The following is a 288,358-nucleotide window of genomic DNA, read 5'->3' as shown; positions in this document are numbered from 1 at the left end:
TGGTTCTGATTCAAAAGAACAACATGGACTAGATCCGGAGCTGGGTTGCCCCTAGTCCTGAGCAAGGGCCAATTTAAGTCCCATAGTTCTGGCCCAGCAGAGCCCTACTGTCCGTTTATGGCTAACTGGTTCCAGCCCAGCAGAGCCCTAGCAGCCTGTGTGGGTCAAGGAGGATGTGAGTGATATATTCCGGGAAGGCCCAATGTGTCTTTTCCTTCTGATTGGCATGGCGCCAAGCAGCCTAAATATCTCCAGTTGCAGCGGTAACAGCCTAGGTGTGTGTGTACGAGAGGGAGAGAAAGAGGAAAGATCAAATGTGTGTGTGTTTGTGTGAAAGAGAGAGAGAGAAAGAGAGAGAATAAAGTGAGACTCTGTGTGTGTGTGTGTGTGTGTGTGTGTGTGTGTGTGTGTGTGTGTGTGTGTGTGTGTGTGTGTGTGTGTGTGTGTGTGTTTTACCTGATGTCTTTATTGTGGCGTCTCTCTGGGAGGGGATAAAGCAGGTGCTTACACGGCTCAGCGCTCCCCTACGACTAGTGCCAGCGCCAGGGGCAACCGCTACCGTGCGCCCAGTGCTAATCACTGTGTTCCCTGCCATTACACACACACACACACATATAGAGGTACGTATACACACATTTGCACTCTCTCTCTCTCGCACACACACTGGGGCTCAGCACCCATGGGGCGTCCATGGGGAACCAGGAAACGGGTTAATCTGACAGTGATCTAGTGACTGGGTTGTGGGAGTCACACAGTAGAGAGGAATGCTCCATTGATAACAACTGGAGGGAATATCCCAGAGGTGTGTCTTCCGGGTTGGAGCGAGTAGTCGCACTTCGCTTCGCTCCACAGGTAATATTACATTTCATTACAGTACAACGGTTTGATTTGTTTGATCTGAGCAATTTTTCTTAGCTAGCTACATAGCCGTCTTTGTATCAAAGATAATTGTGTAGTTTAGAGTAATTATCGAGGTTAGCTAGCCAGCTATTTTCGTCCTTCTAACGTAGTCAACACTGCTAGCTAGCCAGCTAGCCAACTTCTACCGAATAGCAGCACTGTAGAAACTATTACATTACAACGGAACGACTTGATTAGTGTAGTGTTAGCTAGCTACATAGTTGTCTTTGCTGTCTTTGTATCTAAGATAATTGTGTAGTTTAGAGTAATTATCGAGGTTAGCTAGCCAGCTATTTTCGTCCGCCGCGCCGCGCCACCGTTCTCCTACCTAGTCAACAACTGCTAGCTAGCTAGTCAACTTCTACCGACTAGAAGCACTGTAGAAACTAATACATTACAACGGAACGATTTGATTAGTGTAGTGTTAGCTAGCTACATAGTTGTCTTTGCTGTCTTTGTATCTAAGATAATTGTGTAGTTTAGAGTAATTATCGAGGTTAGCTAGCCAGCTATTTTCGTCCGCCGCGCCGCGCCACCGTTCTCCTACTAAGTCAACAACTGCTAGCTAGCTAGTCAACTTCTACCGACTAGCAGCACTGTAGAAACTAATAATACATTACAACGGAACGATTTGATTAGTGTAGTGTTAGCTAGCTACATAGTTGTCTTTGCTGTCTTTGTATCTAAGATAATTGTGTAGTTTAGAGTAATTATCGAGGTTAGCTAGCCAGCTATTTTCGTCGCCGCGCCACCGTTCTCCTACCTAGTCAACAACTGCTAGCTAGCTAGTCAACTTCTACCGACTAGCAGCACTGTAGAAACTAATAATACATTACAACGGAACGATTTGATTAGTGTAGTGTTAGCTAGATACATAGTTGTCTTTGCTGTCTTTGTATCTAAGATAATTGTGTAGTTTAGAGTAATTATCGAGGTTATCGAGGTTACCTAGCCAGTTATCGAGGTTACCTAGCCAGCTACACTTTCAAACAAAGTCAACAACGCAGCCACTGCTAGCTAGCCTACTTCACCAGCCAGCAGTACTGTATCATTTTAATCATTTTAGTCAATAAGATTTTTGCAACGTAAGCTTAACTTTCTGAACATTCGAGACGTGTAGTCCACTTGTCATTCCAATCTCCTTTGCATTAGCGTAGCCTCTTCTGTAGCCTGTCAACTATGTGTCTGTCTATCCCTGTTCTCTCCTCTCTGCACAGACCATACAAACGCTTCACACCGCGTGGCCGCTGCCACTCTAACCTGGTGGTCCCAGCGCGCACGACCCACGTGGAGTTCCAGGTCTCCGGCAGCCTCTGGAACTGCCGATCTGCGGCCAACAAGGCAGAGTTCATCTCAGCCTATGCTTCCCTCCAGTCCCTCGACTTCTTGGCACTGACGGAAACATGGATTACCACAGATAACACTGCTACTCCTACTGCTCTCTCCTCGTCTGCCCACGTGTTCTCGCACACCCCGAGAGCTTCTGGTCAGCGGGGTGGTGGCACTGGGATCCTCATCTCTCCCAAGTGGACATTCTCTCTTTCTCCCCTGACCCATCTGTCTATCGCCTCCTTTGAATTCCATGCTGTCACAGTTACCAGCCCTTTCAAGCTTAACATCCTTATCATTTATCGCCCTCCAGGTTCCCTTGGAGAGTTCATCAATGAGCTTGACGCCTTGATAAGTTCCTTTCCTGAGGATGGCTCACCTCTCACAGTTCTGGGTGACTTTAACCTCCCCACGTCTACCTTTGACTCATTCCTCTCTGCCTCCTTCTTTCCACTCCTCTCCTCTTTTGACCTCACCCTCTCACCTTCCCCCCCTACTCACAAGGCAGGCAATACGCTTGACCTCATCTTTACTAGATGCTGTTCTTCCACTAATCTCATTGCAACTCCCCTCCAAGTCTCCGACCACTACCTTGTATCCTTTTCCCTCTCGCTCTCATCCAACACTTCCCACTCTGCCCCTACTCGGATGGTATCGCGCCGTCCCAACCTTCGCTCTCTCTCCCCCGTTACTCTCTCCTCTTCCATCCTATCATCTCTTCCCTCTGCTCAAACCTTCTCCAACCTATCTCCTGATTCTGCCTCCTCAACCCTCCTCTCCTCCCTTTCTGCATCCTTTGACTCTCTATGTCCCCTATCCTCCAGGCCGGCTCGGTCCTCCCCTCCTGCTCCGTGGCTCGACGACTCATTGCGAGCTCACAGAACAGGGCTCCGGGCAGCCGAGCGGAAATGGAGGAAAACTCGCCTCCCTGCGGACCTGGCATCCTTTCACTCCCTCCTCTCTACATTTTCCTCTTCTGTCTCTGCTGCTAAAGCCACTTTCTACCACTCTAAATTCCAAGCATCTGCCTCTAACCCTAGGAAGCTCTTTGCCACCTTCTCCTCCCTCCTGAATCCTCCTCCCCCTCCCCCCCCCCTCCTCCCTCTCTGCGGATGACTTCGTCAACCATTTTGAAAAGAAGGTCGACGACATCCGATCCTCGTTTGCTAAGTCAAACGACACCGCTGGTTCTGCTCACACTGCCCTACCCTGTGCTTTGACCTCTTTCTCCCCTCTCTCTCCAGATGAAATCTCGCGTCTTGTGACGGCCGGCCACCCAACAACCTGCCCGCTTGACCCTATCCCCTCCTCTCTTCTCCAGACCATTTCCGGAGACCTTCTCCCTTACCTCACCTCGCTCATCAACTCATCCTTGACCGCTGGCTACGTCCCTTCCGTCTTCAAGAGAGCGAGAGTTGCACCCCTTCTGAAAAAACCTACACTCGATCCCTCCGATGTCAACAACTACAGACCAGTATCCCTTCTTTCTTTTCTCTCCAAAACTCTTGAACGTGCCGTCCTTGGCCAGCTCTCCTGCTCTCTCTCTCAGAATGACCTTCTTGATCCAAATCAGTCAGGTTTCAAGACTAGTCATTCAACTGAGACTGCTCTTCTCTGTGTCACGGAGGCGCTCCGCACTGCTAAAGCTAACTCTCTCTCCTCTGCTCTCATCCTTCTAGACCTATCGGCTGCCTTTGATACTGTGAACCATCAGATCCTCCTCTCCACCCTCTCCGAGTTGGGCATCTCCGGCGCGGCCCACGCTTGGATTGCGTCCTACCTGACAGGTCGCTCCTACCAGGTGGCGTGGCGAGAATCTGTCTCCGCACCACGTGCTCTCACCACTGGTGTCCCCCAGGGCTCTGTTCTAGGCCCTCTCCTATTCTCGCTATACACCAAGTCACTTGGCTCTGTCATATCCTCACATGGTCTCTCCTATCATTGCTATGCAGACGACACACAATTAATCTTCTCCTTTCCCCCTTCTGTTAACCAGGTGGCGAATCGCATCTCTGCATGTCTGGCAGACATATCAGTGTGGATGACGGATCACCACCTCAAGCTGAACCTCGGCAAGACGGAGCTGCTCTTCCTCCCGGGGAAGGACTGCCCGTTCCATGATCTCGCCATCACGGTTGACAACTCCATTGTGTCCTCCTCCCAGAGTGCTAAGAACCTTGGCGTGATCCTGGACAACACCCTGTCGTTCTCAACTAACATCAAGGCGGTGACCCGTTCCTGTAGGTTCATGCTCTACAACATTCGCAGAGTACGACCCTGCCTCACACAGGAAGCGGCGCAGGTCCTAATCCAGGCACTTGTCATCTCCCGTCTGGATTACTGCAACTCGCTGTTGGCTGGGCTCCCTGCCTGTGCCATTAAACCCCTACAACTCATCCAGAACGCCGCAGCCCGTCTGGTGTTCAACCTTCCCAAGTTCTCTCACGTCACCCCGCTCCTCCGCTCTCTCCACTGGCTTTCAGTTGAAGCTCGCATCCGCTACAAGACCATGGTGCTTGCCTACGGAGCTGTGAGGGGAACGGCACCTCCGTACCTTCAGGCTCTGATCAGGCCCTACACCCAAACAAGGGCACTGCGTTCATCCACCTCTGGCCTGCTCGCCTCCCTACCTCTGAGGAAGTACAGTTCCCGCTCAGCCCAGTCAAAACTGTTCGCTGCTCTGGCACCCCAATGGTGGAACAAACTCCCTCACGACGCCAGGTCAGCGGAGTCAATCACCACCTTCCGGAGACACCTGAAACCCCACCTCTTTAAGGAATACCTAGGATAGGATAAAGTAATCCTTCTAACCCCCCCCCCCTTAAAAGATTTAGATGCACTATTGTAAAGTGGTTGTTCCACTGGATATCATAAGGTGAATGCACCAATTTGTAAGTCGCTCTGGATAAGAGCGTCTGCTAAATGACTTAAATGTAAATGTAATGTGTGTGTGTGTGTGTGTGTGTTTGCATACATGTTCGTAAGTGTGTGATTTGGCTTGTGTATGTGTGCCTGCGTGTGCTCGCATATGTATGCCTTTTTCCGGTGTATGTGTAGTATATGTGTCTGCATGCACGCGTGTGTGTGTGTGTGTGTGTGTGTGTGTGTGTGTGTGTGTGTGTGTGTGTGTGTGTGTGTGTGTGTGTGTGTGTGTGTGTGTGTGTGTGTGTGTGTGTGTGTGTGTGTGTGTACGCACATTCATGTATGTGTGTGTGTTCACTCGGGTATGTGTGTAAAATTCTCTGTGCTGAGTGACTATTCCCAGATATGATCAGAGGAAATCTTCTGGTTTCTGCCGTCAGTGTGTTCTGTCAGCCCGTTATCTAGATGGAAAGACCTGTAATTACATGTTATACAACACCTCCTCAGATGGCACTGACACTGGGGAGTGTGTGTGTGTGTGTGTGTGCGCTCATTATTCTCCTAATGGGTATGTGTATGGGACGTTTTCACGTGATAACAGATGCACAGCACTGTGATGAGAGCGAGAGGGAGAGAGACAGATGATTATAAGCTAGATCGAAATACAGTGCATTTGGAAAGGATTCAGACCCCTTCCCTTTTTCCACATTTTGTTATGTGACAGCCTTATTAAAAAATTGATTAAATACAATTTTTTCATCATCAATCTACACACAATACCCCATAATTACAAAGATAAAACAGATTTTTTGAAATGTTTGCAAATTTATAACATTTATAACAGAAATACCTTATCTACATAATCAGACCCTTTGCTATGAGACTCGAAAAATAGCTCAGGTGCATCCTGTTTCCATTGCTCATCCTTGAGATGTTTCTACAACTTGAATTTACCAACACCTGTGGTAAATTCAATTGATTGGACATGATTTGGAAAGGCACACACCTGTCTATATAAGGCCCTACAGTTGATAGTGCATGACAGAGCAAAAACCAGGCCATGAGGTCGAAGGAATTGTCCGTAGAGCTCCGAGATAGGATTGTGTCGAGGCACAGATCTGGGGAAGGGTACCAAAAAATATCTGCAGCATTGAAGGTCCCCAAGAACACAGTAGCCTCGATCATTCTTAAATGGAAGAAGTTTGGACACCATCAAGACTCTTTCTACAACTGGCCGCCAGACCAAACTGAGCAATCAGGGGAGAAGGGCCTTGGTGAGTGAGGTGACCAAGAACCCGATGATCACTCTGACAGAGCTCACGAGTTCCTCTGTCGAGATGGGAGAACCTTCCAGAAGGACAACCATCTCTGCAGCACTCCACTAAGCAGGCTAGTATGGTAGAGTGTCCAGACAGAAGCCACTCCTCAGTAAAAGGCACATGACAGCCCGCTTGGAGTTTGCCAAAAGGCACCTAAAGGAATGTCACACCATGAGAAACAAGATTCTATGGTCTGATGAAACCAAGATTGGACTCTTTAGCCTGAATGCCAAGCATCACGTCTGGAGGAAACCTGGCACAATCCCTATGGTGAAGCATGGTGGTGGCAGCATCATGCTGTGGGGATGTTTTTCAGCGGCAGGGACTGGGAGACTACTCAGGATCGAGGGAAAGATGAAAGTAGCTAAGTACAGAGAGATCCTTGATGAAAACCTGCTCCAGAGCGCTCAGGACCTCAGACTGGGGCGATGGTTCATCTTACAACAGAACAATGACCTTAAGCACACAGCCAATACAACACAGGAGTGGCTTTGGGACAAGTCTCTGAATGCCCTTGAGATGCCCAGCCAGAGCCCGGACTTGAACCCGATCAAACATCTCTGGAGAGACCTGAAAATAGCAGTGCAGCAATGCTCCCCATCCAACCTGACAGAGCTTGAGAGGATCTGCAGAGAAGAATGGGAGAAACTCCCAAAATACAGGTGTGCCAAGCTTGTAGCGTCATACCCAAGAAGACTCGATGCTGTAATCGCTGCCAAAGGCGCATCAACAAAGTGCAGAGTATAGGGTCTGAATACTTATGTAATTGTGATATTACAGGGGTTTTCTTCATCAATTTGCAAAAAAATCTAAAAACCTGTCCTTGCTTTCTCAATATGTGATAGATGATGACATGCGAGAGGGAGAATGAATGACGAAATGAGAGAAAGAAAGATAAAGCGAGAGAAGACAAACAGACTATGGTCCTCCAGGGAGGGATCCATTCATCCCACACATATCGAGGGATCAGGAAAACAAATATTCCTGGGATACGTACTCACACAGCACGGACCAGCCCAGTGCTCCTTCCATCCGTTTCTCCACGCTCTGTTCCACTGTTAGAGCTGAATTCCCTGAAGATAGAGCGGGGAGAAGCAGGGATAAGCAGTTGAACCTTTAAAAATGCTTCACCGGGCAGGACGTTGTAGGAAACTACTGTATAGAGGCAAGAGATTATTATTTAGAGTACAGTGTGAATCAAGTCAGAGCAAAGGAAGGACCAGGGTGGTATTCAGTGAGACAAAACATAGCAAAACATATTGCAACGTAAAATGAAAATCTGTGTTCTTATTGGTCAAGTTTAGGTAGTACCTCATTGTTTCTGGACGATTTTTCCCTACTGAACACGACCCAGTGCGTGAAAGAGTAGGCTACAGCAAGAGAATAGCATTGTGCTAAAGTCAATAGATATTGATTCACAGCTATGGATATATGAGCATACATACGGTAAAGTGATGTACAGTGGGCTAAGGGGAACCATGTACAATAGTAACTTTAGAGAAAGGTCAGAGCATGAGTATATGTGACTCGTTTCAGGAAACTAGGCGTATGTCGCGTGTCACTACTTTACAGGAAAGGCATTTTAATGTAAATATTTATTTTTGATCAAAATGCGTTTATGGGCAGTAATGCCTTCTGGAACATGTAAACTTTCATGTGCCTTAATAACAAGCGTGTATGCCATTTGTAAATACAAATAAAATTGTTAAATTACTAGCCTAGTTGATTTAGCCACAGAAAAGACTGAAACCTTGCCGCAAGCCATGATTGGCTGAGGTAATGAATGGGCTGGACATGCCGAGAGATGAGTTCAGATTGGTCTGCCATGTAGCACGCTTCTGTCTGTAACATGAGCTGCTCAGTATGTGTAGGTAATCCTTTCTAACGCAGATTTTTTGAAAGATATTATGAAGAACTGCAAAAGTGTTGTATTGCAAATATGTGGAGGGAGTTGAAAAGAGAACACACAGATGGCTGTTGTATAAAACATCTGTCTCCAGATTATATCTTTAAACTAAGGGCAACCATGGCATCCGTGACAGAGGGAGAGGCGTTCATCCATGTATAAAGGTAAGAGATTCTAGCTAGCTTCATTTTCAGATAATATACATTTCAAATTTTTCCAGAAAGTTGTTTTCATTGCAAGTTAAAGCGTGCTGTTAGCTAGCTATCTAACATTAACTGGCTCGCTAGCTAGCTAACGTTACATGTATGATCCGTGTAGTAATATTATTCGTATCTCCGTTGCAAGTTATGGCCCAATGTTAGCTAGCTAGCAAACACTGAACCTAGTTGGTTAGCTTTAGCTACAGATTCATGCAGGGTAGTAACGTTATGAGTTGGGATTATGGTTCATTGTTTAGCTAGCTACATGTCTAAGCAAAAGACTCCACTGTACCGTTTACGCCTTCTGTATCCTGTGCATGTGACAAATTAACGTTGATTTTATTTGATATTGTGTGTGTTTACCAGAGACGGTAATGTGAAGAACAACAAAATCTAACCAAAGTAAAATTAGGATATAACGTTAGGCCAATGAGACAGTGTCCAAGTTCTAAAATTCTCCTGTAGAATGTCCTACTTTTATTTTGTCACACTCACAACCGTAAGCAATTTTCTGTAATTAGCTCGCCATTAAACCTTTTCTCAATAGGGGGTGCTGTTTTCACTTTGTAAAAATTTCGTTCCCAAATTAAACTGCCTCGTACTCAATTCTTGCTCGTACAATATGCATATTATTATTACTATTGGATAGAAAACACTCTAGAGTTTCAAAAACCGTTTGAATTATATCTGTAAGTAAAACAGAACTCAAGTTGGAGCAATTTTCCTGTGAGGAAGTGAGAAATCTGAAATAAGGCAGACTGTTCTGGGGTCAGTTTATTAATTTGCATGTCTTCAGTATATCAGTATATTGCAATTTTCGGTATTTTATTTGTGCTGCGTTATGGTTGGAGACGTCGGACACGTCTTCGCCACATGGCTAATGTTTACTGCTAATTCCAAAGTTGAAGGCGACAATCTACAACCGAGCAACGATTCCTCTGGACAAAGGACAACTTGCCCAAGATTCTGATGGGAGCTCATCAAAAAGTAAGAAGTATTTATGATGTTAATTCGTTGTTCTGTTGAAAAATGTAAAACTACTGTTCCGCCATTAATTTCGGTGCGGTCTCGCTTTAACGCACGCTGTATGTCGTAGTAACGTTAATTTTAAAAATCTAACACAGCGGTTGCATTAAGAACTAATGTATCTTTCATTTGCTGTCCAACCTGTATTTTTTAGTCAAGTTTATGATTAGATTAGGTGCCTCTCCCAAGATTTCTCCCGACATATTGTTGGCAGCTTGGCTACTATTCTCATTGTATAACCACGATTTGTGCCGCTAAATATGCACATTTTCGAACAAACTCTATATGTATTGTGTAATATGATGTTATAGGACTGTCATCTGAAGAAGTTTGAGAAGGTTAGTGAAAAAATGTATATCTTTTGCTGGTTTATTCGTTATCGCTATTGTTGGCTTGAATCAATGCTGTTGTGTGGTTGGCTATTGTAGTAAGCTAATATAATGCTATATTGTGTTTTCGCTGTAAAACACTTAAAAAATCTGAAATATTGGCTGGATTCACAAGATCTTTGTCTTTCATTTGCTGTACGCTGTGTATTTTTCATAAATGTTTTATGATGAGTATTTAGGTAATTCACGTTGGTCTCTGTAGTTATTCTAGTTGCTTTGGTGAGAGTTGTGATGGTGGCTGCAATGTAAAACTATGATTTATACCTGAAATATGCACATTTTTCTAACAAAACATATGCTATACAATAAATATGTTATCAGACTGTCATCTGATGAAGTTGTTTCTTGGTTAGTGACTATTTATATCTTTATTTGGTCGAAATTGTGATAGCTACCTATGCAGGAAAAAAATGGTCGAAAAAAAAAGTTGTGTCTTTTGCTATCGTGGTTAGCTAATAGAAATACATATTGTGTCTTCCCTGTAAAACATTTTAAAAATCAGAAATGATGGCTGGATTCACAAGATGTGTATCTTTCATCTGGTGTCTTCGACTTGTGATTTAATGATATTTAGATGCTAGTATTTACTTGTGACGCTATGCTAGGCTATGCTAGTCAGCTTTTTTACTGACGGGGGTGCTCCCGGATCCGGGATTGTGATGAAGTAGAAGTTAACTTGTAAATAAGGATCTTGTTGTGAATTTAGTTTCCTGTAATAATGAATACAAATAAGCTAAAGTTAAGACATTGTCAGCTATTTGATACAGTCATTATTTGAACTGGCTAGCCAGCTAACTTAACATTAGCTAACTAACATGCTAGAAACAAACCAAAACATTGTTTAGAAAGTTGATTTTGGTCGCTTGGATTGACATATACAAAATTCATTTTTAAACGGATTGGTTTATTGGTGTTAAAATAATTTTTTCATAATGACAACGACAAGTTTGATGTTGGACGACAATAGAATGTTCATAATGTCACTACAGACATGTCAACAGACGTAGTGTAAACCAGCCTTTAGTCTTGAAATCTTTTGTTGTCGAGCACACTATCGTACTCACTCTGTTTTAGCACATGGCCTCACATGTAAATACATAAAGAGATGGGTTGGGCTAAGGCTTAAGAGGGTGTGAATGATGCTAAATGGGTGTAGACAAAGAAGAGCTCTCCAGTAGGTGTACCAAAACATTCAAGGGACATTTTCCAAAACTGGGGTTACAAGTTTATCAACTTTCAAAGCAGAATTACTTTCCCATTGTTCCTCAACGGTAGTGTATGATATGCCATTTTCTAGCCCTGTCTCTACTTTTATCCAACGTTAAAAAAAACACAAGCCGGTAGGTCACATACAGTGCCTTCTGAAATTATTCAGACCCCTTGACTTTGTCCACATTTTGTTACATTACAGCCTCATTCTAAAATGTATTAAATAAAACTGTACCTCATCAATCTACACACAATACTCCATTATGACAATGCAAAAACAGGTTTTTGGAAATGTTAGCAAATTTATAAATAAATAAAATATATTTACATAAGTTTTCAAACCCTTTACTCAGTACTTTGTTCAAGCACCTTTGGCAGCGATTACAGCATCGAGTCTTCTTGGATATGACGCTACAAGCTTGGCACACCTGTATTTGGTGAGTTTCTCCCATTCTTCTCTGCAGATCCTTTCAAGCTCTGTCAGGTTGGATGGGGAGCATTGCTGCACTGCTATTTTCAGGTCTCTCCAGAGATGTTCAATCGGGTTCAAGTCCGGGCTCTGGCTGGGCCACTCAAGGATATTCAGACTTGTCCCGAAGCCACTCTTGCATGGTTTTTGGCTGTGTGCTTAGGGTCATTGTCCTGTTGGAAGGTGAACCATCGCCCCAGTCTGAGGTCCTGAGCGCTCTGGAGTAAGTTTTCAACAAGTATCTCTCTGTAATTTGCTCCTTTCATCTTTCCCTCGATCCTGACTAGTCTCTCAGTCCCTACTGCTGAAAAATATCCCCACAGCATGATTATGCCACCACCATGCTTCACCGTAGGGATGGTGCCAGGTTTCCTCCAGATGTGTTGCTTGGCATTCAGCTCTAAGAGTTCAATCTTGGTTTAGTCAGACTAGAGACTCTTGTTTCTCATGGTCTGAGAGTCTTTAGGTGCCTTTTGGCAAACTGCAAGCGGGCTGTCATGTGCCTTTTACTGAGGAGTGGCTTCTGTCTGGACACTCTACCATAAAGGCCTGATTGGTGGAGTGCTGCAGAGATGGTTGTCCTTCTGGAAGGTTCTCCCATCTCCACAGAGGAACTTTCGAGCTCTGTCAGAGTGACCATCAGGTTCTTGGTCACCTCCCTGACCAAGGCCCTTCTCCCTCGATTGCTCAGTTTGGCCGGGCAGCCAGCTCTAGGAAGAGTCTTGGTGGTTCCAAACATGGAGGCCACTGTGTTCTCGGGGACTTTCAATGCTGCAGATAGTTTTTGGTACCCTTCCCCAGATCTGTGCCTCGACACAATCCTGTTTCGGAGCTCTACGGACAATTCCTTTGACCTCATGGCTTGGTTTTTGCTCTGACGTACAGTACACTGTCAACTGTGGGACCTTATATTTCCAAATCATGTCCAATCAATTGAATTTACCACAGGTGGACTCCATTCAAGTTGTAGAAACATCAAGGATGATCAATGGAAACAGGATGCACCTTAGCTCAATGTCGAGTCTCATAGCAAAGGGTCCGAATAATTATGTAAATAAGGTTTTTCAGTTTAAATTTTTATCAAACTGAAGGAGATATCAATATAGTCACACTGTAGGAGAGAAGAAAACAGAATTTAGGGGGGTGAGGGTCATTGTCCATACTGTCCCAAACAGGGTCCATACACTAACTGCTGGCCCAATACTCTATGCCTGTTACACATCGAATAATAATAACTCAACAAAAAGAGAAAAAGGTTAAGACTAAAATGTGACCAACCGGCTCGATTCGGTCTTATGTATCACCATTTTAAATGGTGTTTTTTTTTACTTTGGATAAAAGTACAGACTCAGAGCTAGAAAATTGAATATCATACACTCTTGTTGAGGAAGAATGGGAAAGTAATTCTGCTATGAAAGTTGATAAACTCACTTTTGAGAAAATGGCCCTTGAATGTTTGGTAAACCTACTGGAGAGCTCTTCTTTGTCTCCACCCATTCAACATCGTTCACACCCTCTTAAGCCTTAGCCCCACCCATCTCTTTAAAGATTCACATGTGAGGCCATGTACTAAACACCCAAAGATTTCAAGACTAAAAGGCTTGTTTATACTACGGTTGTGTTCGTAAACTCAATCTGGAGTGACAGAGTTCGCTCTGGGCATTCGTAAACTCAAAGCGTTGTCTCGGAGCGTTCAGAGCGAACCCTGGACGCTCTGGCCGAGGAGTAGGGTTGATCCAAGAGTTCTGACCTAACATCAGCAGTCAAGCATCACAGCTAACTAGCTAATGTTGGCTAGCTACTTCCAGACACAAATGAGAGAACAGTTCACACCATTTTACTCACCCTAGCAGAGCTAGTTAGGCTGTTTTTATGTTATCCAGAGCGTTGGTGACTGTAACAGCGCTGCTGGCAAAAATGTAATTATGCTTTTTTGCCAACGTTTACTGACACCGGACATATTCAGATGTTGAGCGTTCGTAAATTTGTCAGTTATTCTGCACTTTGGCACACTCAAACGAGAGTGCTCTGAAATCGGAGTAGATAGCCAGAGCAAATTTACCAGCTACGTCTATCGACAGTTGTCACAGTGACATCTTGAATATTCTATTGAAATGGTTACTTGCATAGTGGAGTCTTTTGTCTAGACATGTAGCTAGCTAGATAGCTAAACAATTAACCATAATCGAAACTCATAACGTTACTACCCTACATGAATCTGCAGGTAACTAACCAACTACTAGGCTCAATGTTAGCTAGCTAGCAGTGGAATTTTCGCCATCTCCTAAGGTATCATACTCTAATTCCACCGGATTTAAAAACTCGGTTCAACTGTGTGAAATCTTTTTTTTAAGTTGTGTTTTAAAGGATTACCTACACATACTGACCAGCTCATGTTATAGACAGAAGCGAGCTACATGGCAGACCAATCCAAACTAATTTCTCGGCACGTCCAGCCTCCCACCCATTATCTCAGCCAATCATGGCTAGTGGGAAGGTTCCTGACTTTCTGTGGCTAAACCAAATAGGCTCGTAATTTAACAATTTTATTCGTATTTACAGATGGCATACACATTTGATATTAGGGCACATGAAAGTTAACATGTTCCAGAAGGCATTTTGGTTTAAAAAAAAGTTTAAGTTCAAATGGCTCTCCTGTGAAGTAGTGACACGCGACATACGCCTAGTTTCCTGAAACGAGCCACAAATGTCCTTCAAAATCTTTGTATAGAGCTCTGACATTATAGTACTCTCTGAACCTCTGAAACAAAAGCTTACGCACCAAGGATGTGAAAAATGTAACTAAAATCTCAGAAAACATCTGTTCTCATACAAAGAGAGAGAAGGAGACAGAGAGCGAAAGAGAGTAGAGAGAGAGAATATGGACGACCATCAACTTAAATTTGGTGAGGACCAAACTCAAAATGCACAAAAACATGAAGGCCGTATCTTGATGGGCCAAAGTAAAAAGCCTGTAGTTCTCACATGCAAACCAACATTGAAAACGTATAAAATGTGAATTTGGTCCTCCCTCAGTGGTGTAAAACTCTGTGTTGGTTTGAGTGTGAGTATGTGTTTGTGTGATTGTGTGTGTATCATAAAAAATATAACACGACACAAGTCTTTCCGGATGATAGATTATTGGATTTGTCTTTTAGAGAGAGAAGAGATACCGAGGCATGAAACAGGGCCATTAACAACGTAGAAAAACTAGATCCTGAGCCACATCACAAACACACAGTCAACTCAATTAGTGGGCTAGCGTTGCTCATTGATTTGCCAGGAGAGCTGACAGAGAGAAGATTCCCTACGTCTCTCAGAGTGTTGGGTAACACCGGCCTGAATGCGGTTCATCCTCCAATGTAGACAGAGACAGCGATGGGGAGAGAGAAGAAGAGAGGGAGGGAGGGGAGGGAGAGCTTAGACTCACTAAAGCTTGGAAGAGTGGTATACACAGAGCGGATGAGAAAAAATGTATGAGAAAATTGGAAAGCTATAGTGATCTTACACAGCAAGGGAAAGGTATGAGAAAGGGGGGGGGGACAATACAGTGAAAGAAAAATACATTACAATTGTTCTGTACAGGGAGAGAGATGGTGCCGGGGAAAAAAAGAAGAGGATTTAAGCCTTGTCTGGCCTGAGTTCTGCTCCTTATAGTTCTGTTATAACAACACAAGGCGAGACCCAGATGCAGACACAGGAGGCAGATGGTTTGAGTCTTTGATATTTATTAAAAAGTAAGGGGCAGACAAGTGGCAGGTTGAGGACAAGCAGAAGTTCATTAACCAGGTCAGAGTCCAAAAGGTACAGGGCGGCAGGCAGGCTTGAGGTCAGGGCAGGCGGGCGCAGTGTCAGAACTGGGAAGACTAGAAAAACAGAGACTAGAAAAAAGCAGGAGCACGGAAAAACACGCTGGTTGACTTGACAAGATGAACTGGCAACAGACAAACAGAGAACACAGGTATAAATACACTGGGTATAATGGACGACACCTGGATTGGGGTGGAGACAAGCACAAAGACAGGGGAAACAGATCAGGGTGTGACGGTACCACCCCCTCCAGGGCGCAAACCTGGTTGACCGGGTTGCCGGCGGTGAAAGTTGGCGATGAGGGCCGGGTCCAGGATGTCTTTAGCAGGAACCCAGCACCTCTCCTCCGGGCCATAACCCTTCCAGTCAACCAGGTACTGGGAACCCCTGCCCCGTGGTCGAACACTCAGGAGGCATCTCACCGTGTATGCCGGATGGCCATCGATGACCTGGGGAGGAGGGGTGGGCCTGGAAACAGGAGACATGGGCTTAATCTTGAACACATGAAAAGTGGGATGTATACGGAGGGTACGGGGCAACAGAAGACGAACAGCAGTGGGACTAAACACTTTAGAGATGGGGAAAGGACCAAAATAACATGGGGGAAGTTTACGGGAAGGTCCCGTGTAGACAGCCATACCCTCTGCCCGAGACAATAGAGGGGAGCCAGAGTATAAATACACTGGGAATAATGGGCGACACCTGGAGGGGGGTGGAGACAAGCACAAAGACAGGTGAAACAGATCTGTGGGATTGAGGAGGACAAAAACATTGATGGTGTTTACATTAACGGACAAGTCCTGAGCTCCAGAAGGAGAGCAGTAGACGAGCCTGACCGTATCCAGCCGTCGGGCTGCAGTGCTGGGATCTCCACCACACAGAGCTGAGCTAATCCTGGTCCAGACCTCCATTCGTCTCTCCATTCCCACCCTGAATAGCAGAGATGACTCAGATTGGTAAGGGGAGAGAAAGCGAGAGAGAGGGAGAGAGAGAGATACACCTCCCACCCACATAGGGGGACTTCCACCTCCCCAGGCTCCATCACCCTAAACATGCATGCTGTGGAAAAATAATACTCTAGCACACACACACACAACCAGCATAGAAACAAATAAATCTGTGATTCCTCATACTCTCACTCCATTGGTGGGGCCAGTGAAAATAATTGCATGGGAAACACAATTCCGTTCCTCTGGCTAATAAAGGAGATAGAATCAGAGAGGGAAACAGAGAATGCTTTTAAACGATGTGTAAAACTTTGGTTCCATAGGGTTATCAGGTTAGTGAACACTCGTTAGCTGGGCATCATTAGGGGATCATTGTCTCTGATAATCAGACTACTTATTAGAGATGCTCAGTAGAGATACAGTAGAGCATGTGTCAAACACAATACCCGCAGATTTCTATCTTAATTTTTGCCCGCTTCCATACAGCCCGCGATGCACTGCACTACAAGTCACATCAAGCACTTCCAACATGCTGCACGCCAAACGGCAGTGCATTGCCACACACACACACCCCTCCTCACAGACCCACACAAACATGAGCCAGCCAGTGCCCTGTATCATATCATCACTGAACAACCTTCTACCAGACCGAAAGTTTAAACTTGTTGTAGGCTAAATGTCCATGCCACATTTTGGGTTCCAATGTGTCATTGATGTAACAGTAGCAGTAGCCGACAGAAAATGTAATCTTGGTTGTCATTGAGTTATAATATAAAGGATTCACACGTGGGCATAAATTACTATTTAAAGGACACACATGCAAGTATAAATGAGTCAGTTGAGTCATCTAGCCTACTTTATGAAATGACAGCCTGATGAATTCACCAATGTGAGCATAACAGCAATTACGCTGCTTGTGTGTCCTGTTTATAGCGCAGTGGATAGAAAGTGTAGGCTACTACTGACATATGCCACAGTCCTACCTAAACTACTAAAATGGTGCATTCTGGCTTCGGTTTTAAAAGCTTGACAATCAATAACCAAAAACTGAAATAACCTGCAACAAAACACCATTAAAAAGGAGAAACATGTAGGAATATTACAGCAACATTTGAGCAAAAGTCTAGGCTGGCTACTCAACTGCAAGAGATTTTACAGCAATGCCACACTTACAGGAATGCCACATTCAACTGCTGGTGAGCCATGCAGTGCTGTCACGTTCGTCATAATGATTGGACCAAGGCGCAGCGTGCGTAGAGTTCCACATATTTTAATGAATCGAAACAATAACGCCGAAACGTGCCGCTACTGGTGTGCACACAGGCAACTATCTGTAGGCAAGATCCCACAAAGCACAATGGTGAAATGGCTGCCTAAATATGATCCCCAATCAGAGACAACGATAAACAGCTGCCTCTGATTGGGAACCATATCATGCCACCATAGAAATACAATTCACCTAGATGACCCACCCTAGACACTATCACGCCCCAACCAACATAGAGAATAAACAGCTCTCTATGGTCAGGGCGTGACAAGTGCACCTTTCTACGTTTTAGTTATTTGGAGTTATTAAATCATTTTTGATTATAGAGAATCCTACACGCAATGCTGTATCGACATTATAAAGGGCCATATTTTTTATAATAAAACAATGGCCAGTTTGGGTCGCAGACAGTTGTATGCATGTTTATTTTGTAAAAACAAACTTAACAGGCCATTTCTGGCCCACCAATTCATTGTGTTCTCTCAATATGACCCGTGCGCTGATTGTGTTTGACACGCCTACAATAGAGATATGGGGTAATGTGTAATGGTTTATGTACGGGGCAGAGAGAGCAACAAGATCAGTGTCAACAGCAACAGTTACAACCATTTGACGGTTGGGAAGGGAATAGGGAGGGAAGAGGGTATCATAACTAAGGGTTATCTCACATTTCTTTTAGACTAACATTTTGTTTTTAACAGCGGAGATTTGTATAAACCTTGCTGTCTGTCTCTCTGACATTTGCAACACTGTTTCAATATTCAAATTCGATCTCCAGCTGTCCCATAGTAATGAAAGTGTCGGGGAACGAGACAGACAGACATGTAGGAAGCGCTTCTCAGCCAGTTCGAAATCATGAATCAGCTGGCATAATTTTTATGGAATGTCAGTTGAAAAAGGGTAAAACAAAACTAAGTACAGCTAGTTTGCAGTCTTTCCAGCTTCAGTTTGAAGTGATTGTGTTAGCTGTGTTGTTGGCTAGCTCCTTTGAACAACAGTGTCCTGACGAGTGAGCAAATGTTCTGTGTCGGGCGAAATCGTAACTCATTAGCTCATTGTTATGGATGTATCCAAATAAATGTCACTAGTAAACAGCTTAAACAAATGCAAATGCAGCTACTTTGCTGTTATTCTGGCTGCACTTTTTGACTTGACTGTAATTTACCCGTAGTTGGCTAGCTAGCAAGCCAGGGATAAGAACGTTGCCAGCCAGTACGGCAATGGAACATTTAGAACGAACGTAGATACAGAACAAAAAGACTGAACAACTGGGTCACGTCTCTAGCAACCGATCCGATAGAACGAACGACTAGCCGGCTTGGGTAGCAACCCTAGATTTGTGTTGGGACTATATCTTGTGGAAGGATGTAATAGTATGAATAAATTCATCAAAATAACATTTGTAATGAACATATGTCAATCATTATTTGAATATGTTGGTAACCCCCTGTATGAATGTGCTAATGCCCCATGGCCAATATATCCTCCAAACACTGGCTTCACGGGCATTATCACTTAATTATAATGACACCTGGAGTTCGGAAAAATCTCTTTTGCATTTTGAGCTACAGTAAGTGAAGTGGATTAACACCTGATAACAGAATGACGGTAACATGCTGACATCATGTATCCCTGATATGTACTATACAGAAATGCATAATTATGGATATGCGATGTATTCATTGTGATGCATCCTGAATAGGTACACGAAGGTAGAAAAGCACAATATCCTCCTTGGCATGTTTGGGTATTATTCAACACGTTGGCTATTATTCCAATGAACTCCCTCCCAAACAAGACCAAATGTGGTTGGTACAGATCGGACCAAATCTGAACAATCATAGATGTCTATGTTTCACAAGTTTGGACATCACAGTTGAGCACAGTACAGCACAGCAGAGCAGAGTAGAGTTCAGTACAGTACATATAGTTACGTAAAGTACAGTACATTATACTGTACTCTAGTGTGCTATACTGTACTAAACTCTACTGTACAGTACTGTACTATACTGCCCTACAAAGGCACAATGCAGTAACTACACTTTTGCAAAAACAACATATTTAAGACTGAAATCAGGCTTTATGGAATATGTTTTATCTTGTGACAAAGTGTCCTGGTTCAATTATGTTTCGTTTCATTGAAAATGGAGTGTGATATTTGCAGTAACTACAAAATCCAAGTGAAAAGCCAGGCAAACAGCAGTAAACTGAAGGTACTGCACTTTGGTTTTGTTCCACTGTGTTTTGACTGCAGGTACCCGCTCTGCCATACAAAGGCAAAGAGCAGTAACTACACAAACAGTGAATCACAGAAAAACGGCTTTAAAGTTGATTTGCTGTCCATCCAAATATGTTGTAGGTAGATAAGTGATAATGTATTATCTTATTATGGAGTAATTGTTTATGCATATCAGTCAAATAAATTCCCATACAAAATCAAACGGAAAAAGAACAAGAAAGTTGGATAAACAGATTTCGAATGAAGATAGTAAAAAAACTTTTTTAACATAAACATTCTGCTTGATGAAATAGTCCTTCATTTATGGCGCAAAAACAGTTTGAGGATTATTAAAATACAACATTCAAAACATGAAAACATAACTATATAAAACCATTAAATACAGTTGGAATGTAGTGAGAACTCTCAAACTGTTTCCATCAAACAGAAAAACAACAAGAAAGTTGGATAAACACATTTAAATTGTAGATACTGCACTTTGCCTTTGTATTACCCATATCATTGTTTAAGGTCATACAAAGGCTGAGTGAAGTATCTGCATAGGTCAAATCAGTGGTCATGGTTGATATGCATAAAAATGACTTCATAATAAGATGATACATCAGTTGATTATCACTTATCTACCTAAAACATAGTTGGCTGGCTAGAAAAAAGACTTTAACGCCATTTGGGACCCTTAATCTCCTACTTCTGTGAACTTTCATTAACCTTGTCACGTCTTCTCCCGCTCACCTGCCTCTAGCGCTCTACGTCACTGGTCTACTAAACACCAGTCCTGGCATCCCATGATTACACAGGCCTGACAGCCATTATTACACACACCTGCGCACCATCATCAGTCACACCTGTACTTCATTACTACCTTGATTACTAGACCATTTATCTAGCACTCTGTTCCTTCAGTTATCTTCTGTATACCAACCCTACCTTGACATGTTATAAAACGTCACTTCCTTTTGAATGCAGAATGAGGAAGAGCTCTGTTTTGTTGTTTTGAAAGTGTGTTGGGAAGTTCTTAGTAGCTAGATAATTTCTTAGTTGGGATCACATGACACAGTTGACATCAGTTGCTGGGACTGCTAGTCTTTGTCCAGTGATCCAGATGACCAAGGACGGGTCTGAGGAGCTATTCGGCATTGCAGCTAGCCTAGATGCTAGCTAGCTGCATATCAAGCTAGCAAGATTTTGTGGGATTGAACACAGCCCGTGACATGGTTAGCCATTCTGGCTGGGACTGCCCCAAGTTTGTGGCTGTCTAGATCCCTGCTGTTTGTTGTTTTCAATCTTCCCTGTGACCTGCCCTGTCTGGAACTGCAAGGCGGAACCTACGTTGCTAGCTACCATGACAAACTGGAAACCCTACCACCGGCCCAGGCCGATAGTCAAGTTCCTGAGGTTCAAGGACAAGGTAGCTGTTCTGGAAAGAGCCAAGAACTTGAGAGGATTGTATATCTTCCTCAACAAGGACTATCCTGAAGCTGTGTGCCAGAAGAGGAAAGAACTGATCCCAGCCACGAAAGCTGCCAGAGCGTGTGGGGACATTTCAATTTACCAGTAAATGCTAATTAAGGCAACAATGGGTATGCAAACCAGGAATTGAAGAAGTTTAGTCCGAAGTGTTGGTTAATAGGCTATTTGTGACACGCATTTGTCATCATGTGTTTGCATCAAGGGCGTAGACATGAATGGGCCTGGGTGGACTGAAAGGTCCACCCAATCAGATTTATGTGGTTCAAGCATTGTTGTGGACTTAGATCATCACATTTGTATTTTTTCTATAGAAAGTGTGAATTTGAATCTATAAAGCTCACACAGGGTGCCTTTCCTTCGCTGAGCGTGCAGGGTTTTCTTTGGCCAAATCTGAGTATATCCACATCTCCAGGCACGACTACACCACTGCAAGGACAGTCTCACACAGCATTATGTTTTTGTATTTATTAAGGATGCCAAGGCAGCAGCTACTCTTCCTGGGGTCCAGCAACATTAAGACAGTAATATACCATTTAAAATATTACATTTCATAACACTTTGGTGGAACTCCCAAGATTCTGAGCATAGTTTTCCTCCTTTAGTCGACAACGCAACAGATAAGCAGTCCCTAAACTCAGACATAATAAGCCAGTAGCTCCCAATCATAATGCAAAACACAACCATTAAGCATTTTCCAATTGAAATGTACAGCTATTACTTTCCATTGCAAAAAACATTTCACCACTGTTTCATATCTGCAATCATCAGTCAAAAATATCAAGTTACCAGTTTATGCTACAAAATCATCTTTATAAGAGGGTTTAAAAAATAGGATCTATTTGACTCAACGTACAATGCCGTACACTAAGGCATTGTTGGCAGAATAGATGGATGCAGTTCAATGCATGATTAATATAATTCACCAATACATTTCTTGGTAGTCCAAAAAATATTGCTATAAGGTTGAAAGTCACAGCTGGTCTGGTACATTGTTTGCTGCCTCTGTTTCAATTTCAATGACTCAATATTCTGGACAAAAACGGACGAATGTAGGTAGGGCTGGGAATGTAAACACAATAAAACTAGCAAGGGCAATGATCACAAGTCAGTCATAGCGTGGCTAATAGGCTAGCATACTGTACACGACACCAACTAGATATGTCCCTTGTTACCTGTCTTTTTACCTATAGAGTAACATCCCTGGTGCTCTCTGTCTCTCATTCTACTCGTTATTTTTCTATCTCTTTCTCTCTCTCTCACCCTGATCGGTTTCACCTGTCCTTGTGATTGTCTCCACCCCCTCCAGGTGTCACTTATTTTCCCTGGTGTATTTATCCCTGTGTTTCCTGTCTCTCTGTGCTAGTTCGTCTTGTATGTTTAGTCAAGGCAATCAGCGTGTTTTTCCCCTTGCTCCTGCTTTTTCTATTCTCGTTTTGCTAGTCCTCCCCGTTTTGACCCTTGCCTGTTTCTGGACTTGACCTCAAGCCTGCCTGCCACTCTGTACCTCCTGGACTCTGAACTGGTTTTGACCTTTTGCCTGTCCACAACCATTCTCTTGCCTACCCTTTTGGATTATAATAAATATCAAAGACTCATCTGCATCTGGGTCTCGCCCTGTGCCCTTATAACCCCGCACACAAAATAGTTATTAAATTAGTGTTATTTGGAAACATGTGTTAACTGTTGTTACTTCTATTGCCAATTATGTTGTTAATTATATAAACACAACATGTAAAGTGTTGGTTTCATGAGCTGAAAGAAGATCCCAGAAATGTTCCATATGCACAAAAAGCTTATTTCTCTCAAATTGTGTGCACAAATTGGTTTACATCCCTGTTAGAGTGAGCATTTCTCCTTTGCCAAGTTAATCCATCCACCTGACAGGTGTGGTATATCAAGAAGCTGACTAAACAGCAAGATCATTGCACAGTTGCACCTTGTGCTGGGGACAATAAAAGGCCACTATAAAATGTGCCGTTTTGTCACACAACGCCACAGATGTCTCAAGTTTTGAGGAAGCATGCAATTGGCATGCTGAATGCAGGAATGTCCACCAGAGCTTTTGCCAGAGAACTGAATGTTAATTTCTTTAACATAATGTCGTTTTAGAGAATTTGACAGTATGCCCAACCAACCTCACAACCACAGACCTTGTGTATGGCGTCGTGTGGGCGGGCGATTTGCCAGAGTGCCCCATGGTGGCAGTGGGGTTATGGTATGGGCAGGCATAAGCTACGGACAACGAACACAATTGCATTTTATCAATGGCAATTTGAATGCCCAAAAATACAGTAACGAGAACGAGGCCCATTGTGAGACCCAGCTATCTTGAAATGCGCTCTGCATTCTTTGTGTGTGAAGACCTTCGGGATGCCTTTTGTTTGAATTGGGAGGCTGGTTGTCAGGGTTTAACCTTAAATCGGGGACACAACCTCCTTATAACTGGGTAAGTACCTCAAAATGCCTGGCTGTCAATGCACAGTTCAGTGGTGTGTGTGTGTGTGTGTGTGTGTGTGTGTGTGTGTGTGTGTGTGTGTGTGTGTGTGTGTGTGTGTGTGTGTGTAACCTTCAGTGGAGACAGACATGGGGTGTAGTCTAGAGAGCAGGGGAGTGTGTGTGAAAGGCACCTCCTGAGGACCTGCATCGATCACCAGATCACACAAGGCAGCTGAGGAGATTCACTCAAGCACAGGCCGCCAAGCAGAAAAGAGTCCACTACACACATACACGCCTCACTTTGCAGGCATTTTACCAGAATCCCCCAGAAGCGGCCCAATGCAAATGTAAATAAATGTATACAACATTTTATACATACAAATTATACCCATCCACCAAGTTTTTTTTTACCCCCTTTTCATCATATCCAATTGGTAGTTACAGTCTTGTCCCATCACTGAAACTCACGTATGGCCTCGGTAGAGGCGAGGTTGGGAGCCGTGCTTCCCCGAAACACAACCCCACCAAGCCGCACTGCTTCTTGACACAATGTGCTTAACCCGGAGCACCAGTGTGTCAGAGGAAATACCGTACATCTGGCGACCGTGTCAGTGTACATTCGCTTGGCCAGCCACAAGAGTCGCTACAACGTGATGGGACAAGGACGAAGTTGGGGGAATTGTACGTCGCCTCATGGGTCTCCCGGTTGCGGTATCGAACCAGCATCTGTAGCAACGCAGCTTGCACTGCAATGCAGTGTCTTAAACCGATGCGCCACTCGAGAGGCCCCATTCACTAAGTTTTTAATGCTGATCAATTGCCTTGCACAAAGTATCAAAATACAAAAATACTACTTAAACAGGAAAGACTCGTAAATAATTTAATTTGAATATTACATTTTATTTTTTTGATCACTGAAAAAATGAGAAAATATGTGAAATGATGAAATGTTAATTACCGTAATTTCCGGACTATAAGCCGTTACTTTTTCCCACGCTTTGAACCTCGCGGCTTATACAATGACGCGGCTAATTTATGGATTTTTCCCACTTTCACAAGATTCATGCCGCCAAAAAACTGAGTACCGTCACATAATGTGACGTAAATAGAGCGCGCTCAAACTTCCCATCATGCCAGTGGGTCCTGACAGCGTGGAGCATTGTCAAAAAATCCACTATCATCAACAGGTTTCGAAAGGCTGGACTGCTGCGTGTTGAAGAGGGCAGCATGAGCTCAGCGGGGAATTTGCCTCCGGATGAAAGTGACGAGAGCGACAATGAAAACGATCCAACATCGGATGAAGCAATTCTGAGGCTATTCAACTCCGACACCGAAGGAGATGACTTCAGTGGTTTCAGTGCACAGGAGGAGGAAGATAGTGACCAATGACTTTCTTGGTAGGCTACTGTTTACTGCTATTTTTTAAATTTTTGTTAGAAGCCGTGTTTCGTTTAAAAGCCTATTTATTTTGGTTACAAGCCGTGTTTCGTTTAAAGGCTGTGTAAAGTTCATTTGTTTCAATGTACCGGTAGGCACCTGCGGCTTATAGACATGTGCGGCTTATTTATGTACAAAATACATCTTTTTTTTAAATTCAGTGGGTGCGGCTTATATTCAGGTGCGCTTAATAGTCCAGAAATGACGGTATATATGTTAATTACACGCAGTCCGTGTAATCATCTGCCAGAGAGTAGCCACAATCGGCCCAAGCCCCAAGTAATACATTTGGGCCAGATAACTCACACCGGATTCGGGCCACATGACATCAGCTGAGTCTGACTCTCAGACGAGTGCCGCAACTCTCTGCCGGAATTGGCCCAGATCCACTATGCTAGCTGAGTAGGTCCTGGATGGCAGGAAGCTTGGCCCCAGTGATGCACTGGGCCGTACGCATTACCCTCTGTAGCGCGTTAAGGTTGTATGCCGAGCAGTTGCCATAACAGGCGGTGATGCAACCGGTCAGGATTCTCTCAATGGTGCAGCTCTAGAACTTTTTGATGATCTGGGGACCAATGCCAAATCTTTTCAGTCTCCTGAGTGGGAAAAGGTGCTGTTGTGCCCTCTTCACGACTGTCTTGGTGTGTTTGGACCACAATAGTTTGTTGGATATGTGGACACCAAGGAACTTGAACTTGAAGCAACTTAATGATGGTGTTGGAGTCATGCTTGGCCACGCAGTCGTGGGGGAACAGGGAGTACTGGAGGGGACTAAGAACACACCCCTGAGGAGCCCCTGTGTTGAGGATCAGCGTGGCAGATGTGTTGTTGCTTACCTGGGGGTGGCCCGTCAGGAAGTCCAGGATCCAGTTGCAGAGGGAGGAGTTTAGTCCCAGGGTCCTTAGCTCAGTAATGAGCTTTGTGGGCACTATAGTGTTGAATGCTGAGCTGTAGTCAATGAACAGCATTCTCACATAGGTGTTCCTTTTGTCCAGGTGGGAAAGGGCAGTGTGGAGTGCGATTGAAATTGCCTCATCTGTGGATCTGTTGGGGCGGTATGCGAATTGGGGTGGATTTAGGGTTTCCGGCATGATGGTGTTGATGTGAGACATGACCAGCCTTTCAAAGCACTTCATGGCTACCGACATGAGTGTTACAGGGCAGTAGTCAGCTTACCTTCGCTTTCTTGTGCACAGGGACTATGGTGGTATGTTTGAAACATGTAGGTATTACAGACTCGATCAGGGAGAGGTTGAAAATGTGCTGGTAATTCGTCTGTGTTGACCTGTTTAAAGGTCTCGCTCACATCAGCTACGGAGACCGTGATCACACAGTCGTTTGGAACAGCTGGTGCTCTCATGCATGCTTCAGTGTTGCTTGCCTCGAAGCAATCATAAAAGGCATTTCGCTTGTAAGGTAGGCTCGCGTCACTGGGCAGCTCGTGGCTGGGCTTCCCTTTGTAGTTCGTAATAGTTTTCGAGCCCTGGCACATCCGACGAGCATCAGAGCCGGTGTCGTAGGATTCAGTCTTAATCCTGTATTGACGCATTGCCTGTTTGATGGTTCGTCAGAGGGCATAGTGGGATTTCTTATAAGCATCCGGATTAGTGTCCCACTCCTTGAAAGCAGTAGCTCTAGCCTTTAGCTTGGTGCAGATGTTGCCTGTAATCCATGGCTTCTGGTTTGGATATGTACGCACGGTCACTCTGGGGACAACGGCATCAATGCATTTATTGATGAAGCTGGTGACTGAGGTGGTATACTCCTCAAAGCCATGGATGAATCCCGAAACATATTCCAGTTCTAGCATAACAGTTCTGTAGCGTTGCTTCCGCATTATCTGACCACTTCCGTATTGAGTGAGTCACTGGTACTTCCTGCTTTAGTTTTTGCTTGTAAGCAGAAATCAGGAGGATAGAATTATGGTCAGATTTTCCAAATGGAAGGCGAGGGAGAGCTTTGTATGCGTCTCTGTGTGTGGAGTAAAGGTGGTCTAGAGTCTTTTTCCCTTTGGTTGCACATTTGACATGCTAGTAGAAATGAGGTAAAATGGATTTAAGTTTGCCAGCTTTAAAATCCCCAGCCACTAGGAACACCGCTTCTGGATGAACAATTTCTCAATTGCTTATTGCCTTATACAGCTTGTTGAGTGCGGTCTTAGTGCCAGCATCGGTTTGTGGTGGTAAATAGACGGCTATGAAAAATATAGATGAAAACTCTCTTGGTAGATAAGTTTATCACTCTACCTCAGGCGAGAAATACCTCGAGACATTCCTTAATATTAGACATCACGCACCAGCTGTTATTGACAAATTGACACACACCCCCGCCCTTCGTCTTACCAGATGTAGCTGTTCTGTCCTGTCGATGCACGGAGGAAAAAAGCCTAAAATATATTATCAATGTCGTCGTTCAGCCACGACTCGGTGAAACATAAGATATTAACGTTTTTAATGTCCCATTGGTAGGATAGTCTAGAATGGGACAGGGATTTGGGCCTGGTCTCGGAGAAGCAGTATATCGTTCACGCCGGATTCATTAAATAAAAGAAACACAAGCATTTCACTACACTCGCGATAACATCTGCTAACCATGTGTATGTGACCAATAAGATTTGATTTGAACTCTTCAAGAGTAATGTATGTGCCGATTATTTGATGGTCCGACCGCATTCTGTCCCATATCAACACTTTTTAAACTTTTGGTGCCAGTGAGAACGGCATAAGAAAGTACTCAAGACGACTAACTTGATTGAGCCTCCACCATGTACAGTGGCTTGCAAAACTATTCACCCCCCTTGGCATTTTTCCTATTTTGTTGCATTACAACCTGTAATTTAAATTGATTTTTATTTGGATTTCATGTAATGGAAATGCACAAAATAGTCCAAATTGGTGAAGTGAAATGAAAAAAATTACTTGTTTCAGAAAATTCAAACAAATAAAAAAACGAAAAAGTGGTGCGTGCATATGTATTCACCCCCTTTGCTATGAAGCCACTGCTAGCGGCCTTTACCTTCTGCACAGATACCAGCCCTTTTTTTTATCCTGGATAATACTCGCCAGCCTACCAGTATCGGACTGTTTCTCCACTACAACGCCGGATTCCTGCCGTAAACCCTGGACCATTACTCCTGATCTTCACAGCTAGCTAGCTGCCACCGAGTGACCCAGTACCTAAGCTATCCCTGAGGCCCACCTCCCGGCCTACTCAGTTGTTCACCCGGACTCCACCCAAACACAGCTAGAATCCACTACTCCACCGGATCCTTGCCGTAAGCTCTGGACCTTGGCACCAGTTTACCGCTGCTACCGAGTGGCTATAGTGGCTAACCCCCTTGCCCCGAAGCTAGCACCAGTTAGCCTTGAGCCAGGCGCATCTCCCAGCTAGCAAACTAAATTACTACAACTACAATACCTCTTTAACCATCTGGCTTGGATCCTTTGCTGACACGGCGCCCCGCCGCACCACCATGACTGGTCTGCCGACGAATACTCCATCCGCTGTGCCTTCAACCGGCCTCCGTCGGACGTCGGCGCAGACGCTTCTATTAGCCCCGGGCTGCTAACTTTGAATGCCGTGTCTCCCGCGTGCTAGCATAATAGCGACTACTCCGCAACTTCCCTGTTCCATCTATTGCTGTCCCCTGGACCCTATGATCACTTGGCTACATAGCTGATGCCTGCTGGACTGTCCATTAATCACGGTACTCCATTCTGTTTATTTTTGTTTATCTGTCGGCCCCAGCCACGAACTCAGGCTCTGCGTTTAGTTAACCGAACCTCTCTGCCCATTCATTGCCATTTTACCTGTTGTTGTTGTTTTAGCTGATTAGCTGTTGTTGTCTTACCTAGCGCTCCCAATCAACACCTGTGATTGCTTTATGCCTCGCTTTATTTCTCTCTCAAATGTCAATATGCCTTGTATACTGTTGTTTAGGTTAGTTATCATTGTTTTAGTTTACAATGGAGCCCCTTGTTCCACTCATCATACCTCTGATACCTCCTTTGTCCCACCTCCCACACATGCGGTGACCTCACCCATTATAACCAGCATGTCATCACTCAGTGCCTGGGCTTACCGCCGCTGTACCCGCACCCCACCATACCCCTGTCTGCACATTATGCCCTGAATCTATTCTACCACGCCCAGAAATCTGCTCCTTTTATTCTTTGTCCCCAACGCTCTAGACGACCAGTTTTGATAGCCTTTAGCCGTACCCTCATCCTACACCTCCTCTGTTCCTCGGGTGATGTGGAGGTAAACCCAGGCCCTGCATGTCCTCAGGCACCCTCATTTGTTGACTTCTGTGATCGAAAAAGCCTTGGTTTAATGCATGTTAACATCAGAAGCCTCCTACCTAAGTTTGTTTTACTCACTGCTTTAGCACACTCCGCCAACCCTGATGTCCTTGCAGTGTCTGAATCCTGGCTTAGGAAGGCAACCAAATATTCTGAGATTTCCATACCAAACTACAACATTTTCCGTCAAGATAGAACTGCCAAAGGGGGAGGAGTTGCAATCTACTGCAGAGATAGCCTGCAAAGTTCTGTCATACTTTCCAGGTCTATACCAAAACAGTTCGAACTTCTAATTTTTTTAATTAATCTCTCCAGAAATAAGTCTCTCACTGTTGCCGCCTGTTACCGACCACCCACAGGTCCCAGCTGTGCCCTGGACACCATATGTGAATTGATTACTCCCCATCTAGCTTCAGAGTTCGTTCTGTTAGGTGACCTAAACTGGGATATGCTTAACACCCCGGCAGTCTTACAATCTAAGCTAGATGCCCTCAATCTCACACAAATCATCAAGGAACCCACCAGGTACAACCCGAAATCCGAAAACATGGGCACCCTCACAGACATTATCCTGACCAACTTGCCCTCCAAATACACCTCTGCTGTTTTCAATCAGGATCTCAGCAATCACTGCCTCATTGCCTGTATCCGCTATGGGTCCGCGGTCAAACAACCACCCCTCATCACTGTCAAACGCTCCCTAAAACACTTCTGCAAGCAGGCCTTTCTAATCGACCTGGCCCGGGTATCCTGGAAAGATATTACCCTCATCCCGTCAGTCGAGGATGCCTGGTCGTTCTTTAAAAGTAATTTCCTCACCATCTTAGATAAGCATGCCTCTTTCAAAAAATGCAGAACTAAGAACAGATATAGCCCTTGGTTCACTCCAGACCTGACTGCCCTTGACCAGCACAAAAACATCATGTGGCGGACTGCAATAGAATCGAATAGTCCACGCGATATGCAACTGTTCAGGGAAGTCAGGAACCAATACACGCAGTCAGTCAGGAAAGCAAAGGCCAGCTTTTTCAAGCAGAAATTTGCATCCTGTAGCTCTAACTCCAAAAAGTTTTGGGACACTGTAAAGTCCATGGAGAACAAGAGCACCTCCTCCCAGCTGCCCACTGCACTGAGGCTAGGTAACACGGTCACCACCGATAAATCCATGATCATCGAAAATTTCAATTTCTCTATGGCTGGCCATGCCTTCCTCCTGGCTACTCCAACCCCGACCAACAGCTCCTTCCCCCCTGCAGCTACTCACCCTAGCCTCCCCAGCTTCTCCTTCACCCAAATCCAGATAGCAGATGTTCTGAAAGAGCAGCAAAACCTGGACCCGTACAAATCAGCTGGGCTAGACAATCTGGACCCTCTCTTTCTAAAACTATCCGCCGCCATTGTTGCAACCCCTATTACTAACCTTTTCAACCTCTCTTTCGTATTGTCCGAGATCCCTAAAGATTGGGAACCTGCCGCGGTCATCCCCCTCTTCAAAGGGGGTGACACTCTAGACCCAAACTGCTATAGACCTATATCTATCCTGCCCTGCCTCTCTAAAGTCTTCGAAAGCCAAGTTAATAAACAGATCACTGACCATTTCGAATCCCACCGTACCCTCTCGCTGTGCAATCCGGTTTCCAAGCCGGTCACGGGTGCACCTCAGCCACGCTCAAGGTATTAAACGACATCACAGCCGCCATCGATAAAAGACAGTACTATGCAGCCGTCTTCATCGACCTGGCCAAGGCTTTCAACTGTCAATCACCGTATTCTTATCGGCAGACTCAATAGCCTTGGTTTCTCTAATGACTGCCTCGCCTGGTTCACCAACTACTTTACAGACAGAGTTCAGTGTGTCAAATCAGAGGGCATGTTGTCCGGACCTCTGGCAGTCTCTGTGGGGGTACCATAGGGTTCAATTCTCAGGCCGACTCTTTTCTCTGTATATATCAATGATGTCGCTCTTGCTGCCTGCGATTCCCTGATCCACCTCTACGCAGACGACACCATTCTGTATACTTCTGGCCCTTCCTTGGACACTGTGCTAACTAACCTCCAAACGAGCTTCAATGCCATACAACACTCCTTCCGCGGCCTCCAACTGCTCTTAAACGCTAGTAAAACCAAATGCATGCTTTTCAACCATTCGCTGCCCACACCCGCCCGCCCGATTAGCATCACCACCCTGGACGGTTCTGACCTAGAATATGTGGACAACTATAAATACCTAGGTGTCTGGCTAGACTGTAAACTCTCCTTCCGGACTCATATTAAACATCTCCAATCCAAAATCAAATCTAGAATCGGCTTTCTATTTCGCAACAAAGCCTCCTTCACTCACGCCACAAAACTTACTCTAGTAAAACTGACTATCCTGCCGATCCTCGACTTCGGCGATGTCATCTACGAAATAGCTTCCAATACTCTACTCAGACTGCATCCTGTTTGCTATCACAGTGCCATCCGTTTTGTTACCAAATCACCTTATACCACCCACCACTGCGACCGGTATGCTCTAGTCGGCTGGCCCTCGCTACATATTCGTCGCCAGACCCACTGGCTCCAGGTCATCTATAAGTCTATGCTAGGTAAAGCTCCGCCTTATCTCAGTTCACTGGTCACGATAACAACACCCACCCGTAGCACACGTTCCAGCAGGTATATCTCAAAGATCATCCCCAAAGCCAACACCTCATTTGGCCGCCTTTCCTTCCAGTTCTCTGCTGCCAGTGACTGGAACGAATTGCAAAAATCGCTGAAGCTGGAGACCTTTATTTCCCTCTCCAACTTTAAACATCAGCTATCTGAGCAGCTAACCGATCGCTTCAGCTGTACATAGTCCATCTGTAAATAGCCCACCCAATCTAACTACCTCATCCCTATACTGTTTTTATTTACTTTTCTGCTCTTTTGCACACATGTATCTCTACTTGCACATCACATCTGCTCATTTATCACTCCAGTGTTAATCTGCTAAATTGTAATTCTTCATTACTATGGCCTATTTATTGCCTACCTCCTCATGCCTTTTGCACAGACTGTATATAGACTTTCTTTTTTTTCTACTGTGTCATTGACTTGTTTATTGTGTTATTGGCTTGTTTATTGTTTATTCCATGTGTAACTCTGTGTTGTTGTCTGTGTCACGCTGCTTTGCTTTATCTTGGCCAGGTCGCAATTTAAAATGAGAACTTGTTCTCAACTAGCCTACCTGGTTTAAATAAAGGTGAAATAAAAAAATAAAACATTTGTAATGGACAAAAAATGATTTTCTATAAAAAACAAGACATTTCTAAGTGACCCCAAACTTTTGAACGGTAGTGTATTTACATATTAAAAATCTTGTACATCATAATTTATTTCCACAATTAACTAATAATATGCGTAATAATGTAGGCATTTCATACGAAGGATTGTTACCTATAACCAGGATTGGCATTACAATAATTACATTTTTTGGCAAGCAATTATTATTTTGCCAAACAATTATTGTGAATCTTCCTGTATTGCCCCTAACATCATTACCCCATAGCAACAGATGTGGGATACATACACACATACCACCAATCCCCCACAAACAACCACAAGCTCAGATGTTCAACAGTTGTTCCATCCCCGATCCCAACTCAAGAGATGGCTAGATGTGCGAATGCATATAGAGTTGTAGCAGTTTTATAAGGCATGCAAAATTGAGCAAGAATGGGGAGATTTGATTAACCAATATAAAGTCTTAGCTGAGATAGACCCCCCTACCCTGAAACACACATACACTGGTCCAACGTTGTGACCATTTTCCCAAGCATCTCTGTGCCGTCCAACCTTTTGATTATGTTGTGCCACAATAATTATTAAGTGTGACCCCCTCCCCAAGGGTTACTGCAGCTAATGTTGCCAGCACTGCCACTACTTGGGTGGTGGCACCCCACCGGAATCCCCACCGGATAGGTACAAGGTCATTAAGGTTCTCATTAGCAGCTTTGGGAAATTCCTTGTATATTATGCTCACCCATACGAGGGCTTTGGCTTTGTTGGACCAACTCTGGCAGGCAAGCAGTGCTGCTTTCGTGGGTCTCTGACCACGTTTATCTTTCTATTTTGACTGTATATAGGCTATTTGCAGTAGCCTATAAAACAGATGAGGATTTCTCCTTAGTGTGTGGGTCGCTCAGGTGGGTGTCTAGGGTACAGGGTTGGGGACCACTCCATCATGATAGGACAATAAATAAATAAACCGTATTTATAATCTATTTTAAAATGTATATCCCATATCTGCACAAAATTGAAAGCTCTCTCTGTCACAACTCCTGCTCGCAGACACACATGGGCTCTGGCATTTGCAACCCTTTTCACTCACTTAAAACTCCAGACTTTTCCAAACACAAAAACACACACCCCACCTTCCATCACAATACACCCACACATACCCACATACTGTGCCTTCTATGTCCTCTGTTTGCTGTGTTTTTATCGCTACCATGTTGATTCCTACATAATTTTGGGCATTTAAGTACTTTTGTGTTCCAGTTCCTTATATTTGAAGATGTATTATTTAATAATTATCCTTTCTTCTAATGCTGTCTTTTCTCTATTTATAAATAGTAGAATACTCGAAAGTCGAATACTAATTATTTCACAACATTCCCTATCTTGAATGGTATAGTGTTTTTGCAGTTTATTTCTTCATCAATTGTTGTATTTAATTGTTTTCTTGGGGACCTTCAATGCTGCAGAAATGTTTTGGTACCCTTCCGCAGATCTGTGCCTCGACACAATCATGTCTCAGAGCTCTACGGACAATTCCTTTGACCTCATGGCTTGGTTTTTGCTCTGACATGTACTGTCAACTGTGCGTCCTTGTATAGACATGTGTGTGCGTTTCCAAATCATGTCCAATCAATTGGATTTACCACAGGTGGACTCCAATCAAGTTGTAGAAACATCTCAAGGATGATCAATGGAAACAGGATGCCCCTGAGCTCAATTTCAAGTCTCATATCAAAGGGTCTGAATACTTAGGTAGATACGGTATTTCAGTTTCTTTATATATAAATGTGCAAACATTCTATAAACCTGTTTTCACTTTGTCATTACGGGGTATTATGTGTAAATTGATGAGGAAACACACATACTCTGGTCCCCCGTTGTGACCATTTTCCCAAGCATCTCTGTGCAGTAAGACCTTTTGATTATGTTGTGCCACAATAAATTTGCCCCCTCTCTGATTGTCCCAAAAAATTCTGCAGCATTGAAGGTCCCCAAGAACACATGAAAACAATCAAATACAACAATTGATGAAGAAATAAACTACAAATACACTATACCATTCAAGATAGGGAATGTTGTGAAATAATTAGTATTCGACTGTTGAAAACAACAGTTCTCAGCTGTGCTAACATAATTGCAAAAGGGTTTTCTAATGATCAGTTAGCCTTTTAAAATTATCAACTTGGATTTGCTAACACAACGTGCCATTGGAACACAGGAGTGATGGTTGCTGAAAATGGGCCTCTGTACGCCTATGTAGATGTTCCATTAAAAATCAGCCGTTTCCAGCTACAATAGTCATTTACAACATTAACAATGTCTACACTGTATTTCTGATCAATTTGATGTTATTTTAATGGACAAAAAAAATGCTTTTCTTTCAAAAACAAGGACATTTCTAAGTGACCCCAAACTTTTGAACGGTAGTATATATGAAGCTTTATTTGATATACTCAAAGCTCCATTGCTAGCTTGTTTTAACGACTCCTATATAAATGGTAGTCTGTCAAGTACTCAGCAGGAAGGTCTGATTTCACTATTATTAACCTGTTTGGCGTGCAAGCCCGACACCGGTACACTTATGACAACAGCCAGCTCAAAGTGCAGGGCGCGAAATTCAAAATATATTTTTTTTAAATATTTAACTTTCACACATTAACAAGTCCAATACAGCATATGAAAGGTACACATCTTGTGAATCCAGCCAACATGTCCGATTTTTAAAATGTTTTACAGGGAAGACAAAATATGTAAATCTATTAGCTAACCACGTTAGCAAAAGACACCATTTTTTTTACTCCACCAGTTTTTTACTGCATCAGTAGCTATCACAAATTCGACCAAATAAAGATATAAATAGCCACTAACCAAGAAACAACCTCATCAGATGACAGTCTGATAACATATTTATTGTATAGCATAGGTTTTGTTAGAAAAATGTGCATATTTCAGGTATAAATCATAGTTTACCATTGCAGCCACCATCACAACTCGACTAGAATAACTACAGAGAGCAACGTGTATTACCTAATTACTCATCATAAAACATTTCTTAAAAATACACAGCGTACAGCAATTGAAAGACACAGATCTTGTGAATCCAGACAATATTTCAGATTTTCTAAGTGTTTTACAGCGAAAACACAATATAGCGTTATATTAGCTTAGCACAGTAGCAAACCACACAACAGCATTGATTCCAGCCAAACATAGCGATAACGTATTCACCACCAAAAATATTAATTTTCACTAACCTTTTCAGAATTCTTCAGATGACAGTCCTGTAACATCATATTACACAATGCATATAGAGTTTGTTCGAAAATGTGCATATTTAGCGGCACAAATCGTGCTTATACAATGACAAAAGTTGCCAAGCTGCCCAGAAAATGTCGGGCGCCATCTTGGAGAGTCACCTAGTCTAATCAATAAATAATCATAAACTTGACTAAAAAATACAGGGTGGACAGCAATTGAAAGACAAATTAGTTCTTAATGCAATCGCTGAATTACATTTTTAAAATTAACCTTACTGCGCAATACAGGGTGCAATACAGCGTGCGATAACGCAAGGCTACACTGCAAATAATGGCGTCTTATGCATTTTACTTTTTTCAACAGAACAACGAATTATCAGCATAAATAGTTCTTACTTTTAGCTGAGCTTCCATCAGAATCTTGGGATGGGTGTCCTTGTCCAAAAGAATCGTTGCTGGGTTGGAGAACGTCCTCTTCCATGTTGTTCCATAGCAGTAAACAATGGCATGCGAAAGAGAGATACCCAATTTTCTACAACGTCACAAAATGAAATACCCGAAAATCGCAATATACTGACAAACTGATATAAATCGGTTTAAAATAACAAGATTATGATGTCTTTAAAGCCTATATCGAATAAAAACAGAGCCGGATATATATAGGAGCTAAAACCAGAGCTTCTAAAAAGACATGCCAAGACCCTCTCTGCGTCAGCGCGAGGACCCAAAAGGGTGGACACCTCGATTCCAACCAATTTATAGACTTTCTGAACTGCGTAGAAACTCCATTTCAAGTCTCCCTGTTCGCTAACAACCAGGGGAAGGCGTATGCAGTGCATCTCAACCAATAGAGGACAGGCAAATTAATACACAGGTCTCAGAACAGCCAGTAAAATTCTGCATTATTACATACACATAGGAAAATTGCTCTAAGTCGAGTTCTGTTTCACCCACAGATATAATTCAAACGGTTTTAGAAACTAGAGAGTGTTTTCTATCCAATAGTAATAATAATATGCATATTGTACGAGCAAGAATTGAGTACGAGGCCTTTTTGAAATGGGCACCTTTTACCTGGCTACTCAATACTGCCCCTTGAGCCCAAAGAGGTTAAAACAAGACCCAGATGCCAAATATAAAGATCCAGTCTATCTGGAGGCCTCTTACACTTCAATGTTGTGATGCAAAAATACTAGTGAAATGCATAGCACTCAGAATTAAAACGGTTTTACCAGGTATTGTTCATCCTGATTAGACAGTTTTTTTTACATGGACATCTACTAGAAATAGTAGAACATCATGAAAAACCTAAGAAGCCAGGCCTGGTATTTATTGTGGATTTTGAAAAGGCCTTTGTGTAAAAGTAATGTATCACAACCCCTAGTTGTAAAAGAGTAAATAGCGGCTACTTCTCAGAGAGTTTTGAATTGTCAAGAGGAGTTAAACAAGGGTGTTCGCTGTCACCATATCTATTTGTAATGGCCATTGAAATGCTACCTATTAAAATCAGATCAAATAACAACATTGGAGGATTAGAAATTCAATGCTTTAAAAAAAAAAGTTGTCCATGTATGGCAATGTCTCAAGTTTTATATTAAGTCCGCAAGCTAGATCCCTGCAATGTCCCATTGAAGATCTAGATAACTTTTCTGGACCTCTGGACTAAAGCCTAATTATGATAAGTGTACAATATTACATTTCGGGTCTTTAAAAAATACAACTTTTACATTACCCTGCAGTTTACCTACAAAATGGCTGACGGTGAAGTAGACATACTTGGTATTCATATCACAAAATATATAAATGTGCTCTCCACAATGAATTTCAATAGAAAACTTGTAAAAATAGACAAGATCCTGCAACAATGGAGAGGTAAATACCTGTCTATTTATGGAAAAATTGCCTTGATTAACTCCTTAGTCATATCTCAGTTTACTCATTTACTTATGACGCTGCCTACTCCTGATGATTCCTTTTTCAAATCGTATGAGCAAAAAATATTTTGCTTTATCTGGGACGTTAAACCAGGCAAAATAAAGCGTGCCTATCTATATAATGAATATGAATTGGGTGGGTTGAGATTATTAAATATAAAAGCACTAAACCTCCCTCTAAAAGCTTCACTTACTCAAAAGTTTTATTTGAACCCTAAATGGCTCTCATGTAGATTACTAAGAAAAACTCATCCATTGTTTAAAAATTGCCTTTTTACCTTTGTGCAGATTGCCATGTCTCATATTCGATTAATGGAAATTATACTTTTTCCAAAGTATCTCTCTTCTTCAAACAAGCATTGCAGAGCTGGCTGCAATTTCCATTTCATAGAACAAATGTTATGGCTGAACTCAAATGTGCTGGTTGATAAAATACCTGTATTTATGGGAAAGATGTTTGAAAAGGGTGTTTTGTTTTTAAATTATATTGTAAATTGGAATGGTAGCGTAATGTCTTTCATGGAGTTATCAGAATTGTTTGGGAAGGTCTGCTCAATCCATGAGGTGCCATGTTGAACTTCCAGTGACCAGTCAGTATGAGGGAGTGTGAGAGCGATGACACCAAATTTAACACACCTGCTCCCCATTCACACCTGAGACCTTGTAACACTAACGAGTCACATGACACCGGGGAGGGAAAATGGCTAATTGGGCCCAATTTGTACATTTTCACTTAGGCGTGTACTCACTTTTGTTGCCAGCGGTTTAGACATTAATGGCTGTGTGTTGAGTTATTTTGAGGGGACAGCAAATTTACACTGTTATACAAGCTGTACACTCACTACTTTACATTGTAGCAAAGTGTCATTTCTTCAGTGTTGTCACATGAAAAGATATACTCAAATATTGACAAAAATGTGTACTCACTTTTGTGATATACTGTATATGAGTTGACACTGGTATCTTCTGTGTGTCGCTCTGGATGGGAGTCTGTTAGATGACTAATGTGTTGAGCGGCTTCACTGCAAGTATATTGTATGTTTTAAACATTCAATAAAAAAATTATAGTAATAATAAATAATAAACCTTGGAACGTTGTTTGGAAATTACCCAAGATGAACTGTGATTTCGATGCTGAATATCATAACTTTGATTAAAGATTAGATAAATGATATGCAACTTTTTTTTATCACACAGTATTCATGTTCATAACATTATCTACATAATGTTGCTGAAATTTAGCAGTTTCATTTTCTGGGTCACAAAACAACACATTTTTGGTGGGTGGCCTTTGGAATTTCACTTCATCCTGTATGGCAAAAAAAATGCAAGAGAGAGAGAGAAAAAGGCAGATCTAGAAGAGAGGGTTGAAAGAAACAGCTATGCTGCAGGTTGTTAACAACTTTCTTGGGATGACCAGGTAAAGGTCCAAAGGTCACCGTTTGTGGTTTTTGGGGGGGGGTATGTGGTTTCAGGGTCAGTGGGGGGTAATTCCCTGTTTCCTGGTGAGTGAACAGAACACCTGATGGAGGAGGTGAAAAGAGCACCGCTCCCAAGGTGGAACCACTCACTGTGGGTTGCTAGGAGACCAAGCCGAGGTAACTGTGTGTGGGGGTGGGGAGGGGTATGTGGGTGTGTGTGGGGAGATGTGTGTGTGTGTGCGTGTGTGTGTAAACCCAAGCTTGTTAATAAAAGCCCATATGTAAACTGACAGGTGATCTACACTGAGTATACAAAACATTAGGAACACCTACCTAATATTGAGTTGCACCCCCTTTTGCCCTCAGAACAGCCTCAATTCGTCAGGGCATGGACTCTACAAGGTGTTGAACGCGTTCCAAAAGGATGCTGGCCCATGTTGACTCCAATGCTTCCCACAGTTGTGTCAAATTGGCTGGATGTCCTTTGGGTGGTGGACCATTCTTGATACACATGGGAAACTGTTGAATGTGAAAAATCCAGCAGCGTTGCATTTCTTGACACGCTCAAACCAACATATCCAATTCAAAGCCAATTAAATCTTTTGTATTGTCCATTCACCCTCTGAAGGGCACATATACCATCTCTCAATTGTCTCAAGGCTTAAAAATGGTTATTTAATTAACCTGTCTCCTCCCCTTCATCTACACCAGTGGTCACCAACCGGTTGATCTTCAAGGCATTTTTCCCCAAAAATGTTTTCCCCCAACACTACTCCCCAAAATGTTTTCCTATTATTGAAAGAACGGAAAGTGATTATTGTACTAGTGAGCCCATACGTTATTCAGGAAGCAGGGTGGAATTGCCTTAGTGTGCCATGCTCATAGGCTGAAGTTAATAGGTGAATGACATTCTGCACGCTTGCTAATAGCGAAGGAGGAGGAGAGACGCTATGCTGACGGGGTCACATTAACCTTTTACTGCCGTGGGCTAAATCCAACCAGCTCACATTCTCACGTCAGAACTAGACGTTCATCAATCTTTCTCAAACATCACATTTCTAAGTTGTTGCAAACATCACATTTCAAAGTGTTTAATGTTAAGTTTAGGCATAAACCCTGAAGGGTTAAGGTTAGGGATAGGCTTAAAACAAAAAAAACGTCCATCCTTTGGAATCTACCACCCCCGTTCACAATGCCCTAGCAAAGCCAAAACCTACTTGAAGATAACAGCACTCACTGTTGCCCCTGGTAGCTGGTTTCCAGGTCATCTCCGACGTCCTCAGACATAGATTGACGTCGAATACTGTATTACGTGTATCATGGGACCTGGCTGGCTAAATCAGCGTCACGCACAGTTTCTTGGTAGTCTTAAATAAATCTACTTCGAAACAAAAGTATACACCTCACACACATGGTTCTGGGCTTAAAAGAATAAGACACCTGTAGCATGTCCTATATAGAGTTGAAATGTATTACATTTTTAGTTTGCATCCCCATATTCCACTATATATACATCGCAGAAGCTTGAAATATAACACAACCGTTAGAAACACCGGATTTAAATGTTTATTAACTATGAAAATATGACAAATATAAATAACATTCCACCCATGAGACCACTAGAGGGCACTTTGGTCAATAGACTTCAGGAAAGGTCTACTAACAATCAAATCAATCAATCAAAATGTATTTATAAAGCCCTTCTTAGATCAGCTGATGTCACAAAGTGTTGTACAGAAACCCAGCCTAAAACACCAAACAGCAAGCAATGCAGGTGTAGAAGCATGTTACCGTTAGAAACACTACCTGCTATGTTGACAAGGTTACTTCATAAACACTACCATGTGGATACCTGCTAAGCTGACGAGGTAGTGTTATAAACACAACTGTAGTGTAATATCTGATATGTGTATTTAAAGTGTATTATATATACAGTACCAGTTTAAAGTTTGGACACTCACTCAAGGGTTTTTCTTTATTTTCACTATTTCTACATTGTAGAATAATAGTGAAGACATCAAAACTATGAAATAACACATATGGAATCATGAGGTAACCAAAAAAGTGTAAAATATATTTGATGTTTGAGATTCTTCAAAGTAGCCAACCTTTGCCTTGATGATAGCTTTGCATCAACATTTATGATGATTTCTGTAAATTGATGTGGCTCTCTGCAAAATCACTGGATGTTTTTGGAACTACTGAACATAACGTCCCAATGTATACTGAGATTTTTTAATATAAATATGAACTTTATCGAACAAAACATACATGTATTGTGTAACATGAAGTCCTATGAGTGTCATCTGATGAAGATCATCAAAGGTTAGTGATTAATTTTATCTCTTTCTGCTTTTTGTGACTCCTCTCTGGCTGAAAAAATGGCTGTGTTTTTCTGTGACTTGGCGCTGACCTAACATAATCGCTTGTGGTGCTTTCCTCGTAAAGCCTATTTGAAATCGGACACTGTGGTGGGATTAACAAGAAGTGTATCTTTAAAATGGTATAAAATATTTGTATGTTTGAGGAATTTTAATTATGAGATTTCTGTTGTTTGAATTTGGCTCTGCACTTTCACTGGCTGTTGTCATATCGATCCCGTTAGCGGGATCTCAGCCATAAGAAGGCAACTATGCATTATTTAGTTTTTTGGGGAGTTCTTTCTTACATTACAGTTTTTCTCAATTGCTAAAACACTAAAAACCCATTGGCTGAACAAAGTTCTCAGTTGCCTGGACTCATTTAGCTAATTATGCAGTCTGTTGTCAATACCTTAAATGATTTCACATGGTAAAACACAATTTGCAGATCTCACTTAGACTTTTCAGCAAAACTCTAAACACATTCTCATTCTCAAAACACATTCTGCACTCTAATGCACATGTCATCATACTGGTAAACACAAGTGGCAACAATCAAATACAAATAGAGAACACATGTCATTGATTGAACACAACCACTCAAAATTGATTTAACCTGTTTCAAATGATGCGACACAACCAATATAAGCCAGTTCAGAGAGCAAACAGGTTGTTGAAGGTGGGAAGGCGAAAGTCTGAGAATGGATAGAAGAAACAATGTGAGAGGACGAGGACGAGTGCGTATGCGAGGTGGGCGACGAGGAGGAGGAGGGCAAGAAAGAGGAAGAGGAGGACGAAGAGGAAGAGGAAGACAGAGTGGAAATATCTGATGAAATTCGAGCAACGGTTATAGACCATGTTCTTGTCCATGGACTGACAATGAGGGAAGCAGGACTTAGAGTGCAACCCAATTTGAGCCGATTTTCTGTGTCCACCATAGTAAGGACATTCAGAGAAGAGAACAGGTACAGTATACTACTGTATTTTTGTAATTGCAAATTTACTGTACTACACTATATGCAGCTGTTTCAATAGACATTTGTAAAGTTAATCACTGTATGTATTGTACTGCATGAATATGTTTTGTAATTGCACAACTACTTTTTGTAGAATTGCAAGGCTGCCAAATGCAGGTGGAAGGACAGCTATATTCACTCGGGAGCAAGAGGCCATTATAGTTGGCATGGTCCTTCAAGATAATGCAATCCAACTCAGAGAAATCCAGGAACGAGTGATACAAGACAACACACACTTCCAGGGAATCGACAGTGTGAGCATTTCCACAATTGACCGTGTCCTCCATCGTAACAGCATGCGAATGAAACAAGTATACAGAGTACCTTTTGAGCGCAACTCACCAAGGGTGAAAGAACTGCGAGCTCAGTATGTGCAAGTAAGTGTACATTCAGAAACATTTATTGTAATCCAGATTGTCTACAGTACTAACACATACTATGTGAATGACATTACTCTTCAGTACATACAATGTATGTGAATCAGAAGCCTAATTGTACTCTACAGTATAGCACTGTCTCTGTACGACTTAAAAAATCCTACATACAGTATATTGTATTTCTACACAGACAATATTTGACTTGGAATCCTTGGACAGACCCCATGAGTTCATCTTTGTCGATGAAGCAGGCTTCAATCTAACAAAGAGGAGAAGGAGAGGCCGAAACATGATTGGACAGCGGGCCATTGTTGAAGTCCCTGGTCAACGAGGTGGCAATGTCACAATCTGTGCTGCTATCAGCAACCATGGTGTTCTACATCACCATGTTACACTCGGGCCATATAACACTCAGCACCTTCTAAGATTTATTGCCAATCTAAGAGATATTTTATTTGAGCAGCAGGTTCAAGAGCAGCAGGGTCAAGAGCTAAATGAGAATCCCATTCCCACCTATGTGATAGTGTGGGACAATGTCAGTTTCCACCCAGCTGCTCAGGTAAGGGAATGGTTTAACATCAATGGGCAGTTTATGAACTTGTACCTCCCTCCATACTCGCCTTTCCTGAATCCGATTGAGGAGTTTTGGAGATGGAAAGTGTAGGATAGACAACCCTACACCAGAGTAAATCTGCTGCAAGCCATGGATTTAGCCTGTGATGATATACAGTAGGTGAAGAATCATGTCAGGGCTGGAAACGGCACACAAGAGGCTTCTTCCCCCGTTGCCTCAGGAGGGACAATATTGCTTGTGATGTCGACGAAGTGCTCTGGCCTGACCCAGCCCAAAGACAAGAAGAAGCACATTGATCACATGTTTACTCCTTTGATTTTTGTCATGATTACTCCTTTTAGTATTGTATACTGTAGTACAGTGCATTGTAGGCTGTATACTGTACAATGGACAAATTGTATGGCCCTGAACATTGTGCTTTCCATTTATTAACAGTACTGACTGCTCAATAGATTTTGACTGGTTGCAGGTTCATATCAACAAAGAACAAGAATTACAGTATCACAGAGACAAGGGACAAGTTTGTGAAATGCAGGGTACAGTACTGTAAAAATAGGGGTACAAGGAGGAGGAAGAACAAAAAACAAAATTGCAAAGAGCAAAGCAGAGTAGTAATCAATTTTGAGCTACTATGATAGAACATGTTTTCGTTCATCAAAAGACAATGATGGAAAAATATGAATATTTTTTTAGATTAAAAATGTACTTCTCCCTGAGAATTGTATGTTTTGAACAATGTGTTTTCTATTTTTTGGTGTATTGTTTACTGACTGCTTGAGAGTGTATATCATTTTGATCACTTTGTTTATGATTTAAGAGCAGTGTTTGATTTTGAACACAGGTAAAACATTCATTTTTCGAGAGGATGTAAATAGTGCTTGAAGATGAGGTTTTGTGTTTAATGTTTTCAGGAAATGGAGCAAGGTTTCAGAAATTGTGTTTTAGCAATTGAGAAAAACTGTAATAGCCCAGAACGTTTTTTGTGTTATTATATACAGTCCGAAATAACCTTTGGATGTCTGAGCGGCGGTAACTCACCAGCATTACGACCAGAAATACGACCTTCCCGAATTGGATCCTTTGTTCGTACCCCCCAGGGCAATTGAACTTATCCCGAAGGCTGCTCCAAGACGCCACCGGTGGAGAAGAGCAATTCGAGGATCTCCTTCCAGAGAGACATCAGGGACTGTAACATACTCTGTTTCACGGAATCATGGCTCCCTCTGGATATACTTTCCCCGTCCATACAGCCAGCTGGGTTCTCAGTACATCGCACAGACAGAAATAAAGAACTCTCAGGGAAGAAGAAAAGCGGTGGTGTTTGTTTCATGATTAACTACTCATGGTGTGATTGGGATAACGTACAATAACTAAAGCCCTTTTGTTCACCCGATCTAGAATACCTCACAATCAAATGTCGACCGTAGTACCTCCCAAGATCATTTTATTTGGTTATAGTCACAGCCATTTATATTCTCCCTCAAGCCGATACCATGACGGCCCTCAAGGATCTACACTGAACTTTGTTTAAACTGGAAATCACATATCCTGAGGCCGTATGTATTGTAGCTGGGGATTATAACAAAGCAAATTAGGGATGCCTGTAGAACTCACGCATCAGGAGCTCTCGACCATTGTTACTCCCCCTTTCGGGATGGCAACAAGGCCCTCCCCCGCCCACCCTTTGGCAAATCAGATCATGACTCCATCCTGCTCCTCCCTTCCAATAGGTAGAAACTCAAACAGAAGGTACCCGTGCTAAGTTCTATTCAAGGCTGGTCTGACCAATCGAAATCTATGCTTCAAGATTGTTTTGATCACGCGGACTGAGATATGTTCCGGGTTGCCTCTGAGAATATCATTGACATATACACTAACACGGTGACTGAGTTCATCAGGAAGTGTATAGGGGATTTTGTTCCAACTGTGACCATTAAAACCTACCCAAACCAAAAACCGTGGATAGATGGGAGCATTTGCGCATAAATGAAAGCGTGAACTTCCGCATTTTACCATGGCAAGGTGACTGGGAATATGGTACAATACAAAAAATGTAGTTATTCCCTCCATAAGGCAATCAAACAGGGAAAACGTCAGCACAGAAATAAAGTGGAGTCTCAATTCAACGGCTCAGACACAATACATATGTGGCAGGTTCTACAGACAATCACGGATTACAAAGAGAAAACCAGCCACGTCGCGGACACCGACCTCTTTTTTTATTTAACCTTAATTTAACCAGGAAATCCCATCTCTTTTTCAAGGGAGACCTGGCCAAGAAGGCAGCAATAATTAATACAATTAAAACATACAACAATACAATACAACAACATGATCCAGCCTAAAAAATCATTTACACTCCTCTGTAACAGAGTCTCCCATCAATATGTTAAATTCATTCAGTGGCACTAACATATCTAGATGAAGCGTGGATTGTAGATTATTCAATGCGTCTGGTGCACAAGAAGAGAAGGCAGTCTTGCCTAATACTGTGAATGTCCTGGGGACTTTAAGTAGCAACCACCTAACAGACCGGGTATGGTAACTGCTGGTGGTGAAGGAGACCAGACTACAGAGGTAAAGAGTGAGTTTACCCAAAGGGCTTTGTAGATGAACACATACAAATGTATGTATCTTTCTGTGCATATAAAGTGAGGTCCTACCAACCATTTGGTACAATGTGCAATTGTGGGTGAGTGCTCCCGGACAAGCTAAGTACCTTCTACGCCCACTTAACACAGTGCCACTGATGCAGCCCGCTCCCAAGGACTGTGGGCTCTCGTTCTCTGTGGCCGACGTGAGTAAGACATTTAACCTTTCTGGCGCAGGCGTTCCGCTAGCGACCCACCTCGACAACATCCGGTGAAATTGCAGAGCGCGAAATTCAAATTACAGAAATATAAATATTAAACATTCATGAAAATACAAGTGTCATACATCAAAATAAAGCTTAACTTCTTGTTAATCCAGCCGTAGTGTCAGATTTCAAAATGGCTTTACGGCGAAAGCACACCATGCGATTATCTGAGGACAGCGCCACGCATACAAAAGCATGAAAAACATTTTTCAACCAGGCAGGTGCGCCACAAAAGTCAGAAATAGCGATATAATAAAAGCCTTACCTTTGAAGATCTTCTTCTGTTGGCACTCCAAAAGGTCCCAGCTACATCACAAATGGTACTTTTGTTCGATAAAGTCCTTCTTTATAACCCCAAAAACTCAGTTTAGCTGGCGAGCTTCATTCAATAATCCACCAGTTTCCCTCCTTCAAAATGCATTCAAAATGAATCCCAAACGTTACCAATAAACTTCTCCAAACAAGTCAAACAACTTTTATAATCAAACCTCAGCTACCCTAATATGTAAATAAACGCTAAAATTTAAGACGGAGAATCTTTATTGTCTTTACAGTAGATAAACAACAAAGAACGCGCTCTCATCCACGCACATGAAAACACTACAGCCAAAATGGGAGCCACTTTGAAAAACTACAGATTCTAGCTCATTTTTCCAAAAACAAGCCTGAAACTCTTTCTAAAGACTGTTGACATCTAGTGGAAGCCCTAGGAACTGCAATCTGGGAGGATTTCGCCTCATAATAAACATGACAGCCATTGAAAACAGTGGTAGGCTGAATTTATTTGGGGGGGGGGGGTGGTTTGTCTTTGGGGTTTCGCCTGCCATATCAGTTCTGTTATACTCACAGACATTATTTTAACAGTTTTATAAACTTTAGAGTGTTTTCTATACAAATTATATGCATATCCTAGCTTCTGGGCCTGAGTAAAAGGCAGTTTACTTTGGGCACGTGTTTCATCCGGACGTCAAAATACTGCCCCCTAGCCCAAAGAGCTTTTAAGCGTGTTAACACTCGCAAGGCTGCCGGCCCAGACGGCATCCCTAGCTGCTTCCTCAGAGCATGCGCAGACCAGCTGGCTGGAGTGTTTACGGACATATTCAATCTCTCCATATCCCAGTCTGCTGTCCCCACTTGCTTCAAGATGTCCAACATTGTTCCTGTACCCAAGAAAGCAAAGGTAACTGAACTAAATTACTATCAACCCATAGCACTCACTTCTGTCATCATGAAGCACTTTGAGAGGCTAGTTAAATTTGCATTACGCCCCAATAGATCCACAGACGATGCAATCGCCATCGCACTGCACACTGCCCTTTCCCAACTGGACAAGAGGAATACCTATGTAAGAATGCTGTTCACTGACTACAGCTCAGCCTTCAACACCATAGTACCCTCCAAGCTCATCATCAAGCTCGGGCCCTGGGTCTGAACCCCGCCCTGTGCAACTGGGTCGTGGACTTCCTGACGGGCCGTCCCCAGGCGTTGAAGGTAAGAAACAACACCTCCACTATGCTGATCCTCAACACACACATGTGTACTCCCTGTTCACCAATGACTGCGTGGCCACGCACTCCTCCAACTCAGTCATCAAGTTTGCAGATGACACAACAGTAGTAGGCCTGATTATCAACAATGACGAGACAGCCTACAGGGAGGAGGTGAGGGCCCTGGCGGAGTGGTGCCAGGAAAATAACCATTCCCTCAACATAAAAAAAACAAAGGAGCTGATTGTGGACTTCATGAGACAGCAGAGGGAGCACGCCCCTATCCACATCGACGGGACCGCAGAGGAGAACGTGAAAGCTTCAATTTCCTCGAAGTACACATCCCTGACAATCTGAAATGGTCCACCCACACAGACAGTGTGGTGAAGAAGGCGCAACAGCGCTTGTTCAACCTCAGGAGGCTGAAGAAATTTGGCTTGGCCCATAAGACCCTCACAAACTTTTACAGATGCACAATTGAAAGCATTCTCTCGGGCTGTATCACCGCCTGGTACGGCAACAGCACCGCTCACGACCGCAGGGCTCTCGACGCATCTGTCCAACGCATCACCGGGGGCACACTGGCTGCCCTCCAGGACACCTACAGCACCCGATGTCACAGGAAGGCCAAAAATATCAAGGACATCAACCACCTGAGCCACAGCCTGTTAACCCCGCTATCATCCAGAAGGTGATGTCAGTACAGGTGCATCAAAGCTGGGACCGAGAGACTGAAAAACAGCTTCTATCTCAAGGCCATCAGACTGTTAAATAGCGATCACTAGCGGCTCGCTAGGCTAGGCCAGGGCCCAGAAGCCAGGTAAATGAGAATTGATCATACAACCTTCCTCCACAGACTGGATACAGGATAAGAGAGAGAACAAAGGCATTTAATTCCATTTACAACATCTGAAGGTGCAACCAAACTAACCACCATTGACCAATCAAACGATCCCAAGTTTACGGTAACCTAACACTCACAGGCCCAATCTACACAGGGTGTGTCAGGATTTAAAGGCAACTTTTAAGACAGAATTCCTGAGAAGACATAGAGTAATTCATAGTTCACCCTGTACAGATACAAGTAACCACAGAGATCATACATCCATATAGACAGCAGTTATCCTCAATGAACACGTTTCAGATAGATACCAGACATGGATAATATAGTATTATTCTATTACATTCAATAGTCAGTCCTCTGGATACTGTAACAAAGAGATACATGTTGGCCCCTCAGAGGGGAAGGGCTGACTAGTCCTTGGGCAATGTCCCTTATTCCTGGACCATTTGCCATGTAGCACCAGGTGACAGAGAACACATAAATTAGGTCCGAGCCTACACTACCATATAAATACCTGCTACGCTGATGAGGCAGCATTATAAACACTACCATATAAATACCTGCTCTGCTAATGAGGTAACATTATACATGCTACCATATGAATACCTGCTATGCCTGTGAGATAGGACACTATGTGAATTATATTGTGTTTACTAGATACATGTAAAAGTGACGAGACATTCAGACCAGGCTTACTGGTAAACTTTGGTAAACTACATTTAAAAGAAATTGTCACAGTAAACAGATTACACACACTTCTATTTTATGAATAAAACACTGCAGTATTTCAGTCATTGATTAACTTGTGATAGCACAGTTTTGACACATGCACCCTAATTCATCATGAGACCTGGGACCATTGGGAAAATGACAGACACTTCACTACAACTCAATGAACTAAGAACGTTTCTCTATGGTCTGTCAGGTCTCTGTCCTCTTTCTCCCCCAAGGATCCTCACCTGAACCCTGGCTACGATAACACTGTCCCTAGGGGTCCCTCTGGTTGTTTACAGATGTGTCACTTTTCCTGACCAAACACAGCAACCGCAGTGTGTGTGTGTGTCCACGGACCATGGTGAACAGCTACATTACATTGCAGATCATGCACCACTTCTTTGGGGCCATCCCAAATTTCCAGACTGATTTATGCACAAGCACGACTCCCACACAACTTGACATTTGCTTTTGCGTCATCACAAACTGATAGGAGGGAGTGAGATGCAAAGAAAGAAAGAAAGAAAGAAAGAAAGAAAGAAAGAAAGAAAGAAAGAAAGAAAGAAAGAAAGAAAGAAAGAGCAACAGAAGTAGAGAGACAGAGAGAAAGGGAGAGAGATGGAAAAAAACTGTGAAAGAGAGGAGACAGAGAAAAGAGAAAGAGGGCCAGAGAGAGACTGTGTGTGTGTGTGTGTGTGTGTGTGTGTGTGTGTGTGTGTGTGTGTGTGTGTGTGTGTGTGTGTGTGTGTGTGTGTGTGTGTGTGTGTGTGTGTGTGTGTGTGTGTGTGTGTGTGTGTGTGTGTGTGTGTGTGTGTGTGTGTGTGTGTGTGTGTGTGTGTGTGTGCGCGTGTGTGTGTGTGCGTGCGTGAGCACCGTCCTGAGCCCAGTCCAAACTATGCATGCCGTTACATGAACAGTATATCTTTTTATCAAGGTCTGCCAACCAGGCTACTCAGGCACCCCAACCCTCTGCCAGACATATGGACACACAGAGGCTACATCCCAAATGGAATCCTATTTCCTATTTAGTGCACTAATGTTGATAAGGGCTCATAGGGAATAGGGTGCCAATTGGGACACAACCAGAGACAGAGTACTCACCTGCCCTTACCACGTTTTCAAACTCAGCATTTTGCACACTTTTATGATGTCATGGAAATCAAACATCTAGAGGGGGTTGGGTTCATTAGCGAACACCGTATCACAATGTTTTCGAATGGAATATTGAAATGGTTTTGCAATGGAAAATTAAAATGTGTGTTTCTTATTAGAGAAGTTGAGATAGTACCTCCTCGCATCTGAACACTTTCTTTAGTTTTGTGGATTCTGAACATGACCTAGGTAGCTGACAATGATCCAAATGACAAAACAGTTTGTGTAGGTTTATTAGCCTAATACATCCATAATTGGCCTATATATAGAGTATGTTCAGCCTATTCTGACCAATGGTAACACTGTATTATCAGATTCATACACCAACACTATAATTTCATAGTTACTTGTGTCATTGCCAAGCTCAATCTAAATGGCATTCTAATTTCCTATATAGCCATTACTTTTGGCTAGAGCCCTACAGTGCATTCGGAAAGTATTCAGACCCCTTGGCTTTTTCCACATTTTGTTACCTTACAGCCTTATTCTAAAATAGATGTTTTTAAATATCAATCTACACACCCCATAATGACAAAGCAGAAACGGGTTTTTAGAAATTTTACCACATTTATTAAACAGAAAAAACAGAAAACCCATTACTATTCAGACCCTTTGCTACAACTCGTAGGTTGACGGGAGTGATATTGTGAATGACCTGGCCTATAGAGCGCCCGTCCAGCGCTCTAACATCCATGGTAATGGAGAGGGGCTGAGTGGGGATGCCCAGCTCTGATGCCAGGGCAGCGTCCAAAAAGCTCTCATCGGCCCCAGAGTCGATGAGTCCCCGGAGAGATTTTGACTGGTTCACCCACAGCAGGATGGCATGGAAAGGGGTGCGAGTAAGGGGAGAGGAAGTTCTCCACAAGGCCCACCAGAGTACTCGCCCTTTCCTGAAGAGCATATAATATAATGGGCATATAGCTGTGAAATGTCCCGTAGCTCAACAATATTGACAGCTCTGTGTGTGGAGTCAAGCTAGCTCTGCCCAGGTGCATGGACTCCGAAGGAGGCGAGTCGGCAGCCCTAGGTGATTCCCGAGAGAACTCGGGTGACGTCGGGTTCACTTAGACATGTAGACTTCGGGGGTCTCCGGGATTCTTCGGAGGCGAGGTGAGAATTGAGGGCGACAGGGCACAGATTCCCTCTCCCTCCTACGTTCTCGAAGCCACCCATCGATCTGGATGGTCAAGGCTATGAGGGAGTCAAGGTCCATGGGCAGCTCCCGGGCTGCTAGCTCATCTTTGATCACCTCTGATAATCCGTGAAGGAACATGTCGAACAATGCTTCCGGGTTCCAGGCACTCTCAGACGCCAACGTGCGAAAGTCCACCGCGTAGTCTCTCACACTACAGGAGTCTTGTAGTAGCTGGAGCAGCTTACGAGCAGCCTCTCCCGGACAACGGAGAATCAAACACTTTCCGAACTTCCTCCATGAACTCCTCCAGACTGATGCAGACGGCGGACTGTTGCTCCCACAAGGCGAGTACCATCCCGGACATCAGGGGGGTCAGGGCAGGCAGAGGTCCATAAACAGGTCAGAGTCGGCAGGTACAGAATGGCAGGCAGGCTCGGAGTCAGGGCAGGCAGAATGGTCAGACCTGGGGAAACTAGGAAACAGAACTTGAGAAAGCAGGGAGATGGGAAAACACGCTCGTAAGACCTGACAAGACAAGACAAACTGGCAACAGACAAACAGAGTACACAGGTATAAATACACTGGGGATAATGAGGAAGATGGGTGACACATGGAGTGGGGTGGAGACAAGCACAAAGGCAGGTGAAACAGATCAGGGTGTGACATAAATGGAAGAAGTTTGGAACCACCAAGACTGGAGCTGGCCGCCCGGCCAAACCTAGCAATTGGGGAAGAAGAACCTTGGTCAGGGAGGTGACTATGAACCTATGATGGTCACTCTGAAGGAGCTCTAGAGTTCCTCTGTGGAGATGGGAGAACCTTCCAGAAGGACAACCATCTCTGCAGCACTCCACCAATCAGGTCTTTATGGTAGAGTGGCCATATGGAAGCCACTCCCCAGTAAAAGGTACATGACAGCCCGCTTGGAGTTTGCCAAAAGGCACCTAAAGATTCTCAGACCATGAGAAACAAGATTCTTTGGTCTGATGAAACCAAGATTGAACTCTTTGGCCTGAATGTCAAGCGTCACGTCTGGAGGACACCTGGCACCATCCCTACGGTGAAGCATGGTGGCAGCATCATGCTGTGGGGATGTTTTTCAGCGGCAGGGACTGGGAGACCAGTCAGGATCGAGGGAAAGCTGAACGGAGCAAAGTACAGCGAGATCCTTGATTAAAACCTTTTCCAGAGCACTCAGAACCTCAGACTGGGGTGAAGGTTTAACTTCCAACAGGACAATAACCATAAGCACACAGCCAAGACAACACAGGAGTGACTTTGGAACAAGTCTCTGAATGTCCTTGAGTGGCCCAGCCAGAGCCCGGACTTGAACCCGATCGAACATCTCTGGAGAGACCTGAAAATAGCTGTGCAGCGACGCTCCACATCCAACCTGACAGAGTTTGAGAGGCTCTGCAGAGAAGAATGGGAAAAACTCCCCATATGCAGGTGTGCCAAGCTTGTAGCGTCATACCCAAGAAGCCTCGAGGCTATAATCGCTGTCAAAGGTGCTCCAACAAAGCACTGAGTAAAGGGTCTCTATACTTATGTAAATGTTATATTTCAGATTATTATTATTTTTTAAATACATTTGCAATAAAATGTAAACAAATGTTTTTGTTTTATCATTATGGGGTATTTTGTGGAGATTGATGAGGGAAAAACTACTTAATCTGTTTTAGAATAAGACAAAATCTGGGAAAAATCAAGGGGTCTGAATATTTTCCGAATGTACTGTATGTAGGGCCCTGTGTTTTGGTAAATCATGCCACATTACCTGGATTTTAAAGCCCACTTGCAGTCCTTTCAATAGTATTTTTAAATCATAATTTTTATGTGTAATACATTTTTTAAATACAAAATATATTTTTGATAATTTTAACATGAAATTAGATATTTTCACACACAGCCCTGGTTGGCTAATAGGACGGTCTAGGGCCCACCCCCTTACCCCTTAAAAAACAAACAACAAAAGCCTTATTCGGACAGGATTCGTTTAACCGGGGGAGGTCGGGTAATGTAATTATGTGCACGAACACAAAACACAACATCTGTAATTCTAGTCCAGTCCGAATCTGCCATGTCAGTAATTTTTACATGGCATGAGAGTAACAATTCCAGAGAAAATAACTTAATGTTTTTTGTCAAACTCCAAAGTCCTCTGATAATACTAGTCCGTGCGAATATCAACATCCCTGTGTTCTGGGAGAAATATTTGAGTTTGACAGGGTTTGCTCGCAGTTTGAGCAAGAAAACATAACTGATTCGATAAATTGACTGAAGTGCTGCATATAGCCTATATATGAATGGCCAGCATGCATCAACTTTATAGTGAATTATTTTGTTTATAGGTTATGTTGGAATGAATTGAACATCAGCAAAAATAGTTTGCCTATTTAAATGCAACCCTTGCTGTTAATATATCGCAAAGCAGCATAAAACTGAGCTAAACGTTTGGAAATGACAAGTTGACTTTCTCATTCAAAGCCTAAAAACAAGGCTGGGGGGCATTTAGGACGTCTTCTATTGCGTTTTTATATTTTTTGATTTCCGTGGTCGCACATTGAGATTCGTGGTTGCAAGTACGATTCGCAAATGTGTAATTTAATTTTGTAAGCTTGTATCATATGTGTGAAAGATTTAACAACGGTCGCAAAGTTATAACTTGACATTTGAATACATTCAATAAGATTTGCAAGTATAATTTATTTTCAGAAATATTACAAGTCCATTTACGAATATGCTGTGAATCCAAAAATACACTTGCAGAATTTGAATTTATGCGCGCTTGGAGTTCTGTCACTGTTGTCAGGTTACCAAGTGATTCGTAAGCTTGTAAAAAGTTTTGTCAGTTTGTAGAAAGAGATTTTCAAGTGAAAATGTGATTTGCGCTCTGGGGCAGGACCTTTACTCCTGACCCCTAAGACCTCACAAAAGGTGCAACAGTGCCTCTTCAACCTCAGGAGGCTGAAGAAATGTGCTTTGTCACCTAAAACCCTCACAAACGTATACAGATACACAATTGAGAACATCCTGTTGGGCTGTATCACCGCCTGGTACGGCAACTGCACCGCCCACAACCACAGAGCACACCATAGGATGGTGCGGTATGCCCAACGCATTACCGGGGGCAAACTACCTGCCCTCCAGGACACCTACAGCACCCGATGTCACAGAAAGGCCAAAAAGCTCATCAAGGACAACAACCATCCGAGCCACTGCCTGTTCAGCCCGCTACCATCCAGAAGGCAAGGTCAGTACAGGTCCATCACAGCTGGGACCGAGAGACTGAAAAACAGCTTATATCTCAAGGCCATCAGACTGTTAAACAGCCATCACTAGCACAGAGAGTCTGCTGCCTACATACAGACTTGAAATTATTGGCCACTTTAAAAAATGGAACACTAGTCACTTTAATAATGCCACCTTAATAATGTTTACATATCTTGCATTACTCATCTCATATGTACAATTGAAGTCAGAAGTTTACTTACACTTATGTTGGAGTCATTAAAACTAGTTTTTCAACCACTCCACCAATTTCTTGTTAACAAACTATAGTTTTGGCAAGTCGGTTAGGACATCTACTTTGTGCATGACACAAGTCATTTTTCCAACAATTGTTAACAGACAGATTATTTCACTTATAATTCACTGTATCACAATTCCAGTGGGTTAGAAGTTTACATACACTAAGTTGACTGTGCCTTTAAACAGCTTGGACAATTCCAGAAGATGATGTCATGGCTTTAGAAGTTTCTGATAGGTTAATTGACATCATTTGAGTCAATTGGAGGTGTACCTGTGGATGTATTTCAAGGCCTACCTTCAAACTCAGTGCCTCTTTGCTTGACATCATGGGGAAAATCAAAAGAAATCAGCCAAGAACTCTGAAATAAATGGTAGACCTCCACAAGTCTGGTTCATCATTGGGAGCAATTTCCAAACGCCTAAAGGTACCACATTCATCTGTACAAACAATAGTACGCAAGTTTAAACACCATGGGACCACGCAGACATCCTACCGCTCAGGAAGGAGATGCATTCTGTCTCCTAGAGATGAACGTACTTTTGTGCGAAAAGTGCAAATCAATCCCAGAACAACAGCAAAGGACCTTGTGAAGATGCTGGAGGAAACAGGTACAAAGGTATCTATATCCACAGTAAAACGAGTCCTATATCGACATTAGCTGAAAGAACGTTCAGCAAGGAAGAAGCCACTGCTCCAAAACCACCATAAAAAAGCCAGACTACGGTTTGCAACTGCACATGGGGACAAAGATCATACTTTTTGGAGAAATGTCCTCTGGTCTGATTAAACAAAAATAGAACTGTTTGGCCATAATGCCCATCGTTATGTTATGAGGAAAAAGGGGAGGCTTGCAAGCCGAAGAACACCATCCCAACCGTGAAGCACGGGGGTGGCAGCATCAAACATGGGGGTGCTTTGCTGCAGGAGGGACTGGTGCACTTCACAAAATAGATGGCATCATGAGGGAGGAAAAATATGTGGATATATTGAAGCAACATCTCAAGACATCAGTCAGGAAGTTAAAGCTTGGTCACAAATGGGTCTTCCAAATGGACAATGACCCCAAACATACTTCCAAAGTTGTGGCAAAGTGGCTTAAGGACAACAAAGTCAAGGTATTGGAGTGGACATCACAAAGCCCTGACCTCAATCCCATAGAAAATTTGTGGGCACAACTGAAAAAGCATGTGCGAGCAAAGAGGCCTACAAACCTGATTCAGTTACACCAGCTCTGTCAGGAGGAATGGGCCAAAATTCACCCAACTTATTGTGGAAGGCTACCCGAAACATTTGACCCAAGTTAAACAATTTAAAGGCAATGGTACCAAATACTAATTTAGTGTATGTAATCTTCTGACCCACTGGGAATGTGATGAAAATAATTCTCTCTACTATTATTCTGACATTTCACATTCCTAAAATAAAGTGGTGATCCTAACTGGCCTAAAACAGGGAATTTTTACTTGGATTAAATGTCAAGAATTGTGATAACTGAGTTTAAATGTATTTGGCTAAGGTGTATGTAAACTTCCGACTTAAACTGTACGTTTTACGGTCACAGTATGTTTTAGTTATCTTGTTCTTATTAGTTATTAGTCCCAACCTTCAGCTCCATTCTATCCCAAATAGCCATATTTGACCGACCAGCCAGCCCAAGCCACCTGCACGCCCGACCCCGAACAGTCTAGTCAATAACCCAACTCTTCCCCCAACACAATTTCCTTTCCAGTTCACACTTTAAAAAATATAATTCCCAAGGGAAAGGATTGGGAAAAATATATATAATTGTGACAACCTACAGGACGGCAGAATCCATAAAGCCAGGACTGAGCAGCCCAGCAGCTAGGGATTGCCTAAATAGTTATCTCTTCTGACGTGGGCATGTTTTCAATACAGACTCCTTTAGTCATACTGTATTCCATGTAAGGCATCCAGACTTTATTAAAGTTTCCCAGTATACCTTGTAATAAATCAAATCTAGTGATACATAACTTGACATTGTGGGAGGATAACCAACCTTCCAATAAATGGCAATGCATTTCTTAGCCGCTATAAATGCTTGGCTACACAGTTTCTAATATAACAGTCTCCAGTATCAACATTTCATGGCAAAAAAAACAGGGAGAAGGGAGAATCTGTAGACACCCTGAAATAAAATAACATACTCTCTTCCAGAATTCAGCCAGCCTTCACAAGACCATACAAAAATGTCCCGTTTGTGTTTTTCACCTATCAGGAAATGACAAGTCATGGGCAGGCAGTGGTCAGTAATTCAGGGCAGTGTCAGAAAGGTACAGAACGGCAGGCATGCTCAGGGTCAGGGCAAGCAGAGGTCAGTAATCCAAGGCAGTGTCAGAAAGGTACAGAACTGCAGGCAGGCTTAGGGCAGGCAGAATTGTTAAAACTGGGAAGATTAGGGGGGAAAAACTACAGCACGGGAACACGCTGGTGGGACAAGACAAACTGGCAATAGACAAACAGAAAGCGCAGGTATAAATACACAGGAGATAATGGGGACAAATGGGAGACACCTGGTGGGGGGTATAGACAAGCACAAGTCAGGTGAAACAGATTAGGGTGTGACAACATCTCCAGCAGAGGACTGACACTTCTGAGTACATGTAGTTCAGTTTCACTGGCATACAGTACGTTCTACGGATGGCCTTAAACTGCAGTAATTTATGTTTGAGATGATACGAACATGACTGGGCCTTCAAACATATCTGTATCCACTCATCATCAATAGCTTCTACCAGGTCTTCCTGGTTTGTGTTATCGCCTCTCTCAACACTGGATACAATTTGGAAATCAACTTTGGAGGTTTGTCAGGCTGCCGTAAAATAGCATCTGGCTTGTCCAATGTTTGCTGCACAGAGACAATAAAGTATTGTATCTGCAAACATGAACCTCACCTCCGTCACAGACTGGTCTTCCCTGGCTGCCTGACTCTGCTGAGATCCGTCACCATCTGAACCTCCTTAAATGAGGCATGACAAAGAATTACCTTGGTGTACATTTATACATTATCCAATAATATAGTCAGTGGTTCAATAAATGAAATGACCATCATTCCCAGATCCCAGACTGTAGCTTTAATAAGCTGCTGTGCTGTAGCTACTGTAGGTCTACCCATCTATTCAAGATGGAACTTTGTATCATTCACTGGCATTGTTAATATTCCGCAAAATTTCCCTTGAGCTCCGTAAACCGGTCTTCCCTGGCTGTCTGACCCTGCTGGAACCCCTGTCACCATCTTATCTTGCTAAGACATGATGAGCGTAGTGTTGTGTACTGACTGCACTAGAGGGCTGCATTCAGCATTTTTCATGGTGCGGGCGGGAGCGGGCGGTCAGACAGACGACTTTGTCCCACAGGTTCTTTGGAAATGGGCCTATTTCTGCTTTGTATACGTTAGCCCAGGCCTCAAGTCTCTGATGGGCATTGACTAGAGCAGTGAAGTCAGGTATAGTTTCTGACATCGCTATGCGCAGGATTGCTGAGAGGTGTGAGTCAGTAAGAGTTTATCTGTGCCTTGACTTGTTATATTTCATCACTGAAAATGTCTGTTCACATACAGTGGGGAGAACAAGTATTTGATACACTGCCGATTTTGCAGGTTTTCTTACTTACAAAGCATGTAGAGGTCTGTAATTTTTATCATAGGTACACTTCAACTGTGAGAGACGGAATCTAGAAAATCACATTGTATGATTTTTAAGTAATTAATTTGCATTTTATTGCATGACATAAGTATTTGATCACCTACCAACCAGTAAGAATTCCGTCTCTCACAAACCTGTTAGTTTTTATTTAAGAAGCCCTCCTGTTCTCCACTCATTACCTGTATTAACTGCACCTGTTTGAACTCGTTACCTGTATAAAAGACACCTGTCCACACACTCAATCAAACAGACTCCAACCTCTCCACAATGGCCAAGACCAGAGAGCTGTGTAAGGACATCAGGGATAAAATTGTAGACCTGCACAAGGCTGGGATGGGCTACAGGACAATAGGCAAGCAGCTTGGTGAGAAGGCAACAACTGTTGGCGCAATTATTAGAAAATGGAAGAAGATCAAGATGATGGTCAATCACCCTCGGTCTGGGGCTTCCAGACCCTTCCCTTGTAGTTTGGAATTCAGTTCATTCATGAGTGTCACGTTCCTGACGTTCCTGACCTTGAGTGTCACGTTCCTTTCCTTTGTTTAGTCTTTGTTTAGTTAGTCAGGACGTGAGCTGGGTGGGTGCATTCTATGTTTTGGGTTTCTATGTTGGGTTTGTTGTTTGGCCTAATATGGTTCTCAATCAGAGGCAGGTGTTTGTCATTGTCTCTGATTGGGAACCATATTAAGGTAGCCTGTTTTCACTGTTTGTTTATGGGTGATTGTTCCTGTTCGTGTGTTAATGTAGCTTCTTTGGTTTTCGTCTGTTTATTGTTTTTGTTCGTGTTGAAAAAGTATTCCAATGAATATGGAAACGTACCACCCTGCGCTTTGGTCCTCCTCTCCTTCCAACGACGGAAGCCATTACAGAATCACCCACCAAACTCGGACCAAGCAGCGTGGTAACGGGCAGCAGCGGCAGGAGCAGAAGCAGCAGCGATGTCAAGACTCCTGGACGTGGGAGGAAATCCTAGACGGGAGAGGACCCTGGGCACAGCCAGGGGAATATCGCCGACCCAAGGCAGAGCTGGAGGCAGCGAAAGCAGAGAGGCGGCGTTTTGAGGAGCTAGCTCGGCAGCAGAATGTGGACTGTGTTACAACTTGGGAAGAGATAGACAGGTGGTCGGTCGACCCAGGGAGAGTGCCGGAGTCCGTCTGGGATTCTATGGAGCAATGTGCGGAGGGATACCGGCGAATGGAGGCAGCACGGCGACGCGGTAGGAAGCCCGAGAGGAAACCTCAAAAATTTCTTGGGGGGGGGGGGGGGGGCCAAAAGGGGAGTGTGGCGAAGTCAGGTAGGAGACCTGCGCCAACTTCCCGGGCTTACCGTGGAGAGCGAGAGTACGGGCAGACACCGTGTTATGCAGAAGAGCGCACGGTGTCTCCTGTACGTGTGCATAGCCCGGTGCGGTACATCCGGTGCGGCTCCTCGTATCGGCCGGGCTAGAGTGGGCATTGAGCCAGGTGCCATGAAGCCGGCTCAACGCATCTGGTCTCCAGTGCGTCTCCTCGGGCCGGTGTACATGACACCAGCCTTACGCATGGTGTCCCCGGTTCGCCAGCACAGCCCTACGGGGAATACGGGGAGCATTCAACCAGGTAAGGTTGGGCAGGCTCGGTGCTCAAGAGCTCCAGTATGCCTTCACGGTCCGGTCTATCCGGTGCCACCTCCTCGCCCCATCCCAGTACCACCAGTGCCAACACCACGCACCAGGCTTCCTGTGCGTCTCCAGAGCCCTGTACGCTCTGTTGCTGCTCCCCACACTAGCCTTGAGGTGCGTGTCCCTAGCCCGGTACCACCAGTTCCGGCACCACGCACCAGGCATACTGTGCACGTCAGCAGGCCAGAGTCTGCCGTCTGCCCAGCGCCGCCTGCGCTGCCCGTCTGCCCAGCGCCGTCTGAGCTGCCGCCTGCGCTGCCCGTCTGCCCAGCGCCACCTGCGCTGCCCGTCTGCCCAGCGCCGCCTGCGCTGCCCGTCTGCCCAGCGCCGCCTGCGCTGCCCGTCTGCCCAGCGCCGTCTGAGCTGCCCGTCTGCCCAGCGCCGTCTGAGCTGCCCGTCTGCCCAGCACCATCTCAGCTGCCCGTCTGTCCTGACCTTTCAAAGCAGCCCGTCTGTCCTGAGCCTTCAAAGCCGCCCGTCTGTCCTGAGCCTTCAGAGCCGTCCGTCAGTCAGGAGCCGCTAGAGCAGTCCGTCAGTCAGGAGCCGCTAGAACCGTCCGTCAGTCAGGAGCCGCCAGAACCGTCCGTCAGTCAGGAGCCGCCAGAGCCGCCCGCCAGTCAGGAGCTGCCTGAGCCGCCCGCCAGTCAGGAGCTGCCAGAGCCGCCCGCCAGTCAGGAGCTGCCAGAGCCGCCCGCCAGTCAGGAGCTGCCAGAGCCGCCCGCCAGACAGGAGCTGCCAGAGCCGTTAGTCAGCCAGGACCTGCCAGAGCCGTCAGTCAGCCAGGACCTGCCAGAGCCGTCAGCCAGCCAGGACCTGCCAGAGCCGTCAGTCAGCCAGGAGCTGCTAGAGCCGTCAGCCAGCCAGGAGCTGCCAGAGCCGTCAGCCAGCCAGGAGCTGCCAGAGCCGTCAGCCAGCCAGGAGCTGCCAGAGCCGTCAGCCAGCCAGGAGCTGCCTGAGCTGTCAGTCAGCCAGGACCTGCAAGAGCCGTCAGTCAGCCAGGACCTGCCAGAGTCGTCAGTCAGCCAGGAGCTGCCAGAGCTGCCTGTCACGCCGGCGATGCCGGAATTGCTCCTCAGTCCGGAGCTGCCCCTCAGTCCGGAGCTGCCCCTCTGTCCAGAGGCGCCCATCAGTACAGTGGGGTTATTTTGGTGGGTCGTCATTAGGAGGAGGCCACGGAAGCGGGGATTAACTATGGTGGAGTGGGGGCCACGTCCAGCGCCAGAGCCGCCACCGTGGAGAGACGCCCACCCAGACCCTCCTCTATAGGTTCAGGTTTTGCGGCCGGAGTCCGCACCTTGGGGGAGGGGGGGGGTACTGTCACGTTCCTGACCTTATTTCCTTTGTTTAGTCTTTGTTTAGTTGGTCAGGACGTGAGCTGGGTGGGTGCATTCTATGTTTTGTGTTTCTATGTTGTTGTTTTTTTTGTTGTTTTAAAAAAAAAATTTAGGGGTGGATCAGCTTAATATTGCGGAAAGAATGTTGCTTCCAATGTAATTGTCTGCATCATTTCCAATCCCCCATATTTTTTTGGGTAAATATATATATCCATACACGTATGCATACATATACACATATATACATACACATACCTATATAGACATACATACTTTTTTAAAGAGTATACCTTTATTATTATTCACCGCAAACCCTACCACCGATGCCCCAATTGGAGTAAACTGATAAACATTTCTGTTTTTACCTTCAATTTATACATCTTATACACATTTTACAGACACAGTCTACTTTATAATAGTTCTCTCTTGTTTGTTCTTAGTCCTTCCTCTATTTCTGTTGTCCATCCAGTTTGATTTCCACTTGTAACTGTGCTATTTCACAAAAGCTCCGCACCTATACACATTTCACAGATCCCGTATGCCCTACATTGTTTATCTTGTTATTAGTCCCACCCTTCAGCTCCACTCAACTCTTCCCATCTATCTTCCAACATCATCCATTTCGGATTTTTATTTGCCATATATTTTTCAACTGTGCTGTGATGCTTCACAAAAGATTTGAATCTTCCTATTCTCATAGCTTCCACGGATTGTACATTAAAAATAAACATTTTTGCTAAAATAATTATTATATTATTGATTGATTGACTATGGCTTTTCAAATCCCCCAGTATTGCTATCTGTAGCGTTAGTTCTACGCAAATGTTGCAATTCTTCAGCCATTCCTGGACCTGTGACCAAAAACGAGCTACATACGGACAATACCAAAATAAATGATCTAATGACTCTGCCTCCTCACAGCAGAATCTGCAGAGCTGGGAAGATTGTATCCCCCATATATATAACATTCTATTAGTTGCAAGAATTTTGTACAGTAATTTAAATTGAAAAATTCGAAGTTTTGAATCCGGCGTTGTTTTGCGTATCAATTCATAAACCATGTGCCATGGAATGGGTACATCGAAAATCTCTTCCCAACTATTTTGCAATTTATATGGCACAGCTGTCAGTTTTTTGGTCCTTAAATTAAATTGGTATATGTTTTTATTTATCACACTTTTCTTTAACCATTTATGTTCTTTAATATAGGGCCGACATACAAGTTCCTTACTTTTTTCCCCTTCTACTTGCCTCTTCCATTTTTGTGGTAATGCTGCAATTAATTGGTTGTAATTTTGGGTAGAGCAGACATTTCCATATGTCTGTGTTAGCTGCATGTGTGACATTACTCCACCAGTCCTATTTATGATATCATTCACAAAAATTATACCTTTTTTAAACATTTCTTCGATAAATACAGTTTTTTTATCAATTACTATATTTGAATTTAACCACAATATTTGTTGTACTATTTGTTCCGTCCTTTCAGGTGGATTAAACTGAAATTGCAACCAACTTTCTAAGGCTTGTTTAAAAAATAAAGATATTTTGGAGATTATTTCCTTTTCAAACAACCGAAAGTGAGCAGGTGTAATCTGAATAAAGGGAAAAAGGCCCTTCTTGAACATAGGATGAGACATTCGTACCAATCTACTAGAGAACCAGTTTGGATTTAAGTATAACTTTTGTATGACTGATGCCTTTAGTGAGAGGTCTAATGCTTTAATATTTAATAATTTCTGCCCTCCGAATTCATATTCGTTATATAAATAGGCCCTTTTAATTTTATCTGGCTTGCCGTTCCAAATAAAATTGAATATTTTTTGTTCATATAATTTAAAAAGCAGGTCACTAGGTGTAGGCAAAACCATAAGCAAATAGGTAAACTGTGATATGATTAAAGAGTTAATCAGGGTGATTTTCCCACAAATAGACAGGTATTTTCCTTTCCATGGTAGCAAGATCTTATCTATTTTTGCTAACTTTCTATAAAAATTTATTGGAGTGAGATCATTTCTTTCTTTTGGGATTTGTATACCGAGTATGTCCACATCTCCGTCAGACCATTTAATTGGTAAACTACATGGCAATGTAAAATGTGTATTTTTTAGTGATCCAATACGTAATATGGTACATTTATCATAATTTGGTTTTAATCCAGAGAGGATAGCAAATGTATCTAGATCCTCTAAGAGGCCGTGGAGAGACTCTAGTTGTGGTTTTAAAAGAAAACATGAATCATCAGCGTACAATGACACCTTAGTTTTTAGGCCCTGGATTTCTAATCCCTTAATATTAATGTTTGATCTAATTTTAACAGCTAACATTTCGATGGCAATAATAAATAGATATGCCGATAGTGGACAACCTTGTTTTACTCCTCTAGATAGTTTAAAACTTTCTGAGATGTAGCCATTATTTACTATTTTACACCTAGAGTTACTATACATAATTTTAACCCATTTTATAAGAGATTCCCCAAAATTGAAATATTCTAGGCATTTATATATAAACTCCAGTCGTACTTTATCAAAAGTCTTTTCAAAATCAGCTATGAAAACCAGGCCTGGTGTCCCCGATATTTCATAGTGTTCTATTGTTTCCAGTACTTGCCTTATATTATCTCCAATGTATCGTCCATGTAAAAAACCTGTCTGAATAGGATGAATAATATCTGACAAAACTTTTTTTATTCTATGCGCCAAGCATTTTGCTAGGATTTTTGCATCACAACACTGAAGTGTAAGAGGTCTCCAATTTTTTAAATGGACTGGATCTTTATATATACCACTTGGGTCCTGTTTCAGTAATAATGATATCACACCTTCTTGTTGCGTGTCTGATAATCTATCATTTATATAGGAGTGGTTAAAACAAGCTAATAATGGTCCTTTGAGTATATAAAAAAAAAATTTGTATACTTCCACTGGTATGCCATCCAGCCCTGGAGTTTTCCCATCCTTAAAGGCCCCAATTGCATCAAGTAGTTCCTCCTCTGTAATTAGGCCTTCACATGAGTCTTTCTGTACAGATGTTAATTTTACATTATTATTAGGAAAAAAATCCATACAATTAGTTTCAGTTAGTGGAGATGGAGGAGCCTGAAACGAAAACATATTCTTAAAGTACTTTACTTCCTCTTTCAAAATATCATTTGGTGAATCATGCGTGACTCCATCATTTGTAACAAGTTTTAATACGTTTTTTTTGGTAGCATTTCTATATTGAAGATTGAAAAAGAAATTGGTGCATTTTTCCCCATATTCCATCCAGTTCGCTTTATTTTTATAATATATTACACTGGATCTTTCTTGAATAAGTTCCTCCATTTCTTTTTGTTTTTCCTCTAACTTATTCTGTGCCTCTATGGTACCGTTTTTATTGTTATCTAACTGTACTGTTAGTCCTTCAATTTCCTTTGTTAATATGGACTCTTTTGATCTAAATTGCTTTTGTTTTATAGATGAGTACTGAATTGCATGGCCTCTAAAGGCACACTTAAAAGTGTCCCATACAATATGGGGATCTGCTGTACCTATGTTATGTCGGAAAAAGTCAGTTATAAATTCTTCTGTCCTAGTTCTAAACAATTTATCATCTAGTAGGCTTTGATTAAATTTCCAATATCCTCGCCCACGTGGAAATTCTGTAAGAGTAATATATATGCCAATTATGTGATGGTCCGACCGCATTCTGTCCCCTATCAAACACATTTTTAACTTTTGGTGCCAGAGAGAATGATATAAGAAAGTAGTCTAGGCGACTAGCTTGATTAAGCCTCCGCCATGTATATCTCACTAGGTCAGGGTATTTAAGTCTCCATATATCCACTAATTCCAATATATCCATGACATTCCTGATTTCCTTAAGTGCCTGAGGGTGATAGTTTGTAGTGTGATTTCCTTTCCGGTCCATAGAGGTATTTAAGACCGTATTAAAATCTCCCACTATAATAATAGAGTCTAGTGTTGCTTGTAGAGTTGATACATTCTTATATATATTGTCAAAGAAGCTTGGATCATCATTATTCGGACCGTATAGGTTAATAAGCCATATATGTTTATTGTCCAATAACATATTTAAAATAATCCATCTACCTTGAGGATCTGTTTGGGTTTCTATGTTGGGTTTGTTGTTTGGCCTAATATGGTTCTCAATCAGAGGCAGGTGTTTGTCATTGTCTCTGATTGGGAACCATATTAAGGTAACCTGTTTTCACTGTTTGTTTGTGGGTGATTGTTCCTGTTCGTGTGTTCATGTATTTTGTGTTCCCATGTTCAGGACTGTAGCTTCTTTGGTTTTCGTCTGTTTATTGTTTTTGTTCGTGTTGAAAAAGTATTCCAATAAATATGGAAACGTACCATGCTGCGCTTTGGTCCTCCTCTCCTTCCAACGACAGAAGCCATTACAATGAGTGCCATTGTCACGTTCCTGACCTGTTTTCTGTTGTTTTGTATGTGTTTAGTTGGTCAGGACGTGAGCTGGGTGGGAATTCTATGTTGTGTGTCTAGTTTGTCTGTTTCTATGTCAGCCTAGTGTGGGTTCTCAATCAGAGACAGATGGTAGTCGTTGTCTCTGATTGAGACTCATATATAGGAGGCTTGTTTTGTGTTGGGATTTTGTGGGTGTTTGTTACCTGTCTCTGTGTTTGTGTTCTGCACCAGATAGGTCTGTATCGGTTTTGCACATTTGTTATTTTGTAGGTTGTTTGTAGTGTTTCACTTGTGTTTGTATTAAACATGTTTAACACTAGCCGCGCTGCATTTTGGTCCTCTCCTTCACCCCTGGAAGAAAACCTTTACAGCCATTATGCCCAAGGTGAAGGCAAAATCAGCCAACCATTATTTATCTTGCAGTTGAAGGAAATCTACATATTTTCCTTTCATTTGCAAAAACTCAGCAATCTCCGACTTCAGGTCCAACACCCTTTTAAGCACCTTCCCCAAACTCGCCGGCTGAGGCATGGGAGCCTGACGAGCTGGCTGAGGCGTGGGAGCCTGACGAGCCGGCTGAGGCATGACGAGCCGGCTGAGGCATGATGTGGGATGGGAGCCTGCCAAGCCAACCAAGGCAAGAAAACCTCTCGAGCCAGCTAAGGCATGGAAGCCTGACAAGCCAGCTGAGGCATCCCCAGTTCTTTCGGCAGCAGCACCCGAGTCGGCTGAGTTGTGGGAGCCTGACGAGCCGGCACCCGGACCCGACGTCACCAACCAAAACAACAACAAAAAAACTCCCTGAAAAAAAGATAGATCAGATGTGCGAGTGACTTTTGAGTTGACTTTTGAACTTGAATATTAAATTAACTTAAATATGATTAGACTGTAGCTTACTACAGTGTCTGTAAATAAATATTGAAAATAGAAAGAAGTGGAGGGCGCTCAACCAACGTGAGTCGAAATGCAATAAACATTTTTTTATCATCATTGAAAAGGAAAAGGCACACAGGTTAGGCTACTTTGGTGAGAGAACCTTGAGCCTTTTAATTTTCAATAAATATTGATTACCCATTTATTTGTCTCTGTCTGCAAATCCTCCTCCTAAAAGGTAGGCTATATCCTATAGGCCTGTGCAAAATGTAGCAAGTGTTGCTGTCATCATTCTTTCTGCTTTAAGTTCAGTAGCCGTACCTGCAAAATCAGCTGCGCGTATGGTCTCAATTAAATAGAGTAGGCTATAGTCTATGCATGGGTGGAGAAGCACGGGACAGTTATCTTTCCAAGGAATTTGACTTCCTAAATAGGCCTATGGTTAGGCTATAGTTTACTACATTGCCTAGAAATAGGCCTAAATATTGATCACTCATATTTCTCTATCTGAAAATCTTCCCACTCATAAAAGGTAGGCTATAAAAATAGCTTAAGAGAAAGTGCAATTGTCTCCAACTTTGCTCTCTTCAAACTACATCTAGCATATTGTCTGATATAGCCCAGTAATACAATATAATGGCTGTGAGAATCTCTGGTAATTTAGGGCGCAAAATAGCTGGGACCATGGCTGGCAAGTGACTGGAGTCACATACGTTTAAAATAACATTGTGGGACTGCGGTTGGGTTTGGGACCAGTTCTTGGGTTTTGGACCAGTTCTTGCGGTAGCGGGGTGCTATGACAGTGAAGCCTGTAATGTTAGAGCTGTTTATTACTGTGTCAGTGTGAAAAGTAGGGAATTAGCTAGGGATACTAACAAATCAATAACGTTACATTGCCATACTGATGAATAAAACTCACATTGCACTGAAAAAACGTCAGAATATCAATCTTCAATTGTTTGGCCGATGGTTTCATTGTTTGAATCAGGTCTAGTGTGATTGAGGCAAAAAGAATAGCTAACGTTAGCCAACTTTTGGCCAGCTCTCTCTAACGGTACATCAACTGGCGAAAGCTAGCCAAGTTAATTTACTTCTGAAACAGGACAAAACAAAGGCTATAAAACATTTTCATACAAACAACAGCTGTTAAATAGTAACAATAGCCACCTCATATCGCTACCTGACAGATAACTAGAGGCTAGAGCTGACCTGGCTGTGGTAGTTACCAGCTAGCATCGCTTATTCATTTACCTCAGTCGAGAGGGGATGAAACATTAGCTAACGTTACTGTACATGTCAATTACAATACTAGCTCAGCACTGCGAATAAACACAAGTTTATTTTTTTTCTTCTGTTAAGTTAAACAGCAGTTACCTTGCCAGCTACATCAGTCAACTACAGAGTAGCCAGTTTCTGCTCTGCTTGTTTTTACAACTCGGTGAAAGAGTGCAACACATACACACCGAACTATGCTCAACTCTCCCGTGCTTGTTCAGCCAGCCTTCCAGAAGCTTTGCCTTCACACAGCCTATCAGCCCGCTCTGTGGTGTCGGCTCAGTCCTAATTCCAGCCTACCGGACTGCTCGGAATCGTTCGCATGGTCCTAAAGCACACCATTGCCATTTTCTATAGCAATGATAAAACTGGGGGGGACAAAAATGCAATTTCGGAGTGTGGGGGAGATATGACCCCGTCCCCAGTGAAAGTTGCACCCCTGACAAATTGTAATGTTTTGTTTTTTAGGTATAGGCCTATCATAATAATGGCACAATAATCACAACACATTTTTTTGCATAACCAAGTTGTAGGCTATTGATTTAATTTAAACTGATTATAGATTGATAAGTTATCAAACTCTTTGACTCAATCTTTGATTGTGGATGTCACAAAATGAACCAGCTTTGAGGACAACTTCAGAAGGGTATTTGATCCCGCTTGGCGCTCGCGATTTCATTTCAGGAACATCGACAGCGCGTCACTAGCCGCGCATCGCCAGCCATTCTGAGGGCGCTATCCATGGTGCTAAAGCAGACTGACAGTTTGTACTCTTGTACTTTCTCCACGGATCTCATACGCAGGGTCTACATGAGCCCAGCTGGTGACAGCTGCGTTGCACTTCAAACATTTAAAAGCTGTGACATGTATTACAAGAGAAGAACCCCAAGCTACAATAGGCTATGGTGTAATAACAATGTCATGGAGTTTTCTGGTTTACCACTTTTTTATGGTGATTTTGGATAGCGCGAGACAGAGAGAGAGAGGTAGAAAGAGAGAGACGTGTGATTTGGAAGGTAACTCTGAACCTCTATCTGGGAACACTGACAGCACAGCATGGCGTTGATCGATAGTTTGTCCTTGCCGCGTCTCCTCTGTCTTTCTCACATCTTTCAGATTCTTCTTAACCCTTGCAGTGCCCAACTGAGCCCCCTTCACCCATCTACGAATAAATGTTTTACTCTGTAATGAAGTCTTCATATAAACCACTCTAAAATGCCGATGACAGTTGAGAAAATAAGTAAATAAACATGCTAAATTGGCCGGTGATAGCTTGGAGTCACATAACATGCATTAGGATGTGGCATTCATCAAAGTTAGAAAAGCTGTCCATATGATATGAGTCCTGACATCTTTCTCAAAGGCCCACACATGATTTAGATTTGGTCATTTTCCTGACGTCAGCACTGTCACTGACATTAGCTAGTTTGGTCACATCAAATCCACTTCACTTGAAACGAGACTTGGCATCAGAACATTTCAGCATCAATAAATACGTCAATGAATGACCTCACTTTGGATATTATTGACATGTATGTTTTTGTATTCAACTTTCTGGTTGTAGTCAACTTATTGGACTTTGTACTGCTAATTAAAGTATGCTAAATGATTGGTCTCTATCCTTCTGGCTACTAAGGTGCAGCATGCAGGTGCCTTCATACGTGTCTTGTATGTTTTTTATTATGTGTTTGTCCTTAAGCCTTGTCTTATCCTTGTAATCATTGATGATGCTTGAGGTGATAAAATAATTTCCCAAAGTTGGGATCAATAAAACTATACTCTACTCTCTCTATTCTACTCAAATGCATGTCAATTTATTTGCTGGTCTTTGGTCTTGCTTGAGATGGTTAGGCCTATGGAAACAATGCATCACAGCTATTGCTTCCCTAAACTGCAGCTTTTGTTACATCAAGGGTGAATCATTTGATATTACCATAGAGTTTTTAAACCCAGATGCACAACATCGCAAGACTTCCGGGAACGCTTGCGAAACCGACCAGGCCAGGGTTTGGGGTTTGAGAAGTCAATGAGAGAAGTGAAAATTCTTCCTTAGTTGTTCATTTTCTCAAAATCTAAAGGAACAACCTAAATTCGAGACAATGTCGTAAGTAGTTGAAGATGTTATTACTCCAACAAAGTGACACATTTCCAATTTCATCAAAAACAACTTTATATCGAAGGAGTGCCTTTGATGGCCTGCAAATGCGCAGCTTGGCGCGAGACGACCGTTAGACCAGATGACGTGTTTCTACGCATGAGTTTAGCTAGCCAACATCGCCATGATATCACCTACAAGTGTGATCGGGGATTTCTATTGGATAAGCAGTTTTTGCCTATCTTCATACTGTACTGTCTTTGATAATACTACCCCTCCCAATTCTCAAGGTTTTACTGTATAATGGTGATCAAAAACAGGTAAAACCTGGTAAACGATTGGAATATTGTATATTCCAATAGTTTTACACTCTACTAGATCCACTTCAATGTAACTTGATTCAAATGTCAGCAGTGATGATGGTGATGAATGAGGGGCTTGATATTTTAAAAATGTAATTATGCCTACCTTCATCCCCCAGCATCAATAACAATGAAACACCCTGTCGAAGCACACTGCTAATAGAGCTACACTGTAGCTTTATAGTAGGGCCCTGTGTTTTGGTTAATCATGTCACATGACCTGGATTTGAACCTTTATTACAATTTTTTTTTCATCATACTCTCCCCTTTTCTTTTTATGTCAGATGGTCCAGCACCATCGTCAGACTATTATTATTATTTTTTTTTGTCTAATTCTCTTTTCTGGAAAAGGCTTAAAATAAATGTTAAAGGGACAGTGCAGTCTAAACATCTAAAGTTAGTTTGGGATGATATTGCATAAAACAGACATTTAATTTTTGGGGGATTATTCAATTTTTTGTGTACGAGCTGTTTGAAAAAAAAAGGCCTGGAATTTCAGCCTGTTCAGGTAGGTTGGTGTTTTTGGCCGCCGCATATCTTCACTCCGCGGTCTGATTGGAATTGACCAATGAGTTCATCTTTGATTTCAATATCCCCTCCTACTCTCCCAGTCAAATTGTTGTCATACTCAGGAGAGGTAGCTAACTAGTTATGCACAGCAAAAAGCAAGAGATATTGTGCGGTAGCAGCAATTGTTTCTTTGCACTGTCTTCCATCAGAACAATCACTTCATCCGATTAGACATTTTGACAAGTTAGCTACACTAACCAGCCAGTGGATTTGCTAGCAGCTTCATCCATCTTGCTCCATCAGGGTTCTGTCTCATACATCTTGCATCCGGCAGCCAGTAGCAACCTTTCAAGTAAGCATCTAAATAGTTATTCTTCTAGCTAGCTATTATTATTAAAGGTAAAGGACATAATATTGTGGTGCTGCTGCTAGGTAGCTAACGTTAGCTTAGCGACTGCAACTAGGATAGCTACCTATCGTTGACATTTATATTTACATAGCTAGGGAGCCTACCTGTTGCTAGCTACATAAAAAGTAATTTCAGAATCGTAAAGGTGAAATGCTCCCCTAGGCATACTTTTCCTCCCACACTTTCCCCCTATGTCTGGGATTCAGCTAGCCCTTGATCGTGAGTTTTGTTAAGAGCCCCGGCGCTCGGTCTGAACATTAACACGCATCACTTGCGGTACATTTTTGGAAGCATAAGGACCATATATTTAATATCGGCGAGAAATAATAATAATAATAAAAAAGGTTAAATTGATACACATCTTTATAGGGTTAGGGTTAGTGTTCCCACACAGCTATATCTCTATGTTACATTACTTGTTTACAGAAAACAGACAGAAGACAGAGTTGACCACCTGTGCTAATTAGCTATATAGCTTTCTCTGAACACTGTGTAAGCATGACTCTGGAAGTGTAACAAAAGTGTAGTTTCGTCAGACTGGAGGCACCAATAGCCGTATGGATCTGTCCAAAACTGCTACAGTAAGTTAATATTTTTATTTTAAGGAATTTTTTCTCGCTGATGAAAGATAAGGGCCATGTTTCGAAAGCCATATCGCAAGCGATGATTACTGATGTTTCTAAACATCAAAACACAGCATCAGGATTGTAGTTCACATGAGCCAGTTGTGGGCAAAGCTGACTGCTGAAAACTGTAGAGAGAAGACAGAATGCCCCCTAGAGTTTTCAAGAGCTATGATTCAGCTCGCTAATGTTAGCTAGTATCTAGCTAGATTGCTTAACAGGTCACTGAGCAATAGCGAGCAGTAGTTTTCCCATGGTCTAGCTAGATCGCTTTTGTTGTCGGCTAGTTTGCAGTGGCTGCAGCAGGTGTTATCAAAGAGGATGTTGTTGCTAAATGTGTTTGCTTCTCCCTTTTCAAGAATAACTTTCAACATGAAGTTAAGTTTCAAATGATCATCATCTGGTAAGTGGAACTGTGTTTTTTTTATTGCAGTTATGCACAACAACAACATAAACCAATGCTACCCAGAGCTATAAGGGTGGCAGGCAGCCTAATGGTTAGAGCATTGGGCCAGTAACTGAACGGTTGCTGGATTGAATCCCTGAGCTCACAAGGTAAAAATCTGTCATTCTGCCCCTGAACAAGGCAGTTAACCCACTGTTCCTAGGCCATCGTTGTAAATAAGAATTTGTTCTTAACTGACTTGCCTAGTTAAATAAAGGTTAATTTATTTTATTTTATAGGACTGGTGGAGTTATGTCACACATGCAGCCAACATTGCAAAAAAGTTCGGAAAAGATTTGTGACGTACTGATTCCATGGCACATGGTTTATGATGAACAGATACGCAAAAGCCAGATTCAAAATGTTGAATTTTTTAATTTAAATTATTATACAAAATTCTTGCAACCAATGGAATTTTAATTATATGGGGGATACAACTTTCCCAGCTCTGCAGATTTTGATGCGAAGAGGCAGAATCATTAGATAATTTGTTTTGGTACTGTCCATTGTAGCTTGTTTTTGGTCACAGGTCCAGGAATGGCTGAAGAATTGCAATATTTACCTGGAGTTAACCCTGCAGATAGCACCACTGAGCGATCTGAAAAGGCATAGTCAATCGATCAATAATACTTTTAGCAAAACATTTTATTTTCAATCTGTAGAAACAATGAGAATAGAAATGTTCAGAACTTTTGTGAAACAGCACAGTTGAAAAATATGGCAAATAGAAATCCAATATGGATGGTGTTAAACCCGAGCAGTGTTTATGTCCCGCATCTAAACCGCCATCTATCCAACACGTCTTAAAACGCGCAAACAACTCTGTCTTATCTGCTGCTAGTGATTACCTGATACACCTATCGGACAGCTCGGACGCACAGTATGAATCCGTGACACAGAGAGCAGGAACGATACAACATAGGCTATAGCTCCACTTCTCCGCAGGTCCTTTCAGCAGCGCGTGCTGATCGGCCTGTGGGACGGTTCAGTTTGGTGCATGTCAGCCCACGCGAGAAAGCGTCGAGAGCGAAGTTGCGCCGCCCGCCCCGGAGGTTAGCAGATAAAAGCCCTGAAAGTGATTGGAAGTGACGGTGAAAAGGATTTAGCCCAAGCATTAAGAGAGAGAGAGGCGGGTTTGTGAGTACATAAGAGAGAGAGGGACAGGGAGTAGACGAGAGAGATTTTCCACCAAGCTTTTTTTTTTCTGCCCTTGAGCATCCCGGGTAAACCCGAGCTTGTAAAGTGGGAGGAGAAGAAACGGGCACCAGCCCTTCCTCAAAGTCAATATTTTCACTTTTGATTCTCCTTCACGCTGGAAATCACGCTATTTTTTTCCCCAAACGCCCGTTTCCAGATCTAGGACACCGTTCTACCCTGTGCAGCCTTCCGCGGTATAATAAAAAAGTTACCCGCTGGAGAAGACCAACAAGGGGACCAGACCAGATAACAGGAGTGGAGTACAGTAGCCTACACGTCGACAGGAGCCCGATAGTGTAGATGGAGCCGTGCAAGGTTTACGGCAGAGAGGCGGTCGTATAAAGGAACAGAGAAGCTCTCCCGGATCAGATGAATGTTCTAAGTAAGTCGCAAATCGGACACGTGTCAAAATGTTTGATTAAAAAAAAATAAACGAGATTACGAAACCTAGTCTAAAACGCACCGCTCACTTCGAGTGATGTAGACTATTAAATTGTCACTCACTATTCTAAATATTATTAGGCATATAATCTACAATCAATAAAACAGTTGTCACTTCATATTATGTTTAGAAATAATATTATTTATTAGGCTACCAAATTAAATGCAGCCTGAATGGTTGCTACTTTTGATTCGCGCTGCTGAAGCTAGCAGACACACCCCTATACCGTATTTCGAGTTGAAGAACAGCTTTGGCGATTTACAACTAAAAGCTGAACTTAGCTTTACCAAATTTTCGCGGAGAAAAAATATATATGTGGGACTCTGGCCACAGCGAAGCCAAACGGTGAACAGGGTTAATCCAATTAAAACGCATTTTGCTCACTCTGGTCATCTAGCATTTGGAAAGGCGATGCCGATTCAAACTCTCTCGCGCATAGGCGGCAGAGGGTCCCTGGTTCGAGCCCAGGTTGGGGCGAGGAGAGGGACGGAAGCTATACTGTTACATTTACGCAGGGGCGCAATCAGGACAGCAGAGTGAAGGTGTGTGTAATAATTTACTAAATGCTATGTCAGATATAATGCATGGTGAAGTTAGGATGCCTCATATTTTATGGAACGAATGCACAAAGTGGTGGAGTGACTTTTTCACTTTCCTTCAACCCCCCCCTTCCAAGACGCAATGCATATGCTACATCATAAGTTAAGTTTTAGCTCATATATCTATCTTTCATTGACAGTCCAGGCCCAAAGCACACCACCCACAAATACCCAACTTTTGAAAATTGGCACCAAGCCCTGCATATGACTTAAAAACTTGTGTATAATTCTGGAAATATTATCTCTGAAATATGTCCACCTACACGATCACAATGACATGCAAACATATGTTTACTTACAATATCCTCTGTGTCAGCCTATACGGTTTTGTCCAATTTCTTGGAAGTTCAGTCACAGGCCTACTCTCCCAATACAAATTAGGTTATGTAGCCTAAATGTCCAACATTGGAAAATAAGATAAGCGAAACATGTGATGAACAAGAGAAACTATGCTATGTAGTCTCTCTCTCCCTCTATCAGTCTAATATCTTTATCATTTCCTTCTTTACAGGATAGTCACTGAGGCAAGGCGCCGGGCGGCTGCATCACGACCTGATGGCTGTATCCAAAGACATAATCAACCCTCCCTTATCATCCCTGGCGGGCAGCTCTCATCTCTCCCAGCCGAAAAAGACCTCTGAAGTATGGATTTGTTCTGCTGATTCTCCAACCATCACCCCCCACCACTGCACACGCAGCACTGGCGCCACTATGGTTGAAGTAGATGGGAAGTTTCTCTGACTTTCGACGCCCCCTGCTCAATTTTTTTGTCACTTTTCCAAATCCGACATCAATACAAGTTAGTGTCATTTCCTAAAGGAGCTGTGATTATTTGTAGGCCCACGTTTGTTGAACGGCTGTAAATTGACTTAGCCAACTCAAACACTTTTATATCTCTTGGTGCATTTGCATTTTTCCCATCATCCCCAAAACGTCCCCTTAAGCTCAGGTGAGCGTGCAGACGCATCTTGGTGACAACGAAGTTACTTACTGTGTCCGTATGGTCCTCAGTCGAGTTCCATGCTCTTCGCCCCAACTCTGACTACTGTGGCCGCCCTCGCCCTTTGCCGCCAGACCCCACTCGTCCTCGGACCACTCTCGTGCCATGCTCCGCCAGGCCGCGTTGCTCCTCCTGCACTGCTTTGCCTCCTTGACGCTGGGCCAGTATGACCTGTGCAAGTCCCTGGTGAGCACGGACGATGGCGCAGTGTGGGAGCAGTATGCATGCCAGCCCAAGGCCCAGTCCATGAAGGACTACATGCGGGTGAAGGTGGACCCGCCGGGCATCACCTGCGGCAACCCGCCCGAGAGATTCTGCACTCTGGTAAGTTGAAAAGGTGGAGTGGTTGGTTAAATGTAATGCACTGAAATTGATGTTGGAAGTTGCTGCAGTGAGGGTGATGAATTAAAGAATTAGTTGAATTGACAGGCCTGAACTATAGTCCAGGGAACATCCAGGCAAGGGGTAACCTATCGCAATGCCTATTTGCAATCAACACTATTTCAGTGTGACTTTGGGAAAGCCTAATTTGTTTGCGGACTTAAATAACACAGTAAGAGGCGATATGCAGAGTTTTTTTCTCTATAAAGGAAATGTGAGAACAACAGAAGCAGAGTTGGATAAAAAAAACATACCATTGGGCTTAGTCAGGTCAGAACCTCCTGATGCAGTGTGAATTCGAGCAGGCTTGAGCGGGCCTTGGCCAAGTTTGGCGGGCTCCAAAAGCCATGACATCAGTGAAATTACTTGGCCATGGGCTCGAGCTCACTGAGAGCGGTGCGGAGGTGTTGTTTACATTCACATTGTGTTGGCAGACTGTCAACCGGCTTGATTGCGTTTTCGGGAGGACTTCAAATTTCGCCTGCTAAACAGCATCAAGACGAGAGAGAGGGTGGAGGACCTTTCGTTTCAAGGGCACTCGCAGGGCGAGAGTGGAGAACTGCGGGAAAATACTAGGCATTAGAATGCAAGGCTCAACGTTGTAGTTCCCACTTTAATAGGTTGTTGAGTGGAATTAAACTCTAGAAGTAGGAAGTTTGGATAGTTTGAAACTTTTTAGAATAGGCTACCTCTGTGGGCCATTTTAAGCTACAGCATACTGCTTACTTTTAATTGTCACAACTTGACACAATCTGAGTGTCTACTTAATGTGTTTGGCGCAGGATCCCTATCACTTGGCTGGACAATCCTTGTAACAGCTACCCAGTCAATGAGTCAGTGAGGTAATCAGATGAGGGAGGACTTACAACCAAGGACAGAGATACAGAACTCTAATAGAGTAGAAGTGATTTACTCATTATCCACTGATGTCTCAGAACCACACTTTCACAAACACACACTGTGTATTGTACACTCTTAGAAAAGGTGCTAAGTAGTACCATATAGGGTTCTTTGTGTTGTCCCTATAGGGGGACCCTTTTTGGTGCTGGGTAGAACCTTTTGCAGAGGGTTCTAGGCTTTTTCAAACAACCATCTGTATATGGTTCTACCTAGAACCCTCTATGAAGGGTTCTGCTTAGAATCCTCTATGAAGGTTGTACCAAGAACCATTTTATCATCTGAAGGTTCTTCCTAGAACCGTCTACGAAGGGATCTACCGAGAACCCCTTTGGAACCCTTTTTTCTAAGAGTGTATGGCTACCATAATCCTGAATTTTACAGACACACAGACACACACCTCATTGAGACTAATAACAGGACTCAAGGATCATTTGATAACGTGAAGCAGAGTGGATATGCTCCTTCCTCAGATACCTAATGGTTAATGATTTGTTTAATGTAGAAGTAGCAGAAACTGCTGACGGCCTGAGAAAGCCCTCTCCAGTGACTGCTCCTCAGAGGGAGAGGTGGAGAGAGAAAGAGAGAGAGGGGGGGGAGAGCGAGAGAGGCTGAGGTGTCCTGTGTGAGAGAGAGAGAGAGAGAGAGAGAGAGAGAGATGCTGAGGCGTCCTGTGTGTGTGTGTGCGAGAGAGAGATGCTGAGGCGTCCTGTGTGTGTGTGTGAGAGAGAGAGATGCTGAGGCGTCCTGTGTGTGTGTGTGAGAGAGAGAGATGCTGAGGCGTCCTGTGTGTGAGAGAGAGAGATGCTGAGGCGTTCTGTGTGTGTGAGAGAGAGAGAGAGATGCTGAGGCGTTCTGTGTGTGAGAGAGAGAGAGAGAGATGCTGAGGCGTCCTGTGTGTGTGAGAGAGAGATGCTGAGGCGTCCTGTGTGTGAGAGAGAGAGAGAGGCTGAGGCGTCCTGTGTGAGAGAGAGAGAGAGAGAGAGATGCTGAGGCGTTCTGTGTGTGTGTGTGTGTGTGTGTGTGTGTGTGTGTGTGTGTGTGTGTGTGTGTGTGTGTGTGTGTGTGTGTGTGTGTGTGTGTGTGTGTGTGTGTGTGTGTGTGTGTGTGTGTGTGTGTGTGTGTGTGTGTGTGTGTGTGTGTGTGTGTGTGAGAGAGAGAGATGCTGAGGCGTCCTGTGTGTGAGAGAGAGAGAGAGGCTGAGGCGTCCTGTGTGAGAGAGAGAGAGAGAGAGAGGCTGAGGCGTCCTGTGTGAGAGAGAGGCTGAGGCGTCCTGTGTGAGAGAGAGAGAGAGAGGCTGAGGCGTCCTGTGTGAGAGAAAGAGAGAGATGCTGAGGCGTCCTGTGTGTGAGAGAGAGAGATGCTGAGGCGTCCTGTGTGTGAGAGAGAGAGATGCTGAGGCGTCCTGTGTGAGAGAGAGAGAGAGAGAGAGAGATGCTGAGGCGTTCTGTGTGTGTGTGTGTGTGTGTGTGTGTGTGTGTGTGTGTGTGTGTGTGTGTGTGTGTGTGTGTGTGTGTGTGTGTGTGTGTGTGTGTGTGTGTGTGTGTGTGTGTGTGTGTGTGTGTGTGTGTGTGTGTGTGAGAGAGAGAGAGATGCTGAGGCGTCCTGTGTGTGAGAGAGAGAGAGATGCTGAGGCGTCCTGTGTGTGAGAGAGAGAGAGAGGCTGAGGCGTCCTGTGTGAGAGAGAGAGAGAGAGAGAGGCTGAGGCGTCCTGTGTGAGAGAGAGGCTGAGGCGTCCTGTGTGAGAGAGAGAGAGAGGCTGAGGCGTCCTGTGTGAGAGAAAGAGAGAGATGCTGAGGCGTCCTGTGTGTGAGAGAGAGAGATGCTGAGGCGTCCTGTGTGTGAGAGAGAGAGATGCTGAGGCGTCCTGTGTGAGAGAGAGAGAGAGAGAGAGATGCTGAGGCGTTCTGTGTGTGTGTGTGTGTGTGTGTGTGTGTGTGTGTGTGTGTGTGTGTGTGTGTGTGTGTGTGTGTGTGTGTGTGTGTGTGTGTGTGTGTGTGTGTGTGTGTGTGTGTGTGTGTGTGTGTGTGTGTGAGAGATGCTGAGGCGTCCTGTGTGTGAGAGAGAGAGAGAGAGATGCTGAGGCGTCCTGTGTGTGAGAGAGAGAGAGAGAGATGCTGAGGCGTCCTGTGTGTGTGAGAGAGAGAGAGGCTGAGGCGTCCTGTGTGAGAGAGAGAGAGAGAGAGAGAGAGGCTGAGGCGTCCTGTGTGAGAGAGAGGCTGAGGCGTCCTGTGTGAGAGAGAGAGAGAGAGGCTGAGGCGTCCTGTGTGAGAGAAAGAGAGAGATGCTGAGGCGTCCTGTGTGTGAGAGAGAGAGAGAAATGCTGGGGCCTCCTGTATTGACGTTTGCCCTCTAATGGCATGGCCCGGACCTGCAGCTAGAAACTTTAACAATTATGTTTCTGAGCGATGAAATATTGATGCTCTCCTTAATGGGCTTCTTCCTTACAAGGAGCTCCGGACGCTAGCCGCCATGGTATGTTCCGTTCCAGATCCCAGTCTTAGGCTCCCTCTAATGTTCCATAGGAGAGAGAGATATGCTGGGTGGTACCTGGGACAGCAGATTAGTTTTAGTCATCAGTTTCTATACCAGCTGGGATCTATAGGCTTGAGTAGAGCAGACTGGTCCCTTCCTCTTAGATAGTGATGTACTGATATGACATTTTTGGCCGATACCGATATCCAATATTTTCCTTGCCAAAAAAAGATACCGATAACCAATATTTAAAATTTTTGCAGCCTTTTAAGCATTCTAGAACAGTTAAATAGTTAACACACACACGGACACAGCGGTCTAACAGGCTGACCACACCGCTTGCGTCGCGTGCGTGAGCGTTGCAAAATAAATGTAGAAATCTATGTTATTCAATTATTGCAACCACACTGCTTGTGCGCGCCAACGGGCGTCTGCGTTGCCACGGGCTAAAATAGAAATCAGTCCTGCCTCTCCCATCTCCTCATTGGTTTATAGAAGCAGGTACCCATGTGCCATCTCCTCATTGGTTATACCAATGTGGGTGACTGAAAGACGAACGAGGTCAGTGGCGGTAATGCACCTAATTTATGAAAGTTGCCAATCGCAATATAAAGTCAAGAGAAGAAAAAGCATGGAAGGAAGAGAGATGACTAGAAACGATTCGGTTGACCGTTTTATGTGTAGATTAATTGGCGGAGTAGAGGACCTTGTGCATTTCAGGTAAAATAACAAGTCAATGTTTATATCCCAGGACAAATTAGCTAGCAACAGCAAGTTAGCTAACTAGGACAAATTAGCTAGCAAGCTAACTAGCTAAATTGCCATAAATGTTTAATGCTTTTCGACCTGTCCCCAAATTAATAGAATTGGTTCAGAGCTTGTTTTGATATTTTAACCTGCGTGTCGTGATCGCGTTTGGTGTGGGGGGACAAAATATATTTATGCACGATGGCGCCCGCGCGCAGCCGGATTGGGTTCCGTGTAAGGCATTGCATCTCAGTGCAAGAGGCGTCACTACAGTCCCTGGTTCGAATCCAGGCTGTATCACATCCGGCCGTGATTGGGAGTCCCATAGGGTGGTGCACAATTGGCGCAGCGTTGTCCAGGTTTGGCCGAGTTAGAATTTGTTCTTAATAACTGACTTGCCGAGTTAAATAAAGGTTAAACACACACACACACACCACACTGACCAAAAAGTTATTTTGTTGGCATTTACGTATGTGCCCATTACCAGTCAAACATAATCAAAGCCTATTTCTTTCACTTACTTGCTGTGCTGTTTCGTTGTTCATTTGTTCAGTCGTTTCATTCTCAACCAGGATTTCTATGGAACGCCGTTTGGGTCTTTGTATGTCAAAAAAGATACACGTGTCAAATAAGCTTGTTGACCAATCAGGACCTGAATATGACTGCACGTCACATAATAATTTAACGCGTTCATAAATGTTTTACATAGTTATTACACATTGATTACACTCACTCGTATTTCATATGTCACAACGATTCATTGATACGCATGCTATGATGCTGGTAAAGTTGTCTCGCACACCTACAGTGCTGGTCATAAAAAAAGCTATCTAGCTCATGGATGCAAACAATGTTCTTCCCCAAAAACATAGCAAAACGACAATCTTTTTCAGTAGCTATAATTACCTAGCTAACTATATAGCTAGGTGTCTTCATCTAAAATAACCCTAATGTATAAGACAGTTCTTATTTGATTAATGGTGGTCGGACCCATCTATGTGAAGCTAGCCACAATAAGGATTAGCCACAATAGTGGACTTTGTGGTTAGCCTTCAAAATAAAAGTATGTCATTGACAGTGATGCAAATGAATACAAATAGTAGAATTATACCATCATTTAATAGATCATGCTAAACGAGATTGTAATGTTATATAAAATCAACAAAAGACAATAATTTGTTAATTTGACAAAAATCTGTTGAAATCACACTGGCTGTGTTATACTTTAGAATTGCATTTGGGGCATACTTATTTCACTGTACAGCCTTACCTATGGATTGTGGATCAATGACATGGGGTAGCAGTCTACTCAGTGACACCCAGAGAACATTAGCATCGTAGCTCTTATTGCGGGACTCTGAAACAACTGTGAATTGAGCCACGTTTATTGTCAACCTATGTGTATTGAACACTATTCCAGAGGAAAAACAATACTGTGTGGATGTTTTGGAGTCTGATAACTCTGAGGAGGACATTGGGTAATAATATATTGGGTATTGAGTAGACTGATACCCCATTTCATTGATCCCCAATCATTAGGTAAAGCTGTACAGTGCAATATGAATGTCAACACACAATAGGCTGACTGGGGAGGGGATTTCACACAGTCACAGTTCCGCGATAAGAGCTACAATGCTAATATTTGCGTAAACTCTTCATCGTTGTGTTCTTTGGGTGTCACCGAGTAGACGGATACCCCATTTCATTGCTTCACATTCCAACCTTGTTTAACATTATTTAGTCTAAATATATGGCATGATTCCACCAATTGTAACCCTCTGCATCAATTTCAAAGAGGTACTTTTATTTTGAAGGTGAACCGTACATTCCACTATTGTGCCTAATCCTTAATATGGCTAGCTTCACAACACATAACCCGGTCTGGTCTCACTAGCCAGATGAAGCTAGCTGGCTGCTTTGGGCAACAGGGTTAAGTAGCTGGCTGGCTATTTATTTTCATGAACTGAAGTTCAATTTCAATAGGCAAACAACAAGTGGCTACCAAGCTAATACCTACGCACAAGGATTCCTAAATCATTAATAAGAATAGTTTAAATGACTGCAGTTTCAACTGGTCATTGTTTTCAGCCTGGTTTTATTGGCGCTATCTAAGTACCAAGCTAAAGCTAGCTAGCTACCCCAGAAGTTGCGGTTGAACAAATAATGCTTTATTACCAACGCGGTATTGTAAACCCATTGTTCGTGTTTGCTTGTTTGCTGACTTTTTTTGTACAGCTTTGACAGTGCTACTGATAGTAGTGGTGGCGCTTGGCTTGCACGTGCAAATACAGAACACACAACATTATATAATAGAACTGTGTTATTTGACGTGTCAAATTAAAAGCTTATTTAATTCGTCAAATAATGTTATTGTCAAATAGTGTTATTTGACGTGTATCTTTTTTGACACGCAAAGACCCAAACGGTGTTCCATAGTATGTCATGAAGATAATAGCAGTAACGCCATTACTGTGTACTCCGGTAGGGCAACATCTGAACAATAGCGCACTTGGTAACGTTATTGTGTACTGGTGCTCGACCAGTTGAGAAAGCCAACATCACCCACGACAGGGAACGGTTGATTGTCAAGGACAATGAATTCCATTATCTTGGCGTTAATAGATTTTGCCTTTGAGTTGTCTCGCTGAAATTTGATTTATCTTTCAATTGACTGCTCGACTTGTTGACTGCTCGATCCACACAGCAGAAATTGTGGGCAAGGTTAGGGATGCTGTGTTGCACGTGGCGTCATTATGAGGTGTACCTACATTATATAGGTATGCACGTCAGCTTTCACATCGGCGTTAAACTAGACATCAGGCCGATACCGATGTTGGCATTTTTGGCTAATATCAGCCGATTCTGATATGTTCACCAATATATCGTGCATCCCTACTCTTAGATTATCTAAGGCTGTGTGTCGTCACCATTCTGCATACTTCATTCCTTCACTGAAGTGTGCACTCGTTAACTCCCCCAAAATCCTTTATTTAGAAAAGTTAAATAGTGATTGAACTTTCAACAATCTTGGTGTTCATCGGAATAAGTAACAAACAGAGAAAGTGTGTGTGTGCATGTATGTTTGTGTGTATGGATGCATACAGTACATGTGTGTGTGATGGCAGTTCAGCATCTGTGTACAGTATGCATTGGTAGAGAGCGCCATGGTGCTGAAATGGTTTGAGCCCCAAAGAGAGAGAGCAGCACTTGGAAGACACCGACATGGTGCTGAAGTATATGAATGGACATATGGACATTAGTCAGATCCCAATACTGTTTTCTATTACATTATGCAATAGTGGGACAGATGTAACTTAAATACCTACAGTAAACACACACACACACTGTGTGTGTGCATGTGTATGTGTATGTGTGGGTGTTGTATGCATGTGTGTGTTTTATGTGTGTATGTGCGTGCGCTTTTTCACTAATGTATGTCCCCACTGTAACTTAATTATTTTTCACCTGAATACACTGTTGCCCCAAAACGAAGGCCGTGAAATTCAGCGGATGCTAGTTTGGTGTTGAGGCACAGATTTCCCTGCCTTCGTTTAGTCCTGTTCCTCCTCTCGTCTGGGATACACATTTTTATATTCATCTCCTGTTCATGGGGAGTGGAGCTAGCTATAGGTAGTGTCCTTCTCTGCCAACTTGGGGCAGTATGGTAGCTCCTTTAAAATGGCGGCCCTCTTTCTTTTGAGGACGATGCTACTGTACTGTAGCGAGCTCTCTATACATGGTAGTTGTACTGTTTTGGTGGTGTGTAACCCCTGGGGATGGTGTGTGTGTGTGTGTTGCAGGGAGGGAGGGAGAGAGAGAGAGAGAGATAATGATGAGGGAGAGGTGGAGAAGATCACATCTTAGCTAAGCAGAAAGATGAAATCAGACCAGCACTGTCCGCGCACATACACACACACACACAAACACAGACAACAAGCCTGCGTTAGTGTACAGTACGTCTTTCATGTGGCTTGGTTTGAAGCAAAACCTTCAATCAAGTCCCTTTAGGTAAAGTACCCCCATGAAAATTGATTCCTCGCCATGTATGAGTGTGTGTAGTGACAGATGAGGGATGAACGGAGTGTGAGTGTGTACAGTATGTTCATGTGTGAAAGAAGGGAAAAAAACCTTCCTCTTCCACAACAGATTTTGCCTGTTTTAGAAGGTAGAAATCAGCCAGCTCTAAAAATAGACGAGGGAGAGGGAGAGAAGCTTAGCGGAAGAGGAGCATGCTTGAAAGGAGAGGAAGATGGCAGCTGGTAGTGTGGTGGAGTAGAGAATAGCAGAGAGGAAGAGGTGAAGCTAGAGGTTTTACTCTCGCCAAAATCTGTCAAAAATAAGCCCAATGCGTTTCTATGGACCTAAGCTTGTTCCCTGCCTACCTGCCTTTGGGACAATGACTCCCATTGTTATGGCGGAGACATGAGTGTCTCGTCATTATATACCGATCTATGAGAACAGTCAGTAGATCACTGCTGTCCCAGTCTGGGCCCAGGGCCATGCCACCTCCCCCTGCTAAAGCAAGGCTAACCCAGCCGTTGCCCTTTCCCTGGCTACCTCTGCCCAGGGTAACATACAGGGCCACCCAAACTCAGCAGGCCTTGTGTTAGGTCTGTGTTATACTATCCTGATTATCCTAGTCCTGGAAAACCAGCCAGTAGTGTTGGGGAGGTTGCCTACCCCGCCTTCAGAGAGTTATAGATACTCGCGCTGTTTATCCACGCTTCATTGGTCTGTTTCACTTGACGGCACTCCGATCTGCTTTTGTTAGATGGCCCTCCAACCTGCAAGCTTTTTTTACTGTTGTATCTGTGTTCCCTTTCTTGTAATGTCACTTATTGCCCACTTTACTATCATCCTGGGCTTATAGATCGAGACCTGCTGTGGATATGGGTACGGCCCGGCGCGAGATTTACACCCTCTCCCCCAGATTTTCAAGGGCCAGCGAGAGCTCACCGGACGCCGCCGTAACCGCAACTCTTTCCAGGGCTTGGGCCCCTCTCTCGGGGCGAACACATTCCACGGCGCCCTGTCCTTCACAAAGAAAAGAGAACTCTCCCTGGGATTCCCGCCAGCTTCTCTGGGAAAGGGTAGCGTTACCGCACTGGACTACTCGCAGCGTCCGTCTCCGCCACTCCGGATTCGGGGATCTGAACCTGACTATCTTTCGAGGCCATCGACCCTCCCTTCCGAACGGCGTTCGCCCAGAGAGCATACATCTATTAGGACCGACTGACCCATGTTCGACTGCTGTTCACATGGAACCCTTCTCCACTTCGGCCTTCAAAGTTCTTGTTTGAATATTTATCAATTTTCAGGGCTAGTTGATTCGCCAGGTGAGTTGTTACACACTCCTTAGCGGATTCCGACTTCCATGGCCACCGTCCTGCTGTCTATCTCAACCAACACCTTTTCTGGGGTCTGATGAGTGTCGGCATCAGGCGCCTTTACCCGGCATTCGGTTCATCCCGCCACGCCAGTTTTACTTACCTAATGTGGCCCACTAGGCAACTCGCATTCCACGCCCGGCTACAAAGCAGCCGGCTTAGAATCGGCTTCCTATTTCGCAACAAAGCCTCCTTCACTCATGCTGCCAAACATGCCCTTGTAACACTGACTATTCTACCGATCCATGACTTCGGGGATGTCATTTACAAAATAGCCTCCAACACTCTACTCAGACTACATCCAGTTTGCTATCACAGTGCCATCCGTTTTGTCACCAAAGCCCCATATACTACCCACCCCTGCGACCTGTATGGTCTGGTTGGCTTGCCCTCACCACATATTCGTCGCCAAACCCACTGGCTCCAGGTCATCTATAAGTCTTTGCTAGGTAAAGCCCTGCCTTATCTCAGCTCACTGGTCACCATAGCAACACCCACCCATAGCACACGCTCCAGCAGGTATATTTCACTGGTCATCCCCAAAGCCAACACTTACTTTGGCTGCCTTTCCTTCCAGTTCTCTGCTGCCAATGACTGGAACGAATTGCAAAAATCACAGAAGCTGGGGTCTTATTTCCCCCTCTCTAACTTTAAGCATCAGCTGTCAGAGCAGCTCACCGATCACTGTACCTGTACACAGCCCATCTGTAATTAGCACACCCAACTACCTCATCCCCATATTGTTATTTATCCTCTTGCTCAGTTGCACCCCAGTATCTCTACTTGCACCTCATCTGCACATCTATCACTCCAGTGTTAATGCTAAATTGTAATTATTTCGCCTCTGTGGCCTATTTATTGCCTTACCTCCCTACTCTTCTACATTTGCATACACTGTACATAGATTTTTCTATTGTGTTATTGATTGTACGTTTGTTTGTGTAACTCTATGTAGTTGTTTTTGTCGCACTGCTTTGCTTTATCTTGGCCAGGTCGCAGTTGTAAATGAGAACTTGTCTCAACTGGCCTACCTGGTTAAATAAAGGTGTAATAATAAAAAATAAAAAAAAGTTTGAGAATAGGTTGAGATCGTTTTGGCCCCAAGACCTCTAATCATTCGCTTTACCAGATAAAACTGCGAGACTTTGAGCGGCAGTTATCCTGAGGGAAACTTCGGAGGGAACTAGGTACCAGATGGTTCGATTTGTCTTTCGCCCCTATACCCAGGTCGGATGACCGATTTGCACTTCAGGATCGCTACGGACCTCCACCAGAGTTTCCTCTGGCTTCGCCCTGCCCAGGCATAGTTCACCATATTTCGGGTGCTATCGCATGCGCTCACGCTCCATCTCCCGACAGAGCGGGCGAGACGAGCCGGTGGTGCTCCCGGCCCCACAGGGCAGGGATCCCACCTCAGCTGGCGTGCACTGTTCCTCACTTTCATTGCGCCACGTGGTGTGTTTGGAGAAAACCTTCTGACTTGCATGTGCGTTAGACTGCACAACAAAACCTGCACACAGGTGCGCCATGCGGCCTTGCTTAACGGGGAAAGGGGGGGTGGAGCTGGTCGAGCGCAACCCAGGCGACATGAAGATGCGGGAAACCGGGCTGGGGCTCAAGCCACCCCCCTGGTCATGAACCCTGCTCCGAGGGAAGGGAGAGGCGGGGGGCGTGAGTCCCCTACCCTACCCAGCCCACAGCAGAGTTTTGTTTTTGGAGCACAGCCCCGCGCCCGCGGCTGGCAACCCATTAATGATCACCTATGGGAACCTTGTTACGACTTTCACTTCCTCTTGATAGTCAAGTTTGATCGTCTTCTCGACGCTCCGCCAGTGCCGTGACCGACCTCAGCGGGGCCGATCCAAGGACCTCACTAAACCATCCAATCGGTAGTAGCGACGGGCGGTGTGTACAAAGGGCAGGGACTTAATCATCGCGAAGTGACCAACTATTCACCAAGCTCTTGATTAGATGAATCAGATGTGTTAGTCTTGGGCTGGAAAAAAAAAGTCTGCACACCAAGGGTCTGCATAGATACATTTTTAGATCATGGCAGATAAAGATGGAGCTGAACTGGGAACATAGAACAACTAGCTTTTAACAAAGTTGCATAAACTACACAGAAATAAAAGATTGAGGAACTTTGTCAGGTGCGCCATGACAGGGGGGGTAGGAGTTCAACATAAGCAACAAAGGAATGATTCAATCATCAACAACAAATGAATAGTCCTAAAAGAGCAAACCCATTGGGCACGAAGTGGTTGAATAAAAGTTGTTTCAACTACATTTGTCAACGTATTGTGACGTGGAATCTATGTGGAAAATACATTGGATTTGCAAAAAGGGTGAAATTTCAACCACAGGATTATGTCATCATAGACAAATATTGTGTAACATATGTTGAATTTTTACCTTTGAAACAATGTCAGATTTTCAACATTTATATCCACTATCAGAAAAAAACAATAGGCAGTGCAGCACTGCCTACTGGAGAGTTAATCTAGAGCTATCCCTTTGGTCTCACATCCAGGATTTTAACCAAACCCTAGTTTTGATATTCGTCACTGACTGCTACCAATGTGCTATCATGAGAATGATTATTGAGAGATCTCCACCTAATTACTAAATAGATTCAGTGTTGCTATCAAAGTCATTCCAAAGGTTAGGTTTAACAGAGGAAATGAAATGTAAACAAAAATATAAACGCAACGTGTAAAGTGTTGGTCCTATGTTTCATGAGCTGAAACAAAAGATCCCTGACATTTTCCATATGCACAAAAAGCAAATAAGCTTTTTCCTCAAAGTTTGTGCACAAAGTTGTTAGTGAGCAGTTCTCCTTTGCCAAGATAATCCATCCACCTGACAGATGTGGTATATCAAGAAGCTGAATAAACAGCATGATCATTACACAGGTGCAGCTTGTGCTGGGGACAATAAAAGGCCCCTCTAAAATGCATGCAATTGGCATGATGATTGCAAGGAATGTCCAACAGAGCTGTTGCCAGAGAATTTAATGTTAATTTCTCTAACATAAGCTGCCTCCTATGTCATTTTAGAGAATTTGGCAGTACATCCATCCGGCCTCACAACCACAGAATACGTGTAACCATGCTAGCCCAGAACCTCCACATCCGGTTTCTTCACCTGCGCGATCGTCTGAGGGAGGGGGGGATGTGTGTGCTGAGGAGTATTTCTGTTTGTAATAAAGCCCTTTTGTGGGTTAAAACTCATTCTGATTGGCTGGGTATTGCTCCCCAGTGGGTGGGTCTATGCCCTCCCAGGCCCAACCATGTCTGCACCCCTGCACAGTCATGTGAAATCCATAGATTATGGACTAATTAATATATTTCAATAGACAGATTTCCTTTTTATGAAATATACATCTGTAAAATCTTTGAAATTGTTGAATGTTGCGTTTATATTTTTGTTCAGTATAGTTATATCATCAATGATGCTATTTAGGCCTATAAACAATAGGGTCTGAAATTATTGACACCCTTGATAAAGATGAGCAAAAAGTACTGTGTGAAATAAATCATTCAAATACTAAACTATACTCTATGCTCAAAAAACTTTGGAAATTATATTTAAAAAATAGTTTTTTTTCTCCTCAAAAAAGTAGGCGTCAAAATTATTGACACCCCTGTTTTCAATACCTTTCTATACCTCACCTTGCGAGGGTAACGGCACTGACCCTTTTTCTCAAATGTTTTCAGAGTTGGAGAATTCTTAGATCATTCCTCCTTTACAGAATCCTTCCAGATCCTTGAAATAATTTGTCTGCGCTTCAATTCAAACAACTGGGTTTCAAGGTCGCAGACTGAGATATGCAAAATGTTGATTTTTGTGGCCAATTAACCATTTCTTTATGGATTTGGGGGGTTTGGGGTTATTGTCTTGCAGGAAGATCCACCAAGTTTCAACCTCCTAGCAGAGGCAACCTGGTTTTTAGCTAAAATGTCCTGGTACGGGGTAGTTCATGATACTGTTAACCTTAACAAGAGCCCAAGGACCACTGGAAGCAAAATAGACCCATAACATCAAAGGTCCACCACCATATTTTACAGTAGATATGGGGTTCTTTTCTGCTCATGCATTCTCATTTCGATGTCAAACCCACCACTGGTGTGAGTGCCCAAAGAGCGATTTGATTTGGTTCGATTATATGAAAATAGAGCACTTTGGTGTCGAAATGAGAATGTATATGCAGAAAAGAACCAAATACCTACTGTAAAATATGGTGGTGGATCTTTTCATAGTTTATAATTCTATTTCTTTTAGGTGCAATGTTTCATATCTGCGTGCATACGAGAGTGTGTGTTTGTGTACATGATGTACATGCATGCTGAGACTGTTTAGTTACACATGGTTTGTTGGTGGAATGATATCAATAAAGCCTTAGGCGGTTCAAATTGGGACTAAGGAGGATCTGTTACTGGGCTCAGACAGCCTGAGGTGAAGAACTCACACCACCTTTAAGCCTCCCAATGATACCACTTCACCTCTCTGCCTCTTGGATCCTTGGATGAAGTACAATATTGGGAACATAGCCTAGGGTTCGTAAGTTAAGATTTCCTGTCTTTAGCCATGGGATACTTATAGCAAAAAGATAGCAGGATATCCTGTGTCCCTTGAAATATGTCCCCAAAGCTGCTAAAGTTGGTTGAGTATTATTTTATTAGTACTTAGGCTGAGTTTCATAAATGGAACATAGGCTAAGTGTTACATTTTCATACAGCTATGGTAGCCATAGGCTCAATCTCCCCCTAGTTTTTGAGTGTCCCTCAAACAGAGCAACTAGTGGTAAGGAGAGATAAGTAACCCTGGGGATTGGGACATCACTGTCTCATTTGCACACAGCAGAAGCCGCCAAAGGATAGCCTACCACACAATGCAGACCTGGCTGCTGGTAATCTGGGCACACTGTCCTGTGGTGGAGCAGCAGCCAGATGACCCGGCCCTCATCACCCCTCTCCTCTCTCGTCACCTCTCCTCTCTTCCAGTACTGGGATTTGTCTCCTATTTTTTGGCCTGCTTTTCACAGCTGCATGCATTACAGTACCAGTCAAAAGTTTGGACACCTACTCATTCAAGCGTACAGTACCAGTCAAAAGTTTGGACACCTACTCATTCAAGGGTTTTTCTTTACTTTTACTATTTTCTACATTGTAGAAAAATAGTAAAGACATCAAACCTGTAAAGACATCAAAACTGTGAAGTAACACATGGAATCATGTAGTAACCAAAAAAAGTGTTAAACAAATCTAAATATATTTTAGATTCTTCAAAGTAGCCACCCTTTGCCTTGATGACAGCTTTGCACACTCTTGGCATTCTCTCAACCAGCTTCACCTGGAATGCTTTTCCAACAGTCTTGAAAGAGTTTATTGGTCAAATAGCCCTTAAACATCCTGGAGGTGTGTTGGGTCATTGACCTGTTGAAAACAAATGATAGTCCCACTAAGCGCAAACCAGATGGGATGGTGTATCGCTGCAGAATGCTGTGGTAGCCATGCTGGTTAAGTGTGCCTTGAATAAAATAAAAATCTGACAGTGTCACCAGCAAAGCACCCCCACACCATTACACCTCCTCCTTCATGCTTCACGGTGGGAACTACACATGCGGGGATCTTTCGTTCAACTACTCTGCGTCTCACAAAGACATGGCGGGTGGAACCATAAATCTCAAATTTGGTCTCATCAGACCAAATTTCCAACACTCTAATGTCCATTGCTCGAATGTCCAAGTTCTTGAAATTTTCCGGATTGACGGGCCTTCATGTCTTAAAGTAATGATGGACTGTTGTTTCTCTTTGCTTATTTGAGCTGTTCTTGCCATAATATGGACTTGGTCTTTTACCAAATAGGGCTATCTTCTGTATACCATCCCTAACTTGTCACAACACAACTGATTGGCTCAAACGCATTAAGAAGGAAAGAATTTCCGCAAATTAACTTTTTAACAAGGCACAACTGTTAATTGAAATGCATTCCAGCGGACTACCTCATGAAGCTGGTTGAGAGAATGCCAAGATTGTGCAAAGCTGTCATCAGGGCAAAGGGTGATTTAGATTTTTTAAACACTTTTTTTGGTTACTACATGATTCCATATGTGCTATTTCATAGTTTTGATGTCTTCACTATTATTCTACAATGTAGAAAATAGTAACATATAAAGAAAAACCCTTGAATGAGTAGGTGTGTCCAAACCTTTGATTGGTACTATATAGACGAATGCATGTACAGATGCATACATGCAGATTCAGGCATTCATATGCACGCACACACACACCAGCCTTTCCTATGTCACTGGGACTCCTCAGGGAAACTGAGCCTGTAATTAACCGTGGCAAAAGAGGGTTAGCAAAATATCGCAGACACACACTCTCTGTCTCACACATCAGCACACCCACACGCAATACTCACACCGATACCCACACGCTCGCACGCACATACACATTTCATCACTCATCCTACTATGTCACACTACTAGTCCCACTATCGCTCACACTCACCAGCATAACAACTGACAACAAGTAACACCAATAACAGACACACACATTTTTATGTACAGGACAATCACATTCCCCAACAGGGCAAGGGAGACAGTCCTCTAGTGACCTAAACTCACATCTCTGAACAAAACAACATAATGCAAGAAAGCAATATCCCATGTCTGTCCCACTGTGTTTTTTTATTTTTATGGGAGGCTCATTTCATTTGATGATTGTTCTAAACACTACATTGTGTTCTTTGGCTGTCATGGACTTTATTCCCCTTGCTGGCAATACCTGGAAAGTACTACAACGAGAGAGAGAGAGAGAGAGAGAGCGAGAGAGTTACAAAGTTACAAAAAAATTTACAAAACATCCCTCTTGTTGGTGTAGGAAATTTGAATTTGATTGAGTCCTATTGCTTTTTAGATAATCACTCCCAATATCAATGCAATTTGGCTGTTTATCTTTTAATTGAATATATGAATGTTCGGTACATAGACCTCCAGTGTTGGGATGTCTCTTAACTTGTTATAATGTTTCCTCTCTCATCAAGATGGATGTGCCCACCTACACTGAGTGTACAAACATTAGGAACATCTACTCTTTCCATGACATAGACTGATCAGGTGGATCCAGGTGAAAGCTATAATCCCTTATTGATGTCACTTGTTAAATTCACTTCAATCAGTGTAGATAAAGGGGAGGATACAGGTTAAAGAAGGGTTTTTAAGCATTGAGACATGGATTTTGTATGTGTACCATTCAGAGGGTGAAGGGGCAAGGCAAAAGATGTCAGTGCCTTTGAACGGGGTATGGTAGTACGTGCCAGTCGCACCAGTTTGAGTATGTCAAGAACTGCAATGCTGCCGGCTTTTTCACACTCAACAATTTCCTATGTGTATCAAGACTCTTTAAAAAATAAAGGAGAGCCGCACACTCTAGGAGCTTAGATGCAAAAATATTTATGTCCAACGTTTCGACAGACAAGCTGTCTTCGTCAGGGTATAATGACAAACACTGCGGGATGACTCATTTTATATAGTGTCAAAAGACACACAGATGTCTATAATCATGGCCGGGTGTGGCCTGATATCATTGGTTAATTCTCATTATTAAAATAGCATACCAAAAACATAACATATCAAGAATGTTCCACCAGCCAACTTGACACAACTGTGAGTCAACATGGGCCAGCATCCCTGTGGAACACTTTCAACACCTTGTAAAGTCCATGACCCAAATAATTGAGGCTGTTCTAAGGGCAAAAGGTGGTGCAACTCAATATTAAGGTGTTCCTAATGTTTTGTACACTCAGTGTATATTAGTCTGCTACATAAATTTTCCAAATTACTAATCAAAATGTCTCTGCGTATCATACTTAGGTTTTAGTCTTTTTAGGCCATGATGACTGAGTGTTGGTATCCAAATCTAGGTCCCTCAGGTGTAGGGATCGAGGGCTTAAGCAAGCGTCTGTTCCAATTGGGACGTGTCCTATCGAATCATAAAACACTGTATACTTTTTAGAACATGGTTATTGAGTGTTCCGAGTCAGACATATGTACCTAAGGAATGAGCAAGCTTCTGTTCTGATTGGGACGAGTCCCGCCCAAAACAAGAACCCACTTATCACCATGGCCCACTGCGTGTAGACACGGCGACAGAGTTCCATCGCGCTGGTCATCACGGTGACAGGATCCCAGCTAGGATAATTGCTGGAGGGACTTAGTGATGCCGGCCACCTGCCGTAGCAGTTGGCCAGGATCTCTGTGTGTGTGTGCATGTGTGTACACACTGCTGGCAGAAGGTAGCTATGTGGGCCAGAGAAGAGGAGAGAGTAGCAGGATAAGGAGAGAGGGGGTAAGGAAAGAGGGTATGGGAGGGGGAGGGTTTAAACAAATACCGACACACACTCACAACCCTCCCATACAAAATGAAATACATCCCGTCCCTGATTATCTGAGAGACAGAGAGGACAGACAATCAGGTCATCTGCAGCTTTCAGTGAATCATTTAGCGCATCACAGCTCAGTCCCTCATACTCAACACACGCACCACATCCAGATGTACAGCGGCGTCTGACATTTTTGTCACCCTTGACAAAGATGAGCAAAAAATAATATAAAATAAATCATGTAAATACTGCGCTGTATTGTATGCACATTTTTTGGTGGGAAATTATATTATTTTATACTAATGCAATTGCTCAGAGAAAGCGATTTTGTTTAATTAGTAATATTTTTTTCTCAAAGATTGGGGTCAAAATTGACACCCCTTTTTTCAATACCTTTCAATACCTCACCTTGCATGTGAGCCTTTTTCATGATATTGGAGAACACATTAGGAGGGATCTAAAGCTTTGTTCACACTGCAGGTCTTAATGCTCAAATCAGTTTTGTTTTTCAAATCTGTTTTTGAATGCTGACTGTCCAAACAGCAAGTTACAAGTGACCAAATCAGAGTTATTTGATGACATGGCTATGCTAGTTAGTAACAACGGGTGTGAGTGGTGTAGGTTGATTGGTGGTGGTTCTTGTGTTTCCCATCACTCAGAAGCTAAGGTGACAACAATGCCTGCCATGGACGTTTCCCAGTTACTTTAAATGTTCAAAATCCTAGTGTTAGAACCCTTTTAAAGCCTCAAAGGATATGATGATCCAACTATATAAAAACACCAGTCAACTAGCTAGCTGTTTAGCTTACTAGAACATTCACTCATTTATTTGTGAACAATTTGTCACGTTCGTCATAGTGATGAGACCAAGGCGCAGCGTGGTATGCATACATTCTCTTTAATTAAACGAATGAACACTTAACAAAGTAACAAAACGAACGTGGAAGCTATATAACACGAGTGCTGACAGGCAACTATACATAGACATAGAATAAGAACCCACAAACTACCCAAGGAATATGGCTACCTAAATATGGTCCCCAATCAGAGACAACAATAAACAGCTACCTCTGATTGAGACCAATCTAGGCAACCATAGACAACCTAGACTTACAAAAACCCCTAGACAATACAAAAACTAAACAAACCACCCTCGTCACACCCTGACCTAACCAAAATAATAAAGAAAACAAAGATAACTAAGGTCAGGGCGTGACACAATTAGCAAAATAGTTAGCTACTACATGTCCTTGTCAAACTGTCAACACTAGCTATGCCAAATAACAGTCTAAAAACCACTTGAGGAAAAATAAATCAGATTTGACCGTTCAGACACAAGTAGCATCTTTCCAGATCCTTGACATCCTTGACAAAATCAACATTTTGCAATGGCCATCTCAGTCTCCGGAACACTATTGAATACCTGTGGTTGAATTGAAGTGGGCAGTCCATAAGCATTGATATCAAGGATCTGGAAAAATGCTGTATGGAGGAATGGTCTAAGATCCCTCCCAATGTGTTCTTGTATAACATAAAACATTTTAGAAAAATGTTCTTTGCCGTTCAGTGCTGGGGGCTAACGTGTTATGTAATCGGATTACTTTTATGAGTAAGGGAGTAAAGAAATGCGTAATTTTTTCAAATTGCGTAATATTATTACAGATATTTTGGCAAACAACTTGTGCATTACTTTCAGAATCATATCTTTACTGAGCACGTGTTTCCATAATCCAATTTGTTTCCTCATTTAGTTTTCGAGCGAGCAGAGAAAGGCTGTTTGGAGAAATGTCATGACAGCTGCTGTCCATAGAAATGTATAGAGTGCACTGTCCATAGAAATGTATAGAGGGTGCACCTCTGATCTTTGCCATTGATCGCTTCTGTGGTAACAAAGGGCTTTCCCGTCTAGTGGCAAGTGTGCCCTTGATAAATCTCCAGGGGTCCGTGTACGTGTGGTCTATAACCAGAACTGGCGGCTCGATAGAAAGATGTTGAATGAAAAGATAGGAAACCTGTACAGATGTTTGGCTTACTTTATATATGACGAATTAAGCAACCCTTATGATAGTGTAACAGATGTTAATCGTACTCTCCTTGCGTTGTGTTTTGTCCAAATAAATCACCCCAGCCAGTGGTCCCAGTTGAACATTATTATCTGTTGTTAAATAGGAAACAGCACGTTAGTTGTGTAGGGCTTAATGATGTTGATGGCAGTCGATGGTAAAATCTGTAGCATGGAAACAACTGTGTTAGCAGTGAGCTTATGTTACATCGGTGCAGGCTAGCTAACAGTTATATACAGAAATCATATACCAAAGCACATCCCAGAAAGCCCCTCAATCCCTAACAGGTACCATATACCCACACATGTATAAATCAGCAATGTACAGCAAACTTGTACACATTGTAAAATAGTATTCAGAACGTGACCTACCCCTTGCATCACATTTTCATACTGGGGAGACCTGACGTTCGCGATCTCGCCCTATCTGCAAGCGGGGCGAATAACAACAAGCTTTATTGTCATCGGAATTGAACCAACCAATAAGAATGCTTGAACATTAAATACACCTTTCTTTAGAGGCAAGTGGAAACATAATCAACCCTGTTACAATAGCACAGCACAGGAAAACAGCGCTACATATGAAAGGAGAAAATACACTGCTCAAAAAAATAAAGGGAACACTTAAACAACACAATGTAACTCCAAGTCAATCACACTTCTGTGAAATCAAACTGTCCACTTAGGAAGCAACACTGATTGACAATAAATTTCACATGCTGTTGTGCAAATGGAATAGACAAAAGGTGGAAATTATAGGCAATTAGCAAGACACCCCCAAAAAAGGAGTGATTCTGCAGGTGGTGACCGCAGACCACTTCTCAGTTCCTATGCTTCCTGGCTGATGTTTTGGTCACTTTTGAATGCTGGCGGTGCTCTCACTCTAGTGGTAGCATGAGACGGAGTCTACAACCCACACAAGTGGCTCAGGTAGTGCAGTTCATCCAGGATGGCACATCAATGCGAGCTGTGGCAAAAAGGTTTGCTGTGTCTGTCAGCGTAGTGTCCAGAGCATGGAGGCGCTACCAGGAGACAGGCCAGTACATCAGGAGACGTGGAGGAGGCCGTAGGAGGGCAACAACCCAGCAGCAGGACCGCTACCTCCGCCTTTGTGCAAGGAGGTGCACTGCCAGCGCCCTGCAAAATGACCTCCAGCAGGCCACAAATGTGCATGTGTCTGCTCAAACGGTCAGAAACAGACTCCATGAGGGTGGTATGAGGGCCCGACGTCCACAGGTGGGGGTTGTGCTTACAGCCCAACACCGTGCAGGACGTTTGGCATTTGCCAGAGAACACCAAGATTGGCAAATTCGCCACTGGCGCCCTGTGCTCTTCACAGATGAAAGCAGGTTCACACTGAGCACATGAGCACATGTGACAGACGTGACAGAGTCTGGAGACGCCGTGGAGAACGTTCTGCTGCCTGCAACATCCTCCAGCATGACCGGTTTGGCGATGGGTCAGTCATGGTGTGGGGTGGCATTTCTTTGTGGGGCCGCACAGCCCTCCATGTGCTCGCCAGAGGTAGCCTGACTGCCATTAGGTACCGAGATGAGATCCTCAGACCCCTTGTGAGACCATATGCTGACACATGCACATTTGTGGCCTGCTGGAGGTCATTTTGCAGGGCTCTGGCAGTGCACCTCCTTGCACAAAGGCGGAGGTAGCGGTCCTGCTGCTGGGTTGTTGCCCTCCTACGGCCTCCTCCACGTCTCCTGATGTACTGGCCTGTCTCCTGGTAGCGCCTCCATGCTCTGGACACTACGCTGACAGACACAGCAAACCTTTTTGCCACAGCTCGCATTGATGTGCCATCCTGGATGAACTGCACTACCTGAGCCACTTGTGTGGGTTGTAGACTCCGTCTCATGCTACCACTAGAGTGAGAGCACCGCCAGCATTCAAAAGTGACCAAAACATCAGCCAGGAAGCATAGGAACTGAGAAGTGGTCTGCGGTCACCACCTGCAGAATCACTCCTTTTTTGGGGGTGTCTTGCTAATTGCCTATAATTTCCACCTTTTGTCTATTCCATTTGCACAACAGCATGTGAAATTTATTGTCAATCAGTGTTGCTTCCTAAGTGGACAGTTTGATTTCACAGAAGTGTGATTGACTTGGAGTTACATTGTGTTGTTTAAGTGTTCCCTTTATTTTTTTGAGCAGTGTAGTTATCAAGCCTGACAGTCATAAAGGTAACGCAAAGTAACATAAATAGTATTATAAACTGGGTGGTTCGAGCCTTGAATGCTGATTGGCTGACAGCTGTGGTATATCAGACCATATACCACGGGTATGACCATTTTATTTTTACTGCTCTAATTACGTTGGTAACCAGTTTATAATAGCAATAAGGCACCTCGGGGGTTTGTAGTATACGGACAATATACCACGGCTAAGGGCTGTGTCAAGGCACTTAACAGGTGACATCAATAAGGGATCGTCGCTTTCACCTGGTTTCACCTGGTCAGTCTGTCATGGAAAGTGCAGGTGCCCTTAATGGTTAGTACACTTAGGTATGTACTTGTTAAACAATATATCTTTCTCTGAGTAATTGTATTAGTATAAAATAATATAATTTTCTAAATGTTTTTGGCATGCAATATAGCTCAGTATTTGTATTATTTATTTTATACAGTCTTTTTTGCTCACCTTTATCAAGGGTGCCAAGTAACCCCACTGTACATGCAAAACACCCAATCCACAAACACTATAATATATTGGCGTCATTCTTTATACAGACCTTCCGTCACTCTGTCCTACGTATTGCTATACAGTACCGGTATGTCAATCACATTTATTTATTAGTATACAGAAACCCAGCCTAAAACCCCAAACAGCAAGCAATGCAGATGTAGAAGCACGGTGGCTAAGAAAAACTCCCCATAAAGGCAGGAACCTCGGAAGAAACCTAGAGGTCATCTTCTGGCTGTGCCAGGTGAAGATTAGAAGAGTACATGGCAATTAAGACCAGATTGTTCTTCAAGATGTTCAAACGTTTATAGATGACCAGCAGGGTCAAATAATAATCACAGTGTTTGTAGAGGGTGCAACAGGTCAGTACCGCAGAGTAAATGTCAGTTGGCTTTTCATAGCCGAGCATTCAGAGGTTGAGACAGCAGGTGTGGTAGAGTGAGAGAGTCGAAAACAGCAGGTCTGGGACAAGGTAGCACATCCGGTGAACAGGTCAGGATTGCGTAGCCGCAGGCAGAACAGTTGAAACTGGAGCAGGAGCACGACCAGGTGGACTGGGGACAGTCAGGAGTCATCAGGCCAGGTAGTACTGAGGCATGGTTCTAGGGCTCAGGTACTCCAGGCGGGAGAGAGAATTAGAGGGAGCATACTTAAATTCACACAGGACACCAGATAAGACAGGAGAATTACACCAGATATAACAGACTGACCCTAGCCCCTCGGCACATAGACTTTTGAAGCGTAGATACTGGAGGCTGAGACGGGGGGGTCGGGGGACACTGTGGCCCTGTCCGACAATACCCCCGGACGGGGCCAACCGGACAGGGCAAACCAGGAAGGATATAACCCCACTCACTGCCAAAGCACAGCCCCCACACCAATAGAGGGATATCAACAGACCACCAACTTACTACCCTAAGACAATGCTGAGTATAGCCTATGAAGATCTCCTCCACCGCACGAGCCCGAGGGGGTGCACAACGGGACAGGAAGATCACGTCAGTGACTCAACCCACTCAAGTGACGCAACCCTCCTAGGGATGGCATGGAAGAGCACTAGTAAGCCAGTGACCCAGCCCCGTAATAGGGTCAGAGGCATAGCATCCCAGTGGAGAGAGGGGAGCCAGGCAGAGACAGCAAGGGCGGTTTGTCGCTCCAGTGCCTTGCCATTCACATTCACACCCCTGGGACAGACTACACTCAATCATAGGACCTACTGAAGAGATGGATAGCCAGACCATTCCATAAAATTTGAGCTCTATAGGAGAAAGTCCTGCCTCCAGCTGTTTGCTTAGAAATTCTAGAGACAATAAGGAGGCCTGCGTCTTGTGACCATAGTGGACGTGTAGGTATGTACGGCAGGACCAAATCGGAGAGATAGGTAGGAGCAAGCCCATGTAATGCTTTGTAGGTTAGCAGTAAAACCTTGAAATCAACCCTAGCCTTAACAGGAAGCAGAGGCTAGCACTGGAGTAATATGATCAAACTGTTGGGTTCTCGTCAATATTCTAGCAGCCGTGTTTAGCACTAACTGAAGTTTATTTAGTGCTTTATCCGGCTAGATGGAGAGTAGAGGATTGCGGTAGTCTAATGTAGAAGTGTCAAAAGCATGAATTCGTTTTTCGGCATCATTTTTGGCAAAAAGTTTAGGATTTTTGCAATGTTATGAAGATGGAAAAAAGTTTGTCCTTGAAATATTCTTGATATGTTCGTCAAAAGAGAAATCCGGGTCGAGAGTAACCTATATGTCCTTGTGCATCTGGGACAGTGTCTGTACAGTGTAATAATTTTCAATAGGATTTGTAGGTCAATGGTCGTTTCCTTACGTCATGTCACTAATCCTCATTGTGTCTGAAGCAGGAGTGAAGGTTGGACAAATATTTGTAACTTTTTTTGGCCCAGGACCAGATTCTGGTAACTTTGTGAAAATGCCCAGGTTTTCCACAAATCCTGGTTGGAGGATTCAGGATTTCCTGCTTATTCCCTGCTGATTCTAGGAATCTTCCAACTGGGATTTCTGGAAATCCTGGAAATGTAGTAATAGTTACAGAGAGGAAACAAGCATGCCACCTCTCCCCAGTGAGAGTGGGAGGTTCTCATCTAATGTTGTTGTTGGGAGAGAAGACCCAGTCGTTTCACTATTAAGTCATAGCCACCCACACTGCAATATCTTCTATAGCAGGGCTGTTCAATTCCGAGCTTCAAAATCTGTAGTACTGCTGGCGTTTCATTCTTCCCCTCTTAACAGGGATTGATGACCTGAACACAGCAGGTTAGTGTGCAGTACGGCACACCGAAGCGAAACATTTTACAATTGAATATATTTAGTTGTAAAACTGACTAGGTATCCCCCTTTTCCTTTCTTCTGAGAAGTTTCTCTTACCCTAGCACCACTAGATTTTGCATAGGCTTGTTTTTTTCTCTTATCTCAGTGTCATCATAAATCAGATGATTTATAAACTCCCCCTGCACAGAACTGTAAACTTTATTTTGTTATTAGTGTGGGTTTGACTGACTGGTTAGTTTTTTGTACAGGCACAGTTCACCGACTCGATTAAGCATGAAATCATTTACTTTTCACTTTTTTATTTTAATATTAAATGTTTCGGTTTAAGTTTTAGGATGAATGCCAGTAGCATGAAAGTAGGTACAGGGATTTCTTCTTTTGCATCATACAGTCCAGGATTTTGCATTTTTTGTGATATTTGTGGCCGAAAATGCTTGATTTTGCTGCGTAAGTTCAGACATTTTGCATGACAATATGTTGGTTAAGAGGGGTTCAGGGTAACGGGACCATGTGACTGTCTGCCAGTAGGTGATTTTGTCAAATCTCTTGTGAAAATTAGCTCACGAGGGTAAAGGATTGTTGATGTGAGCCTCGATTGAACCATATTATGCAGTAAATGTCCAGTGATTGGTTGAAATTGCAAGCCCTCTGTGTACTGTGGTGATGATAATATAGTGATGATTTGACAGTTTTATGCGGAAATAGTTGTGATTGGTCAAATTTGCGGGGAATTGTTGATTTTGCTAAAGAGAATTGTGATTGCAGATTCCTGGAGGGACTGATGATAGACTATATTTCATTTCACCTAAGACTTGAGAATCATTTAGTGCATCCATTTACTGTTTGTCCACTGACTCGTTTGTGTTCTTTTGACTCTACAGGAGAACCCGTACCTGTGCAGTGACGAGTGTGACGCCTCCAACCCGGACCTGGCCCACCCTCCTCAGCTGATGCAGGACCGCGAGCACACCGGCCGCATCACCTACTGGCAGACAGTCACATGGGCCCGTTATCCAGAACCCCTCTTGGCCAACATCTCCCTAGCCTGGAACAAGAGCCTGGAGCTGACGGACGACATCGCCATTACCTTTGAGTATGGCCGCCCCACAATAATGGTGCTGGACAAGTCCATGGACCACGGCCGCACCTGGCAGCCCTACCAGTTCTACGCTGACGATTGTCTCGAGTCCTTTAACATGGCACCAAAGCGTGTCCCCGACCTATCGCCTGCAAATATTACCCTTGTCATCTGCACTGAGCAGTTCTCACGCTGGGTGGGATCGAAGAATGATAAGAACGTAAAGTTCGAGGTTCGGGAGCGTTTCGCAGTGTTTGCCGGGCCGAGGTTGCTCAACATGGACAGCTTGTACACCCGTATGGAGAGCATGAAGGGCCTGAGGGAATTCTTTACCTTCACTAACCTCAGGCTGAGGCTGCTCAGGCCGGCCCTGGGGGGAACCTACATGCAGAGGGACAACCTGCTCAAGTACTTTTACGCTATCTCCAACATCGAGGTGCCCGCAAGGTAAGATTGTGTTACTATTAAAATGCTATAGAGAACAGCGTCACGTTCAGTACGGCGGAGACTTTCAAACAGAGTGAAACGGGGACGTACGACCTGAACTTGTCCATTTTCTGATGCAAATGTTCTGCTACGTTCTACTACGGTTTGCTCTCCGCTGAGCACAACTAAGGCGTTTTATAGAGAGATGTGTTGGCTGCTGGGGTAAATGAGTTTACTTCAAGGTTCATACACTGAAAATAGGTCAAACCCCTGAAACACATGTTCGTTTTTTTGGTTTTGAACGCTACTCTTATTGTTAGTTTAAAAAGCTATAATTAAATCACTGTTACATTCATACACACTTTCACACTCCCCAACATACATAACCACACTAATCCTAGGTATTTTACACTGACCCTCTGTCACTCCCTGTGCATGGATCCTAGTACTGTCGCTGTCATTGGTCTACTAAGGCGTGATGATGAACGACACTAACACATGGCCTCGGTGGTCTTAACATAAACCTGTGTCCACATCTACTGTAGCGCCGTGGTGCCGGGCAGGAACTGGGAACCTCTTACACGGCAACTTTGTGACAGGGAGAGATGGCTTTCGCTGTTGCACCGCCTGCTTAGCATCAACAAGCCATTTCTCCCACCTCTCAAAATTATTATTCCAATCAAAATAGCAGGGTGACATTTGAATGGTATTTAACAGCCACATTGGAATGGAGGGAGGAGGGGAGGAGAAGAGAAGGGGGATGGAAGTGTGTAGCGTTAAAAGTGAGAAACGGGTGAGTGAGGGATTGTGTTGAGGAAGTGTTGGTTGACAGAGGTGATGAGAGAAGGAGAGGAGTAGAGGGGTGTTTGAGGTCTTGAGTGGATGCTGACACAGCACTCCAGCCCCCAGGTAGCTCTGCCACCCCCCAGCCTGTGGTTAGAAGCAGGAGCAGGCCTGGAGGTATTGATCACAGACATTTTTCATGCTTAGCATGGAGATGCAGAGGGAAAAGCTGAGCGAGCGATAGAAAGGTGTAAAGAGGGGAGGGATATACCATTTCCCATGGTTGGGCTTGGAGTTTTTCCTGACCACAAATAGCCTAGATGTAGAGCCTAGAGTATCGTGGTTACTTTCTGGTCACTTGGTCAGGAGTTATTCCTGACCCTATCTCCCAAACCCAACAACCCAGCCCAAGCCCCTTTGCCCAATACTTAACTTACCAACGTTGCACAATTTCCCCTAATCAAATACAATACCTCTATCAGTCGTTTTGTGATTTCTCGCTCGAGCAATAGCTACTGAACAACCGTATTGCCTAAGTTGCTTTGCATAAAAGCGTCTGCTAGCTAAATGTCCATATAATATTATAATTTCCTTACCTACAGAACATACCTCATCGCTCAGTCTCTCCCTTTACATCCGGATCGAGAAAGAAGCTATAACTGCACAATACTGACTATGCTGCTGCATCCGGTAACAAGGGGACCCAAATAGCTCCCATAGAAATGACTGACGCCTGACGTCTTCCTCCATCCCCACCCACACCCCCAGTAACATAATCACTGATCAATGCTGTTATTCTGGGATGCCTGGGGGAGGGATTGAGGGAAGGAATGAGGGAATATTGGGTGATAGTCAATGTTCCCTCGGGACAATAGGGCTGAGCCATCTCATCTCATATTTGGATTTCCCAACTGCTCGGGGAAACATTTTAATAATGAATATTTACCCCCGTTGCGGAGGCACCGCTGGAACCGCTCGCACTGAAATTGGTTTTATATTATAAAAGAAGACTAAATGGCGTGCTTCTTAGTCCAGGTCGCCGCAGTAAGGACATAGGGTGGTGATATCGACAGAGGGGAGAGGTAGAGAGTCCTTTCCTGAAGGGCTCGTGTGGCCCCTGCACTCCCCACTCCTGGCCCCTTCAGCAGCAGCTCAGTGACTGAACACTAAACAGTGAAAGGTAATAATCAGTAATTTAACTCAATGAGGTGAGAGAAAGCAACGGGTATTCCTAACCCTATAGGCCATTAAGTGCCGATGCAGGAGAGGAGGAGAGATTGTGGGGGGGGGGGGGATTTTAGATCTGTGGATGTGCCGGAAGTTTGGAATCATTTAGCAACCTGGATGGGAGACATGGTTGTTGGAGATCATACAGGGTAGAGAACAGTACAGGGATGGAGGGATGAAGAGGAGGGGGACAGAGGATAGAGAAGGGGACAAGGAGGGAGAGAGAGAGAGAAGAGAGAATTGGGGAGGGACAAGGAGAATGACAGAGAATAGAGAGATGGAGGGATGATGAGGAGGGGAACAGTGAAGAGAGATTAGGGTGTCGAAATTGGAGAGAGGTTTAGCAAGGTGGTGGAGGGACAGAGGGGTTGGGATATTTGGATAGATTGATTCTGATTGTTCCATTTCCCCTCAAGGATTGTAGAACTGCCTGTTTATGTATTTTTCTGTTCTTCACTAATTATAGGTCTATATTCCCCAAGAGATTAAATTATTTCCATACTATTCAGGTACTGTACATACACCTTGCTTGGTCATACTGTATTTATCAGGTCCTATAAAAACTGCGCTATTCCTTTGTTGTTGAGGGGACACGGTAAAAGAAGCACCATCTCAATTAAATGGAGAGAAAGCCCTAAATTCCACACAATCATTTAGTATTTATTAGGATCCCCATTAGCTGCTGCAGCTACTCTTTCTGCGCAGCTACTCTTCCAGCTGTCCAAACAGGAATAAAACATCACAACTAAACAGCCTACTAAATAAATAAAATAATACATCATACAATACATTGTAACATTATTACTCTATTATTATAACATGTAGAATACTACAATAATAGTGTGTGTGCGTATTTACATCAGTGAAATCCGATTCAGCGCGAAATCTCACTGTATGACCGGAACTCTGACTCTCTCTCTCTCCCCTCTTCATCTCCCCATCTGTCACTGGCTATCCAGAGCTATGGAGTGGAGGGGGGGGGGGGCCGCTGCTACCAGCGAACATTATACAGTCTAGCATGGATTTGGATTAGGACTGTGCACAGACATGGATTGGGCCTTTTCTAATGGAATAGGCAGCAGGTCGTTGAGTGAGTCTGTATAATGGAATCAATGTTCCGGCTTAGAGCCATACAGGAAGAATAGAAAGAGCCACCTAAGTGGATTATAGGCCCAAGACCGAAAGCCCTGCAGTGGCCAGAGACGGATGAGGATGAGGGCAATGAGGGTGAAGACCTACATTTGTCTCCCTGGTAATCTGACAGAAAGCATAAGGCAGGGCGTCAGTCTGTTAAAAGGCACACAGAGGGTGACTTTTTCCTGTCACAAAGACACCTGCGCTGTGAGCTAATGCATAGTGTAAACAAAATTATATCTGCAGCGCGATTTATGTTGTAGCATTTCTTTTTATCAATTACAATGAGGAGAAACTTAAACATAACCGCAGATTTACGGAGCATTTACACTATACAAGCAGCACTTGCCTAGCCACGCTAGCATCGCCCTCATGTGGGTGCTAGCAAGCAAGCTAGTGCTACGTATCAACAGCCATTGTCAGACAATCCAGTAGGGGTTGGAAGCTATTGTGATCATCAATTGGTCATTTGCGTCATGATATTGCAGAGTTTTTTTTTTTTTATAATGTTCAGCTTTCCCCAACTTTAGTGCAAGTTTAGCTTTCTCGCCTATGCTCGCATCGCTCAACGGTTCCCCCGACCACTTTGCTTCTCTCACTTTCCTTTTAATTGAAAGTGAATGGCTTCCGATAATTCACCACGCGATGCCCCTTCCTAGTTTAAATGGCCAATTAGTTAAAGCGCCGTACACGCCCAACAAGCACTGCAAATCGCGAGGTATAGTATTCTACCATTCTTTTGAATGTTGCAGTGCGTTAGTTCACAGCGCAGCTGTTTAAGCAAATGAAAATGTTGCCCAAAGACTTTCTTAGTTGCGTTTGAACAGGCCCATTCCCAAGTTGAGGGAACCACTCTTCTTTTTAATGTATTTTTTTCTTTACTTTCTCAACACGTTGGAGACACCTCAAACTACCTCAAATCAAATGACCATTCGAAGTTAATGCTAATGAGTGGGAGTAGTGTTTTTCAGATGAACATGTTGTATCGTGCTTGTTTGGCGTGTTTGTCTCTTGGCCATGTGTATCTCCCTGTGATACCTGGGCCCCCTGCTGAGTGAGATAATGTGCTGAGAGCTCTTGGCTCCCTCAGTCTCCTTCTACCCAGCTGTTGGGGCTGGTAGGGCGGAAACGGGTGGAGTTAGGGTTCTGCAAGTTTGAGGGAGTGGGGGGGTGGTAGGGCTGAGGGTTATAACAGGTGGGGCTACGCCTGGGGTACTACAAGTTTAGGGGACGGGGGGGTAGGGATGGAATGGGTGAGGCTACTGCAGGTTTGGAGGACTGGGGGGTGGGGGGGCGAGACCTTCCTTGATTTGAGGGATATTTCTTGTTTTATTTCTTTTATTTTTTACAATTTGCAATTGTTTATGCCGATCTAAAATAAGACATAAATCTGCAATGATTTAGGCTAGAAACAAGCTGTAAAATGCCAGAGGAAGATGCGACATTCAGAAGCTAAGCTACAACCTTCTAAAGTTGAAAAGTCTAAGTAATTGGGCTTTGCTTGGGAAGAAATCGTATACAATGTGTGACTCTGTCGCTATCAATTGATCAAATCACTTTCTGTAAAATAGAATGTGTAATTAAATTGAGCTTTCATATGAACTAAGGGCTGTCTGGGTGGGAGGGGAGGGGGGGCTTAACATTACCTTCATGGCTCAAAGACACAGTACATCTGAGTATTGCAGATAGGACTGTATTTGTTTAACAGGCAAGGTCTGTGTCAACTTTGTGTGATAGGAAGTTATGTGTGACATTCAAGAGCTCTGTGTGAGGTACATATGTGGGTGACAGATAAGACTGTGTGACAGGTAAGGCTATGTGACAGGTAGGTTTGTATGTATTATGTGAAAATGACAGGTTGTTAGTGCCAAGTAGTGAGTCATTTTTGGTCTCAAAGCTCTGTCTACTTTACCTCCTGTGGAGAATGAACGATAGCTGCTCGCTAACCCTTTGTTGTTTCTCTGTTTCACAGCACTCTTTTTTTTAGGACTTGATTATCAACGTTATTGGTACTTGGACTTTGGAAACTGCCACACTGACTGGGTTTTGAATTATGCCAAAGTTTTCTTTGGTGTCCTTTACCTTGTGAAGGTGAGGGGAGAGGAGTTAGAAACCCATAGAGGGAGGGAGAGAGGGAGGGAGAGGGGATGATAGATGATGAACCTCTAGTATAGAAGCATGGGACTGGGCTGTGTGATTTTGTGTTGAATTATGGTGTGTGTGAAGCTTTGTAAGTGTTCTCCAACACACAGCTGTCTACATGGTGAGGGAGTAGCATTCCACCTCCAAAACTGATAATGAGGTTGTACGTGACTGCAGTTCCACCAAAAATATGTTAAGATATCAGGTAATAGCACTGCATCGCAGTGTTAGCTGTGCCACCAGAGACTCTGGGTTCGCGCCCAGGCTCTGTTGCAGCTGGCCGCGACCGGGAGGTCCGTGGGGCGACGCACAATTGGCCTAGCGTCGTCCGGGTTAGGGAGGGTTTGGCCGGTAGGGATGTCCTTGTCTCATCGCGCACCAGCGACCCCTGTGGCGGGCCGGGCGCAGTGTGCGCTAACCGAGGTGGCCAGGTGCACGGTGTTTCCTCTGACACATTGGTGCGGCTGGCTTCCGGGTTGGAGGCGCGCTGTGTTAAGAAGCAGTGCGGCTTGGTTGGGTTGTGTTTCGGAGGACGCATGGCTTTCGACCTTCGTCTCTCCCGAGCCCGTACGGGAGTTGTAGCGATGAGACAAGATAGTAATTACTAACAATTGGATACGACGAACTTGGGGAGAAAAGGGGGTATAAAATAAAAAAATAAAAAAAATTAAAAAAAAGATATCAGGTAATAAATTGAAGTTAACACAATGATTTCTGGATATCTAATCTCATATCATACCACCTTTTTTTAATTTTCTGTTGATAAATCTTTTAGCATTTCCAACTAGGAAATGCAAACATACTGTATCGTACGTGTGAGAAGTGTCTTGAAGATACATTCTACACATGCATTAATGCAGATAAGATGGAACCATTCTAGCCAATGAGAGGGCAGATACGAGTGTGAACCACAGTCACAATTCTGATATAAATCTTTTTTTTTTTTAAGTTGCCGAAATTCCACGTGTCTCCATTTATACCAGTGCATTCCTAACAACCTAAACCATTACGAAACTTCCGCTTGATCAAATATACCTCACGTAACAAATTAGCAACAACAAAAAATATGTTGACCAAATTCGACACTGTCATTGAAATCTGTACAAAATTCCTCACTTCATGGTTTTATTTTCGTGGACAGATTTTGTGCGGAGTAAACCCATGGCCGGCCCGCTCATTAGACAGGATTAGGGCTGATAGATTGACAAGGGCGGCATTTTCTGAGCTAAACTGACCAAGACGCACCTCCAACAACAACACATAAAACCTCAGACAATTCTGCCTAAAAACAATGACAATTTCTCTCAACCAGTGGCATATGGGCGTTTTAGGTGAGCGCAGATGCTGAACATTGATAGCAGTGCCCACTTTATCAAAGGCAGGGAGGCAAATTACTGTGCTTGTGCATTCCAAGCGTGCCTCTCCAGGGTCCTGTTGGAGAGACGCATCTCTGCAGCGCTCCAGCAACGTTGCTTCAAAAACATAATCTAGCAATGTAGCAAATACAGGATATGGTAGAAAGAGTATGTGGCCTGTTTTGTAGCCTACAGGCTGGAGATAAATGTATGACTATGTAATGAGACGACCACTTTTTACACCATGCAGCTTTCTCCGATCAAATAGCCTAACCTAAATGGCGCTCAATCAAATCTAAAATATCCTGTCATGTTAACAAAAAACATATCATAAAAACAGGACAGGTCCAAGTGAAATTGACATGCTTTTAAATTTACATCAGTAAGCACGGACTGATGCTGACGCCTTTTGGATGTCTTTTGGTGCAGTTCCGGACCGGCCTTGATTTCAACATCCATGGACTTTGGTTTTTGGTCTGGACCAAATCTGAACCAATCCTAGGCTTTCGATGTTTGGTTCCGATTTGGTGCAGTCCAGACCGGGATTGATTTCAACGTCCACAGACATAGATTTTTGGTCCGGTCCAGAACAAATCTGATCCAATCATAGGCTTTCGATGTTTGGTTCAGATTTTGACCTGTCTGGACCAGCCTTGATTTGGCCCAAACATTGAAATCTATAAATGACTTATTTTCAACTTTCATTCAGAACCCGAAAATGTACCTGATTTCAATGTCCGGAAAATACGTCTTTTTTAACATCTAGAAAATATGCCTTTTCAACGTCTTGGAAAACATGTCTTTTAGACATAATTTTGCTTAATGGAACTATTCTAGTTTTGCAGGAGGTGGCATTTTTTTGGTCTTGCCTATGGTGGCAGAAGGGCAAGGATTGGCCCTGAGTAAACCCTGTGGCTTTCCACGCCCCTTATATGTTACCTCAGGCAAGCTCCTCCCCTCAGAGGTTAACTTCCTGCTAGAGAGACAGCTTTCTCTCAGAAAACAGATCACTCTTTATATCATTCATGAGAGGGCTCTTCGGGAAAAGAAAGACCTGCAGAAAGGAGAGGAAGGGGAACGAAGCGGCAATGAGGTGTCATTCTTCCTCTCATATGCAGTGATTTATGACACAGCGGTTGTAACTGATTTGATAATCATTGTTTATTTCCCCTCCAAGGCAGGAGAAAGTATGAAGTCAGCGTTTTTTATTTTTATGTTTGTTTTTTTGTTTCACTGGTATGCTTTCTTCTCCTCTTTCAGTGAATCGTGCTTTCTTCTCTATGCTTCATGCACACACTTACACACACACGCGCACCCCCCTTCTTCCTTAAATATCATTTTAAATTCACTAACACAATACATAAGAAGAATTGTGAGCTGAAGCGCTTCTTCAGTCCCAGTTGTAGCGCATTGACCCAAGGCTTACAGTACTTTAGGGACAACTTGATCCAGTCAAGTTTTGTGATCAGCAGGTTGATAGTTGGAAGTAGCCACCCCATCTTGACATTGGTTTCAGCCTGCAGGATGTTGATGGCCTTTACGACTGGGCTCATGGTGGCAGCATACTCTGTGAGGAAGGCGAGTTCAACTGGATTGAACCAGTGAATAAAAAAATAAAATAAAAAATGTTTCCTTACCTACAAAAGGGGACCACTAACCATTTCACCTGATTTAACTACAGTAATCAATGGCTGGATGAGTAGTTGACTCAATTATAGAGTAGGGCTACAATATGGGAAAGTTATTAGTCCCCAAGCAAAAGGTCAGGAAACACTGCGACAGATTTAGACGTTTTCAAGACCTTACATTATGATAAAATAATACATAATTCCTACTTGCATTGGAACCTCGAGGTCTGTGCAGAGAACTCTGATGGCCGCCTCGCCTTTGTCTTTGATGATCCTCAGGAGTCTTTCTACAGCCGTGAACCAGGAGTTCCACCTTGTAGCATTCCGGCGCAGCAGCTGGTCGTTGCAAGTATCTTCAACGGTTTCGGCTGCAAGTGTAGATATCCCACATACAAAAGTAAGTCAGTATCTGGTGTGGCCACCAGCTGTGGCCACCAGAACTGCAGTGCATGGACTGCACCAGATTGGCCAGTTCTTGCTGTGAGATACCCGGACATCTCTGGGGGGAATGGCCCTAGCCCTCACCCTCCGATCCAACAGGTCCCATACGTGCTCAATGGGATTGAGATCCGGGCTCTTCGCTGGCCATGGCAGAACACTGACATTCCTGTCTTGCAGGAAATCACACACAGAACGAGCAGTATGGCTGGAGGCATTGTCATGCCGGAAGGTCATGTCAGGATGAGCCTGCAGGAAGGGTACCACATGAGGGTGGAGGATGTCTTCCCTGTAACGCACAGCGTTGAGATTGCATGCAATGACAATAAGCTCAGTCCGATGATGCTGTTACACACCGCCCCAGACCATGACGGACCCTTCTCCTCCAAATCGATCCCACTCCAGAGTACAGGCCTCGGATGTAATGGTGTAACGCTCATTCCTTCGACGATAAACGCGAATCCGACCATCACCCCTGGGTGAGACAAAACCATAACTCATCAGTGAAGAGCACTTTTTCCCTGTCCTGTCTGGTCCAGCGACGGTGGGTTTGTGCCCATAGGCGACGTTGTTGCCGGTGATGTCTGGTGAGGACCTGCCTTACAACAGGCCTACAAGCCCTCAGTCCAGCCTCTCTCAGCCTATTGCGGACAGTCTGAGCACTGATGGAGGGATTGTGTGTTCCTGGTGTAACTCGGACATTTGTTGTTGCCATCCTGTACCTGTCCTGCAGGTGTGATGTTCGGATGTACCAATCCTGTGCAGGTGTTGTTACACGTGGTCTGCCATTGCGAGGACGATCAGCTGTCCGTCCTGTCTCCTTGTAGCGCTGTCTTAAGCGTCTCACAGTACGGACATTGCAGTTTCTTGCCCTGGCAACATCTGCATGCCTCCTTGCAGCATGCCTAAGGCACGTTCACGCAGATGAGCAGGGATCCTGGGCATCTTTCCTTTGGTGTTTTTCAGAGTCAGTAGAAAGGCCTCTTTAGTGTCATAACTGTGACCTTAATTGCCTACCGTTTTTAAGCTGTTAGTGTCTTAACGACCGTTCCACAGGTGCATGTTCATTAATTGTTTGTGGTTCATTGAACAAGCATGGGAAAGTGTTTTAACCCTTTACAATGAAGATCTGTGAAGTTATTTGGATTTTTACGAATTATCTTTGAAAGACAGGCCGTCTTTCCCTGATAAAGGTCCGTTTTTTTTGTTGTTGCTGAGTTTACTTGAGCAGGGGTGGAAAGAGTACTGTATAATCCTACTCAAGTAGAAGTACTGTTACTTTAATGAAATTATAATCAAGTAGGAGTAAAAGTACTGGTGTAAAAAAACTACTCAAGTAAAAAGTAGCACATTTAAAAAGTACTCAGAGGAAAAGTTACTAAGATACTTCTAAAATAATTTGCTATTTCAATTTTGATGGTTATTTTTATTCTCCTTTTACACGAATGGATGTTCATGTGAAAAGGGTGTGGCAATTGAATGCAAGCTTCACAATCAAATTAATATAAAAAAAATGTACTTTTCTATATACTACTGTATATGTAATATTGTTTACATGTAATGCTTGACAGGCTAAATGTTCCATAAAACACCCAAAAATAAGCAACAAGATTAGATCCAGCACAGTTGATTTTAATATTACATCTTCACAAATACAAAATGCTCAAAAGTCATTTTTTTTTGTGTAACTACCTATCGAACGCTTAACTCACTTCACTTCTCTCTGAATTCAGTTTCAGTAGGAGCTGCTTTTCTAAGTTAATTGAGTCTACCCCGGCTCGCTTTGCAGTGAATAGCAGTCCAGCACACCTAAAAAGATGCTCACAGGCGGCAGATGCAGACAGGCCTGCGTTGAGTTTGAGGGACAACGTCTTTATGTACGGAAACAAATGAAGTAAATCCATTTTGTCCGATGGACTAGCAAGATACCCATCCAGCTCCCCTGTACCTTCTGACCGTTTGGTTGTCAGTGATGAGAAGAAATCCTCTTCATCAGATGAATGCTGCCTTAGATGCTCAGTCTCGTCCTGTGTGATTGTGTCAAGATGATTCTTCAGGTATGGCAAACTTGTACATTGGAAACAACACAACAATCACATATTCGGTGTTTCAGCAAACTCTGTTGTATGTGGCTGGCAACATAATCATATTATTGACATTGCAATAGCTCGAACACAGACTTCCGCACTTGTTATTCTCAGATACTGAGATTGATTTGAGTTGTTCAAATAGATTCAGACCTAACAAATTCTCTAATGTTGAGGTGAGTCCGTGTCTGGCTGTACCTAAAAACAAAGGTCATTGTCCAGCACCTGTAATGCAACTTAAATAATGAAAAAAATGAAAAACATAACAAAAAACAATCAAAGAAAAGACTCAAAGACCAAAAGATATCATCATATGGACAATGAGGTTAAAACCTTTTGGAGTAAAGAAATCATACCGGCTGTGATGACATCGGCTTTGTCAGTCCAAGACGTCTTGAACTTTGGCAGAAGGATTGCAGCAGCAATAAGCTGTGGGTCCTCCATCATTTCTCAAAGCACTTTTGGAGACTGTTCTGAATGGCTCTGATAAGTGGTAGGCACATTTGCCAAGATGCTTCCAGCCTTTGAAGTTTTGTTTTTAGTAAGAAGATCACTGGCAGCAGCCACCCCATATGCGTGTTGGTCTCAGACTAGAATGTTCAAAGCTGAGACCAAAGGCTTCATCACTTTGCTGTACTCATTCAAGAAGGACATTTCTGCCAGGCTCAGCCTGAAAGATAAGCTAAGGTAATACATCTTAGAATACTAACATTTCACGGACAATAAATATTACTGTAATAGGAAAACATTACATTGATTCAAAGAATGGCTACTCACATTTTCACTTTTAATTTTTCACACACTTCTTATGGCATCCTCCTCCTTCTCTTGTATGATACGTGTGATCCTCTCCACAGCCAGGTATGTTGAATTCCAACGTATTTGATTTGGACGGATAAACTGCAGTTTGCATTCATTCTCTACAACTTCAGCAGCTAAGGTTGACCGGCTCGTTTTATTCCACATGGCTTGGTATTTGGCAAAAGACCACCTGGACAACCTTTTGTAATTTTTCTGCCAACGCAGAATCTGTTGTTGCAATGAGGTTCAGCAGGTAACATGCACACCATTGATGCTGAGGGAGTTGATATTCTAGGCCACTGTCATTTTACAGGATGGAATAGGTGTCTTGGTATTCAACCTGCTCTGCTGGCTCTTCAGCATCTGAGTCTCGGTCTGCTGACTCGACTGCCTAGCTCTGCTCACCAAAAACATTGAATGCTTTGATGAAGTTTGATCCACTGTCGGTTGTGGTTCTTACCACTCCCCCTGATCCTGTATGCACAGTGGATGTCATCGAGGGCACCTGCAAGCACATCAAATGTGTGGGAACCTCTCAATCTCTTGCAAGCGAGTGCAGCAGAACGTCTCACCAGAGTTTCTTCATCTATCCAGTGACATTTGACCCCGATGTAACTCCTTTGATAAGCTGTCCAACAATCAGTGGTGGTGGCAACATAATTTACCCTGCCAAGGTGTGCCATAACTGTCTTCTTCATGTGATTTGCAGCTTCGTGTATTCTTGAACGAACAGTAGGTCTGGAGATGACTTTGCATTGAGGATGCAGGGTGGTTACCAAATTTTTGTTCGACCACATAGAATGGCTGTTGGCCCTCACAGATCAAATTAATGACAAGCTTGTCAACGGTTGCCTGCCTGTGAGACGCACCTGGCTCCTCCCACTGCCATCATTTCAGACTTCTTTGCTTGCTTGCAAGTTGAAATGGTGTTTGATAGTTCCATAGTTCATTTGTTTGTGGTTGCAGAGGTGAGCATATTGTAGTTTATCTTTAATGGATGTTTCCTCTGTGGACAAAATTATTGCATCAATCTTGGCAAAATGTATATAGCCTGACCAGTTTGTGCTGGTTTAAGCAAATTTGTATAAAACCAATGTGCAATCTGTAAGTATTGCATATTGACAAACTTTGTAAACGGCTAAAAATCAAGCTACGCTTCCTCTATAGAAACAGGACATGTTTGTCCTCTACAAATAGAAGACAAATTGTGCAAGCTACTTTTATGTCTGTTATAGATTATGGGGATATTATTTACATGCATGCTACGGCATCAACACTTAAATCGCTGGATGCTACTTATCATTGCGCACTTAGGTTTATTACGGGTGTTAGCTACGGAGCTCACCACTGTGTTTTATATCATAATGTGGGTTGGACTTCGCTCTCCGTGAGTCGAGAACAACATGCTCTTGTGTGTCTATAAAGCACTTCTGAATAAGCTACCTTCTTATTTATCATCACTCATCAATATTATAATTATAATTCCAAAAACCAGGTCTCAAGCATGGATTACACTTGAGGCCCATGCGATTTCCACAGAGTTGGGTATGGCTGCCTTTTCCTGTTATGCTCCTTGCCTATGGAATAGCCTGCAGACTAAACTTAAACTTGAGACTCTTGTCCCCCTTGCCCATTTTAAATATTTATTGGAGGATTTTTATTTTTGTATTGCTTGTAACTGTTTCGGGTAATGCAAGTTCTTGTGCTGTTAGTAGAATAACCTTTGTGTTATCGGTTATTTTGTTTGTCTTGTGTAGTTTCTTAATCATTGTGCCTAAACTGTATGTGTAAACATGTATACGCAGGGCCCAGCTGTAAAAGAGACCTTGGTCTCAGTCTGTGTTCCTTGTTGAAATAAAAGTATAAAAGAAATTAATTGGGCAATGACAATTTTTGTTTTGGCTCTGTAGTCCAGCACATTGGCTTTTTAAAAGATACAATGACAATGGGGTTCAAGTGCAGACTGTCAGCTATAAGGTGTTTTTATTCATATCAAATGAACTACTTAGAAATTACAGCATGTTTTGAAAAATGTCACTGTTCAAATACATACGGATGTTAGGGAATATTGTTCTTTTATTTTCCCCAGTTATAAGAACTATAGTTTTACCAAACATGATTTTTGGCTATTATTCGAAACTCCGTGATCCAGCTAGGTAATAAGCAAGCAAAAAAAATAATGCACATAGTGGGGCAAAAAAGTATTTAGTCAGCCACCAATTGTGCAAGTTCTCCCACTTAAAAAGATGAGAGAGGCCTGTAATTTTCATCATAGATACACTTCAACTATGACAGACAAAATGAGAAAAAAAATCCAGAAAATCACATTGTAGGATTTTTAATGAATTTATTTGCAAATTATGGTGGAAAATAAGTATTTGGTCACCTACAAACAAGCAAGATTTCTGGCTCTCACAGACCTTCTTTAAGAGGCTCCTCTGTCCTCCACTCGTTACCTGTATTAATGGCACCTGTTTGAACTTGTTATCAGTATAAAAGACACCTGTCCACAACCTCAAACAGTCACACTCCAAACTCCACTATGGCCAAGACCAAACAGCTGTCAAAGCACACCAGAAACAAAATTGTAGACCTGCACCAGGCTGGGAAGACTGAATCTGCAATAGGTAAGCAGCTTGGTTTGAAGAAATCAACTGTGGGAGCAATTATTAGGAAATGGAAGACATACAAGACCACTGATAATCTCCCTCGATCTGGGGCTCCACGCAAGATCTCACCCCGTGGGGTCAAAATGATCACAAGAACGGTGAGCAAAAATCCCAGAACCACACGGGGGGACCTAGTGAATGACCTGCAGAGAGCTGGGACCAAAGTAACAAAGCCTACCATCAGTAACACACTACGCCGCCAGGGACTCAAATCCTGCAGTGCCAGACGTGTCCCCCTGCTTAAGCCAGTACATGTCCAGGCCCGTCTGAAGTTTGCTAGAGAGCATTTGGATGATCCAGAAGAAGATTGGGAGAATGTCATATGGTCAGATGAAACCAAAATAGAACTTTTTGGTAAAAACTCAACTCGTCGTGTTTGGAGGACAAAGAATGCTGAGTTGCATCCAAAGAACACCATACCTACTGTGAAGCATGGGGGTGGAAACATCATGCTTTGGGGCTGTTTTTCTGCAAAAGGGACCAGGACGACTGATCCGTAAAAAGGAAAGAATGAATGGGGCCATGTATCATGAGATTTTGAGTGAAAACCTCCTTCCATCAGCAAGGGCATTGAAGATGAAACGTGGCTGGGTCTTTCAGCATGACAATGATCCCAAACACACCGCCCGGGCAACGAAGGAGTGGCTTCGTAAGAAGCATTTCAAGGTCCTGGAGTGGCCTAGCCAGTCTCCAGATCTCAACCCCATAGAAAATCTTTGGAGGGAGTTGAAAGTCCGTGTTGCCCAGCAACAGCCCCAAAACATCACTGCTCTAGAGGAGATCTGCATGGAGGAATGGGCCAAAATACCAGCAACAGTGTGTGAAAACCTTGTGAAGACTTACAGAAAACGTTTGACCTCTGTCATTGCCAACAAAGGGTATATTACAAAGTATTGAGAAACTTTTGTTATTGACCAAATACTTATTTTCCACCATAATTTGCAAATAAATTCATTAAAAATCCTACAATGTGATTTTCTGGATTTTTTTTTCTCATTTTGTCTGTCATAGTTGAAGTGTACCTATGATGAAAATTACAGGCCTCTCTCATCTTTTTAAGTGGGAGAACTTGCACAATTGGTGGCTGACTAAATACTTTTTTGCCCCACTACCTAAAAATCCCAGGTCTCAAAATGATTTATTTATCTTCACAAGTTCATTCATTTCACTTTTAGCTATCCCCAACACCTTAGATTATTGGGATGGCTATCCATAATGTCAATGCGGTAGTAGCCCACACTACAGTTTATAGTTCCTTCAGCTGTGTATAGACGTTGGTCAGGGTTAGCTTCTAACTATCTAGCAACAGGATGAGATAGCTAACGTTTGCATTATGCTACAGATTGAATGCAACTGGCTAGTAGCAACACTTTGTTAGCTACATAGCCTACACAACAAACGCCATTCATGGCGATAAAATATATTCATAACTTTTTGTACCATTTCCTCAATTTTGACGCAGTGTTTGTAGGCAGCCACCTCCACCATCTTTGGTAAGCAGAGCATACATTCCATAATAGCACTGTCTCCTCTTCTCTGCTTGAAGCTGAAGTGTTCTTTGAGATGTGGCCAGGGATTTCCTTCCTCATGGTCTTCAGAAGACCCGGCCACTGTCTCTGTGTTTGTCTGTATTGTCTCCTGAACCTGCTCCATCTCGTTAGGCTCCATTTATTTTTTTAATTGATTAGGAACCCTTTTTTTTTCATGGCATGTAGCTACCTTTTTTTTTTACTGTTAGAAAATCCTGCTACCAATCGTCATTTGGTTTGCATACACAGCTGTGATTGGGCCGTTTTGGCGCGATGCGTGAAATTGAATTGCATTGGTCCATCTGGTCGTGTTACTTGTCCCTGACAAACAAGTGAACGGTTCTTGCTGCTACAAAAGGTAAAACTTTATGCGCTTGCCATGATGATGTGTATCCTTTTTCTAGATTGTACTCTAACGGATGGTTTTGAAAATGTACTTAAGTACTTTACTTCATTCAAAATGTACTCAAGTAAAAGTACAGCCTTTGAAAAATTCTCAAAGTACAAGTACACAGAAAAGCTACTCAATTACAGGAACGGAGTAGTTGTAATTCGTTACATCCACCCCTGTACTTGAGTAAAAGTAAAGATACCTTAATAGAAAGTGACTCAAGTGAAATTTACCCAGGAAAATACTAATTGAGTAAAAGTCCAAAAGTATTTGGTTTTAAATATACTTAAGTATCAAAAGTAAATGTAATTGCTAAAATATACTTAAGTTTTAAAAGTAAAAGTATAAATCATTTCAAATTTATTATACAAAGCAAACCAGACGGCACTATTCTGTTGTTTTTTAAATTTACGGATAGCCAGGAGCACACTTCAACACCTTTACAAAAAAACAATTTTTGTTTAGTGAGTCCGCCAGATCAGAGGCAGTAGGGATGACCAAGGATGTTGTCTTTATAAGTGTGTGAATTTGACCATTTTCATGTCTTGCTAGGCATTCAAAATGTAACGAGTACTTTAGTGTGTCAGGGAAAATGTATGGAGTAAAAAGTACATTATTTTCTTTAGGAATGTAGTAAAGTAAAAGTAGTCCAAATAGAAATAGTAAAGTACAGATACCCCAAAAACTACTTTAGTACTTTAAAGTATTTTTTATTCAAGTACTTTACACCACTGCAAAACACACACATGTAGATACTGTTGCAATAAATGTATATTTTGTATAAATATATGAATATAGAACACATTGAAATATAACTTTTAGGTGTTCTTGAATCAAACAATAGTGGATGCACAGACAGCATGGAGGCCACAGACAAGTACTTCTGCATGTGCACGTTGAAGTAACAGGAGTCTGCCTTCTCTCTGATCACCCCTGTGATCTCCACGTCAAGATGCAGTCACTGCATAAGCACAGCTTCATGGTCACAGACAACACCACTGTAGCCCAGTAATGAGCAGTTGGCCCTGCACCTGCCAATAGTAGGCATGGCTCCTCCGTAGGGTAATAGTGCCGTGTTGCATTTGCAGTCAACATAACTTTTGACGTTGGGGCACTTTATTTCAACCAACCCAAAAGGTGGCCACTCCATGGGAAACAAACACGTACTGCGTTGGGCCAAGCTGGTGGTCGACTAGAGGTAGGGATGAGTTTGAATGAGCATCTTGGTGGAGTTTGATGTGCTTAGTAGGAAGCTTTGGCTGCTGGTAAGATAAGACATTCCCTTTCTGCACCAACCCGGAAGCAGATTCCACTAGAGGCCTGTCGATTTGTCATGCCTATGGTGGTCACCTGTGGTTTGTTCAACGTGGAAATCCCTGTCGGTCTATTCCACCTTCAGCACAGAGAGATCCGCCAACAGTCCAACCATTCCTTTGTAGTGTGTGCTTCTATAGTGTACAGCATAGAAGCGCAGAATCAGTGAATTTGTAGACGGAAATTATGAGATCTTAAACAATAAAATACAGTAACTTCATAGCTTACCTCACTCCTTCTGCAATGCGGTTTGGTGTAGGCTTGGATATAATCATCTTGTCGATGAACCCAGGTTTCACACCCTGTGAGACAAATACAGAGCTATGTTTGCAACCTCTGAGGAGGAGAACCAATCATAGATAAGAAAATAATGTTTTTGTATACACTGAATGTGGACCACTGACAGTATACAGTAATCAAGGGTGTACATGATACTCAAGGAATGAGATTATTTAGCTACTGTGGGTATATCTAGACATTGTAATTGCACCTATAATTTACTGTTGTTTAGTTTGAGGTTTGTGCCATCGTTCTTCTACCTTTTTACAGCTTTGAACATGAGGCACAACTGGCACACTGAGCTGGGAGAAGTAAGTTGTCTGGAAGAGCAGTGCATGATTGCAAAGAAGTACCTGCTACACATGTGCAATGGTGATGGGTGAGGATGACAGGCTCAGAATTCCAAAGCATAATCTAAATAGATCGCAGAGCAAAAAAATATGTGATTGGAGGGGTCCAGAGAAACCAAGGTAGGAGTTGCCTCCCCCTGATTCCTGTCCATTGTGCTGAAATTGCAACATGTCTATAGGGCTGCATGCCTATCGAATCGATGATAGCCTTTCTGTGGTGCCAGGGCTTAGCTTTGCTGTAGCTAATGGATACATGTTTATTGGTAGGCCTATTTGGGCGTTAAGCCTAAGCCTAACATTTCCCGACGCTATACACAGTGTCACAATGCTGCCATTTCTAGACTGCTAGCTGGTGGCAATAATGTAATTACTTGTTCAGTCATTTAAAGTTGGAAATTCAAACAATGCAGAATGTCAAATAAATGTTCGATGCAACAGCATACCAATAGATATTTTTTTAATATTCAGTACCAGTGAAAAGTTTGGACACACCTACTCATTAAAGGGTTGTTCTTTATTTTTAATATTTCCTACATTGTAGAATAATAGTGAAGACATCAAAACTATGAAATAACACCTATGGAAGCATGTAGTAATCAAAAAAGTGTTAAACAAATCAAAATATTTTTTATATTTGAGATTCTTAAAAGTAGCCACCCTTTGCCTTGACAGCTTTGCACAATTGTGGTGTTCTCTCAACCAAAGGACAGATTTCCACCGGTCCATAGACAAGAACCAAGAGTGAAAATACATTTTTTGACCAAAGAAACTAAGATTGGATGCAAACATCAACTGAATGCTTTCCAAATAATGTTCAGTACATTTGAATAAAATAAAAAAAATCTTCATACAATTCAGTTATTACATTTCCAGTTTCAACTTTCGCATACAATATTTTTTTTCTTTATTCACTTTTTTCTTTTGGGACAATTCTTTTGAACTCAAATTGGCTCCATACAGCCCATCCGCCCACCCACCTGCACTGTGCCTAACCTAGAAGCTGTTGAGAAGGGGGGATTCTCTTGATACCGTGATGCGTGCCTTTAAAGCTGAGATGTATGCTGGGAATTGGAAGTGGGGGAACATGAGGAGGAGTGGAGTTTGTTGTCATGACTGGCCTGGAGGATCAGTTTACAACGGATCACGGTTCTACAGAGATATCCCTCCCTCCTGCAAAGGGGGAGAGGTATAGAGGGATTGATGGGGGGGGTTTATGACCTCACGCCCATCATAAATTATAAGGGAGCAGCCCAACTCCTTCCTAGTCAATAATGTGAGAGACTGGAATGTGTGTGCCTTAGGAAGAGTTTACAGCCCAAAACTACAGAACATCAAATAAATGGACTTTGGGACATTATATTTCATCAGCCAAAATGGTGGTAACAATGGTAGATGGAATATGAAAACGAATGTCGATTTTGTTATGTTTTTTAACATTAAATGAAGAAGTTATGACAAACATTGTAACTTTAAGAGTTTTCATAATGTATATGTGATGTTTACATACTTTGTGTTGGGTAGAGAATACCCAGATGAAAGAGAATGTTTTGGTGACGATAAGACTGATTTTACTTGTCTAAAAGATGATCCTAATACCTTGCCTTGTAACAAGATACGCCCCAGGGAACCCAGAGAGCGTGCCATAAAGACGGAAACACCCCTTGTGACCCGAGGGTATAAAACATGTGAGTTAAGAATTCACATAGCAGACTAAGATGACCACGCGCTGCAGCCGAGGTTTACGACTAGCCGTGATCCCGAAACGCAACACGAGGTTGAAGACAAAGAAAATCTCTGAACAATCAAGTTTATGGTGGAGTAGCTATTCTAAGTACTGTATCTAGGAAGGTGAATTTAAAGCAGGACCCTCCGGCTATTCTTTTCAAGTCACCGGGTGTCTACATGGCCCTCCTACCCACGCTGGGAGCGTCGACATGGCTGATTAGCTGTCCTGAGAAGACCACACTCACAGAACGAGTGCAAGGAAACAGACGACTAAGAGAAAGGACATTGTGACATTGTATGGACAATCGGGTGAAAGAGCAAGGCGTCGGCCAAACCTTTCCCGCTAAGCGGAACTCGGCCCACGAATAGATACCCAATGGTACACTTTTTACCGGCAGTTCAGGGCAATGTGTTAGGGCTAAAAATAAGCATAGTTTACAAATTGTATCCAAGTGTTGAATTTCTCTCATGCTCTTTCTCGATCTCTTTAAATCTCCATTTTGTGTAACACGTGTCATATTGTGTTGGTCCGCTAGGGACCTGTTGTCAATGTATTAAGTTCTAATCAATCGCCTAGACTGTGTGTGTTTGTATGTGTGTCTTATGTTATCATTTAACTTGTTAGTAAATAAATAATCTTCTCAGTTTGTGTGGTACGGAATGATTTAGTGAGACCCTGGTTTGTGCAGATTTACAAATTATGTGATGTTTAGAATTAGACTGACTGAGGAAATTAATGAATTAGTGACTGCTATGAAATCGATATTCTTGGAGTGAATTCTGGAAACGGTAACTCATTAAACAAACTTTTCCCATGGTGCCCCAGGTTTCTGAGTTAATGGTTACAGGATTCATTTAATCACGTCATTATAAACCTAGTTAGTTAATTATTCGATAAATAGCATGTCATCACATGAACAATAATACGTTGTGATATTCTCCTTGGAAAGACTGCCTGTTTTTGCTCTGTCAGCCACGCTCATAGTATAAAACTATTATTACAGAGTTTAGTGTTTCGCACAAGCCACTTTACTATCATCAGCTTGTCTGTGAGTGTCATCAGAAACATGTAGATAGACGAGGAATAAACAACAACAAAATAATTGTCTGAGCGAGAAAGGCCTCCGATATTAAACCAATCCAGACCACCAAAAAACGATTTAAAACAAAGCACACTACTGTATCTGCTGCCACCTTTTTATGGAACAGTAAGAGACTAACAGAAGTTTTCAGAATCAAACTGAAATTATCGTTCATCACTCCATCATTCAACCTGGTAAGGTAAGCAAACTTTTACAGGCCAGACTTAGGCATCACAGAGTCATCCATATACTCTTACAGTAGGATAATAATAATAATAAGAGACAATATGAATATTTAAACAGAACAATAATAAAGAAGTCAATGGAGATGCAGAGAAGTAGAAGTTACCTCCTGTTACCCAAAAAGTATTTCTAGAGCGCCAGTAAATATTCATAGTAAAAGACCTCCAAGAATTAGGCCTTGTACTTGCCTTGTTAACTATGGCTGATTTTTGACTCTCTCTCTCTTTTGAAGCACTCTCATGCGCAAACACATGCACACACACACTTTCTCCCTCCGTCTCTCTCTCGCCATCCCTCCCTCTCCCAGGCCTGAGGCTGGGGTAGCTCTGTGCTCTCTATCTCTTCTATGACTGATGATTTTCCCTCTCAATGATTTAGCAGGAAAGTTGTATTAACCCCTGTCCTCTGGCTGATTTCAGCTCGTCTTACCGCACAGCACCTGTCAAACCCTGAATTATGCACCAATAGACACACACACTTCCATTAGACCCTCAAGGAAAACAGATCTTCAGTAACCCAGTACCAGCACCCTGGGAGGCCAACAGGCCCTGTATGGGCCCCGAGCTTTCACATCCCTCCGCTGCTGTCCCTTTCTTTCAACCCTCTCTTTTTCTTTTCCTTATCACTTTTTCTTTTCTTTTTGGAGCCGTTCCATAACTATGGAATCCTCTTCTCCTCTTCCTGATTTCACCCCTCTCCCTCCCTCCTTCCATCCCCCCAGGTGCTCATCCCGTCTGCTGCGTTCATTAAAACACATTCAGCAGTGGTACTGTGGTGGACTCGGGAGACACGAACACACACAGGCAAACTCTTCCTAATATCCACAGAAGCACAGTACTAGCCCCATACGGATCTACCCACCTACACTCAAGGGTGGGATGGGCTGGATGAGTGAGTGTGAGGAAAGTGTGGAGAACGGGGAGAGGGACTTGGGGACAGGGCGTAGCCCTACAGCAGAAGTACCTTAAGATGGCACATCAGATGACCACTTAGTGTGTAGAAGACATTTACACAAAACACTGTTATTCACACACTGTAGCAGAAGGGGGGGGATGCTAAGCTGACATATGGAATTGTTGTAAGACGGTCATACTATGGATCATTTAGCTATTTGACTTTAAAAAGTTAGGACCCCTTTTGGTATTTTTTTAAGATATAGATCGTAAAAGGCACAAAATATAGCCCATAGAAACTCATTGAATAACACATTCATAAATGGCTAAAAGGACAGTCAAAAAATAAGACCCAAGGTTTTGAAGTGTCTGTCCTAAATCTAGGAGATGTAAAACTAAACTCACTAAATTCCTCAGCAGTCTACACACAATATCACATAATGACAAAGCGAAACAGGTTTTTAGAAATGTATTATGTATTAAATGTATTAAAAATAAAAAACATACCTTATTTACATACAGTACCAGTCAAAAGTTTGGACACAACTACTCATTCAAGGGTTTTTATTTGGACTATTTTCTACATTGTAGAATAATAGTGAAGACATCAAAATTATGAAATAAGACATATGGAATCATGTAGTAACTCCAAAAAAGTGTTAAACCAAAATATATTTTATATTTGAGATTGTTCAAAGTAGCCACCCTTTACCTTGATGACAGCTTTGCACACTCTTGGCATTCTCTCAACCAGCTTCATGAGGAATGCTTTTCCAACAGTCTTGAAGGAATTCCCACATATGCTGAGCACTTGTTGGCTGCTTTTCCTTCACTCTGCGGTCCAAACCATCTCAATTGGGTTGAGGTCAGGTTATTGTGGAGGCCAGGTCATCTGATGAAGCACTCCATCACTCAATTTCTTGGTCAAATAGCCCTTACACATCCTGGAGATGTGTTGGGTCAGTGTCCTGTTTGAAAAACAAATGATAGTCCAACTAAGCGCAAACCAGATTGGATAGCGTATCGCTGCAGAATGCTGTGGTAGCCATGTTGGTTAAGTGTGCCTTGAATTCTAAATAAATCATTGACAATGTCACCAGCAAAGCACACCCACACCATCACACCTCCTCCTCCATCCTTCACATTGGGAACCACACATGCGAAGATCATCCATTCACCTACTCTGCGTCTCACAAAGACACGGTTGGAACCCAAAATATTAATTTTGGACTCATTGAACCAAAGGACACATTTCCACCGGTCTCGTGTTTCTTGGCCCAAGCAAGTCTCTTTTTTTTTTATTGGTGTCCTGTTAGTAGTGATTTCTTTGCAGCAATTCAACCATGAAGGCCTGATTCATGCAGACTCTTCTTAACAGTAGATGTTGATGTTGTCTGAACAGTAGATGTGTCAGTTACTTGAACTCTGTAAAGCATTTATTTGGGCTGCAATTTCTGAGGCTGGTAATTCTAATGGACTTATTCTCTGCAGCAGAGGTAACTCTGGGTCTTCCTTTCCTGTGGCGGTCCTCATAAGAGCCAGTTTCATCATAGAGCTTGATGCTTTTTGCTCTTTTGCTTTTTATGCTCTTTTCTTAAAATGTTCCGCATTGACTTAAAGTAATGATGGACTGTCGTTTCTTTTTCTTATTTGAGCTGTTCTTGCCATAATATAGACTTGGTCTTTTACCAAATAGGGCTATCTTCTGTATACCACCCCTACCTTGTCACAACACAACTAATTGCCACAAATGCATTAAGAAGGAAAGAAATTTCACAAATTAACTTTTTAACAAGGCACACCTGTTATTTGAAATGCATTCCAGGTGACCACCTTATGAAGCTGGTTGAGAGAATGCCAAATGTGCAAAACTGTCAAGACAAAGGGTGGCAACTTTGAAGAATCTCAAATATTAAATCTATTTAATATTTAATACTTTTTTTGATGACTAGATGATTCCATGTGTGTTATTTCATAGTTGTCATGTATTCACTATTATTCTACAATGTAGAAAATAGTAAAAAAAATCAAGAAAAACGTGGGATGAGTAGGTGTGTCCAAACTTTTGACTGATACTGTAAGTATTCAGACCCTTTGCTATGAGACTCGAAATTGAGCTCCGGTGCATCCTGTTTCTATTGATCATCCTTGAAATGTTTCTACAACTTGATTTGAGTCCACCTGTTGTAGTCCACCAACTTGATTGGAGTCCACCCTTTGCGATGAGACTCAATTAAATTGATTGGACATGATTTGGAAAGGCATACACCTGTCTATATAAGCTCCCACAGTTGACAGTGGATGTCAGAGTAAAAACCAAGCTATGAGGTCGAAGGAATTCTCCTCATTGCTCCGAGACCAGATTTTGTCGAGGCACAGATCTGGGGAAGGGTACCAAAAAATGTCTGCAGCATTAGAGGTTCCCAAGAACAGTGGCCTCCATCATTCTTAAATGGAAGAAGTTTGGAACCATCAAGAGTCTTCCTAAAGCTGGTCACCAGGTCAAACTGAGCAATTGGGGAGAAGGGCCTTGGTCAGGGAGGTGACCAAGAACACGATAGTCACTCTGATAGAGCTCTAGAGTTCCTCTGTGGAGATGGGAGAATCTTCCAGAAGGACAACCATGTCAGCCAAAGGTGTTTCAACCAAGTAATGAGGAAAGGGTCTGAATACTTATGTAAATCACACCGGAATAATTTCCGAAGGCACTGTGTGTATATACAGTTGTAGTCGGAAGTTTATATACACTTAGGTTGGAGTCATTAAAACTCGTTTTTCAACCACTCCACAAATTTCTTGTTTAACAAACTATAGTTTTGGCAAGTTGGTTAGGACATCTACTTTGTGCATGACAAGTCATTTTTAAAATGATGTCATGGCTTTAGAAGCTTCTGATAGGCTAATTGACATCATTTGAGTCAATTTGAGGTGTACCTGTGGATGTATTGAAGGCCTACCTTCAAACTCAGTGCCTCTTTGCTTGACATCATGGGAAAATTAAAAGAAATCTGCCAAGAACTCAGAAAAAAAACTGTAGACCTCCACAAGTCTGGTTCATCCTTGGGAGCAATTTCCAAACGCTTGAAGGTACCACGTTCATCTGTACAAACAATAGTACGCAAGTATAAACACCATGGGACCACGCAGCCGTCATACCGCTCAGGAAGGAGATGCGTTCTGTCTCCTAGAGATGAATGTACTTTGGTGCAAAAAGTGCAAATCAATCCCAGAACAACAGCAAAGGACCTTGTGAAGATGCTGGAGGAAACAGGTACAAAAGTACCTATATCCACAGTTAAACGAGTCCTATATCCACATAACCTGAAATGCCGATCAGCAAGGAAGAAGCCACTGCTCCAAAACCGCCATTAAAAAAGCCAGACTACGGTTTGCAACTGCACATGGGGACAAAGATCGTACTTTTTGGAGAAATATCCTCTGGTCTGATGAAACAAAAATATAACTGTTTGGCCATAATTACCATTGTTATGTTTGGAAGAAAAAGGGGGAGGCTTACAAGCCAAAGAACACCATCCCAACCGTGAAGCACGGGGGTGGCAGCATCATGTTGTGGGGGTGGTTTGCTGCAGTAGGGACTGGTGCACTTCACAAAATAGATGGCATCATGACGAGGAAATTATGTGGATATATTGAAGCAACATCTCAAGACATCAGTCAGGAAGTTAAAGCTTGGTCGCAAAAGGGTCTTCCAAATGGATAATGACCCCAAGCCAACTTCAAAAGGTGTGGCAAAATTACTTAAGGACAACAAAGTCAAGGTTTTGGGGTGTCCATCACAAAGCCCTGACCTCAATCCTATAGAAAATTTGTGGGCAGAACTGAAAAAGTGTGTGCGAGGAAGGAGGCCTACAAACTTGACTCAGTGGAAGGCTACCCAAAATGTTTGACCCAAGTTAAACAATTTAAAGGCAACGCTACCAAATACTAATTGAGTGTATGTAAACTTCTGACCCACTGGGATTGTGATGAAAGAAATTAAAGCTGAAATAAATATTTCTCTCTACTATTATTCTGACATTTCACATTCTTAAAATAAAGTGTTGATCCTAACTGACCTAAGACAGGGAATTTTTACAAGGATTTAATGTCAAGAAGCCAGTTTGCGCTGTTCTGTGAAGGGAGTAGTACACAGCGTTGTACGAGATCTTCAGTTTCTTGACAATTTCTCGCATAGAATTGCCTTAATTTCTCAGAACAAGAATTGACAGACGAGTTTCAGAAGAAAGTGCTTTGTTTCTGGCCATTTTGAGCCTGTAATCAAACCCACCTAAAGCAGGCCAGTTTTATTGCTTCTTTAATCAGAACAACATTTTTCAGCTTTGCTAACATAATTACAAAAGGGTTTTCTAATGATCAATTAGCCTTTTAAAATGATAAACTTGGATTAGCTAACACAATGTGCCATTGGAACACAGGAGTGATGGTTGCTGATAATGGACCTCTGTACGCCTATGTAGATATTCCATTAAAAAGAAAATCAGACGTTTCCAGCTACAATAGTCATTTACAACATTAAAAATGTCTACACTGTATTTCTGATCAATTTGATGTTATTTTAATGGAATAACAAGGACATTTCTAAGTGTCCCCAAACTTTTGAACGGTAGTGTATATATTTTACACATATTTAACCCATTTATGTGGCATGGCACAAAACTACCTTCATACTAGCATTCATTTTTTCTTATTTTTTCGGTTAGCTTCAGACGAGTCCCATGACACTTGTGGGGGTCCTAGAGCAAAACGGAGAACACCATTGAATCCCATTAGTTTGTAGCCCAAACGGTTCGGACACAGGATGTTCTTCTACCATCCATATTTCTAAACTACTGCTCTTCTGTGCGTGAGAAGATGAGAGTTTGAAATAGGCCGTGGTGAAGCTTGTTTCATCATTTATATATTTCCAGTAGGGCTGCTGCTGCTCAGCATTCATACATTAGAGCGGCTCTGTATTACTGCACTCTGTATAGGTCTCTCTCGCTCTCTGAGTCTCTCTCTTTCACCACCTAGCCCAGTGCCCAAGCCATTTACTGCATCCTGTGTGAATTATTGACACATGTATACGCACACAACAGTACACACACACACATACCAAGACACTGGGCAAATGTCCTCATGCATGTTCACACGCAGACATAGATACACACCCTCACAGCATGTACTTATGTAACTACCCCGCCTGCCCATTGCTACACACACACAACTATTTCTAAAGCAATCAAGGTCATTTCGAAGTGTCTTAGTGCTTTTCCCATTTTCCTCTGGGTTGGGTCTAATGGCAGTGAACTCTCAACCCCATATGCTTCTCAGCTACAGCGTGTGTGTGTGTGTGTGTGTGTGTGTGTGTGTGTTGATTTTGTGCATTCTCGTGTGTGTGAGTGCGTGTGAGCGTACGTGCATGTGTGTGTGTGTGTGTGTGTATGGGAGCGGGGCAATGTGCTTGTTTTGCTTACCCTAAAAGCACAGTCCCTTTGGCATGTCCAATCCTCAGATGTTACAGTAGAGAGAGTTTCTGATGTTATCTGGAATACAAGTCCAAAACAACAGTGACAATGGACAGGGAATAGATTGAATGTACATTACAAACTTTAGAAGCTTTTACTGTCACAATAATTTTTCCGGTTACAATGAAGAGATCTAAAGAGAGTCCGCTGAACAGTTTAGAGTTTTTCATCATGAATCTTGTTCTGGAGGCAGCTCTGCAGAGTGATCACTAACAGGCACAGTCACAAAATCATCAAATCTGATTTTAAACCTAACGTTAACCTTAACCCTAACCTTAAATTAAAACCAAAAAGCTACTTTTTGTTTTCATACATATTTACAATATAGCCAATTAGACTTTGCAGCTGGCCTATAAAATGGGATATTGCTCAGTTCTGCCCCCAGGACAAGACTCATGACAAACGTCAACCTGCGTCCGATGGTAAGAATTGAGAATTAGAGTCAAACTTTCCCTTTGGTTTGAATGAGTGAAGAGCTGTGAATAGGCTGACAATTATCCCGGTCAACAGATCATTGAAGGGGAGTTCCATTGTTGATTAACTGAGCCCATAAAAGAGAGCGAGCGATAAAGGTCCAGGTCCACCCATTTAGGCCCCCTCAGATCAGACCTATGCCCCTCCTGCTCACTCCATGTCTCCCACTCCCGCAAAGAGGGCCTCAACATGGAAGTCACACATACGCCCAGGTCGTGATCAGGAATACAGGCCCAACCCCCACACTTACACTAGCCCAAGCCAATGGCATGTACCAGATGCTCAGAAGGCGCTGCTCACACTTACTGGCCTAAGGCCAAACCACACGACTAACAACATTGGACATTTTTATGGAACACAAAGCCTTCACCATCTCATCCTGGAAAATCCACAGCCTGAGGTCATCTGCCTTTGGCCTAAAAAACAGGAACCTAGACTTCACCAAAGAAATACAGACATTGTCATCTTACATGAAATGTGGTATAGAGGAGACGGACCCACTGGTTACCCTCTAGGTTACAGGGAGCTGGTAGTCCCATCCACCAAACCACCACCACCAGGTGTGAAACAGGGAAGGGACTCAGGGGGTATGCTATTTTGGTATAGAGCAGACCTAACTCACTCTATTAAATTAATCAAAACAGGAACATTTGGCTTGAAATTCAAATGGAAATGATCAACAGAGAAAAATGTCCTCCTGTGTGCTACCTATATCCCCCACTAGAATCCCCATACTTTAATGAAGACAGCTTCTCCATCCTGGAGTGGGAAATCAATCATTTCCAGGCCCAGGGACATGTACTAGTCTGTGGCGACCTAAATGCCAGAACTGGACAAGAACCTGACACCCTCAGCACACAGGGGACAAACACCTGCCTGGAGGAGACAGCCTTCCCTCCCCCATATGCCCCCCTAGGCACAACTACGACAACATAACCAACAAAACGGGTCACAACTCCTGCAGCTCTGTCGCACACTTTGTATGTACATAGTCAATGGTAGGCTTCGAGGGGACTCCTATGGTAGGTAAACCTATAGCTCATCTCTTTGCAGTAGTACTGTAGACTACTTTATCACTGACCTCAACCGAGAGTCTCTCAGAGCATTCACAGTCAGCCCACTGACACCCCTATCAGATCACAGCAAAATCAAAATCTACTTGAACAGAGCAATACTCAATCATGAGGCATCAAAGCCAAAGGAACTAAATAATATTAAGAAATGCCATAGATGGAAGGACTGAGGTGTGGAAACCTACCAAAAAACAATTGGGCAACAACAAATTCAATCCCTTTTAGACAACTTCCTGGACAAAACATTCCACTGTAATAGTGAAGGTGTAAACTTAGCAGTAGAAAACCTAAACAATATACACTGCTCAAAAAAATAAAGGGAACACTTAAACAACACAATGTAACTCCAAGTCAATCACACTTCTGTGAAATCAAACTGTCCACTTAGGAAGCAACACTGATTGACAATAAATGTCACATGCTGTTGTGCAAATGGAATAGACAAAAGGTGGAAATTATAGGTAATTAGCAAGACACCCCCAATAAAGGAGTGATTCTGCAGGTGGTGACCACAGACCACTTCTCAGTTCCTATGCTTCCTGGCTGATGTTTTGGTCACTTTTGAATGCTGGCGGTGCTTTCACTCTAGTGGTAGCATGAGACGGAGTCTACAACCCACACAAGTGGCTCAGGTAGTGCAGCTCATCCAGGATGGCACATCAATGCGAGTTGTGGCAAGAAGGTTTGCTGTGTCTGTCAGCGTAGTGTCCAGAGCATGGAGGCGCTACCAGGAGACAGGCCAGTACATCAGGAGACGTGGAGGAGGCCGTAGGAGGGCAACAACCCAGCAGCAGGACCGCTACCTCCGCCTTTGTGCAAGGAGGAGCACTGCCAGAGCCCTGCAAAATGACCTCCAGCAGGCCACAAATGTGCATAACGGGCTCCCACGCCTCGGCCGGCTCCCACACCTCGGCCTGCCCGTCAGTCTTGCCTGGCCCGTCAGGCTCGCTGAGTGGCGACCTTAGAGAGAGGGGGGGTACTGTCACGCCTGCTCCCGCTCTAAAAAACTACAGAAGAGCACAAAACAAGCGAACACACGGTTAATGTTCTGAGAATTTTTTATATATATATACAGTTTAAGTCAAGTTTACATGCACCTTAACCAAATACATTTAAACTCAGTTTTTCACAATTCCTGACATTTAATCCTAGTAAAAATTCCCTATCTTAGGTCAGTTAGGATCACCACTTTATTTTAAGAACGTGAAATGTCAGAATTATGGCAGAGAGAATGATTTATTTCAGCTTTTATTTCTTTCATCGCATTCCCAGTGGGTCAGAAGTTTACATACACTCAATTAGTATTTGGTAGCATTGCCTTTAAATTGTTTAACTTGGGTCAAACGTTTCGGGTAGCCTTCCACAAGCTTCCCACAGTAAGTTGGGTGAATTTTGGCTCATTCCTCCTGACAGAGCTGGTGTAACTGAGTCAGGTTTGTAGGCCTCCTTGCTTGCACACGCTTTTTCAGTTGTGCCCACACATTTTCTATAGGATTGAGGTCAGGGCTTTGTGATGTGGTTGAAAAATGAGTTTTAATGACTCCAACCTAAGTGTATGTAAATTTCCGACTTCAACTGTATATTTTTATATATAAACATTTCTTACCGAGCCGTGATGGCCGCAGATTACAGTTTGCCTTTGCCGATCGCTCATCATCTTCATTCATCAGTGAGTCAATGGCTTGAATAGTCATTGACTCACTCGCGTGTTGAAAAGGAACGAGATGGCATCACAATCCATGCCAGGCACACCTGTGAGCTCTGGAACTCCACCTCCGACAGGCAGAGTCAACGTACAGTACGTGGTGGGTTTGTCAGCTTTTCGGTTCACCCTGACATTTCCATTCCTCTTCTGACAACAGAACTTGACCAACTGCTCACCAGGCACAGCAAGGGCCGCCCGGACCGTTATGCTGTTCTGCTGTTCCAAGGATGTGTAACCGAAGAGAGAGAGGCACAGAATACATACCCTTCCCGCTGTGGCCGTCTATTTCAGCACCGTTTCGCGCTGCTCTGAGACAAGCATGGAGAAACAAAAATGTTAAAATATTCCATGATATTTTTAAGATATGTGTTGACTGAATATAAGCAAGTGATGTCTGCTAAATAAACAAGTTAGGTTTCTCCAGAAATAAATAATTCTAAATAACTGGCTTAATTTACAAATTAGTGAGAATGTCAAGAATGGCCTTTTTCTGGCTCACTCTAGGTTAAATGAAAATGAAATCTCCAAAATGCAGTTACCTTTAAAAACAAAGTGATTATTATTATTAATTAATTTAGAATGATATAAAAGTCCCTTAGATATTCTCACAGATCCTAACGGAAAATGCCCCTTAAATATTAATATAGAGTCCTCCAATCCTCTAAATGTAATTATTGGCGGAGAGTCACATCATTGAAAAAAATATTTTTAGATATACTGTTAAAAATGGTGAAGGTCTTATTTATTTAAAGAGCATATTGAAGTTAGAAGCAAAAGCCTACAGCTATTTTAGCACTGTTTCGTGCTGCTCTGAGACAAGCTAAATAGCCCAGTACTGTACTGCCAGACATCACGTTGTACAGCGCCATATTTTCCGTTCCATTCTAACAGAAACCCAGAGGGTTTTTTGTTTTTCATGGAATAGAAACATCATAATATTAATCAAATGAATTAAGCAAGTACCAGTCAAATGTTTGGACACACCTACTCATTCAATAATTGTTCTATATTTGTACTATTTTCTACATTGTAGAATAATAGTGAAGACATCACAACTATGAAATAACACATATGGAATCAGTTAAGAACAAATTCCTATTTACAAGGACAGCCTTCTCCTTCCTCCCCAATGGGGATTTGATCCCCGGTCTTCCGTGTACCCAGCATTCTGTAGTACAGACATGGCCTGCTCTCCCTTATGTAAGGAATTAGGCACTTTCCCATGTCAACTACAGTATGTATTGTAGACTGCACACAGTAGCCTAATAAACAAATAAACACATTTTGTTAATAAAATAATGATAAAAAAATACTCTTTCAAAATGCAGATGTTGATTTAGTTATGGATCCATAACGAATTACTATGGAAACCCAGAATTACCTCTGCTGCAGAGAATAAGTTCATTAGTGTTTTACCAGCCTCAGAAATTGCAGCCCAAATAAATGCTTCACGGAGTTCAAGTAAAAGACACATCTCAACATCAACTGTTCAGAATAGTCTGCATGAATCAGGCCTTCGTGGTCGATATGCTGCAAAGAAACCACTACCAAAGTACACAAATAATAAGAAGCGACTTGCTTGGGCCAAGAAACACGAGCAATGGACATTAGACCGGAGGATATCTATCCTGGTCTGATGAGTCCAAATTTGAGATTTTTGGTTACAACCGCAGTGTCTTTGAGACATAGAGTAGGTGAACGGATGATCTCCACGTGTGTGGTTCCCACTGTGAAGCATGGAGGAGGAGGTGTGATGGTGTGGGTGTGCTTTGCTGGCGACACTCTGGGTGATTTATTTTGAATTCAAGGCACACTTAACCAGCATGGCTACCACAGCATGCTGCAGCGATACACCATCCCATCTGGTTTGTGCTTAGCGGGACTATTTGTTTTTCAAGAGAACCATGACCAAACACACCTCCAGGTTGTATAAGGGCTACTTGACCAAGAAGAAGAGTGATGGAGTGCTGCATCAGATGACCTGGCCTCCACAATCACCCAACCTCAAACCAATTGAGATGAGTTGGACCGCAAAGTGAAGGAAAAGTAGCCAACAAGTGCTCAGCATATGTGGGAACTCCTTCAAGATTGTTGGAAAAGCATTCCAGGTGAAGCTGGTTGAGAGAATGCCAAGAGTGTGCAAAGCTGTCATCAAGGCAAAGGCATCTACTTTGAAGAATCTAAAATATATTTTGATCTGTTTAACTTCTTATGGCTGCATTCCGCTAACGGGATCGATATGACAACAGCCAGTGAAAGTGCAGGGTGCCAAATTCAAATAACAGAAATCTCATAATTAAAATTCCTCAAACATACATGTGTCTTATATCATTTTAAAGGTAATCTTGTTGTTAATCCCACCAAAGTGTCCGATGTCAAATATGCTTTTCAGCGAAAGCACTACAAACGATTATGTTAGGTCACCACCAAACCACAATAAGCACAGCCATTTTTCCAGCGAAATATAGCAGTCACAAAAAGCAGAAATAGAGATAAAATTCATCACTAACCTTTGATGATCTTCATCAGATGACACTCATAGGACTTCATGTTACACAATACATGCATGTTTTGTTTGATAAAGTTCATATTTATATAAAAAAAATCTGAGTTTACATTGGCGCGTTACATTCACTAGTTCCAAAAACATCAAGTGATTTTGCATAGCCACATCGTTTCAACAGAAATACTCATCATAAATGTAGATGATAATACAAGTTATACACATGGAATTATAGATATACCTCTCCTTAATGCAACCGCTGTGTCAGATTTCAAAAAAACTTTACGGAAAAAGCAAATCATGCAATAATCTGAGACGGCGCTCAGAACAATAGCCAAAAGTTCCATAACAGTCAGTAGAAACATGTCAAACGATGTACTGAATCAATCTTTAGAATGTTGTTAACATACATCTTGAATAACGTTCCAACCGGAGAATTAGATTGACTTCAGTTGAGCGATGGAACGGAGCTGCCTATCACGTGAACGCGTGTGTTCAAAGCATGGTCAGCTCGTGGCAGTGGTGACTAATTCCTGTCTCCTTCGGCCCCCCTTCACATTAGTCATCAGACAAAGTTCTATTGACTGTTGACATCTAGTGGAAGCCGTAGGAAGTGAAAACTCATCAATATCTCGCTGTAATTTCAATGAGAGCTTGGTTGAAAATCTGCCACCTCAGAAAAAATCCAAACAGGAAGTGGAACTTCTCAGGTTTTTGCCTGCCATATGAGTTCTGTTATACTCACAGACATAACTCAAACAGTTTTAGAAACTTCAGAGTGTTTTCTATCCAATATGAATAATAATATGCATATATTAGCAACTGGGACTGAGGAGCAGGCAGTTTACTATGGGCACCTCTGTGCATCTTTCATCCAAGCTACTCAATACTGCCCCTGCAGCCATAAGAAGTTAACACTGTTTTGATTGCTATATGATTCCATATGTGTTATTTCGTAGTTTTGATGTCTTCACTGTTATTCTATAATGTAGAAAATAGTAAAAATTAAGAAAAACCCTTGTATGAGTAGATGTGTCCAAAAGTTTGACTGGTACTGTAGACATATTTTTTGGGAACTTTTATTGTTTTTTTTCCCTTTGGTTTGTTATCTAATTCACTTGATTTGGCAATGTTAACATATGTTTCCCATGCCCATAAAGCCCTTTAATTGAATTGAATTAAAAAGAGAGATGATTGGTCAGGCGAAGATCGTTTGAAGGAGATGCACGTGCACAGGCGCATAATTTTTCCGGTCACCAGATCATCGAAGGGGAGTTCCGTTATAGATTTACTGAGCCCATCAAAGAAAAAGAGAGCGATAGAGAAAAATAGGATTGGTGAGGCGTAGATAGTTTGAAGAGATTCACGCACGCATGAGCACACACACTCCGGAAGACTGCACTGCACTCCAGGAAAATCGATCCTCCTCCTTCAGAGGAAAGAAATTTATGAAGCGGGAACATAAAGGCAGTCATGTCCAATTAGCTCTGCTGAATTTACAATGGGAGGAGGGAGGGAAGGAAGGAAGGAAAAAGGGAGGAGCAGGGGGGGCAGTGGCCTGCTGATCAATGACCTGGCTCCACACTATGGAGTGTGTATGTGTGTGTGTGCCATAGGAGGTTGGTGGCACCTTAATTGGGAAGAACGGGCTCATGGTAATGGCTGGAGCGGAATAAGTGGAATGGTATCAAATACATGAAACACATGGTTTCCATGTTTGATGCCATTCCATTTGCTCTGTTCCAGCCATTATTATGATTCATTCTCCCCTCACCAGCCTCCACTGGTGTGTGTGGGTGTGTATTTGTATGTACAGTGCATTCAGAAAGTATTCACCCCCTTCCATTTTTTCACATTTTGCTACTTTACAGCCTTATTCTAAAATGTTTTAAATTATAAATGTTCCTCAACAATCTACACACAATACCCCATAATGACAAAGCGAAAATAGGTTTTTAGATATTTTTGCAAATGTATTAAAAATAAAAAACAGAAGTATATGATTTACCTAAATATTCAGAGCTCCGGTGCATTCTGTTTCCATTAATAATCCTTGAGATGTTTCTACAACTTGATTGGAGTCTACCTGTGGTAAATTCAATTGATTGGAAAGGCACACACCTGTCTATATAAGGTCCCACAGTTGACAGTGCATGTGAGAGCAAAAACCAAGCCATGAGGACAATGAAATTGTCCGTAGAGCTCTGAGACAGGATTGTGTCAAGGCACAGATCTAGGGAAGGGTACTACAACATTTCTGCAGCATTGGAGGTCCCCAAGAACACAGTGGCCTCCATCATTCTTAAATGGAAGAAGTTTGGAACCCTCAAGACTCTTCCTAGAACTGATCACCCAGCCAAACTTAGCAATCGGGGGAGAAGGCCTTGTCGGGAAGGTGACCAAGAACCCGATTGTCATTCTAACAGAGCTCCAGAGTTCCTCTGTGGAGATGGGAGAAGCTTCCAGAAGGACAACCATCTCTGCAGCCCTCCACCAATCAGGCCTTTATGGTAGAGTGGCCAGATGGAAGCCACTCCTCAGTAAAAAGGCACAACAGCCCGCTTGGAGTTTGCCAAAAGGCAGCTACAGGACTCTCAGACCATGAGAAACAAGATTCTCTGGTCTGATGACACCAAGATTGAACTCTGGAGGAAACCTGGCATCATCCCTACGGTGAAGCATGGTGGTGGCAGCATCATGCTGTGGGGATGTTTTTCAGCAACAGGGACTGGGAGACTAGTCGGGATCAAGGGAAAGATGAACGGAGAGATCCTTGATAAAAAACCTGCTCCAGAGCGCTCAGGACCTCAGACTTAGGTTCACCTTCTAACAGGACAACGACCCTAAGCACCCAGCCAATACAAAGCAGGAGTGGCTTTGGGACAAGTCTCTGAATGTCCTTGAGTGGCCCAGCCAGAGCCCGGACTTGAACCCAATCGAACATCTCTGGAGACCTGAAAATAGCTGTGAAGTAACGCTCCCCATCCAACCTGACAGAGCTTGAGACGATCTGCAGAGAAGTGGAAAAACTCCACAAATACAGGTGTGCTAAGCTTGTAGCATTATACCCAAGAAGACTTGAGGCTGCCAAAGGTGCTTCAACAATGTACTGAGTAAAGGGTCTGAATACTTATGTAAATGTGAATGAATGGTTAACTCTCTGAATGATCGTTCATGAAAGTTTAATGCGCTATTATTTCCATAAACACACCGTAAGAGCTGATGGAGAAACAAACCAAAAATGCTCTTACAATATGAACAATACAGTCCACAAACAATACACTTTTACACACCTTTACATTAGCGCGCTTGACACATCAAATGCATCAATGCATGAGAATGTCTACACAAATAGGTGATTACATGCTAATAGCTTGATAATGTGGTGCAAGATTAACTAAAATTAGCCCGCACACAGTGGAGTTAGGCTACAGTTAATAACGTCATACTGCTAGCAGACTTCAGAACGTCAATTACAACACAAATATCCGTTCAGTACACGTTCAAAATAATTAGAAAGATTTCTGAAACAATACCAATATTGAAAGACAGTAAACACATTGTTCTCTTTCCAGCTAGATGTTGTTTCTTGGGTGCTTGAACAACCTTAACAAAAACTTATTTTCCTTTTCCTCTCTCGTGCCCGTTTTCCATTAACTCTTGGCGCGTAAAACAGAGAATGCTAAAAACCTGCTTTCAAAATACAAGTCACAGTAAACTGTGAAATATACAGTGAAAATAGAAAGCTCATACAAGAAAATAAAAGTCAAAATATAGAGCAGACATTGTGATCGTTTTATGGGTTAATTTACAATAAGGCTGTAATGTAACAAAATGTTGAAAAAGTCAAAGGGTCTGAATACTTTCCAAATGCACTGTATGTGTGTGTGTGCGTGTGTGAACAGAGTCTAAAGTGGTGTGATCAATAGCCAGCTAGAGTTTACAGTTCTACAGTTTGGCTAAATAAATAAGATACAGTAACTGTGTGTCATAAATTGTACCCTATTCCATACATAGTGTACCTGGTCAAAAGTAGTGCACTATATAGGGAATAGGGTGCCATTTGGGACCTAACCAGTAGCTGTTGGAGCGAGGCCTTTCAGACATGAGTTCTTTGGCATATGCACTTAAAACAAAATATATATCTTTTTTTAATGTATTTTACCTTTATTTAACTAGGCAAGTCAGTTAAGAACAAATTCTTATTTACAATGACGGCCTACACTGGCCAAACCTGGTCGACGCTGGGCCAATTGTGCACCGCCATGGGACTCCCAATCTTATGATAGATCCATTGGGTACATCCAAAATGACCTAGTATTCCCAATATAGTGTACTACTTTTGATCAGAGCCCTATGGGCCCTGGTCAAAAGTAGAGCACTACATGAGGAATATGTTTGCGTCGGGATCAAAAAAGTTCATCCAACATGTAGAGTAGGTGACTATGGCAACAAATTACTCCAAAGAGAAGCCATGTGGATATATACATTTTATTCTGTATCTCCACATGGTTTAAATGAATAATTTGATTTCACCTTCTTCCTATAAGCCACATTTAGACTGTTATACATAACACTGTCCGTAATTAAAATAACATTTTACCTACACACAAAAGAAGGCTGTAAAGCCAAAACGTCTGTGTACGCTATCCCTGATGCAGTGAAAATAATTTAAAACAATAAATAATGAAGTAAGCTTTATGCAACATATTTGAGTGTAAAGGTTCTCTTTTGATTAGCTATTTAGGATGCAGACATTGAGAAAAGCAAAACGCCAATAGAACTAACCCAGTCCTATCCTTCCAAACAGCGAAGACACGTTTTTTTAGCGCTCCATGCATTGTGAGAAAGAGAAAGAGCGATAGACAGCAAAAGAGAGAGGTGAGAGAGAGAGACAGAACTAGAGAGAAAGGTAGAAACAGACTAAGAGAGAGAACAGGAGGGAGAAACAAAGAGAGAAAGTAAGCGAGCGAGACAGAGGGAGAGAGTGATCGAACAGAGAATGAGAGTAAGAGAAAATGGGACAAACACCAAATTGAGACTCTGCATGCAAAAATATATTTCGTATACAACGTCAAACCAAAAATTATGCATTCAGAGCAGAATTAAGCTGATACACGCTAATTATAAAAATCTAGAAGAGAGTCGTTAAATTCTACAACCACCTAAAAGGAAGCAATTCCCAATCCTTCCATAACAAAGCCATCACCTACAGAGAAATGAACAACACAATTAGATGAGAAAACAAAAATATTACTTGACACTAGAGGTCGACCGATTAATCGGAATGACCGATTTAATTAGGGCTGATTTCAAGTTTTCATAACAATCGGTAATCGGCATTTTTGGACACCGATTATGGCCGATTACATTGCACTCCACGAGGAGACTGTGTGGCAGGCTGACTACCTGTTACGTGAGTGCAGCAAGGAGCCAAGGTAAGTTGCTAGCTAGCATTAAACTTATCTTATAAAAAACAATCAATCTTAACATAATCACTAGTTAACTACACATGGTTGATGATATTACTAGTTCATCTAGCTTGTCCTGCGTTGCATATAATCAATGCGGTGCCTGTTAATTTATCATCGAATCACAGCCTGCTTCGTCAAACGGGTGATGATTTAACAAGCGCATTCGCGAAAAAAGCACTGTCGTTGTACCAATGTGTACCTAAGCATAAACATCAATGCCTTTCTTAAAATCAATACACAAGTATATATTTTTAAACCTGCATATTTAGTTAATATTGCCTGCTAACATGAATTTCTTTTAACTAGGGAAATTGTGTCACTTCTGTTGCGTTCTGTGCAAGCAGAGTCAGGGTATATTTAGCAGTTTGGGCCGCCTGGCTTGTTGCGAACTGTGTGAAGACCATTTCTTCCTAACAAAGACTGTAATTAATGTGCCAGAATTGTACATAATTATGACAACATTGAAGGTTGTGCAATGTAATAGCAATATTTAGACTTAGGGATGCCACCCATTAGATAAAATAGGGAACGGTTCCGTATTTCACTGAAAGAATAAACATTTTGTTTTCGAAATGATAGTTTCCGGATTTGACCATATTAATGACCTAAGGCTCGTATTTCTGTGTGTTATTATAATTAAGTCTATGATTTGATATTTGATAGAGCAGTCTGACTGAGCGGTGGTGGGCACCAGCAGGCTCGTAAGCATTCATTCAAACAGCACTTTTCTGCATTTGCCAGCAGCTCTTTGCTGTGCTTCAAGCATTGCGCTGTTTATGACTTCAAGCCTATCAACTCTCGAGATTAGGCTGGCAATATTATAGTGCCTATAAGAACATCCAATAGTGAAAGGTATATGAAATACAAATGGTATAGAGAGAAATAGTCCTATAAATCCTATAGTAACTACAACCTAAAACTTCTTACCTGGGAATATTGAAGACTCATGTTAAAAGGAACCACCAACTTTCATATGTTCTCAAGGGACTTAAACGTTAGCTTTTTTACATGGCAAATATTGCACTTTTACTTTCTTCTCCAACGCTTTGTTTTTGCATTATTTAAACCAAATTGAACAAGTTTCATTATTTATTTGAGACTAAATTGATTTTATTGATGTATTATATTAAGTTAAAATAGTGTTCATTCAGTATTGTTGTAATTGTCATTATTACAAATATATATATATATATACATACAAAAATCGGCCGATAATCGGTATCGGCTTTTTTGGTCCTCCAATAATCGGTATCGGTATCGGCGTTGAAAAATCATAAATCGTTCGACCTCTACTTGACACATTAGAAAGAATTTACAAAAAAAAACAGAGCAAACTAGAATGCTATTTGGCCCTAAACAGAGAGTACACAGTGGCAGAAACCTGACCACCTGACCCAAAATTAAGGACATATTTGACTATGCACTGCCCACAAAATGAGGTGGAAACTGAGATGCACTTCCTAACCTGCCAAATGTATGACCATATTAGAGACACATATTTCCCTCAGATTACACAGACCCACAAAGAATTTGAAAACAAATCCAATTTTGATAATCTCCCATATCAATTGGGTGAAATACCAGTGTGCAATCACAGCAGCAAGATTTGTGACCTGTTGTCACAAGAAAAGGGCATCAAACACCATTGTAAATGCAACCCATATTTATTTTTTTATTTTCCTTTTTGTACTTTAACTATTTGCACATCACTACAACACTGTATATAGACATGACATTTGAAATGTCTTTATTCTTTTGGAACTTGCGTGAGTGTAATATTTACGGTTAACTTTTTATTGTTTATTTCACTTTTTTTTTTCTCCATTTCACTTCAATATAAACAATGTTTCCCATGCCAATAAAGCCCCTTGAATTACATTGAGAGAAAAACAGACTAATAAAGAGAGAAAGAACAGGAGGTAGATCTCCCCTGCTGTGTGTCTGCCATCCCAGTTAGAGAAGCATCCATGCGGACTGTCCTCCTGGTGTTCCCCTGCAGTCAAGGAGCAAGTCAGATTGGCAGTGCTTTGACTCCCCTATAGCAGAATAGTAAACCCTCCTCTTATCCTACATCATCCCTTCATCTCAGAGGAAGGGATTCTCACATCCTCCCCCTGCCCCCACAACCCAATAACTTTACACTGTATGGTCCATTGGGTGAGAGAGAGAGAGAGAGAGAGAGAGACATGGAAAGTGAGGAAAGACAGAGAGGGCAAGAGTAGGATGGGCAGAAAGAGATTCAGGGTGTCACTCTAAATGAGAAGAGAGAAGAGTTCCACACCAGGAAAGAGGGAACTATTGGGCCAGCGATAGAGAGAGAATGATCAAGGGAAAGGGAGAGGGAGTGATGGTTGAGTCCCTGGAGAGAGAAAGAGAGAGCGAGAGAGAGAGGAAGGAACAGGCGTTAAAGACAGAGAGTTAAAGGCCTATTAACGGCTGCTTCCCCAGTCCTACTCTCCTCCTCTTCTCTATCCTTCCCTCGCTTCTTCCCTCTGCCACAACGCTCCCTTGATGTTTGTTTATGTTTTATTCGTATTTATTCCCCTAATTGCCGCATCTCTCCAACTGGCTTTCCTCCCCGCGTCACACACAAACACGTGCACGCACACACACACACACACACACACACACACACAGACACACAGGTCTCTCTCACACAGGGGGAGCACACATTGTACGTTACTGCCAGGGAGGGAGATAGAGAGAGACAGGTGCACAACTTAATTCAGACCATACAAACAGACAGGCAGGCACAAAGACAGACAGCCCACCGTCTCTGTCCATCTGCGCGAGTGGGGCTACTAACTAGTGGACAGAGGGATGCGTTTGCATATCTCTCTCTCTCTCTTTCTGTGTGATGAATCCTGCTGTCTTATCTTCACGTCCCTTGATTAAGAGCTCTCTCCTTCTCCGCTCCACTTACTTCACGTTGATGACTTTGCAGTGGGGGATATACAGCAGTTAGACATCTTGCACATTAAAATATGATCGTGGCCCATGTATTATTTGTCTGCGGAGGGACTGTAAAGTAGAGAGACTGAGAAATCCCACCACAAGCTGTCCTCAGCAGGAGAGCAGAAGAGAGAGAGACACACACTCTTCAAAACCCTCAGTGTCACCGTCACTCATCCGGAAAAACAAAAGTTGTGCAATAGTGGAGATGAGAAGGTGAGTGTCAGGAGTTGGGGAAGCAGGTGTGTGTGCGTGCGTGCATACATGTGTGTGTGTGAGCGAGAGAGAGATAGATAGAGAATGTCATGGAGTCATAGGGGAATGCAGCAAGCCTGCCCCCATAGAAAGAGTGCAATTTCCCCTGTCTAAGTGGACTTAGTGTGTGTTCATGTGTGTGTGCCTGTGAGTGTTTGTTTTACTAAGTGGACGTGTGGATGGAGTGTGGCGTCTCCCTGCCAACTTCTCGATTTGATCAGAGGGAAGTTTCTGTCAATGTGAAACTGTCTACTGACAATGGAATTGGCAAAACTCAACTATGCTATGTTAATGACTAGTATTACCACACTGTTTACTCTACTGCGGTACTGCATTGACAATGCGTCGTGGTGCTATATAGCTCTGGTCCAGGGCGGTATCATGATGCTATATACTGTTGAAGTCGGAAGTTTTAATAAACCTTAGCCAAATACATTTAAACTCAGTTTTTCACATTTCCTGACATTTAATCCTTGTAAAAAATTCCCTGTCTTAGGTCAGTTAGGATCAACACTTTATTTTAAGAATGTGAAATAATAGTAGAGAGAATGATTTATTTCAGCTTTTATTTCTTTCATCACATTCCCAGTTGGACAGAAGTTTACATATACTCAATTAATATTTGGTTGCATTGCCTTTAAATTGTTACGCTTGGGTCAAACGTTTCGGGTAGCCTTCCACAAGCTTCCCACAATAAGTTGGGTGAATTTTGGCCCATTCCTCCTGATAGAGCTCGTGTAACTGAGTCAGGTTTGTAGGCCTCCTTGCTCGCACACGCTTTTTCAGTTCTGCCCACACATTTTCTATAGGGTTGAGGTCAGGGCTTTGTGATGGCCACTCCAATACCTTGACTTTGTTGTCCTTAAGCCATTTTTCCACAACTTTGAAAGTATGTTTGGGGTCATTGTCCATTTGGAAGACCCATTTGCGACCAAGCTTTAACTTCCTGACTGATGTCTTGAGATGTTGCTTCAATATACCCACATAAGTTTCCTCCCTCATGATGCCATCTATTTTGTGAAGTGCACCAGACCCTCCTGCAGCAAAGCACCCACACAACATGATGCTGCCACCCCCGTGCTTCAAGGTTGGGGTGGTGTTCTTCGGCTTGCAAGCCTCCCCCGTTTTCCTCCAAACATAAAGATGGTCATTATGGCCAAATAGTTATATTTTTGTTTCATCAGACCAGAGGACATTTCTCCATGTGCAGTTTTTTGTGGCGGTTTTGGAGCAGTGGCTTCTTCCTTGCTGAGCGGCCTTTCAGCTTATGTCGATATAGGACTTATTTTACTGTGGTATAGATTATTTTATACCTGTTTCCTCCAGCATCTTCACAAGGTCCTTTGCTGTTGTTCTGGGATTGATTTGCTATTTTCGCGCCAAAGTATGTTCACCTCTAGGAGACAGAACGAATCTCCTTCCTTAGCGGTATGACGGCTGCGTGGTCCCATGGTGTTTAAACTTGCATACTATTGTTTGTACAGATGAACGTGGTACCTTTAGGCGTTTGGAAATTGCTCCCAAGGATGAACCAGACTTGTGGAGGTCTACAATTTTTTTCTGAGGTCTGATTTCTTTTGATATTCCCATGATGTCAAGCAAAGAGGCACTGAGTTTGAAGGGAGGCCTTGAAATACATCCACAGGTACACATCCAATTGACTGAAATTATGTCAGTTAGCCTATCAGAAGCTTCAAAAGCCATGCCATAATTTTCTGGAATTTTCCAAGCTGTTTAAAGGCACAGTCAACTTAGTGTATGTAAACTTCTGACCCACTGGAATTGTGATACAGTGAATTAATTATAAGTGAAATAATCTGTCTGTAAACAATTGTTGGAAAAATGACTTGTGTCATGCACAAAGTAGATGTCCTTTAACGACTTGCCAAAACTATAGTTTGTTAACAAGACATTTGTGGAGTGGTTGAAAAATGAGTTTTAATGATGTATGTAAACTGAATGCATGTAAACTTCTGACTTCAACTGTAGCTCTGTTCCACGGCATTATCATGGTGATATTTAGTGCTGGTCCAGGGCATTAGTGTGCGTTCCTCCACTACGTAGTGGAGCTCGGTGCTATCATCAAACAAAATTAATGAAGCTAATGCAGTGGAAGCAGTGGAGGAGAGAACTGGTGAGAGAGTGAGAGGAGATTGAGAAAGAAAGAGGAAATTGAGAGAGAGACAGATTGAGAGAGAGAGAGAGGATATTGAGAAAGAGAGAGAGATTGAGTTTTAAATAACCTTTATTGCGTCTGGGAACCCACAACACGATAAACACTCATACAAAACCATGGTTACACATCAATTAAAAACACAACACCAAATCCTCCTCCACAGTAACTAAACACAACAGCCTCTGAATACCCCATATACTCATAAACAGATCAATATTTTTTTACCATTTTGTAATAGGCAAACTCAACACTCAGTCTTGCTGCAAACATCCCCTCCAGCATTCCCACCACATCCACAGACCCCTGTCCCCGAATATTGTTCTTTCGTGTCTTCCATATTGCTAATTTAGCTGCCCCTGACACAAAATTAAGCAAAATAACTACACCCCTTCGACTAAACCTATACTGTAGCCCAAATATATAAACTGTATATAATATAAACCAAATATAAACAGAGCTGAAAACCAGCTAGTGATCAGGTCAATCATCCTGACCAACCTGGGACACTGTAAGAACAGATGTGCACAGAATGGACACCCTTTCCCAACAGTAGGATCCAGGTGTACCAGATGCATATTGGTGGCTATGGCTCCATGTATTATCCTCCACTGGAGGTCAGCTGTCCTCTTTTCAATAGGCAATTTGTATACAGACCGCCAACAGCCTTTTGGGGAGGCACCTGGATCAAACACCCCCACCCACCTCGTCGATTTTACCCCTTCTAGGGTAGAAGCACGGGACACTTTTACACATTATGTACATGGCCTTCTTTCCCACCGCCTTGAACTCCCCCAGCCCCGGGGTATGGATGGAAAGCAGCATCCCCACGTCCTCCTCGAATGCCCCCGCCGCAGCACTAACATTCAGCGCAGGGAACATATAATCCAGACCCTCCGTCCACCGATCAGAATTGGAAGTGTCAATCACATACTGCCGATGAAGTACTGGCAAGGAATTGAAGACCTCAGCTACGACCTTCCTCAGTAGGCGAGATGATCAGATCCCCGCTCTTTCTCCCAGCTCCTCCAACGATCTGCTCCTGCTCCGCATCAGATGACCCAGCTTGGTACACCCCACACCTAGCAGGCATGAACGTAGGCTGGCTGAACCCATAGCACAGGACTGGATGGCAGTGTTGTAAAAAAAATAGGCTCTTCAAAAAGCCACATCCCTGGTGGCGTGCCGGCCTTACGGGACGTGACAAGAACTATCCAAGCCTGCATAACAGACTCATAAAATGGAGTCAAGCCAGACAAATCACCCCCCTCTAGCTTTAAGAGGAAAAGATGCTTGTCTAAGCCCAAACAGCCCGCTCTCCTCATCAATGTGTAGGCTGTGTCGACCCAGCTAGAACAGTCACTGTACAACAGTCTCTGGGCTGCTTGAGGCCAGAAAGCCATGATCCTGGAAGAAATGTCCACCAGAACTTGCCCACCCTCGTGCAGTGGCAGGCACAGGGCCGCAGCTTTAATCCAATGTTATCCAGACCAAAATACATTGACACGGGTCCTCTGAAGTTCTTGTATCAGACACCCCGGTGGCCGTAAAATCATTAGTCTGTGCCACAGGGTAGAGACAGCTAGATTTTTGGCAACCAGAACCCTTCCTCTATAAGACAGCTGGGGTAACACCCATTTCCACCTTGACAATCTGGCACACACTTTCTCCACTACACCCTCCCAGTTATTTTTCTGAAAGACATTGGAGCCTAGAAAACCCCCCAAAGTCTTCATCCCATCTCTGCCCCACTGAAGCCCCCCTGGTAACCATGGAGCGGACCCCGTCTGAAGCGGACCTGCCCACAACGATTCGCTATTTTCCCAATTGACTCTTGCTGAGGAGGCCCCCTCATACACCTTTAGAGCATTTGAGAGAACCTTAACAACCTCACTCCCTGTAATAAAAACTGTCACGTCATCTGCATACGCATACAGTGCTATCATTACTCTTGGCACAGAGAAACCAGTAAGCCTCACTCTTAAAAAACAAAGCATTGGTTCAATTGCCAGACAAAATAACTGCCCTGAAATTGGGCATCCCTGCCTGATACCCCTTTGAACAGGGTTGTGGCAACTTAAACCACCCCTCACCTTCACCATACATGAGGCCCCAGCATACAGTCAACTCATGCAAGACAAAAAAACATCCCCAAACCCAAAGGCTTTCATTGTTTTGAACAAGTATTGGTGGTCCACACGGTCAAAGGCCTTCTCCTGATCCAAAGAAAGTAAACCCACATTCACATCAGACAGTTTACACATTTTTAAACCATCTCTTATTAAAAACAAGTTATCAACAATAGAGCGGTCAGGTACACAGTAAGACTGGTCCTTGTGGAACAACAGCCCATGATACTCTTTCAACCTGTTTGAGAGACATTTATATACAATTTTATATTCTGCACACAGCAATGCAACAGGTCGGCAATTTTTTAGAAGAGACAAATCCCATTGGCGCCATGTTCAGAAATGCCACATTGGCGCCATGTTCAGAAATGCCTCCAAAATATCCGGAGAAATTGCAGAGAGCCACATCAAATAACAGAAATACTAATCATAAATCTTGATGAAAGATACATGTTTTTACATAGAATTAAAGATAAACTTGTTCTTAATGTAACCGCTGTGTCAGATTTCAAAAAAGCTTTACGGCAATAGCACAATATTCAATAATCTGAGAACAGCGTTCAGCCACAAAAGGAAGCCAGTTACCCGCCAAATTGTGGAGTCAACAAAAGTCATAAATAGCATTATATATCTTCACTTCCCTTTGCTGATCTTCGTCGGAATGCACTCCCAGGACTCCCACTTCCACAAGAAATGTTTGTTCGGTAATGTCCATCATTTATGGCCATATAGCTACTTTTGTTAGCGCGTTTGGTAAACAAATCCAAAGTCACGAAGTGCGTTCACTAAAAGCAGACGAAATGTCCAAAAGTTCCGTAACAGTCAGTAGAAACATGTCAAACGATGTATTGAATCAATCTTTAGGATATTTTTAACATAAATCTTCAATAATGTTCCAACCGGAGAATTCCATTGTCTTCAGAAGTGCGATGGAACAGAGCTCCCTCTCATGTGAACGCGCATGGTCAGAGCATGGTCAGCTCATGGCAGACATTACTCATTCCCCTATCCTTCGGCCCCACTTCACAGTAGAAGCATCAGACAAGGTTCTAAAGACTGTTGACATCTAGTGGAAACCGTAGGAAGTGCAAACTGAACCATATCCCACTGTGTATTCGATAGGCGATGAGTTGAAAACCTACATACCTCAGATTTCCCACTTCCTGGTTGGATTTTTTTCTCAGGTTTTTGCCTGCCATATGAGTTCTGTTATACTCACAGACATCATTTAAACAGTTTTAGAAACTTCAGAGTGTTTTCTATCCAATACTAATAATAATATGCATATATTAGCAACTGGGACTGAGGAGCAGGCAGTTTACTCTGGGCACCTCTGAGACCTTTTCATCCAAGCTACTCAATACTGCCCCTGCAGCCATAAGAAGTTAATAGACCAGACAGGCAAGTAGCTGACTGCAGGTGAGGTCTTGAGCAGTGCGGTCAACAGTAAAATCCACATTACAGTTCCAGTCCCCCCCCTAAAACCATACACTCCTCTTGGTCACACTGTCTTAAGGTTTCCTTTATTTTACCAAATACAGCAATACGCTCTCTAACCTCATTAGGAGTATAAACATAAAAAAATAAAATCTGCCTTGACTAATAAAACCCGACCCGTGACAATCTCTGTTGTAGATACCACAGTCACCCCTAAGCCTGAGGAAAACAAAATTGCCACCCCAGCACTGAAATTAGTACCATGACTGAGTATATGCTGTCCCTCCCACCACATACCCCAGTCAACCTCATTAGCCTCATCACTATGGGTCTCCTGCAGAAAATCTACATTAAGCCTTTTCTGTTTTATTACTCCTAATACCCAAGCCCTCTTATTCCTGTCCCTTCCCTCATTAATATTGAGAGAACCTACCCTTAGTACCTCCATATAGAAAAGAGAAAGGAAAAGCAGAAGAAACCACAGAGAAACCAGACAAAGAGAAGAAAACACCCTATGAGGCATGATCATCATCATTGTTTTAACTTTCTCTTAACCTTACCACGTTTCCCACTACCTTTTATTTATTTATTTATTTATTTCACCTTTATTTAACCAGGTAGGCAAATTGAGAACACGTTCTCATTTACAATTGCGACCTGGCCAAGATAAAGCAAAGCAGTTCGATACATACAACAACACATAGTTACACATGGAGTAGAACAAACATACAGTCAATAATACAGTGAAAAAATAAGTCTATATACAATGTGAGCAAGTGAGGTGAGATAAGGGAGGTGAAGGCAAACAAAATATATATAAAAATAAATAAAAATATAAAAAGGCCATGGTGGCGAAGTAAATACAATATAGCAAGTAAAAAAAACACTGGAATGGTTGGTTTGCAGTGGAAGAAAGTGCAAAGTAGAGATAGAAATAATGGGGTGCAAAGGAGCAAAAATAAATAAATGAATACAGTAGGTAAAGAGGTAGTTGTTTGGGCTAAATTATAGATGGGCTATGTACAGGTGCAGTAATCTATGAGCTGCTCTGACAGCTGGTGCTTAAAGCTAGTGAGGGAGATAAGTGTTTCCAATTTTAGAGATTTTTGTAGTTCGTTCCAGTCATTGGCAGCAGAGAACTGGAAGGAGAGGCGGCCAAAGGAAGAATTGGTTTTGGGGGTGACCAGAGAGATATACCTGCTGGAGCGCGTGCTACAGGTAGGTGCTGCTATGGTGACCAGCGAGCTGAGATAAGGGGGGACTTTACCTAGCAGGGTCTTGTAGATGACCTGGAGCCAGTGGGTTTGGCGACGAGTATGAAGCGAGGGCCAGCCAACGAGAGTGTACAGGTCGCAGTGGTGGGTAGTGTAAGGGGCTTTGGTGACAAAACGGATGGCACTGTGATAGACTGCATCCAATTTATTGAGTAGGGTATTGGAGGCTATTTTGTAAATGACATCACCGAAGTCGAGGATTGGTAGGATGGTCAGTTTTACAAGGGTTTTGATGCCGTGACAGCAGTAACACAGTTCCTCAAGCGAAAACTCTTCTTCTCACTCAACTGTTCTAATCCCACCGTCTTCTGTAACATCACAGCTGACCTCACAAACTTATCATCATAAAATAAATCTGCCAATTTGACAGATTTCCCAAAAGTCTTAACCAGGAATGAATTTACCTCCTCTAGATTGTAAATTGAGTCATCAACAGCTGCTATCATATCAAGAGAGATATCCACATCCTTCTCCTGATCCTCCTCAACTGAGGCCACATCTGACTCCCCTCAGCCACATCCCTCTCAACACTCCCCACTTGCACCCCATCACTCGTACCGGGAATCTCCTCCACTACCTGGGATACTAGCCCCACCTGAACCCCCTCCTCTACCCCATTACTCGTAGTGGGCATCTCCTCCAATACCTGGGAGACTAGCTTCACATGAACCCCCTCCTGTAACCCATCACTTGTACTGGGCACCCCCCCCCAGTCTGAGGAAATTGCTCTCCAGATCCGTACTTACCACAGACAACTTGTTCCTCAGCAACAGGTGCTTGTGACTGCTCTACCACTGTCGGGCCACCTCTCCTTACATCAGTGGGCCCAGGCGTTACGAGGACCTCCTGCGCCCCTCCCTCCGCCTTCTCCCTTTTCGGGCAAGCATTTCGCTTATGGCCAACATCCCCACACTCAAAACACTGTTGACTACCCATACTAGCATAAACCATATACAGTCTGTTGTCATACTTGACTTTAAACGATAACTCCAAAGACAGCTCCGGTGAGTCCAAAAACATAAACACCTGTCGCCGAAACGACATAACCTGTTTCAGAGCCGGGGGTTTGCAACCTAACGGGACAATCTTAATTGAACTTGCAAACTTCCCAAACCGCAATAACTCACGCTCCAATAGCTCATTGGGAATAAACGGCGGTACATTCGAAATCGTTACCCTTGTTGACGGAGAAAAAAGCGGCGTAACTTGAATAAACCTACCTTTAAGAGGTACGCCATGCTCAACCATCCGATCAACAAGACACTCTTCTTTAAGAAAAAACACCACCGCTTTATTCATCCGTGACGCATAAGCAACATTCTCATAGCCTACCTTTTCTCCTACGGCGACCAGAAACTCCTCCACAGTGACATTAGCTTCAGTAACACACCTAAAGCCGTGCCGAAGTGACAGGGACGGCGTCTCCATGTGGGTCGCCATCCACGCCAAAGCTAGGACAATTTCAACAAGAAAAACAATATACTTAATTCAACCACAACAAAAAAATTAAAACAATCACCTTAATCATGCATAGGAAAAGGAAAACCACCAAGAGAAGTAAAACTAGAAAGAAAAAACTGGCGATCTAACTCCAGACAACACTCGCTCATACAATTCCCAGCATGCACAAACACTCCCAGCGTGCAGAGAGAGAAAGAGATTGGCAGACAGAGAGAGAGGAAGATTGAGGTGGTCATTTTGCCAGCATACAGGGCTTATTCTTTGAATATATTATGCAGACATTCAGATATCTGTTCACTCCAGCGGAAACAATCCGTATTGGAATCCAGCCGCTCATCTGGAAAAGGCGCTCATTTAGTCACACATACGAATGCAACAAGATATCACAGATTCACGTCATTTCTTGACATCCTTGGACAAACATCTATTTTTGACAAGTAAACTGAGTTAATCTCCCATCATCTTGTATTTAGGCACACATCTCCCACATAAACACCAGATAATTTAGGCATATTAGCCACACAGAAACAACTCTACGGTTAAGTTACGGCATTCATTCCGACTGGGATAAGTTAAATGGGAAGGGCAGTTTTTTTGATGATATTTCCACACTATGAAGTCAAAAAGTGGAATTTCAACCTGTTCAGGTGGGATGGAATTTTTTGCCGCCGCATAATGTTACAAGGCGAACTGACAACAACCTTTCATTGCAGTCTGGTTTCTTTATTGGCTTTCAACATCGGAATTCAAGAGTGTTTACTCATTAGAAAAATGTCAATAAATTTAGCAAAATTATGAATATACTTTGTGATGATACTGAATATTACACCATGGGCCATTGCATCATAGGCCTAACACAACAAGCAATACTAAGTATGTGTTTGGCCTCTGAAATGCAGAAGCCTATAGTTAGCCCTGTAGATAATCATGGCATTCTGCAATGAATAGATGGCAGACAGGGTATAGGCCAGGATGGTCTCACATGCAAATAGGCTGTTCTGGTCCTGCATCTTCTGGTGACCTATTGAAAACAGTACAACAATGATACAACAAATGAAGATGCATTATGTACTGTATGCCTTTTTGTTTTGATGACAAAACAAAGAAGCCTACACACCTGTGGAAGTTCATCACTTTCAGGGTTCAACTCCAGCTCCAACTGACAGGTTGAATACCATGTGCCTTTGTTGTTGTTTTTTGAAGGAGTAAGGAGTGGGGGTGGGCTCTAGACCATCCAATCAACCAATCAGGCTGTGTATGTACATATCTCTAATTTCATATTAAATGTTTTTTTCCTAACGCTCACACAATCAGACTGAGCATTCCACTGTCCCAAAATCACATTAAAAAGACTGCATGGGGGCTTCAACCCCCTAAGGTTCATGTCCACACCTCCCCGGAAATCTAATTAGCATAATAAAAAAATCCCCGTAAAAAGACCACGAGACATCCCGAAAATCGGTCTTCTCACAAATCGTCTGTAGCGTTCGAACGGTTTTTACCTAGAAACGATTATGACCCCTCTATGGAAAAATGAGACTCTAAAGAACACGATGGTGGTCTCCATTTCTGCATCTTGGGACTCATCTGAAGTTGGTACAGCTGATCTGCCAACTTCAGTCTGTAGCGTCCGAACAGTTTGGGCTACACACTACTATGACCCCTCTGTGGAAAGGTTTTGCTCTAGGATGCCCACAGGCCTCACAAGACTTGTCTTAAGGTCACCCGGTACCATTTGAAAAAATGAATGGAAGTATACAGTAACAGTCAACATTTTTCATACAACTACTTATTCTAAGATTTTTCTTTATTTGGACTATTTTCTACATTGTAGAATAATAGTGAAGACAACACTATGAAGTAACACATATGGAATCCTGTAGTAACCCAAAAAAGTGTTAAACAAATAAAAATACATTTCATATTGAGATTCTTCTAAGCAGCCACCCTTTTCCTTGATGACAACTTTGCACGCCCCCCCCTCCCAAGGGATCTGAACTTCTTGACAAGGTGCCTAGGTGTTGGGTCAAAGTCGCTGCAATATGCTTAAGCGAGTACACACTCCTGTGCCTTTGCTACCCTTTCACACACTTGTCATCACCTCTTGGCGTAAGCGTCTGAAAAAAAACACACATGCACACTTCTGTGCCTCCTTTCACACACTCTCACACCCTTCTTCCTGTCCCTTGTCCTCAGGTGTAAGTGTAACCTGCATTCGTCGCTGTGCCTGCTGCAAGAGGGGAACCTCCAGTGTCAGTGTGAACACAACACCACGGGACAGGACTGTCAGCGCTGCAAGAAGGGCTTCAAGGCCAAGTCCTGGAAAGCTGGCTCCTACCTGCCCACACCCAACGGATCTCCCAACACCTGTACGTATCCCCCATTTATACAGTAGAGTTCTATTCTATTCTGTTTCTATTCATTTATTTTCTATTCCTTGAATGCTTTGAACAGGACCCACTTACATAGCTCACTCATACAAGGCGAATTGTATTATATTCTTTACAGGTCCCAATTAGTTCAATTATGAGAGTTTTACAGTATGTTGGAAACTTTTATGATCTTTTACATAAAATATGATGTTCTTTTTGATTATTAATATTTCATTGAACCATCTGTGAAGGATGCATGTGGTTCCCCAGACTTCTCCAACTAATTTCCAGAATGAAATGAGAGATAAAGAGACAGAGTTGTTTTTCTCTTACCCAGTGCATAATTTGTAAATCGGGAGGTGACGGAACAAAAAGTGAGCGCGAGAGTAGGGTTACCTGGGGGGCTCTGAGGTTCTGGAACATTGTTAGCCTATAGTTTCCTGGAAAAGTTTGGCCTTTTATAAACGCATTTGATAAATAATGCAATTGTACATAATTTTACATGACTGGAGACATAGCAGAGTCTTTTTAAGACTGCACCCAATATCAAAATGACAGGCTACTTTGACACTGACAAACTGAGAATCTGAAATCAATAAAAAACAACCTTGTCTTGAATCCATTAATAGCCTGGGCCTAGGTGTGTGGAGACATTGTACAATATGAGGAGGAAAGTATAGCTCTAAAAAAGCTTTCACTGACTCACCCAATGATGCCCAGCTCACTCGCCGGCGATGTCCGATGCACTCTCTTGTTTTACTTTGTACCTAGGCTACTGTTCGCTAGGCCTATTTGGATGTTGCTCAAATATTTTAGCAGCATACAGACAGATTAGACACTTCTCTTTTCATCTGAAGACATTTGCTTTCCAACCTGTGTTTTCCCGCGATTTTATTTGAAATATTGCAAAAGGCCTGTTTTGGCTGCATGCTGTTCACTGACAGATTTGCCGCGCTTTCCTGACACCTTGGGATTGGCATAGACACAATTCACAGCTAGGCACATTTTTTTAAGGGAGCTATTGATCCTCTATGGCTAAATTATAGGCATAATCCTGGTGGAGTGTTCTGAATTATTTAATATCTTTCTGAACAGAGAGCATTAGTCCTATTTCTATAACTTTGACAAATGTATTTCAATTTATCAGAGGTGCTGCAGCACAAATCCCACGGCTATGATTCTATATGGAAAACATAAACAAATATTTCCACGAGAGGTACTGGATCCTGGCAAATAGGTTCCGTAACAACTAGAGGTGCCAGATCCTGTACCTCAGAGCAGAGAGCAGTGTAGTGTGTGTGGGGGGGGGGATCTTGTTGAAGAATGTACTGTTGCTCGCACTGGCGATGATAAAATAATAATCTAGGCCAGGCAGCACCTCCCATCCTGCCATAACCCCCCCCAACCCCTCCTCCTCTGCCTCCCTCCGTCCACCACTGCGGAGCGCCCTCCCTGCCTCCCAGCCTGGACTCTTCTGTCAGCTCTCTGGCAGATCAAGCCTACTCTGGGGGCGGCCCAACTCCCCTGGCACTTGCCTGGTGGCGAGAGCCTATGCCTCCCCTATCATCCCATGATCAGAGAACCAGAGTTGGGCAGAGTTGGGCAGAGAACAGGGGGCCTGGATGAACAGATTTGAGTGGTGTTCTACTGCAGAGGATCTAGTAGCAAACTGCATACAGATCAGAGTTCCTCTGTCCTCATCCCATAGACTGTGCAGGCTTTTGTTCCACCCCCAGCGCCAACACAACTGATTTAACTAATTAATGGCCAAATGATTAATGGTAGTTGATTGGTTGTATCAGGTGTGTTGGTGATGTTGGGCTGGAGCAAAAGCCTGAACACTCCTGTAGGTACCCAACAAGGTCAGGCCAGGATTGAAGAACGCTGATATACAGCTTTTTGAGTTTTGTTTTAACGCACAACACACAAGATCATTCTACAGAGTTTGATAAACAAGGTCGGGGAAGACTGCATAAATAAACAGATACTTATCCTCTTTTTCTTCTTCCCTCTCCCCCTCTCTCTCCCTTTTTTTCAGGTGCAATCGCTGGTGCCCCCACGGGCGGTGGTTCTAGTAAGTAATAACAAGCCAAGAAGAGGATGTTGCATCCACATTCTCTCTCACATTCCCTCCTTCACTCTCTGTATCCCTCCATCTATCTCTCTATTGTTCCATATCTCTGTTCTTCAGCTTCCGCTCTTCTTCTTTTGTCGGTTGCAGTGCTGGACTTGTCTTCTATGTCATTGATAGGACTCCCTGTACTGTCGCCACCACGGCATCAATATGTCCTTTTTTATCCCAGCTACGCTAGCTTCCACTGCAGGAATCTTTTCACAGTTCTGTCTCTCTTATGTTAGAATGAAGTCACTGGTGGAGAGGCATGGGAGAGAAAAAGAGAATGAAATAGAAGAGGGGGAAGAGAGAGAGCAGGGGAATGTGTGCTGTAATGCGATGTGTGTGTGTGTGTGTGTGTGTGTGTGTGTGTGTGTGTGTGTGTGTGTGTGTGTGTGTGTGTGTGTGTGTGTGTGTGTGTGTGTGTGTGTGTGTGTGTGTGTGTGTGTGTGTGTGTGTGTGTGAGAGAGAGAGAGAGAGGGATAGGGATAGGAAGTGAGTATGAGAGGGGGAGCAGGGGAATGTGTAAGTGTGCTGTAATGCGGTGTGATTGTGGGTGAGGAGCTCCTAGCGGAATGAATAAAAGGGAATTTGATTAGGGATACTCTCTGTGGAGACACTCTCAGCTCAGAGCGCTTAGACGGAAATGATCAGCAAAGTGGCAACATCAGACCTGACAGACAGCACTGGCCTCTCCTGGTTAGTCTGGGCCATCGTTGCCTTTTTTTGCACGGAATTTATCTTTTTCACAAAATATTGCATGTTACAAACGGCACCCCATAGGACTGACTAGGGAACTTTGGGGTTAAGACAGACTTGTAAAACTTAGACAATTATTAGACTTGGCTTAAAGCTATTCATGGATAAAAAAATATGACATATGCTTTTAGACTAGTCATATGTAGTCATATGTAGGACTAGCCAATGTTGTAGTGCAGGGGTAGGCAACCATGTTTTTGATTTAACCAACCTGGAAGACCAGGTGTGTTGAATTTAGGCAATCACTGAACTGATCAATTAGCTCAGTTGGTCAGGGCTGCGTTCAGTACATGAAAATGTAATGGAATGTTCAATTTAACAGAAGCGGTGCTGTACTGAGCGACCAGCTGCTCTTTAAATAAGTCACTCGTTGCCTCAAGCTACACCCCGGCACACCCACTAAATGGACCAAACGTATCTCAAAGTCTGTTCAAGAAAGTTTTGGGAAAACGTGTCGTTCAGTACAAACCATTCCGCAATGTAACAAACGTTCAAGCGCACCCCTGGTTTAGGGCCTAGTTGGAACAAAATCCTGCAGTACCTGTGGCACTCCAGGAACAGGGTTGCCTACCACTGCTGTAGTGTTTCAGTGGATTCTTTGAGTGGGGAGGGGGGATGTTTTGTTTGTTGGTCAACTTGGAATCTGTTTTCTCACAGAACTGTCAGAAACTTTGCCTTTGACCACCACAACCACTACTTCAGCCCCCACTACAACCTCCATAACTGAAAGTGAACCTGCAACTACAACCGTATACCCCACTACCACACCAGAACCAGACCCGACCACAACCACTACTCAGGAAGCTTCTGCTACTACTACTCAGGAAGGTGGGCACCTAGAGGAGATAGAGTTAGTGGTAGTGGGTAGAGTAGATATAGGTACAGTAGATAGATATAGACTTATCATAGACAATACTTGTGTGTGTGTGTGTCATGTGTGTGTGCGTGTGTGCATTATCATTAAAGTGGACTCTCTTTTGTCAAACCATCCATCATCTTGGTTGACATTAATGCCAGATGTGGCGTGTCCATCCATAGGAGAGAGTGGACGTTGTGCTACTACAGAATGGACAGGTTGGCTGGATTCTTTCTGATTGACTGGATTTCAGGAGCCCCTATCCGACAGGACCAAACACTCTGTCAAGACCGTGAATATAAAGTGGTCCTCAGAACCAGGTCTAGTTCCGACCGACAACGGTCCTAGGTTAAATTTAAACCTGACATCCTGGGAGCCAGAGGGCCTATCGTGTTCCTCCGGAAAAGCACTTAGTGTATAGGGAGGAGGGAGGGAGAGGACGGCGAAAGAGGGAATGCCAGGAACGTAGTGTCTGATGTCGTCAGAATTTTCTTTGAGGAAATCCATGAAATGCTGTCGTTGAATTGCACAGCACTTTTCTGTATTTTAAGGCCGATGTCAAGAGCTCCTATAGAGTCACTGATGAGCTGAGATTGAGGAGCAGCTAACTTAAGCTTTAAAACATTAAAAAGAAACAGTCGTCTCGTTACCGGTCTGGCGTGCATCTGTGTGTTTATGGATGGCTCAGCGAAACTCATAAATCATCCTCTCGGGGATCCGAGCTCTCACTCACTCACTCCTCCCCCACCTCCCCATCACCTCCCTACAGGTAGAGTGCATGCTGTGCCATGACCAGGAGTCCACCCCCTTCTCATGGGTCTAAGAATAAAACACCCGATAATTCCAAATCCAGTCATAACAAACGTGTGTGCGTGCGTGTAGGCACGGGTATGCTTCTTCCCTGCAGAAAGAATGCACATTCTATCCACACGGGTTTGTCTGCAGTTAGAGAAGTGTGTCATACTTAAATAAGCCACAAGAGGCAGTGCTGTATCATGAATACAGTCGCGGGTAAATGGCATTGTTTGGCCCGACACAATAGCCGTCATAATGGTAGCATTCACATTCATGTAGAAGTGTTTAGAAACATATTCTATTTTTATTTACAATAAAAGTGACACCAAAATGACAGTACATTATTTACTATTCATTTCTATTTGGCACAAAATAATCTGAAACACAATGTGAAATGCTGTAATTTCTAAACGGTTCACCCAATATGGATGAAAATACCCTCAAATTAAAGCTGACAGTCTGCACTTTAACCTCAAAGTCAATTCAAATCCATGTTATCATTTCAAATCCAAAGTGCTGAACTACAGAGCCAAAACAACAACAAATGTGTCGCTGCTCAAATACTTTTGGAGCTCACTGTAGGGAAAGGGAAATGGGATACCTAGTCAGTTGCACAAATTAATGCAATTCAAACAAAATGTGTCTTCCGCATTTAACCCAACCCCTCTGGATCAGAGAGCTGCAGAGGGCTGCCTTAATCTGTAGATCCACTCTCCCTTATTAGTCTCATGGGCCTCCCTCCCCCAGCCAGTCAGCCGGTCAGTCTCTGCTACTGAGCATGCTCAGATGGACAGGGGATTAGTAGTCCAGTGGCCAGCCAGAAGGATCTGCAGAGCTCTGACCCCATTGGTCAATTTGGCCAGATGGGTGTGGGGAGGGGAGAGGAGAGGAGGGCTGGTCAGAGGGAGAATCTCAATTGCATTCTACTCGCGTCCTCTCTCGTTGCCTCCTTTTCAAAACTCATTGGAGGAGAAGGTCAGAGGGGAGGGATCTTTGGCTTTCTCATGCAATGGGATTTGAGAAGGAGGCGAGGAGAGGACACGAGGAGTATGCAATTGAGATTCTCCCAGAGAGACCAAATCCTTGGGCCCGCTTGACCCCTCCCCTTCCTAAATCTGCCTTTGCAGATAGAGGCCTTGGCAGGTCAAGCGGCAATCCCTATCTGCTAACTAAAAAACACAGACACTTGCTGCGCAAGCATACAAACTGCCACCATCTTGTATGTCTATCCTCCTCTGCTCTAGTAAAAGTCCAGTAGGACTCAACTTTGCATAAACATGACCATTTATTAAACCCAGAGAAATCAAAACCTAATAACAATGTAGTCTGTAGGAGAACAAATGTTCAGAAAAACCAACCTGTCACTCATCTGGGTGTTATTAGGTGTTCTGGGAACGTTATCTCGATCCCTCCCTGAATCACATTACCATTGTTAGCGTTGAGCAAATGGCTGTCTAGCACCGCAGTAACAAATGACAGGGACACCAAAACTGGCAGGTGGCATTAAATGTTATTGTGATCATTTATCTTGCCTTCATTAACCCAAACAAGTGACAAATTGTCTAATTTTACGCAAATGTGTTTGTATGACAGGGAAGAGTAGAAATACAAGGGACGTGGTAGGTAGGAGTATATGTGTTGTGTGTGTGTGTGTGTGCATCTGCGTGTGTGCTTGTATATTCGTACATACAGTACATATGTGCACCTAGTTAAGCTGCAGCTGGCCCAGAACATCTTGCTCTTCATTGCAAATCGGAGGGCCTGTTGTCCTGACCTCTGGCAGTCTCTATGGGGGTGCCACAGGGTTCAATTCTCGGGCCGACTCTCTTCTCTGTATACATCAATGATGTCGCTCTTGCTGCTGGTGATTCCTTGATCCACCTCTAAACAGACGACGCCATTCTGTATACATCTGGCCCTTCTTTGGACACTGTTAATATTTTTTATTTCACCTTTATTTAACCAGGTAGGCTAGTTGAGAACAAGTTCTCATTTACAACTGCGACCTGGCCAAGATAAAGCAAAGCAGTTCGACACATACAACAACACAGAGTTACACATGGAATACACAAACATACAGTCAATAATACAGTAGAAAAAGTATATATACAGTGAGTGCAAATGAGGTAGGATAAGGGAGGTAAGGCAATAAATAGGCCATGGTGGCGAAGTAATTACAATATAGCAATTAAACACTGGAATGGTAGATGTGCAGAAGATGAATGTGCAAGTAGAGATACTGGGGTACAAAGGAGCAAGATAAATAAATAAATACAGCATGTGGAAGAGGTAGTTGGATGGGCTATTTACAGATGGGCTATGTACAGGTGCAGTGATCTGTGAGCTGCTCTGACAGCTGGTGCTAAAAGCTAGTGAGGAAGATATGAGTCTCCAGCTTCAGTGATTTTTGCAGTTCGTTCCAGTCATTGGCAGCAGAGAACTGGAAGGAAAGGCGACCAAAGCAGGAGTTGGCTTTGGGGGTGAACAGTAACACCACCCGTAGCGCCTGCTGGAGCCTGTGCTACGGATGGGTGCTGCTATGGTGACCAGTGAGCTGAGATAAGGCGGGGCTATCCTAACTCTGGCTTGATTCCTATAGGAATTACAAATCACTTTGCAAGCCAGCATGATGTGACTTGCAGGACTTGCATGTAAACCAAGAGTTTCCCAACACCACTGTGTTATGGTAAAACTAGGCCATCAAAGTAAGGCCTTGTGATATATGTAATGTATTGTCATAAAGTTCAATTTTATTGATAACATTCGCCTAGATCAGGTTTTCTTAAACTATAGTTTGGGACCCAAATTGGGCCCTGAGCATCTATTTCTTCTTAATTTGGGTTTTTTGAGGACAGTACATTTCTCGTTTGGGTCTCGAGCTGAAAAAGCTTAAAACGGCAGCCATCTCCTCTGGCGCCATTATTATAATGTATCTAATTCTGACCTAGATACTCATTTGGTGAAATCCACAGGCCTTTAAAAGGAAAGAATTTAACAACCATGTCTGCTGTCACTAATACTGCTTTTACAGAGTATTTAGCCTTCAGAAAAATGTGGGCGATGTTTATATGACAAACAGGCACCTTTTATACCTCCCGTGCACATGCCGGCATACAGGGGACAAGTGTTAGTAGTGGTGTGCAGATGTGGGTGGATGTCTATTTTAATAAATCCATTGAGAATATACACCATCAAAAATAAATCCATTATTAATTCATTTAGGCAGGTCCTAAAAAACATTATAAGACTAATAAAATGTATTTTAAAATGTTTAATTAGGCCCATGTTGCGAGTCTGTGCAGCCATGGATTCCAAAACGTCTGTGTACGCTATCCCTGATGCACTAAAAATGAAGTATGAATAAGCTTCATGCGACATCTTTTTGAGTGCGAACCCATTACACATTTTTGTGTGCCATCCAAATGAAATCAATAGTTTGTTATTTTGTTAATTAAACAGACAAGACACCCAATCACAGTCAAAACACATATATTTTATAGTTAGAATATAATGGAATATAACAGAATAAAATACAACAAATATTTTTCCCACGCAACTTGTGTCATGGGAACGTCTGGAACAGCTGTCATATAAAACAGTTATATTTTGAAACAGAGCCCAAGCCCATGCTTTTTTTAAATCCACATTTCGTCTCTTTCCTACCCTCACCCCTCTTTGTTAGGGAGTCTTACCTTCATCATAATACTGATAGAAAATAATCGCAATCCTATTTTCAAATGCATGTGAGTCTCGTTCATATTTCACAACCTCCGCGGGCTTTTGGAGTTGCCCATGTGATTAAGCAAAATAATAGGCCTACACTTGATTTAGGCTACATTATTACATGCTAAATGTTTCTGATAAGTTATAGATGAGCAACTAATAGATAAGCTACCACCTCGACTTATTTGCCCAGCCAGAAACCAATTAGCCAAATATCCTATACATACAGAGATCCAGTGAAACAAGTCCGTGAAGTCACAGGCTTTTGGTTGGGAGTAGGCCTAGGCTACTAAGTGACTGCGAGTGAAGAGCAAAATTATCCATTTGTTAAGCTACATAACATGACAAAATGTTCTAATAAATTAGCCAACTAGACAAGATGATCATAGGCAGCACTCACCTCAACTTAGTTAACCTTTTCCCAGCGTAATTGTAGCCTAACCAATATCCAAACGGAGATTCGGGGAAAACTAAAATCAGACATTTATTGATTTACCAAGACGAGTCCCCACGCTTGTCTCAAAGCAGCGTGATGGCGTCAAAACGGCCACCCAGGGGTGGCCCTAAGACCGAGTTTGGGAGATCTAGTTGACCACACGCGGGTAGGCAATTGCTTCAAATGTATTACAAGGATTGGTTGACTTTGCAAGTTTCAGTGTGCAACATTTTGATACTGTACATGACTTCAATTGCATGAGCCTATATTTTCATCATTCAGTGACATTTATTCCTACAGTAGCCTAATTCTTTATGTATCCATCCAGTTGTGGTTAGGAAGACAGTGCATGCTTAGTGGTGGGCTATGCGAAAAGATGGGCGAAGTGACATGCCTTGCAAAGTTTAGAACTGGTAGGAAGATGGTTAACAGGCGAAGCCTAGCAACCATCAAGAGTTTAATTGAGAGCGTAACATGCTGACCAGACCGGACACGTCGCGTGCGCGAGCGTCGCAAAATAAATGTAGATATCCATGTTATTCAATTATTGCATCCACACTGCTCGCGCGCGCCAACGAGCTTCTGCATTGCCACGGGCTAAAATAGATCTCAGTTCTATTTCTGACGCAGATCGCGCTGCAAGTCCTGCCTCTCCCATCTCCTCATTGGTTTATAGAAGCAGGTACCCACGTGCCATCTCCTCATTGGTTATACCCACGTGGGTGATTGAAAGACGAACTTTGTTGCCGGTTGTCGTGGTAATACAATGAAAGTTTAGATGCGATCACCATATAAGTTCAAAGATGAAAAAGCCTGGAAGGAGGAGAGATGACTAGACACGATTCGGTTGGCCGTTTTATGTTACAAAAATAGTAATGGGTGGTAACTCTACAATTCACTCGAAAAGAAAAGTTACCTTGGGAAATATGAAAATTAGACTTTACACCATACAGTGTTAAAACAACACCAAAAATGACTGACTATAATAGTGTTTTTGTTTAACACTAATAGGAGTTAACTCTAGATCAACACTAGTGTTGAAAATAAATAACCCTGTGAGTGTTAATTACCCTATAGTGTTACATTTTAGTAACACTGGCAAGTGGAATGCAGCGTTAATATTTTACATTAACACTCAACATGTAATATTACAATCAGAGTACTTTTTACACTCTGTAGATTGGGACCATATGTACTCTGAGATAGTGTTAACATGAACTTACAAATTATTTTGTGATATAGCCAACCAGGGACTATTGAGCTATATGTATTTAGCTTGATATTTAGAAAGCCAACATCCAGCTTGTTATTAATGCTTTAACACAAAGAGCTTTGTAGTACACTAGTGCAGGGGTTCCCAAACTGGGGTCCGCAGAGGTACTGCGGCAATATTCAATATTGCTAGCAACAACAGATTAAATGAATTTGGCCAAGGGGTCTGTGAAACAAGTTTAGAGTGTGCAATACAATACAATGTAATATTATTCATCTACAATATAGGCTACCCTTATATGCACAACAGGGCCTGGGAGGCTCACAGGGATCCATGGTACTCAGTAAAAATGTGCACTATAATTTAAACTTTGAAACTACAAAATTGTCTCTCTGCCCCATGGGACAATGTGTAGAATTGCAGGAATGTGCTTTTAAACTGCATTTTTTTCTCTCTGTTCCATGGAAAATTGTGTAGAATTGCAGGAAATTACCGTGAAAAAAGCAATAGAAAGGATCCCCGATGCTAAGAGGGGGTCCTTTAAAATGTTAGTTCCCAGGGAACCTAGACCCAGGGCCCGAGACTTGGTTAGTCTGGCCATGCGCTGCACCAGTCATAGTAAAACTCATTTTCTGTTATTTTTATCGCACTGTAAAGTCAGAGTTGTGTTCTGATTTTGAGGGGGTCCCTAATGAATTTGCTATCACAGAAGTCCCCAAAAAGTTTGGGAACCCCTGTATATTAGCTAATAGGGCTAGCATATAGTACACCAGCTTGTGTATTTGCCATAGATCTAGTATAAATCTTTGCTTCTATACTGTATATCTAATGTGTATGTATGACATCAGTATTTACATGTGGTGTAGATTAACCTCTTAAACGGATGTATATCATTTGCATTTATCCATATATCTAATGTACCACAATCTACTAAAGCCAGTACAGACCCATACAAATACTCACACACATACTGTCAGCCTGAAGTGGACCATTAGTATTGCAATCAGTGTTCTCTTACCACAACAGTCTACTGCATCTTCTGCAGTAAACTCAAAATAACTTGTCTTTGCAGTAACGTCCCCCATAGGTGTGAAGAGCAGAGCAGCACGCTGGGATTGCACTGCTCAAAGTAGGGAAAGGGTTAACAAGGCACGGCTTTTGAGTTTAGTCAATCTCAGCAGTGTGAAATCACACTTCCAGCATGTCTTCACTTCTGTGCGTGTGCCTGCAAGTGTTTCGCGAGTGTGTGCTTGTGCATGCTGACACTTTTGTGCATGTGCTTATATGCACATTTTGCAAGTCTGTCTATGTGTGTGTGTGTGTGTGTGTGTGTGTGCACGTACGTGCGTGCGTGGGTCAGAGAAAAGAAAGGCTTTCTTTGGATAAACAATCCGAGACAACATTCCCTATGCTAATGCCTTACACCACTCGTTTCTCATCCCTTTCACATTCTCTTTCTCTCAAGAGCCCGTCCTTTCAACCGAGGCCCCAACCGACACCGCCACCACTCCCCCAACAGAGCCCCCTGTTACGGACCCTGAGCCTCCCCTCATTTACAGCATGCCCCCCCCAACCACCACCATCACCCCCACCGATTCCCCTCCACCACCTCCACTTGTGGAGGAAAAACGTACAACTGCCATCTACATTACCACAGAGGCCACGCCCCCTACAACCACCCCTCAGTCTACCACAGAGGAGTCCACACCCACTCCACCGATCACGGAGGAGCTCACGTCACCGTTCCTGACCGAGAGCACTACCCCTGTCACAACACCGTCCCCAACGGAGCTGCCTAAGCCAATGGTTGTAGAGAGTGAAGAAGGTAAGCCGGACCCATAGAGTAGTAGTTTAGAGTAGATGTAGAGTAGAGCTATAGCCTCTAAACTGAAAAGCATTCTGATTTATTTGAAGGATTCCTGTGGTGTTGCGTCATAGAACTATAATCTATTTTCTAATCTGACACGCTTCCCTCAGAGGTAAGGCCTGGAACGAAAAGGGCTATTTAAAAAGGAGTGTCCCCTTACATTGCACAATAATCATATCCGATGTCAGAGCTGCTCATTCAATTTAGATAATGATACTGAAACCCAGTTAATGTATGTGGGCTTGTGTGTGTGTGGTGTGTGTGTGTGTGTGAGTGAGTGAGAGAGACAGAGAGAGAGAGAGAGAGTGATAGTGAGAGAATGTGGAAGGGGAGGGAGAAAAAGCTAGAATGACAGAAAGGGAGAGAGGGCGGGATAAAGTCCTGCTTCACTGTCAGTGTGAAATCAGTGTGATTTCAACACGTTTCAGAGACACTGGGTTCGTGTCAAGCTACCGGCAGAGGAAGAGAGGGGAGGGAGTGAGAGTGAGAGAGAGGTACTGTAGAGAGGGGAGGCCAAAACAAAACCCATCCATTTGCATCATCACCCCCAGAGAATGGTTTTACACAACTCATAACGAGGCCTTGAACCACTCTTGATCAAACTTGCTGTCAACACACAATGTCAATTGTGTCACAATTTGCTCCATATTCGACAATGCCTAAATTCACCTCCTTCACATTTTACAATTCCATGTAGGCTACCTCCACATCTACGGCATTCATATTAGAAGTTGTCCAATTTCAGGTAAAACTCTGTCACGACTTCCTAATATGGATGCGGTATTTCACTTGTACGGTTTATGTCAAGGTATTTTGGTGGCTGGAATGACATGCTGCCAGGCACTGTGAACATGATTCTGTAGGGAGGCAGTCTGCCTGCTGGTTGAGAATTGGTGTGGGGAGTCAGGGAGCTCTAGAGGGCAAACAGTGTTGCTGTGTTGACTCTCGATCAAACTGCTGGCAGTGACCAGAGCAGATGATCTGAGAGCTCCATCACTGTCCTGCTCCGCTAAGCCGCCCTCTACACACACACACACACATGCGCACGCGCTCGTTCGCATACACACACACAAATCCAACCCCATCTCCCTGGGTGTGTGTGTGCGTACGTGCTTGTCAGACAGTGCGGGTTGAGCTGACGAGCCGATTGAGATTAATGCCGGTATGGCTGTGAAGCGCTCTCTCCCCCAAGGCAGCGTGGGTAACTGAGATTAAATGAATTTATGCTCTCTGTTTTGCTAGATCAGCCAGTGTAACTTCAGTGTCCCTGAGAGATCAGCCCACCCACCCCATAGGGAGGTGTGTGTGTGTGTGTGTGTGTGTGTGTGTGTGTGTGTGTGTGTGTGTGTGTGTGTGTGTGTGTGTGTGTGTGTGTGTGTGTGTGTGTGTGTGTGTGTGTGTGTGTGTGTGTGTGTGTGTGTGTGTGTGTGTGTGTGTGTGTGTGTGTGTGTGGAAACCCTTACAGTTGCCAATGACTATTTCTCAGAACCCTCTCTCAAACCCTCTTTCTGGCCCTGGGACTGTCCTGTTGCAGAAGGCCACTTCACACCTATGTATCAGGGACCAGGTTGCCAGAGAACAGAGTAAGCTGGCCTGGTTAGCAAACCAGTGGCCCAGCCTGGGGTTGGAGACCCCAGTCTGCCCTTGAACTCTTCAGTTGTTTCCAGGATGGCAGTTTGAAACAACCTCTATAAACTCCTGTCCTTCACCTCAGCTCCCATCTGGACTTTTTCCACATGGACAATCCTGCCTCTGGACTTCCTCTGGACATCCTTTAGTGCATCACTGAACATAAAACGATCACTTACACAATCAATTACACCTGTTTCCTTCTATTCTTGTTTGCTGTGTGTGTGTGTGTGCCTGTCTGTTCGGTGTGGCAGTAAAGTGTGAGTTGTATCCCTGTCCCCTGCTGGTTATTCAGTCCTCTTACCGGGACTCTGGGACAGTTGCACCTATAATCGAAACTGGCATCTTTCGGAGTCCACCACCATTTGGTGGCACTCTTTTTCAGTGTGTGTGTTTGTCCCCACTGGGCAAAAACTCGTTGAATCAATGTTGTTCCCATGTCATTTCAACAAAACTTTTTACTGTGGTGACGTTGAATCGACATGGAAAACTGATTGGATTTGAAAAAAGTCATCAACGTATGGGAATTTAGCTTTTTTTTTTTACCCAACTTTTAACCTAAATCCAATGATATGGTGACATTTTTTGTTGATTTCACGTTGAATTAACATTAGTTGACAACTCAACCAAATGTAAACCAAAATTAGACAATGATATGATGTCTGTACCCAGTGGGTCTTCTCTGTGGTATCCCTGTGTACATGCATGCATGTATGAGGAGGTGTTAACCAATCGCTACCTATCCCATATGGAGAATGGGAAGAGGCAAAAATCACGAGACTCAAACATGAGGGGGATGGGGGCGGGGTCACGTTGATGAGGTATGATGGCTGGGAGCCAGCTGTGTAAAGCGGGACGAGGGGACAGGGTGCTCTGTGAACAGCTGCCAGTGTCCCCTCTTTCTGCGGCTCAGTAGCACGATCTATACGAGGATCAGTTGGCGTGGAGGGGTGACTGCCTGGGAGGAAAATCCTCAGGGAGCGTGTAAGCTAAATGATCCTCTAGGTAAGCTCCATAGAGATGACTAGCGGGCTCTTATGTGTCTCCGTCACAGAAAAGGTCATACCTATGTATAGATAGGCAATGGCTCTCTATGGCAGACTCTCATGTCACCTGGCTGTTGATAGAGACTACTTCTAGGGTACACCTGGAACCATACATAGAACAGATTGTATTTCTATGGCACCCATACACACAGTAGTGCTGCATAATCAATATGTGGTCATTGAATGGTCAATAGCCTGGTCATCTTAAAGGTCCCGAACAGTCAAAATCATGTTTTTCATTCAATTGGATGATATTTGGATGAAACTAGATCAAAGTAGTCTATCTCAAAAGTATGAAAAATGACTGTTGCTTCTACATTGATCAAGTTTGATCATACTGGTCCCCTCCCCCCATGTCAAACACACATTTGATTCAGGAGGCTGGATGGAGGCAGGATTATTCAGGGTTTTTGTGACATCACAAAAAGCCACATTTTAATACATAAGTACAGTCTTGTAACCAACATCGCAGAAGGCATGTTCGCAGAGGGGCGTGGTTTACATAGCTAGGTAGCTAGTCTACAGGTGCCAAAATTTGACTGCAGCGTGTCAGGAAATATAATAAGAGGTTCCCCCTATTCATCAAAAGCAAATATACTTGTGTCTGGTGTTAGCTAGTTATTGGCCAGCTAGGTCTTCAGCCAGTATTTGGGGGAATGGTTGTCTCAAACACTGACTCAGTTGTCATGTCATTACATTAAGAGACATGCCAAACGGGAAATTCATACAAACTTCTTGACATCATTGATAGTCAAGATACACTATATATACAAAAGTATGTGGACACCTCAATTTAGTGGATTCGGCTATTCAGCCACACCCATTGCTGACAGGTGTATAAAATCGAGCACACAGCAATCCAATCTCCATAGACAAATATTGGCAGTAGAATGGCCACACTGAAGACTTCAGTGACTTTCAACGTGGCACCGTCATAGGATGCCAACGTTCCAACAAGTCAGTTTGTGTCACGAGCTCGAAGGACCAATTGTCACGAGAATTATGTTCTCAGTGTTCATAAACCCAATTCATTGATTACTCAGCCTGATACCCAGAATTTGTAGGAAACTGGTATGGAATGAATCAGGCGGAGGCCCAGCTACAACTGTCAGGAATGTTTATTTAGAGCGCTCTGCTGTGCATATACAAAAACATTATATTCATACCATTCCTACGCACATACATACACACTAAACTTTGGATTCTCTCTTTCTCTCCTGGAGTCTCACCAAAGTTTATTGCCACACAGCTGACAGTTCCAGATTTCCCGTATCTGGAGGGGCTCTCCATGTCTTATCTTATCTCCCCAGAGTTATAGCCGGGTCGGTTCAAACATAGTTTAATGATCCACTTTGTTTTCTTTAGGCACACACATACCTTCCTCTCTTGCCATGTACATGCTACATAACCTCTTTCTTATGAACTAACATTATTTATCAATACAGGAAAAACAGGGTAGAATTCAATTAGTTATAGTTCTAGGTTAAATGTATACATAATTGAGTCATTATTCATAAAATTCAAAACAGTTTGTGGAATTTCTGCACTGCTAGAGCTGCCCTAGTCAATTGTAAGTTATTGTGAAGTAGAAAAGTCTAGGAGCAGCATAAGCTCATAGAACGGGACCGCTGAATGCTGAACCGCTTAGCGCATAAAAATCGTCTGTCCTCGTTAGCAACACTGACTTCCGAGTTCCAAACTGCCTCTGGAAGCAATGTCATCACAAGAACTGTTCGTCGGGAGCTTCATTAAATGGGTTTCCATGGCCAAGCAGCCGCACACAAGCCTAAGATCACCATGTACAATCCCAAGCGTAGACTGAAGTGGTGTGAAGCGCGCCGCCATTGGACTCTGGAGCAGTGGAAACGCGTTCACTGGAGTGATAAATCACGCTTCACCATCTGGTAGTCCGATGGAAAAATCTGGGTTTGTCAGATGCCAGGAGAACACTACCTAACCGAATGCATAGTGCCAACAGTAAAGTTTGTTGGAAGAAGAATTATGGTCTGTGGCTGTTTTTCATGGTTCGGGCGAGGCCCCTTTGTTCCAGTGAAGGGAAATCTTAACGCTACAGCATACAATGACATTCTAGATGATTATGTGTTTCCAACTTTGTGGCTACAGTTTGGGGAAGGTCCTTTCCTGTTTCAGCATGACAATACCCCCATGCACAAAGCAAGGTCCATTCAGAAATGGTTTGTTGAGATCGGTGTGGAAGAACTTGACTTGCTTGCACAGAGCCCTGACCTCAACCCAATAGAACACCTTTGTGATGAATTGGATCACAGACTGCGAGCCAGGCCTAATTGCCCAACATCAGTGCCCAACCTCACTAATGCTGTTGTGGCTGACTGGAAGCAAGTTCCCACAGTAATGTTCCAACATCTAGTGGAAAGCCTTTCCAGAAGAGTGGAGGCTGTTTTAGTAGCAAAGGGGGGACCAACTAGTATTTGGTAGCATTGCCTTTAAATTGTTTAACTTGGGTCAAACGTTTCGAGTAGCCTTCCACAATAAGTTGGGTGAATTTTGACCCATTCCTCCTGATAGAGCTGGTGTAAATGAGTCAGGGTTGGAGGCCTCTTTGCTCGCACACGCTTTTCAGTTCTGCCCACAAATGTTATATAGAATTGAGGTCATGGCTTTGTGATGGCCACTCCAAAATCTTGACTTTGTTGTCCTTAAAGCCATTTTGCCACAACTTTGGAAGTATGCTTGGGGGTCATTGTCCATTTGGAAGACCCATTTGCGTCCAAGCTTTAACTTCCTGACTGATGTCTTGAGTTGTTGCTTCAATATATCCACATAATTGTCCTGCCTCATGATGCCATCTATTTTGTGAAGTGCACCAGTCCCTACTGCAGCAAAGCACCCCCACAACATGATGCTGCCACCCCCGTTCTTCAAGGTTGGGATGGTGTTCTTAGGCTTGCAAGCCTCCCCCTTTTTCCTCCAAACATAACAATGGTCATTATGGCCGAACAGTTCTATCAGACCTGAGGACATTTCTCCAGAAAGTACGATCTTTGTCCACATGTGCAGTTGCAAACCGTAGTCTGGCTTTTTTATGGCAGTTTTGGAGCAGTGGCTTCTTACTTGCTGAGCGGCCTTTCAGGTTATGTCGATATAGGACTCGTTTTACTGTGGATATAGATACTTTTGTACCTGTATCCTCCAGCATCTTCACAAGGTCCTTTGCTGTTGTTCTGCGATTGATTTGCACTTTTCGCACCAAAGTACGTTCATCTCTAGGAGAGAGAACGCGTCTCCTTCCTGAGCGGTATGACAGCTGCGTGGTCCCATGGTGTTTATACTTGCGTACTATTGTTTGTACAGATGAATGTGGTACCTAAAAACATTTGGAAATTGCTACCAAGGATGAACCAGACTTGTGGAGGTCTACAATTTTCTTTCTGAGGTCTTGGCTGATTTCTTTTGATTTTCCAATCATGTCAAGCAAAGAGGCATTGAGTTTGAAGGCAGGCCTTGAAATACATCCGCAGGTACACCTCCAATTGACTCAAATGATGTCAATTAGCCTATCAGAAACTTCTAAAGCCATGACATCATCTTCTGGAATTTTCCAAGCTGTTTAAAGGCACAGTCAACTTAGTGTATGTAAACTTCTGACCCACTGGAATTGTGATACGGTGAAATAATCTGTCTGTAAAAAATTGTTGGAAAAATGACTTGTGTCATGCACAAAGTAGATGTCCTATCTGACTTGCCAAAACTATATTTTGTTAACAAGAAATATGTGGTGGTTGAAAAACGAGTTTTAATGACGCCAACCTAGGTGTATGTAAACCTCCGACTTCAACTGTATATATATATATATATATAGATGCTGTTATAATAACCAAACAGTTGGATAAACAAATAATTTGTGAAACCATGATGTGATGTATGACAGGATTGGATGCATTTTCAATGTTTTTAGAGTTGCTTTGTGTATCAGCAAATTGTCTTGAGATAATCTTACTGCAACACTGTATTCAGACCCTTTACTCAGTACTTTGTTGATGCACCTTTGGCAGCGATTACAGCCTCGAGTCTCCTTGGGAATGATGCTACAAGCTTGTCTCACCTGTATATGGGGAGTTTCTCCCATTCTTCTCTGCAGATCTTCTTAAGCTCTGTCTGGTTGGATGGGGAGCGTCGCTGCACTGCTATTTTCAGGTCTCTCCAGAGATATTAGATCGGGTTCAAGTCTGGTCTCTGGCTGGGCCACTCAAGGACATTCAGAGACTTGTCCCGAAGCCACTCCTGCATTGTCTTGGCTGGGTGCTTATGCTTAGGGTTGTTGTCCTGTTGGATGGTGAACCTTTTCCCCAGTCTGAGGTCTTGAGCTCTCTGGAACAGTTTTTAAAAATCTAAGATCTCTCTGTACTTTGCTCTGTTCATCTTTCCCTCGATCCTGACTAGTCTCCCAGTCCCTGCCACTGAAAAACATCCCCACAGCATGATGCTCCAAACATCACCATTCGTCACCGTAGGGATGGTGCCATGTTTTCTACAGATGTGACGCTGGCATTCAGGCAAAAAATAGTTTAATATTGGTATCATCAGACCAGAGAATCTTGTTTCTCATGGTCTGAGTCCTTTAGGTGCCTTTTGGCAAACTCCAAGTGGGCTGTCATGTGCCTTTTACTGAGGATTGGCTTCCATCTGGGCACTGCCATAAAGGCCTGATTGGTGGAGTGCTGCAGAGATGGTTGTCCTTTACATAAGTAGCGCCTTTCTCCCCCGATTGCTCAGTTTGGCTGGGCGGCCAGCTCTAGGAATATTTTTGGTGCCTCGACACAGTCTTGTCTCGGAGCTCTATGGACAATTCCTTCGACCTCATGGCTTGGTTTGACTTGCACTGTCAACTGGGGGACCTTATATAGACAGGTGTGTGCCTTTCCAAATCATGTTCAATCAATTGAATTTACCACAGGTGGACTTAGATCAAGATGTACAAACATCTCAAGGATGATCAATGGAAACAGGATGCACCTGAGCTCAATTTTGAGTCTCATAGCAAAGGGTCTGAATACTTATGTAAATAACGTATTCATGGGGGGGGTTATAAATGTGCAAAAATGTATAAAACCTGTTTTCGCTTTGTCATTTTGGGGTATTGTGTATCTTTAAAGGAGAATGTTCCCTATTTACAACTTCTTTCCACCATGCCTTGACAGATTAGTAATTCCTATTTTAGAGGCTCGATACCCCTTAGAGCTCTTTGAAAATAACAATATTTTTGTACATACTTCTTTTGGAGGTTGCAATGTTTTTTGTACAGATGCTAATAGTGAAGTGGCAGAAGATGCAGGAGAGACTGAAATTCCCTCTGAAAAAGAGGGCGAGGAAGAAGAGATGAAGGAGAAAGAGAGGGGGGAAGAGACTGAAGAAGGTATAGCTGGTGTATTGTAGCCGCATTGTGTCGGTCTAGTATGTGGGTACTGTAGTTCTGTAGGACTATGCGTTTTGTAGAGAGACATGCGTATTCGGACTGTAAAGGACAAAATCTTTCAATGTTCACAGTCACTTCCAAACCTGCTGAAGCAGAGGACAATGCGAAGAGAGAGACTCCCTCTAAGATAGGACAAAGGAAAGAGGGAGTGGAGGAGAAAGAGGGAATGGAGAAGAAAGAGGAAAAGACTGAAGAAGGTATAGGCCTATTGTGCATTGTGTGTACTGGTAGGTTAATGTGTAGTAGAAGTAAAGTACTTGTTGCTGTGTCATTGTTCATAGACAGACTAATACACTTACTATAAAGTAACTACAGAATAGTGCTGATAAATTAGGTCTATCAAGAGTCTGTTTTATTCTCATGGTTCATATTAGATTGCCAATTGAGCTGTAACTCTGGTGAAGTATAGCCAAATGATGTGCAGCGGAAAATCCCCATGGACCCACCCTTATGGTAAAACTCTAGTGTTGTTTTCTGTGGGAGAAAAATAAGAAAAAATAGAAAAATATGCACATCCAACTTATCAGGTGCAGGACAGAAGAATGTATCAAAGACTAAAGTAATGTCCCCAACTCGGCTATGCTCCCATGGTGACTTAATCAGATGCACAAAACAGACAGATGCCACTTTTTATTATTTATTACTTTCGTTTATTTGGTAAATATTTTCTTAACTCTTTTTGAACTGCACTGTTGATTAAGGGCTTCCAAATAAGCATTTCACGGTAAGGTCTACACTTGTTGTATTCGATGCATATGACAAATAAAGTTTAATTTGATTTGACAACGTTTCGATCTGAGTTGGTTCTTTATCAGGTCATACACCACTTTGAAACACACCTACTTAGATAACCTCTGGACTAGAGGCATGTAGGCTACAACCGGTCATTGAATGCATCCAGTCAAATTAATACAATACATTAATATCAAAATAAATATTACACAGTCGACATACATGGAAAAATAGGAATACATTTTGATTTGTTTATTCTTGTCAAGTAATATTGATGTGCAATAGGTTAAAACAGGTGAGACAAATGCATTAATAATTTTATATACAATATTATATAAGGAAAATGGAAAAAGGCAGCCCCCTATGAGCAGAACACATTTTATAGAAAATGTTGTATATCTAGTTTCACATTTAGACCTCTTGGAATGTTGAACAAACGATCGTTGACTTCAGAAAACAGCAGACGGAGCACCCCCGTATCCACATCGACGGGGCAGCAGTGGAGAAGGTGGAAAGTTGTATATTACTCGCCGTACACATCACGGACAAACTGAAATGGTCCACCCACACAGACAGTGTGGTGAAGAAGGAAGCTGAAGAAATTTGGCTTGTCACCTACAACCCTCACAAACTTGTACAGATGCACAATTGATAACATCCTGTCGGGCCGCCTGGTACGGCAACTGCACCGCCCACAACCGCAGGGCTCTCCAGAGGGTGGTGGAATCTACACAACGCATCACCGGGGGCAAACTACCTGCCCTCCAGGACACCTGCAGCACCCGTTGTCACAGGAAGGCCAAAAAGATCATCAAGTACAACAACCACCCGAGCCACTGTCTGTTCACCCCGCTCTCCGCCGGAGGAGATGGCCGCCGTTTTACGGTCTCCTAACCAATTGTGCTATTATGTGTTATTTTTTTTGCGATATTTGTAAATTATTTTTGTATGTTTCTGCAACCATATCTTACGGAAGAAAAGAGCTTCTGGATATCAGGACAGCGATCACTCACCTCGGATTAGACAAAGATTTCTTCTTCAACAACAACAAGCACGACTCACACGATATTCTCCAAACACCCGACAGGGCAGACATCCCAATTATTCGCAAAAGGAAGCGATGCAGAGGACGAAGAGCCGGATGCCTTGTCCGGACCCGCAGAAAGCAACTAGGAAAGCTGCCGTTACCGTCAATATTACTCGCCAACGTGCTATCATTGGACAATAAACGACACGAGGTAAAACTACACGAGGTACGATCACGAATATCCTACCAACGGGACATCAAAAACTGTAATATCCTATGCTTCACGGAATCGTGGCTGAATGACGACATGGATATTCAGCTAGCGGGATACATGCTGCACCGACAGGATAGAAAGTCTCTAGATTTTGCTCGCCTGAAGTAGAGTATATTGTGAAAAATTGCAGGCCACACTACTTGCCAAGAGAGTTCTCAGCTATACTTTTCGTGGCTGTTTATTTACCACCACAGACAGACGCTGGCACTAAGACCGCACTCAGTCAGCTGTATAAGGAAATAAGCAAACAGGAAACCACTCACCCAGAGGCTCCTAGTGGCCGGAGACTTTAATGCAGGGAAACTTAAATCAGTTCTACCAAATCTCTATCAACATGTTAAATGTGCAACCAGAGGGGAAAAAATTCTAGATCACCTGTACTCCACACACAGAGACGCGTACAAAGCTCTCCCTCGCCCTCCATTTGGTAAATCCGACCACAACTCTATCCTCCTGATTCCTGCTTACAAGCAAAAATTAAAGCAGGAAGCACCAGTGACTCGGTCTATAAAAAAATGGTCAGATGAAGCAGATGCTAAACTACAGGACTGCTTTGCTATCACAGACTGGAACATGTTCCAGGATTCTTCCGATGCCATTGAGGAATACACCACATCAGTCAATGGCTTTATCAATAAGTGCATTGAGGACATCGTCCCCACAGTGACTGTACATGGGCAGAACAACAGATTTTAACCTTGTCAGCTCGGGGATTTGATCTTGCAACCTTTTGGTTTTTAGTCCAACGCTCTAACCACTAGGCTACCTGCCACACAGATGTTGTGAAATTGTTAGATAACTTGTTAGATATTACTGCACTGTCGGAACTTGAAGCACAAGCATTTCGCTACACTCGCAATAATATCTGCTAACCATGTACAATTAAATACAATTAAAAAACCAATACAATTAAATTTGATATATCCAAAAGGACTCTCGTCTCAGGAGGAAATTGAGAATATCCCCTCTACGTGGCATTTTCATATGTTTAATTCCCAGGTAGCGAAGGTAGGACAAGTTGTGCTTTGCCTGGGAAAAGTGCACAGCAAGGGGACTTTTGATATCATTATTTCTTAAGCAAATCCTGTGTTATGTGATTCTGGTTTTAAGCGCTCTGAATGTGTTTCCCACATACGCCAATCCGCATGGACACTTGATCAAATAAATTATGTTTGTGGTGTTGCAGTGTGGCCTTTAATTTGTTTCTCTTTGCCAGTCTCTTTTGCCAGTCTCTGAGTTGTAAAAAACCTGGCATTTGTGAGTAAAGTTGTCCCGAGTGCACAATCCACATAGGGTGAATTCTGAATAAGTGGGACACTTTCTGTGTTCTATAACCTTTTTCGATGACTATCCAACATTTTAGCCCAACACGTGATACATTTCTGAAATCCTCAAGATGTTGATATCATATTCACAGGAGGCATGACACACCCATGTGTACACTGAGTCAAAACCATATTTCGGTTTGCTTTTGGCACACTGGAATAGCAGGTTAGATAAACTGGGACACCATTATTCTAGTCCTAATTGTACCCCAATTACAATATAATTGACATGTGTGTGATTAGGAAACATCTGACAATTTCAGAAATGTATCATATGTTGTATAGATTTCTGAAGAGGTTACAGAAGACGGACCCTGCTGGTCATCTATGAACGTTTGAACATCTTGGCCATGTACTGTTATAATCTCCACCCGGCACAGCCAGAAGAGGACTGGCCTGGTTCCTCTCTAGGTTTCTTCCTAGGTTCCGGCCTTTCTGGTGAGTTTTTCCTAGCCTCTGTGCTTCTACATCTGCATTGCTTGCTGTTTAGGATTTTAGGCTGGGTTTCTGTACAGCACTTTGTGACATTGGCTGATGTAAAAAGGGCTTAATAAATACATTTGATTGATTGATTGACCTGCAAAAAGTGTCCCACTTTTTCTGAATTCACTCAAATAACAGTACTAATAACATTACTACAAGGATATAGTACTACAAGAACCAGAGAGCCCTGCATAACCTAAGTACAGGTGGTCCCTAACATAAATTGGATCTCTTTCCTCCATTGGAAAAGCCTATAAGACTGTCCCTCTTCAGCTACAATTCTATGGCACGTTATTTAAGTGTCAGCCATTGTTGCAATTTACCACAATCTGCCACCATCTACCACAAACGGTAGCGTCATAGCTTAAAAAAGGAAGAACTACTGTACTCCATGCTGTCCTACTTTAGCTAAATATGGTTGGGCCAAATATGGTTGGGCCAACTAAAAAATGACTGAAAAACAACATTTTTTGTATTGTGATATAGCAGTACATAGTATGCACATTTACGTCACAATTTGTCACTGTGCATTTTTTATGACAGTTTTATAACCTTAAAAGGGTAGGAAGCATGAGTTTTAACTCACCAGCGTAACATATATATATTTTTACATATATATTAACTTATTTCGAGATATCTTTGGAACTACCCGGAATACACTATTTCTCAACGTATACAATGGCGCCAGAGGGATGGCTGCTGTTTTACAGGCTCCTAATCAACTGTGCTATTTTTTAAATATTTTTTTTGCATTGCTTGTAACTCATTTTGTACATAATATTGCTGCTACTATCTCTTATGACCGAAAAGAGCTTCTGGACATCAGAACAGCGGTTACTCACCTCGAACTGGACACATATTTTTTCTCTAATGAGTCCGACGCGAAGGATATACTGCTTTGTCAGACAAGATCCAAATCCCCATCATCAGTGTGAAGAAAAGACGGAAGAAAAGGGGGAGGAGGGCGGGGTGCCTTGTAAGAATTTGCCGACGTGTACGTAAACCACCTCTTGCCTCCGTATTATTGGCCAACGTGCAATCATTGGAAAACAAACTGGACGATCTACGATCAAGACTATCCTACCAACGGGACATTAAAAACTGTACTATCTTATGTTTCACAGTGTCACGCCCTGATCTGTTTCACCTGTCCTTGTGCTTGTCTCCACCCCCCTCCAGGTGTCGCCCATCTTCCCCACTTATCCCCTGGGTATTTATACCTATGTTTTCTGTCTGTCTGTGCCAGTTCGCCTTGTTGGTTCAAGTCAACCAGCATTTTGTCTCAGCTCCTGCTTTTCCCCAGTCTCTCTTTTTCTCGTCCTCCTGGTTTTGACCCTTGCCCGTTGTCGTGGCAATTTCCTGTATTACCAAATGAGGAGAGTTATAAACCACACACCAGTCAGAGCTATACTTGAAAGAGATTTGCGTCAGTTCAAATCTGGCATCAGGACAAAATGTGATTCATAGTCACTGAATATATTTTAAGTATTTTAATTAAACTCAAACGATAAATGGTAAATGCAATTTTCGTATATACGGGTTCACTGGATCTCCGCGCAGGGTAGATCAGAGAACTGTGGAATGTACTCAAAATAGTAGTTTTATACTATGACCCTTTCATTCTCAACTCGTCCAGTTGGCCTATCATAGTAGAGGTTTAGCATGGTTCATACTCTTGCTCCTCCTTTGTGGGCCCCCAAACTTGTCCAAGCCCCTTGGCGTTTTCCTTCTCCACATCTGGTTGTTGGGTAGAGCAGCTCCATCTTGTGTCCCCCTCGACCATTCACTGAAACAGTTCCTAATATGGTATTGTCCAGTATTCTAAACTCCTGGTTGGTCTAGAGAGATGCACCCCTCCCCTCTCCAGACTGTCCACAGCTTTTATGGCCTGTGGTGGTCAATCCTTACCCACCTTCACACACACCCCTCTATATTGTGTGTGTGTGTGCAACAAAACATCATTCACCTTTAACCAATATGCTAACAGCCTATAGTGCATAAACATAAATCCTAACATACTTAAATTTCATCTTTAATCATATGAGCTTCAAAATCGCCCTTAGACTCTCAGATCAATTCCGTGTCTATAATGAATTCTGAGAGTGCCTACAAAAGAATACCAAGATCTTTTATAGCCAAGATACACCCCTCTCAACTCACATGATGAACCACAAATCTTAGGAAAACTTCACAATGGGCCTTCTACTTGAGAAAGGAGTATCCCATAGCCAGATAGCATTAGCTATAAATTATCGTTCAGTTTGGTCTCTAAGACGATGTTCTAATCTCGTTCCTGGTACTTCATAGTACAAAAACATTACCTCATCCAATGGCATATATCAATTGTCAACTCTAGATACTCCCATCTCAAATACAATCCACTCCTGGACAAGCTCACTGAGGGGAGTGACTTGCGCACAGACATTGTGGAGCCAAGAGATAATTGGTTCCCCCTTAATCATCCCTTCACATGGTTTAACAGATACATTCACATATGAAGACAATGTTCCATTCTGACCTCTCCCTTTCTGATATTCTGCATATTACCAGACATGTAAAAGACAAGCCTGACCTCTCCCCTCTCTGGGCCCCAAGTGACTTTTCCCTAGCTGAGAAGGGAAAAGTGCAACTGCCAACAGTATAGTCCAAAAGGAGACATTCTAATGACAAGTATCTCACATAAGCTTATTATGTAAATAAAACATCTTATTTATCTATGTTACCCAACTAATTCTGATTCATCCCACACACTGTCCTGAATCAGTGCCTGCCTGCCGTCCTGTGCCTTGGCCCCACTACTCTGGATTATCAACCCCCTGCCTTGACCTGTTGTTTGCCTGCCCCTGTTGTTGCAATAATCATTGTTACATCAACACAGTCTGCATTTGGGTCTTACCTGAAATCTGATACACAGAGTCGTGGCTGAACGACGACACAATATAGAACTGGCTGGCTTCTCCATGCATCGGAAGGACAGAGCAGCTACATCTGGTAAGACGAGGGGCGGGGGTGTGTGTCTATTTGTCAATAACTGCTGGTGTGTGATGTCTAATATTAAAGAAGCCTCGAGGTATTGCTCGCCTAAGGTAGAATACCTCATGATAAGCTGTAGACCACACTATCTACCAAGAGAGCCATCTATTTACCACCACAAACCGATGCCGGCAATAAGACCACACTCAACAAGCTGTATAAGGCCATAAGCAAACAAGAAAATGCTCATCCAGAAGCGGCGTTCCTAGTGGCCGGGGACTTTAATGCAGGCAAACTTAAATCAGTTTTACCAAATTTCTGCCAGAATGTGCAACCAGATGAAAAAAAACTCTAGACCACCTTTACTCCACACACAAAGTTCTTCCTCACCCTCCATTGGCAAATCTGACCATAATTATATCCTTCTGATACCTGCTTACAAACAAAACTCAACCAGTGACTTGCTCAATACGGAAGTGGTCAGATGACGCGGGATGCTACGCTACAGGACTGTTTTGCTAGAACAGACTGGAATATGTTCCGGGATTCATCCAATGGCATTGAGGAGTATACCACCTTAGTCACCGACTTCATCAATAATTGCATCGACGACGTCTTCCCCACAGAGACCGTACGTACATTTCCCAACCAGAAGCCATGGATTACAGGCAACATCCACACCGAGCTAAAGGCTAGAGCTGCCGCTTTCAAGTAATGGGACACTAATCCGGACGCTTATAAGAAATCCAGGTATACCCTCAGACGAACCATCAAACAGGCAAAGCGTAAATACAGGACTAAGATTGAATCCTTCTGCACCTGCTCTGATGCTCGTCGGATGTGGCAGGGCTTGAAGAATATTACGGACTACAAAGGGAAACCCAGCCGCGTGCTGCCCAGTGACGCGAGCCTACCAGATGAGCTAAATGCCTTTTATGATTGCTTCGAGGCAAGCAACACTGAAGCATGCATGAGAGCACCAGCTGTTCCAGAAGACTGTGTGATCAGGCTCTCCATAGCCAATGTGAGCAAGACCTTTCAACATGTCAACATTCACAAAACAACGGGGCCAGTCAGATTACCAGGACGTGTACTCAAAGCATGCGTGGACCAACTGGCAAGTGTCCTCACTGACATTTTCATCTTCTCCCTGACTGAGTCTGTAATACTTACATGTTTCAAACAGACCACTAAAGTCCCTGTGCCCAAGAAAGCGAAGGTAACCTGCCTAAATAATTACCGCCCCGTAGCACTCACATTGGTAGCCATGAAGTGCTTTGAAAGGATGGTCATGGCTCACATCAACACCATCATGCCGGAAACCCTAGACCCACTCCAATTCGCATACCATCCCAACAGATCCACAGATGACGCAATCTCAATCGCACTCCACACTGCCATTTCCCAACTGGACAAAAGGAACACCTTGTGAGAATGCTGTTCATTGACTACAGCTCAGCGTTCAACACCATAGTTCTCCTCAAAGCTCATCACTTAGCTAAGGACCCTGGGACTTAACACCTCCCTCTGCAACTGGATCCTGGACCTCTTGACGGGCCGCCCCCAGGTGATAAGGGTAGGCAAGAACACTTCTGACCCGCTGATCCTCAACACTGGGGCCCTTCAGGGGTGTGTGCCCCTCCTGTACTCCCTGTTCACCCACGACTGCGTGGCCAAGCACGACTCCAACACCATCATTAAGTTTACTGACGACACAACAGTGGTAGGCCTGATCACCGACAACGATAAGACAGCCTATAGGGAGGAGGTCAGAGACCTGGCATTGTGTTATCAGGACAACAACCTCTCCCTCAATGTAAGCAAGACAAAGGAGCCGATCGTGGACTATAGGAAAAGGAGGGCCAAACAGGCCCCATTAACGTTGACGGGGCTGAAGTGAAGCGGTCGAGAATTTCAAGTTCACCAAAGATTTGGCATGGGTCCTCAGATCCTCAAAAAGTTCTGACCAGTTGCATTACCGCCTGGTATGGCAACTGCTCGACATCTGACTGTAAGGCGCTACAGAAGGTAGTGCGTACGGCCCAGTACATCACTGGGTTCAAACTTCCTAACATCCAGGACCTATATACTAGGTGGCTTCAGAGCAAGTCCCCAAAAAGTACTGGAGCGCCAAGTCTAGGACCAATAGCTTCTACCCCCAAACCATAAGACTGCTGAACAATGAATCAAATGGCCACCCACACTATTTACATTACATTAACACCCCCCCTCCCCTTATTTTTAAACTGCTACTACTCGTTGTTTGTTATCTATGCATAGTCACTTTACAAATTACCTCGACAAACCTGTACCCCCGCACATTGACTTGGTACCGTTACCCCCTGTATATAGCCTTGTTATTGTTATGTAATTTTCATCTGTTACTTTTAGATTTTTGCGGGGGGGGGGGTTCACTTTAGTTTATTTAGTAAATATTTTCTTAACTCTATTTCTTGAACTTCATTGTTGGTTAAGGGCTTATAAGTAAGCATTTCACGGTAAGGTATACAGCTGTTGTATTCGGCGCATGTGACAAATACAATTTGATTTGATATGAGATATTGAGTTTGTATGCTAGCTCAGTAGCTAGCTCAAGCTGGCTAACGTTAGCCAAAATGCATGCTCTTTACAGACTTTATGGCTGTGTTGTTTAGTGGAAACCCGTTAGCACTGCAGGTTCTGGTGCCTTCTTGCCGTGGGCTCAAAACGAAAGAGAAAATCATACCTGCTTACTCTAATTGCGTAGCGGTGGTACCTCGTCTGCTCTCCTTTTTGTTTTGTAAACTTTTCGGCATGTTCTATGTGAAGTAGGCTACGGGAGTTTTGTAACTTTTCCCACCTTTGTTTAGTGCTAGCACGCTCGCTGACTGACATCTGGAATCTATTTATTTTGGATTTTTCTCGCTATAGCGATAGGATTTTCCCTAAATCTTACCATTGGATGGTACCCAGCCATCAATTTGCAAGTCTCTGCTCTTTTGATCTGCAGTTATGTTTTAGTTGTGTTCTATTAGTTGTGGTCTAACTGGTCTCCAGTAGTTGGGCTCTAGCATGCTGACCATAGCCGTGCTGGTTGGCTGCGCTGGCTGGGCTAATAGCTAATGTTAGCTTGCTGGCTAAGAGAACTACATATAGCTAACATTCTTTGTTATTTGGTTAGATGGTGTTATGTATTTCCAAATCTTTGGTTTACTTTAATGTCATAAGCTAGGTGTTGATAGCAACTGGCTGATTCATTCAGTGCTAATGTAACATTAGCAGGCTGGTAGGGCTAATGTTAGTAGGCTAGTTGGCTAGAAACTTTGCAAGTTGATTTCTAACAATAAATACATAAATGATTTGTTAGTAAGTTAGCTGAAACCAGTAGTGATGAGTGCAAACAATTTGGTTTAATTTTAACTTATATATTTGAAGTTATTTCTGTTGGTATTTACATTATAGGGAATAGGCTGGCTTCCCGGGTCCTCCACATTACATCATACCCCGGAAAAACATTTTCCGGCATTCTTTGGAATTATGATCGTTTTTTTGTAATAACTCCAAAAATTCAAAAGTAAGGTGTTGCATTTGGATTTTCAATACGTATACTAATGCACATCCATATGTTAGATGTGGTTACATTTATGCTACCTACCCTACATCAAAACAGAAAGAAAGCTATGATCTTACCATGTGCTTTGCGGAATGAGATTCCTGTTTGAAGCTTGCTCTGCCCTCCTCTATGATGTCACACCAATGAAGTGATGTGATTTTGATCATGTGGTTTATCTACAAGGGCTTAGTAACAATAGTTTAGATTCTTCTCTTGTCAAACCAATAAATAAATGAGTCAGGATTAAGCTGTCCCAGTTTATACGAGGTCCCACTCTTTCCGAATTCACCCTACATATTTCTTATCCGGAGTATCACTGAGAAAGGGTCTCGCTGGACGTGGGGGTGGGAGGTCCGCTTTCACTAACATGTCTCTGAGATTTTGTGGCCTTTAAAACACGACTCTTGGTGGTTCTTTAAAGATAGTGGAGCATCTAGGGTCTGAACTGACAATATGCAAATGTTTTTAATTGCATCTTGCATGGCATTTCCCAGAGGAGAATATTCCACAATACATTGTATTCTAGGGTCAGTCATTTTGCGCACCGAGGGTTTCACGCTGTCCAATTGGCTAGTATCCATGATGCACTCCGCAACTGATTGTAAGCACTCCTCAGGATAACCTTTCTCATGGAATCTGTTAATCAAGACTGCTTTGTTGGGAGAAAGCAGCATCAGTGCTACAGGTTCTGAGGACACATTTAAACTGACTGATCTGGAGGCTTTTCTTTAGAGGAATGGGGTGGAAACTATCACTTCTTGGAAGCGTGTTTCGATCTTAGGGCTTCCTGTATAGATTGGTAACGAGTGTGTCATTTCCTTTGGTGATCTCAATGTCTAAGAAGCTGACCCGAGAGTAATCAAAGTCCATGGTGAAACTATACTGAACAAAAATATAAATGCAACATGCAACAATTTCAAAGATTTTACTGAGTAACAGTTCATATAAGGAAATCAGTCAATTAAAATAAATAAATTAGGCCCTAATCTATGGATTAAACTTTACTGGGAATAAAGATATGCATCTGTTGGTCACGGATACTTTAAAAAAAAAGGAGGGCCGTGGATCAGAAAACTTGTCAGTGTCTGGTGTGACCACGATTTGCCTTATACAGCGCGACACATCTCCATCGCATAGAGTTGATCTGGCTGTTGATTGTGACCTGTGGAATGCAACACCTCTTCAATGGCTTTGCGAAATTGCTGGATATTGGTGGGTACTGGAAAACACTGTCGTACACGTCGATCCAGAGCATCCCAAACGTGCTCAATGGGTGACATGTCTGGTGAGTATGCAGGCCATGGAAGAACTAGGTCATTTTCAGTTTCCAGGAATTGTGTACAGATCCTTGAGACATGGGGTAGTGCATTATCATGCTGAAATTTGAGGTGATGGTGGCGGATGAATGGCTCAAAAATGGGCCTCAGAATCTTGTTACGGTATCTCTGTGCATTTAAATTGCCATCGATAAAATGCAGTTGTGTTCGTTGTCTGTACTTTATGCCTACCCATACCATAACCCCACTGCCACCACGGGGCACACAAAGTTGACATCAGCAAACAGCTCGCCCACTCGACACCATACACATGGTCTGTGGTTGTCAGAACGGTTGGACACACTGCCAAATTTATGGATGAGAAATCAACATTCAATTATCTGGCAACAGCCCTGGTGGACATTCCTGCAGTTGGCATGCCAATTGCATGCTCCTTCAAAACATGAGACATCTGTGTCATTGTATTGTGTGGCAAAACTGCACATTTTAGAGTGACCTTTTGTTGTCCCCAGCACAAGGTGCATCTGTGTAATGATCATGCTGTTTAATCAGCTTCTTGATATGCCACACCTATCAGGTGGACGGATTATTTTGGCAAAGGAGAAATGTTCACTAACAGGGATGTAAAAAAAAATGTGCACAAGGTTTGAGAGAAATAAGCTTTTTGTGCGTATGTAAAATTTCTGCGATCTTTTATTTCAGCTCATGAAACATGGGACCAGCACTTTACATGTTGCGTTTGTATTTATGTTCAGTGTAAGATGATCATTCGACTTAAACCTGCACTTTGCAGAAATCGCTCCGCAATTTCCTGGTTGCTAGCGTTCGAATAGTTTGCCTAATTTCAGTTTACATGACAAAACAAGCATTCATTGTGTAGAGAATCATTCTACCATCTAAACCGCTGTGAAATATATTTTCCTTATCCAAAAATATTGTATTTTCAGCTGTTTGAAGTTGGTGTACAAAACTGAAAGTAAGACGCAAGAACAAAACTTAAGAATGGGAAGCATAGAAATAGCACACATAGAACCGATCTACCGCTTCTTAAACTTGCTTTCAATGAGAATTAATTTGGTTTAGTCACCCCTTTGTAGGGGCCCCGTGTTAAAGAGCAGCGTAACAAAGGTGTTGTTGCCTACCTTCACCACCTGGGGTCGGCCATCAGGAATTCTAGGACCCAGTTGTACAGGGCGGGGTTCAGACCCAGGGCCCTGAGCGTAATGATTAGCTTGGAGGGCACTACGGTGTTGAAGGCTGAGTTGTAGTCGGTGAACAGCAGTCTTACATAGGTATTCCTCTTGTCCAGATGGGGCACTGTGCAGTACGATGGCGATTGCGTCATCCATGGATCTGTTGGGGCGGTATGCAAATTGTAGTGGGTCTAGGGTGTCGGGTAAGGTGGAGGTCATATGTTCCTTAACTAGCCTCTCAAAGCACTTCATGATGACAGAAGTGAGTGCGACAGGGCGATAGTCATTTAGTTCAGTTACCTTCGTTTTCTTGGGTATTGGAACAATGGTGGGCATCTTGAAGCAATTGGGAAGAACATACTGGAATAGGGAGAGATTGATTATGTCCGTAAACACTCCACATGCTCTGAGAACACGGCTTGGGATGCCGGCTGGCCTGTCAGCCTTGCGAGGGTTAACTGTAAATGTCTTACTCGTGTCGGCCACAGATAACAAGAGCTCACTGTCCTCGTGAGCGGTGTTAGCCCGCGTCGGCGGCACAGTGTTTTCCTCGAAGCGGGCGAAGAAAGTGTTTAGCTTGTCTGGGAGGAAGGTGTCGGTGTCCGCGACATGGCTGGTTTTCGCTTCATTATCTGTGATTGTCTGGAGTCTCTGACACATACATCTCGTGTCTGAGCTGTTGAATTGACACTCCACTTTATGCAACATCCTCTATGCACTTCCTGATGAACTCAGTCACCAATTCAGTGTGTACGTCAATGCTAATCTCAGAGGCAACTCGGAAGATATCCCAGTCCGCATGATTAAAACAATCTTGAAGCATAGATGCCGATTGGTCAGACCAATGTTGAAGAGTCCTTACCACAGGTACTTCCTGCTTAAGTTTCTGCCTATAGGAGGGGAAGAGCAGAATGGAGGCGTGATCTGTTTTGCTGAAGGGAGGGCCTTGTGGCCGTCCTGGAAGGGAGAGTAGCAATGGTCAATAGTTCTCGATGAGAGAGTAGCGCAGGAGATATGTTGACAAACCTTCGGTAGCGTTTTCCTCAGATTTGCTTTATTGAAATCCCCAACTACAATAAATACGGCCTTAGGATATGCGGTTCCCAGTTTGCACAGAGTCCATTGTAGTTCCTTGAGAGCCATCATGGTGTCATCTTGAGGGGGAATATACACAGCTGTGACGATTACCGAAGATAATTATCTTGGGAGGTAATGCGGACAGCATTTGATGGTGAGCTATTCCAGATCGGGAGAACAAAAAGACTTGAGTTTCTGTACGTTACCACAATCACACCATGAGTTAATCATGAAACATACACCTCCGCCTTTCTTTTTCCCAGGGAGTTCTTTCTTCCTGTCCGTGCGATGTACGGAGAACCCTGCTGACTGTAATGGACAGGGACAGTATATCCAGAGAGAGCCATGATTCCTTGAAATAGAGCATGTTACAGTCCCTGAGGTCTTTCTGGAATGAGATCCTCTTCCTGAGCACGTCTACTTTATTGTTCAGGGACAGAACATTGGCGAGTAATATACTCCGAAGCGGTGGACGGTATGCACGCCTCCTGAGTCGGAATAAAAGCCCACTCCAAATTCCTGTTCTCTGTCGATGTCGTCTTGGAGCAGCCCCTGGTCTCAATGGAATTGTCTTGTGGGGTACGAACAAAGGATCAAATTCAGGAAAGTCACATTTTTGGTCGAAATGCTGGTGAGTGACCGCCGATCAAATATCCAAAAATGATTTTCGGCTGTAGGGAATAATGCAAGAAACGTTCTGTACGAATAATGTAAGGAATAAGACTAGGAGCTAGGAACAGGATGGCGATGTTTGTCAGCGCCATCTTGTCTAAGAACTCATGGAACATCTCAAGTTCGATGGGAGTCCCAGCAAATAATACCAATATACACTACATCAACAAAGGTATGTGGCTATTTCAAAATCATCGGTTGCTGACAGGTGTATAAAATCGAGCACACAGCCATGCAATCTCCATAGACAAACATTGGCAGTAGAATGACCTTACTGAAGAGTTCAGTGACTTTCAACGTGGCACTGTTATAGGATGCCACCTTTCTAAGTCAAATTTCTGCCATGTTAGAGCGGCACTGGTCAACTGTAAGTGCTTATATTTTTAAAGTGGAATTGTCTAGGAGCAACAATGGCTCAGTCGCGAAATGGTAGACCACACAAGCTCACTGAACAGGAATGCGAGTGCTGAAGTGCGTAGCATGTAAAAATCGTCTGTCCTCGGTTGCAACACTCAATACTGAGTTCCAAACTGCCTCCGGAAGTAACATCAGCACAAGAACTGTTCGTCAGGAGCTTCATGAAATGGGTTTCCATGGCCGAGCAGCCGCACACAAGCCTAAGATCAACATGCACAATGCCAGGCGTCGGCTGGACTGGTGTAAAGTTCGCCGCCATTGGACTCTGGAGCAGTGGAAATGCGTTCTCTGGAGTGATGAATCACACTTCACCATCCTGGCAGTCCAACTGACAAATTTGGATTTGGCGGATGCCAGGAGAATTCTACCTATGCTACCTGCAAAAAACACTAGATATAGGATAGATGATAGGATAGGATGAAAAATGGTCTGGGGCTGTTTTTCATGGTTCTGGCTAGGCCCCTTAGTTCAAGTGAAAGGAAATCTTAATGCTACAACATACAATGACATTCTAGACAATTCTGTGCTTCCAACTTTGTGACAACAGTTTTGTGAAGGCCTTTTCCTGTTTCAACATGACAATGCCCCCAATAGACTAAGCAAGGTCCATACAGAAATTGTTTGTTGAGATCGGTGTGGAAGAACTTGACTGGCCTGCACAGAGCCCTGACCTCAACCCAATCAAACACCTTTAAAACGAATTGGAATGGAGACTGAGAGCCAGGCCTAATCCCACAAAATCAGCGCCGGACCTTGCTATTGCTCTTGTGACTGAATGGAAGGAAGTCCCAGCAGCAATGTTACAACATCTAGTGGAAAGCCTTCCATGAAGAGTGGAGGCTGTTATAGCAGGAACGGGGAAGCCAACTCCATATTAATGCCCATGATTTTGGAGTAAGATGTTCAACGAGCAAGTGTCCACATACATTTGATCATGTAGTGTATCATCTACAGCTGAAGTCGGAAGTTTACATACACTTAGGTTGGAGTCATTAAAACTAGTTTTTCAACCACTCCACAAATTTCTTGTTAACAAACTATAGTTTTGGCAAGTCGGTTAGGACATCTACTTTGTGCATGACACTAGTCATTTTTATTATTTTACTTATAATTCAATTTCACAATTCCAGTGGGTCAGAAGTTCACAAACACTAAGTTGACTGTGCCTTTCAACAGCTTGGTAAATTTCCGTTAATGATGAAGCTTTAGAAGCTAATTGACATCCTTTCAGTCAATTGGAGGTGTACCTGTGGATGTATTTCAAGGCCTACCTTCAAACGCAGTGCCTCTTTGCTTGACATCATGGGGAAAATCAAAAGAAATCAGCCAAAACCTCCGAAAAATTATTGTAGACCTCCACAAGTCTGGTTCATCCTTGGGAGCAATTTCCAAATGCCTGAAGGCACCATGTTCATCTGTACAAACAATAGTCCTCAAATATAAAAACCATGGGACCACGCATCCGTCATACTGCTCAGGAAGGAGACGCGTTCTGTCTCCTAGAGATGAACGTACTTTGGTGCGAAAAGTGCAAATCAATCCCAGAACAACAGCAAAGGACCTTGTGAAGATGCTGGAGGAAACAGGTGCAAAAGTATCTATATCCACAGTAAAATGAGTCCTATATCGACATAACCTGAAATGCCGCTCAGCAAGGAAGAAGCCACTGCTCCAAAACCGCCATAAAAAAGCCAGACTACGGTTTGCAACTGCGCATGTGGACAAAGATCGTACTTTTTGGAGAAATGTCCTCAGGTCTGATTAAACAAAAATGGAACTGTTTGGCCATAATGACCATCTTTATGTTTGGAGGAAAAAGGGGGAGGCTTGCAAGCCAAAGAACACCATCCCAACCGTGAAGCACGGGGGTGGGAGCATCATGTTGTGGGGTTGCTTTGCTGCAGGAGGTACTGATGCACTTCACAAAATAGATGGCATTATGAGGAGGACAATTATGTGGTTATATTGAAGCAACATCAGTCAGGTAGTTAAACCTTGGTCACAAATGGGTCTTCCAAATGGGCAATGACTCCAAGCATACTTCCAAAGTTGTGGCAAAATGGCTTAAGGACAACAAGTCAAGGTATGAAGTGGCCATCACAAAGCCCTGACCTCAGCCTAGAAAAGTTGTGGGCAGAACTGAAAAGCGTGTGCGAGCAAGGAGGCATACAAACCTGATTCAGTTACACCAGCTCTGTCAGGAGTAATGGGCCAAAATTTACCCAACTTATTGAGGGAAGCTTGTGGAAGGCTACCCGAAACGTTTGACCCAAGTTAAACAATTTAAAGGCAATGCTACCAAATACTAATTGAGTGTATGTAAACTTCTGACCAAATGGGAATGTGATGAAAGCTGAAATAAATCATTCTCTCTACTATTATTCGGAAATTTCACATTCTTAAAAGAAAGTGTTGATCCTAACTGACCTAAGACAGGGAATGTTTACTAGGATTAAATGTAAGGAATTGTGAAAACTGAGTTTAAATGTATTTGGCTAAGGTATATGTAAACTTCCAACTGCAACTGTATATAACGTTGATATAGTTTGATCTCGGATAGAAAGTTATTTTGCTCAGGGTTGTGAATGTGTTCATGTTCTAAGAGTCCCATATAATGATTGGCATAATTGGGTGCCATCATACTCCCCATAGTGGTTCCTTTTGTTTGTAGGAAAAAGTAACTTCTAAACATAAAACAGTTATTTGTGAGTCCCAGCACTGCTAAGTCTCTGATACGTGAGGAGCTAGGCTGAGAGTCTATAGGGCATTGTTCCAAAAAGAAGCTCAGGGCCTCTAGTCTACCTTGGTGGGGTATAGACATGTATAGGTTTTCAAAGTCAAAACAGGCCAGTAGTGTGTTTTCATTGATCTGGGGAATCTTCTTGAGTACGTTAATCATGTCACCAAAGTTCCCAGTGAAGGAGGGTAAGGAGGAGACACATGGCTTGAGAAATGAGTCAACAAAAGTGGATCTTTTTTTGTCAGGCTTCCAATTCCGGCAATAATAGGGCGTTGTACTCATTCTTACGGATTTCCTCTCCGCCAAGATATACAGTAGCTTGAGCTTGTCATGAATAGAGGTATTTAACTGGGAAGTAAGGTCCAAAGGGAGTTTCTGATACAAAACATTGTCAGACAATTGTCAATTCATCTCTGTCTCATAGTCCACCAGGTAGTCCACCAGGTTCTGTACCAATATTGCACTACCTTTATCGGAAGGCTTCACAATGACAGTAAAATATTTGTTCAAATCGCTCAAAGCTCCTGTCTTTGGGCAAGTTACTCAACACCTTGTATTCACATTTTTTTACTTGGTCTTGAATATGTTTCCAGTGACGCATTCTTTCTCTGAGGCATAAAGGTGGATTTACCGCTGAAAATAGCAGACTTGCTACATATTCGTTGCATTGAGGGTAAGTTTATTTAGGATGCATTCTCATGTCATTTGTGTCAACATTATGGGCATTTCCAATAGACACAGTATCATTTGTAGCAAATAATTTCATCAGTCTTAGAGTTCTGAAAAACGGTTGAAAATCGACATACTGTAAACGTTAAAGTCATTACAATGTGTTGTTAGTACAAATGATACGCCTTTGCTGAGAGCAGATACAAGGTTCAGATAGGGACTTGCTGGATAGATTTATCACATTCAACTTTTCTGGCTCTGTGTCATGTGGGCCTACCTGCGTTCTCCATAGTAAGTGTTTGCGCTTCCCCCACCGCATCTTCTTCCGTGGTGAGGGTATGATGTTGGGCCTGTATTTCCCCTGCCAAGGCCTAAAAAATGCCTCTCACCCTGGCTGGGAAGGCTGGAGTTGAAATCGATGTCATGGGCGGAGTAGGAGGAACCGCGTGTAATGGCGTACGGTCCAGCGCGCTCTCTACGCACACCTGCACTGTGTGAACACCCCAGCAAGACACTTTCTTAGTGATATTCCCAATGGGAATTATGTAGGCTTATGTGAGTATTGCACTCAGGACAACTTGATTCACAAATGGCAGGTTTTTATTCACCCAGAGACTTGCAAAGAGACACAAATTAAAGGCACAATATCCTGCAACACCACAAATGTCCTTTATTTGATCAAGTGTCCATGCGGATTGGGGTATGTGGGAAAGGGGTTCAGAACGCTTAAAAATCACAGAACACAGGAGTTGCATAAGGAATAATGATATCAAATGTCCCTTGCTTTGCACTTTTCCCAGGCAAAGCACAAATTGTCCTCTCTTCAATACCTGGGAATTGAACATGTGAAAATGTCACGCAATATTGACAATTTCCTCCTGAGACGAGAGTCCTTTTGGATACATTTCCTCAACAATAATGTTGAGGAATATCCACCTCTCCATGAGGTCTAAACGTGGAACTAGATATGTTCTGCTCCTCAGAGGCTGGCTGCATTTTCCCATTTTCCTTATATAATATACAAAATGATTGACACATTTGTCTCACCTGTTTTTAATCTATTGCACACCCATAAGGATAAACAAATCAAAATGCATGGATGTTTTTCCATATACAGTGTATTCGGAATGTATTCAGACGTTACAGCCTTATTCTAAAATTGATTAAATCGTTTTTTCCCCCTCATCAATCTACACACAATACCCCATAATGATGGAGCAAAAACAGGTTTTTATACATTTTAGCAAATTTTTTAAAAACAAAAATTTGAAATATCACATTTACATAAGTATTCAGACCCTTTACTCAGTACTTTGTTGAAGCACCTTCAGCGGTGACTACAGCCTCGAGTCTTCTTGGGTAGAATACAGCTTGGCACATCTGTATTTGGGGAGTGTCTCCCATTCTTCTCTGCCGATCCTCTCATGCTCTCTCAGGTTGGATGGGGAGCATCGCTGCACAGCTATTTTCAGGTCTGAGAGTCCTTTAGGTGCCTTTTGCCAAACTCCAAGCTGGCTGTCATGTGCCTTTTACTGAAGAGTGGCTTCCACTCTACCATAAAGGCCTGATTGGTGGAGTGCTGCAGAGATGGTTGTCCTTCTGGAAGGTTCTCCCATCTTGACAGAGGAGCTCTGTCAGAGTGACCATCGGGTTCTTGGTCACCTCCCTGACCAAGGCCCTTCTACCCGATCTCTCAGTTTGACCGGGTGGCCAGCTCTAGGAAGAGTCTTGGTGGTTCCAAACTTCTTCCATTTAACAATGATGGAGGGCACTGTGTTCTTGGGGACCTTCAATGCTGCGAAGGATTGTTCCTCGACACTATCCTGTCTTGAAGCTCTACGGACAATTCCTTCGACCTCGTGGCTTGATTTTTGCTCTGACATGCACTGTCAACTGTGGGACCTTATATAGACAAGTGTGTGCCTTTCCAATGTCCAATCAATATAATTTACCACAGGTGGACTCCAATCAAGTTGTAGAAACATCTCAAGGATGATCAATGGAAACAGGATGCACCTGAGCTCAATTTCGAGTCTCATAACAAAGGGTCTGAATACTTATGTAAATAATGTATTTTTGTTTTTTATTTTTTATTTCATTTGCAAACATTTCTGAAAACCTGTTTTCACTTTGTCATTATGGAGTATTGTTTATAGATTGATGAGTCAAATATGTAATTTAATTAAGGCTGTAACGTAACAAAATGTGGAAAACATGAAGGGTTCTGAATACTTTCCGAATGCACTGTATGTATACTGTGTAATATTTATATTTATTTATTAAATGGATCAGATGTAGCCTACATGCCTCTGAGATTATGTATGTATGTGCGTTTACAGTGGTATGACCTGACGAAGATCCAACTCAAATCGATACATTGTCTGTTTTGTGCGTCTGATTAAATCCTATTACAAAAAACTTCAATTAAACGCTGAGTCTCAAATAGCCGCCTGTCCCTTTTAATACCTGGGCAACAGCACACATTTCAGCAAATAAATGCCTGTTTCAAATAAACATGATTCGTTTCGTTTTATTTGTTACATTAAATAATTTTGTAATGACTCGCCAGCAAGAAACTGCTATCCATTAGCTGCTAACAGCAGAGAACTGCTAGCTAACAGGCAAGCACAAAAACAGTAAACAACTTCGGGAGTACAAACCCTTAGAAATCTCCCTGTTGTGTTCAGTGATTTAAGCAAATAAACGCCTGGGCTATTAATTGAAGTTTTGTGGTACCAGAGTTATGGACATTACTTTTTTACTATTTTCTGAGAGTGCTCATGCTCACTGATGCTCGCTTCGCAGTCACCCAAAAGCCTGAAGCAGTGGACTCTGGGAAAAGAGAAAAGCCCTCTGGCAAAGATGAGCGGATGGAGGAGAAAAAGGAAAAGAAAGAGACGACAACAGAGAAGGAGAGAAATAAAGGTTATAGCTTGCTAGCTGTGTAAAATGTAACGTTTTTCCCAGTGACCTGTAGTTTGTAGTTCATAGGGGATGAGGCGAAGTGAACAAATTCTGACTTCGGTTTTTCGGACCCTTTCTGACTCTCACAGTTCCCCCCCAACCTGAGGCAGAGGGCCCTGGAGAGAGTGAGAGCCCCTCTGAGAGAGAAGGAGAGAAGGAGGAAGTGGTAAAGAAGGAGAAGGAGATTGAGGCAGAAGGTATCTGTCATGTAGGATAGGATTTGTAGGATTTGAAAGACTGCATTAGTTAGTAGTTTTATAACTCATTGTGCTCCTTTGAAATAGACTGGATCAATTAGGTACACTAGTATTGTGAATGAATGAATGAACAGACGAAGGGATGAACAAACTAATGAACAAACAAAATAACAAATCAATGAATGATGTGATCCTTTGGTGCTCACAGCTCCTCCAATGCCTGAAGTGGAGGGGACGGGTGGCACACAGGAGACCGGGAAAGCCTCTGAGAAAGAGGCAGAGAAAGAGGAGGGGAGGGAGGAGGACACAGGAAAAAAGACTGAAGGTATCTTCTGTGGATGAGCTGTACATGTATAGAGCTAGTGTGTAGTACTAGTGAGTGTAAAGCTGTTGATCAGTCGAAGCCTGTCGAAGTTGGAGCTTGAAACTGGGAGCAGTCAGACAGCACTAATCAACCTGTAGAGAAATAGATCTCAAATCTCTCATTCTTCCTCTGTGGTGATCCAGAGGAAGTTCTCGAAACACCTGAGTGGGGAAGCTTGGGTCAGGAGACCTTAGAGCCCCCTGGGAGAGAAGAGGAGAATAAGAAGTGGGAGGAGGAAGAGAGTGAAGAGGAGAGAGAGTATGCAAAAAAGAAAGGTAGAACTTATGCTAGTGTGTAGGCTAGGATCCGGTAGATTCCATCTCTCCCAAGTAGGGTGACCACATGTCCCGGATTGTCCGGTACAGTCCCACATTTTGGCCCTTAGTTCCACAACCAAACAATCACGCATTTTATCAACAAATTCAAACACCGCTAATTTAGAAAACAACTAGATTTGTCCCGTATTTCAGTCAGACATTCCAACCTGTCTCTTGCAGTCATGTTGCACTAAAGAAAAAATATTTATCATAAGGATGTGGTACTGGTGATGTTAAACACTTCTCCAATCGTTGCTGAGATCTGACATAGGCAAGAGGCATCAGGCTACATTCCAGCTAAACTTAGATAGGACAGTTGCCTAACTACTTTATTCATGCTTCTGACAGCGAGCTACAAAAGTAAGTAAATAGCCTTATTAGACTGAAAGATATAAGGTGATTTCGTCAAACTTATGAGGCTCTCCATGCTCATTGCTCATTCAACATATTTGCTGCTACTTCACTCAATCCCGTAATAAAAGTCTCCCTAACTGTTTTACATTCCCTGAGACCAACCAGAAATGTTTCCTTGGCCAAATATTCCCAGATTTTCATAAAAACAGCAACACATAGTCTCTCGTTTCTGAAAAAGAGTAGGCTAATTAGCTAATTTGGTGCAGTAGGGATGTAGTGCTGCCGGATCCTGTGATTGTTTAGTAAAGTTAGATCAAAGCTGAATCAACGTCTTCGACGAACACATAATGATTCATTAGTATTATACATAACATAACCAGATATAATAGCATATTATAATGTTACTGTTGCACCAAAAACACCACCTTGGTCATTTCTGAATAGTCCCAAAAAATATTCTCATGCTTTCAAAACTCAACAGCGCCGCCACTAAATCAAATGTATTTATAAAGCACTTTTTACATCAGCAAATGTCACAAAGTGCTTATACAGAAACCCAGCCTAAAACCCCAAACAGCAAGCAATGCAGATGTAGAAGCACGGTGGCTAGGAAAAACTCCATAGAAAGGCAGGAACCTAGGAAGAAACCTAGAGGGGAACCAGGCTCTGAGGGGTGCCCTCTTCTGGCTGTGCCGGGTGGAGATTATAAGAGTACATGGCCATTAAGGCCAGATTGTTCTTCAAGATGTTCAAACGTTAAACATTCATAGATGACCAGCAGGGTCAAATAATAATCACAGTGGTTGTAGAGGGTGCAACAGGTCAGCACCTCAGGAGTAAATATCAGTTGCCTTTCATGCCTTTCAAGCGTTCAGTGGTTGAGACAGCAGGTGCGGTAGAGAGAGAGAGAAAGAGAGAGAGAGAGAGAGAGAGGGTTTGAAAGCAGAAGGTCTGGGACAAGGTAGCACTAGGCAGAATTTTCTTTTGGATTGAAACTAAATACAGGAAGGTTATATAGTTTGTTAACACCATCTTCTCTATCTTCACCATCTTCTCTAATTTGCTCACGAAAAAGTAATTGAAGAAGAGCTAAATGCATGTTCCCATGAAACTGATTGAGATCAAGTTATTGTCATGCAGATGCAGTTTTGACGTTTCACCGATAAAACGTGAAGAATGCTGCCAACATGTTGTATTCATGTAGGCTACACTGTCCCACAACATAATTCTGTTGTCCCGCATTTGGTTATTTTAAATGTGGTCACCCTACTCCCAAGCCATATCCTTACTATAACTAGATGATGACCAACCCATAGAGATAAAACTAACTGGTTTTGAACTGTACCCAAGCAAGATTGGCGACAAACTGTTCCATTCCCAGGACATTGGGGCTCTATAACATCAGCCTCTCTATAATTATATCTCTATGGAACAACTTCTCAATAATATGCAGCTGCAATAGGTAGCCCATAGGCTACATTGTTGCGCTCTAGCATGGGCTGTTTGCATATTGTGCTGGGTTGCAGATTCAAGTTGGATCCAGGAAACCCTTCTAAAACAATGATTCCTTCATCTCCTGAAGGGATTCTCAAGCTCTTGATCTCAGGAGGAGAGCCCCAGGCCAGACAGTTGTATGGGATCATATACGATGATTTCAAAGGTAAGACACAGAACAATAGTAGCTAGCAGTGGAGTGACTAGGGATGCGTACAGGAGACTGAAGCATCATCCGGCATGGAATCTTGTTTAGTGAGTGGACATCAGTGAAGAGTTAGTAGAGTAGATATTTAGAGGAGTAGATCGTGTTGAGTAGCATTGAAGAAGAACGTTATATATGGACATTTTCACTGTCTGAATGACCAGATCAGTGGCAAAAACCGTGAAAAGATTCCTTTTCTCTGCGTGTCTTTGTTGTCCACCTTTTCATTGTTTCTTCTGTCTGACTCCATCATCCCTCCTCATCATGTTGGTGTTGTTTGGCTCACAAGGTAAGCATCTACATGTCTCTGTCACTATCTTGTATTCACGGTCACTAATCTAGTCATTGCTAATCACTATTTATCACCATTCAAACAAAGCTCCCTGTTTAACACTTCTCCTAATATGTGACAGAAATATTGTTCATCCCTATTTTGAATGCCAATTAATATAGGCATATGGAACCTTCAAAATAAGAGCCTCTTCCTTGTTACAATCATTTTTTTTTACAGCCTTCCATGAAGTCCCATCTTGACTTTTCCTGCATTTGTGGAACAATGCCCCATTCTCCCTCTCTCCCATCTGTGGTGTAATTGGGCATTTATATTGAGCTACTGAGTAACGTTTCTCACCTAACCCATCTTTTATCACTGAGAGAAGCATTTTATGTGAGTCTGTGCAAGTGTGTGTGCGTTTTATTTGACTTCTCAGTTCGCAGTTCTCCCCTCTCAAAACAGCCCCTAAATATTTCAGTGTCATCAACCAAACAATAATAAATTAATAATGTGATGGCTGATTAAACAGCTAAACGCCAACTTTTTAGTGTGCATTTAAATATGTATTTGCATAAACATGCCTGGTAAACGCCTCCTTAGAGGACAGCGATGCCTTGCAGCGCACACACACTGCAGCTGACTTCTGAAGCTTAATAAAACCTTAATTAGGTACAAACCTCAGCAAAGATAATCACAGGAAGGATCTCTCTCTCTTTCTACAATGATGAAAGCACTCATTATCGATTCATTGACTCAGAAGGCCTGACGTTAAGATATTTGAAGCGTTCCTAAATTGTTAATATCCTAAACCTACTCTAACTGTTTATTAAAACTGTTGGGGGTACTCGAGGAGTGGAGTTGGGAAACACTGTCCTATGTCCCACTGTTAATAACACTAACTCTTCTCTCTCCCCTCCAATGTCACTACTGTACTCTAACGATCCCATAACCATTCTCAACTTATTCTTGAACTCTTCTCTCTCCTCTCAGACTGTGAGTGCTACGGCCACTCTAACCGCTGCAGCTACATAGACTACCTGAACATCGTAACGTGTGTCAGCTGCAAGCACAATACAAGAGGACAGAACTGCCAGCACTGCAGACTGGGCTACTTCAGAAATAACTCAGCTGAACTGGATGATGAGGGTGTCTGCATCGGTCAGTCACAGTGTGTGTGTGTGTGTGTGTGTGTGTGTGTGTGTGTGTGTGTGTGTGTGTGTGTGTGTGTGTGTGTGTGTGTGTGTGTGTGTGTGTGTGTGTGTGTGTGTGCATTTACTGCAGAATAGTCATGAGGCATTGTGTGTTACACAAACAAAGTGTGTAATGTTGATTCACCAAGGCATCATTGATCAACAATACAGTTTAGAATGATCAGCATTTCCATCTCCAACCAATGCTGCGTGGAAAAAAGAACAACAAAACAGATAAAGACAGTAAAAAAAACACTGACTCACTGAGATAAGACTATTATTCCTTTGGAGTTGACTGTGGTGTTGATGTAGTCCATCTGCAAGTGAGCGGTGGGAGGCTAGAGGGGGGTAGGAGGGGGGGCAGGGACCAGGCCTTAGAGTCAGCACAAATGAGGCCCCATTAGCTCACCTGCCAGGCTACTGGCACACTGAGACTGGCACCGAATCAATACAGAGCAGAGGGAAAAGGAGAGAGAGCACACAGGGAGAGTGTGTGTGTGTGCGTGTCTTATGCACTCATGCAAGCACACACCAAATGAAATAAATATATTTTCTAACATGTCTTCGAATCTTTCTCTCGTTCTCGTCTCCCCCTCCCTCCTCTCAACAGAGTGTAACTGTAACCAGATGGGTTCTGTCCATGACCGGTGTAATGGGACAGGCTTCTGCCAGTGTAAAGATGGCACTACGGGGCCCAAGTGTGACGACTGTTTCCCTGGGTACTACTGGAAACAAGGGTGTTACTGTGAGTATACAGCGGGAGAATTCCTTGGAGTGTGTGTGTGTGTGGGGGGGGGGGGGGGGGGGGGGTGGAGAGGAGGTTTTTTTGGGGTGCATTTGTGTAAGTGCCCATGCTTGTATGAAATGAGAAATGTTGTAGGGAATATGTCACAGACATAGTACCCTTTCTTTAGATGCAGAAACCTCTCTCCACACTCTGCCACTTGGTCTTTGTGTTAGTCTTAGCATCCATATCTCCTTGCTTACCCATGGGACTGGGGCGTGTATCACATTAGTAGCATCACCTGTTCCTTTAATTGATGACCCTGTCACACCTTAACCCAATTTCTGGGAGCCTCTTTCGCCATATCGTATACCATACAGCAGCATTTCCCAAACTCGTTCCTGAGGACTCCAAGGGGTGCACATTTTGTTTTTTGCCCTAGCACTACATAGCCAATTTAAATAATCAGCACATCGTCAAGAGTTTGGGTGATGCTGCCATACAGTCAGGGCAGGGCCACGCCTCAAACACATACAGTCCCACCTACCTCTTTTTCCCTAAAGGCTAGAATCGGAAGGAATCCTTCTTTACTACAGTTGGTTAGTTAGCCAAATGTGTCAGTAGGACATAGTGTATCCCATATTTAGATTAAAGTGAGAGAGTAAAAGGCTAGGTTTTTGGTCGCTTTAAGAAACATGGCATGGAAGCACCATTGGACCATATTTACTTTCTTCAGCAAGATCCAGAACAGAAAAGCTTAAGCATGCTTTTGTGTCATGCCCCACAAATCGTCACGTCTCTGTCACACATCCACGCACACACACACACGCATGATGCATGCTGTGACAAACACACATACACGCTCTCTTGTACACATACTACGTTTAAGTCAACTATCTTGTACAATATAAAAACTACCAGAGTGCATTTCACCACCCTGTTTATAGCGTTTTAATGATCGTATGTTATAAGGGCACGAGGCGAGACCCAAATGCGGACACAGGAGGCAGATGGTAGAGCTCCGATATTTATTAAACCAGGTCAGAGTCCAAACAGTACCAGACGATAGGCAGTCTTGAGGTCAGGCCAGGCAGGGGTCAGAAACCAGATCCGAGTCCAAAAACAGTACAAGGGGATAGATAGGCAGGCTGGTAGTCAGAACAGGCAGAATGGTCAGGCAGGCAGGTTCGGAGTCAGGACAGGCACGGGTCGAAACCAGGAGGACAATAAACAAACAGACTCGGAAAAATAGGAGCAAGGAAAAACGTTGGTTGACTTGGCAAACAAGATAAACTGGCACAGAGAGACAGGAAACACAGGGATATATACACCGGGGATAATAAGCAACACCTTCGAGGGGGTGGAGACAATCAGAAGGACAGGTGACCAGATCAGGTTGTGACAGTATTCATTCAACCTATGATTGTATAGGCAAATAAGAGTCTATATATGAGTCTTCTCAATCAATCAATGACAGTTTATTGGTCGCGTACACAGATTTGCAGATGTTATCGCAGGTGTAGCAACATGCTTGTATATCGAGCTCCAACAGTGCAGTAATATATATAAATAAATAATTGTGTGTACCGCAGTAGTTATATAGGATGAGCCATGACTAGAATACAGTATATACAGTTGAAGATGAACGTGGTACCTTCAGGCATTTGGAAATTGCTTTTCTGAGGTCTTGGCTGATTTCTTTTGATTTTCCCATGATGTCAAGCAAAGAGGCACTGAGTTTGAAGGTAGGCCTTGAAATACATCCACAGGTACACCTCCAATTGACTCAAATGATGTCAATTAGCCTATCAGAAGCTTCTAAAGCCATGACATAATTTTCGGGAATTTTCCAAGCTGTTTAAAGGCACAGTCAACTTAGTGTATGTGAACTTCTGACCCACTGGATTTGTGATACAGTGAAATATAAGTGAAATAATCGGTCTGTAAACAATTGTTGGAAAAATTACTTGTGTCATGCACAATGTAACCGACTTGCCAAAACTATAGTTTGTTAACAAGAAATTTGTGGAGTGGTTGAAAAATGAGCTTTAATGACTCCAACCTAAGTGTATGTAAACGTCCGACTTCAATTGTACATATAAAGTGGGTAAAACAGTACGTAAACATTATTAGTGACCAGTGTTCAATGACTATGAACATTGTGTAGTATAGTGGATTAATATTTATCCTATAGCTCAGCATATATTATATATACACCTCACATGCGACCCATGATAAGATGAAAATAATGTAATTTGTATGTTAACAAGTTCTAATAAATTGAATATACAATAGCACCGTGTCCATTTTGAGATGTGGTAGCCAGTATACAATTTCTCAAAATAGTCTTATCAATTTAATATACACTATCACAATAAATCCATTATTTATTTTAGTCAGGTGTGGTAAACCGTGGGGTGTTGGGTTGAGCGTGCAGAGATTGACACAGAGACAGGGAGAATGTAGTCCGCAAAAACAACTTTACAAAGAGAAAATAAACATAACAAAGAAAATCACTTAGGTTTGGCTCGGGTCCTCCTTCTCTACTGTGGCTTGATGTCGTTCTCTCTCGCGGTGTGCCACCATGCTCATTTTATTTGGCCTCCACGGCTGGTTGGCACTTTCCTCTAATTACCTCCACTTAGAGCTGTCTTATTTCACTCCATGCATCAACCACTGTTTGAGGAGCATGCTCTCACTGCGTGACAGGTGATATTCCTCCCTAACTCCATATGCCATGGACTCTCCAACCTTGTTCCTGGAGCTACCCAGTGGTTAATTTTGGAAACCAAGTGAAATCTGATCGGGAACATCGATAGTAACATGTTTTCGCAACGAAAAATATCACTAAACTGTTGACACCCCCTCTGCACGCTCGAGAAAGGAATAAAGGAGAGAGAGGAGATGGAAACGCATGTTAGTGAGATATTTTGAATAGCTAAAGGATATGTGTCACCCAATGAATTATCCCTATTACTAAACTATTCAAAATCAAATACAAATTCGCAATAATTGTAGGCTAACTGTAAGCCACAATCAATGAACTAACAGCATTGTCTAGGGCTATACGTTCTATCCCAGACTCATGGATAGACATTTTGGAGCGTAGCATAATAATACAGTCCACACTCAAGTACTATTAGGCCTACTCTAATTATTTAAGTTGAGTAGATGCTAGACCAATTATGCACAAAAGACATCTTAAATCAGTTTTGTTTTATGTTTTACTGGCTTAATATGTAATATGATGTAGGCTATGTATTGTATAAGGAACAATCAGGGCCTCCCGAGTGGCGCAGTAGTCTAAGGCACTGCATCACAGTGCTAGCTGTGCCACTAGAGATGCTGTGTTCGAGTCCAGGCTCTGTTGCAGACGCACAATTGGCCCAGTATCGTCCGGGTTAGGGGAGGGTTTGGCTGGCAGGGATGTCCTTGTGCCATTGCAGACTAGTGACTCCTGTGGCAGGCTGGGCGCAGGGCACGCTGACACGGTCGCCAGGTGCACGGTGTTTCCTCCGACACATTGGTGCGGCTGACTTCCGGGTTAAGTGGGCATTGTGTCAAGAAGCAGTTGTCGGGTTGTGTTTCGGAGGACACACGGCTCTTGACCTTCGCCTCTCCCGAGTCCATACGGGAGTTGCAGCGATGAGATACCACGAAAATGGGGTAAAAAAATAAATAAGGAACTATCATAATTTTTACTGTTTTTTTCGGTCTATGCATATACATAAGCTCTAATATGCGTATGGGTGTTTTTAATTAATTACCTTAGAAAGAGCTGTCCATTCCGTTGTGTTAGGCTTTACAACAACATCCACAATGACCATGTTTTACACTCAGTTTCAAACTGCTGTTGAACTTCTTTCTTCAAATTGAGCATCACAGTGAGGTGATTTTAAAAAGCAGGACACTGTTTTGATGATAAGTGTTTCATGTAATTATCGATTGCATTTGAATTGATGTTAGAGTGGTTAAAGGGACAATAGAGCCCTGAGTACCAGGCCATTAGGACCTGATGGAGGGACAATAGAGCCCTGAGTACCAGGCCATTAAGACCTGATGGTCATTAGCAAGTTGAGTACTACCAAAGCATGTCCAGAGTACATAAAAGGAGATTACTGTGGAATTTTACTGCGGTCATGACTCATGACTGCCGGTGTGGCGGTAATAAGGTCACCACAACAGCCCTAGCCATAACATACACGTTTCTCAACAACAGGTTTTGGTCAATAATATCAAAGGCTGCACTGAAATCTAACAGTACAGCTCCCATAATCGTATTATTATCAATATCTTTCAACCAATCATAGGTCATTTGTGTCAGTGCAGTACATGTTGAGTACCCTTCTCTATACTATAAGAATGATACAAGTCTGTTGTTCATTTTTTTAACAGAGAAAAAGCATTGTATTTGGTCAAACACCATGTTTTACAAAAGTTTACTAAGAGCTGGCAGCAAGCCAGCAAACTAAGCGTCAGAATAGAGACAAAGTAGAGTCGCAATTCAACGGCTCAGACACGAGAGGTATATGGCAGGGTCTACAGTCAATCACGGACTACAAAAGGAAAACCAGCCCCGTCGAGGACCACGATGTCTTGCTCCCAGACAAACTTAACAACTTCTTTGCTCGCTTTGAGGACAACACAGTGCCACTGACACGGCCCGCTACCAAAACCTGCGAGCTCTCCTTCACTGCAGCCAACGTGAGTAAAACATTTAAACGTGTTAACCCTCGCAAGGCTGCCGGCCCAGACGGCATCCCCAGCCGCATCCTCAGAGCATGCGCAGACCAGCTGGCTGGTGTGTTTACGGACATATTCAATCAATCCTTATCCCAGTCTGCTGTTCCCACATGCTTCAAGAGGGCCACCATTGTTCCTGTTCCCAAGAAAGCAAAGGTAACTGAGCTAAATGACTATCGCCTCGTAGCACTCACTTCCGTCATCATGAAGTGCTTTGAGAGACTAGTCAAGGACCATATCACCTCCACCCTACCTGACACCCTAGACCCACTCCAATTTGCTTACCGTCCCAATAGGTCCACAGACGCCCCATGACTGCGTGGCCATGCACGCCTCCAACTCAATCATCAAGTTTGCAGACGACACTACAGTGGTAGGCTTGATTACCAACAACGACGAGACGGCCTACAGGGAGGAGGTGAGGGCCCTCGGAGTGTGGTGTCAGGAAAATAACCTCACACTCAATGTCAACAAAAGAAAGGAGATGATCGTGGACTTCAGGAAACAGCAGAGGGAGCAGCCCCCTATCCACATCAACAAGATAGTAGTGGGGAAGGTAGAAAGTTTTAAGTTCCTCGGCGTACACATCACGGACAAACTGAAATGGTCCACCCATACAGACAGCGTGACCTCAGGAGGCTGAAGAAATGCGGCTTGTCACCAAAAACACTCACAAACTTTTACAGGTGCACAATCGAGAGCATCCTGTCGTTGCCTGGTACGGCAACTGCTCCGCCCACAACCGTAAGGCTCTCCAGAGGGTAGTGAGGTCTGCACAGCGCATCACCGGGGGCAAACTACCTGCCCTCCAGGACACCTACACCACCTGATGTCACAGGAAGGCCAAAAAGATCATGAAGGACAACAACCACCCGAGCCACTGCCTGGTCACACCGCTACCATCCAGAAGGTGAAGGTCAGTACAGGTGCATCAAAGCGGGGACCGAGAGACTGAAAAACAGCTTCTATCTCAAGGTCATCAGACTGTTAAACAGCCGTAACTAACATTTAGTGGCTTCTGCCAACATACTGACTCATCTCTAGCCACTTTAATAATGAAAAATTGATGTAATAAATGTATCACTAGCCACTTTAAACAATGCCACTTTATATAATGTTTACATACCCTACATTACTCATCTCATATGTATATACTGTACTCGAAACCATCTACTGCATCTTGCCTATGCCGTTCGGCCATCGCTCATTCATATATTTTTATGTACATATTCTTATTAATTCCTTTACACTTGTGTGTATAAGGTAGTTGTTGTGAAATTGTTAGGTTAGATTACTTGTTAAATATTACTGCATGGTCGGAACTAGAAGCACAAGCATTTCGCTACACTCGCATTAACATCTGCTAACCATGTGTATGTGACAAATAAAATTAGATTTGATGCCTCTTTAGCGGAATGACTTTGTCTTGCCTCCAGGTCTGAGAACAAACACATTTCTCTAGGCTCAGATTAAAGATATGATAGATAGGAGTGGCTATATAGTCAGCTACCATCCTCAGTCATTTTTCCACCTCTCCCACATTTACAAAATTCAATTCAAAATGCTTTTCTTTCATTATTACTGTTCGTTGTTGGCATTTCCTGCCTAAGTTTGCCCACTTTGCCAATTAAGTCATCATAAAAATAATTGACAACATCAAATGGTTTTGTGAGGAATAAGCCATCTCATTCGATGAAAGATGGAGTTGAATTTGTCTTTCTGCCCATAATTTTATTTAAAGAACTCCAAGGTTTTTTACCATCATACTTGAGATGATTTATCTTGGCTTCATAATACAGTTTCTTCTTCTTTTTGTTGAGTTTAGTCACATCATTTCTCAATTTGCAGTAAGTCAACCAGACTTATTAGCCGCTCCTTTTGTCCCATCTTTTTCAACCACACCGTTGTTCAATTCCCCATCAATCCATGGAACATAAACAGTTCTGTCAGTTTCTTAACAGGTGCATCTTTATCAATAATAGGAACATAAATTCATCAAGTGCAACGTCTGGATGCTCCTTATTAATCACATCAGAACAACAAATATTTTTAATATAATCCACATAAGTCACATCAAAATCTTATACAAGGTCTCTTATACACTATTTTAGGCCCAGCTTTTGGAACTTTGGCTTTCCTGGATATAGCCACTATATTGTGATCACTGCATCCAATGGGTACGGATACAGTTTCAGAACAAAGATTACAGAGCAAAGCTTCCTCTTGAGCGGACAGCTTGATGAAAACCAGAAAATATTCAGGTCCCTCTCTGTTTACATCACATACACTGTCAAGGATATCACACAAATTATTTAGATACTGACTGTTAGCACTTGATGGCCTACATCAGGGGTGTCAAACTCATTCCACGGAGGGCCTAGTGTCTGCAGGTTTTTGGTTTTTCCTTTCAATAAAGCCCTAGACAACCAGGTGTGGGGAGTTCCTAACTAATTAGTGATGTTAATTCATCAATCAAGTACAAGGGAGGAGCGAAAACCCGCAGACACTCGGCCCCCCGTGGAATGAGTTTGACACCTGTGGCCTACATCAACACCCCAAAATAACAGGCTTTAGATGATGCAGGTGAACCTGCAACCACAGCACTTCAATAAAACTTGACATGAGATTTTCTGTAAGCATTACAGGGATATGGCAATCTACACCCAATACCCCATAATAACAAAGTGAAAATAGGTTTTTAGAAATGTTTGCAAATGTATTAAAAATAAAAAACAGAAATACTGTATTTACATAAGTATTCAGACCCTTTGCTATGAGACTCGAAATTGAGCTCAGGTGCATCCTGTTTCCATTGATCATCCTTGATGTTTCTATAACTTGATTGGAGTCCACCTGTGGTAAATTCAATTGATTGGACATGATTTGTAAAGGCACATACCTGTCTATATAAGGTCCCATAGTTGACAATGCATGTCAGAGTAAAAACCAAACCATGAGGTCGAAGGAATTGTCCTTAGAGCTCCGAGACAGAATTGTGTGTAGGCACAGATCTGGGGAAGGGTACCAAAAAATGTCTGCAGCTTTGAAGGTCCCCAAGAACACAGTGGCCTCCATCATTCTTAAATGGAAGAAGTTTGGAACCACCAAGACTCTTCCTAGAGCTGGCCGGCCAGCCAAACTGAGCAATCAGGGGAAAAGGGCCTTGGTCAAGGAGGTGACCATTAACCTGATGGTCACTCTGACAGAGCTCCAGATTTCCTCTGTGGAGATGGCAGAACGTTCCAGAAGGACAACCATATCTGCAGCACTCCACCAATCAGGCATTTATGGTAGACTGGCCAGACGGAAGCCACTCCTCAGTAAAAGGCACATGACAGCCTTCTTGGAGTTTGTTAAAAGGCACCTAAATGACTCACAGACCATGAGAAACAAGATTCTCTGGTCTGATAAAACCAAGCCGCTCTGACATTGCTCATCCATATATTTATATTTATATATTCTTATTACATTCCTTACTTAGATTTGTGTATATTAGGTAATTGTTGGGTAATTGTTAGATTACTTGTTAGATATTGCTGCATTGTCGGAACTAGAAGCACAAGCATTTCGCTACACTCTCAATAACATCTGCTAACCATGTGTATGTGACCAATACAATTTGATTTGATTTGTTGGGGCGGTATACAAATTGTGGTGGGTCTAGGTTGTCGAGTAAGGTGGAGGTGATATGATCGTTAACTAGCCTCTTTAAGGCACCTCATGATGACAGAAGTGAGTGCTATGGGGCGATAGTAATTTAATTCAGTTACCTTCACTTTCTTGGGTGGACATGTTGAACCAAGTAGGAATTAAAAATAGAGACATTGAATTAAAAAGTAATTAATTAATTAATTAATTAAAAAGAGACATTCAACTGACCCAGAGAAAATGCATGCTCGAGAAAAACAGAAAAGAAAGAAGGCAGAAAAGAAGGCAGGTGTTACTTGTTGCCGAGGCTTGGAGAATTCATTTTTTCTTCACTTTTTTTCTTTCTTCCCCCCTCTCTTTTTATCTTTACTTTTAATTGCTCCCTTCTCATTACATCCCTCTTCCCTATCTTGTTGTTTTTGTGGCAAAACGTGTCCTCTCTTCTCATCTTCCACCTCATCGCTCTCACCTTCTATCCTACTACTCTCCTTCTCTTTGCTCCCCATCCTCATTTTATCTTTCATGAAACCGTCGTTTTGCCACTACATCTCTCCTTTCTTCCTTTCTCCTACCCTACCTTCCTCCACACCCTTTCTCTGCATGTACCTTTCCTCTCGCTTTTTTCTTCTTCCTCCCTCTCTACCTTCATCCACACCTTCTCTCTCTACCACGTCCTTCACCTCTCTCTCTTCTGCCCCCCCCCCCCCCCCCCCCCCCCCTCTCTCTCTCCTACAGCTAATGTGTGTGACGAGGAGCTGCTCCTGTGCCAGAATGGTGGGACGTGCTCCCAGAATCAGAAGTGTATCTGTCCTCCAGAGTTTAAGGGCGTGCTGTGCCAACAGTCCCGCTGCGAGGGGGGCAAGGCCTGCAACACCGCCTCCACCCTCCACCTCCTGGCCCCCCTCGTCCCCCAACTGCTCTGCGTCCTGCTACCACACCTTTTGGCCACATTAACTGCACACTGAGTCACCTGCTGCCTCCTCAAACACAGGGGGAACTGTTGTGTGTGTGCGCAACCCCAGAGAGGGAAGAGTGGGAAAGGCCTGCTAGCTGGCCAAGGACCCTATGAGCACACACAAACCCACACACACATCACAAGACTGTTACTGACTCGGGGAACCCCCCTGCTGTGAGAGTAAAATGAGACTTCTGAGGAAAATCAAGACAACCAACCCACTGTCTCTCCCTTTATACGAGAGACCTGGAGAAATCTCATACCAAAAAGCATTATTATTACTATTAAACGAGCAAATGAGAACAATTTAAATCATTACTGTTCACTATGAAGAAGAAGGGAGGGAGGAAATGGCTGATGTAACACAATGACGTTTCCTTTGTTTTATTGATTTGAGTTAATGCACCCCTCTTCTCTTGAGACCCTGCACTTACTGCTGCGGAAAGACTGACAGGGATTGTTTGACTAGACATGGGCGGAGAGCTGGAGGGAGGGGGGAGGGCTAGGTCGTGATTCGCTGCTGAGGACTACTTAGAATATAAAACAGGTTCCACGACTTCGACTCGAAAACAGACTTGTTTTTACCTTTTTCCTTTTTCTGCTGCAGTTTTTTATTTCAGCATCTTTTTCTGCCATTCATGTATCTTATGTGCCCACCGACAGACTGAGATGATACATTTAATTATTACAATATCCAGAGGGTTATCAATATTAAGATTTTAGTCACTATTACGGTCGTTATAGGAATGAGTGTTGCCACCGTTTAGCAAGATTTAATCTTCACACAGTATTCAGGAATAAAACAATCTAACTTACCAACAGTCTAAAAAGAGAGAGAAAAGGGGAGAAAGTATCAATATTATAAGTCATTATTTGAATATTTTTTGTAGAGATTCTTTTTGTTTAGAGTTATAATAAATGAACTATTCCAGAGGAGCATTTTATTACACTGTAAGCTTTACAGTAAATGTGAATTATTTACCTGTGCTTGTACTTTATTGATTCAATTCATTCTTTCAAGAGACAAAAATGTGTGACTACCAACCAAAACTCTCAATTGTCTTCTCCAGATTGGAACTGTCTGGATTGCTGAAAAGTGGGGGAAAAAAGACAACCTCATTCATTGGTATTTGATTTCATGTAGGTCTGACGTGTTTTATGCAAATGGTAAAAGAACTGACATGATGAGTGACACCAACAACTGAATCTGTCAAACCACTATGAGGTTCACTCATAACGACAGACAACCCCAATGCACATGAGAATACAATCATAAAAAGTTGAACAAAAATTGCACCATAATGTCCAGACAAACATTTTCCCCGTAAGGTTCTGACAAGAGTGTTCTCCTCGTAGAAATAGACTTACTAGAATGTAGAAAGCGCCCAGACCACTATTTTTATTTAATGGTTCTCCCGCTCTCTTGCAGAGATCATCATCACCGTGGAAACCCGAGGCTTACGGGGTCATGTTAATGACACCCTAGGCACTGTGTTGCATCTTTTACTAAGCTTTTGTAAAAAAATAAAACATTTCAGTGAAAGAGTAGTTCCTGGCTTTGGAGTCACTGACATTTTGAATAAACAGAGAACTATAGGAGAAATGCACCATTACTCCATTACAAAAGCACTACACACTCCAGCACTCCACAAAGCATACCTGGGAGGAATGCAAAAAAAGGGGGTGGGTGTCAGCATGCAGTAAAAAGAAAGACAAAGACATTCAGCCGGTGCCGGTGGTAAAATAAAAAATCATTAGGTATTCTAGTTTATTCTGTCTGTAAGGCATCTCTATTCTGGGATCCATTTCAGAAGAAGTCTGCAGTGTTCAAATTAAGGGCAAAGTGGAGATGTGAATTGAGACGTGTGGGGGAGATCCTCACAGAATGATCTGGGCGCAGATCAGAGAGCTCAAGGTAGGAGTTGTCCTGGCTGAACAGCACAGATCTAGGATGAAATTATCCTAGATCAATAAACTGAAGTGTTCGGTGGATGAAAGCTACACACCGCAACCAGTAGCGGTGTGTGGGTAAAATCCCTGAGGAAGCAAATTCATGGGGGAAAAAGCCATATTACAACCTGTGTTGTGAGAACTCTGTTGTTTGCTCTATAACTTGTTAGTTCATATGCCTTGCCACCGTGATATATGCCGCGTTCAAAACAACTGGGAACTCTAAAGTCTCCGACTTCAGTGCGTTCAAGATAACTGGGAACTCGAGCTCCGACTGGGAAAAATATTTTTCGAAAACGGTCATCAAACTTGGAATTCCAAGTCGTAAACTCGAGCATCTTTCTAGAGCTCAGAGTTTCCAACCTAAAGATCACTGACGTCACGATTTGAACTTGTTTTTTTTTTCAAAGTTACCAGTTGTCTTGAATGCCGAGACACAGTAGCAGAATAAATTCAACCACACCTTTGTTTCATCCCAAAAGTCAAGGGGTCTAAACACTCCGTATGCACTGTACTGTATATCAACAGGAAGATATAATTACATAAACTTTTCAAAGCACTAGTAATGACTTCAGGTTTATATCACCTGAAGCATGTGCAGAACCATGTAAACACTTGCACGAGCTTGGCAAGTATGCATTAATCTTGTGCATGTATTTGTATATTGTGTGCATGCTTCAGGTGATAGAAATCTGAACGCACTACCAGCGCTTTGAAAAGGTCATGTGATTATACTTTCCCGTGGATACAGTGAGCTCCGCTGTTGTTTTATCTCTGTATTCCAACACTTTAGATTTGAAATTATACAATGACAATGAGGTTAATGTGCAGACTTTCATTTTGGGTGAATCGTTTAGAAATTACAGCACTTTTTGTACATAGTCCCCCCATTTTAGGGGACCAAAAGTATTGGGACAAATGCACTTGTGTATTAAAGTAGTCTAAAAGTTTAGTATTCCTAGCATGCAATGAGGACATCAATGTTTCAGATTATTTTGTGCCCAATAGAAATGAATGGTAAATAATGTGTTGTGTCATTTTGGAGTCACTCATTGTAAATAAGAATATACTATTTTTCTAAACACTTCTACATTAATGTGGATGCTACCGTGATTACGGATAATCCTGAATTAACCGTGAAAAATTATGACTGAGAAAGTTCGATGTACACATGTCATACCCCCCAAAAATGTTAACATCCCCTGTTATTGTAATGTTGAGAGGTTAGTGTGTCTTGGTGGTATGATATTTGTGCGTCTGTAACCTTCTCACTCGTCATTATTCACGATTCTTTCAGGACTATCCAGAATCATGGTAGCATCCACATGAATGTAGAATTGTTCAGAAACATATTCTATGCTTATTTTACAATAAAAGTTACTCCAAAATTATCATACATTATTTATCATTAATTTCAGTTGGACACAAAATAATCTGAAACAACTACAACAAAAAGCAAATGCATCAAACAAGTTTGTGGATTCACAAACTTGATGTACATTCGGGCTTTGAGGTCATGAGAGGAAACTTTCCTGATTCAAATGCTAATTTCTACCCGATGTAGACCTCTATGTCTGGTTTCCAGGTAACTAGGAAGACTGTTCTTACCAAGGTCCAAGGCGATCTCGGCGATCTATTTGGTGTAGAATGGTATCGAGAAATACTAAAGTAAAAATAATAAATAGAAGGGAAAATACAAAGGCATGCAAGGCCGAAAGAAAACTATTCAAACAAGCATGGGAAGGCCCTCCAGGCTCTTCTTATTTGGTATATTGGTGATCGCACAATTCAATGTGCATCTCGCCACATACTATGCGGGATGGAAACAGAACAAACTACCAAAAAACTACCAAACTACCAACAAAAAAATCTAAAGATAAACTGAACAATTTTTCTGTCAAAAAATCTAACTAATCTGATACCTACATAGGCTCAAGGGGAACCTGGGAGGGTGGGTCTTCTGGCGCCAGTACCCCTTGCAAGTCTTCAGATGTAAAATCCTGAAGTCCCAAAACCTTTTCTGCCGCAGCCACAATAATGTCCAGTTTCTTAGACTTCTTTGAGACTTGTGCCAAACAGTTTCTAAGTGGGGCAAAGAACGCCACAAAATCCATATTTTTAACTTCTCTAGGGTAGGGGGACCTATTTTCACCTCCGGATGAAAAGCGTGCCCAAAGTAAACTGCCTGCTACTCAGGCCCAGAAACTAGGATATGCATATAATTGGTAGATTTGGGTAGAAAACACTCTAAAACTGTTCAAATAATGTCTGTGAGTATAACAGAACTGATTTGGCATGCAAAAACCTGAGAAAAATCCATCCAGGAAGTAGGATTTTTTTTATTTTTGTAGTTTTCTATTCAATGCCATTACAGTATCCATTGACTTTGGACTCAAATTGCAGTTCCTATGCCTTCTACTAGATGTCAACAGTCTTTAGAAATTGTTTCAGGCTTGTATTCTTAAAAATTAGGGAGTAAGACCAGGCTGAATGACTGAACCCTAAAGTGTCACAGAGCTTTTTCATGCGCAATCCCAAGAACGCGCCTTTCTTGTTTACCTTTTATATTGACAACGTTATTGTGTGGTTGAAATATTATCGATTATTTAGGCTAAAAACAACCTGAGGCTTGAATATAAACATAATTTGACATGTTTCTATGAACCTTACGGATACAATTTTGATTTTTTTGTCTGCTTGTTGTGACTGCGTTTGAGCCTGTGGATTAATGAAGAAAACGCGCAAACAAAATGGTTTTTGGATATAAAGAGAGACTTTATCGAACAAAACAAACATTTATTGAGTAAATTAATGTCTTCTGAGTGCAACCATATGAAGATCATCAAAGGTAAGTGATTAATTTGATCTCTATTTCTGACTTGTGTAACTCTTGGCTGGTTACTGTTTGTAATAATTTGTCTGCTGGGCGATGTTCTCAAATAATCGCATGGTATGCTTTCGCCGTAAAGCCTTTTTTAAATCTGACACCGTGGTTGGATTCACAAGAAGTTCATCTTTAAACCTATGTATAACACTTGTATGTTTTCTGAATTTTTATAATCAGTATTTCTGTTTTTGAATTTGGCGCTCTGCAATTTCACTGGATGTTGGTCAGGTGGGACGCTACCGTCCCCTTTTACCGTCCCCTTTTAACACACAGGGTATGTTTTGACTGGCAGCAAACATTTACTATAGGCTGTGGTGCGTCCACTACCATATCTACTAGCATCACTTGTTCTCTCAATTCTTTTAATTGCCTCCGCATAGGAGATTTGATTGACCGCTCAAACTTTTGCCACCTCAATCTCCTTGACCTCAGGAACTCGGGATCATTATCCCAACCACAATTGCAACTCCGTTTTCCTTTTACACATCGTTCTTCAGTTTACTCTGTCCGTCTGCACATTCTTGAAATATGGCCAAATCCTTTACAATTCTTACACTGCAATGGTTTTGGGACAAAAGCTCTTACAGTGAATCTTACATAACCAAGCTTCACATGCGTAGGTATTTGCTCTTTATCAAAAAACAACAGGAGCGACAGACTTTCTTTTATTTCTCCATTCACAATACCAGGAATTCTCTTCAGGTATTCAACCTGAACATCCGTCGTCACCCCTGAGATGACTCCGAAGTTCAAAACACAAAACTTCTGTTGTACAGATTCTTTTGAGGCTCACTGCAATCTTCCTCTGTTCTTCAGAAATACAATTCATCTAAATAAGACCAGAACTGGTCATTCTGACAGACCCCACTGATCCCAATGCATACTTCACCATTTTCGACACCTCAAATGAGTTTCCCACATATGCATCCTTACTCAACAAACATATCCCAACAAGAAGTGATTCATTATCATTCATACACGTATTCTCCACTCCAATTTTAGACAATTTCCTTTTTGTTCCAGTTTTCGATACTACTGTTGTCGATTCAGAACATTCGTCTTCACCAACTTTGCTCGACGCGCTGCTTAATTCTCACTCAGCTTCCACTTCCGCCATAATTCCCTACCTATCTTCCAGGCTCCTCTGTCCACCTCTCACTCTGTAATCTGCCACTCACTCGCCAATCACCCACACCTGTGAGCAATAGAGCTCGCCAGCTTGTAGGCTAGTTCTAAAAAATTGAAATTATTTACCTCTGCTATTCAGCTATTCCTATGGGAAAAATTAACGGAGAATAGAGTTTTGCAATAAACTCCAAAAATAAAGTCTGAGGTTACCACAGACCGTATTTTCAGCATTCATCCAAAACCCCTTGAAAAACTGCATTAATTTTCCCATAGACTTTGTTCAACAAACCATGGCGGAGTTAGTGCCTACAAAATAAACGCCATTACTTCTCATCAACATCTGGCCCGGTTGCTGCTGCCCCCTAGGGATGGGATGTGGAAGTTTACCGCCTACCTGTGCCAAATGAAAGACGCATGAAAAAATGCAACTTTTATTTTCCCCTCTTTTGGCAGCGTACAATGTTGACCATGATCATTTTAGTTTTTACACTAAATATAATCAATATAACCGGAAGCTCTCCAACAGCTTACAAACATAGATGAACTCAGCTGATTGATTTGGTGAACAATAATACAGGCTCCAGGTGAACATTGCCATGAGGGTGCAGCACCAATTGAAACAAATAAAACAAAAACAATACTTTTGCTGCTTAATATGAAAAGTAAACAAGGTTCATTCAATTTCAAATACATGGAATTCTTAATCTACCTTCTGAAAATAGTATGGAAAATACAGAAAATTATATCATGTCTATTTTTGGTTCAACTAGGACTGGATTAAATTTATTTTTGATACTGTTGCAAAGCTAACTAAAAAGCAGCATTCCCCAAGTGAGGATGGCTTTCACTTCAGCAGTAATAAATTCATGAACTTCTTTGAGGAAAAGATCATGATCATTAGAAAGCAAATTACGGACTCCTCTTTAAATCTGCGTATTCCTCCAAAGCTTAGCTGTCCTGAGTCTGCACAACTCTGCCAGGACCTAGGATCAAGAGAGACACTTAAGTGTTTTAGTACTATATCTCTTGACACAATGATGAAAATAATCATGGCCTCTAAACCTTCAAGCTGCATACTGGATCCTATTCCAACTAAACTACTGAAAGAGCTGCTTCATGTGCTTGGCCCTCCTATGTTGAACATAATAAACGGCTCTCTATCCACCGGATGTGTACCAAACTCACGAAAAGTGGCAGTAATAAAGCCTCTCTTGAAAAAGCCAAACCTTGACCCAGAAAATATAAAAAACTATCGGCCTATATCGAATCTTCCATTCCTCTCAAAAATTTTAGAAAAAGCTGTTGCGCAGCAACTCACTGCCTTCCTGAAGACAAACAATGTATATGAAATGCTTCAGTCTGGTTTTAGACCCCATCATAGCACTGAGACTGCACTTGTGAAGGTGGTAAATTACCTTTTAATGGCGTCAGACCGAGCCTCTTCATCTGTCCTCGTGCTACTAGACCTTAGTGCTGCCTTTGATACCATCGATCACCACATTCTTTTGGAGAGACTGGAAACCCAAATTGGTCTACACGGACAAGTTCTGGCCTGGGACAAGTTTAAACTTTCTACTTTTAAACTCGGACAAAACAGAGATGCTTGTTCTAGGTCCCAAGAAACAAAGAGATATTCTGTTAAATCTGACAATTAATCTTGATGGTTGTAAAGTCGTCTCAAATAAAACTGTGAAGGACCTCGGCGTTACTCTGGACCCTGATCTCTCTTTTGACGAACATATCAAAACTGTTTCAAGGACAGCTTTTTTCCATCTACGTAACATTGCAAAAATCAGAAACTTTCTGTCCAAAAATGATGCAGAAAAATGAATCCATGCTTTTGTTACTTCTAGGTTAGACTACTGCAATGCTCTACTTTCCGGCTACCCGGATAAAGCACTAAATAAACTTCAGTTAGTGCTAAATACGGCTGCTAGAATCCTGACTAGAACCAAGAAATTTGATCATATTACTCCAGTGCTAGCTTCCCTACACTGGCTTCCTGTTAAGGCAAGGGCTGATTTCAAAGTTTTACTGTTAACCTATAAAGCGTTACATGGGCTGGCCGGTTCCCCTCTCTCCACTGGGATTCTCTGCCTCTAACCCTATTACAGGGGCTGAGTCACTGGCTTACTGGTGCTCTTTCATGCCGTCCCTAAGAGGGGTGCGTCACTTGAGTGGGTTGAGTTACTGACGTGATCTTCCTGTCTGGGTTGGCGCCCCCCCTTGGTTTGTGCTGTGGTGGAGATCTTTGTGGGCTATACTCGGCCTTGTCTCAGGATGGTAAGTTGGTGGTTGAAGATATCCCTCTAGTGGTGTGGGGGCTGTGCTTTGGCAAAGTGGGTGGGGTTATATCTTTCCTGTTTGGCCCTGTCCGGGGGTATCATCGGATGGGGCCACAGTGTCTCCTGACCCCTCCTGTCTCAGCCTCCAGTATTTATGCTGCAGTAGTTTATGTGTCGGGGGGCTAGGGTCAGTTGGTTATATCTGGAGTACTTCTCCTGTCTTATCCGGTGTCCTGTGTGAATTTAAGTATGCTCTCTCTAATTCTCTCCTTCTCTCTTTCTTTCTCTCTCTCGGAGGACCTGAGCCCTAGGACCATGCGTCAGGACTACCGGGCATGATGACTCCTTGCTGTCCCCAGTCCACCTGGCCTTGCTGCTGTTCCAGTTTCAACTGTTCTGCCTGCGGCTATGGAACCCTGACCTGTCCACCGGACGTGCTACCTGTCCCAGACCTGCTGTTTTCAACTCTCTAGAGACTGCAGGAGCGGTAGAGATACTCTTAATGATCGGCTATGAAAAGCCAACTGACATTTACTCCTGATTATTATTTGACCATGCTGGTCATTTATGAACATTTGAACATCTTGGCCATGTTCTGTTATAATCTCCACCCGGCACAGCCAGAAGAGGACTGGCCACCCCTCGTAGCCTGGTTCCTCTCTAGGTTTCTTCCTAGGTTTTGGCCTTTCTAGGGAGTTTTTCCTAGCCGCCGTGCTTCTACACCTGCATTGCTTGCTGTTTGGGGTTTTAGGCTGGGTTTCTGTACAGCACTTCGAGATATTAGCTGATGTACGAAGGGCTATATAAAATAAACTTGATTTGATTTGATGATTATTTGGTGTATTTCAAGTCAAGCATCATATGACAAGTAAATCTTGAAAAAACTAGGATGTTATTTAACACATTTATCCCATTTATCTTTTTTTAAGCATTGCCTTCCAATATCAAAAACTGGAGACTGAGATGTGCAGTATTTCTGTTACATGTATTTAGAAAATGTATTTCAAGATCTGAGTGTTTTGTCATTTGTATTACACTGCTGAACTACACTCCAATGTATTTTGTAACAAATTACAAAATACTTTTCTATACCATTTTTAATACAGCAGTTCACAATCCTCCTTTCACCATGCATTGGTATCAGAATTCTGATGGCACCATCGCATGATAAAATCGTCTGCTAAATGAACAAAATATTTTGTATATGTAAAAATGAACAATTGCATAGCATGCTTAGTTTTATTCGAATAAGCGCCACCCTGAAACAAGGACAATAATAATGCCCAGTGTGCTTTGCTGTTATTTTGGTATGTTCATTTTCACATATTGTAACATCCGTCGTTAAATGAAGACCAAGGTGCAGCATGGTAGGCGTACATTTTCTTTTCATTTCAAATGTTCCACCAAAAACAATAAACAACTCAACGAACATAAAGCTAGGAGTGCAACACATGCAAAACAAAAAGACAAGATCCCACAACTGAAGGTGGGAAAAAGGGCTGCCTAAGTATGATCCCCATTCAGAGACAACGATAGACAGCTGCCTCTGATTGGGAACCATACTCAGCCAACAAAGAAATATAAACATAGATTTCCCACCCTAGTCACACCCTGACCTACCAAATAGAGAATTAAAAGGATCTCTAAGGTCAGGGCATGACACCTATTCACTGAACAAAAATACAAACGCAACAATTTCAAAGATTTTAGTGAGTTACAGTTCATATAAGGAAACCAGTCAATTGAAATAAATTCATTAGGCACTAATCTATGGATTTCACATAAAAAAGGTAGGGGCTGAAATCAGAAAACCAGTCAGCAACTGGTGTGACCACTATTTGCCTCATGCAGCGCAACATATCTCCTTCGCATAGAGTTGATCAGGCTGTTGATTGTGGCCTGTGGAATGTTGTCCCACAAACACTCCTCTTAAATGGATGTGCGATGTTGCTGGATATTGGCGGGAACTGGAACACGCTGTCGTACATGTCGATACAGAGCATCCCAAATATGCTCAATGGGTCTGTTGAGTATTCAGGCCATGAAAGAACTGGGAGATGTTCAGCTTCCTGAAATTGTGTACAGATCCTTGTGACATGGGGCCATGCATCATCATGCTGAGGCGAATGAATGGCGCAACAATGGGCCTCAGGATCTTGTCACAGTATCTCTGTGCATTCAAATTGCCATGAATAAAACGCATTTGAGTTCATTGTCCGTAGCTTATGCCTTCCCATACAATAACCCAGTGGTGTAAAGTACTTAAGTAAAAATACTTTAAAGTACTACCTAAGTCGTTTTTTGGGTGTATCTATACTGTACTATTTATTTTTTGACCACTTTTACTTCATTCCTAAAGAAATTATGCACTTTTTACTCCATACATTTTCCCTGACACCCAAAGTACTCACATACACATACTTAGGAGATGTTATTGCAGGTGTAGCGAAATGCTTCGTGTTCCTAGCTCCAACAGTGCAGTAGTATCTAACAATTCACAACAATACACACAAATCAAAAAATAAAAGAACGGAATTAAGAAATATAAATATTAGATTGAGCAATGTCGGAGTGGCATTGACTAAAATACAGTAGAATATAATACAGTACATACATATAAGATGAGTAAAGCAGTATGTAAACTTTATTATAGTGACTAGTGTTCCATTATTAAAGTGGCCAGTGATTCCAAGTCAATGTATATTGGGCAGCATCCTCTAAAGTGTAGGGTTGTGTAACCGGGTGGAGGCCGGCTAGTGATGACTATTTAACAGTCTGATGGACTTGAGATTGAAAAACAGCTTCTATCTCTTGGTCCCAGCTTTGATGCACCTATACTGGCCTCGCCTTCTGGATGATAGCGGGGTGAACAGGCCGTGGCACGGGTGGTTGATGTCCTTGATGATCTTTTTGGCCTTCCTGTGACATTGGGTGCTGTAGGTGTCCTGGAGGGCAGGTAGTTATCCCTCGGTGATGTGTTGGGCAGACAGCACAACCCTCTGGAGAGCCCTACGGTTGAAGGCTGTGCAGTTGCCGTACCAGGCGGTGATACTGCCCGACAGAATGCTTTTAATTGCGCATCTTTAAAAGTTTGTGAGGGTTTTAGGGGCCAAGCCAAATTTCTTCCGCCTCCTGAGATTAAAGAGGCGCTGTTGCGCCTTCTTCACCACAATGTTTGAGTGTGGACCATTTCAGCTCGTCAGAGATGTGTACGCTAAGTAACTTAAAGCTTTACACCTTCTCCTCTGCGGTCCCGTCGATGTAGACAGGGGCGTGCTCCTCTGCTGTTTCCTGAAGTCCACAATCAGCTCCTTTGTTTTGTTGACATTGAGTGAGAAGTTATTTTCCTGGTACCACTCCACCAAGGCCCCACCTCCTCCCTGTAGGCTGTCTCATCATTGTTGGTAATCAGGCCTACTACTGTTGTGTCATCTGCAAATTTGATGATTGAGTTGGAGGTGTGCATGGCCACGCAGTCATGGGTGAACAGGGAGTACAGGAAGGGGCTGACCACACACCCTTGTGGGGCCCCTGTGTTGAGGATCAGCGAAGTGGCGGTGTTGTTTCCTACCTTCACCACCTGGGGGCGGCTCGTCAGGAAATCCAGGATCCAGTTGCACAGGGCGGGGTCGAGACCCAGGGTCTCGAGCTTAATGACGAGTTTGGAGGGTACTATGGTGTTAAATGCTGAGCTGTTGTCGATGAACAGCATTCTTACATAGGTATTCCTCTTGTCCAGATGGGTTAGGGCAGTGTGCAGTGTGATTGTGTCGTCTGTGGACCTATTGGGGCGGTAAGCAAATTGGAGTGGGTCTAGGGTGTCAGGTAGGGTGGAGGTGATATGGTCCTTGACTAGTCTCTCAAAGCACTTCATGATGACGGAAGTGAGTGCTACGGGGCAATAGTCATTTAGCTCAGCTACCTTCGCTTTCTTGGGAACAGGAACAATGATGGCCCTCTTGAAGCATGTGGGAACAGCAGACTGGGATAAGGATTGATTGAATGTGTCTGTAAACACACCAGCCAGCTGAGGACGCGGCTAGGGATGCCATCTGGGCCGGCAGCCTTGCGAGGGTTAACGCGTTTAAATGTTTTACTCACGTTGGCTGCAGTGAAGGAGAGCCCTCAGGTATTGGTAGCGAGCCGTGTCAGTGGCACTGTGTTGTCCTCAAAGCGAGCAAAGAAGTTGTTTAGTTTGTCTGGGAGCATGACATTGTGATCCGCGACGGGGCTGGTTTTCCTTTTGTAGTCCATGATTGACTGTAGACCCTGCCACATACCTCTCGTGTCTGAGCCTTTGAATTGTGACTCTACTTTGTTTCTATATTGACGCTTAGCTTGTTTGATTGCCTTGCGGAGGGAATAGCTACACTGTTTGTATTCGGTCATGTTTCCGGTCACCTTACCCTGATTAAAAGCAGTGGTTCGCGCTTTCAGTTTTGCGCGAATGCTGCCATCAATCCACGGTTTCTGGTTGGGGAAGGTTTAACCTTTCTGGCGCAGGCGTTCCACTAGCGACCCACCTCAACAACATCCGGTGAAATTGCAGAGCGCGGAATTCAAATTACAGAAATAGAAATATTTAACATTCATTCAAGTGTCATACATGTCAATCAATGTTATTGTCCGACGCTATCCGGAATATATCCCAGCCCAAGTGATCGAAGCAATCTTGAAGCATGGAATCCGATTGGTCGGACCAGCGTTGAACAGACATGAGCGTTTCCTGTTTTAGTTTCTGTCTATAGGCATTAGAGATTGAAACATTCTCTGCTTCACGGAAACATGGCTCACTCGGGATACGTTATCAGAGTCGGTACAGCCACCTGGTTTCTTCACGCATCGCGCCAACAGAAACAAGCATCTCTCTGGTAAGAAGAAGGGCGGGGGTGTATGCCTTATGATTAACGAGTCGTGGTGTGATCATAACAACATACAGGAACTCAAGTCCTTTTGTTCACCTGACCTAGAATTCCTTACAATCAAATGCCGACCGCATTATCTACCAAGAGAATTTTCTTCGATTATAATCATATAAGTTATCTTGGTTTCTTGACTGCTGCTGTTAGTACAGAACACTCGGATCAACCCTTAAAGAGTTGGGTGGGGCTAAAGCTTAAGAGGATATGAACAATCCTTAATGGGTGTAGACAAAGAAGGGCTCTCCAGGAGTACCAAAACATTCAAAGGCCATTTTCTCAAAAGTGAGTTTACAAGTTGATATACTTTCAAAGTAGTATTACTTTCAGATTGTTCCTCAACTGTAGTGTATGATATGCCATTGTGTAGCTCTGAGTCTCTACTTTAATCAAAGGTTAAAAAAAAAACATACAATTTCAAATTTTGCTACATAAGACAGATTTGAGCAGGACGGTCACAAATGCACTGCACAGGAGAAGACCATAGCCAACATGCAAGAGCACTTGCCAGAAGCAGAGCAATACCGGAGAAGGTGGGGGCTACGGCTTTACGGTGTCCCAGAGGGCCAGGGTGAGAATGTGAAGCGCATAGGAAGTGACATCTGTGACCGTGTGGCCCCGGACTTCCCAGAAGGATATATGAACATGGTTGTGGATATCGCTCATCTTATTGGGAAGAAGTAAGATGCCTTCAGCAGCCGCTCGATCATCATCCAGTTCCCTTTCCGCACAGCGAGAGATGCAGTTTGGAAGAAAGCGCCTTTCTGAAAGAGAGAACATTTAGGTTGCGGTTCAAACTCAAAAAAGACACACCCTCATCCACTTACCCTCACCTTATGCCCTTGGGGGAATCCCCGTCAACATCTTGGAGGGCGATCCAAATGATTAGCCAAGCAAGGGAATTTTGCAACGTAAGCCTCTCAGCCCTCGTTTCTAGTCGAGTTTGCGAGTGTACAATTACAGCTGAAGTCAGAAGTTTACATACACCTTAGCCAAATACATTTAAACTCAGTTTTTCACAATTCCGGACATTTAATCCAAGAAAAATTCCCTGTCTTAGGTCAGTTAGGATCACCACTTCATTTTAAGAATGTGAAATAATAGTAGAGAGAGTGATTTATTTCAGCTTTTATTTCTTTCATCACATTCCCAGTGGGTCAGAAGTTTACATACTCAATTAGTATTTGGTAGCATTGCCTTTAAATTGTTAAACTTGGGTCAAATGTTTCAGGTAGCCTTCCACAAGCTTCCCACAAAAAGTTGGATGAATTTTGGCCCATTCCTCCTGACAGAGCTGGTGTAACTGAGTCAAGTTTGTAGGCCTCCTTGCTCGCACACACTTTTTCAGTTTTGCCCAAAGATTTCCTATAGGATTGAGGTCATGGCTTTGTGATGGCCACTCCAATACCTTGATTTTGTTGTCCTTAAGCCATTTTGCCACAACTTTGGAAGTATGCTTGGGGTCATTGTCCATTTGGAAGACCCATTTGCGACCAAGCTTTAACTTCCTGACTGATGTCTTGAGATGTTGCTTCAATATATCCACATAATTTTCATGCCTCATGATGCCATATATTTCTGAAGTGCACCAGTCTCTTCTGCAGCAAAGCAACCCCACAACATGATGCTGCCACCCCCGTACTTCACGGTTGGGATGGTGTTCTTCGGCTTGCAAGCGTCCTCCTTTTTCCTCCAAACATAACGATGTTAATTATGGCCAAACAGTTCTATTTTTGTTTCTTCAGACCAGAGGACATTGCTCCCAATGTCCCAATGTGCAGTTGATAACCGTAGTCTGGCTTTTTTATGGCGGTTTTGGAGCAGTGGCTTCTTCCTTGCTGAGCAGCCTTTCAGGTTATGTCAATATAGGACTCGTTTTACTGTGGATATAGATAATTTTGCACCTGTTTCCTCCAGCATCTTCACAAGGTCCTTTGCTGTTGTTCTGGGATTGATTTGCACTTTTCGCACCAAAGTACGTTCTTCTCTAGGAGACAGAAGGCGTCTCCTTCCTGAGCGGAATGACGGCTGTGTGGTCCCATGGTGTTTATACTTGCGTAATATTGTTTGTACAGATGAACGTGGTACCTTCAGGCGTTTGGAAATTGCTCCCAAGGATGAACCAGACTTGTGGAGGTCTACAAAAAAAAGGTCTTATTTTGATTTTTCCATGATGTCAAGCAAAGAGGCACTGAGTTTAAAGGTAGGTTTTGAAATAAATCCACAGGTACACCTCCAATTGACTCAAATGATGTCAATCAGAAGCTTCAAAAGCCATGACATAATTTGCAGGAATTTTACAAGCTGTTTAAAGGCACAGTCAACTTAATGTATGTAAACTTCTGACCCACTGGAATTGTGATACAGTGAATTATAAGTGAAATAATTAGACTGTAAACAATTGTTGGAGAAATTACTTGTGTCATGCACAAAGTAGATGTCCTAACCAACTTGCCAAAACTATAGTTTGTTAACTTCTCTAGGGTAGGGGGCAGCATTCGGAATTTTGGATGAAATGCATGCCCAAATTAAACTGCCTGCTTCTCTGGCCCAGAAGATATGATATGCATATAACTGGTAGATTTGGATAGAAAACACTCTAAAGTTTCCAAAACTGTTAAAATAGTGTCTGTGAGTATAACAGAACTGATTTGGCAGGCAAAAACCTGAGAAAAATCCATTCAGGAAGTAGTTTTTGGGGGGGTTTTGTAGTCTTCTATTCAATGCCATTACATTACATTGACTTAGGACTCAAATTGCAGTTTCTATGCCTTACACTAGATGTCAACAGTCTTTAGAAAATGTTTCAGGCTTGTAACCTGAAAAATTAGGAAGTAAGAGCAGTTTGAATGAGTGGACCCTAAAGTGTCACAGAGCTTTTTCATGCGCACAACCGAGAGAGTGCCTTTCTTGTTTACATTTTATATTGACGACGTTATTGCCCGGTTTAAATATTATCGATTATTTAGGCTAAAAACAACCTGAGGATTGAATATAAACATCGTTTGACATGTTTCTATGAACTTTACGGATACAATTTGGATTTTTTTTGTCTTCCTGTTTGAGCCTGTGGATTACTGAAGAAAACGCAAATAAAACTGAGGTTTTTGGGTATAAAGAGACTTTATCGAACAAAAGGAACATTTATTGAGTAAATGAATGTCTGCTGAGTGCAACCATATGAAGATCAAAGGTAAGGGATTAATTTTATCTCTTTTTCTAAATTGTGTAACTGTTCTACCTGGCTGGTTACTGTTTGTAATGATTTGTCTAGTGGGCTATGTTCTCAAATAATCGTAAGGTATGCTTTCGCCGTAAAGCATTTTTAAAATCTGACAACGTGGTTGGATTCACAAGAAGTTAATCTTTAAACCTATGTAAAATATGTTTTGTTTTCTGAATTTTTATAATGATTATTTCTCTATTTGAATTTGGCGCCCAGCAGTTTCACTGGCTGTTGAAGAGGTGGGACGCTAACGTCTCACGTGCCCAAGAGAGGTTAACAATACATTTGTGGAGTGGTTGAAAAACCAGTTTTAATGACTCCAACCTAAGTGTATGTAAACTTCCGACTTCAACTGTATGTTCACTTCGGGGCCTGAAACTCCCCATAATTCAACGATTGTTGTGACGATTTTACATCCACTAAGAAAGGTCAGCCAAAAATTACAACCTCAACATCAATATGGAGTCAACATAGAATGTAAATAAGTTACAAATTGTGCTACTACTGTCGTAGCAATTTCCTGTATTACCAAATGAGGAGAGATACAAACCACACACCAGTCAGAGTTATACTTAAACGTCATCTTTAATAATATGAGCTTTACAATAGCCCTTTGACTCTCAGATCAATTCAGTGTCTATAATGAATTCTGAGAGTACCAACATAATGGCAATTGAGATCTTTTATAGCAAAGATCCACCCCCCTAGTCGACATGACAAACCACAGATAATAGTTCACAAAGAAAGTTCACAAAGAAAGACTTTTACTTGAGAGAGGAGTATCCCTTAGCCAGATTGCATTCGCTATAAATTATCGCTCAGTTTGGTGTCTAAAACGAGGTTCTAATCTCGTTCCTGGTACTTCATAGTACAAAAATATTAGCTTTACTATCTGGAATGCTCTTTAGGATTTATTGGCCAAAGACATTGTAAATCTCTTCTGTCAGTGCTATCTCATAGAGGCCCATCCTCAGTGGAACACTGAACACACAATAGTCGACAGATTCTATTCTGTCGAATAAAACAACCATTCTAATGCAATACAAAGATTATAAAATAATCTTACAAGCACTATAACATAATCTCGCAATTTTCCACGACACTACTGCACATGACGGCACAAACACATCTCGTAAAAGTAATGATGTTTTGGGAAATTGTAGAAATAAAATATTTTTTAGGCAGGCTAACATTATTTAGCTAATTAATTTGCGAGCTATTATACAGTAGGCGTATATTAATAATTATGTATTTAATGTAAGTAGACATGCAATCATAATTTACTGTAGAGCATATAAATCACCCACAAGCTACCGGTGGCTGAAAACACAATCATCGAGGGATAAACGACTGACGAATTTTCGGGCAAGGGCGGTCCATTTAAAAATCATTCCTTCCTCCTTAGGGTTTGTCTTTTAAGTGTTTGGACTGCAGCCTTAGATTCGGTGAGGAACTGACTGCAGCAGACAAGGCAGCAAAGGCAAAGTTGTGGCCTCTCGTCCAACAGGACCCGAAATCAAGGAAAGGGTGGATACTACATGGGAATCAGAGCCTTTTTCACCGACAATAAATAAATTGGACCGTGGTGATTTGCTCCGCCGGTAGGCTTACAAGGTAGCCCCTTCCCCACAACAAACTGAGCATTCTAGTATTGAATTGTGGTGTTATGGTTAAGACTTCTGTTAAAACAAATATGAAGCAACTTTTTATAGAGAGGGTAGAGTTGAGACTGCATAGGATTTTCCTTTCCATTTTGTATATATGGACTTTAAGTTTGTCAATCAATGCCTGGGGGATACGAAACCTGTTTTTTTTGGTTTGTAAGGACTGCAACACAGATCTTGTATTCGTTCAAGAAACACATTCACGCAAGGAGGACTATATATTTTTTTAAATGTGTGGGTAGTGACATTTTCATGGTCCACGGGACTAAATCATTCAGCTGGCGTTGCAATTTAGCACACCATTTCAAAGGGACATTTTTGTTTACTCAAATGGACACCAATGGACACCAATGGACATTGGCTAGTAGTGGTCATATGTATACTGTTATAGTCTTCCAAATTCTACCTACATGTACATATTACCTCGACTAACTGGTGCACCTGCACATTGACTCTGTACCGGTACCCCCTGTACATAGCCTCGCTATTGTTATTTTACTGCCGATGTTTAATTATTTGTTACTTTTATTTCATTTTATTTTTTTACTTAAGAAGGAAAGAAATTCCACAAATTAACTTTTAACATGGCACACGTGTTAATTGAAATGCATTCCAGGTGACTACTTCATGAAGCTGGTTGAGAGAATGTCAAGCGTGTGCAAAGCTGTCATCAAGGCAAAGGGTGGCTACTTTGAACAATCGCAAAAATATTTCGATTTGTTTAACACTTTTTTGGTAACTACATTTTTCCATATGTTATTTCATAGTTTTGATTTCTTCACTATTATTCTACAATGTAGAAAATAGTAAAAATAAATTATAACCCTGGAATGAGTATGTGTCCAAACTTTTGACTGGTATTGTATTTACAATCATTAAAACATATACAAATCCAAATGTCCCAAAAATTTATTCGCTACATGTCTGTATTTGATTTGATATAATGTGGATTTGTATTATATATTCATTTTCTTCCTTATTTCTTTGTGCAATCCCTCTGGCTGTTCAGCTTGTGTTTTGCATGTTACAAAAAATTGTATTCAAACACAGCTCAGGGCTTTTGGCACCTCTAGGTTGCTATGCAGTAGCCGACCAGCAGAGCTTGTGACTTCAAGCTCCAGACTGGACACTGGGGTCCTGGAGTGGGCACGTGAAGGGCACGTGAAGAGGGCACGACAAAACCTATTCCCCCTCAGGAGACAAAAGATTTGTCATGGGTCCTCAGATCCTCAAAAGGTTCTACAGCTGCACCATCGAGAGCATCCTGACTGGTTGCATCACTGCCTGGTATGGCAACTGCTCGGTCTCTGACCGCAAGGCACTACAGAGGGTAGTGCGAACAGCCCATTATATCACCGGGGTCAAGCTTCCTGCCATCCAGGACCTCTATACCAGGCGGTGTCAGAGGAAGGCCCTAAAACATGTAGAAGACTCCAGCCACGGCAAGCGGTACCGGAGTGCCAAGTCTAGGTCCAAGAGGCTTCTAAACAGCTTCTACCACCAAGCCATAAGACTCCTGAACATCTAATCAAATGGCTACCCAGACTATTTGCATAGTCTTTTTTACACCGCTGCTACTCTCTGTTGTTATCATCTATGCATAGTCAGTTTAATAACTCTACCTACGTGTACATATTACCTTAACTAACCGGTGCCCCCACACATTGACTGTACCGGTACCCCCCTGTATATAGTCTCGCTATTGTTATTTTACTGCTGCTCTTTAATTACTTGTTACTTTTATTTCTTATTCTTATCTGTATTTTTTAAAACTGCATTGTTGGTTCGGGGCTCGTAAGTAAGCATTTCACTGTTGTATGTGACTAATACATTTTTATTTAATTTGATTGGATATTAAATGAAAGATGCACATTAAGTAAGTATCTGCTGTAGGTATATTGGAATGTAGAATAATAATGTTTTGGGTTGGTATTCTAAGGAATTTTTTCGTTTTATAGTTCATATAAATTACAAAATGACCATTGTTTCCACAGACTGCAATTATTTTGCAATTTGGGTGAACTACTCCTTTAATAAAGTAAGACCCTGTTCCACATACTGAAGTGAGAGCTGCAGTACCTCGGAGATGACAGTAGGGGGCAGCTGATCAGGGTCTCCCACAAGGATGAGGTAGAGCATGGGAATGAGTGTCTCCGTCTCGGTGGTCTTCCCTGCCTGCACACAGTGCCACAAACACAAAGACAAGGGGTTGGTCCTCACATTCATACAGCGGTCTAAGGCACTGCATCTCAATGCAAGAGGCGTCACTACAATCCTTGGTTTGAATCCAGGGTGTATCACATCCAGCCGTGATGGGGAGTCCCCATAGGGCAGCGCACAATTGGCCCAGTGTCGTTCAGGTTTGGCCAGGGTAGGCTGTCATTGAAAACAATCTTTTTTTGTTAACTGACTTAAATAAAGGTTATATAAAAAAAAATAATTCCACAGGGCTTGCAAGCTTTTATTCCAATCAAGTACCATACACCTTATTCAACTAACCATCAAGCCATCAATTCATTGAGTCAGTCTTGTTACAGCACTGGACAGGAACAAAAGCTTGCACACCGTGTATCTCCATGACGACAATGGTATATAGAACACTATTGCTGCTTTACACTATTGAAATGCAGCCAAGCTAAAGGAGCTACAAATTCTGACCACGTCCACGATGCAACTGAAGGGCTCATGTCCCAGGCACTGGAAGGCCGACTCCAGGGCGGAGCTGCAGCTCGTGCTCTGGGTACAGCAGACCACATGGGTATCCTGTAAGACACAAGGCTGGGTCTCCTGCTTCCTAATGCGAGACTATGGGAGAAAGACAGGAAAGGAAGAAGAGGAACGAGGTCAAGAAAGAGAGACAGGAAATAGAAGAGAAAGCGAGAGCTGAGAGAAAGAGGCATTTCTAATGAGATTTCTCTCCCCAAAGCAGTTTTTTCTATCCCCTATAATTCTGAATAATAATATCTCTCCTCTTATCTGCTAAGCCCTTACACGCATGACAAAGTTGCTAACATCTGTATGCACATAATGTGGTACAGTGCCTTACCTGTTTTAGCTCGTAGCTGAGTCTGTCTCTCTCGGAGCAGTCTGTAGTTTCTCTGCCAGCTCATGGTACTTAAACACCAGCCAATAAGAGAGGGAGGAAATGAAAGAGAGAAGCCATGAACAACAACTCTGAACAAGTCTTAGGATATTAATGGGATTTGCAGTTCCTAATGCATGTCTGAGCCAAGGTCTACATTGATTATGAGCGAGACCACAGCGTATGACTAGAGCTTTGAATAGTTTTGGCAAGTGTAGGTAGGTGGCTAGCCCTCTAGCGGACCCTGCTGGCGAAAGCCTGTGGTTACCATTTGCTCAGTCTGGCAGTTTGGGCAACATCTTGGAGATTTTCTCGATGCTCTCATCTAGCTGCACTCTGCGTTGGTAGATGTCTGCGTCCTCTGACATCAGTGCTTGATGATACAGAGGAACACAGGGAAAATATATCAACGTTTGAATTTAACAATGCCAAGGTTGTGTTCAGCAGGAAAGAAACAGGAGCAAGATGAAAAAAATAGACACTCTCTAGAATGCTAGAGCAAAAGAAAAATGTCCAGATAGAATGTCCAGAAACAAGATAAACAGTGTACCTCAGAGAAAAGATTTTGCAGCAGGCCCACAGTGGTTTTGCTCTTTCCTGTTCCTAGGGGTCCGTGTATCCGGCAGATTTTGGGGGTCCGCTGTTGGTTTCTGATGATGGACATACTGTTTTCTCACCGCCCTCACCTGGCTTGGGTTGTAACCCTGGGACAAACACATCATATAGATGTATTGTTAACATACAATTACTAGAAAACCTGTATACAAGGCAATTATCACACATGCAAGGGGCCACCTGATATCAAACAAAACATTTGACAGATTTACAATTGTATACTAAAGAAACAACGCAAATTCTAATTATTTGAATGTTGATAAAGACTCACAGGAGTCACACAAATACTCTGTAGTTGGTTACCCAATAGTTCCACAAAGGAATAACTTACATTTAAAAAACGCCAAACTCTCCCAATTCAAATGCCTATTATAATGAAGTTCAGGTTGGGGAGTATGAGACCTGTGGGCTGAGGAGGGGTGGGACTACTCCCTCATGGTGCTGACCCGGAGCTCACCACATCACAGTGCACCGCCTGCTTGTTCACCGACGTCACGTTGCCCCGGGTCCTTATCATCAGGTTCAGGGTGGGGCACTGGCCTGAAGTGCGGCAGAAAAATACATCACACCACGTTTTAAATAAAGTGCATTTAAAACAATCCACACACTAATGGTGTAAAACAATACAATATGTTACATACAGTACAGCATAATAATACAATATATACATCCATATTTATGATGAGAATGGATGAATAGGAGGTAACAACAGAAAATAACAATGGAAGAAGTTAAAGAAACACGACAGTCTTTTGTGTAGAGGATATTTATATTCAACTTGTCTTTCCATATCAATACAACCCCGTTCCCTCTTTCCATGTAAGCCTATCCCTTCCTGGCCTCTTACACACAAACGTACACTCACCCACACCTCTGTTGAAAACATTGGATCTCTGCACATAGCCAAAATGTTCCTTGGGATCCAGAAAGCCCTGCTCGTGCCGTTGGGCACCTGTATTCTGGGACAGCCATAGAATGACCAGGTCATGCTCCTTAGGGTACAGCTGACGGGGGTCATTATTGGCAGTAATGCTCGCGGACAAAAATAAGTTTGTTGTGTGGATCAGCCTTGTGACACAGCATTACAAATAAACACAATTTATATTTTTAGTATCATCAAATTTGTATCATCAACATTTATAGTATGTCGATTCTCGTGCAAGCGTCAAGCTTCGTTGTTTTTAAGGTTAGCGTAAGCAATATAATCTGTTACTTTAGTAAGCTTACCTGTAAAACTAACATTGCAAACACTGTGGCTGTACTCATTTGCAAAAGTTTCAAATTCTGATACCACCTTTCCTGATTCCTTGTTCTTTAGCCATTCACCTGAAAGCTTTGATGAGAGAAAGGAATTTAGACTTTAATTTAAGAGATCGATGCTAAAAGACGGCCATTTCCAATAGCTTCATGACTCATTACTCACAACTCTAAAGTTAGCCAAAATATTAATGCTCTTTGTAATGCTATATTGACTATCATTTTCAGTTTCCAATAGCCTAAATGAACCTAAAATAACACCTAAACGAATTACAATCTACACTGAACAAAAATATAAAACGCAACATGCAACAATTTCAAAGACTTTACAGTTCACATAAGAAAATCAGTCAATTGAAATAAATGCATTAGAACCTAATCTATGGATTTCACATGACTGGGAATACAGATATGCATCGTTGGTCACAGATACCTTTAAAAAAGTAGGGCTGTGGATCAGAAAACCAGTCAGTATCTGGTGTGACCTCCATTTGCCTCATGCAGTGCGACACATCTCCTTCGCATAGAGTTGGTCAGGCTGTGGATTGTGGCCTGTGGAATGTTGTCCCACTCCTCTTCAATGGCTGTGGGAATATAGTTGCTGGATATTGTCGGGAACTGAAACACGCTGTCATACACGTTGATCCAGAGCATTCCAAACTGCTCAATAGGTGACATGTCTGGTGAGTATGCAGGCCATTGAAGAACTGGGACATTTTCAACTTCCAGAAATTGTGTACAGATCCTTGCAACATGCATTATCGTGCTGAAACATGGTGATGGCGGCGGATGAATGGCATGACAATGGGCCTAAGGATCACATGGTGATCACATGGTGATGGCGGTGGATGAATGGCACGACAATGGGCCTAAGGATCCTCGTCACGGTATCTCTGCGCATTCAAATTGCCATCGATAAAATGCAATTGTGTTCGTTGTCCGTAGCTTATGCCTGCCCATACCATAACCCCACCGCTACCATAACCCCACCATCACAATGTTGACATCAGCAAACTGCTCGCCCGCACAACGTCTGCTATCTGCCCGGTACAGTTGAAACCGGGATTCATCCATGAAGAGCACATTTCTACAGCGTGCCAGTGGCCATTGAAGGTGAGCATTTTCCCTCTGAAGTCGGTTACGACGCCAAACTGCAGTCAGGTCAAGACCCCGGTGATGACGATGAGCACGCAGATGAGCTTCCCTGAGACGGTTTCTGACAGTTTGTGAAGAAATGTTTCAGTTGTGCAAACCCATAGTTTCATCAGCTGTCTAGGTGGTTGGTCTCAGATGATCCTGCAGGTGAAGAAACCCGATGTGGAGGTCCTGGGCTGGCATGGTTACACATGGTCTGAAGTTGTGAGGCTGGTTGAACATACTGCCAAATGATAGAGAAATGAACGTTAAATTATCTTGCAACAGCTCTGGTGGACATTCCTGCAGTCAGCATGCCAATTGCACCCTCTCTCAAAACTTGAGACATCTGTGGCATTGTGTTGTGTGACAAAGCGGTACATTATAGAGTGGCCGTCTATTGTCCCCAGCACAAGGTGCAACTGTGTAATGATCATGCTGTTTAATCAGCTTCTTGATATGCCACAACTGTCAGGGTGATGGATTATCTTGGCAAAGGAGAAATGCTCCCTAACAGGGATGTAAACAAATTTGCGCACAAAATTTGAGAGAAATAAGCTTTTTGTGCATATGGAACATTTCTGGGATCTTTTATTCCAGCTCATGAAACATGACACCATCACTTTACGTGTTGCGTTTATATTTTTGTTCAGTATACATTCTTTACTGTTAAACTCTAAGGTTGGGTTAATGATTTTTCATCCCTATTAAAGACATTTATTGTAAACAAACTTCAACACTGTCTCAGAAGCTCGACTAATAGCACATTAAACATTGAAATGTTATGTAGGAAAGATAAGGGAGAGTAGTTTGATTATGATAGGTTAAAGTCGTTTGTTTTTGTGTCCTCCACTCTAAAAGGTCCCATGTTGGGAAAGTTTCAGCTCAACAACTGTTCAAATTAACACTCAACCTCCAGAAATACTCCATTCCTGTCTAATATGTGCAACTAATAATATACACAAGCACAGAATAAGTGACATTACCTTGCTCGCTTTGATGTTACAGTCTGGAACCATCTGACTGCATGTCATCATCATAGGTAGTTTCGATTTCAGAGCAAAAGAAGAATAGTATCAACCATATGCTTAACTCTAAGCAGGTCTTAATCTTATAGAACAAGGGTGCCAAACTATTTTCCCCAGGGTCCACATTCAGTCTTCAACAAGGTCCGGAGGGCCGCACTCAATTTTTTATATCTGCTCGCTGTCAAAATTTGCTAAAAAACTGTCCTCTCCCTCTAATTTTGGACAGACAAGAAACTTATATATTTTATATTTGAGATTGTTCAAAGTAGCCACCCTTTGCATGGATGACAGCTTTGCACAGGCTTGGCATTCTCCCAACCAGCTTCATAAGGTAGTCACCTGGAATGCTTTTCCAACAGTCTTGAAATAGTTCCCACATAAGCTGAGCACTTGTTGGCTGCTTTTCCTTCACTCTACGGTCCAACTCATCCCAAACCATCTCAATTGGGTTGAGGTCAGGTCATTGTGGAGGCCAGGTCATCTTATGTAGCACTCCATCACTCTCCTTCTTGGTCTATAGCCCTTACACAGCCTGGAGGTGTGTTTTGGGTCATTGCCCTGTTGAAAAACAAATTATAGTCCCACTAAACCCAAACCAGATGGAATGGCATATCGCTGCAGAATGCTGGTTAAGTGTGCCTTGAATTCTAAATAACTCACTGACAGTGTCACCAGTAAAGCACCCCCACACCACCTCCTCCATGCTTCACGGTGGGAACCACACATGCGGAGATCATCCGTTCACCTACTCTGCATCTCACAAAGACACGGCGGTTGGATTCAAAAATCTCAAAGAACAGATTTCCACCGGTCTAATGTTCATTGCTTGTGTTTCTTGGCCCAAGCAAGTCTATTTTTTCTTGTTGGTGTCCTTTAGTAGTGGTTTCTTTGCAGAAATTCGACCATGAAGACCTTGAGATGTGTTTGTTACTAGAACTGTGTGAAGCATTTATTTGGGCTGCAATCTGAGGTGCAGTTATTTGCCCATTTCTGGAGGCTGGTAACTCTAATGAACTTATTCTCTGCAGCAGAGGTAACTCTGGGTCTTCCTTTTCTGTGGCGGTCCTCATGAGAGCCTGTTTCATCATTGCGCTTGATGGATTTTTGGACTGCACTTGAAGAAACTTTCAAAGTTCTTGAAAGTTTCCAGATTGACTGACCTTCATGTATTTAAGTAATCTCTTTGCTTATTTGAGCAGTTCTTTCCCTAACATGGACTTGGTCTTTGACCAAATAGGGCTATCTTCTGTATACTAACCCTACCTTGTCACAACACATCTGAAGGAACGAAATTCCACAAATTAACAAGGCAAACCTGTTAATTGAAATGCATTCCAGGTGACTTCCTCATGAATCTGGTTGAGAGAATGCCAAGAGTGTGCAAAGCTGTCATCGTGGCAAAGGGTGGCCATTTTTAACAATCTCAAATCTCAAATATATTTTGATATATTGATTCTCTCGATCTCTGTATTGTAGCTAGGTCGCCCTATGATGATCCAAAAATCTTAGAACCCAAACACTGTAACTGGCAAGAAGGGATCCATGGATATTTCTTCGTCTGGGGAGTGTGTGGAAATAAATGTTCACACATTACTCTCAAAGAGAAAACTGAAAATACCAAATGAACGCTACTGACCAGCGTCATTTATATGTATTTAACCTTTATTTTGACAGGAAGGCAATGCTGAGACCAAGGCCTCTTTTCCAGATGAGCCCTGTACAGAAAATCAAATATTTGTATTTGTCACATGTGTCGAATACAAGTAAATGCTTACTTACAAGCCCTTAACTAACAATGAAGTTAAGAAAAATAAGTGTTAATTAAAAAATTGCTAAGTAAAAAATGTAAAACTATGTTGAGGGAGAGGTTGTTGTTCTGGCACCACACGGCCAGGTCTCTGACCTCCTCCCTATAGGCTGTCTCATCGTTGTCGGTGATCAGACCTACCACTGTTGTGTCATCTGCAAACTTAATGATGGTGTTGCAGTCATGAGTGAACAGAGAGTACAGGAGGGGACTGAGCACGAACCCCTGAGGGGCCCCCGTGTTGAGGATCAGCGTGGCGAATGTGTTGTTACCTACCCGTACCATCTGGGGGTGGCCCGCCAGGAAGTCCAGGATCCAGTTGCAGAGGGAGGTGTATAGTCCCAGGGTCCTTAGCTTAGTGATGAGCTTTGAGGGCACTATGGTGTTGAACGCTGAGCTGTAGTCAATGAATAGCATTCTCACATACTGTAGGTGTTTCTTTTGGCCAGTTGGGAAAGAGAAATGTGGAATGCAATAGAGATTACATCATCTGTGGATCTGTTGGGGCGGTATGTAAATTGGAGTGGGTCTAGTGTTTCTGGAATATGGTGTTGATGTGAGCCATGACCAGCCTTTCAAAGCACTTCATGGCTACAGACATGACTGCTATGGGTTAGTAGTAATTTAGGCAGGTTAGGTTACCTTTGTGTTCTTTGGCACAGGGACTATGGTGGTCTGCTTGAAACATGTTGGTATTACAGACTCAGTCAGGGACAGGTTGAAAATGTCATTTAAGACACTTGCAAGATGGTCAGCGCATGCTCGGAGTACACGTCCTGGTAATCCGTCTGGCCCTGCAGCCTCCTGAATGTTGACCTGTTTAACGGGATCTGTGTCCCTATACCGGGAAGGTTGTTGCTAATGTGCGCTAATGACTAGAATGACATTGTAAGTAACATCCAACTTTCCAGGACATGTCTTAAATGTGCAGAAAGATTAACAAGAATTTAATCTAACTGCACTGTCCAATATACAGTAGCAATTACACTGCACAACAACAAAACACTTTTAGCACGGCACTTGGTTTGATACATTCACCTCTGAAGGTAAATAATGTTCTTACATTCAGTAATCTTGCTCTGATTTGTCATCCTGAGGGTCCCAGAGATAAAATGTAGCATAATTTTTGTATTTTTGTATTTTTTTTATAAAATACATTTTTACATTCAAATGTAGGATCTGGGTTCTAAAGTTTGAACCCCTGCTGTTTCTCCATTCAAATGATTAAGAATATGCATATCCTTGCTTCATGTCTTGAGCTACAGGCACTTAGATTTGGGTGTCATTTTAGGCGGGAAAAAAAGGGTCAGATCCTTAAGAGCGTCTTACACACAGTCTACGGAGAGTGTGATCACATAGTCGTCCGAAACAGCTGATGCTCTCATGCATGTTTCAGTTTTACTTGCCTCGAAGCGAGCATAGAAGTAATTTAGCTCATCTGGTAGGCTTGTGTCACTGGGCAGCTCGCGGCTGAGCTTCCCTTTGTAGTCTGTAATAGTTTTTAAGCCCTGCCACATCTGACAAGCGTTGGAGCCGGTGTAGTACGATTCGATCTTCGAGTTAGTGAGGGAGAGATGAGTCTCCAGCTTCAGTGATTTTTGCAATTCGATCCAGTCATTGGCAGCAGAGAACTGGAAGGAAAGGTGGCCAGAAGAGGAGTTGGCTTTGGGGGTGACCAGTGAAATATACCTGCTGGAGCGCGTGCTACAGGTGGGTGCTGCTATGGTGACCAGTGAGCTGAGATAAGGTGGGGCTTTACCCAGCAAGGACTTATAAATGACCTGGAGCCAGTAGGTTTGGTGACGAATATGAAGCGAGGGCCAGCCAATGAGAGCATACAGGTCGCAGTGGTGGGTAGTATATGGGGCTTTGGTGACGAAACAGATGGCACTGTGATAGCAAACTGGATGCTGTCTGAGTAGAGTGTTGGAGGCTATTTTGTAAATGACATCACCGAAGTCAAGGATCGGTAGGATAGTCAGTTTTACGAGGGTGTTTGGCAGCATGAGTGAAGGATGCTTTGTTGCGAAATAGGAAGCCAATTCTAGATTTAATTTTGGATTGGAGATGCTTAATATGAGTCTGGAAGGAGAGTTAACAGTCTAACCAGACACCTAGGTATTTGTAGTTGTCCACATATTCTAAGTCAGAACCGTCCAGAGTAATGATGCTAGGCGGGTGGGCAGGTGCGAGCAGCGATCGGTTGAAGAGCATGCATTTAGTTTTACTTGCATTTAAGAGCAGTTGGAGGCCACGGAAGGAGAGTTATATGGCATTGAAGCTCGTCTGGATTTAGTTAACACAGTGTCCAAAGAAGGGCCAGAAGTATACAGAATGGTGTTGTCTGCGTAGAGGTAGATCAAAGAATAACCAACCGCAAGAGTGACATCATTGATGTATACAAAGAAAAGAGTCAGCCCGAGAATTGAACCCTGTGGCACCCCCATAGAGACTGCCAGAGGTCCGGACAACAGGCCCTCCGATTTGACACACTGAATTCTATCTGAGAAGTAGTTGGTGAACCAGGCGAGGCAGTCATTTGAGAAACCAAGGCTGTTGAGTCTGCTGATAAGAATGTGGTGATTGACAGAGTTGAAAGCCTTGGCCAGGTCGATGAATAGCATAGTATTATCTTTTGTCGATGCCAATTATGATATCGTTTAGGACCTTGGGCGTGGCTGAGGTGCACCCATGACCAGCTCGGAGACCAGATTGCATAGCGGAGAAGGTACGGTGGGATTCGAAATGTTCGGTGATCTGTTTGTTAACTTGGCTTTCGAAGGCCTTAGAAAGGCAGGGTAGGATAGATATAGGTCTGTAGCAGTTTGGGTCTAGAGTGTCTCCCCCTTTGAAGAGGGGGATGACTGCGGCAGCTTTCAAATCTTTAGGGATCTCAGACGATACGAAAGAGGTTGAACAGACTAGTAGTAATAGGGGTTGCAACAACTGCGGCGGATCATTTTAGAAAGAGAGGGTCCAGATTGTCTAGCCCAGCTGATTTGTAGGGGTCCAGATTTTGCAGCTCTTTCAGAACATCAGGTATCTGGATTTGGGTGAAGGAGAAATGGGGGAGGCTTGGGCAAGTTGCTGTGGGGGGTGCAGAGCTGATGACCGGGTTAGGGGTAGCCAGGTGGAAAGCAACTTATTGAAATTCTAGATAATCGTAGATTTATTGGTGGTGACAGTGTTAACCTCTAATTCCTCCCAAACCCGGATCCGGGAGCACCCCCATCAGTAAAAAAGCTGACTAGCATAGCCTAGCATAGCGTCACAAGTAAATACTAGCATCTAAATATCATTAAATCACAAGTCCAAGACACCAGATGAAAGATACACATCTTGTGAATCCAGCCATCATTTCTGATTTTTAAAATGTTTTACAGGGAAGACACAATATGTAAATCTATTAGCTAACCACGTTAGCAAAAGACACCACTTTTTTTACTCCACCATTTTTTTACTGCATCAGTAGCTATCACAAATTCGACAAAATAAAGATATAAATAGCCACTAACCAAGAAACAACTTCATCAGATGACAGTCTGATAACATATTTATTGTATAGCATATGTTTTGTTAGAAAAATGTGCATATTTCAGGTATAAATCATAGTTTACCATTGCAGCCACCATCACAACTCTCACCAAAGCAACTAGAATAACTACAGAGACCATTGTGTATTACCTAAATACTCGTCATAAAACATTTATGAAAAATACACAGCGTACGGCAAATGAAAGACACAGATCTTGTGAATCCAGCCAATATTTCAGATTTTCTAAGTGTTTTACAGCGAAAACACAATATAGCGTTATATTAGCTTACCACAATAGCAAACCACACAACAGCATTGATTCAAGCCAAAAATAGCGATAACGTATAAACCACCAAAATATATTAATTTTTTCACTGACCTGCTCAGAATTCTTCAGATGACAGTCCTATAACATCATATTACACAATGCATATAGAGTTTGTTCGAAAATGTGCATGTTTAGCGGCACAAATCGTGGTTATACAATGAGAAAAGTAGCCAAGCTGCCAAGAAAATGTCGGGAGAAATCTTGGGAGAGGCACCTATTCTAATCGATAAATAATCATAAACTTGACTAAAAAATACAGGTTGGACAGCAAATGAAAGATAAATTAGTTCTTAATGCAATCGCTGTGTTACATTTTTAAAATTAACGTTACTACAACATACAGCGTGCGTTAAAGCGAGGCTGCACTGAAATTAATGGCGGCTTATGCATTTTACATTTTTCAACAGAACAACGAATTAACAGCATAAATAGTTCTTACTTTTTGATGAACTCCCATCAGAATCTTGGGAAAGGTGTCCTTTGTCCAAAAGAATCGTTGCTCGGTTGTAGAATGTCGTCTTCAATGTTGCAATTAGCAGTAAACATTAGCATGTGAGCCAGAGATACCCAACTCCCTAGAACGCCACAAAAATAAATACCCGAAAATCGCAATATACTGACATAAACTGATATAATTCGGTTTAAAATAACAACATTATGATGTCTTTAACGCCTATATCGAATAAAAACACAGCCGGAATTATCTAAGAGCTATAACCGGAGCTTCTAGTACGATATGCCAAGCTCCTTCCTGCGTCAGAGCGAAGAGGGCAAAGACCGGACCTTTCCTTCCCAAGCCATTTATAACCTTTCAGATCTGCCTAGAGACTCCATTTCAAGTCTCACTATTCGCTGACATCCAGGGGAAGGCGTATGCAGTGCATCTCAACCAATAGAAGACAGGCAGATTTATAAACAGATCTCAGAACAGCTTGCAGAATTATGCATTCTCACATCCACATAGGAAAATTGCTCTAAGTCCAGTTCTGTTTCACTCACAGATATAATTCAAACGGTTTTAGAAACTAGAGAGTGTTTTCTATCCAATAGTAATAATAATATGCATATTGTACGAGCAAGAACGAGGCAGTTTAATTTGGGAACGAAATTATTACAAAGTGCTAACAGCACCCCCTATTGACAAGAAGTTTTAACTAGCATCAGTGCATTGGGCAGCTGGGAGGAAGTGCTCTTATTCTCCGTGGACTTTACAATGTCCCAGGACTTTTTGGAGCTATTTGCATCCTGTAGCACATTCTGTTTGAAAAAGCTAGCCTTTGCTTTCCTAACTGCCTGTGTATATTGGTTCCTAATTTCCCTGAAAAGTTGTACTCATGTGCAGTTGCAAACCGTAGTCTGGCTTTTTTATGACGGTTTTGGAGCAGTGGCTTCTTCCTTGCTGAGCAGCCTTTCAGGTTATGTCGATATAAGACTCGTTTTACTGTGGATATAGATACGTTTGTACCTGAACGAGTCTCCTTCATGAGCGCGTCTCCTTCCTGAGCTGAATGACGGCTGCGTGTTCGCATGGTGTTTATACTTGCGTGCTATTGTTTGTACAGATGAACGTGGTACCTTCAGGTGTTTGGAAATTGCTCCCGAGGATGAACCAGACTTGTAAAGGTCTACAATAATTTTTCTGAGGTCTTGCTGATTTCTTTTGAGTTTCCCATGATGTCAATTAGCCTATCAGAAGCTTCTAAAGCCATGACATCATTTTCTGGAATTTTCCAAGCTGTTTAAAGGCACAGTCAACTTAGTGCATGTAAACTTCTGACCCATTGGAATTGTGATACAGTGAATTATAAGTGAAATAATCTGTCTGTAAAGAATTGTTGGAGAAATTACTTGTGTCATGCACAAAGTAGATGTCCTAACTGACTTGCCAAAACTATAGTTTGTTAACAATACATTTGATGAGTGGTTGAAAAACGAGTTTTAATGACTCCAACCTAAGTGTATGTAAACTTCCGACTTCAACTGTATGCACAGTTGCTTGTAAAAGTATTCCCCACCCTTATTTTTCCTATTATATTGCCTTACAACCTGGAATTAAAATGTATTTTTGGGGGGGTTTGTATCATTTGATTTACACAACATGCCTACCCCTTTGAAGATGCTAATTTTTTTTATTGTGAAACCAACAAGAAAAAAAAGAAAAAAACTGGAAACTATTCACCCCCCAAAGTCAATACTTTGTAGAGCCATCTTTTGCAGCAATTACAGCTGCAAGTCTCTTGTGGTATGTCTCTATAAGCTTGGCACATCTAGCCACTGGGATGCTTGCCCATTCTTCAAGGCAAAACTGCTCCAGCTCCTTCAAGTTGGATGGGTTCCATTGGTGTACAGAAATCTTTAAGTCACACCACAGATTCTCAAATGGATTGAGGTCTGGGCTTTGATTAGGCCATTCCAAGACATTTAAATGTTTCCCCTTAAACCACGAGTGTTGCTTTAGCAGTATGCTTAGGGTCATTGTCCTGTTGGAAGGTGAACCTCCGTCACAGTCTCTGCCGATGAAAAACATGCCTTCAGCATGATGTTGCCACCATCATTCTTCACTGTGGGAATTGTGTTCTCGGTGTGATAAGAGGTGTTGGGTTTGCGCCAGACGTAACGTTTTCCTTGATGGCCAAAAGCTAAATTTTATAGTCTCATCTGACCAGAGGAGTACCTTTTTCCATATGTTTGGAGAGTCTCCCACATGCCTTTTGAGGAACACCAAACATGTTTTCTTATTTTTTTCTTTAATTAAGCATTTTTTTCTTTAATTAAGCTTAAAGTGGTCCTATGGACAGATACTCCAATCTCCGCTGTGGAGCTTTGCAGCTCCTTCAGGGTTATCTTTGGTCTCTTTGTTGCCTCTCTGATTAATGCCCTCCTTGCCTGGTCCGTGAGTTTTGGTGGGCGGCCCTCTCTTGGCAGGTTTGTTGTGGTGCCAAATTCTTAAAAAACATTAATAATGGATATAATGGTGCTTCATGTGATGTTCAAAGTTTCTGAATTTTTTTTATAACCCAACTCTGATCTGTACTTTGTCACTGACCTGTTTGGAGAGCTCCTTGGTCTTCATGGTGCCGCTTGCTTGAGTGGTGTTGCCTTTCAGAACAGGTGTATATATGTATATACACTGTGATCATGTGACAGATCATGTGACACTAAGATTGCACACAGGTTGACTTTATTTAACTAATTATGTGACTTCTGAAGGTAATTGGTTGCACCAGATCTTATTTAGGGGCTTCATAGCAAAGGGGGTGAATACATATGCACGCACCAATTTTCCATTTTTCTATGTAATTTTTTTTTTTTAAACAAGTTCTTTTTTTCATTTCACTTCACCAATTTGGACTATTTTGTGTATGTCCATAACATGAAATCCAAATAAAAATCAATTTAAATTACAGGTTGTAATGCAACAAAATAGGAAAAACTCCAAGGGGGATTAATACTTTTGCAAGGCACTGTATGTGTATTCCATAAAGCTTGCTAGTCAGCGTCTAGCAAGGACTAGTGAGCTGTATCCTCCAAATAACAGCTTTAATATTCTTCTGCATTTGGATATTTATGCAAACTTCTACCAAGTAGGTGTAGTTATTGCCATAGATAATAACATGGTACTTTGGGCCATTTGTCTCCCCAGCTGGTCTCCGGCAAATTGAAAGGACATAAATACCTAGAACATTCAAGGGAAGGCAAAGACTGTAAGTAGGTACGCTACATATCTTACACTAGCGAATTAGATTGAGATTATTTATCTTGCTAGCCAGCCAGCTAATGTCTACAGTGACATGAGTATAATGTGACAGTTTTAGGAGCTAGATGGCGTTTCCCATGCCACATTCACGTGCTAGCCGGAACTAGGAAACTGGGATAGTTTCAACTTGCTTACTGGTTGTAGTTAATCACGTGCCTCATTCAACAAGTTTCCTAATTCCAACTAACATGTGAACGTGATGTCAGTGATGTTCAGATCAGAAAGTCAGAGCTCTAGAAAGATGCCAGAGTTTCTGACTTGGAATTCCGAGTTCGATGACTGTTAAAAAAAAAATCCCGGTCAGAGCTACTTTTTTCCCCTGAGTTCCCAGTTGTCTTGAACGCACTGAAGTCGGAAGTCTGACATTTCTGAGTTCTCAGTTGTTTTCAACAGGGCATTACTATCAGTGTTAGCATGTCCGGTAACAAATTAGAGTGGCAGAATAAGTATCATGCAAATTATTTGTTGTTGTGACAGTAAAGAATGTTAGTAATGACACGTGAGACTGCTGAAAACGTTTATTGAAATGAGAAAAGTGTCAGTAGTTTGCTTACGATGACGTCAGAGTTACGCTAATTACATGGGAGAACCCTACGGATGTACCCTTTTCTGGGGCGTGGTCACGTTAAACCATGCCTCGCAGTGTGTATCTATGGGCTGCTATAGCATTAGCTAGCCTGACAAAAACAGCAGTATAATTAAAAACTAGCAGTATTCCAATCTTGTAGATTTATCATTCATAATTGTGGGTTAATTAGGACTACAGCGACATATTCCATCCCTCGATTGAGGTATGTTTTCCCAGCCATATACCACGCTGGGCTCTGGTTGTATACATTCTGGCATAGCACCATTCCGACTAGTAGAGAGAAGAAATGAACAAAAGTCATATTCTTATGGCTAGCTGTAACGTTATCTAGCAGTGTCAGGCACCTTTCCCCAACAAAAGGGCAAGGGGGATACCTAGTCAGTTGTATAACTGAATGCATTCAACTGAAATGTGTCTTCCGCATTTAACCCAACCCCTCTGAATCAGGCCTCCAATATCGCTGATATTCCATATGTTGGCATTGCATAACTGTCTAAACGTAATGTTTTATGTAAGGACCGACGCTGGAACGGGGAGTCAACCATTCAACCATTTAATCATGGAACAAGACAGGAAGAGCGTCAGCACATGGGTATACAAGGACATATGCCAATCAATGCTGAAGTGGGTTACAGAGCGGGGGAACAGACAGATATAGGGCAGGTAATGACAGAGGTGATTGAGCAGGCGTGACAGTTTTATTTGGAAATAATTTGAATTCGTCAAGTGGCTGGTTAAGTAGCTAGCTCCCTAGAAGATACTAGAAGGTTTGTAGCTAATAGGTAGCATCAAGGATGGAAATGAAGGAGTAACACTATTTTTACTCCACTTCGATACACCAACGTCTGGAAGTGACATTTATCGTAGCAGGTTAGGAGAACTTAAGCAGCAGGTTAGGAGAATTGATGTAGGTTAGGCGACCGAGGTTAAGGTTAGGACAAGGGTTAGGGTTAGTGAAAAAATCACTTCGTCTTAGCTACAGTACCAGTCAAAAGTTTGGACACACCTACTCATGCAGGGTTTTCCTTTGTTTTTTTAAACGATTTTCTACACTGTAGTAACCAAAAAAAAGTGTTAAACAAATCTAAATATATTTTATATTTGAGATTCTTCTAGGTAGCCACCCTTTGCCTTGATGACATCTTTGCACACTCTTGGCATTCTCTCAACTAACTTCATGAGGTAGTCACCTGGAATGCATTTCAATTAACAGGTGTGCCTTGTTAAGCATAGGCGTCCCGCTAACGGGACAACTTCTGGTGAAACTGGAGGGCGAGCAATTCAAATAAATAATCATAAAAATTATGAAAAAACATTTAGGTACATACAAGTGTCTTATATCGGTTGAAAGCTTAAATTCTTGTTAATCTAACTGCACTGTCCGATTTACAGTAGCTATTACAGCGAAAGCAAATATTTTTCCACCGGCACAGGTTTCATAAGTTCACAAATAGCGATTAAATATTCACTTACTTTTTGAAAATCTTCCTCTGACTTGTCATCCAAAGGGTTCAAGCTATAACATGTAGTGTCGTTTTGTTAGATAAAATCCTTCTTTATATCCCAACAAGTCTATTTAGTTGGCGCCATCGATTTGAGTTATCCACTCATTCAATATGCAAAGAAAGGAGTCCGAATATCTACCCCTAAACTTTGTTTCAACAAGTCAAAATACATTTATATTTATTCCTCAGATACCCTAAAATGTAATCAAACTATAATATTTCTTATGGAAAGAAGTATGTTCAATAGGAAACCGATTTTAGCAGGTGCTTCTTGGCGCGCGCAAATGCAGATTTCCAAGCCGGTGTCCTTGTACTAAAACTGTTATTTCTTATTCGTTATTCAAGTTACAAGCCTGTAACCTTGAACATAGACTGCTGACACCCAGTGGAAGCCATAGGAATTGCATCCTGGGAGGTAGAATTGAGTATGCCAGTTTACTTTGGGCACGTCATTCAGACAGGAAGTGGAGCCTAGTCTGATGAAGTTAAAAGTTAATTTGTGGAATTTATTTCCTTCTTAATGCATTTGAGCCAATGAGTTGTGTTTTGACAAGGTAGGGGTGGTATACAGAATCAAATCAAATCAAATGTTATTGGTCACATGTGGTTAGCAGATGTTATTGCGGGTGTAGCGAAATGCTTGTGCTTCTAGTTCCGACAGTGTAGCAATATCTAACAAGTAAAACCTAACAATTTCGCGACATATACACACAAATCTAAGTAAGGAATGGAATTAAGAATATATAAATATATGTACGAGCAATGTCAGAGCGGCATAGACTAATGATACAGTAGAATGGTATAGAATACAGTATATACTTATGAGATGAGTAATGCAAGATATGTAAACATTATTAAAGTGATATTATTAAAGTGACTAGTGTTCCATTATTTCAGTGGCCAATGATTTCAAGTCTGTGTACATAGGCAGCAGCCTCTCTGTGCTAGTGATGGCTATTTAACAGTCTGATGGCCTTGAGACAGAAGCTGTTTTTCAGTCTCTCGGTTCCAGCTTTGATGTACATGTACTGTCCTCGCCTTCTGGATGATAGTGGGGTGAACAGACAGTGGCTCGGGTGGTTGTTGTCCATGATGATCTTTTTGGCCTTCCTGTGACATTGGGTGCTGTAAGTGTCCTGGAGGGCAGGTAGTTTGCCCCCGGTGATGTATTGTGTGGACCGCACCACCCTCTGGAGAGCCCTGCGATTGTGGGCGGTGCAGTTGCCGTTCCAGGCGGTGATACAGCCCGACATGATATTATCAATTGTGCATCTGTAAAAGTTTGTGAGGGTTTTAGGTGACAAGGCACATTTCTTCAGCCTCCTGAGGTTGAAGAGGCGCTGTTGCGCCTTCTTGTGTGGGTGGACCATTTCAGTGATGTGTACGCTAAGGAACTTAAAACTTTCCACCTTCTCCACTGCTGTCCCGTCGATGTGGATAGGGGGGTGCTCCCTCTGCTGTTTCCTGAAGTCCACGATCATCTCCTTTGTCTTGTTGACGTTGAGTGAGAGGTTATATTCCTGGCACCACACTCCCAGAGTCCAGATAGCCTTATTTGGTAAAATACCTTGGGCCAAGAAACACAAGCAATGGACATTAGACCGGTGGAAATCTGTCCTTTGGTCTGATGAGTCCAAATTTGAGATTTTTGGTTCCAACCGCTGTCTTTGTGAGACGAGGTGTGAGTGAACGGATGATCTCCGCATGTGTATTTCCCAACGTAAAGCATGGAGGAGGAGGTGTTACGGCGTGGGGGTTCTTCGCTGGTGACACTGTCTGTGATTTATTTAGAATTCAATGCACACTTAACCAGCATGGCTACAACAGCATTCTGCAGCGATACACCATCCCATCTTGTTTGGGCTTAATGGGACTATCGTTTGTTTTTCAACAGGACAATGACTCAACACACCTCCAGGCTGTGTAAGGACTATTTGATCAAGAAGGAGAGTGATGGAGTGCTGCACCAGATGACCTGGCCTCCACAATCCCATAAACTCAAACCAATTGAGATGGTTTGGGATGAGTCGGACCTCAGAGTGAAGGAAAAGCAGCCAACAAGTGCTCAGCATATGTGGGAACTCATTCAAGACTGTTGGATGAGCATTACAGGTGAAGCTGGTTGAGAGAATGCCAAGAGTGTGCAAAGCTGTCATTAAGGCAAAGGGCAGCTATTTGAAGAATCTCAAATATAAAATATACTTTGATTTGTTTAACACTTTTGTTTTGTTACTACATGATTACATATGTGTTATTTCATAGTTTTGATGTCTTCACTATTATTCTACAATGTAGAAAATAGTAAAATTTAAGAAAACCCTTGAATGAGTAGGTGTTCTAAAACTTTTGACCGGTAGTGTACAAATAAGATTATGACTTGATACATTTGAAACACGGTATAGTTGTGGCCTCAACCGGACTAGATTGTGAACGACTCTTGGCGGAATGCATTGCTTGACTGCCGTGAGAGTGATAATCACAATATCGTTTGTGAACTGCAGTGCCCCAAATGTTTCATTCTTGAGTTCAAGTTTGTTGAGGAAAGGCTGTGTGTATGTTTTGGTTTTACAATGTGTCCATCCTAACATTCAATAATCTATGAATTGTATTCATTCTTGCACCATGCGATCAATTTGGGAAGGCAAGTAGCCTAGTGTTTAGAGCATTGGACTAGTAACTGAAAGGTTGCAAGATCAAATCCCCGAGCTGACAAGGTAAAAATCTGTCTTTCTGCCCCCGAACAAGGCAGTTGTTCCTAGGCCGTCATAGAAAATAAGAATTTGTTCTTACTGACTAGCCTAGTTAATTAAAGGTCAAATAAGAAATTATCAGTTCTAAACATGTCTTTTTCTTCTCTATGCTGCCTACAGCTTCATCTATTTTTCTGCTTTCATACAGTTGAAGTCGGGAAGTTTACATACACTTAGGTTGGAGTCATTAATACTCGTTTTCAACCACTCCACAAATTTCTTGTTAACATACTATAGTTTTGGCAAGTCGGTTAGGACATCTACTTTGTGCATGACACAAGCAATTGTTCCAATAATTGTTTACAGACAGATTATTTCACTTCTAATTCCATGTATCACAATTCCAGTGGGTCAGAAGTTTACATACACGAAGTTGGCTGTGCCTTTAAACAGCTTGGAAAATTCCAGAAAATTATGTCATGGCTTTAGAATTTTCTGATAGGCTAATTGACATCATTTCAGTCAATTGGAGGTGTACCTGTGGATGTATTTCAAGGCCTACCTTCAAACTCAGTGCCTCTTTGCTTGACATCATGGGAAAATCAAAATAAATCAGCAAAGACCTCTGGTTCATCCTTGGGAGCAATTCCCAAATGCCTGAAGGTACCATGTTCATCTGTACAAACAATAGTACTCAAGTATAAACACCATGGGACCACGCAGCCGTCATACCGCTCAGGAAGGAGACGCGTTCTGTCTCCTAGAGATGAACGTACTTTGGTGCGAAAAGTGCAAATCAATCCCAGAACAACAGCAAAGGACCTTGTGAAGATGCTGGAGGAAACAGGTACAAAAGTATCTATATCCACAGTAAAACGAGTCCTATATCGACATAACCTGAAAGGCCACTCAGCAACGAAGAAGCCACTGCTCCAAAACCGCCATAAAAAAGCCAGACTACGGTTTGCAACTGCACATGGGGACAAAGATTGTACTTTTTGGAGCAATGTCCTCTGGTCTGACGAAACAAAACTAGAACTGTTTGGCCGTAATGGCCATCATTATGTTTGGAGGAAAAAGGGGGATGCTTGCAAGCCGAAGAACACCATCCCAACCGTGAAGCACAGGGATGTTAGCATCATGTTGTGGGAGTGTTTTGCTGCAGGAGGGACTGGTGCACTTCACAAAATAGATGGCATCATGAGGAGGAAAGTATGTGGATATATTGAAGCAACATCTCAAGACATCAGTCAGGAAGTTAAAGCTTGGTTGCAAATGGGTCTTCCAAATGGACAATGACCCCAAGCATACTTTCAAAGTTGTGGCAAAATGTCTTAAGGACAACAAAGTCAAGGTTCTGAAGTGGCCATCCCAAAGCCATGACCTCAATCCTATAGCAAATTTGTGGGCAGAACTGAAAAAGCATGTGCGAGCAAGGAGGCCTACAAACCTGACTCAGTTACACCAGCTCTGTCAGGAAGAATGGGCCAAAATTCACCCAACTTATTGTGGGAAGCTTGTGGAAGGCTCCCTGAAACGTTTGACCCAAGTTAAACAATTTAAAGGCAATGCTACCAAATACTAATTGAGTGTATGTAAACTTCTGACCAACTGGGAATGTGATGAAAGAAATAAAAGCTGAAATAAATAATTTTCTCTACTATTATTCTGACATTCCACATTCTTACAATAAAGTGGTGATCCTAACTGACCTAAGACAGGGAATCTTTACTAGGATTAAATGTCAGGAATTGTGAAAAACTGAGTTTAAATGTATTTGGCTATGGTGTATGTAAACTTCCGACTTCAACTGTATATGACAGACAGCTGTGTGTTGGTCGCTGACCCGGAGGAGCACGTATTAATCCTGCTGTAGAATTAATTGTGACCAGCCAGCAGGTCAAACGAAAGACTGAAAGGAACGAGACTCTCGAGTCAGTAAAAAGAGTCTTTCAAAAATAACAAATCATTTGCAATCTGCATATCACTAGCTAGTAGAAATCCCTGGGTAACGTTAGTATGCTTAGGCTTACTTTATTCGCTAGTTACCTAGTCACCTGTCATTATTTTCCTCATCAGGATAACTTCTAGCTGTGTTGACAAAGTTGGCTGGCGAACGGGTGTGATACTGTAGTGTGGCAAGAGTTGAGTCGAACCCGGCGAAATGCCTTGTCCGGGAAGTCGTTAGCTGACTAGCTAGGCTAGCTACATGTCTTGTTCATAGCCAAAACTCAGTCTGCTTAATCCAAAGTGTGCAGTAATTTAATTAATCCTGGTAGACAAATACATTCACGAGAACGTTCAATGATATTTCTCGCCAACATGTTGTTTCCACGTAGAAAGTTTACTCTGTAACACCAGCCGTCCGCCCCACAGTGCAGGTATTGGCAAGTGACGTTATCAGCTCGTGCTCCCCTAGTCCCGTGCAGGTACTTCATGGTCAGGGCCTAAAATTAATATCCGCCAAATGCGGGTAGATTTCTTTTTCACCAGCCACCAGGCCCGGTCCTGGCTATTCTGCCTCCCAAAAACATTGGGTACAATCGTGGGTAAAAACACTGGGGAAGCCAAGCAAAAACAAAAGCCATATTACAACCTATGTTGTGATATTTGTGTTGTTTGCTCTATAACCTATTCGTTCATACACCACTGGTATATACAATAAATCCGTGACAACAAAAAGAACAGTCACACAGTGGCGGAATAAATTCAACTACACATTGTTTCATCACAAAACCGGAGAGCAACATCTGTCTGGTGAAGTCCACAAAGCAAATATTGCATGTAACAAACAGTTATATGACCTGCAGCATGGTCAAGCAAGTTAATGTTGTTGACAATTTACTAAACAACTTCTGATTTACAACTACAGAGTTACCGCAAGTCAGCACAAAGACAACAGGAGCTCTGCTTCCACTATTCCAGCACAATTTACACTTAAACATTTAAACATCATCAAATCAACAAGGCTATATATGCATAGTTTAATACACTGAAAACAAACTTAAAGACACCAAAAACAATTTAGTTCAATAAATGTTGCTAAATATCATGTGGCTGTTCATGGTACTGATTGCTGTCTCTGTGTGTGTGTGTGCGCTTCTGTGCCTGCGCAAAAAAAAAAGTTGACTCACCCTACTTATAGACTAGTTGAATGCCAATGCCATCATCCTCTCTTTCATGTTTTCTAAAACGGTCTATAGCTCTGTCATAGAGTGCGCTTTTTGTTTATTTGTTTTCATAGGCTACCTAGCTAAAATGCTTGCTTGCCTAACTTCCTCGCATGGACAAAAATTAACCAGCTAAGTTAGCTAGGCTACATATTGAACTTCAATCGTTTCAGGCCAGTGGCACAATATATTAATCTCTCGTTAGATCAGAATCGCTGTCATAATTGCCTACCTGGTTAAATAAATAAATAATAATTGGCCTGTACAGAGAATTAAGTCAAAATCACAAGTCCAAATCTACATCTTCAAATCAAATCAAATTTTATTTGTCACATACACATGGTTAGCAGATGTTAATGCGAGTGTAGCGAAATGCTTGTGCTTCTAGTTCCGACAATGCAGTAATAACCAACAAGTAATCTAACAATTCCACAACTACTACCTTATACACACAAGTGTAAAGGGATAAAGAATATGTACATAAAGATATATGAATGAGTGATGGTACAGAACGGCATAGGCAAGATGCAGTAGATGGTATAGAGTACAGTATATACATATGAGATGAGTAATGTAGGGTATGTAAACATAAAGTGGCATAGTTTAAAGTGGCTAGTGATACATGTATTACATAAAGATGGCAAGATGCAGTAGATGATATAGAGTACAGTATATACATATACATATGAGATGAGTAATGTAGGGTATGTAAACATTATATTAAGTGGCATTGTTTAAAGTGGCTAGTGGTACATTTTTACATAATTTAAATCAATTCCCATTATTAAAGTGGCTGGAGTTGAGTCAGTATGTTGGCAGCGGCCACTAAATGTTAGTGGTGGCTGTTTAACAGTCTGATGGCCTTGAGATAGAAGCTGTTTTTCAGTCTCTCGGTCCCTGATTTGATGCACCTGTACTGACCTCGCCTTCTGGATGATAGCGGGGTGAACAGGCAGTGGCTTGGGTGGTTGTTGTCCTTGATGATCTTTATGGCCTTCCTGTGACATCGGGTGGTGTAGGTGTCCTGGAGGGCGGGTAGTTTTCCCCCGGTGATGCGTTGTGCAGACCTCACTACCCTCTGGAGAGCCTTACGGTTGTGGGCGGAGCAGTTGCCGTACCAGGCGGTGATACAGCCCGACAGGATGCTCTCGATTGTGCATCTGTAGAAGTTTGTGAGTGCTTTTGGTGACAAGCCGAATTTCTTCAGCCTCCTGAGGTTGAAGAGGCGCTGCTGCGCCTTCTTCACAACGCTGTCTGTGTGGGTGGACCAATTCAGTTTGTCCGTGATGTGTACACCGAGGAACTTAAAACTTTCCACCTTCTCCACTACTGTCCCGTCGATGTGGATAGGGGGGTGCTCCCTCTGCTGTTTCCTGAAGTCCACAATCATCTCCTTTGTTTTGTTGACGTTGAGTGTGAGGTTATTTTCCTGACACCACACTCCGAGGGCCCTCACCTCCTCCCTGTAGGCCGTCTCGTCGTTGTTGGTAATCAAGCCTACCACTGTAGTGTCGTCCGCAAACCTGATGATTGAGTTGGAGGCGTGCATGGCCACGCAGTCGTGGGTGAACAGGGAGTACAGGAGAGGGCTCAGAACGCACCCTTGTGGGGCCCCGGTGTTGAGGATCAGCGGGGTGGAGATGTTGTTACCTACCCTCACCACCTGGGGGCGGCCCGTCAGGAAGTCCAGGACCCAGTTGCACAGGGCGGGGTCGAGACCCAGGGTCTCGAGCTTGATGACGAGTTTGGAGGGTACTATGGTGTTAAATGCTGAGCTGTAGTCGATTTACAGCATTCTCACATAGGTATTCCTCTTGTCCAGATGGGTTAGGGCAGTGTGCAGTGTGGTTGCGATTGCGTCGTCTGTGGACCTATTGGGTCGGTAAGCAAATTGGAGTGGGTCTAGGGTGTCAGGTAGGGTGGAGGTGATATGGTCCTTGACTAGTCTCTCAAAGCACTTCATGATGACGGAAGTGAGTGCTACGGGGCGGTAGTCGTTTAGCTCAGTTACCTTAGCTTTCTTGGGAACAGGAACAATGGTGGCCCTCTTGAAGCATGTGGGAACAGCAGACTGGGATAAGGATTGATTGAATATGTCCTTAAACACACCAGCCAGCTGGTCTGCGCATGCTCTGAGGACGCGGCTGGGAATGCCGTCTGGGCCTGCAGCCTTGCGAGGGTTAACACGTTTAAATGTTTTACTCACCTCGGCTGCAGTGAAGGAGAGCCCGCAGGTTTTGGTAGCGGGCCGTGTCAGTGGCACTGTATTGTCCTCAAAGCAAGCAAAAAAGTTGTTTAGCCTGTCTGGGAGCAAGACATCCTGGTCCGCGACGGGGCTGGTTTTCTTTTTGTAATCCGTGATTGACTGTAGACCCTGCCACATACCTCTTGTGTCTGAGCTGTTGAATTGCGACTCTACTTTGTCTCTATACTGGGACTTAGCTTGTTTGATTGCCTTGCGGAGAGAATAGCTACACTGTTTGTATTCGGTCATGTTTCCGGTCACCTTGCCCTGGTTAAAAGCAGTGGTTCGCGCTTTCAGTTCCACGCGAATGCTGCCATCAATCCACAGTTTCTGGTTTGGGAATGTTTTAATCGTTGCTGTGGGTACGACATCGTCAATGCACTTTCTAATGAACTCGCTCACCGAATCAGCGTATTCGTCAATATTGTTGTTGGACGCAATGCGGAACATATCCCAATCCACGTGAGCGAAGCAGTCTTGAAGCGTGGAATCAGATTGGTCGGACCAGCGTTGAACAGACCTGAGCGAGGGAGCTTGTTGTTTTAGTTTCTGTTTGTAGGCTGGAAGCAACAAAATGGAGTCGTGGTCAGCTTTTCCGAAAGGAGGGCGGGGGAGGGCCTTATATGCGTCGCGGAAGTTAGTATAACAATGATCCAAGGTTTTACCAGCCCTGGTAGCACAATCGATATGCTGATAGAATTTAGGGAGTTTTGTTTTCAGATTAGCCTTGTTAAAATCCCCAGCTACGATGAATGCAGCCTCAGGGTGTGCGGTTTCCAGTTTACAAAGAGTCAGATAAAGTTCGTTCAGGGCCATCGATGTGTCTGCTTGGGGGGGAATATATACGGCTGTGATTATAATCGAAGAGAATTCCCTTGGTAGATAATGCGGTCGACATTTGATTGTGAGGAATTCTAGATCAGGTGAACAGAATGACTTGAGTTCCTGTATGTTGTTATGATCACACCACGTCTCGTTAATCATAAGGCATACACCCCCGCCCCTCTTCTTACCAGAAAGATGTTTGTTCCTGTCGGCGCGATGCGTGAAGAAACCAGCTGGCTGCACCGACTCCGTTAGCGTCTCTTGAGTGAGCCATGTTTCCGTGAAGCAGAGAACGTTACAATCCCTGATGTCTCTCTGGAATGTTACCCGTGCTCGGATTTCATCAACCTTATTGTCAAGAGACTGGACATTGGCGAGTAGTATGCTAGGGAGTGGAGCGCGATGTGCCCGTCTCCGAAGCTTGACCAGGAGACCGCTTCGTTTGCCCCTTTTTCGGCGTCGCTTAGGGTCGCCGGCTGGGATCAGATCCATTGTACTGGGTGGAAGGCAAAACACTGGATCCGCTTCGGGAAAGTCATATTCCTGGTTGTAACGATGGTGAGTTGACGTTGCTCTTATATTCAGTAGTTCCTCCCGACTGTATGTAATGAAACCTAAGATTACCTGGGGTACCAATGTAAGGAATAACACATAAAAAAACAAAATACTGCATATTTTCCTAGGAAAGCGAAGCGAGGCGGCCATCTCGGTCGGCACCGTAAGTCTTCATCCATGACTTAGGAAAATACCAATTTAGCAAGCTAGCTACTGCAGGACATCAACACAAGCAGACCATGATGACGTTTTGCTTAGGATGTGATTTGATTGATGTGAAGCTAAATCCAAACTGGCCTCCCTTGGGGGGTGTTTTTCTGCTCCAGGACAATCCACAGTTGAGCTCAGCTCAACGCTGATTGGTTAATTATTTTATAATTGTTTTATCAAGGGAGGCCAAATGCTTGCTGGCATCAATCAAACAAAATGCTATGGTGACAACATGTCATACTCTTTTGTTCCAGACAGCATTGGATACATGGGCTACACATACTGACAAATGTGGTGCTGTTTCCCTCGCTCCAATGATTTCTCCGGTAAGAAAACACAGTGAGACAAAGCTAAATTTATTTTCTAATTAAAAAAAATGTATTGGTCAAATATTTGAGGAAGCATGGCTTCCCTTGGCATCCATGAATACACGCCACTGTGCAAAAAACACCCTCCTATACCCCGCAAAACTAGAAATGACATTGAAAAGAAGTCTAAAATACGTATTTTCCAGACATTGAAGTTAGGTTAATTTTAGTTTCTGAATAAAATTTGAAAAGACGTATTTTCCAGACGTTGAAAATACATATTTTCTGGTTGTTGAAATCAGGTTTATTTGTGGTACTAAATTAAAGTTGAAAATACGTCAATGTTTGAACCAAATCAAGGCCGGTCCAAATCTGAACCAATTATAGATGTCTATGTTTGATTCAGATTTGGACTGGACTAAAAATCTACGTCTGTGGACATGGAAATAAAAAAAAAAAAAATTAATCCAAAAGAAGTCCGTGTCGGTCCGCGCTTACTGGGGTGTAACCTACAGTGTCAGCCGGCAAAGGAATTTTATGAATGCCCATCTACGTGGTTAGCCTACCGTTTGTAAAAAGGCAGTTGCATTGGTTGATTCCTGTGACAATTTGGCTATTTAAGTTCTGAATATCAGCTACCCAACTTTATCAGGAGTTATCCTGAGCCTACTTGCAAGGAGAATCAATATGTTTACACAGTGGGAATGCAGAAATCTTTTTTTGTTGTTGCAATGATCAGCTCATCAAAAATTGACATATACAAACTTGAATCCAATGATCATGATAATTAAGCCCACTGGGTGAAACTCCTGTACACCAATTGTGAGTAGCCTGATTGTCCATTCCATATTGTCCATTTTACTTGGACCTGTCCTGTTTGTAGGATATGGTGTTTGTTAACATGTCAGCAAAAAAAATTATTTGCTTGGACACCATTAGGCTATTTGATTGGAGAAACGTGCATGCTGTTAAAAGTGTCCATCTCATTACATTGTCATACATTTTATCTCCAGCCTGAAGGCTACAGATAAGGCCACATAGCCTACTTTCTACCCTAGGCTATATATGCTACATGATTTGTTAGATTATTTATTTTTACATTGGTGGATCGACGCAGCAATGGATCTCTCTAACAGCACTCTGGAGAGGTGCGCTGGGAATGGACAAGTGAAGTATTTTGTGCCCATGCCTTTGACAAAGTGGGCACTGCTTATAACAGGACGGCATCAGCACTCACATAAAAAGCGTATATGCCACTGGTTGAGAAATATTGTCATTGTTTTTGGGCAGAATTATGTGAGGTTTTATGTGTTATTGAAGGTGCGTCTTGGTCAGTTTAGCTCGGAAAATGCTGCACTCGCCAATCTGCTGCCAGCAAATTTATGCTTGCTCTGAAATGCGATCAGGAGGCTCTGTACCAGTGGAGGTTGCTGAGGGGAGGACGGCTTATAATAATGGCTGGAGTGGAGTATAATGGCTGGAATGGATTGAATGGTCTATAAATTACATCTCTGTAATCTAGCATGGTCATCTGAATCAGGGTTAGTTTAGCAGCTGGGGTGAAAGAGGAGCGATTACGATAGAGGAAACCAAGTCTTGATTTAACCTTAGCTTGCAGCTTTGATATGTGCTGAGAAGGACAGTGTACCGTCTAGCCATACTCCCAAGTACTTGTATTAGGTGACTACCTCAAGCTCTAAACCCTCAGAGGTAGTAATCACACCGGAGGGGAGAGGGGCATTCTTCTTACCAAACCACATGACCTTTGTTTTGAAGGTGTTCAGAACAAGGTTAAGGGCAGAGAACACTTGTAGGACACTAAGACCATTTTATTGTAGAGTGAAAATGTTGTATTTTGCATGGTAAAAAAATCTGAGTGGCCGGTACATTTAAAATCTACCTGCCAGTGGCCGGTGGACCAAAAAGTTCCTTTTAGGCCCTGTTCATGGTCATGCTGGTCATGGCTAGAAGGGATACAGCTTTTGTCAAATTAATGTCAAAAGTTGAAATTTTTTGCATTTTATCTAACCCTTTTCCTAACCTTTACCTATTTATTTTTTAAATGTTATTTAACCTTCAACTTTCAGCTAATTATCCAAACCTACTACGTTAATTCTCCTAACCTGCTGCATAAGTACTCCGAACCTGCTACAAAAAAGTTTTTTAAAAAGCTGGATCCCATCTAGCCATTACCATGTTTCATCACTGTACCGCTGAGAAGTGGACCTAATTTATAGAAAAGTGGGCCTGACATGTAGTACTCCGACTCGGGGATTTGTTCTTCATTACACAAATAAACAAAGAAATAACTTGACAGAATGAATATCATTCATGATGACATGTCCAAGTAAATTGATAAATTGACAACTTGGGCTGAGTTACCCAAAAGCATTGTAGCAAGATAATTTAGTTTAAATGGAATTAAGATGGACAAAAGATATTAGTTCTACAATGCTTTTGGGAAACAGCCTAAGGCAGGTACACCCTCCCAACCTCTTCACCCCTTGACACATCACATCAAGATCGGAAGACCATGATAATTTTATGGTGTGCAAATTTGATATCAGACAAGGTCTGATTCATGCAAATTGTTCACTGGGGGGATTTGACCAATGGTATACATCATTGAATTTGACTGGCATAGTTGATGATCGGGCCGCAAACAACCCCTGGTCTAAAAGCCATAATGTGGTTTCTTACAGTGCATTTCTCCTGAACATAGTCATGTTAACATAAGTTGAACATCTTATTTATGTGACATACTTGTGTATGATCTCTGTGCAGGTAGGTTCTACCTAAATGTCCAAATAATCCAAAATGACCTTCAGGATTGCATAATGATTCTTACATTGGCTCTCTTTTTAATTTACTATCATTCACTGAAGAATTGGAGGGGGGGGGGGGGGGGGGGGGGGGACATACAATTTTAGATAAACACTATTTATTCAGCCTGATATGGGTTACACAAAATGATAATCTAAGAGAACTACTTCCCTTTATGGAGTTAATGACATGACAATTCCAAATCAGCTTTTAACCTTCACCAGACAGCCTCAAACATCAGCTCTTGCATTTCCGAGGAACACAGCATTAACACATGCTACAGGTTGACCTGCGGTTTAATAAAAAATAAAAAAATAAAATTAACATTAATAACATTTCCCCTCAGCAGTCATATCATTTGTTTTTTCACCAGATGATATGGAATGTTTTGAAAAGACCGGTAAAAAGAAAGTTAGGAACGACAAGTGTTAAGCCACTGTTTCATGTTCTCTAGAACCGCAAAAAAAAGGAAAAATATAAGTCCCAGGTTTGTGCTACTGGGGTGTCAGACATGCAGGGAGAAAGGGGTTAAGAAAACACTCCTTCGCTCCCTGTGTGGAAGAGGAATAGAAAAAGAACAGAGCCCTTTTATGTTATGGCTCGTTTCTCTTCTTCTGCATCATCTCAAACATAATCGAGACCTCAAGTTGTACAGAAGGTACACTAGCCTTGGCTTGTACAGTATGTGAGTGCTTAAACGCCTGCAAGTCCATTTTGGAACCGAATACATTGGGCTGACAAGATGTATCAGAGGGGGAAACGGGGGTCTTTCACATGTAAATAGTGTTAACCCCACCACCCACCTCTCATGTAAATAGTGTTAACACCCCCACACACTTTTCTCTTTAATTTGAACAAAGTACACATTTTTTATATATTACATGTTATACCAGAGTTTTAAAAATGGTTCTCTTTTCTGTAATACAAGACCAAAAAAACAAACAAGGGTTTACCCCACCAATCTCATATTTCCCCCACCAGCAAACCCCCCAAAAAAGTCACAAATTTCATGCTGTATTAACACCAGCCAATGTTGTGTTAATTGACAAGAGCCCTCTGTTGGTTTCTGAAAATCTCTTTCTTACAGTAAATGGTTACTGTCTGTGTGTGAGTTTACAGTTAAAGTATATATTAATTTATCATTAAATAGTATGCCTCTTTCACGGTCTTGTATGCGTCGGGGGAGCATTTGGGCAAGCTGTACAAGGAGAGGGATGTGGACGGACTTGCTCAGGCTGCAGGCTCCGGGCCGAGTCCTGGCACTCTCTTTAGGTCCACCTGTAAATGGGTTGGCCCTTTTTTCATTGCAACCAGGTCAGTCCAGAAGATGATTCTCCAGTGTGTTTTTTTATGAGTGTGTGTGTGTGTGCGTGTGCATATGTGTGTGGTCCTTTACTCAGTTTCACCAAGGAACTGCTACGATCACTGAAGTTTTGTTCCAAGCTTCCGTTGTCGGTTTCTGGAGGATAAGCAGACATTCAAACCATTACTAAACATGGTTGAAAACATCTCAATATGAAGTCACAGATTGCTGTCCCACCTAATGTGGTAATTCAAATATATATGACTCACCTTGCCTCTGATCTGGTCACCGTGTACTCAAACCACAGGATGTTGGGGATCAGGCTTGTGTCCCTCACCAGAAAAAACTCTGATATCGGCCTGTCAGCAGTCAGGGTTTGGGAGAGAGGTGGGACAAAGTAAAACATTTTAAAAACAATAGAAAAAAGACATAATATCAAATGAAAAACATCAGTTTCACTGAGAATCTGTATCTAGTAACTACAGTGCATTCAGCCCAAATCTGTGCCAGGCTCTGATGGCTTACTTTCAGCTAAGCTTGTGTGCCCCCCCCCCCCCCCCCCCTCCTGAGAGGTGTCCCCATTCTTTACCATGCTGCCATCTTGGGGAATAGCGGTGTCAGCACCTCCTGTGTGAAGAAGAACCAGACTACTCCAATGGTGCTACCGGTCACTCCCCCGTAGAATACCTGACTCCAGGTGTGGTACAACAGGTAAACCCTGAGAAAGGGAGAAAAAATAATAATAATATTGCACAATTTTGGGGTTGAGCTAATTACGACAGTTATTAACAGCAAAACTATTTGAGGTTGGACCAAATTGAGCAACTGTGTCATTGCTCTAAAAATACATTCAAATCAAGATTTTTCATATATAGTCTCCTCCTTCGCTCCATTGTCATCCCTTCCGCCCTCACCTGCTGTATGACACAGAGAAGGCCACACCTAACAAGGTGATGGACAGTATATGTCTCCACAGCAGCTCCACACAGCGAGCGTTGTTCGTTTGATGCATTCTAGACATGGGCAAAGTGCGTCAGCCAACATCAAATGTCACGTATGAATAATGACTATGAAAAATAATTATTTTTGTGACCATTTTTTCATTTTTTAAGAAATGTTGTCTGGGAGAGAAGTCACTCACCTTAAATAAAGAAAAAGAAAGAAGTAAACAACAAAAAACCAGATGAACTGGGAATGACTGGAGGGCATCCCATACTCAGTGGTCAGGGTTGCGTGAGCTCCTGGAAAAATATTGGGGAAGAGAATAGACATGGGGTTAACCACATGCTACGAAATGAATCACAAATAGATGCTTTAGGCCGTGGCCAGACATATGGATGATATTAAAACGGATGAAAAGCAAATGCCTTCGTCAATGTCCATTTTCGTTTGTCAAAAGTTTAATTGAACTTTTGATGGACAGTCGGGCGAATTTCGTATGTAAGAACGACGGGCAAAACTGTAGATACTTCCAATTCCCCTCCACTGTCCATCAACATATAGGCCCCGTAGAAAATCCATTGGCTCATCTGTGTTTGACAGATACAAAATCGGTGTCTGGCCGGGCAAGACAAAACCTATTCCCCCTCGGGAGACAAAGGATTTGGCATGGGTCCTCAAAAAGTTATACATCTGCACCATCGAGAACATTCCGACTGTTTGCATCACTGCCTGGTATGGCAGCTGCTCGGCTTCCGACCGCTAGGTACTACAGAGGGTAGTGCGAACGGCCCAGTACATCACTGGGGCCAAGCTTCCTGCCATCCAGGACCTTAATACCAGGCAGTGTCAGAGGAAGGCCCTAAAGATTGTCAGACTCCAGCCACCCTAGTCATAGACTGTTCTCTCTGCTTCCGGAGCACCAAGTCTAGGTCCAAGAGGCTTCTAAACAGCAGCTTCTACCCCCAAGCCATAAGACTCCTGAACAGCTAATCAAATGGCTACCCAAACTATTTGCATTGCCCCTCTTTTACACTGCTGCTACTCTCTGTTGTTATTATCTATGCATAGTCACTTTAATAACTCTACCTCAATTACCTCGACTAACCGGTGCCCCTGCACATTGACGGGTACCCCCTGTATATAGCCTCGCTATTGTCATTTTACTGCTGCTCTTAATTTGTTTTTTTGTTTTTTTTACTTATCAGGTATTTTTATTAAAACTGCATTGTTGGTTAAGGGCTTGTACCTTTCACTGTAAGGTCTACCTGTTGTATTCGGCGCATGTGACAAATACAATTTCATTTCACCTAGTGTACAGTCATCGCCAAAAGTTTTGAGAATGACACAAATATAAATTTTCACGTCTGCGACCTGTTTGTATGATGGCAATTTGTATATACTCAAGAATGTTATGAAGAGTGATCAGATGAATTTCAATTAATTGCTAAGTCCCTCTTTGCCATGCAAATGAACTGAATCCCCCAAAAACATTTCCACTACATTTCAGCCCTGTCACAAAAACTATATGTTGATGGACATGTCAGTGATTCTCTCGTTAATAACACAGGTGTGAGTGTTGACGAGGACAAGGCTGGAGATCACTCTGTCATGCTGATTGAGTTCGAATAACAAACTGAAAGCTTCAAAAGGAGTGTGGTGCTTGGAATCATTGTTCTTCCTCTGTCAACCATGGTTACCTGCAAGGAAACACGTGCCGTCATCATTGCTTTGCACAAAAAGGGCTTCACAGGCAAGGATATTGCTGCCAGTAAGATTGCACCTAAATCAACCATTATCGGATCATCAAGAACTTCAAGGAGAGCAGTTCAATTGTTGTGAAGAAGGCTTCAGGGCGCCCAAGAAAGTCTAGCAAGCGCCAGGACGGTCTCCTAAAGTTGATTCAGCTGCGGGATCGGGGCACCACCAGTACAGAGCTTGCTCAGGAATGGCAGCAGGCAGGTGTGAGTGCATTGGCATGCACAGTGAGGCGAAGACTTTTGGAGGATGGCCTGGTGTCAAGAAGGGCAGCAAAGAAGACACTTCTCTCCAGGAAAAACATCATGGGAGAGACTGATATTCTGCAAAAGGTACAGGGATTGGACTGCTGAGGACTGGGGTAAAGTCATTTTCTCTGATGAATCCCCTTTCTGATTGTTTGGGGCATCCGGAAAAAAGCTTGTCCGGAGAAGACAAGGTGAGCGCTACCATCAGTCCTGTATCATGCCAACAGTAAAGCATCCTGAGACCATTCATGTGTGGGGTTGCTTCTCAGCCAAGGGAGTGGGCTCACTCACAATTTTGCCTAAGAACACAGCCATGAATAAAGAATGGTACCAATACATCCTCTGAGAGCAACTTCTCCCAACCATCCAGGAACAGTTTGGTGACAAACAATGCCTTTTCAAGCATGATGGAGCACCTTTCCATAAGGCAAAAGTGATAACTAAGTGGCTCGGGGAACAAGACATCGATATTTTGGGTCAATGGCCAGGAAACTCCCCAGACCTTAATCCCATTGAGAACTTGTGGTCAATCCTCAAGAGGCGGGTGGACAAACAAAAACCCACAAATTCTGACAAACTCCAAGCATTGATTATGCAAGATTGGGCTGCCATCAGTCAGGATGTGGCCCAGAAGTTAATTGACAGCATGCCAGGGTGGATTGCAGAGGTCTTGAAAAAGAAGGGTCAACACTGCAAATATTGACTCTTTGCATCAACTTCATGTAATGTCAATAAAAGCCTTTGACACTTATGAAATGCTTGAAATTATACTTCAGTATTCCATAGTAACATCTGACAAAAATATCTAAAGACACTAAAGCAGCAAACTTTGTGGAAATTAATATTTGTGTCATTCTCAAAACATTTGGCCACGACTGTATATTTGATGCACAGACACACTTTTTATTGGTGTATGTACTGGGTAACTGCAGTAAGTGGCTTGTCACTTTCCTCACCTTCACATGGGCGGGGCTCCCTTAAAATATGCTTCAGCAGCCAGTTCACCCCTTCGTTCAGTACGAGCCCACCGAAGAAGGAGATCTATGAAAGAGGAATGGGAAAAGGATTAGGTGTGATAATTTGCTTAAGTCCACACTGTGAATGGATACAGCTTTTAGAAAGGTGCTTACAGTAATGCATCTTTCAATATTACCCTAATCTTTAATATTAATGGCCAATGATAATCTAATCTATATGACCTTGTACAAGCATTTCTGTATGTAGAGTTCTAGCATGCGTCATGTGAATGTGACACGTGTCCTGTCCTCATTTAGTGGTCCAGCAGGGACTTGGGTAGCCCATTTGGGACCTCTTATGGATTTCTGTAATAGAGGTCCCATATGGGGCAAGGATCTGGGTTATATTACTTACCGTGTGCAGTTCACGCTTGAACACTATGAGGGTGACAAATCCCACAAGGATCACTATGGGTAGCAGGCTGGTGTAGGCCAACAATTGTCCCGTCAGATCACCTTTGGGGAAAAAAATATAATATAAACAATCCCTTTGCAAGACAATTTGAACACTCGGGAGGGGCTCCCAAGTGGCACAGCGGTCTAAGGCACTGCATCTCAGTGCCATCACTACAGACCCTGGTTCGATTCCAGGCTTTATCACAACCGGACGTGATTGGGAGTCCCATAGGGTGGCGCACAATTGGCATTGGCCCAGCATCGTCCGGGTTAGGCCGTCACTGTAAATAAGAATTTGTTCTTAACTGACTTGCCTAGTTAAATAAAGGTTAAATAAAATAAATACAAATTCAGGGGAATGTACAGTGGGGCATGGGGATATTTAGGTTGTGGAGTGGCTACCTATCTAGTATGCTATGGCAGAGTTCTCATGCCTTTACCAATACACTTACTGTCAGATCAGTGATGATTGAAGGAGAAGGGGCATGCATCAAGCAGCAGTTACATTCTCAATGCCTGGATATTATACAGCAAATTGTTAAGTTAAATATTCAAACGCCATTAATGTAGCTTGTTTAATTGCATGATGATGAGATTAATTTTGTATCAGCACCCACATGCCATTACAATGGATGCAGGGTTAGTTTGCCAGCTAGCTAGTTGGTTAATATGAGTCTATAGCTAGCTTAGCTAGCTAGCTAACGTCAAGGTGTGTATACATTACAAATGATCAATTTGCGTGAGAAAAGAAAAGGTACACAACCTACATATAGTTTGGCCATTTTCTAGGCTTGGAAGGCGTAACCTTGCTAGCCAATTTACTACCGTAGTGTCTTTCAGCTAACTAGCTACTTTGCGATCAACAAAACATAGTTGGCTATACCGGGCCAGTAACTAGTCAAGTAGGAAATTATACCCGAAAAACTTTAAACTACATTTTATTCTGGGCATACGCTGTTTCATGACCATTTAAGTTCAACATTTTATGTAGCAACGCAAACTCGAACTAGTTAACTTGGCATTGTGGACAACTTTTCCAACTGCGCATGCGGAACTGTCACACTATTTGGCAGTTAATGTTAGCAACGTTCTCTGAGGAGCTGTGTATATGCTTTTTATTGTCTCACTATTTGGCAGGTCACGTCGGTCGTGCCAATTCAATCGCAAAACACCCCACGATATCTTGCAGATTACCAAAGCATCGAGTATCTATCAGACAAATGTAAAATAATAATAATGACTAGTCAATACACTTACCAGCAGGGAACTCTACGTGGGTTAGAGATATCGACCGCCATCGAGGTGGTACCGAGCAGTGTTCTTCCGACGCCATTTTACCCGGACACCGGGCAATGTGGATCAACGAATCAAAACGTAATACCAAAGTCCGTCTAACCAATACGAAACACAATCCCTTCAACCATTCACAATACTCGAACAAACCTGTACTGGAATATAAAGGAGGAGTTATCGTCCAAAGAGGGGGTTCGATTAATCCCGACCGGGGCCCGTGTAGTACTGTTTTGAATCTGCTGAAAATGAATTGCATTAGATTTGGAACCGGGCTGCTTCCTGGGCGTGAGCCAGGTGGTCTGTTCAAAACCCACAGCAATATCGGTTCGAAACAAAAGTGATGTAATTAAGCACGTGTAGTAACGCCGTGTTCAAAACCACTGGGAACTCAGAAATCTCGGACTTCTGTGAGTTCACGACATCTCGGAATTCCAATTCGGTAACTCGGGGCACTTTATAGAGCTCGACTTTCTGACCTGAAAATGACTGACGTGATTCAACCTTTTTTTATGAGTTTCCAGTTGTCTTGAAAGCACCATCATTACTAGGATTCTGTGTTTCCAATGCAAAAGGGATTGCTTTTGTTAATGAAAACAAATTATTATATGGAAACATTTATTACATGGAAAAGTGATGTATGTTTCTGTAGGATGCACCATGCTGCCATGTTGACGAAATGACAGAGTGGTGCAGATTATTGTTCGATTTGGGAAGGGTGCGCCTCCCTCCCCACTTTCGCTGGATGATGTGACAGGCCTTGCCCAGGGCCCCAGGCTCAGCATAATCTAATCCGCCCAATGATCATAGTGCTATTGCGCTAGTCTTGTCCAATCACAGGTTCGCAACTTTCACTGGGGACAGGGGGGACATGATGTGCGTGATGTATTGTCTCTACCTGCTTGTCCTTTGTGCTGTTGTCTGTGCCCAATAATGTTTGTACCATGTTTTGTGCTGCTACCATGTTGTGTTACTACCATGCTGTGTTGTCATGTGTTGCTGCCTTTCTATGTTGTCGTCTTAGGGCTCTCTTTATGTAGTGTTGTCTCTCTTGTCGTGATGTGTGTTTCGTCCTATATATATTTTTTTTTTTTCAGCCCCCCTCCCTGCAGGAGGCCTTTTGCCTTTTGGTAGGCCGTCATTGTAAATAAGAATTTGTTCTTAACTGACTTGCCTAGTTAAATCAAATAAAAAATGAACCCCCCCCCCCCACATTCTGAAATGGCATTTTTGTCCCCCCCAATTTTATCATTCCACTATGATACAAAATGCGGCACCAGTGTGCTTTAGGACCATGCGGATGCCTCAGAGCTGTCGGGTAGGCTGTTTTCCGGCTGAAATGCAAGGACAAAACAGAACTTGCGGACAGGCTGTGTGAAGGCAAAGCTTCTGAAAGGCTGGTGTATAGGACCAGTATGGGAGAGATAGAGGGAGCTGCTGTCTGTGTACTTGCGCTTTTTCTCTGAGTTGTACAAGCAAGCAGAGCAGAAACTGGCTACTCTTTAGTTGACAGATCTAGCTGGCAAGGTAACTGCTGTTTGACAGAAGAAAAAAAATATTCGCAGTGCTGAGCTAGTAGTGTAACTGATGTGTTACGTTATCCAATGTTTCATCCCCTCTCGACTTAAGTGAATGAACTACTAGCAGCTAGTTAGCTAGCTAGTAACTACCACAGCCAGTTCAGCTCTAGCTAGCCTATGGCTATCTGTCAGGTAGCAGTATCTAACAGCTGTTGTGTGTATGGAAATGTTTTGTAGTCTTTGTTTCCCATTTCAACAGAAGTAAATTAGATTATGTACCATTATACCATTAGCTAGAGCTAGCCAAAAGTTTGCTAATGTTAGCTAGCTAATTCACTAACTTTAGCTATTTTTGCCTCAATCACACTAGATCTGAATTCAACAATGAAACGAGCAGCCAAGTGGTTGAAGAGCGATATATTCTGTTTCTTCAGCGTAATGTGAGTTTCTATTAGTCAGTATAGCAATGTAACGTTATTGATCTGTCAGTTTCCCTACCTAATTCCGTACTTTTCACACTGCCACGGTATAAACAGCTCTATAGGCTTCACTGTCATGGTGCACAGTCAGTACACAACACAATACTCATCATGTCTTAGCAGGATCAGATGGTGACAGGTGTCCCTGCAGGGTCAGAGAGCCAGGGGGGGGGGGGGGGGGTCTGCCACGCTGGCCTTGGCCTAACACACCTGAAACCAATAATGCATGCTTCACTAAGATAATTTAGCTGAGTGGCGTGTTTTGGGTTGGGGCTTTTGCAGGGCCGTGGACCTTTAGGGGCAAGGCAGGGTGACCCACCTATTTTGTGTGCAAGTGAAAAGAGCTCTACAATACTATTAGTCCTATGATATGAATTGTATGGAGGATGTACTGTTTCTGTGTGTTAATGTGTAGAAGGTGTGTGTTTTTATTAAACTTTTGATTACCAAACCTTTCCTTTGAAACATGTGAAAAATAAAAATAAAATAGAAAGATGGGAAGGAAGTTGAGTTGAGTTGAGTTATTGACTAGACTGGTGGGGGTCGGGCGTACAGGCGGCTCAGGCTGGCTGGGCGGTCTGGCTGAAATGTTATATAGAGGTCGTCTTGATAAAGACAATCAAAAGTTCAGTCTTTGTACTTTATTTGTAAGGTTTGTTCATTTATTAGGCTATTGGTTAAAAGGTGGAATGATTTAGTTCAGTCTTACTTAAACATTTAATAATGGTCTCTAACCTACAGCATGATGACTATGGGTATATTTGCTTACTTTTTGTTGTGGGCCATGGGTCAAATTGTGTGGTCTGGAAATTAACCCCACCAAGTTATGTCCACCCCACCTCTTCAAACTCAAGCTGTGCCCCTGTCCAATTGTGTCATTTACAGAGAAATATGAAATTTTGATTTATTCATAAATGAGCAGTGTTGTTAAAAATACCCAATTGTTTTACTTGAGTAAAAGTAAAGATACCTTAAAAGAAAATGACTACCTTAAAAGTGAATGTCACCCAGTAAAATAGTACTTGAGTAAAAGTATAAAAGTATTCCGTTTTAAATATACTTAAGTATCAAAAGTAAATGCTCAAACATACTTAAGTATCACAAGTATAAATCATTTGAAATTCCTTATATTAAGCAAACCAGACGGCACAATGCCAGGGGCACACTCCAACACTCAGATATCATATACAAACCAAGCATTTGTGTTTAGTGAGTCCCCAAGATCAGAGGCAGTAGGGATGACAAGGGACGCTCTCTTGATAAGTGTGTGAATGACAATTTTTCTGTCCTGCTAAGCATTCAAAATGTAACGAGCACTTTGGCTGTCAGGGAAAATGTATGGAGCAAAAAGTACATTATTTTCTTTAGGAATGTAGTAAAGTAAAAGTTGTCAAAAATATAAATAGTAAAGATACGCCAAAAAACTACTTAAGTAAAAATACTTTAAAGTACTATTTAAGTACTTTACACCACTGTAAATGAGTGAATGGGAATCGGACATTGTAAATGCTGGTTTGGTGGAGATTCCAAAACTATTTGGTGATAACTAAATACATATGCCTTGGTTGGGTTTTTGTTGCCTTCAGTTCTTGACACGCACCCAGCCAAGGCATATGTATTTAGTTATTTCTACTAAAATATAGCTGTCTGACCCCATACTTTCATGTAAAGTACAAAGGCTACAGCAAAGAAATTTGAAAGTAGATGCAATCATAGAATTGTCATTCACACTTGACTACTGACTTGAAATATTGATTGTCTTGAGGGATCTCTTTTAGGCAATGCAATGCAAAAAGCCAGACAGTCACCATGTATCTGATTGATAAAAACCAAATAGATATACGCCTGGTTCCTCTCTGGGTTTCTTCCTAGGTTTTGGCCTTTCTAGGGAGTTTTTCCTAGCCGCCGTGCTTCTACACCTGCATTGCTTGCTGTTTGGGGTTTTAGGCTGGGTTTCTGTACAGCACTTTGATATATCAGCTGATGTAAGAAGGGCTATATAAATAAATACATTTGATATACATAAAAAATATATTTTTTAAATAAGGTAAAATATGTAGATTCAGAGATGTTTACAGTTTGTGCTGGCATTGTAATTTTACAACCAAAAAGACAACAAAAAGGCATTAATTGGACAGTGTACAAGTAATTTCATACTTAAAATGAAGACTGTTTTCTCCTCTTTGGCCATTTAAAATCATAAACCTACTGTCTCATAATGCAGATGTTTAGGAGATTGAATAACCAAAGCCTGTCTCAGCATACTGTAAGAGTTCCTATACCTGAATTCTGAGATTGAAGTATAAGCCATACAGAATAAACAGTATTAAGCAGTAAACTATTTACAATTCTATCACTAAATCTGCTATTTTTTGTGTTGTTCAGAAATCAGAAACTATATCCTCAGGCACCCCGTAGTGTCGGAATACGTGAGTGAACAGGGCCTCCGCAGTCTGTAGAGCCGTAGGGAGACCGGGCAAAGGAAGGAGACGGCAGGACTTAGAAAACCGATCCACAACGACCAGGATCGTGGTGTTGCCCCGTGAAGGGGGACGATCCGTCACGAAATCCACCGATAGGTGTGACCACGGTCGTTGTGGAACGGGAAGGGGTTGTAATTTCCCTCTGGGCAGGTGTCTAGGTGCCTTGCACTGTGCGCACACCGAGCAGGAGGAAACATAAACCCTCACATCCTTAGCTAACGTGGGCCACCAGTACTTCCCAGCAAGAGAGCGCACTGTCCGACCGATGCCAGGATGACCAGAGGAGGGTGACGTGTGGGCCCAACAGATTAACGATCACGGACATCAAACGGGATGTACAGACGCCCAACTGGACACTGTGTGGGAGTGGGCTCTGCACGTGACGCCCGCTCGATGTCCGCGTCCACCTCCCATACCACCGGTGCCCCCAGGCAAGAAGCTGGAATTATGGGAGTGGGATCCGCAGACGGCTGCCTTAACGTTCTGGGAACCTGGTCTGTAGGATAGGGTGAAAACAAAGCGGGTGAAAAACATGGCCCACCTCGCCTGGCGAGGGTTCAGTCTCCTCGCTGCCCGAATGTACTCCAGATTGCGGTGGTCAGTCCAAATGAGGAAAGGGTGTCTAGCCCCCTCAAGCCAATGTCTCCACGCCTTCAGAGCCCCGACAACAGCCAACAGCTCCCGGTCCACCACATCATAGTTTCGCTCCACCTGGCTGAGCTTCTTCGAAAAGAAAGCACAGGTGCGGAGCTTTAGTGGCGTACCCAAGCGCTGAGACAGCACAGCCCCTATCCCAGCCTCGGACGCGTCCACCTCAACTATGAACGCGAGGTAAACAGAGCCTTCAGGTGACTAAAATCCCTGTCCGCCCCAGCTGACCAGTGCAGTCGCACCGGTCCCCCTTCAGCAAGGAGGTAATGGGAGCCGCTACCTGACCAAAACCCCGGATAAACCTCCGGTAGTAGTTGGCAAACCTTAAGAACCGCTGCACCTCCTTTACCGTGGTTGGAGTCAGCCAATTACGCACGGCTGAAATGCTGCCATTTTCCATCTCCACCCCTAACACGGAAAAGTGGAACCCTAGGAAGGAGACGGACTGTTGGAAGAACAGACATTTCTCAGCCTTGACGTACAGGTCATGCTCCAACAGTCGGCCAAGCACCCTGCGTACAAGGGACACATGCTCGGCGCGTGTAGCGGAGTATATTAGAATGTCATCTATATACACCACTACACCCTGCCCGTGCAGGTCCCTGAAAATCTCATCTACAAATAATTGGAAGACTGATGGAGCATTCATGACGAGGTACTCATAGTGCCCAGAAGTGGTGCTAAATGCCGTCTTCAACTCATCCTCCGCCCGGATACGCACCAGGTTGTAAGCGCTCCTGAGGTCCAATTTTGTGAAGAAGCGCGCCCCGTGCAATGACTCTGTCATACTGGCTATGAGAGGTAGCGGGTAACTGTATTTCACCGTGATCTGATTTAAACCTCGATAGTCAATACACGGGGATAAACCTCCATCCTTCTTCTTCACAAAAAAACAAACTTGAGGAGACAGGTGAAGTGGAAGGCCGAATGTATCCCTGTCCCAGAGATTCGGTGACATATGTTTCCATAGCCGCCGTCTCCTCCTGTGACAGAGGATACACGTGACTCCTGGGAAGTGCAGCGTCTACCAGGAGATTTATCGCACAATCCCCCCGTCGATGGGGTGGTAATTGAGTCGCCTTCTTTTTACAGAAGGCGAGTGCCAAATCGGCATATTCGGGGGGAATGTGCATGGTGGAGACCTGTTTTGTACTCTCCACCGTAGTGGCACCTAAGGAAACACCTACACACCTCCCTGAGCACTGACGGGACCATCCCTTGAGAGCCCTCTGTTGCCACGAAATAGTGGGGTCATGAGAGGCCAACCAGGGAAGGCCCAACACAACAGGAAACGCAGGAGAGTCGATCAGGAAGAGACTAATGACACTCATGACACTCCTCATGACACTCTTGCGTTATCATACAGAGTGGAGCTGTGACCTCCCTAATTAGCCCCAACCCCAAAGGACAACTTTCTAAGGCATGTACAGGGAAGGGAACATCAACAGGAACAATAGGGATCCCTAATCTAAGTGCAAAGGAACGGTCAATAATGTTCCCAGCTGCGCCTGAATCTACTAGCGCCTTATGCTGGGAATGCGGGGAAAACTCAGGAAATTCTATATATAACCACATGTGTGCAACAGGGAGCTCTGGGTGAGTTGTGTCCCTACTCACCTGGGATGATCCACCAGTGCTCCGCCTGCTACCTCGACCTCCTGGGGAACCTCCCCAGCACCGACCAGCAGTGTGCCCTCTGCGGCCACAGGTGGTGCAGGGAATGGTCCCCCCTCCGGTCCCCCTCATAGCAGCACCTCCCAGCTCCTTCGGTGTTGGATCAGAGGTGCTGGGGGATGGAACTGACAGACCCCGATCCGGACGTCCGCAGGAGGCCAACAGGTTATCCAGCCGGATGGATAGGTCCACCAGCTGGTCAAGGTTAAGGGTAGTGTCCCTGCAGGCTAGCTCCCTACGAACGTCCTCGCGTAAACTACACCTGTAGTGGTCGATCAGGGCCTGCTCATTCCATCCCGCGCCGGCGGCCAGAGTTCTAAAGTCCAGCGAGAACTTTTGAGCGCTCCTCATCCCCTGTCTTAGATGGTACAAGCGTTCCCCCGCTCTCCCTTCAGGTGGATGATTGAAAAACGGGTGAAATCCTCGTAATTGTCCAACGTCGGGCCTTCCCTTCCCCAGATGGCGTTGGCCCATTCCAGGGCTTTACCAGTCAGACAAGAGATGAGGGCGCTCACTCTCTCGCGTCCCGAAGGGGCCGGCCCGAACAGCTGCCAGGTAGAGCTCCAGCTGGAGTAGGAACCCCTGGCACCCGGCAGCTGTTCCGTGATACGCTCCCGGGATCGAGAACCGAATCCCACTGGATCCTGATGAAGGAGGGGTGAACATCAGTGTAGGTTGTGGTGGGAGCTGGGGTGACGATGATGGGTTAACCGGAAAACCCCCTCTCTCCCATCGGTCCATGGTTTGCAGCACGCGATCCATGGCTGTACCGAGACTCTGTAACATAGTCGCGTGCTGCTGAACGCGCTCCTCCACTGGGAGAAGAGGGCTGGCTGCACCTGCTGACTCCATTCAGTGGTGCGTGATTCTGTCAGCGGTTTGGTGAATGAATAAGGCGGAGTCAGGCGCAGGACACAGGTATGAGTAATAAACAGAATTTACTCAAAATTCAAGCAATATTCCAACAAGAAAAATACAGATATCCAGAGCACAAAAATAACGAACCCACATGACAACGACAATCACACACAAAACAGAAAAGGAAGCCAGAGGATTAAATAAGGAACATTGATTATGGAATGGAAACCAGGTGTGTATAATGAAGACAAAACAAAACGAAAATGAAACATGGATCGGTGGTGACTAGAAAGCCGGTGACGTCAACCGCCGAACGCCGCCCGAACAAGGAGAGGGACCAACTTTGGCGGAAGTCGTGACAACTTCCAACTTCAACTGTAACAGAATAGTAACTTATAAGTTAGATTTTCACTGGACAGTTACTTATCTCCCTGGTCCATGGCAAAATGTGTAGAATTGCAGGAAATTGGCCTTAAAACTACAAATGTTTATCTCTGCCCCATGGGAAAATTTGTTGAAATGCAGGAAGTTAGCCATTTCCCCCCCCAAAAGAATATGTCCACCCCCCAAAAATTTGAATCTGGGGAGTTAGCGGGGGGGGGGGTCATCCACTTACACTGCGTTTTCAAAATACTCCTCAAGAAAGGCATAGTAAGTCAAGTCAAACTGTGTAGAATTGCAAGAAATTAGTTTTAAAATGTAAAAATAAAAATCAGGGGGAGGTGCCCAGTCTAACACCCCCCCAACATTCACACCACAATTTCACCCTTTCCTTATGCCATTGAAACAAGTAGCCTAATTCTCTTAGGTTCTATTGGTTTTCAAATCAACTTTCTTTCATTGTCCAGTATAGCCAAAGGCACAATCCTAGTCATATTAGCAACCCATGCTAATTGTTGCATCTTTAGATCTCCCTTCTTTCAAAATTTCAAACATATATTTTCATCTCTGTCACATGAAACCCCTCACATATACAGTGCGCTTTTGACAGTGTTTTTACGCTAATTGCATTATGGAACAAACATTTATGCGTAGCCTAGGCCTACTGCTGTGGGCACATTGCGATGCAGTTATAATGTGAAGAAATAATCATTTATCAACATTTTAATCTAAACGTTCTTATCTGTTGCATCATCCTCAATGCTTTTTAAAGTAATTTTGATGTACTGGTTGTATGAACTTGGTATCTATCGTCCAACAACTGTCCCAGAGTGTTTGGAATAGGCTATTTCTAGGTTAACTTTTCTTTCTATGGTAGTAATTTTAAGCTAGTTTGCTGTTTGCTACTCGTCCTGTTGGCTGAGGAAAGTAAAATGTGGACATTTATTCTAACATCTTCAAAGTGCGCATCGGAAAGCGGTAAGAAGGACGCATGCTGTTGCTTCCTCGGGTTGCATTTATTGTTAAGATGAATTACCCTAATCTAAATGTGATGTGATTTCTGTCATTCTGAGCACCCAATCCATATACTGTAGGTAAATCAAAATATTGCCGATCAAATGTCCGGAACCACATTTTCCTATTGGAAACCCTGAGCTGCACATACCAATATCACAGGGCTCACGTATTCTGATATGGCGTAGAAGTGGGAGATGAAGCCATCTGGAACCATCAGCAGACGCCTCTTGTCCTTCAGAACAGACCAGCACGCAGTAGCCAGGGCCTGAGAAACACACACAATGCATGGTTTATTACATTTCAGGATATTTTCACCAATGATATAGTTGAAGTGAATGCAATAGACCCTGTTGTCCAGCATGTCAGCCTGTGTAATTATGTTATGTTTGTATTACAGTTGTTATTAAGCCTGATAGGATCAATATAGCAGGATGACTATAGGAGTGTGTGTGTGTGTGTTTTTCAGTGTGTGTGTGTGAGATTCTGTGTGTGGTCTCACTGTCTCCTTAAAGCTGTCGGAGAGCCATCGGTTCCTCAGCATGGCCACCATGGACGATCGTGGGCTCTCCAGGTCCTCGAAGGCATCCATTAGGATGAAGTCCAGCACAATGTCAAAGAAGTTCATAACCACCACCTGGCAGAGGTCATAGGTCATACGAGGTCAGGAGCTTCAAATACACCTGGGTCGTATATTCATTAGTGCACACAATAGCAAAACGAGCATTTCTTATTGGTAGAAAATAAGTTCAGGTACTCCCTCCCTGTTTTAGTTGTTTGGTGTGCAATGAATATGGCCCAGCTCTACACCACATGTAAAGTGTGAGAGTTCATGAGTTGTCACGCACTAGTCAATCTACTCAGAGCGATTTATAGACACTGATTCTAGCTATAATTATCTTATGAAATAATTACTAGAATCTCTACACACTTTCATTTATGTTTGAGAATTTTGGGGGGGGGAAAATGTCTCACCCCTCATCCCTCTAGCTCTATCTTGCTGACCAGCCAAGATAGAGGGTGTAGAGTCTCTGGGTGTAGAGAAGCATGTCCTCATATGCTTCCAGGAAGGCTTTGGGACTCTACAGGGAACAAAGAGGAACAAAACAATGAAGTTACAACTTGATATACTGTGTTAAAAATTAACAAACATGTTCAGAGAGATAGTGAAAATACAGGGTTTTTGATGTAAGGATATATATATATACACAAACGTATGTGGACACCCCTTCAAATTAGTGGCTTCGGCTATTTCAGCCATTCTGTGCTTCCAACTTTGTGGCAACAGTTTGGGGGAAGGCCCTTTTATTTCAGTATGACAATGCCCCCGTGCACAAAGCAAGGTCCATACAGAAATTGTTTGTCGAGATTGGTGCAAAAGAACTTGACTGGCCTGCACAGAGCCCTGACCTCAACCCCATCAAACACCTTTGGAATGAATTGGAAGGCCGACTGCGAACCAGGCCTAAACGCCCAACATCAGTGCTCGGACTCACTAATTCTTGTGGCTGAATGGAAGCAAGTCCCAGCAGCAATGTTCCAACATCTAGTGGAAAGCCTTCCCAGAAGAGTGGAGGCTATTATAGCAGAAAAGGGGGGACCAACTCCATATTAATGCCCATGATTTTGGTGCCCACGGATATAGCCCACGGATATAGGTGAGTATTGTCACCTTGTTTGCCTTGGTCATGAGTCCTGTGATCATCTGCTTGCCGGTCTCCATGAAGAACGTCCGGTGAGTTTCGTCCAGCAACAGAACCTGTCGAAAACAACAACTGAGCACTGCGGACTTCAACAAAGACCCTTCTTGGTCACATCAAATCCACAGTAACATTGTCTATTTAAGCAATAAGGCACGAGGGGGTGTGGTATATGGCAAATATACCACGGCTAAGGGCTGTTCTTTGGCACGACGCAGCCACAAACCCTAGAGGGGCCTTAATACTATTATAAACTGGTTACCAACGTAATTTGCACAGTAAAACATATTTTTAGGTCATACCCGTTGTATACGGTCTGATATACCACGGCTTTCAGCCAATCAGCAGTCAGGGCTCGAACCACCCAGTTTAGAAATACCAATAAATCATCTTCAGTAAGCATTTCAGACCTGGAAAGCTTGTCTCACACAATGGAGCTTGGCTAGGAAGTCCTGATCACCATAGCATTCTAGCAGCTTAGTTCTGAGGGATGGAGAAGGGGGAACGATGAGAAAATGAAACGAAATACATATCAGTTTGTTTTATGTCGGAAATATATGGTTGTTGGTAGGGCTGTGGCGGTCACGAAATTTCTCCAGCTGGTGATTGTCAAGCAAATAACTGTCGGTCTCACGGTAATTGACTGTTAATTAACATAAATACATGTAGCATCTCCTGGCTTCCACACATAGCCTACAAGCAATTTTAAAAAGTCTAATAAATCCATGTAATATAGCCTACACCTTCAAAATAAATCCATAATTTATTTTAGACAGTTCTAAAGAAGCATGATATGAAGAACATGTAGTCTATTTCAGAAGAAAAGAATTGCCTACTCTGAGTTATCCTTATGTTATACCAGAATGGCGCCGGAGGGGCCGTTTTACGGCTCCTAACCAACTGTGCTATTTTGTTAGTTTTTTAGCGTTGTTTGTAACTTTTTTTTAAAACTGATTTTGTACATAATGTTGCTGTTACCATCTCTTATGACCAAAAATAACTTCTGGACATCAGAACAGCGATTACTCACGTCGAACTGTAGGAAGATTTTTTCTTTAACGAGTCCAAAGAAGGATATACAGCTTTCTCAAGAACGGGCCCAAATCCCCATAATTTACGTGAAGAAAAGACGGAGAAAAAGGAGGTGGAGGTCGGGCTGCCTTCTGAGAATTAATAGGCGAGTGAGTAAACCTCCACTACCATTCGTTCTATTGGCCAACGTGCAATCATTGGAAAACAAGACAATCCTACCAACGCGACATTAAAAACTATAATATCTTATGTTTCACCGAGTCGTGGCTGAACAACGACTGATAATATAGAGCTGGCGGGATTTTCCATGCATCGGCAGAACAGAGAAACTACGTCTGGTAAAACGAGGGGCGGGGTGTGTCGATTTGTCAATAACAGCTGGTGCGCAATGTCTATTATTATAGAAGTCTCTAGGTATTGCTCGCCTGAGGTAGAGTACCTTATGAAAAGCTGTAGACCACACGATCTACCAAGAGAGTTCTCATCTATATTATTCGTAGCTGTCCATTTACCACCACAAACCAACGCTGGCACTAAGACCGCATTCAACCAGCTGTATAGGCCATAAGCAAACAAGAAAATGCTCATCCAGACACGGCGCTCCTAGTGAACGGGGACTTTAATGCAGGCAAACTTAAATCCATTTTAACTAATTTCTACCACATGTGAAACTAGAGAAGAAAAATAAACTATAGACCAGATTTACTCCACACACAGAGACGCATACAAAGCTTTCCTTCACCCTCCATTTGGCAAATCTGGCAATAATTCTATCCTCCTGCTTACGAGCAAAAACTAAATCTAATTTTATTTGTCACATGCGCCGAATACAACCGGTGTAGACCTTACAGTGAAATGCTTACTTACAAGCCCTTAACCAACAATACAGTTAAAACCCTTTTTTAAATACCTTAAAAAATAAGAAATAAAAGTAACAAATAGTTAAAGAGCAGCAGTAAAATAACAATAGCGAGGCTATATACAGGGGGTACCGTTACAGAGTGAATGTGCGGGAGCACCGGTTAGTCGAGGTAATTGAAGTAATATGTACATGTAGGTAATATGTAATATGTACATGAGTTATTAAAGTGACTATGCATAGAAAATAACAGAGTAGCAACAGTGTAAAATATGGGGGGGGGGGGGTGTTCAGGAGTCTTATGGCTTGGGGTAGAAGCTGTTTAGAAGCCTCTTGGACCTAGACTTGGCGCTCCGGTACCCCTTGCCATGCGGTAGCAGAGAGAACAGTCTATGACTAGGGTGGCTGGAGTATTTTAGGGCCTTCCTCTGACACCACCTGGTATAGAGGTCCTGGATGGCAGGAAGCTTGGCTCCAGTGATGTACTGGGCCATACGCACTACCCTCTGTAGTGCCTAGCATGTCGGAGGCCGAGCAGTTGCCATACCAGGCAGTGATGCGACCAGTCAGGATGCTCAATGGTGCAGCTGTAGAACCTTTTGAGGATCTGAGGACCCATGCCAAATCTTTTCAGTCGCCAGAGAGGGAATAGGTTTTGTCGTACCCTCTTCACGACTTTCTTGGTGTGCTTGGACAATGTTAGTTTGTTGGTGATGTGGACACCAAGGAACTTGAAGCTTTCAACCTGCTCCACTACAGCCTTGTCGAAGAGAATGGGGGCGTGCTCGGTCCTCCTTTTCCTGTAGTCCACAATTATCTCCTTTGTCTTGATCACATTGAGGGAAAGGGTTGTTGTCTGGCACCACATGGCCAGGTCTCTATCATTTGTTTTTCAACAGGACAATGACCCAACACACCTCCAGGCTGTGTACGGGCTACTTGACCAAGGAGAGTGATTGAGTGCTGCATCAGATGACCTGGCCTCCACAATCACCCGACCTCAACCCAATTGAGATGGTTTGGGATGAGTTGGACCGCAGAGTGAAGGAAAAGCAGCCAACAAATGCTCAGCATATGTGGGAACTCTTTCAAGACTGTTGGAAAAGCATTCCAGGTGAAGCTGGTTGAGAGAATGCCAAGAGTGTGCAAAGGGTGGCTACTTTGAAGAATCTCAAAAATAAAATATATTTTAATTTATTTAACACTTTTTTGGTTACTACATGATTCCATGTGTGCTATTTCATAGTTTTGATGTCTTCACTACCATTCTACAATGTAGAAAACAGTAAAAATAAAGAAAAACCCTTGAATGAGTAGGTGTGTCCAAACTTTTGACTGGTACTGTATGTGTGAAATTTGTTTTGATTTAGAATGGACCATTAGCTGTCTCGAAACAGGGGCAGCGTGGAAAAATACTAGTCATCCACACACTTAATCAAATAGCGAATGGAGGAGACTTTTCCAGAGGTTCCGTTTAATGCCAGCCAGGAAGGCTATACTCCTGTTGTAAAAAAAACCAATGTGCTTAATATTAGGAAAGATGAGAAATAAATATAGTAGGCCTAGTCTATAGAAAGCTGATGGGATCCTCCTCTTTTTAGTAGAGGCCATCACTTTGTTTTCTCACGCTATTGCATAGCCTATAGAAATGTTTTACTCACGAAGTGTTTGATTCGATTTTCGATTACATTTGCATTGATGTCAGAGTGATTAGAAGGACAGAGTACTGCCTTCATGACTCGTGACCGCCGGTGTGGCGGTAATAACAGCCCTAGTTATGAGTAACAGTAATCAAATAGTATTTGCACTCGGCGCAATGGAAGCTATAGAATAGTCACGGAAGTACAAACCCTCTCCAAATCTATCACTTTAATTAAGCACTCAAAAAATACTATTTGAACTCAGGTCTAGTACTTAGCTAGCACTTACCGGAGCTCTCGACAGGGCACGCTGCCATCCTGGCCTAGTGACACGGCCTCGTCGTAGAGAGCAGCGGGCCTCAGAGGCTGGTACACCTCATCCAGAGATAGCTGGTCAAACAACTGCACAGAGGAGAAGAGATGGAGAGGCACATTCCTTAGCACACATCTTAATATCACAAGATACATGATAGTCAAGAGGATACATAGGATACATGATAGTCATGATGAACTGTGAGTGTATAGGAGAAAGGAAGTGTAAGAAAGTGTGTGTGAATTTGAGTGAGAGAATACGTGCGTGAGAGATGCTGAGTGAATGAGAGAGATGGAGAAAGAAAGAGAAACCAACCTCTGACGCTGAGAAGAAGGAATCGCCCGAAGTGTTCGTAGTGTGAAGTGTTCGTAGCTACTGTCTATGCAGAAAATAAATAGATGAATGTTAACAGCATTCTAATAGCTAATGCTAAAGCTACCGTCCACAAAGAAAATCAACAGATGTGTGTAGCATGCTAATTACCAAAATCTGTCAGCAGGCTATCTGGGGGAATGGTGGTGCCAAAGTCCTCCTGTAGGTATTATGCCCAGTGCAGAAGGGTCTCCAGCTTCTCGGCAAAGACCTTTTTACCCGACTCAGACTGAAACCATGAAAACAAACAAAAATCACTACAATCACTGATTAATTCAAATCACAGTGGCCCTCCAGGACGGGAGTTGCCCAACCTTTATCTGAATCTTTAAGCCAATGGAGGCTGGTGGATTTGTGAAAGTGCGGCTTCCTTTAGGCCATGAGAAAGAGATTCATATCTCAACGGGACTCACCTGGTTAAATAAAGGATAAATTAAATTAAATAAAGAAAATAAAAAAGTGTAGCGTACCGTTGAGAGTGAGATAGTTCTGTGGCGTACCATGGGCAGGTCGGGCCCCCTCCAGTGCCAGGTTTGTACTGGCATTGGAAGCGTTGGAGTGAGAGTGATGACGGATGTTGTCACGACTTCCGCCGAAGTCGGCTCCTCTCCTTGTTCGGGCGGAGTTCAGCGATCGACGTCACCAGCTTTCTAGCCATCGCCGCTCCATTTTTCATATATCCATTTGTCTTGTCTTGTTTCCATACACACCTGGTTTTCATTTCCCCAATTAAGCTACTTGTATTTAACCCTCTGTTTCCCATCATGTTTTGTGTGTAATTTGTTTTATGTTGTTGTGGTGTCTTTTTACGCGCTTTACTTTTGTTATGTTGCGTGTTTTTGAGCGCATTTTATTTATGTTGTGCTCTCGCTTTGGAACTTTAATAAAGTGTGCCTGTTTACATCACGCTACTCTCCTGCACCTGATTTTGCCTCTTTTACACACGCTGACAATCCACTCCAGTTTTCGGCATTGATGAAGAAATAGGTATGTTTAAATTGTTTCACTGTCAAAATTGGGGCCATCTTGATGTTACTGAATTATACTGCACTACATCTTTATTTTGACAGTGATGCAACATTTTTAAATGTGTCTCTATTCTCCAGAATTTCAGGTTTGAGATCAAATGTTTGATATGAGGTTACAGTACAGAATGTGACCTTTTTATATCAGTGTATTTTCAGAATTATCTGATTTACCGTTTAGAAATAAAAGCACTTTATGTCTAGTCCCCCCCATTTGAAGTGGTCAAGTATTTGGATACATATCACTTAGTGGGTTAAAGTTGTCAAAAGTTTATTTGAACCCATATTCCTTGCACACAATGACTACATCAATATCTTCTATTCTTACTTGCAGTTCTTGACACAAACCGATTGACCTGGCACCTACTACCATAGCCCGTTCAAAGGAACTTAAATATTTTGTCTTGCCCATTCACCCTCTGAATGGTACACATGCACAATCCATGTTTCAATTGTCTCAAGGTTTAAACATCCTCCATTAACCTGTCTCCTCCCCTTTATCTACACTGAAGTGGATTTAACAGGTGACATCAATAAGGGATCATAGCTTTCACCTGGTCAGTCTGTCAGGAAAAGAGAATGTTTTGTACACTCATTGTGTTTTTGCTGTTTTAAGAACGTTCAGAAATTCTATTTGACAATGGGAGCAAGTTCTATTGTTTGATATTCCATTTTAGACTTTAACTTCTACTTGCACACAATCCCGGAAAAAAGCTGACTAGCATAGCCTAGCATAGCGTCACAAGTAAATACTAGCATCTAAATATCATTAAATCACAAGTCCAAGACACCAGATGAAAGATACACATCTTGTGAATCCAGCCATCATTTCTGATTTTTAAAATGTTTTACAGGGAAGACACAATATGTAAATCTATTAGCTAACCACGATAGCAAAAGACACAACTTTTTTTTCCCACCATTTTTTTCCTGCATAGGTAGCTATCACAATTTCGACCAAATAAAGATATAAATAGCCACTAACCAAGAAACAACTTCATCAGATGACAGTCTGATAACATATTTATTGTATAGCATATGTTTTGTTAGACAAATGTGCATATTTCAGGTATAAATCATAGTTTACCATTGCAGCCCCCATCACAACTCTCACCAAAGCAACTAGAATAACTACAGAGACCAACGTGAATTACCTAAATACTCATCATAAAACATTTATGAAAAATACACAGCGTACAGCAAATGAAAGACAAAGATCTTGTGAATCCAGCCAATATTTCAGATTTTTTAAGTGTTTTACAGCGAAAACACAATATAGCATTATATTAGCTTACTACAATAGCCAACCACACAACAGCATTGATTCAAGCCAACAATAGCGATAACGAATAAACCAGCAAAAGATATACATTTTTTCACTAACCTTCTCAAACTTCTTCAGATGACAGTCCTATAACATCATATTACACAATACATATAGAGTTTGTTCGAAAATGTGCATATTTAGCGGCACAAATCGTGGTTATACAATGAGAATAGTAGCCAAGCTGCCAACAATATGTCGGGAGAAATCTTGGGAGAGGCACCTAATCTAATCAGTAACTAATCATAAACTTGACAAAAAAATACAGGTTGGACAGCAAATGAAAGATACATTAGTTCTTAATGCAACCGCTGTGTTAGATTTTTAAAATTAACGTTACTACGACATACAGCGTGCGTTAAAGCGAGACCGCACCGAAATTAATGGCGGAATATGAGTTTTACATTTTTCAACAGAACAACGAATTAACATCATAAATAGTTCTTACTTTTTGATGAGCTCCCATCAGAATCTTGGGCAAGTTGTCCTTTGTCCAAAAGAATCGTTGCTCGGTTGTAGATTGTCGCCTTCAACTTTGGAATTAGCAGTAAACATTAGCCATGTGGCCCAGACGTGTATCCGAAAATCGCAATATACTGATATAAACTGATATAACTCGGTTTAAAATAACAACATTATGATGTCTTTAACACCTATATCGAATAAAATCAGAGCCGGATATATCTAAGGGCTATAACGGGAGCTTTCTAGAACGCCATCCTGAGGTCTGTCTTGCGTCATGGCGAATGAAGGAAAGAGAGGACCCCACGTTCCGAGCCCATTTATATGGCCTCAGATCTGCCTAGCAACTCCATTCCAATTCTCACTATTTGCTGACATCCAGGGGAAGGCGTATGCAGTGCATCTCAACCAATAGAAGACATGCAAATTAATAAACTGACCTCAGAACAGCCTGCATGATTTCAGATTTCTCACTTCCTCATAGGAAAATTGCTCCAACTCGAGTTCTGTTTTACTCACAGATATAATTCAAACGGTTTTAGAAACTAGAGAGTGTTTTCTATCCAATAGTAATAATAATATGCATATTGTACGAGCAAGAATTGAGTACGAGGCAGTTTAATTTGGGAACGAAATTTTTACAAAGTGCAAACAGCACCCCCTATTGAGAAAAGGTTTTAATACTCAATAGTTTGGTCTGCCCTGTAATTGATTTTACTGTAGAATCAAAGCTGAGGTTTTTGGCTTGTCACATCATAGACTGCGCAGAGATATATTTGCTGTCACATATTTACAGCCCTATGTGCGTTTTAATAGATTAATTATACAATATTCTTAATTTAAAAAAATTCCCCTCTTTGTGTTTTCAAAAAGCAATACTTCATAGAGAAATTAAGATCCTCCTAGCTGACTTAGAAGACCCTGAGTGTGTAAATCCTGCTGTGCCTGGTGCATCACGCAGTTGGAGTATGAGGAAGGAACTCTCACAGGATAGGTGGAGGGAGTTCAGGCTTGAGATTGTAGATTCTCTGCTGGCTCCAGAGCATGCTTCTCAGAAGATCTGTCAGCCATGCAATGTGAAAAGGGCTATTCTGCGATGTAGAGACTGTGCCCGAAACAGCTTTACTGCGAAGACTTCGATGTCTCTACATATGCAAAGTTCCCCTTGCACAACAGAGAGTCCATGATCAAGGGATTCTACACGCCCTTTCCTCCAACCACAGCCATATCTCTCCACAGTAATGGAAAATATGCACTTCATGAACAGGGTGTGTTTTTTAATATATTTTTGGGGGGCTGAATATATTATATCAAAGTTAAAAGGTATTCTTGTTCATTGTTGTATAAAATATTGTCCCTAGATTGTGTTCTTACCATTGGACGCGTCAGAGGTGATATGTGGTTGCCTGACAAGCACCATCCATGTTGGCCCTGAGAAACATAATCCTCGTAGGAATAAATGGTATGTGCAATATCTACAGTAACCAAACAGTGATGTAGCAATGCAATGTAAAACAACATTAATTCAGACTGTACATTTTTTTCCTCAAGGTCTCTACAATGTCATAGTGCCTCTGCTGACCTGCACAACTTGTCTTAGCACCTGGACGGCAAACTTGGCAGATCTGATAAAGAATGGGTACTGGCCTGCCACTGTCAACTGTGACACCATATACCAGGTAGATCTGTTCAGCTCTTTTGAGGAGCTGAAAGTGTCAGCCCCAGGTCTGGTGGATTTTGGAGCAGTGAACTGACTTCTTTGGCAGGGTAACAATAAATTATACTCAGCCTTACCAATGTATGACTTCAGGTTAACAAAATGCTAAAGTTATGTTACACTAAGCGTTGTAACAAAATGTATTTCCAGTACTACAACTATGTTAAAACTTCAGGTCTCTTGCTACAGTATGTGTTAGCCTCCTGCACCACTGTCCTGCCATGCCCCTTATCTGTGCCCCTCTTGCATCCAATATTTCCTGCTCTTTACAACATAAGTACTCATCCTACTTTTGCGTTGGCTTTCACCTGCTTTGCTGGCAACACAATGCACTGGCCCTGCTTTAACTCAAATCCAGTCAGCCATAGTGAATTATAGTACGTTTTGTTTATAGTATTGCTGTAAGTTATTTCATATCTTTCCCATATGTATTTTTTCCTTACAAGAACGGAATGATCTGGTGGGGACACTTTTCAAAAAAGCTGCTTTGAGTGGATGTACTGCCGCTCTGAAGTTGATCAGGTCTGTGATATACAGTACTTTGTCTGCCCAG

General features: G+C 42.8%; 2 protein-coding genes across 2 annotated transcripts; one reads left to right on the top strand and one right to left on the bottom strand.

Annotated features, from left to right (window-relative positions):
• Positions 1 to 76,464: 76,464 nt before the first annotated feature.
• LOC120021827 (netrin-G2-like) lies at positions 76,465 to 211,839 on the top strand. The gene is made up of 7 exons (XM_038965678.1): positions 76,465 to 76,683; positions 102,558 to 103,201; positions 155,882 to 156,054; positions 158,096 to 158,122; positions 201,560 to 201,727; positions 202,370 to 202,504; positions 211,610 to 211,839. The coding sequence occupies exons 1-7, from the start codon at positions 76,465 to 76,467 to the stop codon at positions 211,837 to 211,839; spliced, it is 1,596 nt and encodes a 531-aa protein (XP_038821606.1).
• Positions 211,840 to 261,629: 49,790 nt separating this feature from the next.
• On the bottom strand, positions 261,630 to 268,543 carry LOC120021626 (dolichyldiphosphatase 1-like). The gene is made up of 8 exons (XM_038965432.1): positions 268,269 to 268,543; positions 266,971 to 267,071; positions 266,556 to 266,640; positions 263,796 to 263,895; positions 263,569 to 263,667; positions 263,244 to 263,372; positions 262,924 to 263,013; positions 261,630 to 262,810 (listed from the first exon to the last, which is right to left on the bottom strand). The coding sequence occupies exons 1-8, from the start codon at positions 268,342 to 268,344 to the stop codon at positions 262,774 to 262,776; spliced, it is 717 nt and encodes a 238-aa protein (XP_038821360.1). The 5' UTR covers positions 268,345 to 268,543; the 3' UTR covers positions 261,630 to 262,773.
• Positions 268,544 to 288,358: the final 19,815 nt, after the last annotated feature.

Source organism: Salvelinus namaycush, chromosome 26, assembly GCF_016432855.1.
Source record: "Salvelinus namaycush isolate Seneca chromosome 26, SaNama_1.0, whole genome shotgun sequence".
Lineage (NCBI taxonomy): Eukaryota > Metazoa > Chordata > Actinopteri > Salmoniformes > Salmonidae > Salvelinus > Salvelinus namaycush.
This window is presented reverse-complemented; position numbering and strand designations above follow the sequence as displayed.

Excerpts from the sequence above, each read along its gene's own strand:
- LOC120021827 (XM_038965678.1), top strand. The coding sequence starts at position 76,465 with ATGCTCCGCCAGGCCGCGTTGCTCCTCCTGCACTGCTTTGCCTCCTTG. Across the intron at positions 76,684-102,557 it reads CCGAGAGATTCTGCACTCTG|GAGAACCCGTACCTGTGCAG; the intron begins GTAAGTTGAAAA and ends TTGACTCTACAG. Across the intron at positions 158,123-201,559 it reads CGCTGGTGCCCCCACGGGCG|ACTGTGAGTGCTACGGCCAC; the intron begins GTGGTTCTAGTA and ends CTCTCCTCTCAG.
- LOC120021626 (XM_038965432.1), bottom strand. The coding sequence starts at position 268,344 with ATGGCGTCGGAAGAACACTGCTCGGTACCACCTCGATGGCGGTCGATA. Across the intron at positions 263,896-266,555 it reads GGAGCCCCGCCCATGTGAAG|GAGCTCACGCAACCCTGACC; the intron begins GTGAGGAAAGTG and ends ATATTTTTCCAG. Across the intron at positions 263,668-263,795 it reads TTTCTTTTTCTTTATTTAAG|AATGCATCAAACGAACAACG; the intron begins GTGAGTGACTTC and ends GCCCATGTCTAG.